This window comes from Pituophis catenifer, unplaced genomic scaffold (assembly GCF_029215685.1).
Source record: "Pituophis catenifer annectens isolate HBS135680 unplaced genomic scaffold, rPitCat1.0.hap2 SCAF_1, whole genome shotgun sequence".
In the NCBI taxonomy this organism is placed as follows: domain Eukaryota; kingdom Metazoa; phylum Chordata; class Lepidosauria; order Squamata; family Colubridae; genus Pituophis; species Pituophis catenifer.
In genome coordinates, this window is record NW_027256881.1 from 81,409,004 (window position 1) to 81,654,626 (window position 245,623).

General features: G+C 38.6%; 1 protein-coding gene across 2 annotated transcripts; it reads right to left on the minus strand.

Moving 5' to 3' along the window:
* Positions 1–12,263: 12,263 nt before the first annotated feature.
* Positions 12,264–156,369, minus strand: ESR1 (estrogen receptor 1). Of its 2 annotated transcripts, XM_070932647.1 has the most exons (9): positions 155,720–156,369; positions 111,498–111,688; positions 83,005–83,121; positions 69,578–69,910; positions 34,761–34,899; positions 25,734–25,867; positions 19,622–19,805; positions 17,994–18,221; positions 12,264–13,311 (listed from the first exon to the last, which is right to left on the minus strand). In XM_070932647.1, exons 1-9 carry the CDS (start codon positions 156,298–156,300, stop codon positions 13,092–13,094), a joined length of 2,127 nt encoding a protein of 708 aa, XP_070788748.1. In that variant the 5' UTR covers positions 156,301–156,369; the 3' UTR covers positions 12,264–13,091. The 2 variants fall into 2 exon arrangements, with proteins under 2 accessions (XP_070788748.1, XP_070788747.1); XM_070932646.1 differs by having other exon boundaries at positions 13,202–18,221.
* Positions 156,370–245,623: the final 89,254 nt, after the last annotated feature.

Below are 245,623 nucleotides of genomic sequence, written 5' to 3' on the forward strand. Positions count from 1 at the left end.
GGCGGTGCACAGCCAAACAATAAAAACACATACAATACAAAATTTAAAAAATAGAATAAAATCAAATTAAATAATTTTGGCCCCGACAAATTTAAAACCCCAAACTTTTAAACCAATTTAAAATTGAATATATAAAATACTAAAAGATATTTAAAATTTTAAAAATCTTTTATAAAAGAGGGGGAAAATTAGGCCAGGCCGGCCTGGTGAAATAGTAAGGTCTTTAAGGCGCGGCGGAAGGTGCGCAGATCTGGGATCCTCCGTATCTCTGGGGGGAGTTCGTTCCAGATAGTAGGTGCCCCCACAGAGAAGGCTCTCCCCCTGGGGGCCGCCAGTCGGCATTGTTTGGCTGACGGCACCCGGAGGAGCCCCTCTCTATGGGAGCGTACCGGCCGGTGGGAGGCTATTGGTGGTAGTAGGCGGTCCCGCAAGTACCCGGGTCCTAAGCCATGGATAGATATGATGTTTATATCATGTTTATAGATATGATGGGGAAAAGAGGTGTTTTGTTGTTAAAATACAAATGTCATTTCTGGTATGTGTTAAACTTATGAAGGAGTTTTTGAGAAGAAACAAAGAGGAAATTATAATAAATTAACATGGGATGCTATTGAAAGGCATTCAAGATTAAGATTTTTAATATGTTGCTCTTTCTGGTAGCTCTTAATGAGTTTTTCTTGATGAAGTCTGAATCATAAGGCTTTAAAGATTTCTTTGTCGATAAGATATGGGAAGAAGAAACTTGTTTTATTTTTAGTCAAGTTATTGTGTTTTAAAAAAGGAAAGAATTATGAAACTGATTTATTTGATTAAGGTTAAAATTTATGTGCTTTTACTTCTGGTAACTCTTAATGGACTTTTGCTTATCCAGATTGAATAATGAAGTTTTATAATTTGTCTATAAATAAGAGATGAAATACAGGAAGAAGAGAACTTTGGTTGAAATGTTAGAGATCGTGAGAAATTGTACTTGTCAAGGTGAAGGGGAAGTCATTTCTTTGCATACACTTTCCTCCTTTCTCTTGTATTTCTTTTTTTAAAAAATTTCTGTTCCCATTTCTCTGCACTTTTGAATTTCTGTTTTACTTTTTTATATTTTTCTTAGTTTTTCTTGTTAGTTTTTAATCTTTGATTTTAAAACTTAATTAATTTTTTTTAAAGCTTTACTGTAAGCCTTAAAATAGGCACAAGATATCTTAACAAGCAAAGAAACTTCCTTTACATCCAGAAGAGAGGAAATAAAAAATCCAACTCTGACTACAGCCTCTTCTTCATCTTCTGTACATCAGCCCATGTCTGGGTTGAAAGAAGTGATCCTGTCCAGTAAGTTGTACAAAGATATAAAAACCCTGGATTTTGTTGTGGTCCGCCAGCAGCCTGCGGAGCTGGCAGTGGAGTTGGACAGCGATGAGGCTGAGGAAGAACATGGGCCAGTCATGGAGGCTGGGGAAGGCCCAGATGAGGGCTCTGCGTCAGAGGCAGAGATGGGGCCAGGGCCATCGGGGAGTGGGGTGCGAACTCCAGAGCCTCCAGAAACTGATAGGAGTGAGGCAGAGGAACAGGAGGAGCCTGTTCTTAATGCACGCATGAGAAGAGCTGCCAGAAGGCAAGAGCAGCTCAAGCAAAGTGGACAACTCGGGAGTAGGGCCAAGAGATGATTGGCCCCTCCCATAAGGCTTAAAACAGACCAGCAACGGTGTTTGGGCTTTGCCAGAAAACAACGTTGGTAGCTTTGTCTTCTTCATCTACATCTTGTATTTATTTTTGTATCTGGGACTTCTGAACATTTGCCAAGAAAGGCCTTTGGCAGTTTGCCTAATTGGACAAGGTTTGCGATAGGACTGAGGAATTTGTGTTGGGAGGAATTTGCTTTAATTTAGTTGAACGACGCTGGGAATGAAGTAATTCTCAGCTGTTTGAATAAAGATTGTTTTTTCACTGTCTGATTTTCCTACTATTTACTTGGGCCTGCGTCACAACAGATTTGTGATACACCAATAGAGGCATCTGACTCAGTCAAGAAGCATGTCATCATCAATTGGCTCTTTAGATAATGAAAAGTTACATCCCCACATGCAGGGCTGGGATTCAGCCGGTTCAGACAAACTGGATGCTAATTTTATATCTGGTTTGCCAAACCGGTAGTTGCAAGGACCCCCCCCCCCCCCCGTGGTACAGGAGGCCGAGTAGGCCAGTCCCACCATGGCCACACCTACCCAGCAATCGGGCAGAGAACCGGTTGCTAAAATTTTTGAATCCTACTCCTGTCCACATGGATGATCTAAATATAAATGCCAGCCATCTGTTCCACCTAGTTAATCTTAAAATGCAGATTCATACACTCTGATACACTTCCTTCAAGGAACTCTGAACTAGAATCAAATTGGTTTTGCATCTTAAAACTTAATTTTATTATATTAAAATTTGGTTGTATCGGCACCTTTTATTAAGTGGGTTAGATGGTGTTTTTTTTACACACACAAACACATGCATACATACATATATATATATATATATATATATATATATATATATATATATATATATATATATATATACACATGCAGTCATTGCCTTTCATGATGGACAAATCAGATTACTGCAGAAAATTGTGACAGACATAAACGTATCTGAATCTCTTGATTATTTCTACAATGGATATTAGGCTATATTCTCCTGGTTCTCCGTTTGAAAAACTGTGATGCTCGAGTAAAACATTGTAATTCCATTTCTCACACTTCAGGTACACACAGGGTGATTATGGGTGTTATAGCTGGAACTCCAACTTTAAAATTGGAGAATTTAATTTTTGCAAAAGTTATTTCTGTTTTAATTTTCTTTTAAAAATTGGCACTGCAAAAAATTAATACATTCTACCTTTTGTTTTTGTTAACATACTTTGAAAAGATAAATAGCTATTAAAACGTTTTTATTTCATCAAGCTGGCCTGGCCTAAATTATCTCCTCTTTTAAATTTAAATTTTAAACATAAATTTTAATCTGTTTAATTATGGGGTATTTTAAAATTCAGCCTAAATTATTTAATTCGTTTTAATTTATTTTAAATTTTGTATTCTTGTGTTTTATCTTCTGGCTGTTCACCGCCCTGAGTCCTTCGGGAGAAGGGCGGTATAGAAATTTAATAAAATAAATTAATTAATTAAATAATAGCTATTCACTGGACTAGGAGACAGAAATTGGAGAGAAAAAAGCAAGTTGAAAAAACTGCAGTAACTTCCTTTATATTTATAGAGATGAACAAACAGTAAATTACTGTCATTAAATTCTGTAATAAAAATTGAGTTGATAATCGTTGTCTGTCCTCTAGTAAAGCCTGGAATTCTTCAAGAAGTTAGAAATTTTTTAATACCAGAATGGCACAAAATTATAAATATTAAGATGGATAGACATGTTGTAGAAATATATTTTCCAGTGATCTGTGAGAAAAGCCATATAGAATTCAGCCAATCAAGAGCAGTGAGCAGCATTTCTTCCTTTAAAACAGTCTGATCTTTATGAAAAGACAGTTGTTTGTGGATACGGCACAATTGTCTACTCTGGGGAACTTTTCTGTAGATACATGAGCTGGATTACTCCAGTATCATGATTCCAGATGATAGGAAATCAAATCTGAAAGCTTTTTGACCTATACTTAACAGTAACATTTATAGAGGATGAGCAATGGGGAACAAGTGTCAGACAAAATCATCAGTAAAAGGGGAAAAATGCAGTTAGGAGGGCTATAAGAAGTTAAGTAAGGCAAAATCTGATCAATATTTTGTTTGGGGAACCATTTGGAATTTTCAGGACTATTTACTATTAGAAAAGCTCTCTAAGCCATAGCTTAAAGCAGAGGTCTCCGACCTTGGCAACTTTAAGCCTGGAGGAGTTCAGTTCCCAGAATTCCCCAGCTAGCTTTGTTTTGCTGGCTGGGGAATTCTGGGAGTTGAAGTCCACCAGGCTTAAAGTTGCCAAGGTCGGAGACCCCTGGCTTAAAGAGTTGCCAAGAAAACTGTCTGATCATGTCTCTGTAATTATTGGGCATCCAATTCAAGGGATGGAAATCTTTATGTAAAATTAGGAGAGTTTCACCATGAATAGCACTGTGTTTGTGCACAAAACAAAGGAAATGAATGAGACAAGCTTACAATCCACCATTCCTCCCCTTTCCTCTTGTCACACCAAACAGTTTCTAATTATCACTTTCACATATCAGTGTGGGGGTGTTTACTATTCTTTCTTCCTGCCTAAGAGAGCACCACATTTAAGTGTATCAACCATTTTCACTCTAGAAATGATGGCTTCATGAGCAGAGTCTCTACTTGGGAATAAGACGTTTTGAACTCAGAGATAATATGGAAAATATATGAATCAATCATCAAGTAAGGAAACAGAAACAAAGAACTGAGAATAAAGGGCAAAATATGAGTGTTTCTGAATAAGATGCCATTTCAGTGCAATACAATCTACATATAGGGATTCAAAACTCATTACTTCTAATGGGCGGTGAGAGGACAATATAGTCTTGTGTGCATAGAGTTACCCTATAGTTGCTTGCAACAAATTGGAAAATGTTTTCTGATTAACACAGAAATGCAAAAATGTCTTTCTCTTCCCCCATCCTTCCACTGGATCTCTCCACTGGATCAAATGGATCTTCTGCTTCAGATTCAAGAAGTCTGACTCAAACACATGCTTGCCATATGGCTCAAGGAGATTAAAGTACAGGATTAATAAATTCTTCAGGACTAGAAACAAATGAAATGCTCAATCGCTTCAGCATGTCCAAGTCTTTTTGAATTTATAGTTATTAAACAACGTGCCTCAACCCACATATCAAAGTATTTTAGTTGGGGGAAAAATTATAAGGATCCAACATCCGTGGATAAATCACAAATATAGTTCTTTTGATCTTGAGTCATATATTGTAATACACTAAAGGATAGTTTCTGTTATCCTTCAACACACGTGGTTGATGGTAAACAAGATCCTCTTCATTAATAATTCAATTACATGATTTTAAATGTAAATTCCTCTATTCTAACCATTGCTTAATTATTTTATAACGAAGGGAAATGTTTCAGATTAGACAACATGTCAAGGGAATATGCATTTAAGAAAAATGGATTTTGTGAAAAGCTTATTTGGTAAGGCTGTTCAAGACTGCAGAGTCTTGGCATGGCTGCTTTTAAAGACCACCTCATGCTATCTGAATTTCCACAGATGCCCAGAAGCAACGCCCTGAATGAGTCATGCCTCCCCAAGAACTAACATTAAATCTGTTGAAAGGAAAAAAGCAAAGCAAGGCAAAACCTTGAGTGATCTTTCTTTTATTTGTTTACTTCGAAAGCAAATAATTATAGAACCACTTGACTTTTTTTTGGGCTTTGCCAAATAAATAATTGTACTCATAAAAAAGTGATAAATTTAATTCATCTGATCACCAGTGAGCTGTTGATACTATGTCTTGTAAAAGCTTCAGTGAATCAGTAAAAAAAAAGAAAGACAAAGGAGATACAGATCATCATAAACGTCAACCACAACTCACATCAGATCCAGCCAACAACAGGCTGAAAAAAAGCTACTCTAAGGAACAGGATACATAGTGCTCAATAGAGCAGTCCATGGGATTGTTGTGTCTTTGATGTAGTTTTTTTGTCTCTTGGCAACTGCCTGGACTAATTTCTGCACTTTTCTTGGTAAGAGCTCAGAAGCGGTTTGCCCTGGCTTCTTTCTTAGGGCTGAAAATGACTGGCCCAAACTCATCCAGCTGGTTTTATGCCTAAAGGGGAATTAGAAGTCACAGCCTTCCAGTTTCTAGCCTAGTATCTTTAATCACTACACCAAACTGGCTCCCTAGTCCAATGGAGGGGAAAAAATTTAAAAAGTGACCACTACCATGCATATATAAAATATATACAATACTTGTATACATATCTCTGTACAAGTGAATTATACATTATAATGCATATAAAAAGGGGGTTGGCTTTAATCATGTGGTGATGGCTGCCGTCTTGACTTTTATGACATCTCTGTGCTGCTCAGCGCTTGTATTGCTCTTTGTTAGGCAAGCAGTCACCTCACTAGCTAAGGATCCTGCAGACACCAACCTTAAGAAATTGGATTCTTCCTCGTGGCCTTCCTTTTTTCAGTGTCGAAACTTTACATTAAAAATATTTCTTGAACCTGTAAAACTGGAAGACCTGGAGAATCATTCCTGAGGTCATATAGTCAATGATGACCACCGGCAGCCTGGTCATCCTTACTCGTGTATATTTGGAAACTCATCAGAAATGTGAATCAAAATCCTTTTCTTCTCCCCAAGTTGAACATGTTTTTAAAGCAATCCTACCACCTGAGTTTGTCTGCAGCCCCTTCCTAATTCTTCAGGTTTGAAGAACTGAAATATAGCAAGTTTCTTCTGTGCTGATCCTTCAAAGATTTCTCCCACTATATATGGTTATATATGCAGCTGTTTTTTTCTAATGACCAACATGATTAGGTTTGCTTTTTAACACACATAAAATGGAACTAATAATAATATATGTTGCTGTGGGTTCAGAAGTCAGCTTTGGTCTACTACCACTTATTTCTGGTAGTATCACTATCTCGGTCGTAAAGGAAGCAAAGCATGCAACAGAAGGCTAGCTTAAGAAGGAGGCTTCTGTTATCTGCTAAGAAGTTTTTTTCATCCTTAGCCATGGTCAGATGCAAGAATATGGTCAGATTGGACAAACAGAATATGGACAGACTACAACATCTGTCCCAAGGCATTAAGTAGAATCCTGCATGACAATTATTTTAATCTAGGTATTTATTTGTTGATTGGTTGGGTTATTTATTCCATATTATACCGTTTCATGCCCTCCAGCTTTTAAATGTCTCTGTTTTTACTGATTCGATTTGATTTCTATAACCACCCATCTTTACTCTGGGTGGTGTACATCATAAAAAGTTAAAACAAAACAATACAAAATAAATATATAGGGTTGCTGAGTAAAACTATTGCCATAGATATTAATATAGCCAAGAAATGGGGCCTTTAATTCACTCTGTTTTACACTGCATTTGTCCCAACTACAAAAACAAATGAGTGTGGAACATTTTTTCCCAAGCTTCCAATTTATGGGGAAATCCCACCCAGACCCAAAACTGGTCTCCCTACTCCAGTGGCAGCCTCTTTTTTCCTGGCTTAGAAGTGCAGTCCCTACAATCCAGAAAATGAAAAGGCAAAGAGAAAGGGTTAACATGCTACAAACAGAACAAGCCACCGCAAGAAAGAAAGAAAGAAAGAAAGAAGAGAGAGAGAGAGAGAGAGAGAGAGAGAGAGAGAGAGAGAGAGAGAAAGAAAGAAAGAAAGAAAGAAAGAAAGAAAGAAAGAAAGAAAGAAAGAAAGAAAGAAAGAAAGAAAGAAAGAAGAAAGAAAAAGAAAGAAAGAAAGGCTCCCAAGTTATAAACTGGTCGTTCCAAAGCTGATGTGGAGTTTGGAAGCATCAGAGATGATGGCTCAACAGTAGTATTAATATGTTGTTTGAAGAAAGGACTCTTGATCTTAATCACAGTTAAGTGATTTGTATACAGTGCTAAAAAATAAATGGCAACCTGATGAAAGCCATCTATTTAGACTGCCAAATATAAAGTTGCTTCAAAGAGATAAACGACAATGTTGGTAGAAGCCAAACTTTGCTATGCATTGCAAGCAGCAGATAAAAATCAGAATTTTATGAAATGGCTCTTCATCAGAGTAGAAAGAAACATCTTAAAGGAAAACTCAAAGTGCTCTGTGTTGTTTTAATGTATTTTATTTGAAGAACCAAGATGTTAACACCACTATGTTTGTTCTATTAACATCAATATTCAAAACTGATAGATTCCAGATGGGATGAGCTGGCGCTTTGGGGAGAGGGAACAGGTGGCCTTCTGGAGATTGCCAAATGACAAGTCTCAGCAGCAGCTCCAGCCAATAGGGATGATGGTGAGGGATGCTGGGAGCTGTTAATTTCATGAATGTTGGAGGGCCAGGGTTATCAATGTGTAGTACCATGAGAGATGAAATTTAATGAAATAGGGAAATGATTATCCTAATATGGGACATATCCACATGCAATAACTTGTAAGGTATAAAATATCAACAATTAGTAATGAATAACTGTTAGAAAGCCTTTCTTAGTCACTGGCAGCCTAGGTTATGGAGACAAAAAGCATTTCCTATATATTGGTTTGTTCCAAAAAGAAAAGGCAGTATGTCTTAAAGTCTCCATTGCTTGGGGGATTGAATAAGATTCCAGAGTCTTTCTACCCATGAAAGATCAGGTACAGCTTCAAAATCTGATTAGCCAATCAGAGTGACAGAAAATTAGTCTAAACCACATGGATCACGATGTCACATCATTTCTAAGAAGAGAATATAACTATGGGCAGCAGATTCTTGGGTGTGGGTGCAACTAGTTTTCCCGGGACCAGTGGGATCCACTCTTCACTGTCAGGCCAGTCCAACAAGTATTTTGCAAAGGTGAAGAGATTATATATGGATTCAACCCCCATGTACCTCTGGAATTAAAGTATGGCCAGTGTCTTTTCCGATTTTTCTCCAAATAATCTTTTTTCTTTCTGTGTATGAATTTAGACATGTGTACCAGAGGTGGGTTTCAGCAGGTTCTGATGAGTTCTGGAGAACCGGTAGCAGAAATTTTGAGTAGTTCGGAGAACTGGTAAATACCACCTCTGACTGGCCCCACCCCCATCTATTCTCTTCCTCCTGAGTCCCAGATGATTGGAAGGAAATGGAGATTTTACAGTATCCTTCCCCTGCCATGCCCACCAAGCCACGCCCACCAAGCCATGCCCACACCCACCAAGCCATGCTACGCCCACCATGCCGACAGAACCGGTAGTAAAAAAAATTGAAACCCACCACTGATGTGTACACATTCTCCCTACTACAACTACAAACTGAGAATATGCAGTAAATGTTAATGTGGTGTCCTTATAGCTAATAAACATGGACTTTTATTCTGGAAAAATATTTATGCACAACCCCGTGGATATGGTCACATGTTCTGTCAAATTGTAGCCTGGAAGATTATTCAGCAGACTGCAGTTTTCTCACATGATTGATGTTTTGGGGAAACTACGAGGTGGAAGGAGTATTATATATGTTTGCAGTCTTGAGTTATTTATAAAACAAATATTAAAGATGGGATAGAAAAAAATTCTGAAGAGTCACTAATAGATAAAACCAGATTTTCAATTCAGTTACCCTATCTGAAATAGTGTGGTGAATCTTAAAATCACAATCTTCTGATTTAAAAAAAAAAATATACAGCTCTGTGATAATCTGATCAGTCATGATCACTAACTCTGACTCAAAAGTTTAAAAAAATCTCATGCAAATTATGTTTTATAATGTTTAAGAACCTTAGGCTTGTTTGAAAGTGGTTCATTTTCATTCAGTAACATAGCAATGCTGAATCCCACATCTTAGTTATACTACTAATTCAGTGGTGGGTTCCTCCCGGTTCGGTCCGGTTCGGCCAAGCCGGTAGCGGTGACGATATGACGTCACCGAACTGGTTCTCCCCCCCGCCCGCCCACCCACCCACGTTATTCTTACCTTTTATTTGGTCCCACCCCCAATCTATTGCTGCCTCCTGAGTCCCAGCTGATGACTAGAGGGAAAAAAACTGTTTAAACTCTTGCCGCGGGGCTTCAAAGGGCCATCCTACAGCTGATCAGTGTTAAAAGCAAACAAGTGAGTCGGGTCGTAAGTGCCAGGACTGGTCGTAAGTGCCAGGACCTTCCAGAAATGACTCTGACCAGATAGCCACGCCCACCTAGTCACATGACCTCCAAGCCACACCCACAAAATAAGCCATGCCCACAGAACCGGTAGTAAAAAAAATTAGAACCCACCCCTGTACTAATTCCAGTAGATTCCATTCCCTCAGAAATGACTTGAACAACACTTCAATGGCCATTGCTGAGCAGGACACAGGTGTGCAGGTGATTTGCCACAAACCATTACCTTAATTGCTTCACCTGCTGAGCATGGATGAAGTTGAAGCATCCATGAAGACGACGATGAGGAGGAGGTAGGGGTGGTGGTGATGGCACTGATGGTATGCACTGAACGTAATTGTTATTCATGGCTGGATTTATTTCATCAAGACAACCCAAATTGCACCTTGCTTCAGAATTCTTTGAATTTTTGTCTGCTCTGCCCAAGAAAGTGAGAAATGATGCACAAGAACCTTGGCTTTGAATAACAGGCCCTTCACGCCTGGCTTTGCTAACTGCACCACAGTTTGTTTTCCATATTGGAAAGCAGCTCAGAATGTAGGGCCCTTACCCAAGGGAGGGACCAATTGAACTGTAATGCCTTTTTCAGCTGGATTTATGATCAATTGTGTGACTTGACATAATCTTCCGTTTGCTGAGGGTTTTGTGACTGCAATCTGCCTTGACAAGCTAATCTGAGTAATATACATGCAGCCTGCTAATTTCTAACATTCCCAACATCGTGTGCCTGTCACCTGAACAATCCTCTGTAGTCATGCCAGCAGGGTACCATACTGAAGGGGAGCTGATCAAAGTCTGAAGGGCCACAGAAAAAGTATACTTTGGGTGTTAATAATAATAATAAAAAAATTAGTTTCAGAACGTTAAAAACTTTGTGAGTCTTGTCAACCACTTAACTGTGAAATTAAGTGCTAAATTGCTGGTGTCTAGAAAAGAATGGCACATTAACCAAAAATTGTCTAAAGCAAACTTTCAATGCATGAGGCATCGGCACAAACAAGTAATGCTTTCACATGAATGTTTCAGTAAGACTGAACAAAAGTAAACAATGTTACTTGTTTTATTACCCAAGTCACCTTTAGGAGTCTGGCCTAATGGTAATGAGATAGTACTGGTCATTATTCACATATCTGGTCAGTGTTTGCCAAGTGTAAGTTAAGTCCATTTTCCCCCAAACATGGTCATGTTATTTTATGTAAACTAGGATGATTGAACTGTAGACTACCTGCAAGCCAACATACAGTTCCCTGCATACCAATAATCAGGAGGTACATGCAATGCATTCATATTCTCCCAAGCCATGGTTAATTTATTTAATGTATCAAATTTATTTGTTAATAGCTTCAGTATAAATTATAGTTAATTTTAAGGCAATTGATCTCATCTCCTTGCCCTGATTTCTCTCCTAAAATGCCCCGCTCCCCCTTTATTAACTGATCTGGAATTTACTAATGACTATGTTGGTATAGCATCTGAAAACAAAATATTGTTGCGTGTATGGCTAGGATACCATAAGACAAGCAATAAATGCATCACTAATAGTAATATTTAGCCTAAAATGGGATGTGTTTTCTTCTTCCTGTTTTTCTTCTGTCCCAGATGTAGTATTAATGGAGTGGGGGGGGGGAACATCCTAAAAAACAATTTTCTACCATGAAGGATGCTTCTGATCCCTTTGAAATAGTCCAAGTAAAGCTATGAAAAGATTATGTGCTCTTGCCTAATTATCTGATTTGGAAAGCATCGTTCAACTATACCAGAACCATCCGGGATCAATATTATAGACACCCTAAACTTAACCCCTTCAGGAATAATGTTAATCTCCTCAATATTACCAAAACGTTTTAAGCCTGCACTCACAAAGGCTAAAATTAGGATATGCCTCACTTTAACATGACGTCAATTAATCCAAAGTAGATCTCAGCTTCTGACCAAGGAGAAGAAACTCACTTTGTACATATCTGAACACTACAGACCTCCAATCCTGAAATGTGCTTCTAAATCTTAAGAGTGCTGTGATTTTGCTTACAAATTTGTTTTTGCAATTACTGCTGGAGTAAGGGACAGATGAAGAATGAACAGCGTGGTCTTGATGTAACGAGGGGGTGATTAGTTTTTTTGACTGAAACCAGCCGACGATTGTATATTTAACAAATCTGCTTTAAGAGGATAAATTTCATGATTTTGCCCCTTTTATCTACACTTTAAAGCCACTGGAATTTTTCTTCATTCTGTTTTAATTATTATTAAGTTATTTATTTATTTATTTATTTATTTATTTATTTATTTATTTATTTATTTAATTCCTATCCTTTTCTTCACATCATTAAGCATTTTATAACATTACTTTAGATTCAAAGAGAAACAAATACAAACTACAGCTAAATGAGACAAAGGTAAGTGTTAATTAATTAAGTGATTTAACCCCCTCCGAGATAAACTTAAGAAATCCGTTGACATATTCCAATGGTATAATTCACTTTTTTATTTCAACATCAAAGCTGAGAAAATCTTGACAGATCAAGTATCCTGCTGATTTTTTTAAAAAGCTGTTTGTAACATTCTTTCAAATGTGCAAAAAAAAAAGAAACAAAAAAAAGGATTAAACCTTCTTTTTTTTTCATTTAACAAAGCAATTCTAACAAAACAAATACACCAATTATGCTATTATGTGCTTTAGCAAAAGAGCAGAATAATTCAACAAATACATTATGGCACACAAGCCTCATAATAAAGGGAAAACTTTACAATGAAAAGGTAATGTAGTGCACAAAGCTTCATTAAAAAAAAGTACAATAATGTGGCATAAAGTAGCCTGTTTGGGTTTATTTTCTAACTAGCATCTTTTGACTATTAATGTTTATCATAATCCAGCGGCCACTTCAAGATTGAGGAGCAAACGGCTTTGTTTTAAAAGGTGCATTGCAGAATAACATTCCTACTAAAGACAGATTGGCAGCATGGCAGCATATAAATTCAGGCACATTTGAATGCAAAACAAATAGGTTCATTACAAAAATCTTTCCAGGACAGTGCAAAATTGTAAAGTCCCTTAAAAGGCAACAATTGTTTACAAAACATCATTCAAGACCGAAATACATCCAGAATTGAATTAAAATGAGAGAATGCACCAATGACAGGAAAAAGGTTTTTGAACATTAAAAGTATTTTTGGTACCTCCAAGGTTTACTGTATATGACAATTATACTTCAACAATGTTAGGCTGATAGCTTAAAAGCATTGCAAGAAGTTCAGATCTTGACTAGTGCTCACTTCAGATCTGAAGGATCACATTACAAAGCCACAGTGCATTTGAAAAGAGCTTTCAGAAGAGCGAGCTTGCAAGGCAGAACAATTGATTCATTTGACTGATTCTGCAAAAAATATAGCTTGAGATCCAAAAGTCCGCTGGCCGAACAGTTGGCTTCTAGCTTAGGTGTTAGCATTAAGAACATGTGTATGAAATGAAGGCTCAGGTTCACACCAAAACATATGGCAAACACTAGCACCAATATCCAGCAAGAGTTGGGCACAGAACCATTGTGTGAATGAAGACATTGCAATGCTTACTGAGGTGCCTTTTAAACCAGATGGATGCATTGTTTGATGTAAATAGGAATGCACATTTCAATTCAGGGTGATTAATAAGGCTGTGATATATACGATAAAGACTTAGCTGATTTTCAGTGGCGCTGAATCAATCACCCAATCAATCAGGGCAGGAAGGGCATGGCAATTTGGTGGTGTCCACCTTCTGAAATCATAGCAACGTGATTGATTTTAGAAACTGGGTCTCGCAATGAACCCTCACAATGATTGCCATTTTTTTCCACAGAGAAGCAGAGGCTTTGTTGTATAGGGTTATCAGAAAGCTGAATGAGGACAAATAAGGGAAAGGACATGGCATCTGTGACAAAAATTACAGGGGGGGGGGGGAAAGCCCCGAAAGCTTAAGCCTGCATATACAAGTATATCAAAATATTTTTTCAACATCAGAAAGACTAATTTTCCAATTCCAGAATGTGCTAGAGGCATGTAACTGATTAAGGTCTTGTCAGTTTCAGATAGCAGCCGAGCCAGCAGGAGGGTATTAATCAAGGTCACAGTGTGGAGCTTGTTAACTTGTTGTTAGCACTCATTAGGGGAGTGCTGCACTCCAGAGAAAAGCTACTCAGGAAGTGATAGTTTGTAGATACTCAAAAAGCCAACGATATTTGCTTTTTAAGGCTGTGCCTGCCAGGCAGAGAACCTGAAGACATGCCCTCCTTTTGCCAGACAACTGGTAATCTTATATTTGTACTCTTGTTCCAGAGCTGCTTTGGAACTTAATCTGTGTCCATCTGACTATCAAAACATCACAAAAGGTGAATGTTTCTTAGCCGGAGCCTAAGAGGACAATCGTGGGAGGGACTGCCTTAATTGCACAAAACAGAGGGCAATCTTGTCTCAAGGGCTTAAAGAGCAGAGAGAATCCTGTGCTTTCTACAGCCATGGGATTGCAGCTGTTAATTTGTGTTCTCTCCCTATTTGCCTCTCACTGAGATTCCTTCATGGTGAAGAATTCTCAATAGTCTCCAAAATTACAGATTTATATGTGGCTGAAAAAGCAGAATGGCTGTTGCCATTTCACTGAAGGGCATAATTCATAACAACTAAGCCTCTTCACCCAGGAATCAGTGATCAATCTTTTTATAGATTGGGTTGTGAGTAATGGGAACTTGACCAGAGGGGCTAAGTACATCCTGCACTGCCTCAAGAGGAGGGCTGGAGGCAGTGGAGATGGTTGGCAGGAAATCAGCCTGAACTAGAATCCACAATGACACTCAAATTTAAAGAAAGATTTTGCACACAGAAAAATCGCCCTTATAAAAGCCCGAATAAAAATTTACAGCTCCCTCTTTTCTTCTTTGAGCCTCTAAATCAGAGGTGTCCAACTTCGGCAACTTTAAGACTTGTGGACTTCAACTCCCAGAATTCCCCAGACAGCAAGGTGGGTTACAAACTCATATTTGCCTACTATTAGGAACCCATTTGAGGAAATGTCCTTTGGATGTGGAGAAAAAACAGAATTAGCTTCCATGAAAGTCCTTTGTTGAAGAACAAGGGTTTTTTTTTTGTGTTTACTCCTAGACCTGTCTCGTCCCTCAGGAATATAACATTTGATTGACATGCAGTAATGATTTTTAACAATCGCTAAGCCTTAGGCACACCTGATTGCATATGAGAGAAGATAACTGAAAAGGATTTTATTTCCTGTGGTTTTGTTGTATTTTAACCTGTCGTCTGGTTATATAGAAGAGCTACATTCAGTTGTCTGATAGGTGAGCTTTAAATGCACAGTGTGTATTAAATGCACAGAAACACACACACTGTATTCAGTAAGGTGCTTTCAACAAACAATAGCAATAAGGGTAATACAACGCTTCCAGCAAACTAACAATAATGACAACTAGATATTTTTCTTAAGTTTCACACATTTAACAAAAAGCGATTTCAATTCCCAAGCCGGACCTGTCCCAGGTATGCTGGCATTAAAACTAAACACATCTCACCTTCCCGTGCTAAGGGCCTAGTTCCATTCCTTGCCATTTCCGGCTTCCTTATTTGCATCCCTTTTGCCTGTTAATTTGTCAAGGCAAAATCATGGTTTTTGTTAGAAAAATGGATGTAGTGTACATTACTTAAATAGACTGAGACCAATTTTAATCTTTTGCACTGTATGAGGATAGACAGAAACTGAGTTACAGTTACGTATATCTACTCAGAAATCTACCCAATTGGCATACAAAGGACCTACTGAGATCCTGTACTTGAAATGTTCACCATTCACTCGGATGGGGAGGAAAGCTTCCAAGCCTTCTTTTTAGGTCTTAGATGGAATTTCCAATCCAGCAGAAGTGAAGGTGGGTGGGGGAACCGACCAAAGCAACACATACAATTAAATCTTTCTACCCTTAAAGAACCAGTAGAAAAATAGCAAAAGTGTTTTCCCTTATAAAAATAGAAATATTGAATTATATTACTGTAGCCTGATCCTATGCTTGTCTATTCAGAAGTATGTCCAACTGCTTCTGTGGGGCTAAACTCCCAGTTAAAAATATCTAGATTTGCAGTAAACAGCTGGGTATAAATGACTACGGTAAAATTTGCATTCTTTGATTATGGCCCTACAAGAACCCTTTTTGTTGTTAATATATCATGCAATATATTACAATATAATATGAACAATGTAATATATTGTATATACAGCATATATACATTTTGGGCATTTTGTCTTATTTCAAAGGATACAAGTGTAACCATTTTTGGCAAGGCACTTCATATCAAATGTCAAAGCAGGACCATTGATTTTTGTACTTTTTATGTTTTGAAAATAGGTACTTGATGCTATTAATAAAAAGCAAGGCCATTAGCAACGAAGCTCAGGCTAGAAGTATTGGCAAGAGCACTATACAAACAAGAGGAGATCCACAACATTTAGGCATATATTTGGGAAGGGAATACATTTTAACAAAAGTGGTTGCTGTCGATCATTTGTAGATTTTGACCTGACCTGCCCTGGATGTGTGCGCTTCACTTCGGAAGGGGTCAATATGTGCAGAACCCAAAGGACAGGTTGTGATCTCAGCTGCAGTGCAAAACTTTCTTGTCCTTTCTTCATTGTTCTCTCGCCACCAGTTGTGACTCAACATAAAGCTCTGTTGTTTTGTGTATAGAGATTCTCAGTCATCCAAATCATGGTTGTCCCAAAGGTGCTTTTTTTCAAGACACAACTGGACTTTCTGGTTTTTCTTTGAAGACATTTCGCTTCTCATCCAAGAAGCTTCTTCAGTTCTTGTCTGGATGGTGGGGAATGGAAGGAGAAGCAAAACGCCTTCAAAGAAAAACCCGGAAAGTCCAGTTGCCTCTTGAAAAAGCACCTTTGGGACTCTGTTGCTTTGGCTGATATCGGGGAGCATCACATGCAAATCCAGGACCTTGCTCAAGGAGACAGATGACTTTCCTACTATGGAGCGCTGATTGGATTGAATAGACCTGGAATTTTCTGAAAGTTATTTTCAGATACTGCCTAGATATGTGCAGGTGCAGCTCTCCCACAGTTACCTCCAGTGGAAAGCGAGCGAGTAGAATGGACAGACCATTCCATTCCTGGCAGTTGGCAGCATGGACATAATTTTTCACATGATCAGGTGGGTTTTCACAGTTCTTATGTGACCTGTCAGTTAAAGTATGAAGTAGATGGTGTACTATGTATAAACTGATCAATTATATTTTCAGCCAGAGTCCTTAGGTGATTCACAATTAATTGATACAATTTCATATTTTAATTGGGCTATGGTCTATTAGCTTTTGTAATGGTCAGCACAGAAATTCACCCTCAGACGGATATGGGGAGACATCTGTTATGTTTGGACCCTCATTGTGAATTTAGCAGGCCAATGAATTGAATTATGCCAGTTTTTAAAAATGATATGAATTTTCAGTCCACCTGCTTATCTTTATTATGGTAAACTGTAGGGCTGAGCCATCCCCCTTGGGGATACCCCAAGAATTTAGCATCTCACAGTTATCTTAACAAGTTAACTGAGGGGCTTTTCTTGCTGAAATAAACTGGAGCATCCTACGAAGTTTGAGAGGATAGATGAATCTATTTGAATATTGTATATGTGTCACTGAAAGGAATGAATCCCAACAGGGAAATATTAAATCCATATTTTCCCTTCTCTTTTCTCTTATTTTTTTTTTTTTAAATGGGAGTCTAACCGAATCTTAGTCCTTAACCACCATTGCTTTGTATACTGTCTCTGGGTGGTATACTTTTCTTGTATCCACCAAACAGCCAATAAACGTTACATGTAAACATCATCTACTCAACTCAGCTGGGATTTTTGCCCAATTGATTTAAAAATGAAAGATCATCCAATTTCTCTATATGATACCAGCAAACAGAGTACAGGAATCCTCAGGCTTGTGTTTTACTAACACAAACACACTTTTTTTATATATAAAACCACCTATTAGGTCCAAAATTATGAATGTTCTGCCATTAATGAAGTTGACCATCATTGTTTTGGGAATCACTGGTGATCGTTGAATATTGGAGTGCTTAGATATGGTAGCAGTTCATCTAAGCCCGGCGTTTTTTGATGGGATGCTCAGAATCCTGTAGGCTGTTGGTAATCTAAATTCAGACTGCTTCTGGCATAGGTTCATCTTCCTGTTTGTTCACATAGCAAGGAGGTAAGGAATGCATTGAAGCAGGTGCCACGGCCAGCTGGTTTGAAATCTCCTCTTCATTGTGGGGCGTGTTCTTAGCTGCAGGAGCATGCAGACGGTGAGCATCCAGCATCTCCAGCAATAAATCGTAAAGTGGGACCACATTCTTGCACTTCATGTTATAGAGGTGCTCCATTCCTTTATTGCTAAAGGTTCACATAAAAATAAAATTAAATACCATTATCCCAAGAGATTCCAAGCAGGGGTGAAATGCTCCCGGTTCAGACAGCGATGGAGGCGGGTGGTTTGGAGAACCGGTAGCAAAAATCCCTGCCCCCCCCGGCCCAGCTGAGCCGCACGATCATCAAAGGCTTTTTTTCTTTTAAATGGCTCTAATGATCCAAGCTGAGTTGCCTGATCGGCAGAAGCTTTTTAAAAAACCCTCTGACGATCAGGCAACTCAGTTGGGATCATCAGAACCTTTTGAAAACATTTTTTTACAACCTCTTCATCAAAGAGGTTGTAGAAAAAATGGTTTTAAAAGTAAAAAAAAAAATTGGCCATGCCCACCCAGTCACATTACCTCCCCCCCACCAAGTCACGCCCACAGAACCAGTAGTAACAAATTTTAGATTTCACCACTGATTCCAAATTTGACTCTACTCTTGTTTGGGGATTTGTTTTGAATGATGCAAAGCATGTTCAAATATATTGATGACTAGCCTGTCTAAGTGGGGCAGTAAAATGTAGATTGTGGATTATACTGGAAAAGCAGCAATCTGACTATGGATAATTTAGTCATTTAATTAATTAAATTTAGGGTCCATCCAATTCCAGATTATTCTGGGTGGTTTACAGTTTAAAGAAAGAAAAAGAATCATGCACATCCAGGGGGAAAAAATTCAAAATAAAATACCCAACAGGGGCTCAACATACACCCTACCCAAAACTTGGGAGAACAGGAATTCAAAGACTTCTGCAATTCATTGGGGAGAGAACTGTACAAATTTCAATGGAGGGAGATAGTACTCCAGAGAGAAGGCATCAAGCCAAAAGAGTCATCTGAAAACCTCAGATTAGTACCCCATTTTAAGAACAATGGTACTATAGCACTTTTTAAAACAAACACAGAATTTTCTAATCCCATTTGACCTTTACAGTGCATTTGAAAATACTTGGGCACTGTATAATGGAATGATCCAAAATGAATGAATAAATTGAAAACATACAACAAACAAAAGAATGCAATGATAGAAGTGTAACATGAAGTAAATTTGGCTGTCATAATAAAACTAGCACATTTACCATTGCACTATCCAAAGTAACTGAGGTCAAGCCCAAATAAATCTTGAGAACATCATCTAACACACCTCCCTTTGCCATTTGCAGCACAAATGAATGCTAAAGTTTAAATGATTTCCAGCATTCTAGCGTCTCTCAAGGGATTTTAAACATTGGCAAAGTTTACCTTGTACTGTCAATTTCCCCATGACTCTTATCATTCCATTAAGTTTAACCATGATAGCACATTTCAGGAAGAGGTCTCTTTTACACAGAAGACAGCAGCAAGCAGCCATGTGCTAAAGCCTGCTGGGTAACCACTCACCTCATGTGCCTGATGTGGGAAAGGATGAGGAGGAGCTGAGCCAAGCGCCTATGTTGCTGCTGTTGGGAAAGACCGGATTTGGCCATTAAATGCATCAAAGTGTCAGTAATCTTATCCAGAACACGATGGATATGTTCTTTTTCCTCCAGGGATTTCAAGCTGCTAGAAAGAAATGTGTAGATCCCTGTGGGAGGAGAGGAAAATTAGAGGAGAGGAGAGGAGGGGAGGGGAGGGGAGGGGAGGGGAGAGGAGAGGAGAGGAGAGGAGAGGAGAGGATGCCTAGCATTATCAGTATATTATAGCAGATTTATTGATGAATCTAATGAACATATCATATAAAATGATAAAACAATATGGTGATATAAAAATATTCATTTAAATAATCAGGTAAGATCATCCCTTAGTAAACTGATCACAATCAGTTGAGAGTTATCTATCTAGATCACTCAATTGAATGACTTTAGCTACAAATGTGGCAGTCTTTCTTACTACCCACGTATTTGAATCTTGGGGGAAGTACGATAAGCTTTTTGATGGGGTCCCAATGGGCTGTCCTGTCAATTGGCAACTTTAAATGCTGTTCTAGGGCTAAAACATATAGTTGGTAGTCGGGGGGAAAAAATGTGTGACCAGGTAAGCTGATTATTACCGGAGTGCAATTTATCTGTTAGAAAGTTTTTTGGTTTTTTTAAAACATAGAATACGTATTAGCATAGCTGACCAGCACACTGTGCTCACCTTCAGGAGGTTGGACGAGGAAGGTACTATAGACAGAGCTTAATTTTGTATACATGTATCTGAGAGTAAGGCCCAAAAAAGTCAACGAGTCATCCTTCTCTATAGAAAGAAATTAACAAATGTTCAAGGCAATCTTCCTCAATCTGGTGCCTGCCAAATGAGATGGGACAACACCTTCTGGAGTTCTGGAAGTCTGAATCCAAACGTATCTGGAGGGCACCAGCTTAGAGAAAATTTTCTCAAACTCTTAGTGAGCTAAATAAATGAAAACAAAACTGTTAGATAGGGGGTGCAAATAGAAGAGGCAGGACGCCGTAGTCCGTTCAGTACTTTATTTCCAGCTGCTATCAGGAGCAAGAGGGAGGCAGGCTGTCGGAGCTCTCTTTTTTAAAGAGCCCCGACAGTCTTGCCGGCCACTGACAGTGGTTTATTTTTCCCGCCGCTAAATTAGCCAATCAGCGGCAGGCATGCAAATCGGTGCTCCATATGTCCGTATGTAACAAAAACACAACAAACTTGAAAAACTGATTTAACACAAATATTATACAAAAATAATATAATTTGAATTGAGGTTCTGATCCTGACATATACATATGCAACAGAAGAAAATAACTGTATGACTATTAGCGAGCCTAGAAGTTTAGCACTGATTTTGTGGTAAGATGTATTTATTTGTTTGCTTGATTTCTATAGCTGCCCACCTCAGTAAATGACTCTGGGAGGCTTACAATTGAAAGATGGCCCAATCTTGCCATATGACTTTGACGAGCTCCATAGGAAATAACATCCTTATGTGACTTACTGGTATGTCAGTGTGACATATTGAATCACAAATGATCAGCCTATGGCTCGACAAAGTGAATAAATCATGATTAAGTTAATCATAAGTTTCTGCATCTTGATGGCCATTATGGCACCAAAGCATTCTCTCAGAGACGGCCATTTTTGAAACAACAAGCCTTTTATTCAGACCAAAAAGGGGGTGGGGGGGGGGAAAGGAACAGAAAAAAAAGAGAGAACCTAACATAAACGTTGATCACTCTCACAATAAGAAAGTCACATTGTCACAGGCTACATGCCCCTTTATCAGATCATCAGTATTTTGGCTGTATAGCTCAGGCTTTGCAGCTGGGTTCTTGGACTACAAGCTGAAACACATTAACTCCAGAGAATTCCTATAAAAGTCAGTCCGTCTCTTTCACAATATAGGAGGGAGCAGACTAGAAGCCAAGTTCTTAGTGCCATCAGTCTAAGTGCTGAGTATATGCATGGTTTTTTTGTTTTTTTTATTATTTCTTTAAAGCAAACAATTTGAAATATATATATAAACTTGGGTCTTTGGTTTAATTTTCTGACTTTATTTCCTGGTTTCAAAAGCTCCATTCTAAAGACAGTTACTTAGGTGGACACATGATAATCAAGTGCAAAGAACATCCTACCGGAGAGCTAAATCTAGTGCAAAATACAATAGTTATAAGGCTTCTCAATAAAATCAAAGTATTTATTTTGGGATGAGACTCTTGCTTATGGCTGTAATTAATTAAAACTTGGACCACACGTTTTCTGAATAGTTTTTATCCCAGAGCTATAATTGCACTCAACAATGAACTAAAGGGCCACCATCAGTGAGCTCTTGGACAGCATTACTTGGTCTGTTGTGTGGATGTTTGGGTGGTTTGGGGTGGGGAGTTTGTGGTGGCTGGGTGGGGGTGTTTGGGGATTGTTAGGTGTGTTGGACCTGGTCTTTGGGTGTTAAGTGAATTTCATTGTATGGGTATACTATATATACATGTACAATGACAATAAAGTTGTTGTTGTTGCTGTTGCTGTTGTTGTTGTTGCTGTTGTTGTTGTTGTTGTTGTTGTTGTTGTTATTATTATTATTATTATTATTATTATTATTATTATTATTATTATTATTAAGCATGGCACTCAGAAGAGTCCAACGTTATGTTGCAGAGTCGCTTTAAAAAGAGATGGGCAGCAAATACATTTAATAAATATGATGCTTTATTTTTATGCAAAAGATAACTCTATGTAATTAAATGGGCAGTACTTATGCATAGTAAACAACATCATGTTTGTTACTGAAATGACATCTTGATTATGCCCTTATATCAAGAAGCAAGCTGTTGTCTTAATACCTGGAGAAATTCCACTTGTAGTGTCTTGAATTGCAGAGGATGTGTGTAAATACCTGCCATAAACAGTTAGGGATCCACCACATTTAACCCATTTTAACATGTACCCCATGTTTGTCAGATCTCTTCCATCTCTCTTCTCCCAATTTTTAGTTGGACAGGACTTTGACTTTAGTTGGGCAAGTCAAAATCAGTGGTGAAATTCAGCCGGTTTTATCTGGCTCAGGCGAACCGGTAGTGCCAGCAGCGAGAGGCTCCACCCACCCGCCCAGGCTGTGCACATGCGTGGATGAGGCACGTTTGCTCACATTTGCGAACTGGTAGTGAAGTGAATTTCACCCCTGGTCAAAATACATAGGTGGTGAATTGTATTGACCTTCACAAGACATTAATTGTATAGATCCAGGGGTAAAATGCTACCGGTTTGCTCCGGTTCGGGTGAACCAGTAGTAATAAAAGCTACCAGTTCGGGCAGACTGGTAGTAAAAAAAAGCTACCGGTTTGTCAGAACCAATATTTCCGACAATCAGCTGTGTTGTGTAATTTAGATTCGCTATAAAGCACGGTTTCCTGCTTTCTAGCGAATCTAAATTGTGCGGCACAGCTATTGCCCCCCTCACTGTTCTACTTACCTTCAAACAGTGCACATTTGGTGTGCACTGCACATGCACAGCATGAATTTGGCATGCACTGTGGATATGTGTGCGCCAAATGTGCGTTTGGTGTTCAGCATGCATGCGCGGGCAGCAAACCGGTGGCAACCCACAGAGGATTTCACCACTGTATAGATCTGTAGAGTTTTTTTCACTTGGGACTGTGGGGGATTGCGTTATGGACATTTAAGATACAGCAATTTATGATTCTAACTAAATTATATTTGCTGCATACCAAGCTATGTTGCCGGCGGCCCCTAGCGACCGGGCCGGTAACTCCGATGGTTCTGATTGGTTGAGACGTTGACAGCTCGGGTATAAAAGGAGCTGTCAAGCGCGGGAGTTGTTGTTGCTATGCCTGCCAGCAGTTAGTTCAATAAAGTTACCAGTTACCTTTCCATGTCGCCTCAGCTCTGTCAGTCCGGGCCAATATTTATTAATATTAGCAGGTTGTACTGTATTTTTAAAAATTGTAAATTGCTTTTAAATGTAATTTAATTTTAATTGGAAATAACGTGCGTTCACTTTGGCATTGTTCCTCAGGAGAAAGTAAATATATTATGCATTATACATGATAATTGTATGTTGGATTTAATCCTGCTTTTTCTTTATGAGTTTACATTAATATGATATGCAGCCTGGCATATCATATTAATGTAATTTAATTGCAGTGGTACTATGTTGCTTTTGATTGCCTTAGTCAGAGATAGCCATTCAAAGTTCATTTTCTGCCTCTCGCTCTTGATTTTCTTAATCACAATAACTGCTGTGAATGCTGTCTTGTGTTCTAACAAATCTTTCTCTTCAAGCAGTTTCTAAAATAAAGTATGCTTCTCAGTGCTGTATCTTGTTCTTATTTAACATTAGCATTGCTATCCTATTTTGTATATATTAATGGTGGTTTTGTTTTGTTTTGCTTTTTGTGAAAACAGAAGCACTTTCTGCATAATCTGTTCAGAATGCTGATGCCACAATAATTTGTGTTGTTGGTTGCTTTGACTACAGCAGCTTCAATCCACAGAGAGTAGGCTAATGAGAATAAAATGACACTCAAAAAAAATGAATAACATGCTATCCTGTAAGCACCTAACATCAAAGTGTTAGTTGTAAACAATAAGGGCCAGTTACTATCCTAATAAGATGGACTTGGAGGTAAGAATGCACTATGGGAGTCCCTGTGGATTTTACTCCGCTAGTCGTTGCTGACTATAGGGGATGGTGCTCATTTCCATTTCAAGGCCATTGAGCCAGCGCTGTCCGAAGATATTACTACAGTCATGTGGCCAGTATGATATCATAGAATGCTGTTATCTTCCCACCGAAGTGGTACCTATTTATCTATTCGCATTTGCATGCTTTCAAACTGCTAGGTTGGCAGGAGCTGGGGCTGGGACAGGATTTCACCCTGTTGCGTGGCGCTCGGGTCTCGAACCTGGGCTCCCAGCTTTCCAGCTGACAAGCCCACCATCTTAACTGCTAGCCACCGTGCCACCCCAAGAATGTACTATACAGAGCATATTTTTTGAGTATTGTTACTCTAAAACAAGATGGTTTTGCAAAACTTTGTCTTAGCTCCAAAGACAAGTCGCTGTACTAACAACAATCAAAGAACTACACAGAAGAAAAATCTTCTCTTCCTGCAGTTGTCTCTATGGGATTTCCTATTTTGTTCAGAACAGCCCAAATGTACATGTACATGGAGTGCTTTTCATGGAGCATGGGTGGCAGTGAGGAAGAAGAGAGAATGCAAAACTTTCCATTCTTGAATACCTGAACTATAGTAGCCACTGTCCATGCTACTATGTCAAAGGCAAGCCACAACTAAGGCCAACAGCTTAGAAATTCCTTTGCTCTCTTTCACACCTCAGATAATCTGCTCAAACATATACAGGTAGTCCTTGACTTAACGACTATTCTTTTGGTGACTGTTTGAAGTTACAATAGCAGTGAAAAAAGTGACTGATGACCATTTTGCACATTTATGACCATTGCAGCATCCCATCCCATGGTCACATGATCAAAATTTGGATGTTTGGCAACTGGCTCATATTTATGATGGTTGCAGTGTCCCAGGGTCCCAGAAGGTTTTGTGACCTTCTGACAAACAAAGTCAATGGGGAAGCCAGATTAACCTAACAGCCTTGTTACTAATTTAACAACTACAGTGATTCACTTAAGAACTGTGGCAAGAAAGGTCGTAAAATGGGACAAAATTAACTTAACAACTATTTCACTTAGCAACAGAAATTTTGTGCTCAGTTGTGGTTGTAAATTAAGGACTACCTATATATCATATCAATGATAAAAGGACAGAGAAATAGAACAGAAACTTGACAGGTCCACAGCAGAATGCCAGGGATCAAAGGACCTTCACAGAACCATCTTCTGGAATCAATCTTCCAAATAAGAATGCCCTATAATATGGTGCCACTTAATAATGCTAGGAAGGATACAATGGTTGGTGATATCTAAAGCCACTGAAATATCCAGGAAAAAAATAATTACATTCTTCTATCCTTCTCCTGGAATAAGTCATCCATTAGGCTAAGTTGTAACTTTAAAGATACATGTCTTACTTACCAGAATTGAGTAGGATGATAGATTTAAGGCATACAAATTCTTCCCCCTGGACATTCATCATTCGAAAGCGAGAAGAAGTGGCCAGCAGCATGTCAAATATTTCTACCATGCCTTCAACGCACTTTCCTTGATTCCTGCAAGAACAAATAAGTATCTAAGTGCATGAGTGTTCAATGAAGAGAGCTGAAATGGTCATGTGCCATTTGTCCCAGGCAGAAGTCTCCAAACTTGACAACTTTAAGACTTATGGACTCCCAGAATTCCTCAGCCAGCCCCCCCCATTTCATTCATAACTATTCCCATGCTAATATTTGAATTTGAATACAGATGTTGGGTAAGGAAAATACTAGATTACAGAAAACAATGGAATGGGGTATACAAGCAAGCAATTCATAAATGCAACCAGTGGTGAGTTTCTACCGGTTCGCCCCAGTTCAGGCGAACTGGTAGTGGTGGAGCCAGGAGATTCCGCCCACCCGCCCGGATGTCATCACGGATGCTCTGTGCATGCACAGAAGGTTCGACGCATGCGCAGAAGCACCGCACGCAAGCACTCACAGTTCCGAACCAGTAGCGAAGGTAAGTGGAACCCACTACCTAATGCAACCATCCATTTTAAAATTCCCTTGATACTGTAATCCAACTACATGTATCTGAGAAAATTCCAATTTTATTTCAAAATTCCAAATATTGAATAACATCTATACAAATAATACCAATTTAATGTTTGACTTATTACCTACTTTTCCTATTTTAAACATAAATAGCTCACTGCTGTAGAAACTATCAGATACTTTTTCCTCCACTATCCTGTCTACAAGTCAAGGCTGGAAATTTACAGTCATTGCAAAGGCTTTCAACATTAATCCTGACTATGTAGCTGTGATAAAGCTGCATGATTTTTAATTATCAAAAATGCATTTTAAAAAAATATTCTTATAGATTGCTATAGGTAGAAGATTGCTTAGAAAGAGTTTCAGCCACATGTCCTATATTACTTAGCTTTCCTCTTTTGCATAGCTTTCAAATCTTGGCTCAAAAATTTCTAAGGAGGCCTGTTTGGTGATGTCTCAACACAATACCTACTGTGAGATGGTAAATCACATCATACAGTCAGAGGCAGACATTTCATCCAAGTGACTGAATGCATTTTCTTATACAAAAGTAAATGGACATATTTTAAGTGTGTGGTTTAATTTCTTTCCAAAAAAAGGGGATGATTAACAGTGATTATTTATGACTGCTGCTTAGACTTCTGAGCAAATATTCAAGTAAGTAGTCAGCCAATATCTTAATGTTCCTGAAAAAAGTACATTTTTTAAAGACTGAAAACAATCCTTAAAGTAAATCAATCCCTTTGGAAGGTGTTTCTGCTGCTTCAGGGAGTGGCAACGTTTCTATTGAGTCTTCCAACTAGGCCTTATTCTGGTAAATGGTAAAGAAATTCTGCAAAATATGATTCAAAGGACAGAGATTGTGCTGTGTCTGTGTCATCCAGTAACCAGGGAATTGGGTTAGGTTTTTCACTCCCTGGTCTCTCAAAAGCAGTGTGAGTCTGTTCCCTGAATAGATTCACTTTTGCCAACTTGGGTGCCTGAGAACAAAGAACAACGTATTTCCTTCAATTGGTTGACAGGAGAATGTGGGGTGGTGGGGAACCCTGCAAGCATTTAATCAGTGCTCTGCCTTGCCTATCCCTTGAAAGTCTGGTTAAAATGATGCACGTCAGCAATTTTGCAACAAGATGATTTTTATTATACTGCCACTCCCAGCTGTTTGTTGCTGTTAGGATTGGAGATTGGGTTAATTTAGGATTGGTGGCTTTCACTGCTTTCAGATTCTTGCAACTCTTCCTAAATGCAGGCAAGCCTAGATGTATCAATTTCATGTGTGAAATTGACAATGATTCATTATATTTCCTCTATTTTTCAGAAGGGGATCAGCCAGTTGCAAAAGGAGGGTTACTGTTCCGGGTGGGGGTGGGGGTTTCCCTTGTGACTCTGGTCCCAAAATGAAGAGAGTAATTGGTGCCTTCATTTTAGGAGCTAAGTGGCAAGACCTCTCACCAACTGGGAAGCCAGACTGCCAGCAAATTCAAGGTTTCATTCTGCAAATTCTGCAAAAGAAAAGATTGACTTCACTGGGCTTTCAAATATATTGAAAGACAAGCATGTAGCTTTTTGGCCTATGTGGAAGCTACTTGGAATTGGGTTCAGTGAGATGCTGTCCACCCATCATGATAACGAGGTTCTCCTCTTGGGGGTATTTGCATTGTCTCAAAACTTGTGCTATGAGTGGCAAATACAATTTAAATAAAGATGTTTAAGCAATGCTAATTGTTTTCAAAAGCAATAAAAAAAGCTGGAGAAAAAACAGTAGACCTCTTTCTGCAAAAAAGGTTTTAGCAAGTGCAATTCCAACTTCCAAATCCAATAGTGACAGGAGCAATTTCCACGTTCCTGCCACTATTGGGATAGCAAATGTTATCTCAGAGACTAAACAGGGAGAGGAAGCAAGAGATTTTGTAGAAAGTGATCTACAATCATGGCAGTTGTTTTCTTGCCACAAGAACTGGTACAATCTACTTTTATTTCTTTGGCAGTTCATATGGACAGCTCATCCCAAATTAAATGGTTCAAATAAAATCTCTCTTCCCACGCTGTTTTCATTTTCCTAATAAGCTGTTGGTAAATGGGAGAGCACATTCATTCTCTTCTTTACACTAAGAAATTAAATTAGCAATACGGTGTCCTTTTAGGATTCTGGAGGTATTTTAGAGGTGGAATTAGGGACAAGGGTGATATTTTGAAGCAGGAGGCGTCTGGAAGGCCAGCATCTCCCATTCCCACTTTAAAGCATCCAAACCTCCTCAGAACAGGCTGAATATGCACCCCTCAAAGCGACCATCTTATCAACAAACTTCAGTAACATGGTTTTAGAGTGGAAGGAGGATACAAATGCATGCTGAAGTTGCATGCAGTCCTATAAGTGACTCACGTGGTCTGTGGGTATGTATGTAATGCATAGGTGGATATAATTAGTCTCTTTCTATACAGTCAGCATAAAGGGGTAGATTTACAGCACCAAGAAAACTGATGTGAAATAATATGAGCTGTGTTGTATTTGGTGTCCTCAAATACTATCTAAATAGATCAATTTATCTAAGCCTCTAATCCAACTACCCATGGCTGGGTAGATAAATATAGTAACAAAGCAGTGATAAAAATCACTTCTCTATATTTCTTATTCTCTAGGTTTTTGCCTAAATCCAGCGGAATTGTTGGAAGCTACAGGTGCATTCTCCTTCCATTCTTCTCTAGAAAGTCCTAATTCTTTGGATTTGACTGTGAAATTAGCTTTTATGAATATATATAGATTTAAAAATGATTCAGTCTTCATAAAACTCTAGCTGCTTTAGGGGGAAAAATAAGTACGGTATAGTGATTAGTCTATGTAATCAACAGTTTATTAGCATATGATAATGCCACAGATAGGATGCGGTGGCTTAGTGGCTAAGACGCTGAGGTTGTTGATAGAAAGTTTGGCAGTTCAGTAGTTCAAATCCCTAGTGCCGCATAACGGGGAAAACACCTGTTACTTGTCCCAGTTTCTGCCGACCTAGCAGTTTGAAAGCACGTTAAAAAAATGCACTTTGGTGGGAAGGTAACTGAGTTCCATGTGCCTTTGGCATTTAGTCATGCTGGCCACATGACCATGGATATGTCTTCGGAAAGCACTGGCTCTTCGGCTTTGAAACGGAGATAAGCACTGCCCCCTAGAGTTGGGAACAACTAGCACATATGTGCGAGGGAAACCTTAATGCCATAATTTGGCATTATGTTAGAAAAACATGAGTTAGAGTTTGTAAGAGTAACATCTTACAAAGTTAAAAAGCTCAAAAATAATAGAGATGAATATGTTATCCATAGTCTAGGTAAGAGAATTCCTGGGAATTCCTGGGTTTGCAGATGACACCCAGCTGGGAGAAGCGGCTAATACCTTAGAAGAAGAAAAAGGAAGATTCAAAAGCACCTAGATTGTCTCAATCATTGGCATTTAAAAATATACCTATAAAATTCTGCCTTCTAGATATGAAAAACCCTAAGTATAGGTTGGGGGGGGGAAACAGGCTTTGCAAATAGTGCATGTGAAAGTGATCTGGGTGTTTTGGTTAGCAAGTTCAATATGAGCCAGCAGTATGATGCAACTGCTAAAAAGATCAATGCTATTTTGAATAACATTAACAAGAGCACAAAATCGGGGCCTCAGGGAAGGAATTGTTCCACCCTACTCTTTCCTAGACAGATCCCACTTGCTGCATCCAATTCAGAGGAGGGCTATGAATATAATAAAGGCCTTGTTATCTAGCCCTATCAGGAATGGTAAAAAGATTTTTTTTAATACAATATATGTTTAACTGACAGAAGAGCTAAATGATGGAGCAGTTGAAGGGGTTGTCACATAGAAGAGGGAACTATTGCCCTAGATCAGGACTCTCCAACCTTGGCAACAGAAGGTTGGACATAGAAGAGGGAACTATTGCCCTAGATCAGGACTCTCCAACCTTGGCAACTTTAAGCTGGCTGGGGAATTCTGGGAGTTAAAGTCCGCCAGGCTTAAAGTTGCCAAGGTTGGAGAGTCCTGATCTAGATACAGTGGCTTAAACTACAACAAAGTTGGTTCAGGTCCAATATGGGGGGGGGAAGAAACATCCAGATTGTATGAGTTGTTACCTGGCAGATCGGACTCCCAGTTGAGGTGGTAAGCTCTCCTTCCCTGGAGGATTTCAAACAGAAGCTGGATGATCATCTGTCAGAAATGCTCTGTGGTAGATCTTGCAATGACCAGGAAGTAGGACTAATTGACTTCTAAGAACAAACCCAACTCCATGAGTCTCAATAAAAGTGTGTAGGATAAGGATTACATAGCACTGTAGTGCTTTGCTATGATTGCAGGATCATTTACACAGAAACAAATCAATGCACCTGATTAGATGGGAAATGATAGGTGGGAGATTATTACTAATGAACAGCACAGCATTATGGAGCCTTCAGTTTTGTTCATGTCTTAACATGGTGTTGCTGTAAATATTTTCTTGGAGTAATCTTGAACAGACATGCTAGCTGGTACATTCCAGATGTGCTGAGATTACAGTTTCCAAATTTCCCAACCATCCTGGCCAATATTCTGATTGGCTGGGAATTCTAGGAACACTAATCCCCACACATCCAGAAGGCACCAGGGTGGGAAAGGATAATATATGTTAATGGGATGAATCACTGCAATCTCCCTGTTGTAAATCAGGGTAGCAAGTTTTCAGTTAAATATATAGCAACTTTTGGCACAAATTAAGGATATCATGCAAAGTAGGGAATAGGTTCAACTACATTAAAGCATGAAAGAAAACAAAAATTGCTGAGAGAGAAGTGGCAGGTTGGATTGATAATTTATTTTATCTGAAAATTTAAAAAAACTGTAGAATTGAGGCATTAGTCAACACAGTCCAGTTTTTCTTTCCATAGAGACGGTAAATTGCTATGCCATCTTTAGAGGCTAAGCCTGGTTATTGCTGACAAAAATATTTCCTTTAGAAATGAGACAGACATGTGGCATTTGATGTCAAGGGATGGGTGGTCCATCACAACATATCCACAACATTAAAAAAAACCTGCCTTTTGGCAAGTGTTTCTCATGTTGTTCTCATCAATATCACTCTATTTTGCTTTTACTGAGTGATGTTTTATAAATAGTCCTGAACAAAATTGCCTCAAAATCTGAAATAGCAACTTGGAACATAGTCAAGGTAGGAAGTGGACTTCTTATACATTGATTCCTGAAGAATTGGTATCACTGGTCAGAGTTTCGGCAAATGGAAAATTAATATCCTTGGGTTTTTTAAAATCAATATTTTTCTTCATGTTAAACAGCCAATAGAATATAATTTTGACCATAATATCATGTTTACTCAAAAATAAGCATCCCTGTAACCAATATTGCTTACTTCTTGTTTAGTGTCCTTAACAACTGCAGTTTGAATATGAACCTAGTCTTAATAATAAAAAAAAAGCTTTATACCTTGTTTTCAGTGCCAACACACACAGGGTAAAAAGTCTCAATGGAAAGTTAGGCAGGGTTTAATTTTTCCTGAAAGAATAAATATTTCGGTTCTCTCTCCTGCCTTACTGTCTTTTATATAACTACTATTTCACTAGTAGACAATATTATTTCAGGAATATATTTCAGTCCAATTATCAGGTAGTGATCCAAAAGCAGAAGGATGAAATATTGTTGGCTAAGTAACAATGCAATCATAACTCTATTTGCACAAAAGTAAGTTGCACTGATTTCAATTAGATTTGCTGCTCCAGAAATCTGCTTCAGACATTGACCTAGATATTCCAGATGAAAAGTTCTTTCTATTCATTCTGTCCTCCACAAACTTAGGTTCTGTTAAAATTAAATCTATAGTGCCAATCCTGGTTACAGACTAGATAAATTTATTATGGCATAAGTTCTCACAAGCCACAGCCTACATTTGAAGTTATCAGATAATATTTCATAGTAATCATCAAAGACACTTGAGTATTCCTGGAGTGTCATGTGAATGACTATCTTATCAAGGGGTAATTCTGAGGAAGAACTGATTGTAGAGGCTCTTTCACCCAAAATTACATTCCTTTGAATCCACGCAATATGGTTGTTGTCTTGCCCTTCATGGGAAGTGGCCCCTTACCCATATACATCATGGCAGCTGTAATGAGCAGAAGAAATTGCCTTTAGGTACAGAAGGAAGAGTCACAATCAAGATAATGATCAGATAAAAGAAATTTGAGACCAAAGCAAAGATGTAATTTGAGAAAAAGTCTCTGACATGATTGTTCTTAGTTTTCCTAAAGATAAAGGCAGGGATAGGGGGAAGCACATTCAAAAGAGTTATTTTGAGATATGATGGGCGGTGTGTAAATTTTATAAATACATGCATACATGAAATAAAGGCTCAGCAGGTCTCACAGAAGAAACAAATCTCAGAGCACTAAACAGTTTATGCTGTAACTTTTCTAACACAAATATCCTTGCAAATGATTGTTCTTAGGTGGAGAATTCTTTTCACCAAGCCTGCTGAGATAGAGCAGGTGGTGTTTTCAATATGTCAAATATTGCCAAGTGAAGTTCAAGAACAAATCTCCTATTTTCATAACAAGGAAGCTGACAGACAAATGGATGGCCTTTTACACTTTCCTTTTAGACATCCGCATAAAACCATTTATATTTTTATGTAAATCCATCATGTTATGTTTTACATAACATGCTGGATAGAGAAAATTAAGACTATTAGGTGGTAATTTTTAGAAATAATTTCTGAGTTGGAACTTTAAAAAAAAAAGTCCATAGGATAGAATAATGGCTCCTGACTCATAATTTAGATCATTTGGAGTAATGGGGAAAAAAAGTATTGTCAAAAGAGAAAAAACATGGGAGACATTTTTTTTCTTGCTTGTAAGCCTTTGAAAGACAGAGAAATGGCTTTAAAATGTATAACAAATACTGTATTGTTGCTGCACTTCCAAGTCAAAAATCCTATCTTTGCTCAGAATTGTATACCTCATACCAAAAAGAAATTTTCTCTGGGGTTTGAACCTTCTTCTTAGCTGCTTTTGATCTCTACAGTGGAGTCTTCTTGTAAATAATATTTTAAACAATATTAGTCTTTAAAACTTGGGAACCACATTTTCTTGATTATTTTAACTGGAATTTTTATAGTTTTGAATCACAAGATGTTTATTAGTATTATGTTTTATGAATCATATTGAATTTCTTAGCTATCAAATTGCTTTATACCATATAAACTCAAAATTTATATCTTTTAATATTGGTTGTAAACTGCCTTGAAAGATTTAACCACTGAGGTGCTGAGAGTGGTTGAAACAATGGATTGGCTAATTTCTCTCCCCTCTTCCCCCCCCCCCCCACACCAGCATTAGTATTCCTACAGTTCAAGAGACCCAACATCAAAGTTATTTTGGTCTATTTCCCACTTCCCTAATTTCATATGCCTAGGTACACTGAGTTTAAGACCACTACTGCAATGAAACTTGAAATTTCAACTTTATTATGGCCAACGGCCATTATAAAACATTATAGAATGTCAAAGGTTTTTCAAAAGTCACATGACTTTTGGAGAAACATACAACCAGTCAGAGTATAGTTGACAACTGCCTTTGCTGGCACTAATAATCAAAATAATAACAAGTCAAAGCTATGAGAATACATAAAAGGCAAACTAATCCTAATTATTTAAATATGATGGCTGCCCCTTCCAACATGCTATTTATTTATTTATTTATTTATTTATTTATTTAGTCATATTTCTATTAGTCATATTCCACTCTCCGAGGACTCTGGGCGGCTTACACCAAAGATAGTATACTAAATAGCATATTGCCCCCAACAATCTGGGTCCTCATTTTACCCATCTCGGAAGGATGGAAGGCTGAGTCAACCTTGAGCCGGTGAGATTTGATCCGCTGATCTGCTGAACTAGCAGTCAGCTGAAGTAGCTGCAGTACTGCACTCTAACCACTGCGCCACCTCAGCTCATAATAACTGCTATGGGCAGTTTACAGCTCCCTCAGAAAGACACTACATAAAAATAAAGATACAATGCATAGACTCAAAATAAAACTAGACCCATTATACAATTATCCTATATAGAATATGCTAGGTGATGCATAAAATAAGAAAGTATCAGTTTATAAAAAAGTGAATCTAAAAATCCAGCCACAAAACAAAAGCATAAACATAAGAAGTTATTCATTGTTCCAAAAAAAAAAAAAATATTACAAAGGAGTTTAAGAAGCTTGCATATTTTAGCAGGTGTTTTTATTACAGAAACCCTTCTTTCCTTTTGGCTATAGGATCTCACTAGTAACAAAATGGATAGAACGTCATAAGAGTTGCAATTATATTGCATAGCATGGCTTTTACAACAACAACAGCAATAATAATATTACCAAATTGCAGACCAACCTGTCCAACAATAAGTTGGGGGCAAACAGCAGCTTTCCTGGATGCTCCACAGATCTCCACACTAGGCCAATCATCAATATCTCTAACCAGGCACATTCTAGTAGATGAACTTGATCATGGAGTGTTAAGTCCACAAAGCCTAAAAAAAGTGGAAAGGCAGGATTTATTCAGTAATGAGAACAATTTATGAGAATTATGAGGTCTGTGCCAAACTGCAAAGCTTTGATTGACTCATTCAATTGCAAAAGGTTCATGGATCAAAATGAAAATCACTTTGATGCAGTGAATTGGATCAGAGGGGCGCAAATAATTGGTAAATATATATGAAGACAAGGCTGGTAATTTGACAAGTTGTTGCTTTTCTGTGCTTTAAAAAAAGTAGAGAAACAAATCATACATCTTATCCAGTGGTGGGTTTCTACCACTTCACCCCGGTTCGGGCAAACCAGTAGTGGCAGTAGTGGCGGTGGCAGAAGGCTCCGCCCACCTGCCCGGACATCATCATGGACGCTCTGCTCATGTGCAGTTCTGAACTGGTAGCGAAGATAAGTGGAACCCACTACTGATGTTATCATAGAATCATAGAGTTGGAAAGGACCTCAGAGGACTTTCAGACCAACCCTCTGTTCAAGGCAGGAGAACTTATACCATACCGGTCAAATGATTGTCCATCTATTTTTGAAAACCTCCAGTGATGAAGAATCCACAACTCTGAGAGGCAAGCTACTCCACTGATTAATTGTTCTCATGGTCAAAAAATGTCTCCTTACTTACTTATTTCTCTTTAACAAACTTCCATCCATTACTATTTGTCCTGCCCTTTGTGCTTTGGAGAATAAGTCGATCCCTTCTTCTCTGTGATAGCCCTTCAAGTACTGGAAGACAGTTATCATGTTTTCCTTAATTTTTCTCGTTGACAGGTTAGACATACCTAGCTCTCTCAACCGTTCATCATACGATTTCACTTACAGACCCTTTATCATCTTTGTTGCTCTTCTCTGCATGCTTTCCATGATTATGATGTAAACATTAGAAGGCAAGTTCCTGTTTTTATAATGGAATCCTAAATGAAATGTGTAGTGGAATAATAGTACTTCTACATTTCAAAACTATTATGTTTTACAATGACTTACCATTCTAATGTCTTAAACCATGTATTTGAAATCAAGCATATATTATATGCAAACACCCAAGTGCCCTACATGAAATTATGTTTGTATGCACGTGCACACATTTATGTACACTACAGGCTTTATAAATTTATGACTTTTATTATTAGACAATCAGAACTTATTTTTGAGCTAGGAAAAATATGATTTAAAAAAAATATTTCTCTCTGTTTACTTCCTAACACTGTTGTACCATCCAGACCACCATCCAGAAGCCAGACCACGGCGGCATCACCAGCTGCTGCATCCCCTCTGATCGCCACACAAAGCAAACTGACACACTCGATGAACACATGGCAAGACCTCAAATTCGGAGCCAAACCAAAGCCCGGGATGTGGCATCACAGCCATCTGCTCAGGACCTTACATCAAAAAACTCATGATATCACAACACTAGAACTCAGGATGTTAATACACAGCCCATTACTCAGGTCGTTAAAACACAAAAGACTAATGGGCACACATCAAAGACCTCACCCACACAGGATGTTACGAAACAGCTGACTAATCTGCAAACATCAACTCATCAAGATGTAACAACCAGGCAACCAACCCGCTCACAACAACAAAACCAGCACCCCACACCTCCCCACCAGTATTTATAGAGAGTTGGCAGCTCCGATCACGCTTTCCTCGCACAAGCACGAAGCCGAAGACACCAGCCTGAAGATGACGAGTGGGACCTCGTCGAAACGTCACCAAGATACTCTCAATCTTACACGGGAAAAGACCCGAATACACCAAAACTTGCATACCTCTATCCGTGAAAATCTACAAAAACAAATACACACACACACACACACACACACACACACACACACACACACCAAATTTAAATTAATATATAAAGAAATCTTGAGTTATTTTTGATTTTGGGGTTAGTCCATTTTAAGATTGCATTATTAGTACTAAGATAGTAATCTCTTTAACAAAATAGTTACTATGTCCTGTTCATACTCTTAAAGAGGAAAGTTAGAGATTATATGATGGACATATTTCCCCATTGCCTAACATCTTTTGATTTTCCTGCTGCATTAAAATCTCAGATTTATCACTGAATGCAGTATAAAATTAGCTCCTTAACATAAATCTAAAAATGACACATCTTTATCTATCTTTATCCTTCTCTTTTTTAAGGTACTTTTTAAGACACTTTTTTTCAGATTTATTCTCTGTCTCATTAAATTCTCAATTGTTTTGGCCTCAGCCAACATTTTATCCATATGGAATATTTTGCTTTCCATGAGTAGCACCCCTCCATGTCCACAAGAACTGAATGGTCTCCAAGTATTGGATTTACCACAAGTGAAGTGGTGTAGGGCTTCCTGCCTAAGCAGGGGGTTGGACTAGAAGACCTCCAAGGTCCCTTCCAACTCTGTTATTCTATTCTAGTCTAATTAAGGATATATCTCACATTCATGGTAGAACCTATCCACAGGTGCTTGAATTAAAAATAATCAAAACAGGGTGGAATATTAAAATACAGATACATGTATTCTATGTCCTGAGCAGAAATTGGATTATTTTGAGCACTGCTATATTTCCCCACAAAAGCTAATTCTCCACGAAGGTAGAACTGCTGTACATATAGTCCTTGTTTAGCAACCGCCTTGTTTAATAAGTTTAATTTGCAGTTAGGACTCTGATGAAATGTTTTTATGACCTTCACAGGTCTTTAAAACAAAAGAAAGCTGAAGTAAGATCATAAGCATAGTCACAGTTTTCACCTAGTGACCGCTTTGCTTAATGACCAAGTTGCTGGTCCCAATTGTGATCACTAAACAAGGACTACCTATGCAAGAACTGAACAAACAAGTTTGTGCAAAAAGAAAAATAATCTATCTAATGTGAGACACTAAACAGCCCATCCTTATATTATTTGATAATAAAAAGAAAACTTTAAGGGTAAGCCAGAATGTAGCCAAGTCAACAGTATCTCTTATATCTAAGTTTATTATAGATTTCTGCTGTAGTTTATACTTGAACATTATGCTAATTAGAAGTTTAATAGGACACCTGTAATTGATTGCTCAGAGCAGTTAGTTGCACTATTGATTGCTAAAACTCTACATTCTACAATTGATTGCTTAGAACTAGGAACAGGATGCTCTGATTAGATCTGAGAACTATATGTCTTCATTCTGGAGCTGGAAACAAAGCATTCTGCTTTGAGGATAGGAACTGTTCCTTCTTCTATTGGAGTTTAAACTGATGAAATACTGTTTCAACTAATCTGTCCATTCTGGTATATGTAGATAAAAATACAGGTATTCCTTTTTCTTTTTCCCGTTCTTTGAAATACTGTTTTCTAGTATATCCAGAGAGTACTAACATTATTGACAATATGAGAAATAACAGCCATTGAAGGAGACCAATTATTCAAAAACCCTACCGATTACCAGTTAATGATTAAACAGAAGAGTTACCAGTTAAAATATTTGAGGCATCAGACGTGCCTGTTCATATTTCAATCTTTTGAAACGTATTTAAATGAAATTACAATGTACTCACAATGAACTGAATTTGAGGCTTTATTCTAATACTCCTATCACCTCAGGTATGGGATTGGCTATATTTTTGCACATCTATTCGGGCATCCTTAGCTTTCAAAAGATATCAGCCAGTGCTGATCTAAGCCAGTTTAAGTCATAAATGAACAAAACTCCATTCAGCTTCCTCCAAAACAAAATGAAAGATCTCACTATATCTCAACCCAATAATAATAGATGATCCATGTACTTGTCCAAAATTGCTGCACGAGTGGTGGGATAGCAGAAAACCACACAAAGTAGATTTTTGGAATGGTTGTAAATAAAGTAATAGCTAAGTATACATGAACAAAAGTCTTATGAATGATAGGGAGGGGGATAATGACCAAGAAAGGGCTATAAATAATACACAAATACCATTTAAAGAAATGCCCAGTTTCTGAAAATAGCAGATGAACTGTATGAATTTCAAAAACATTATTGAAATTCCATACAGAGATTAAATGAATCCTCACATATGAATCCTCCGACTCAAACCCTCCAAGACCAAGTGGCTGTGGCTTCCAGCGTCCCGATATAGCCAGCTGACACCATCGCTGGCTATTGGGGGCGAATCACTCACCCCCACGGAGAGGGCTCGTAACTTGGGCGTCTTCCTGGACGCACGGCTGTCTTTAGAAGATCATTTGACGGCCGTGGCCAGGGGGGCTTTTTATCAGGTTCGCCTGATACGCCAGTTGCGCCCCTTTCTAGATCGGGACTCTCTACGCACAGTCACTCAGGCACTAGTCACTTCCCGCCTGGACTACTGCAACGCTCTCTACATGGGGCTCCCCCTGGGGTGCACCCGCAGGCTCCAGCTGGTCCAGAACGCGGCCGCGCGGGGGATTATGGGGGCAACGAGGCGCTCCCATGTGACACCTCTCCTGCGCGAGCTGCACTGGCTCCCGGTGGTCTTCCGGGTGCGCTTCAAGGTGTTGGTGACTACCTTTAAAGCGCTCCATGGCTTAGGGCCGGGGTCCTTACGAGACCGCCTTCTGCCACCAATAGCCTCCCACCGGCCAGTACGCTCGCACAGAGTGGGCCTCCTCAGGGTGCCGTCTGCCAGACAATGTCGGCTGGCGACCCCCAGGGGGAGAGCCTTCTCTGTGACGGCGCCCACCCTCTGGAACAACCTTCCCCCAGAGTTACGTACAATAACAGACCTCCAGATTTTTCGTCGGGCCCTGAAAACCTATTTATTTCAACTAGCTGGGCTGGCTTGAGTTAAATTTTAAATTGATTTTAAATTGGGTTGTTTTAATTTACGGCCAAAATATTTAATTATTTTAATACTGTTTTTAAATTTTGTATGCTCTGTTTTTTACTTTGGCTGTGCACCGCCCTGAGTCCTATTTGGAGAAGGGCGGTATAGAAATTTAATTAATAAATAATAATAAATAAATAAATATTGTACAGCAACTATTCAACAACAAACCTTTCAATCAATGAGCTGTAATAAAACAAATAGCATCTATTCACTGAATGTTGAATTCAGATTAACATCAGTGAAATCATTGTGCAGTGGTTTTGTAAAATAATGAGTGTATTCAGTAGTATAAAATTGAATATCAATTATCAAATTAGTAGCATTTGTGAAAGATATTTTAAAAGATTTGGTAGGTTTAATTATCCTACATGAACAATATTTGAAAACAATCCCATATATTTCTGTGTGGTATAGATGATTCTTGTGCTCAATCTTAAAAAGGCAGAGATATGTACATAGTTTATATATCTATTTTATAATCTACAAGGTACAGATGGTCATAATTTATATACTATTTGGTTAAAGAAAAGTAGAATAAAAGAGAAATAGCCATATTTAAAAATGAAAACATTAGGAAGGTTACAATGAAAAAGAAAAAACAGTTTGGAAAAGGTTAGATTTATATGGGAAATCATTATGTATAATCAATACACATGAAGTTGTTATAAAGGTGTTTTAATTAAAGGAAAAGGAAAAGGAAAGAAATGACGGTAATGTTTATTTATTTAAGAAATTATATATTCATTTCAGTGAATCCAGGCATCTTACAAACATAAAAACCTAATATAAAACAATAAAAAGTAATTATCCCAATTGCCCTGGCAACAACAGTTAATCAAACAAACCATCCCACTCTGGGTTCCCTAGGCCCATTAGCAAAACCAGGATCTTATGAAAAACTGTCAAAGTGGGGGCAATAAATGAACAGTACAAGTGAGATGACTTTTCCAGTTTGACTACTGACCTGCAAATGAGGAATAAATATGAATCTGTACTTTTAATCTCTCAAATGTTAGAACAGATAATACCTTTTCTAAATTGTGGGACTCTCCTATGTATAAGAAAGGTTTTTTTTTAATAATTTGCTATTGCTTTCCCCAAAGAAAGGTTTCCCTCCCTCCTTGGGTACAGATAAGTGAGGCAATATCAAACTCCATTACAGGTAGTCCTCTATTTATGATCACAATTTCTGTTACTAAGCGAGACACTTGTTAAGTCACATTTGCGGTATTTGCGGTATTTGCGGTATTTGCGGTATTTGCGGGACTGCCTTCTGCCGCCGATAGTCTCCCACCGACCAGTACGCTCCCACAGAGAGGGACTCCTCCGGGTGCCGTCAGCCAGGCAATGTCGGCTGGCGACCCCCAGGGGGAGGGCCTTCTCTGTGGCAGCTCCTGCCCTCTGGAACGATTTGTCCCCGGAGATACGAAGGATATCAGATCTCCGGGTTTTTTGCCGTGCCCTAAAAACTTTTCTTTTCCATCAAGCAGGGCTGGTGTGAAACCCCCCCCTTTTTTTTAGTCTTTTTAGCTTTTTAAATTGTCAAATGGGTTTTAGTTTTCAATGTTTTAAATTTTTGGGCCACAGTTATTTAATTCTTTTAATAATTTTAAATTTTGTATTGATATGTGTTTTAGTTCTGGCTGTGCACCGCCCTGAGTCCACTTGGAGAAGGGCGGGATATAAATTGAATAAATAAATAAATAAATTTTAAGACCTTTCTTGCCACAGTTCTTAAGTCAATCACTGCAGTTGTTAAGTTAGCGACACGGTTGTTGAGTAAATCTGGCTTCCCATCGGCTTTACTTGTCAGAAGTTCGCAAAAGGTGATGACATGTCTCAGAGACACTGCAACCATCATAAACATAAGTCAGTTGCCAAGTGTCTGAAGTTTGATTATGTGATCATGGGGATGGGATATAAGTCACTTTTTTCAGTGTCGTTGTAACTTTGGACAGCCACTGAGTGAACCATTGTAAGTCAGGACTACCTGTATTGTCAGCCCGCCTGGGTAAACCAGGATTAGATGATTAGATGAGTATTTTATTGATTTTACTTTATTGTAAGGCTACATTAACAGAATCCTGCAAATCTGCAGGTATAAACCTCCGGCCACTATTTTAATCACCTGATCAATTAGATTAAGGGTGTCAAACTCAAGGCCATGGGACGGATCCAGCCCATGGGGGTGCTTAGATCTGGCCTGCAGGGTTGCCCTGGAAACAGTGAAGGACCTGTCCGCGGTGCCTCTGCCAGAGAAAATGGAGCATGGGAGGGCCACGTGCAGCTCTCCCAAGCTCCATTTTTGCTGGCAGAGGGTTGTGGGAGGTCATTGCACCTGAAAATGGAGCTCACAAGGGCTGCGCGCAGCCCTCCTGAGATCCATTTTCCCTGGCAGAGGGTTGCAGGAGGCCGTCCCACTGAAAACAGAGATCAGGAGCCCGTTTTCACTGGCAGAGCACTCGGGCCACCACAGGTGCCCCCAATACAAGTGGCGTCAAGCTGGCCACACCCACCGTAGCCAGCCCCCACCCACCCTTTGAGGTCAAACACAACTCTGATGCGGCCCTCAATGAAATAGAATTTGACATCCCTGAATTAGATTGTAAGCTGACCAGAGTTGTACAACAATGAGATGGCCAGTGAATAAATTTAATAAATAAACAAACAAACATATCTATAAAATGATCTCTAAGTTTCTTCCTCTGACTGTTAAGTCCCTGAGACTCCCATTTTGTCATCTATTTCCTAGGCAGCAATTCTTCTACTCGTCTCTCAAGGTCATTGTTACATAATATTGCACCATAAAGAAAGTATATTTTCAAAGGTAGCTTTTCTCTCTAACCCAAAAACTCCTTCCATCACTAACACCATGATGTGGTGCCACTTTGGCTTCAAGAGCTTGGAGCTGCTGGGGAAATTTGGAAGCATGGAATCAACTTAAAGAAGAAAAATGTTCTTGGTTCTCACGTTTTGGTGCTTGCACCAAGTTTTTCACCCCCTCTTAAATTGTATGAGGAGAATGAAACCAAAACAAAACAAGTTGTTTTCTGTCTATTGATGCTCACCAGTGGGGAAATCCAAATTTTTTTTACTACTAGTTCTGTGGGCGTGACTTAGTGGGCATGGTGTGGCTTGGTGGGCGTGGCAGGTGAAGGGTACTGCAAAATCTCCATTCCCACTCCACTCCAGGGGAAGGATATTGCAAAATTCCCATTCCTATCCCACTCTGGGGCCAGCCAGAGGTGGTATTTGCTGGTTCTCCAAACTACTCAAAATTTCCTCTACTGGTTCTCCAGAACCTGTTAGAATCTGCTGGATTTCACCCCTGATGCTCACCCAGATCCATTCAACTTCAACTCTCTTCCCAGCCAGCATACCCAAAATAAATTGAAGACCAACATATCTGGAAAGCATCAGTTTGAAGAAATCTGCCTTTCACCATAAAGTAACATGTTTCTTATCACTAGGAATTAGGGTACATTTTGTTTCCCACCAGTACACTCGACTAGATTAAGTAAAATTAAAAAGATCTTTTGAAATGATCTAAATTGCAAAGTCAAATGTCAGGATAAACTAGCAAAAAATAAAATAAATGGACTATCAGCATCTTCTCCTGTTCTAAATGCAGCAGTTCAAATTTTGAAATCATTGCAAAAGATATTTTCTAATTTCAAAGGGAAAAGAAAATTGCGCTATTTAGAAATCAGATTGATCAATAGTGTGTCTGTGAATCTGTATCGGAATTCATTTGTGTTATTCAGTGTATTTCAGTGTATTCCTCATGGCTTCATAAGGACAGAAGGAGCACAGAAGAAGGACAGAAGGAGAACAGAATTCCTTAAATTGAACGTAGACTCTGAGAAACTGCCACATCATTCCTGTCGCAAGGACCATGCCTATTCAATCTATTTTTGTATGCAAGCAAGGTTGCATCAATAGCTGATACTTTGGCAACATCAACCCATTTCAGTCATCCACTTACTGTACAACAGTACTTCTTTCATTTTAAACTCAAATTCAAACTTTTGGATGGGCTATCTTTCCAATCTATGTTCCAGACCACCAAGAACACAACTCTGCAGGAGAAAACACCACATTGTATAACTGCTGCCTTTTCCCAAATGTGTATTCAGATTTTTCTCAGGTAATTCCACCAAATGTACAGAAAAGGCTGCATCATCCATCAAAGGGCAGGTACCCTCTTGCAGACTTCATTCAGGGACTACATTCTCTATAAGATTTAGCTTTCAGTTAATGCACATAGAATTATTTGCATTGTTGGTTTGCCCATGCAACTATCTTTGGCCATAAGAGAAAAAAAAATTATGATCATTCATAAGAGGACATTCAAATGTCCAAGCAATGCTTCAATTGTTGAATCTTATGTATCCTTTCCTACTGCCAGAAGCTGAGACCCTCAGTTGGTTGTTTTGGCTGTGGAAATCACTTTGCCAGAAATGACGAACGAAGCTCTGCCTGTATGTACAAGACACAGAAAGATTTATTGGCTAAATCTTTCCTCGTCTGAATAACATCATTTTAGTTTTGCATGGCCTAACCCAGCTGTGGGTTGTTTAAGAGATAAAAATATCGTTGACAGTTTTACTGTGTGTATATTGTTTTCTGAGTAGCACAAGCAGAAAAAAAAAGAGAGATATAGCTTGATGCTATCAGCAAATGCAAAGCTTTTCATTGCCATATTTTATTCTTTCTTAATAGAAAGGGGGGGGGGGGGAGATCAAAATTTATGAGTTGCCTTTTGTAGCACAGAAGAAAAACAAACATTACTATGGGTTGCATGGCACCTTCCTAATTATTTAGTTTAAGCCTCAAATAGGAATCCAAGCAGGGAAAAAAGAAATCGCATTTAGTCAAAAACTGAGGCAACGTGTTTCCCCTATAGCACATAAAAATATGGATTATATCCAGAGTCCAGTGATTGAAGCCGTCCAGGAATACCCTGAGGATATGGGTGAAATATGGCAAGATGGCAGAAACAGCATGCAGTCAAAGTTCCTTCTGTTTTTTTATGTGCAACACACAAATTACCCAAATAAAAAATAAATAAGCAGTCCTTCAATAGGGTCAAGGACACTATCGGCTTTTTACACTCTACCTGAGGAAAACCTCTGAAGCCATCTTGTCTCATTCAGATTTGTCAATTTACATGTTGTGTTAGATTTCCTCAATCAGAGTTTAGAAAAATATTTGAAATAATCTTACTCCTCAGCAAATGTTCTCTCGCTGCTCTTTTCCCTCTTTTCAAAAGTGCATTTTTTACTTGTTCTTCCTTTCTTCAAAAAGATTTCTCTGACGTTTCCACAGAGCTGCTGTTTTATATCTTTATTTTATTTTTATTATATTGTAAGCCACCCAGACTTCCTATATCAGTGAAATAGGTGTGTGTCTATGTGTGTCCGTGTGTATGTATGTATGTATGTATGTATGTATGTATGTATGTATGTATAAATAAATAAATAAATAAATAAATAAATAAATAAATAAATAAATAAATATCTATCAGGTCCAGTTACAAGTTTGAAAGGAAAAGGAATTGGAGAAAGAGAGCTAGTGCAGTGTGAAGGAGCTAAAATAAAGCACATGGATTTTTTTATAAGTTTGTTTTAGTTATTCATATATTCGTCTGAGTTATAAATGTGCCATATTCTGGGATTAGTTCTCTTTCCCAACTCTTTATGGTATTCTGGATACATCTTTCTTCTCTTGTACATCCATGTTCCAATAAGGCGTTTACACAGTTGACCGTTTTATGTGCTAAAAAGTCCTATTTGCAGAAAATTGTGGAAGATGATTTCTACTAAAATTAGAGATACCCTATTTTAGCTACAAAACTCCTGCTGATTATTGAGACGGCAACAAAGAACTACAGAAAACTCTGTCTTCTAAGTGCCATCTAGCGATCATCCAGAATGTCTGAGTTCTGGTAGATGTAAAGCACGACAACTTTATTTTGTACATAAATAGTTTTCTTTTTAAAGTATTGGTACATGTGTGTGTAAAAGTGCCATCCGTGAGTGTTGCAGGAAAAATAGTCTGTTGCAAATTGCTAGCTCCAGAACTCATCACCTTTTTTTTAACATTAAGACAAAAATGATATCCTTAAAAAAAAAATGGCAGGGAGTTTGTTTTGGGCCCTTTCCTTTTTCATCACAAAACAAATCTGTGCATGTAGAATGAAATCCTTTTAAGCCTAATTATTTTGTAGCTTGCATTAGGGTCATGGTCCAAGATACCACATCTGGTGTTAATTATTTTAAAAGATCATTTTACATTTGCTATTATGGACTATCCTATATAAAAGTCAGAAGAAAACCTTTTAAAGGAAAATGGAGATAGTATTTACAATTGTAATTATAGAAATGGCCATAAAAATTGTCAACTTTGCATTAAGTCCTCTATTTTAAAGGCCATGACAACTATTTTATCTAAATTGGTCAAAATTATGACTTCAGAGGAAATTTACAATAATCCATCTGTACAGTGTTCAGAGAGGGAGAGAGGGAGAGAGCTTCTTTATATAATCACATAATATAATTAAATGATTGCTCATTTCATCAGGGTACTTAAATATAAAGGAAGAAAGGCAGAAGCATCTTTTACAGAGACATAAGCCAAATTGAAGCCAATGTATGCTTGTTTTCAGTAACTGTTACAGTTGTATGACATTCTTTAGTTTTAGTTTTTGTAATAACAATTGTTCCTCTTGAAAGAAGATAGATAGACAGACAAAAGCCAGACAATATTGTCATAGCAGAAAAAAAATCTCCTTAATTACAACCATTTATGTTAATACATATGTATGAGACAGAATTTGGTGTACTGGTTAAGGCACTAGGCTAAAAACTGGGAGATTATGAGTTCTGGTCTGAAGACAGTGGCATAACTACAAACCAGTCACTCTGACTCAAACCTAGGAAGAAGTTAATGTCAAACCATTTCCAAACAGCTCGCCAAGAAAATTGCAGAGACTTGTACAGGCAGTTGCCAGGAATCAAGAATAGCTTGAAGGCATGAAAAAACAAAAAAACCCACAAATATATACCTATTATGAACTATAGCAAGAGAGCTTTCTTTTATGTTTGTTCAAAGTGACTTCCCCTTTTATTTTATTGGCAAAATAAATCTGGCATTGTCAACCAAATCTAAAAGAGCAAAATCCAAGCCACGTTACTAACATAATATAGGTTGAGAATGTGACCGGCATATTCTTCCCTTTGATTTAGATCCTACCACAGGGGTGCAACCAGTTTAACCTTTTTTTCACAATTTCACACACAGCTATTTGCATAATTTATTTCTAGCTCTAGAACTTATTGAACTGTGAAAGTAGTGTTACCCTGATTTTGACTTCAAAAATCTGAACTATTATTACTGGATGATAAGATAAAAATGACATTTCTCTGGATTTTTTTAAATTGCCATCTGTAGTTGCCTCTATTTTTTCAGCCCTCGTAGCCCAAAGTTATGCAACCTGATAGAAATGCAAGATCAATATAAGAAGAGTTGTGCTGGATCAAGCCAAAGGCTTAAAATTTAAAATCATGGCCTCCCAGTTACTGACTAGATAGTTCCCTCTTTTAAATTGTAATAATATATGATAATACCATATACAGGTAGTTCTTGACTTACAACAGTTCATTTAGTGACCAAAGTTACAACGGCACTGAAAAAAGTGACTTATGACGATTTGTAACAGTAACAGAGTTGGAAGGGGCCTTGGAGATCATTTAGTCCAACCCCCTGCTCACGCAGGAGACCTGGGATTCGAACCGCTGCACTGCTGACCTTTCTGATCGACAAGCTCAGTGTCTTCACAGTTAAGACCTTTGCAGCATCCCCATGATCATGTGATCAAAATTCAGATGCTTGGCAGCTGGTTCATATTTATGATGGTTGCGGTGTCCCGCGGACATGTGATCCCCTTTTGCGACCGTCTGACAAGCAAAATCAACAGGGAAACCAGATTCACTGAATAACCGTGTTCTTAATTTAACAACTGCAGAAATTCACTTAATAACTTTGGCAAGAATAGTCGTAAAATGGAGCAAAACTCAATAAATTTCTCATTTAGCAACATCAAATCTTGGCTCATTTGTGGTCATAAATCGAGGACTACCTGTAGTGTTCAGGTGGATTAAATAGCAGTCAACTCATGTAGGCCATAGTTCCCATCTCCGGTTTACATAAATGTCCATGTAAATGGAAATGCATGAATGGATATTTTCCACACCATTTCATTATCTTCAAAGTTGGGCATTTCTGAAAAGTTCCTATCCAGTATGAGTTAACTCAATATTTGGGAAGCAATCTAGACTAGTAGCCTTCACATATCCCTGTTTCCCCCAAAATAAGACATCCCGTGATAATAAGCCCAATCAGGCTTTTGAGTGCATGCACTAAAATAAGCCTCCTCCCGAAAATAAGCCCTCCCCGAAAATTTTTAAACAGAGCTGGAAATCAGGTAAGACGGCAAGAGGAGCCCCATCTTGCTCCACACACCCCAAAATAATAAGACCTCCCTGAAAATACGGCCAAGCGCTTATTTCAGGGTTCAAAAAAATATAAGACAGGGTCTTATTTTCAGGGAAATAAGTACTTCCATGCTTTGTATTTCCATGCTTTGTAAGTGTTTTGTAGGATAAGAGTTTCACAGTTTTGTATTTTGATCCCAGAACAATATGCCTAAGCATCTCCATTCAAATCCTAGCATTATTTCCAGATTCCTTTTGTTAATGAGATGGAATCCTGGGCTACAATCCGTCAGCTCCGTTGCCACCTTCCTTGCCTTTCCATTTGCCTACAAATAGGCTCAAGGGCTGTTTCTTTCAAGAAGACCAAATCTTTCAAGAAGACCAAATTTTAATCACCTCATTAAGCAGTATGATTAGTAGAAGGCAAGGTTGCTTACACTTCCCTGCCAGATAAATGTTTCAGACAAGACACTGTATTTATTTTTGTAGTTGGTAATAAAACAATATTTGAATAAAAACCTTCATCTTATTACCATTATCTTATCACCCTCTGTACCAGCCATAAAAGACAACAGCTACTGAACCTCTCCTTCTGGCAGACAGCAACTGCTACTAAGGGCTTCATGGGAACTTTATAATAGACACATTAGTGTCCAGGGGGATACTATTTTGGAATTTCAAACTGGACCCACAGCACAAAAAATGCATTTATTCAATATCTCCATGTCCTATTAAGGATCAGTACATTTGTAATAAATTTTATAGCAGAAATTTCAAGCCCTATATACAGATCAATGTAGAGGAATACAGTGGTTATTGTGATATACATTAATCCCACTTTTGATGGGTCAGATCTCGTGGGGGAGGATGCCAGCACCTGAGCCAGGTTTCAGCTTCCGTAGAAGGAAGTCACTGGAGACTGATACATGTTCCTGGGCTGTAAGGTTTATTTACCCATAAATACAGGCTAAGTATAATACTGTATGTGACACACATTCAAAAGATGCATCCACAGGTTTTCTTTACCTCAAAAAGAGTGTTCGGGGGTTGGTTTGTTTTTGGACCTCATCACCTCCTTTCCAGGGTACGTTATAAATTGCTTAAGATTCTATTCTATTCTATTCTATTCTATTCTATTCTATTCTATTCTATTCTATTCTATTCTATTCTATTCTATTCTATTCTATTCCATTCCATTCCATTCCATTCCATTCCATTCCACTCCACTCCACTCCACTCCACTCCATTCTACCGTACTCTACACTACACTACACCTATCTGTATTTCAACCATGAGAATAGCATAGAAATTTCTTTTAAATAATTCCCTACACACTATTTCTTTGCCATCAACCTGAATGAAAATAATTCAGCACACATTTTTATTGCAGAAATAAAACGTTTCCCCCATCTGATTTCTTGAAGGACTTGGACTTTTAGAGGGTTTTAGGGAAAACATTTCCCCAAAGATTTTCTCCATCTTTCCTGGCCTCCTTAACAGTGACTGTTCAGTGGCAAGCCAGGATAATAGCCACCTCTCTTTGGCTGATGGGACACCTCTCATTCAGGTAACTCCTCATCAGAACACTGTTTTGATCTTAACACAGATTCAGTTAGCACATTCCTTAAGGTGTGGAGAGATCTCTTTTCACAGATTGAGAAGTAGCCAAATTAAACTTGACTGACCAGTTTCACTACTTTCAAGCAATTTCTTTTCAGCAGCACATACTGTAATACTTGTTTCAATCATTCCACATTACCCTATTTTAAAATAAAGAGCTAACTTGCAGGTTTATTTTCCTCAGTTTCATTGCAAATACACAGCGGTTCTCCTTCCTATCTTTCCATAAACATGATTAAGGCTTCAACCTTATTAACTATGAAAAAAACGTGTCATCCTCACTAAGACTACTAAATAACACATGCAGGATACTAGCAAAGATTTCTGTAGCATTACCTAAACTCGCTGCAAGTTTCTTCCAAGGCTGAAAAACTGTGCTGCCTTTACTATATGTGTTAGATCACATTTATCTTGCAGACATACAGTTTTTTAAAAAAATAATTTTTAAAAAAAAACTGTGATTCTCTCTCAGCGAGGAACTTAAGTTCCGAAACCAACTTGATTACTCCAGCAATACCAAACTCTTCCACAAAGAAGCTTTTCCATCACCCATAATTCCTGGAATGTCCCTTTTACTAGGTTGAGCGATTGTCACACTGACATTCCAGGAAATGATACAGAAGGAGAAGCCTAAAACAAATCACATAAAACAGATGAAGTAGTAAACCAAATGTACCAAAGAATATGGCATTATGACACAGACTGACTTGACGAAATGCTACACAATATTGAAGGACAGTGTTGTGACCTGGCAAGTAATGTCCCCAGAAAGTAAGCACATCCTTTGTAGACAGCTACTACAAAGTAGCAGTAGCCATGACCAGTGGGGGAACTGAAAGAGTTGTACTTGCAGATATAATGGGAGGAATCAAAATCTTAGAAATGCTACAACAACTGGAAGGGAAGCAGCTAGATATATAGCAGAATTTTGTCACAGAATTCATAGTGAGAAACACTTGAGGGTTCTGTTCACACATTAGATTTGTGGCCAAACACTTTTTCTCAAGGAGAAAAAAATCAGCATGTAGTAATATATTTTCATTCTAGAACAGGGATGTCAAACTCACGTCATCATGGTGGCGTCACATGATGTATCAAGACTTTTCCCCCCATTGTTAAACTGGGCATGGGCGTGGCTAACGCATGACATATCTGGCCCACGGGCTGGGAATTTGTTCTAGAAAGTATCTGAGAAATCTCCTCATTCTTGACTTTTAAAATATACTGCATGTAAATAAAATAAAATAAAGTGTTACTATCTTGGGAAATTGAAATTTTAGTTCCTAATTTCATCAAGAAGCATTCATTTCAAAAATAAATATTAGGGAAATAAAAATAACATTTAGTAGATTTTTTTTAAAAGTAATTAATGCATTTCTGTAACAATCAGTGATCAGTGGCATAGATGCAGAAATGTGATCCTTCAGTTTTAAAAAATGCAGGTCTATAATATACTTGAATGCAGCAGAGCTTGATTTAGTAAACTGAACATACTGTGCTGTACCAAAGAAACAAATGATATCTTCAGAGTTCATGGCCTGGTTATTTGTTTAAGTCATTGAAAACTAGAATTAGTCTTTGGCAGAGGCATCTACAGCTCTTTGATATCTCCTTACAAGTTAAACTTAACCCTCGTTTCAGAATAGCTAATAAATCCTTTGAGCAGAAAAGCCTCTAGTAAATTAGGTGTCTATTGAAATAGTTTTTAAAACATGAAGAATGAACAACGGAATTTGATGTAGCACAGATTCCTGTCTGATTCAACATTTGGCCTTTTTGGGGCCTATGCCACAGCTAGCTCTATACTTGTGGACATTCTTAAAAGAATTAACTGAGATTTTAAAGTCTTGTGTTTATAAGCAGTCAAAGGAAACAATGAGCTGGAGTGTTGATTTTTTGCAAACTAGGGGCAGGCAATTTTAAAACTCTAATTAGCCTTCCTTTTTGTTAAAATGCAACAATGATTGCATAAAAATTGTCTATTATTGTCTTGTTGTTGGACATATACTACATGAATTGGAGTATTATGCTGCTATTGTAATACTTTAATTCCTAGAATTATTAATTATAGTTATGTATATCCTAATTGTTTGGAATATATGAGGATGTCTGGCAGGTAGACAGGATACTGAGAAGATACATCTACAACTGATTTGCAACAGCAGATGATTGACATGTAATATTCATCAACATTTGAACTGATTCTTTTCTTGCTGGAAAAGCAAGAAAGTGTAATTTTGAGAAAGCTGGTCAAATTTTGTTGAGTTGTTTGGTATATGATACAAGCTTTCAGGCTTCTTTCTCTTTTTCCTAATTTTTTTAGGGTTTTTTTATCATATACTGAGTTTACATTGTTATTTTAAAATTCAGATAATATTCATTGTGAGTATTTGTAATAATTAAATATACATTTGCCATTTGTATTTTAATTGGTGCAATGGTACCATTATTAATCTGTTGGCATTATTAATAAAGCAAAAAAAGTAAACCATATAGTTTACATATTTAAAAGAAACCTATCAGTTTGTGGATTTATAGGTGTAAACACAGATGTAGCCGTACTTCCATAATTCCTACATTATTAATTAACTTATTTTTATCTGTGCAGAACACTGATAATTTCAGTGGACTGGACCAATCAAATATTTATGAGGGAAAATCTCAACTTATTCTTTTAAAAAATATATTTTAACACAAATAATCTATTTTGTACAAGAGAAGATACAAAAAACTACTTAGATCTGTTTTCCTCAGCTTTCAGGCTCAAAAGTTATAGAAAGGAAAAGGCAAAGTAAATTTTAGGAATTTAACAAATGCAAATGCAGGAAGAAAATGCTTCCAATGCTCTATGGGAATTTCACAAATGGATGATTTGTGTTAAGGTTATATTATTATTAACTATTGAAGTTGCATTGAGGGTGTCTAATTTGTACTTTATTTCCTTCTTGAAGAATCAGAACCAGGTAATAAGCAGCAGTTCCTAAAAATCACTTGGTTATAACAAACTTGAATTTCTTGTATGAGATCAACAGTAACAAAAAAAATCAGAAAGTCTTAACATTGCTCTTCTACAATGTCTCTGAGTTCTGTTTCTTAGTCACATGTAACATTTTTAATGCAATTGTTGAATTTCAGGTGTTCAACTTTTTCAAGAAACTTTGGGCAAAGGATATAATCCTGATTTAATGAATCAGTAATTCTTCACAATTTATACAGCTGTGCAGGGTTTCAGATTTGAAGGCAAAAAAGTAGCTTGGAGTCCACAAAAATTTAGTCTCCTCTGTCATCTATGCTTCAACTAATGAAGCCTTTGACTCTAAACCATTGCCCAACTCCAAGAATTATTACCAGCATCATCATCCATTTATTTAGATGTTTATCTTATGTTGGGGACCCCAGGCTTAGCAAATTCCTTCTGAGTACATGAACTGGCAAATGGCCCCAGGATGATGGTAATATTCTATTTCTCAAATATGACAGCATGACTTGTGACAATCAAGTCAAGACAATCATTCAAGTGGTTCTACAACTTTGTTCTCTTTACGCTCTTTCAGTATTTGGAAAATAGGAGATTTGCTACAGGACGCAATCTCGTTGGGTTTGCAAAAATAATCTTCCAATTCAAAATCGGCAAAGTCCCCTAGGAGTCTTTTTCTTCTTGGTACTGCCAATAATACAGAAGTTTTGAGGAGTAAAAGCTCCAGTGGAGGTGTGGCATCTTGGAGGTTAATGGATTAGACAGACTCTACCTCCTCCCCAGCCGTACTTTGCTCCCTTCCTCTCCAACTTGGTTAATTGAATTTTAACTGAAAGTATGATTTTTATTTATTGTTTTAATGTTTTATATTATAGTTTAATTGTATGACTGTAACCACTTAGAGTCAGGTCGGTGCCTGACTCTAGCATAGAAATTTAATAATAATAAATTTTAATAATAAATAAATAATTTCTAGGTAATACAGGAGCTGTCAGACTAAAAACTGCTCTGTTTCGTCGTGCAGTTTCCCCTTGAGACTTATTTCACTGAAAATCTGTAAGGAAACAAGGATGAATTCATCCTCTGATTTGGATTCAAATCAGAAGACTCTGCATGGAGCATAATTTAAAAACAAATAAAAATATGTAAATTTAATCCCACATGAATATGTTATCAGGTCTCTATTATTCTAAGCATTGGATCTTTTGAAAGAATCATGCTTGAAAGATTTCAAAGAGAGACTGGGGGAATAAATCTGTTTGTCTCCTAATTTCTGTGATAGGGTTTCATTCACTTAGGGATCAGCTTCATGTAGGAGTACAGATTTTAAGTAAAAACAACTTTGGAAAACAACATGATGTTTTTATGTTCATTCACGGCCAAATCTAGAAAAGAGAAAAACAAACAAGTGGCTTAATCTATTGCTTGAATGTGGGGGCATATGGATGATTTCTGAGAAACAGTGTGATAGACTGTTCTGTCACTGAGTATGACAGGTCACTGGATAAAAAATAATGATGTGAAGAATGGCCTTCATTTTAGATAATGTAACAGCTAAATAAGATGGAGTTAGAAGATCGTCCTACAGGAGCATACAAAAATGAATGTATGGAGATGTTTTCACAAATTTTATATAGGGTGTGTATTTTTTTTAACATAGATACTTAAATCAAGTCCAGAACTAACTATATTACAAAAAAGTTAAGATGTTAGCTTTTAAATCAATTGCTGCCTACCCACAGGGGCCAAATTTGCATTACCACTCTAGAATATTTTTTCTAGCGTAGCAGTTAGAAATATGGTCATGCTCTGTCATGCAAAGAAATAATGAGCAAAGAAAAGAATGTTCTGGCAAAGGAAGAAAATAAACCAGAGAAGACTCATGAGAACAATAGATCTTCAGGTTATTACTAAGGAAAACTCCTAAGCATCTCTGAAATATAACCCAGAAGGAAGCAGCATGGAGTTTCAAAACTTGATTCCAAGAGCAAATTCCACTCAGGATTAACTAGTCCCATTTCATCTGTTATACTGGATCTCACGGTGGCCAACAGGATGTATTTGGGACGCTTACATGATTTGACTGTATCAAAATAAACCCTTTGCACTGAAGCTTTCTAACAATCAGCTCACATTGCCAGGAGTTTGATTCCTTCAATCCTGACTGGCTCAAGGTTGACTCAGCCTTCCATCCTTCTGATCAGTAAAATGAAGACCCAGATTGTTGGGGGCAATATGCTGACTCTGTAAACAGCTTAGAGAGGGCTGTAAAGCACTGTGAAGGGGTATATACTGTAAGTCTAAGTGCTATTGCTATATAAAGCTATAGTCGGTAGTGAAGAGGGGGTAAACAGCCAATAGTATTTTAGCAGCCACTGATAGCCTGGCTGTACATAAAACTTCTAGGTCCTTTTAAAATTATGCAAATTGATTGCTGTTCCCTCAGTTGCTGACAGACAATTTCATGTGACAAAGTACATTAAACCTTAATTTAGCAGACGTCAGTTTAATGGACTCTAGATAGCTCAGAGACATTTCTCACTTGGACTTCACCCTGATTTGATGGACTGATATCTGTTAAATCAAGGTTAAATGAAATTGGCATTATTTATGTCAATTAGGTAATTACACAAATGATGTAAATTGACACAAATAATACATATTCAACAGACACTCTCTGCCCCCAGAACAGTCTATTAAATTTAGGTTTTACTGCATTTTGTCTAGCCTGGGACTCTGTGCATTTAGAGGAGAGGAGAGGGAGAGGGAGAGGGAGAGGGAGAGGGAGAGGGAGAGGGAGAGGGAGAGGGAGGGGAGGGGAGAGGAGAGGAGAGGGGAGGGGAGGGGAGGGGAGGGGAGAGGAGAGGAGAGGAGAGGAGAGGAAAGGAGAGAAGAGAAGAGAAGAGAAGAGAAGAGAAGAGAAGAGAAGAGAAGAGAAGAGAAGAGAAGAGAAGAGAAGAGAAGAGATTTACATTCCTAAGTGTAGATTGGAGGTATGGAGCATTAGCCTAATTTCAAAATTACATCAAAAGAAAAATTAACTCCAATCTCTGGAGTGATCTGTGTGGTCTACAGAGTCTGATGTACTGAGACAAAGGCAAACAAGCTGTTAAAAAGGATCTCAGAAATAGGAAAAAATGGGCTCTCTCATCCTTAATGGCTCTGGTTCTTCCTGCCACTTGTTTCAGTCCTGCCCAATGTTGGTATGTAGTCAAATCCTTCAGAGATGACTCCCATGAAAATGGAGTTCTCAGCCAAGCGAAGTTTCCCACCCATATTCTAGACAATGGGAGAACTAAACCAAATACATTTGCCGAGTTTGCAAAGCAATTTATAAAATTTACTTTTCAGCAGCAAATTGTTAACTCATTTTTCATAATGCCACTGGAAGACATTGACATTGCTTGCATTTTCATCCTTTATTTCAGCCAGAAATAAATTTTCTGTATTTCTACAAATGTAAACATTTCTCAGCTGCCTAGGCTCTGACTGTGCCTAAATGTTCCTTTCACTATGATCTTGTTAAAACCGTCAGCAATTTGGCTTTCACTTAAAATTCATTATAAATGGACTTTGCTCCCAAGAGCACTTTTTTCTGGCTCACCTCTCCCCTCTCCCTTCCTCACACACTTTGAACAACTGCAAATCCTACCACTCTGATTTCGGGAGCCAAACATAATTCAGCTTTTTTATCAGTGCTCAGCAACAGACTTTAAACTGTAATAATCTGTTAAAGTTAATAGTAGCTGGGTTTGAAAGTCAATAACAAAGTCTACATTCAATAACTGGATTAGGATTATTCAAATTAAGATACAATTACAGTTAGGAGCATAGAACATGAGAAGCATGAACAGACAAAGGCTTAACAGTGGAAGATAAAATGAAATGACTATGAATCAACCTCTTTGGCATCAGCAAATTGAGATGGAATGGGATGGGACATCTTTAGTAAGAACTTCACATGATTTATTATTCAAGACATAAAAAACAAAGAAGAAATAGTTTTATACTTACGAAGAGTATAGCAAGAATATTACTTGACTACATGCATTCAATGACAAATAATATCTAGTAGACTTTATGGACAATCCTTTTATATGATGATCATTCAAGTTTATACTCCAACCACTGAAGCAAAGGATGAAAAGGATGCTCCTCTATGACCAAGTTCAATTTGAAATCTACAGAACATGTGCTGCTTCTGATTGGAGACTGGAATACCAAAGTTGGAAACAGGAAAATGTAGTTGGATTGTAAAACTTAGAAAACTGAAATGAAGCAAGAGGCCGATTTATCAATCTCTGCCACTCCAATGATTCATAGCTAACCTTGTCTTCAAACAAGTAAAATGATTCCTGAGTACATGGAGATCATCAGATGAAGTATATAGAAATAAAATTGACTCCATTTGTTAGATCATGGGGGCAAGAATGGACAGGACACGCAATAGAAGCAACACTTTTATTAGCTCCGTAAATCGCAATGGGGAATCCTAGCTGTGGCAGCTCCTTTTATAGCTAGGAGCTGTCCGCGGCTTCAGCCACTGATGTTACTATGAATTTCCTGATTGGTCCGTTCAAATCTGCCATTCAATACTCAACACCATTACTGCTAAAAAGAGGTGGAGGATGTTAATTATAGCATCAAAGACATGGCCAAATGCTATCTGTGGAACAGGTCATGAACTTCTCATGTGTGGATGGCAAGTGAAGCTAAAAAGAAGAAGAAAGCCAATCAATTTTCACAATATGATCTTGAATCACCATTTGCAAGAAATTGCTTTGAAGACCTTAACTTCATTGAGGAATAATGGAATGAATTTAAACAAGTCATTAAAGACTGTCAAAAATTAAAAAAAGAGAAGAAAGTAAACTGGATGTCAGAACAAACCAAGAAAAGAAAAGAATCAAAGCCAAGGAAGACAAAAATCTCAGAAAGGAATTTAACAAAAGTTTCAGAGAGCTGTCAAAAGAGACAAGACAGCATATTACAATACTTGTAAAGACACTAAAGATGGAAACAGACATTTAAAAACAAGCAAAGTCTTTGAAAAAAATATCTGAACTCAGAAGGTTGTTCCAATCTCTAATTGGTATACTAAAGGATGCCAATGGACATTGAAAGGAAATTAAGGGAAGGTGGAAAGAATATGCTGAAATACTATATAGTAGAGGTGTCAATGCCCAAGATATCCAACAAATTATTCCTTACTTTTAAGAGTCTTCAGTATTGGAAGATGAAGTTAGAACAGCACTATAATCATTATCAAGTTGGAAAACTATAGGAACTGATGGAATACCCACTGCAAGCAACAGAAGAAGTATCAGTCAAGTTTATAACCAAGCTATGTCAGCAAATCTGGAGGATACAATGGCCAACTGATTAGAAGATCTGCAATTCAATACCAAAAAAGGAGGTTTAAGAGAGCGTGCAAACAGTTGTACAATATGCTTAATTCCACATGCTAGCAAAATAATGCTTAGGATCATCCAATGCAGATTGGAGCCTTACATGGAAAAAGAGATCCCAGATGTTTAGGCTGGTTTTAGGAAAGGAGGTAATGCAAAATGGATAATTGAGAAAGCCAAAGAATACCAAAAAGAAGTCAACATTTGCTTCATTTGCTATATAAAAGTCTCTGATTCTGTGGAAAGTGTTCAGAAAAATAGAAATTTTAGAATATCTCATTGTCCTCATGAGAAACTTATGTACAGGTCAGGAAGTCACAGTCTGGACAGAATTTGGTGAAACAGAATGACTCCAGATGGTAAAGGAATGTGGCATGGCTTAATATTCTCCACTTATTTATTCAACCTATATGTGGAATATGTATTAGGGAAAACTGAATTGGAAGAAAATGAGTATGGTTTTAAAACTGGAAAAAGAAACATGGTACTACCTTTTTAGGATGAACCATCAACAGTAAAGAAATAAGCAATCAAGAAATACATTGCATTTTAGTACCCAGAAAAGCAGTCATGAAGGTCTTGGAAAAGATATTCAAATGCCATGATTTATATCTACAAAGATCTGAATCATACAAGCATGGTATTCTCTGTGACACACTATGGAAGTGGAAGTTGGACTCTAAAGTACCGTTGTACTTTAAAGTACTGTTCCAGGATAGGAACAGTATTGACACCTTTGAACTTTGATGTTGGAGAAGACTCCTGAGAATACTATGAACAATCAAGAAAACAAACTGATGAATCATTGAACAAATAAATCCAAAATTTTCACTCAAGGCACAAATGACCAGGCTCGACTTATTTTATTCTACTGTGGACACATTATGCAAAGACCCAGCTCTCAGGAAAAGTCCTTAATGCTGGGAAAAGTGGAAGGAAAGAGAAGAACAAGTTCATAGCAGTGATGAGTGGAGAAGACCTATCTATGTGGTCACTAGGAATCAAATATGACTCGATGGCATTCAACTAACACAAATTTCTCAGCCTCTAATAAACAGAGAATTTTATATCCTACCCAAGGGAATCAGTAAATTTCTTCTTCTTCTTTTTTTTTTTTTAAAAAAAAGGCAGAATTAATGAATTTTCTATCAAACTAAATAACAGTTATTGAAAGAAATGCAGAACTTTTTGGCACAGTACTAATTAGAAATGCTTTGGAAATGATTACTTTACTACTGAGTTATGTGTGCTAATACATTCATTTCAGAGCAGTGAGGGAAAGCAAGAGATAAGGAAACCTTGGCTACGGAGAAAAAGAAAGACCATGGAAAAAAGCAGAAGAAAAGAAATATAGAAAAAAATAAATAAAGGATATACTTATACTGAAAAGAAGTGAGTTCATTACATTACTTTGTTTCCTACTAAATGAGAATAAAATCCTCTTAGCAAAAAGAAGCAGCTACAGGATTAGAGTTTTTCGTGAAAATGACAAAAGCAGCATCACACCTTTGTCATAGAGACTCTGTCCCTTTTATCCATGCATGCAAGAACACATGAACAAAAGGAGTTGAAATCATTGCACAATAGTGATGCCATGTTCATCATTTTGTCATCCTTGACCCTTGACTACCCACCAATGGTTGGTGAAAGAGACTTCTTTCTATCTCCATTCTGTTTTAACTTCTTTAAAGATCTTGAATTAATTAGGGAGTTACAGGTTCTGGTAGCCTCCAGCCTGAAAGGCAATCAATACATCACCCAGACTGAAATTAGAGCTTTGAGCTATAGTTGTATTCAGTCTTCTTTATTAGAGTTGTGCACTCTTAAAAAAAAAAAAAAATCAGAAGTAATTTGGCCCATAGCACTTCACTGCTACTCATTAAAGCACTCCAACTTCCTTTCAGGCTTCTAGAACAGTGGTTCTCAACCTTACTAATGCCACAACCCTTTAATACAGTTCCTCATGTTGTGGTGACCTCCAACCAGGGGTGGGCTCTAAATATTTTTACTACCTGTTCTGTGGGCATGGCTTATTTTGTGGGCGTGGCTTGGAGGTCATGTGACCGGGTGGGCGTGGCTAGTTGGTCATGTGACTGGGTGGCCATGGCTATGTGTATAGGGACTACTCAGAGGGCTGAAAAAAGTCATTTCTGACAGGTCCTCGCACTTTTGACTGGTCCTCACACTTATGACCATCCTCACATTTATGCCTGTGCAGCATTCTTAACAACCATGTCACTCATTTCACAACTGCTTCTCTTCAACATGGTGATAAGATACGGCAAAAAACGTAAAATGTGAGGACAGTCGTAAATTCGAGGACTGGTCAAAAGTGCGAGGACCAGTCAAAAATAACTTTTTCAGCCCTCTGAGTAGTCCCTGTGCACAAAAGGACTACCCAGAGGGCTGAAAAAAGTGATTTCTGACAGGTCCTCGCACTTTTGACCCGTCTTCGCAGTTATGACTGGTCATCATTTATGCCCATTGTACCATTCTTAACAACCGTGTCACTCATTTCACAACTGCTTCTCTTCACCATGGTGACAAGATAGGGCGAAAACGTAAATTGTGAGGACAGTCGTAAGTTCGAGGACTGGTCAAAAGTGCAAGGACCAGTCAAAATAACTTTTTCAACCCTCTGAGTAGTCCATATGCATAAAAGGATACAGCAATAGAGAGGGATGAAGGAAGGGAAGGGAAATTAGAGTAGGAGTGAGGGTAAGAGAGGGAGGAAGAGAGGAGGGGAAGGAGAAAGGAAGAGGAAGTAGGGAGAAGAAGGGGGGGAAGAGAAAGTAAGAAGGAAAGAAAAGACAGGTGGTAGGTTTGAGGAGAAAGATTGCTGTACAATAAAAAAGATGAAAGGGAAGAAAGCCAACCCCAAACAAATATAAAGATATTAAGATAAAGAATGAATTGTTAAACTTTAAAAAATAAAAGAGAACAAATATGAATAAATAGCAATAATTAGAAACACACATACAAACATACAATGTATTTTCTTTGAAAAGAGCATTTGGCCAGTTCACAAATTTAAACAGTTGTAGGAGGTTAGCACCCACCCCTTTCCTAGAAGAATGAAATATTTTCGGAAATATTAAAAAGGCAGAATATTATATTTCCCTGGATGAGAAATGGAGAAGCATATTTTACAGACAAAGCAGCTCCCACCTTCCTGCCCCCTACCCTTTGTTAATGGGTCAGAGGCAGAAAGTCAATCCTTTGTCAAAGGACATTTGCAACACAATAGCAACAGAAACTAACACAATGGGCCCCATCAAGCCATGTGATCCTGTCCACCATTAAACCATCTTTCCAAGCAGTCTCCATGTTTCCAGTGTCTTTTTCCCCACTTGGAGCAGAACCCAGAAGGATATTTCTTCCAACACAGTATTTAGTCATTTCAATTAAATTTACAATTTCTATATTTCCTTTTTACCATATTTATTCCTCATCTATTTTTTTAAAAAACCAATATTACCCTTCATCGTCATCTCTAATCTTAATCAAATTCAATTTTTCCCTTCTATTCTATATTATACCCCTTCTATTTTTATATCCATCTTCACATTGGTTAATTATGTAATTATGTAATACAGTTGTTTAATACAAATTCAACATTTTAATATAAATCAATTAGTTTATTTTATTTTTTTATTTTATTTTATTTTAAATTTATATACCGCCCTTCTCTCTGAGGACTCAGGGCGGTGTACAGCCAGAATTAAAAAACATGGAATACAAATATTAAAAACAATTAAAATATATATAAATTTGGCCCAAAATTAAAAATACAAACCAATTAAAACATTTAATATTTCTTCTTAAGCCAGCCCGGCTTGCTGGAAAAAGTGGGTTTTAAGGGCATGGCGGAAGGCGCTAAGGTCTTGGATTCTCCTTATCTCTGGGGGCAACTGATTCCAGAGGGTAGGTGGCCCCACAGAGAAGGGCCTCCCCCTGGGGGTCACCAGCCTGCATTGATTGGCTGATGGCACCCTGAGGAGGCCCTCTCTGTGGGAGCGCATGGGACGATGGGAGGTCATTGGTAGCAGCAGGCGGTCTCGAAGATAGCTAGGCCCGATGCCATGGAGCGCTTTAAAGGTGATAACCAGCACCTTGAAGCGCACCTGGAAGACCACTGGGAGCCAGTGCAGCTCGCGCAAGAGCGGTGTTACATGGGAGCGCCATGCTGCTCCCATCACTACCCACGCTGCTGCATTCTGGACCAGTTGGAGCCTCCGGGTGCTCTTCAAGGGGAGCCCCATGTAGAGAGCGTTGCAGTAGTCAAGGAGAGAGGTGACGAGGGCATGAGTGACTGTGCACAGGGAATCCCGATCAAGAAAGGGCCGCAACTGGCGAATCAGGCGAACCTGACAAAAGGTCCCCCTGGTTACAGCTGTCAGATGTTCCTCCAAGGACAGCTGCCTATCCAGGAGGACTCCCAGATTGTGAGCCCCTTCTGTGGGGGCCAAGGACTCGCCCCCAATAGTCAGTGATGGAGTCAACTGACTATATCGGGATGCCGGGAGCCACAGCCACTCAGTCTTGGAAGGGTTGAGCTTGAGCCTGTTCCTCCCCATCCAGATCCACACAGTCTCCAGGCACTGGGACATCACTTCAAGGGCATCATTGGGGTGGCCTGGGGTGGAGATATACAGCTGGGTGTCATCAGCGTACTGGTGGTATCTCACCCCAAAGCCACGGATGATCTCGCCCAGCGGCTTTACATAAATGTTGAACAGAAGGGGTGAGAGGACCGATCCCTGCGGCACTCCACAGATAAGAGGCCTCGAGGTCGACCTCTGCCCCCCTGCCAACACAAACTGCGACCGGTTGGAGAGAAAGGAGGAGAACCACCGCAACACGGTGCCTCCCACCCCCAACTCTTCCAGCCGGTGCAGCATGATACCATGGTCGATGGTATCAAAAGGACCAGAACAGAGGAGCAACCCCTGTCCCGAGCCCTCCAGAGATCATCAACCAACGCGACCAATGCCGTTTCCGTGCTGTGCCCAGACCTGAAACCTGACTGGAACGGATCAAGATAAGATGTTTCCTCCAGGAATTGTGGGAACTGTCACGCGACCACACTCTCAACAACCTTCGCCATAAAACGATATAACTATCTTTTTTGTATATTAATCAATATGAACATGCATATTCCAATTATTTCCATGCAATCCAATTTCTTACAAATCCATTAATTATATTTACCAATAATAATAAACCAAATAATTTCCTACATATATTCCTCCAAACCACAACTTAACCATTTCTGCTTTCAACACAATATACAATTAATAGTATCTCAATTATTACTCCCTAGTTAAATAGAGCTTTTTTTCTTTTGTGTTTTAAAATCTTGAACTCTCCTCTTTTGCCCTAAATTTCCCATTGTTTGCACCTACCTTTTTTGGTGAGCAAAAAGAAAAAGAAATGCCTCTCCCTGCCTCATTTTGTCAGGTTGCAGCAAAGACCCTTTCAGTTTCGTTTTAGCTAGGGGAAAAAAAATTGCTCCAGCACTTTGCAGCTTGGAAAACAAGAGCTTGCAAAGGAGCCTGCACAAAACAGCTGAGAGCAAATCAGCTGAGAGTCCAGAGGCCGAGCTAATCAACTTATGCTAATTAACCTATGCTGACACTGAAAGATCTTCTCATTTGTTTTCTTTTAACACTGATCTGCTGTAGGGCGGCCCTTTGAAGCCCCGCGGCAAGAATTTAAACAGTTTTTTTCCCTCTAGCCATCAGCTGGGACTTAGGAGGCAGCAATAGATTGGGGGTGGGCGGGGTAAGCGAACGGCGAACGGTGATCCAGCAGAGGCAGAGGGTGAGGGTGAGTGAAGGCATGGGGGGGGCGAGAGAGGGCTTTGGCGACCCCTGTGAAATGGCCGTTCGACCCTCAAAGGGGTCGCGACCCCCAGGTTGAGAACCGCTGTTCTAGAATAAAGGTGTGTCTGATTTAACAAATCAATTCATTAATATTAATGAGACTCTTAAAGCAGTTATGTGGAAGGCTGAAAAAACTCACACTTTTCTAGAAATAGCACAGATGTGCAGTGCAATGCACAAGGATCATAGCAATTAAAAATATTTTCAAACCATGCACACTTCTTTTTTTTTTTAATTTCCTTTAACATCCTTTAGGAAGTTTATGATCAAATCTGCTGTAAACCATTCCGTTGCCATTATCTAACTGTAGGCACAGCTGCCTGAGTACATAAGGGGGCAATTGGTGAAGAGATGCAAAATTTCAGAGAGAATTTCCACCCAATTAACCAAGAGATGAATTAGTTACACTAATTAGATGGATCCAGAACTATCACCATCTTCCTGGTATTGTATAGAAAGAAAAAAACATACATTTTTATTCTTGGGGTCGTTTTGTTTTAGCAGAGTTAAGCAGAGCTAAAGTTCAAATATCAGTTGTTCTCCTCAAATATTGGGAATATTTCTAAATTGCCAGATTCACATCAAACAGTGTGCATATGTACATATGCACAAATATATCACCAAAGATTACTTGTGAGATAAATAGCTTGTGTTACATAGGGGTTGGACAGATAGGTTAGTAGTCATTTAAAAACCTGGGAAATCTCACTGTGACAGAAAGGAGGAAGAAAATGCTGTCTACCATCCTGTCACATGATTCTCTCTCTCTCTCTCTCTCTCTCTCTCTCTCTCTCTCTCTCTCTCTCTCTCTCTCTCTCTCTCACACACACACACACACACACACACACACACAACATTTGTGTACGTACCTTCAAATCATTATTGGCTCCTAACAACTGCCTGGACAAATCCCTGCACTTTTTAGGTAATATTTTGGAAGTAGTTTGCCATTGTGTCCTTCCTAGAGCTGAGAATGATTGGCCCAAAGTCACCCTGCTGGTTTTGTGACTAAGGTGAGACTAAAAATCAATTGTCTGGTTTCTAGCCTGGTGCTTTAACTATTACATAAAACTGGCTTTTATATAAACTCCACTTCTGTGGTAACCTTCAGAAGAACTGAGGAAAAAACACTTCAGGTTTTTCCCTCTCAGAAAGAGTCTCTCACAATGGTGGAATTCAATTTTTTTTTACTACCAGTTTTTACTATCCACTGTGGCTTGGTGGGCATGGCAGGGGAAAGATACTGCAAAATCTCCATTCCCATCCCACTCAAGGGGAAGGATACTGCAAAATCCCCATTCTCTCCCCGCCCCTCGGGGAAGGGTACTGCAAAATCTCCATTTCCCCCCCCCCATTCTGGGGCCAGCCAAAGGTAGTATTTGCAGGTTCTCTGAACTACTCAAAATTTCTGCTACCGGTTCTCCAAAACCTGGCAGAACCTGCTGAATTTCACCCCTGGTCTCTTGGCAGAAGAGGAGAACAGGAATAGACTTGGAGCAGGACTAGAAGAGAAATGGCTAGCAAACCAAGATTAAGAAATAGTGGGTTCCTGAACAGATGCAGGTTTCAGGCTGATTTAAGAATTCCCAAAGAGGAGTCTGCATAGAAATCATTATGCCAGGAGGATAACTACATGGTGTGGGATCTATCTCCTGGTACTGAGATTCAGAGGCAGAAGAGGCTCTGGAGATATGAAAAGAAGATCTAGGTTAGGCTGCCATTGAGAGGTTGCCAGCTAAGCTTTACCTGAAAGCTTTGATTCACTCTTTGGGAAATTTAATTATAGCTATATAGTTTTAGGATAGGATGCTGTCACATTAGCAGAAGCAATTTGGTTAGGCAGGGCACTTATCTTGGAACAGAAAATTGCATGGAAAACGTAATTAGGTCATAAAGCAATTTACCACATTTCTTTAAAAGCAGAAGCCAGAAAGGGGAGGGAAGCTGAAGTTCTGGTTGTATAATCCTTGTCTAGTTAATTTACTAAAAAAAAAAAATCAATCAGAGAAACTAATATTTTGTACTCATGAAATACTACAAATAAAAAACAAATTGATCTGGTTCATAAGAAGTTTCTTGTGTGCCGTGTCTTGCCTGTTCAATCCTAAAAGTTCACAACATTCACAGCAATGTTGAGTATCCAAGCTGAATTCCATCCAGCATCCAAGGCAAAAATATTTGTGTTGCTTTAGATCTTTTCCTGCCAGGATAATTAAATTATGGCAAGACATATCTCTGGTACTAATTAAGAAGTATACAATAGCAATTCTAATCTCAATATTGTGTAAATTATTTTTAAAAAATGATTCCCATAATGACATTCTAGCACTGCATTTTAGGAATTGCAACTGGATAATTTTTAAATTTTGTTATAAATGCATCCAAAGAAGTAGTAACTCTCACTAATATTCAAATGACCAAATTCATGGTAAATATCATAGTATCTACTACAGATCCCTGAGAACAAATATTTTTAAATGCAGAAGGATAAAACTGGTTAGTGTAGCCCGGAGTCTCTGGGTGTTGGATGGCATATATAGTTACTAAATTATTATTATTAATATTAAATCCAAGAGGTAATTTTCAATTATGCAATTTTTAAATCAGGATCATTGGTGTCAGATAAAAACACGTCTATTATTGGTTCATCATAGTGTTCTTAATTTAATAAAACTGATGGTTAACTAAGACAAATTTAAAAAGAAACAATGTCTTTAGAAAACCAGCAGCTTTGGCAGCTTTTTTAAAAAGCCAGGTATTTATCTTTTCGCTTTAGAAAACCACAAAAAATAACTACAATGCTGTGAATAATCTTGAAACTTCAAAGCCTACATGCCCAATGTAATGTTTTAAGGTCATTAAACTACAGAGCTACTATAGTGCAAGTCAATAATTACCCAAGCTCTTTAAGACCAATGCCAAACATTTTGCTTATGATTAACAATAACAAACCCCTCCTCGCAAACGGAATCCTTTTTTTCAACTTCAGTAGCTACTTGTTAGTACCCTGAGCTACAACTGAACATTACTGTCTCCCTTCAGTAGCTACTTGTTAGTACCCTGAGCTACAACTGAACATTACTGTCTCCCAAAGAAGAGGACGATAGTGTTCTCTGTATCTTCAGCAACAAATTTGGCTTACACATTATAGTTTATATTGGATTCAAGAAAAAGAAACTATAGGAAATGAATCTATGTATGTTGCCATCTCATAGAGAAAGTTCCAGAACTGAATGGATCTTTCTTTCTCCCATAATCCGTGTGCTACCTCCTGTGTTGCTGCAAATGTTTCTAAACATCTAACTGGCCAGAGCTGGTGGGAACTGTAGTCCAAATTATGTAACAAAGTCAGTTTGCCTACCTCTCAGCTCAGTAGATTGCTACACAAATTCATTTCCCACTTGCTACTCATGGAAACCTCAGTTGAACCAAGAACCTTTTCTAACTGAAAGGAAACCGTTAAATATGACCCTATATAAAGTTGCAAGGGACAATTTAGGCCAATGCTGCTTTCTTAATACATAATATAGTTGTGATGCTATTATCTGCAATGACAGATACGTAAGTCAAAGTAGTCAGCTCTTAGGTGACAGTCCACTATCCCAAAATAAGAAGAACCAGATAATAGCAGTGAGCTGCATTTGGAACAAGAGAAAAAATAACAGGAATAATCTGCATAAAATGACTTTTTTTTTAAAAAAAAAAAAAACCCTGCTTCTGGGTGGTAAGAAAAGGGATTTGACATTGCTGAAAGTGAGGAAAGATGGCAACAATCCTAAAAACAGTCCCTAGGATATGCAGCAAAATTAGACTTCTGCCATGCATTCTTCCCTGACCTATCTTGTCAGGCCCAGCCTAAGAACAACATAGAACAATCCAGCCAAAATTTAGTTCTTTATTTGCTCTCACCCTATAGACACAAGGTCAGTTTTTTCCCTAATGCCATCACTCTGCTAAACAACTAATTCCCAGAACACTGTCAAATTATTTACTAAGACTGTATTACTATTATTCTTCTCATCCTTCCTATTACCTATCTCCTCCCACTTATGACTATAACCTTGTTGCTTGTATCTCTACGATTTATATTGTTTTGTTTCCTAGTATGATTTGATTGCTTATTTAGTAACGTATGACTATCACTAAGTGTTGTATCTTATGATTCTTGATGAATTTTTTTTTCTTTTATGTACACTGAGAACATATGTACCAAAAACAAATTCCTTGTGTGTCCAATCACACTTGGCCAATAAAGTATTCTGTTCTGTTCTAGTTCTATCCTATCCTATCCTATCCTATCCTATCCTATCCTATCCTATCCTATCCTATCCTATCCTATCCTATCCTAACCTAACCTAACCTAACCTAACCTAACCTAACCTAACCTAACCTAACCCAACAGATGTACCCTGAGAAATTCTGGGAAATGGCTATGCTAAATCTTTTCCTCAGACTTTAATCCAGCTCTGGGCTGTGTTATCTCTTGTCTCATCACCCTCCTTGAAAAATGTTCCTTCTTTCCTGGGAAAGTGCCACTTCTTGGTAGTCCATCATGCCACCTCCTCCTTGAGAGACACAATTCATCACAATACAGTCTACAGTGTATAGTTACGTTAAAATTTGGCTGCCCAACTTCTCTCTGCTTCCAATAGATCTTTTAGCAGTTTTAATTGTTGCCATTTAGTTACTGGGCTAACTTCAAAGGGCTTGTTTTGATTTTTGAATCCAAAGTCCAAAGAGTTGGGGGGGGGATTTTCCAAGAATTTCATTGGTTTTGGCTGGATCTATTGGGAGTTTATAGACATGCCAGGAAATAAAGCAGGTTCAAAACAAGAAGAAACTATGCCAAATATACAGTGAAGTCCATATGTATGGTAAAGTGAGATAGGCCATAGCTAGTGGCTGAAAGCAGTATTATGCAACAACAACTGAAACTACAATCTTCCTATATCACCTTGCCAAGTATACTTGAGGCCTGTTGAGGGCAGCAGTTCCTTAGTTTTCTAATTATTATTGCACAACAATTATACCTATCTTTATCATGTGATTTGCAATATGGATTCTGCTTTACAGACCATAACCCATTTTAATTACTATTGTTGATGCAAAGATGTGAAACAAACATCTTTATAACATCTTGAGGGGGAAGGCAGAAAGAACATAGTAAAACTTAGTCCCACATTTATCAAACTTTGGTTGCAATAGAAAAAAAAAATGATCCAGATATCTCCTTGAAGTTATGGACAAGTCAATTGCATCCAAAAGACTTTTGATGTGGGAGTTAAATTAGAATTAATTTCATCTTAATGCTGTGATATCCACAATGATTTCTGTAATTTACATCATGATGGAAATTATATATATTATAAAACAATATAGTAAACATGTGTCTATATGTGGTAGCATGTTTTGAAATGTGGAACAATATGAATAGTTGTTTAAATATCTTTTGCTAGTATTCTTACCTGGAACTCTTTTGGCCCAGTTGATCATATGAACCAGTTCTCGATCAGCAAGGTTGGTCAACAACGTCATCATTGAAGCTTCATTGAAGGGTCTGTTAGGGTCATATTCTGAATAGACAATAGGAGGTTCTGCCTCTAGCAAAGCAGAAACCATCTGATCTGCAGAGAGGGAGAGGGCTGGACTGTTTTTTTTACTATGTTTGATCATTAGTGGACTTGGCCAAAGATTTGGGCTCCTTGCCTCTACTACTGTGCCTATGTTTCGGCTATCATGTTCTTCTCTTTGACGTTTGTGCTTCACTATTCGGCCACCTCTGCGATCTTTTCGAATTCCTGGAAGAAGATATAAATACAAATAATATATATTATCCACTGACTTCTCTAACGTGGCAGTATTGAAACATAAATCTGGAAACTATGTAATGTTTATTTAAGCCATCTTCAGACATGAGATACCCTGCAGTTAGCAATAGTCCATTCATAGCATCAAATTTTACAAAATTATCAGTATCTTGATTATAGAATGCAACAAACAGCATGCAGAAATAAAATATAGAGTACTAACCTATATTTGAGCAAAAAGCATTTTATAGGAGAATTGTGACACAACATTAATTGCAACATTGTAAAGCATTATGAGGAGCCTAATGCATTGCAGGAATAAAATGCCTTGGGCCAGTTCTGAAATAAATTATTTCATACCAGTTATTTATTTGTTCAATTCCTCCTAAATTTACAAACAATTTCTGGAATATCTGATCAAGTCATATTCTTCTGTACAAAACATTAAAACAGTCATAGACAGTTAGGAATCAATATTCAAATATACTGTTATGCATTGGAGATAACTGCTAGTTGAAGGTTTTAGCCTGGTTATCTTTTGGACCAGGAGGTACTCCGCTATCTGTTTTGCCAATCCTCCAGGCCCATCCTTGCCAGTGCTTCCTTTGCTGATTGGACCATCTGCTCAGCCTGGCCGTTGCTAGCAGGATGGAATGGTGCAATCAGGGCATGACAAATGCTATGACCCACCAGGAACAGCTCAAACTCAATCAAATCAAGGCCAAGAGCCTTGATAGTACAGGGGTTTAGTGCACCCTGTTATTAACACAGCTGCCTGCAATTTCTGCTGGTTCGAATCTCTCCAAGGCTCAAGGTTGACTCAGCCTTCCATCCTTTCTAAGGTAGGTGAAATGAGGACCCAGTTTGTGGGGGCAATAAGCTGACTTTGTATAAAATATACAAAAGAATGAAGGCTATTGCTTAACGCATTGTGAGCCGCCCTGAGTCTCCGGAGAAGGGCGGCATATAAATCAAAATTAAAAAAAAAAAAAAAACTGACTTGATGTGAGCTGTGGCCCGTTATCTGAAATGAGGATGTCTGGCAGCTTGTGGATCGCAAACAGCCTTTTAAGGGTCTTGATCACAGCGTCCGAGGTGGTTGATGTCAGGAATATCACCTCAAGACATTTTGAGTAGGCATTCACTACCACCATAAAAGTCTGATATACTTTCTGATTATTTTCAATTTTATAACATTTGGTTTTGAAGTAAGTCTTCTCTCAAACAAGCAAAGCATACATCTGACAAGGAATAATTAGGAATTGGAGAATAACCTTTTGGCCTAAGTCCTAAATGGAAAAGAACATGGCAGACCCAGACTCTGAAAGAAAAGATTACATTATTATCTGAGAACTTTCTCACAAGTGAAAATTTTGTCCTGATTTATTTCTTAAATGCTCAAACTAACAAAGCTTGTTTTATGATTCCTGGAGATCAGGCATCGAAGTTTTATTCAGACTTGGTATTGTTTAGGTTCCAAGCTTTGGCATTCTTTAAAACTTTCACAAAGAAATTGTTTTCTCCATGTTAACAAATGTGCATGAAACTTGTGAAACTTTTAGAAAACATATCCCCAAGATCAACAATGATTCAATTGTGACAGTCACAGGTAGAAAAGCTTATATTTACTTAAGTTAGAGAAAGCAATTCTAAGCTGTTTGCACATCATCTGGTTGAATCATGAAAGATATAAAGTTCTGAATATCAGCACATATAGAACAGAAGACTGATCAGAATGTTTATACCAGTATTATTTTTCATCTGGTGAAGAGTGAGGCTGAAGATAAGTTTTTAAACTTGTGGGAAATTGAAGGTAAAGTGGAACACAGAGTTTTGTGATTATTTTGATCAGAAGATTAGAAAAATATTGTGACAGATTCATCTTGAGGGAAAATAGCAATTATAAGAAGAGTTTTGGCTTTTCTAGAAATAACCTAGAAAATATGGATGCTGAGTTAAGAAGCTGTATGACAAGAAGGAAATGAGCAAGGCTGAAACTCTCCCACTTTTCTGTTTTATTCAAATATGAAGATAAAGACTTTCTTCAATTGAGCTTGATTCCTAGTGATTACATAAATGGGTCCAGGGGTGAAATCCAGCAGGTTCTGACAGGTTCTGGATAACCGGTAGTGGAAATTTTGAGCAGTTTGGAAAACCAGAAAATACCACCTCTGGCTGGCCCCAGAGTGGGGTGGGAATGGAGATTTTGCAATATCCTTCCCCCAGGAATGGGGAGGGAATGGGGATTTTGCAGTATCCTTCCCCTGCCTCGCCCACCAAGCCACACCACACCCACCAAGCCATGCCCACAGAACCGTTAGTAAAAAAATTTGGATTTCACCACTGGATGGGTCCATGTAGTTTTCTTCAGCAATGATACAGAAATAGACTGCAATTGCATTCTGTGGGAAGTTATTTACTTCCCAGTTCTGGAATTTCTTTCTTAGGAATTTGGGAATAAATAAATGGAATTTATTTACTTCCCCGTTCTTATAAGTCTATCAGCAAAGGTGGTCCACCAGTAGATCCTGGTCCTGCTTAGATTTCTAATGTCAACTCAGGTTGGCTATGTGTTGTGATTTGCTACTAAGAAGAAATTCTAAAAAACTAGGGGTGTTGGGAATTGTCATGTTATTTTGATCAATGGATCATTCATTCATTCATTCATTCATTCATTCATTCATTCATTCATTCATTCATGTACGCAGGGGGGCACCCCAGGGCTCTGTTTTAGGCCCAGTACTCTTCAACATATTTATCAATGATTTGGACGAGGGGATAGATGGGGAACTCATCAAATTTGCAGATGACAGCAAGCTAGCAGGAATAGCCAACATTCCAGAAGATAGACTTTTTTTTTTAATTTGATTTATATGCCGCCCTTCTCCGGAGACTCAGGGCAGCTTACAATGTGCTCAGCAATAGCCTTCATCCTTTTGTATATTTATACAAAGTCAGCTTATTGCCCCCACAACTGGGTCCTCAATTCACCTACTTCAATTTACCTACCTTAGAAAGGATGGAAGGCTGAGTCAACCTTGAGCCTTGGCGAGATTCGAACCTGCAGTTATTGCAGGCAGCTGGTCTTAATAACCAGCTTAATAACAGGGTGCCTTAGACCACTGTACTACCAAGGCTCTTGGTTAAGATACAGAAGGATCTTGACAGACTTGAACATTGCCAATAACTATTGCCAATGAAACACATATCACTGTCTCTGTTTTTCACTCTAGAAAACAAATAAAAAGTTGCATATACTTATAAATTTGGTAGAAATTTTCCCTGAAAGCTCTTTATCTTGTAATTGTGGGCATAATTTATGTACTCTGTTCCACTTACATCAGCAGTGGAAATGTACTGACTTATAGAAATTTGTATATGCATCACTTGCTCATAAGAGATTTATATGATTTTATTTCTAACTCGTTCTCCATTTATCCCATAGAAGGATAGGAAACAAGGAGAGAGCATTATTAATTCTCTGGTACTGAAAAAGGAGTATGAATGCTTTTTCTCTTGAAGGACAAAAAAAAAAAAAGCAAAAAAAATGTTCCTATTTTTTTCAGCTCATCAAATTTTGTCATGATTCCTGATGTAATAAAAAGAGATAGAACCTCAGCAGCAGACAAGAACAGATTCAAGGGGCAACTGCTATGCTAGCATCTGAATGAGTCACTTCTATTCCATTCTTTTTCGAAAGCTTTCAAACTACATTATTTTAAAAGGGAAGGAAGGAAGGAAGCTTTCAATTTTATTTTTAAAATTGTAATTACCACATGTTTTACTCTAATTCTGCTACTCTAAAAGAAAAACTATGCAAAACGGTTGACTTTCTTTATTTAATTTTTGCTACTTCTAGATAAATCAGTATAATTGTTGCACCTAATTGTTGGACCTAATCAGTATAATTGTTGGACCTAATGTTTGCAATATGTCTGTTTTCACATTCTTGGTACAGTATTGGAATATGTTATAAAAGGGAAATTCAATATAAATAGTACCTCCTCCAGATTTCCTATTCCCATTGTTCTACTACTATCACTAATCAGCCAAATATTTCCAACAATCTCCAGATCCTTGTACACAGAGAATTGGTATAGTATAATACACTAAACACTAATTTCCCTGCTTCCTCCAAACAGAAAAGACCAATCCCTTCAGAAAATAATTAGGAAACTCCCCAACTGCACATCAGACTAGATAAAACTATGTATTTCTAACCCTTTAAATTATATACACTGTGATAATCCCCTAGACCAATGATTGCTAACCTTTTTTTATTGTGTGCTAAAAAAGGGGGGAGCACGCAGGCCCACACCCATAATTCAATGTACCCCTCCCCCTGCGCATGCGCGCATGACCACCCCACGCTCCCCGCTTTTGGCACGCAATGGCACAGTGGGACTGGAAGGCCTGTTTTTCACTCTCCCCAGGCTCCAGAGGCTTTCTTGGAGCCTGAGGAGGGTGAAAACAGCCTTCCCGACTTCCCCAGAGACCCACCAGAGGCCAGAAATGGCCCATTTCCTGACTTCCGGTGGGCCCAGAAGGCCTGAAAATTAGCTGGCTGGCGCACACATGCGTGCTGGAGCTGAGCTAGGGCAATGCTCACATGCCCACAGATATCGCTCTGTGTGCCACCTGTGGCATGCGTGCCATAGCCATCACGGCCCTAGACTGATCCATGCAATATTTGTTTACAACTACCTCTGAAGAACAAGCAAAATTTTTGAAAGATGTGTTAAAATACATCAAATAGGCAGCAAATATAAGATGACACCTATAATATACTTCTTATAAGAGTCAAAAGTTGCTCTAGTTGAAAATGGACAAATTTAGGAGGTGTGGGAATCTTTCAGAACATAAAATACTAAGGATCAAAAGAAGCAAATGTTTTCCTTTGTTACATCAGTATATACCATATAAATGAGACAACATATGTCCGAAAAAGAACCTATTATCAAATGCAAATCTCATTTTAAAAATGTAGTTAACTATTAATTAGATCTACAACTAGCATCACCTGTCAACATTTTAGACAACATTTTAAAGTTTACAAATCACTTTCCCTATTTTCAAGCATCCCAGGAGGTTTTCCATCCTAGTTGCTTTTGTATTGATCCAAATTTTGCTGTTTTCTGCTCTGAGTGTATTTGTGCTCTAGACAATATGTTCTTTATGAAACATTGTAGGATATTTGGTTTTTTTCAGAAAAGTATTTCCTCAAGCTACTATTCCTGTTGTACTATTTAAAATATCACTTAATGCAGCATCTATTTATTTCTATTTCATAAAATATCAAAACAACTCTTGTTATTGAAGAGAACTTTATAAAGATAGTATATTGTGAATAGTAGTTTCTTTTTTTAACTCAATGCTTCTAAGGTTATTTACGCTCTCTGATTTCTTCCATTTACTTTGCACCTTAAATAAGTTCCCTGCTCTTGAATCATGTTATCTAAATTAAGAAATTTTTCTTTTATCTATTATCTATATATGAAAATATGATTGGTCTACTGTGGTCCTTCTTCAGATGCCTCTATATAAATTTGTTACATAGAGTTAATATTCTTAATTCACTGTCTTCCACAAATGTCTACTTGGATACAGATCAGTGGTGGATTTCTACCAGTTTGCCCTGGTAGAAAGCGTGTGGATTGCTCCTGGTTCTGTCCGGTTCTATAGAACCGGTAGTAAAAGTGTTGGGAGGCTCCGCCCACCCACCTGGACGTCATAATTGATGAACTGCACATGCGCGCATGAGCGAAGCGAGTGTGTGTGTGCACTCCTATTGTGAACCAGTAGTAAAGATAAGTAGAACCCACCCCTGGCATGCACAAAGCGAACCGGTTGGTACACCGGTTGAAACCCACCATTGCTACAGATAGTTGTTGGATTATGCAACTGTTCAAAGTTCCAATGACACTGAACAAGAAAGACTTACAACCAACCCTCAGAATTCCAGGCATTCATGTGTCATATGATTGAAATCCAGGCGTTCAGTACTTGGACCACAATTACAATGACACGGTAAGATGAGATCACATGATCACTATTTCCAGTGTTTCCTGCCAGATTCCCAGAAGCAAAATCAAAGGGGAAGCCAGTAGGAAGGCAAAAGTCACTCCCACTGCTTTTTCACATGCTGTGTGCTCCATAACACGTGCCTGCAACACCAAATAAGAATTGCAGATGATATTAGAATGGAATGATCTTTAGAGTCCTTGCCTGGGTTTCCTAATCAAGGATTCGCAACAACTTGAGTTGACAGAGAAATATATTGGCATGAAAATGTTAAGATAAATGTTAAATCACAGTTGCATTCAAAATGAAGAGGGATGCTACATACAGTCTAATACCAGCAGGCCACAAGAATTCAGGCCATTTCACAGAATAATTTAAAAACAATTCTAATTGTTTAATATTATGACATGCATCTATCATAGGAAGCATTAACATGCAAATTCAGGCATATTTACAGTCAGCTGTTATTTACTTGCAATAGCATTTTTCTTGTAACCCAGTACAAGCGAGCATCTGTTATTGTACCTACTTGCAGAACAGTGTGGAAATTGCCAGGAGACTGGCATTTCACACTTCCCTTCAATGTTCTGCAGCAGTGCTCAGAAGATTTTCTGAGAAAATTCATAAAAGATAGTTGCATAGTTGACTGCAGAGATTAATATCCAAATCCTATCCAAAACAACCACAAGAAAGGCTGTGATTAGAATTATGATTAAGTATGCTGCAGAATTTGCTTTCATTGCCTGTCCCTTATGTAGAGATTGATGATGATGAATTCCTCCAGCAATAAGGGGATGACTTATTTTTGTACACACACCACTATAAAAAATAAGTGTAGGTAGTACATGGAAAATATATTTTGTTTTGCACATAGACAAAACAACCCCATTCAAAATATTTTATTGGAATTTTTCATTTGGAGTATTTTTGCTGGGACAAAATTTGGCATTCACTGAGCTCTGTGGTCCATATAGAGCAAAAGCAGGGAGTTTTCAAATGTTCTAGCTACTGGAAACACCGGGAACTCAGACGAACCCCTTTGCTTATTTATGTTTACTTCACAGCTACAAAAGAAGCTGAATTGTACTCCCTGCTGATTGTTCCTTTGCCACCCAACCTGTCAACCCCAGCATACAGCAGAAGGTTAGGGTTAGGCAAAAGAGTTCTTCCACAAACAACATTAACACTGTACTGGTAATAGCAACAGTTTAGATATTTTATCATTTGTCAGCTCAATAAACAAACAGAATAAACTCTACTTTGGAAATACAATATCAACAAGACATAACAGTATGCTGGTTGCCCACTGCATATACACTAAAGCTCAACAAACCAACAACAGTGATATTATAATCATTTCATTTACAACTTGAAATCTGAAAAGCATAATGATGTTAACAACCTTTATGTAATACACATATTGCAAACAACCATATTCTTTGCAACTGCCTGATTCTCCTCTGGAAGATTTCTGTTCAGGTCAGAACACTGCACACCACATGCACAATAACCCATGAACTCTAAATTCCATTTTGCAAGGATTTAAAATAAAACTAAAGGGCATTACAGCTATTTACTGGGGAGGCAGGGAACTGGGTGATCTTCAGCAATGCTAATGCTTTCGATTAGCCACCCAGGACAAACTCTGAATGCAAACACAACACCCTGTCTGGCCCAGGCAGATCAATAGTTGGGATCGAAGAACAACTTCCATCTCTGGGCATTTATTTATTTATCCTGCAGGTTCTGTGTCATTCGGCTCCAATAATACAAAAAAATAGAATAAGGAATTATAAAAAGAAAATAGTAACCAAACCCAAAGGTAATACATTTGCTAATCATTAGCATACTGAGAAAAAAGTCATAACAGCAATGGCACCTGCCTGTGCTTAATTATTTTCCTCTCATTCCCTACTCCCTGATCACTTCGTTCAGTCTCAGCCAATAGTTGTAAGAAGGGAACTGGTTCCTGTTGGTTATTCTTAGATATGTTTTTTGGAGAGGAGAGTAGCCAGTCACAACACTTGGAACAGAATTAGTTCTTTGAGGTAGACCAGATCAGGAAACCAGGTCCACAAGAAGGCTAGGACTACACTGTATTGACATAGGCTTCGGAAACTCTTCCCTCCCTAGAAGTCTATGGAGATTCTCGGTCATCCAGGTCACGGTTATCCCAAAGCACCAAAGGTGCTTTTTCAGGAGGCAGCTAGACTTTCTCATGGATGAGAAGCAAAATGTCTTCAAAGAAAAAAAAGAAAGAAAGAAAAAGAAGGAACTCCAGTTGTCTTCAGAAAAAAGCATCTTTGGGTCTTCCCTCCCTGTTATAATCCAGGGAGTCAAGGAGGAATCATTATGAGTCTCTTCTTAATGCCTTTTCTATTTCCTAGGCTTGATGCATGTTTTAGCACAGGTTGCGACCAGGAGTGGGTTCTACTTACCTTTACTACTGGTTCGCAACGGGGCCGCACGCATGTGCAAGTGAAGCAAGTGCGCGCACCATCTTCTGCGAATGCGCAGAAGCATTTTGATGACATTGGGGTTGGTGGGCGGAGCCTCCCGCCGGTGTTACTACCAGTTCTATAGAACCGGTGTGAACCGGGGGCAACCCACCACTGGTTGTGACTCTCTCTGAATAGTTTCTCCAAGGTCATCTCTGTGGCTCCTTATAAATATCCAGAACATTAAAACAGATGATTTGTTCCAAGGACAGGACAATGCCTTGGGTTCAGAACAAAACCTAGGAACACAATGTTTTATCATGATCTCAAAAGATGATCAAGTTGCCATTTTGCACCCCCTTTATTCAACATCTGTGGGAGAAGTTTGCTAGACCATGTATGTGAAGAGTGGCCAAACCTTGTCCTCACCAAGATGAAAAAATTGTAAATCACTCAATAAATACTTATTCCAAAGCCAGTCTTTGGTTAGAAACCAAGAAAAGCAGTTTCTATTTCTGAAAAATATCAGGATATAAGTGTGATCTGGTCCAGACAAGGGATACAGTAAGTAAAAGAGCTGAAGGGATGCCTCTTCTTGTATGCTCCCACCTGTTCACAACAAGCCTTTCCAGAGGGCCTACACTGGGTACCCTCACGTGCTAAATGCAGCAAATAGCTACCAAGAAGGGGGCCTTGTCAGGGATAGGCCACTGTCTTGGGAAAGCCATCCCAATTGAGGTACACTTGGGACTATCCTGGTTGTCTATTTTGTGCCAAGTAAAAATATGTTTATTCCTCCTCGACTTTTTAATAATTTGGTAATGCTGTGGATTTTGTTTTTGTTTTTACTGCTTTTTTTCTTTTATTATTGTTTTACTGTATATTTTGTTGTTTATTTGGATATTGTACACAACATCCTCTAATCAACTGTTTTATTTTCCGTTTGAACTATTTGGATGCTATTACAAACCTGTCCTGAAGTTTTCTAAAGGAAGTGGTATACAAATACTTAGAATGAATGAAGTTCCCATTCAGACCCATTGGCACCCACCACAATTCTGACTTCCAAACCACCAAGCACAACCCTGCAATCTGTGATTTCTCTGCCATTCATCCCCTCTGTTAGGAAATGATAATTTACTAACTTGTTGGGTTGGCAATATATAAACCTCAATATAGCTTTAAGACTGTATTGCTGTATTGCATCATACTGTGTCCTGATTGGTTAGCTCTGTAGCCAATGTCCTTAAGAGGAAGCTTGAAACATGGTTAGTTTCTCTCTGCTACACTCTGCTGATCTTTGCTGACCGTTATTGATCATTACTGCTATTTACTGTGTTTGCTACTGTTTGCAACTGTTTATTTTGTATGACTACAACAACTGGTAAGAAGACTTTGTTATTGGAATATCCCTGGACTATTGTTTACTATCTACTGCTTTATCTGTGTATGACCTGGACTATTTATTGGACTGTGCCTTATTGCGATTTCCTAAAAGTAAACACAACTCAATGTATCTGTGTGTTGGCTGTGATTATTTGCAACTGCTCCCAGTCGCTTTCATGTGCACATCCTTGCTACTCTAGAGTTGCTCTGCGAATTCCTCAACACCCTCCGTTCCTCCACTTGGAAGTGATGGTCTTAGAGATCAAGATAAGAAATTTAAGATGCAGATCCATGCGATGATGCAGAGACTGGATCCGATATAGCTCTGAATCTTTGATCAAGACAGGAATCTCAAATTCCATATTTTTATCCTCTGACATCTCCTTATCTGAAGAGGATGATGAAACCCAGGGCATGCACGTAACCAGGGCATGTATGTAGCCAGGAAGCCTTCTTACATGGGTCCACAGAGATAGGCAAAATTTTCTCTGCTTGAGACAAGATTCCCTTTACTTCAGAAGAGACTAAGATACCTTCAGAGATATCTGTTTCAATTTTACATTTGGCCTTTATTTAAGAGAGGCAAAGATCTCTACTTAGACTATACCTCCCTATTCACACTTAATCTCCTAGCCAAATCACAGGGGCCTTGGTCAGAGAAAAGTGAGAAAAGCAAGTTTATAAACACAGAAGCAAAAAATGCAAATGTGCTTAATCAGCCAGTAGCTTATTTAAAGTAAACAGCTCCTGCAAAATCACTTCTGCATTTAGTACATCCTTTACACCATAGAAAAGTGAAGAGCTGACATAATCGTAGATTTTTCACTGTGATGAACATTTACATAACAAGCACATTGTGTATGTGGAGGATGAACAGTCCTTTGAAGGAAATTTTATTTTGACAATGATGTTTCAACTAATTGGTTCTGCAAATACACAAGTACTGATAAGTGTAATGATGCCCTTCACCTCTACCAGTTTGCATTTGAACAGGTTTATTTTGTAGATATTATAGTCAGTCAGTTCAGAGCAATACAAATAGTTTTCTGCACTTCTCCCTTTTACTATTTTAAGTATACTGTAATACTGAAGCATATAATAATTGAATGGCAAATTAGAATTCTTGGAATCAGTTCAGATGATGCATTAAAATGAATGTATCTGTGTTTCTGGGAAAAAAATAAAAATAAAACATCTGTTTCCCTTGTTTTATTTGTCATTCAATATAATCTCATCATGACAGGAAACAGGGAAAGGATAGATATAAACTTTTGAAGAACTGTTTTCCAAATGGGAATAAATGTCCATCTTTAAAGACAACCATTGTGAATTAATAGCTAATGGTTTTAATTTAAAACATTTTCACTGAGTCAAATGTGAATCTCGATGTTTCTCTAAAATAATTAATCTCTGCAAGCTTCTTCAGTATGGACTAATAGTAATTTTTTTAAAAAAAATGTAATTAATTAACTAATAAACAAACGAGCTTCTAAAAGACTGCTTTCAGTAACAATGCTTAAATTTAGTTGTGTTTGGGTAAGATTAAGATTATGATCTTCAAAATGAAAATAAATTATGAATTTAGTTCTCTCATAGGCTGACATGTCACATAGCCTTTAAAACGAATACTGGGAAATGTACTAGAGAAGATAATGAGATCTAAGGTATGTTTTCTCTTTCTAACCATAGTTTATAAGAAGGACCAGTTAAATGATTATTTGTAAACACCAACCTATGGGTTAATAATAGCCATTTTACATCTAGTTAATAATCAGTCATGTTTATTTTTCCATTACAGAAATTGTATTTCCAGTTAAGGGAAATCACTACTTACCATGTGTACAACATTTCATCATCAAAACCTAAAAGGACTGTGAATTAGTCTTAAGTCATATTGATTTTCACAGCATTTATTGAAAAAGCATTTAATCAAAAGCACTTGTCCATTTAAAGGAAGATGATAATCATCAGCCCCATTCACAATTTGTATCTAGGTGTTACAGAATAGCAGAAATCCTAACATAAATTAAGTCAGATCTAGAATTGATTTTGAAAAGGAGGGAAGCTTTACCATATATACTCATGTAGAAGCCCATCTATGAATAAGCCGAACCTCAAATGTTAACAAAAATACCATTAAAAATATACCACCCACAGATAAGACCCTGTATTTTTCATAGTAGTTTGGTTAAAAATTCAAGGGTGAGCTTATTTGCATATGGGCTTGTACATGAAGATATATTGGTATTTTTTAAATGCATTACCATATATGCTCACAGATATAGGCAGTCCTCAACTTACAATCACAATGGAGCCCAAATTTTCTGTTGCTAAGTGAGACATTTGTTAAGTGAGTTTTACCCCATTTTAAGACTTCTTGTTACAGTTGTTAAATGAATCAATGCAGTTGTGAAGTTAGTACCATGGTTGTTAAATGAATCTGTCTTCTCTGTTGACTTTGCTTGACAGAAGGTCACAAAAGGGCATCACATGACCCTGGGTCACTGCAATCGCCATAAATATGAGACAGTTGCCCAGCATCTGAATTTTGATTACTTGAATACGGAGATGCTGCAATGGTCATAAGTATGAAAAACGGACAGTGTCATTTTTATAGACGTTGGATTAACAGTTCATATGTCTGTTTGATTATGTATTAGAGTTTTGGAAAAGGAAAAATTACAATAAAAAATATATAAAATTAAATAAGTGTGAAAAACGGTCATAAGTCACTTTTTTTCAGTGCCATTCTAACTTCAAAAGGCCACTAAATGAACTGTTGTAAATCGAGGATTACTTGTATGTTGAACTCCATTTGGGAGGAAGTATTTTGCCATCTAAAATTCTTGACTTATCCACAATTGCAGTGATTCACTTAACAAATGTGGCAAGAAAGGTCATAAAATGGGGCAAAACTCACTTAACAAATTTCTCACTTAACAACATAAATTTTGGGCTCAATTTTGATCGTAAATTGAGGACTACCTCAATTTAGGTACCTCAAAACCTGTATGGAGTTTTCTTTCCTTCCTTTAAAAGTGAGATTACATAAAAACTTCAAAAATAGGAATTATGCATTGAAGATAAGCGTTAGTTGAACTATAACCGTATTCCAATTTACCTGAAAGTAAATATTACAAGGTGCAATGTGATTAATTATTGACAAGGGAGCCACATATGGGATTACAGGGGATGAAAAATATTTGTAATACAGGTTAAGACTAATAATGCAATACATACCACCTTTCATCATTCCAACTTCATAGCATTTTCGGAGCCTACAAGCCTGGCAGCTTTTCCTTCTGTTCTTGTCAATGGTACACTGGTTGGTAGCAGGGCACATGTAGTCATTATGACCTATAAAATAAGTAGGGGGGGGAAACTATCATTCTTGAATGCATCTACAGCACCTTCTGGTTTAGAGTTTGCTGAATAGTTTCCCCTGAAATTCACTACTAAGTTTGTAATGTGTTGATTCAGTACTGAATAAACCTTGAATGTGCAATGTTTAAATACCTACAATGTAAACTGGTATAAGTATGATTCAGGGGTGGGTTGCACTTAACTTTACTACAGGTTCGCAATGGGGCCGCACACAGAAGCTTCCTGATGACGTTGGGGTCGGTGGGCGGAGCCTCCTGCTGGTTTTACTAAAGGTTCTTGCGAACCGGTCCGAACCAGGGTAACCCACCACTGGTATGATTGCAGTAGCTTGTTTTTCAGTGCTATAAATGGTTACCACATTTGTTACCCTTTGGAAGAGTCTAACAATGTTAGACTTATTTTTTCTGATTATAAGACTATAGCTTATCCAGGTCCACTTATCCTTACTGCAATTCTTATGACAATGAATGGTGAATCCCCAAAACATGTACTAGCATTCACCTGTACATTTTATAATAGGACAGATTTGATTCCAATAAAAAACAACAAACCAATTCTAGTCATAATACCTTCTTCAACTGGCTACATAGATTAAAGTGCATCACAAAATGTTTATTTGTAGCAGTAATTTTTTTTAACTCAGCTGAGCTGTTAAAGATGGCTGGAACTTGACAGAGCTTGAGTCTCATTAGATCAAGCACGGAAGTTTTTCTTACATATTAAGAAACAGAAATTAAAAAATACAGCTACTGTATCAGATTATACCAGGAACATCTGCTGATTTGTACCAAACAATGTGAACTTTCCAGTGGTGGGATTCAAAACTTTTTATTACCGGTTCTGTGGGCATGGCTTGGTGGGTGTGGTGTGGCTTGGTGGGCGTGGCAGGGGAAGGATACTGTAAAATCTCCATCCCACCCCACTCCAGGGGAAGGATATTGTAAAATCTCCATTCCCTCCCCACTCCAGGGGAAGGTTACTGCAAAATCCCCATTTCCTCCTGATCAGCTGGGACTGGGGAGGCAGAGAATAGATGGGGGTGGGGCCAGTCAGAGGTGGTATTTACCAGTTATCCAAATTACTCAAAATTTCTGCTACTGATTCTCCAGAACTGGTCAGAACCAGCTGAAATCCACCTCTGGAACTTTCCTAGAAAGCTCCATGTAAATGTGTTAACTTGTGCCACTCCCTACTATGCGTGAAAAAGAAACATTCATTGATAACATGTATAAAGCAGCAACAAAATCTCAGAAATTAACATTTTCTTAATATTTCATTCTTGATTTTGACCTATAGTTGGTCATATACAGCAAAGTCCCACTTTCAGAGGCACTTCTGGAAAAGTGTACGGGGAAAAAATCAATATGATGGTTGAGACCATAAAACTGAAGTTTTACTGACATTGATGTAAAAAAGGGAGTGCAGGTTTAATCATAAAGTCATAACAGCCTTATTGACTTTCTTTTGGATGGCCCTGCCCACAGTGAAAAATCATTAGAAAAGAGTACTAATACATAATTAATTTTTAAAAAATCACTGCACACAATGGTTGGTGGTATTCTCTTATAAATCATAAACCATGGGAAATCACCAATACAAATTCAAAACCAAAAATTATATTCCAGACCTTTTTCATAGGTATTGTGTTTTCCACCAGAAGTAACAGAGAGAGATCATACCAGTGATTGTAAATAAATTTTCATATCATATTCATGGAAAGATTTTTTATCCAATAGTTGCCTCTCATTAATTACTGGATGTACCTCTCTGAGCCTTTCCAAAATTTGGCACCGGATTGTAATTTCTAATTATCAAATGAATGCAGAATAGGGACATTTATGGCTTAAATCTGCTATTTCATCAGAAACAATAGAGAGAATGTCTTGAAATTCCACTGCATTCTTCAATCCAAAATCAGTGAAGGAAGGCCTACCTATGCCCCAGTGGTGGGTTGCCCCCGGTTCGCACCGGTTCTATATAACTGGTAGTAAAACTGGCGGGAGGCTCCGCCCACCAACCCCGATATCAACAAAACGCTTCTGCTCATGCGTAGAAGAGCACCTGCGCGCGGCCCTGCTGCAAACCGGTAGTAAAGGTAAGTAGAAGCCACCCCTGCTATGCCCTCAAGAGCTGCTGAGGGAAAGGTAGCTTATGAATCTAATGCCTTGATAATTAAGCATGATTGAACATTTCAATAGAATCATATCAGGATAAAATGTAGAAGCCCACCTGAATCAATATGCAAATCTACAAGAAAAGTTTTTTTATGCAAGGGGAAAAAAAGACTTGATATAAATACGGTCCACTGTAAATTCTTCCTATTATGATATGGTCAATCTTTTCCTGACAGGAAATTTACTATTAAAAAAACAATTACTCCTATAGACTGCCATCAATTTCACTTCACAAATCTTCCAAAACAAGATAAAAGAGATCTGCAATCCTTTTCAGTCCTGCTGACCTAAAAAACCTGGGAAGAGGCAATAAACACCATCAGCCAAACAACAATCTTTCCAGTTTCCCCATGGGACCATAAAAGAATGTAGAGCAACATTATTTAATCAATGTGCTGTCCCCTCAGCTCTAAAAGTAATAAAAATGTCCTAATCCTTTCTACATATTTTAAAAAGCAAATAAATTATTAGTGCTTCCCCATCCATTTTTTTAAGTACGTATTGCATCCAACCAATTATCTGGCTATTTATAAATTAAATTTAAGACCTATCCCCACACAGCTGTCATTTTTTCATTTTTTTTTTTATTTAAAAGCAACAGGGGGCTTTGCAAATAAAAGGATAGCTTTGTTGGTATTTCCCAACATGTTTTTAATAATATTTGCTTATTGCAGCTGCATTTTTCCCCCAAACTGTTTGCAGAAACTTGCAATTCTGTGAAGGTGCACACTTGCCCGGGCTAAGCAAGAGAATATGAAATCAATAAGAGTTCTACCTGTTTCCTCCGGCTTAATCCCAGAGGAGAAAAACAAACTGCAAAATGCAGGCTACTGGTTTGAAACCTTGAAAAGGCGCATTTTTGAAGTTGAGACAGTGGAAGAGAAAGTAATTATTGCTCTCAGTTCTGGAGGCAGGGCAAGGCAAGAATTCATGTATTTATTTACTGCTATATTTTTACATCACCATATTCTCCAAGGACTCATGGGAGCACAGTATTAAAGAGTTCCTATCGATTGGGAAACCAGACTATCCACAAGTGCAGCATTTCACATGTTGCAGAAGAAACCCCAAAGTTTTACTGTGAATGTCTAATACGATGAACATTACCAGTTGTGCTGTCAAGAAGTCTAGAGCTGTTTTTGAACTGGTGCAAAAATGTGCACCTACTTTCAGTAAAGTACTGAAGATCCACTACTGTAGATATGTTCCCAAATATGCGAGTTTTTTTTTTTATTAATATTGATTATTATTCACCATCTTGTTGTTTGGAAAAAAAAGACCCATTTGGAATTCTTCACCATGCCTCCATTACCACTGTCGCCATATCAACACCGAGTTCACTATTTTTATAAAATAAGTTATTGATTTGTATCCATTAAGATTTTTATAGCGTCTATCTTTTTTTCCCCATTTCAGACAGTTAATAAAAAGGCAACATTTCTTTTCCAGATGACAGTGATATATATATTTTCCTCAGCCCACAAAATGTTGCTGGCCATTGGAGATTCCAATCTCTGGATTTCTGGCTCACAGTTATGATATCTTGTCTCACTCTTCCCATCTGATAGATCACAATTGCTTTCAGTATGTGGCATATGATCAAACTAACAGCTGGCGTTTTGGCATAAGAAAACATAATTAATCATTCATTTTCATTTTTTCTACGATCACCCTTGAGATAATCCACATTTTTAAAAACACATATGGCTGAATAAAAGTTACATAATTAAGCAGACATGTGGATTGCTTTTCTTATGTGCTGCAAACGATCATTGATATCTCAATTTTTGAAATGAATTTTGCATAGTGGCAAAAATTGTCACAATAATATGACTGCCTGTAATTTACAAAATAAATTTGAAGGAATTTACTGTTTGCAGATTAAGCTTTCATTAGCCAATACAACAGGAGGGAGTTTTTTGTGGTAGAAATGACACAAAAAATATTCTATGTTTATTTAAGTTATTTAAACATTACAGTTCTGTACCCTGTTTCCCCAAAAATAAGACATCCCTTGATAATAAGCCCAATCAGGCTTTTGAGTGCATGCACTAAAATAAGCCTCCCCCTGAAAATAAGCCCTCCCGAAAAATATTTAAATGCAGAGCTGCAAATCAGGTAAGATGGCAAGAGGACCTCCATCTTGTTCTAAGCGCCCCAAAATAATAAGACCTCCCCAAAAATAAAGCCAAGTGCTTATTTCAGGGTTCAAAAAAAATATAAGACAGGATCTTATTTTGGGGGGAACACGGTAGTAGTTGTCACAGAGGCCATTTACTTCAATCGCAGATTGAGAAAATTTAAAAAAAAAAGATTTATTGTGCCTTCAAGTCAGTTTTTAACTCTTGGCAACTGCCTGGACCATTACACCAAACTGGGTATCTGAAAACAAAATCAGCATGATGAAAACTGGCATTTTAACTGGCATTGAATTGGAACTACCATTTTAGCTGAGCTTTCTTTTTCTTCTTCAGAATCTGTGGCACCCTTTTTTCTTGTACAATTACAGTTACTAGTGTAGAAGAAGCAGGTAGAATAGCTAAAACCCAAATGGTAGTAGTTTGCAAGAGCGGGATGTATTCACACAAACTGTCTACACTGAAACTATCCCAGACCTTTGGACACCTTATTCTCACTACTGTCTCTTGCTGCTAAGCACATGTTGATCAGATTCCTTTTATTCAGCAAAATCATTTCTCAGCAGGAATAGGAAGCTTACACATTGATCATTCAATGTGTAAGCTTCCTATTAATTCAACTTTCATTCATGTTATCTTTCTTTCAAGATGTCAGACAAGGATGATAAGCGACAGTAGTACACATGCATTTCTTTTTCACATACTGATGTACTGTTGTACATTAGATACACTGGATTACATTTATTATAAATGCATTATTTGAAAAGGAAGAATTGTATCATAGAATTGCTTTAGTAACAACCAACAGTTGTTTGTTGAGGCAAACTTTATCTTATCAAAGAAAAGTATTTGTTTCCTTTTTGCACAAACAGGACCAATTATTGAAGTAATGAACAATAAGAATCAATCTAAGCATTAGCAATGTTGTTATTTTGCTTAACTGAACTAAAGCCTAAACAAAGCAAAAATTGAGACAAATAATAAACATAAAACTTCCTATTCCGAAGAAATGAATTAATAAAGCATGTTGATTTCCCTCATTCTGCCTTCAAATTGATACTTTTAGTTGAATCCCTTTTATCAAGCTGTTTCCCCTCCCCACTGTTTTCTTACACCGTGCCATAATTATTTGTACAGCTTCTACTACTGTAATTATAATTTGCATAGCTTCTGATTGTTTATAACCGATTTAACTAAAATTCACTATAACCTTTTAAGTGAAGCAATTTTATGCATATAAAATAAACATTAAAATTGACATCTTGCCAAAGAAATGTATAATTTAAAAAGAATAGATGTCAGTACTTATGCGTATCTTAGAACCAATATGTAATTTACATTATCCTAAATTAGATAATAACCTGCACCTTCCATGTAGCTGATACATTCTGAGTGTGTACAAACTAGAAACAATATAATTATTTTATCATTAAGGAAACAATACTAATGCCACAAAACTGGAGTCAAGGTGATTCAGGTGGTTAAACTTATGAGAACAATTACAATTATACTGTAATTCAATAAGGGGGCAGAGAGAGTAGTATGTACAAAATTTATCCCAGATAAAGCTATAGAATGAAACTAGTGTGGTGCGGTTAATAAAGTGCTAAATAATGGGGAGACATAGGTTCTGATCTATCCTTTGACACAGGAATTTGGGATGGTCACTTTTCTAAAACTAAGACTGAGACTAGCATGATATATTATAATTCATAGTCTTCAAATGAAGAGGACTTTATCCTGGAGTGTAATGACAAATAGCTTTGACTGAAGACACAAAATGATCTACTGAATTTCCATGGCTGAGGATGGGTCTGCCCAGTCCTATTCCAATATATAATTACTACAGTACACCAAGAAGAGTGAACCATTAAGGAAAGTGGAGTGGCTACTCCACTTATTGCATTTTATTTCAGATTCCAAAGTAACTTCAGTACTATGAATCTTGATGTCATATATAGTCCTGGAACAAAAAACATCCCACATTCTCCTCTGCTTTTGAGAACTGTTATATTATTGTAGATTTTCCCCCAAGACTGGGTATTTTTCTTAGAAAAATTGAACAGATGTTTGGTACCATGGAGGGGCAGGAATATCAGATAGCAATGCCACTAAATCTCCCTAATCTGAGTTCTGTTCTAAAGACCTATAGAATTTAGCTGCAGCAGTGGATAACAAAATGACACAACTGCTATTATGCAAATTCCATATTCCAAACCTGACATACAAATGTACAGTGTTGCTTCAGACAAATTTAAGAATTATTTTTTTTGGGGGGGGCTGGGAAAGTGGCATGGGAAGAGTCTAATTCAGCCCCTCCCAACTGTGTATATATACACCTTAATGCTTTTCTTGATATTCCTTACAACTCGGGAGGTGCGATAGAGCATCTGTAGAGAAATGTTTGCTTAGCAAAAGAAATGAACAGTGCATTTTTTTTTCACTCTGTTTGTGCATTCATAGCCAAAGTCAGCTCAAAGATACATGATATTTAATAAGGTGAGCATTAAAGAGAAGAGTAAACAAACAAACAATAAAAACTGAACAGAACACTTTTCTGGCTAGTGAATTAAGGACTTATTAATACAAAATATCTCCAAATGGAAAGATATTTACACTTAAGTGAACCAGGACCACACACAATCATGACAAAGCTCTAAGAAACACAATCAAGCCTCTTGATGAATTCCAGTTGCCCACTATAATTGCCTTTTGAAATATCTTCCATTAAGTCCTATTTATATTTATTGGCCTAATGTTTTGTATCCCATTTATATAATGACTCTCAGCAAAATATTGCAGTGTTTCAAATTATGTATGTAGCAGACATTGAAGAGATCAAAGAAGCAATATATTAAACTTTGCATGAAACATTATATGAACTGAATAGAGGCTTTTTATTCTTTACTTTAAATACATTTTATTTCCAACCACAAGTTTTTTTTATACAGATTGCTTACTAAATGTTGGTCTGTTGATTTCTACTTTGAGTACATTTGGATGAAGAGGTTTAATTCCTTTTTCAACTTGCCCAATATTGAAAAAGGAGAGCTGGGAGATTGTGAAGAAAGTCCTAGAGCTATCCAATGCCTCACCACCACCACTGTCCTAAGGGCTTTGAGAGCTCATCTGAGTAGGCTGCTCTCCTCCTAAGTACCAGGAAAAGCCTGACAACCTGAGGGAGAGGAAAACCTCAATCATGGCTGTTGGGTTGTCCAAGTAGTTGGACTTGCAACATTTCTCAAATTTGTGCACCCGTTTCACCACACACACAAATTCCTGATGCCACATTGATGTCAGCACTTGGTCCTGTTCTACCTCAACAAGCTAGCACAATTGAACTTCCTCTCCTTCCAAGTAAGGCAAGTCCAGGTTACCTTTGGGGAATGATAAGGTTTTCTTTCACTTTGCAAACTGTGAATTAAGATCTTCCTGTTCCTTCACAGAGAGGACAATGAGAAACTCCCCATGGGTATGGATGTTTCTCTAGGTTCTAGTTCTATCATGACTGTGCTGGGATATAAGCATGACAGCCAGATCAAGAAGGAGGGCTGAGCTAAAACAAAATCTCCTCATTTCTCCTGCCCTCCTTGCCGAAGTCATGTTTCCATGGCACCTCAGCATCATTTCATCACAGCTGTTGAACTGCAGACCTGCGGCAATAATACTGACAAGAGACAGGAGAATGGGGTTGGCTAGAGATACCAATTTCACTTTCTCTCATTGTCAGCCGTTTGTTCCTAGGAGGACCGAATATTGTAAGGTTGGCAACAGCAGCAAGCAGTGGGCAAATATTTCTGGAGATTCGGGGACATGAAACCAGTTTCAAACATGCCCTGGGGTTCATTTAACAGCTTCATTTGATTGATTCTCCTTCCCCTTTCTTTCTTGTTCAAATTTTTAAAGGCCATTTAAAAATTTATTATCTCTTGTATTAATTACAAACATTGGTGTTTACTCAATCATGGCACTATCTGTTTATTATTTTATGTTAATCAAAGCTTAATTGTAAAGCTGCTGGCATGGAGAAGATCATTCAAGAGAAAGATGAAAAGTGAAAGAGTGTAATACTACATGAACTAGAAATTTTTTTTATATGTGCCTCTCAGACTAAACTTTAGAAACATTAAATTTACATTAAATATATAAAAGTAAAATAAATCAGTTTACAAATCTGTTATTGTAAATTAAATATAAGCTGTTGTCAAACAGGAAAATACTTGTTAATTAAAAATTCTTAGAACCTCTAATATGGGGGGGGGACCCATAAAGCTTTTATCTGTTATTTATTTAACAGAAAACTTGAATTTATTGAAGTGAAAGGGATTGTTTTAATGATAGCCTTTAATGAGAGAGTATCTCATATGATTACATAAATAAGCAATAATTTGCTAACTAGTCATGTGAGATGTTGATTACATGTGGATTATAAACAATTCATTTTATGAAGCTGCAATATTATTATACCAAGCATCAATTAAAAGTCACTATGGGTAATTTCTGAAATGAAAATAAGAATGTGGGTAAGAATATAGATATAAGGAAACATAAAAAAACCAAAGCTAATAATATTATTAAGATGTATGTAAAGGATTGTTTAGAAAAGTCAACAGCAGCAGATTTTGGCGCTACAGAAATTTTGGCAAAGCAAATAGTTATTTCATCTGAATCTGGCCTGTTTTGTTTTTAAACACTGACAGAATTACTGACCGCGAAATCTTTCTGTTCAAGTAGCTATGCTAAGTGGGCTTTCTGTATATACAATACAAAATCTTTAGCAAAATTCATACATTGCAACATCCAGAAAGGTTCCTGATGGAGCTTGGGCCGTTTCCTGAGACTCTGACACATGACTCGACTGAAGAGCTGGTGGCCGCCTGGGAGAGTGCAGCCGCCGGAGCTTTGGATCGTGTCGTGCCTTTGCGGCCTCTGACCCGATGCCGATCTCAATTGGCTCCTTGGTTCTCTGAGGAGCTGAGAGAGATGAAGCGTCGGAAAAGAGGCCTAGAGAGCATTTGGAGGACTAGTCATTCTGATTCCGACCGGACACAGGTGAGGTCTTATATCAAGACCTACCTAGTGGCGATAAAAGCGGCAAATCTAACCATTTTTCCGCTCTTATCGCATCTGCAGAGAACCGCCCAGCCGCCCTGTTTAGGGTGACCCACTCCCTTCTTCGGGGGGGAGTGCGGGAGGATCCCTTGCAGGGTCGAGCTGAGGATTTTGTGCAATTCCTGCACGATAAAGTCGCTCGGATTCGGGAAGGCTTGGACTCCGAATGGGTGAGTCCGGGGGAGGAGAGGAGGGTAGGTCTTGAGAATATTATCTGGGAGGAGTTTGATCCTGTGGCTCCCGAGATGTGGACAGGGTTCTGGGTAGGATTAGTGTCGCCACATGTTTATTGGACTCGTGTCCCTCCTGGTTGGTACTGGCCTCCCGGGAAGTTACACGAGGCTGGCTCCAGGGGATTATAACTGCTTCTCTGAGTGAGGGTGCCTTTCCCACCACCTTGAAAGAGGCGGTGGTGAGGTCCCTCCTCAAGAAGCCTTCCCTGGACCCAGCTGAATTAGTTAACTATCGTCCGGTCTCCAACCTTTGTTTTGTGGCGAAGGTTGTTGAGAGTGTGGTGGCACGACAACTGCCCAGGCACCTGGATGAAGCTATCTATCTAGACCCATACCAGTCGGGCTTCAGGCAGGGGCACAGCACAGAAACGGCATTGGTCGCGTTGGTGGATGATCTCTGGAGGGCCCGGGACAGGGGTTGCTCCTCTGTCCTAGTCCTATTAGATCTCTCAGCGGCTTTTGATACCATCGACCATGGTATCATGCTGCAGCGGTTGAAGGGGTTAGGAGTAGGGGGCACCGTTTTGCGGTGGTTCTCTTCCTTCCTCTCCGGCCGCTCGCAGTTCGTGTTGGCAGGGGGGCAGAGGTCGACCTCGAGGCATCTCGCATGGGTCGGTCCTCTCGCCTCTTCTGTTCAACATTTATGTGAAGCCGCTGGGTGAGATCATCCGTGGTTTTGGGGTGAAGTGTCACCTGTACGCTGATGATACTCAGCTGTACATCTCCACCCCAGACCACCCCAACGATGCCCTTGATGTGATGTCTCGCTGCCTGGAGGCCGTGCGGGTCTGGATGGGGAGGAACAGGCTCAGACTCAACCCTTCCAAGACCGAGTGGCTGTGGCTACCGGCGTCCCGATATAGTCAGCAGGTGCCATCGCTGACTATTGGGGGTGAATCTTTGCCCCCCACAGAGAGGGCTCACAATCTGGGTGTCCTCCTGGACGCACGGCTGTCTTTAGAAGAGCATATGACGGCCGTGGCCAGGGGGGCCTTTTATCAGGTTCGCCTGATCCGCCAGTTGCAGCCCTTTCTGGACCGGGACGCCTTGCGCACGGTCACTCATGCCCTTGTCACCTCCCGGCTGGACTATTGTAATGCTCTCTACATGGGGCTCCCCTTGAAGAGCACTCAGAGGCTCCAGCTGGTCCAGAATGCAGCCGCACGGGTGGTTATGGGCGCACCTCGTTGTGCCTGCGTGACACCCCTCCTGCGCGAGCTGCACTGGCTCCCAGTGGTCTTCCGGGTGCGATTCGAGGTGTTGGTTACCACCTTTAAAGCGCTCCATGGCACAGGACCCGGGTACCTTCGAGACCGTCTTCTGCCACCAATAGCCTCCCACCGACCAGTCCGTTCCCACAGAGAGGGTCTCCTCAGGGTGCCATCAGCCAAGTTATGTCGGCTGGCGACACCCAGGGGGAGGGCCTTCTCTGTGGGAGCCCCAACCCTGTGGAATGAACTGCCCCCGGAAATACGTAAGATCTCCGACCTCTGGGTGTTCCGCTGCGCACTGAAGACCCTGTTGTTCCGCCAGGCAGGGCTGTCAATATAATAATTTTAAATTGGGGTATTTTAATTTTTGGGGTTTTAAATCGGCCAAATCTATTTAATTATTTTAATTTTTAATTATTGTTGTGTCTTGTGTTTTTAAATTGGCTGTACACCGCCCTGAGTCCTTCGGGAGAAGGGCGGTATAGAAATAAAATTATTATTATTATTATTATTATTATTATTATTATTATTATTATTATTATTATTATTATTATTATTAATAATAATAATAATAATAGTTCAAATACGCTGTTTATTTCTCTACAAAGGAGAGTTTTATAAATGACTTATTTCTTGCAAACGAAAGATCAAAAATCATTCTTGGATCCCTTGAAATCAATACAGTAATATAGGTTTCAGTGACTCAGTTGTTAATAACTTATATAAATATTCTTTGGTCTATTTATGGACAAAAAAATTGTAGGATGGTCCACTTCACTGAATTTTTCACTGGCAAACAGAACCTCTGTAATAGTTCCACAAGGTGGAATTGTTATTACTAGTGACATAATATATATATTTTCCCCTAAGATATTTGTCTTAGTTTCTGCAAATAGCAATGACAATTATGTGGACTTGTGGTATCTCATCTTCAAAATGTCTTTGACCCAGAATGACCTATTATTCTAAGCACTGTAAGGGAAAAATGCCAGCCACCATCCAAAATACAAGGTAGAAAGTTCTGTAGAAATTTCTGTAAACTGGGGGAATAAGAATAAGTCCAAGAAATATTATCAAAAATATATATTCTGATCAGTTTTGGCTCAACTCTCATTCCAGTAGGACCTAAGCATTCTTCAAATGTATAAAAAAACAATATGGTAATGTAACTGGTTGAATTGTCTGCACAGTTTGGACCCTGTCTGGAAACCAATTTAATTGCGATTAGATCCAAATACAGAAATGCTCAGTTTTAAGAATAGAATTGGACCTCATTCAGTCATTTGATAGAACACAAATTTAACAAATCAAAACTCATAAGAGTAAATTACTTCCTAAAGCAATCTGTTCCATTGTTGAACAACTTGTACCATTAGGAAATTCTTCCCATTGTTTGGTTGAAAGCTGTTTCTTTGTAATGAAAATATATTCTCTCTTCTCTTCTGAATCAACACTGAGCAAGTCTACTCTATCTTTTACATAACATCTCCTCAGATACTTGAAGATATTTCTCTTGTCTCCTTATAGACTTCTATTCTCCATAAACGTAGTCAACACTTCCAATAATTCCCATAAGTATTTGCTTCCTGAACACTTATCATGTTGGTTGTTTTCCTCTGGATACACTCCAGCTTTGCAATGTCTTTCCTACTATCCAGTGCCCTGAACTGGATGTGACATTTTAGATCTGATCTGTCCATCAGAAAATAGAAAGGAAAGTGACTTTTCTTCATCTTTATTTAAGGACTGCATTTGGGTTGGGAATGGAAAAGGGAGACGTTATGGATACCTTACTGTTGGTTTATGTCTTATTTGTGATCCACCAAGACACCCAGATCCTATTTGCACATTCTGCTGCCCATCATGAGTACACACACCTATGCTGTCTCATGTCTTTGATTTTTCCTATGCAAAGAACATTAGACAGTAATTTGCAATTGTCAAGATCCTTTTGCATCTAGAAGCTATCCTAAATTGTTAACTACCTCTGTAATTGTGTATTTTCTGCAGATTTGATAATTATCTTTTGAACCTCTTATTTTACAAGAGAATGTATATGGTATAGTACAAGCCCTGCAGTTTTCCATTTGACATGTCCATTATTGATATATACTTGTTAAATACACTTTTTAAACCAGATCTCTATCTCTTTCAGTCTGGAGAGAGAGAGAGAGAGAAGTTCCCTGAGGATGGCTGAAAGCTTGGAAGTATAGCCTCTGGTACTGGTGACCAACTCAGAGTGGATCCTGCAGATCTCTATCCATCTAACATTAGCATAATTTAGCCCACATTTTGTTCTAGTAGGATTTCAGGATTTTAGATGCATTTCTGAACTTCATATCCACCACTCTTCTATGGTCAACAAAACTGGTTTTTCTACCAAAAGAAGGTTAATTTTGATATGACTCGTTTTTTATAACTGCTGTTCACTCCTGATAAGCAAGGCATTCTTTCTAATCTAAATGCTTATGAACTGTTTAATAATCTGATCCAGAGTTTTGCTGACAGTAGTTACTCATGTCCTCTTTTTCTCTTTTTGAAAGCACAGTATTTGTCCTTTTCAAGTTTTCTGCTACCAATCTACCTTCTTTTCTAAATAATGAGCTCACTGTTTGATAATTACACCTACCTTCTATTTCCTGTATGTATTGCTTTTAACTTCGCCTCAATCCAAGGTTGCTTGTACAAGTACCCTTATGTGTGACTGTCACATATAACTAAGTGGGATTTTTTTGATTAAAAATCGAATGCCTGGGATTATGAATAATGTACAAAAACAGATGTGGACTGGAAACAGATGTGGCACCATCTTAGCTGTGACATCTGTGTTTGCAGGATGATATTGGATCTTCTTTTCCCAATACTTCAGTGTATTGGATTCCTGTTGCTCTCATTCTATCAGTACTGGACCTGGGTCCCTGCCCCTGAACTGGAACATCTGAATAAAAATCTACTATTGCCTCAAAAGAAAAAGGAAAAAAAGGGGGAGGGGAAATACATGAGATACCTTTGAAATCTATTGACAAAATGGCAGGAAATTATGAACACTCTGCTTCTTTTTCAGCCAACTGTTTTGATCTATGGTTCATTTGGAATATAAAACAATCATTTTTTAAAAATACATGTTGTTATGTCACATTTACAAAATAGAAAGCTTTTTGCTTTCATAAAATGAATAATCAGTATGTGTTGAGAATATTCTTCATTTTCTGGGCAAAAGCTCAACTGTGATTCCAGCCACAAATGTAGTTTTATTTCTTCCAGGAAGCTCAGACTTAAAGAAGAGAAAATCTGTCTAGATCATAGATCAACTAGTCATGCTCCAACATAAGTGGTAGTTATAAACTACAGAAATGGTTTAAGTACTGTTTGTGATGGTTCCTTTTTCCCTAAGTAATTTTTATGCAAAGGAGATTTAACCAAGCAATAAGCCTAAATGATTTTGCTTTCTGGCTGCTTCATGGAAACAGCAGCTAAAGCTGAAAACAAACAGCTTTTCTAAAAATACAATGAGATGAAAAGAGCAGGAAGGAATAACAAGTGGAATGATGTCTCTAGTTAACTTTGTGGGGCAATAATCAATAGAAACTCAAATTATGCAGAGTGGCCTTGGGAACACAGATGCTACTAGATTTTCATGCATCAACACAACACAGAAAGGTGTTCATGCAAGAAAACAGTTAAACATGCAGGTACTTTTGACTTTCAGGAGTCATTACAATTAAGGGGGGAAAGTTGAGCTAGGCATATGACAGAGAAAAAATGCAGCCTAGACTAAACCCTACACATATTTCAAGGATTATTTCCTTTCCTGACATTATTATAAAACTCTATTCATCACTGTTCCAGCAAGCAAATGCAAACCAAATGAAATTTTACTTCATTTGAGTCATTTCCACTCTTTTTCTCACTGATGCTCTTCTCTAGGATAGCTTTCAATGTCACCCATTCAACTAATATTTTGTGAAATTAACAATAAATACTATTCTTTTTGAAGGTGCAACTAAACCTTATAGTTACCGATCAGGGGTGGGTTCTAAATTTTTTTACTACCGGTTCTGTGGGCATGGCTTATTTTGTGGGTGTGGCTTGGAGGTCATGTGACTAGGTGGGCGTGGTTAGCTGGTCAGAGTCATTTCTGGAAGGTCCTCGCACTTACGACCAGTCCTCGCACTTACGACCCAACTCATTTGTTTGCTTTTAACACTGATCAGCTGTAGGACGGCCCTTTGAAGCCCCGCAGCAAGAGTTTAAAGTTTTTTTCCCTCTAGTCATCAGGTGGGACTCAGGAGGCAGCAATAGATTGGGGGTGGGACCAAATAAAAGGTAAGAATAACGTGGGGGGTGGGGGGTGGGAGGGCGGGGGGGAAGAACCGGTTCGGTGACATCAAATGGTCACCGCTACTGACTCGGCCGAACCGGACCGAACCGGGAGGAACCCACCACTGTTACTGATTCCCTAACAAGAAGGTGAGTAGCTTACATCACAAAAAGTACTTACACATGTTTGGCTCATTTGCATTTTAGATATAATTAGATATAGGTTAAATTTATTGAATAGTTACAAAATTGAAATTTAGACAAATACTAGACATCATGGTTATACAGAGTTTTAATAAACACAACTGGTACTCTTCTAAAGGATCACAGCTCCTAGACAAACCTACAGCTCCTACAAAATTAAATTGGAATCCATGCAGAAATGATTTCCTAGAAAATTCCAACTAAATCATAAGGAATCATTCAGATATGAATGAGCTTCAGAAAAAGCTTGTGGGGCTGATATTCTAATTGGGCAACAAATCATAGAATCATACTTCATATATTTCCCAGCTATGTTCATAGGAAACAAAGCTATATAGTCTATATTCCATTGCTCTTTGGAGTAGGAGAAAATATAACTTTTTTTATTCCTGTTCATAGCCCAATCATGAATGTCCTAATAAATTTTGCCATGCTTTTGATGTGTAGAAGAGCAAACAGCTTGCTCCCTTCAAATTCCTCTCCAAGCTTTCCATTCTATGAAAGGGGTGGGGGGAGGATCAGTGAAAGGAGAAATTGCCTACAGAAATTGCTTGCCACCTCCCCCCAAAGCAGAGAGATTGGAGAAGAAACGTTTGCAGAGGCCACCTGCAGCTCCCAAGCTGCTAACAGGATCACATTGCTTTCCATGTGTTCAAGGGTAGACATAGTAAGTAGACACTTAATTATTCCAAAGGGAGAGAAGGAGTAAATAGAAGAAAACAAAAGCAAAGGGCGAAACTGAAGAGTCTTGTCTCTTTACAGCTGGAAAAATGCAGTCGAGGTCATGTGATTTCCCACTTAGCAACTGCTTTGGTTAGTGGCAGAGTTGCTATTCAACATTAGAGTCATTAAGTAAAGATTACCTGTTTGTATGTTTATTCTTGGTTGTAAGCCACCCAGAGTTTGGTTTAAGATTGGTGGCTCTAAAAATATTTTAAATAGATAAATAAATGGAAAATGGCTAAAAAAAACCGCTTCATTATTTATCAATTCGAGGATAAGAGTGATCAAGAGAGAGTCTTTCTGTTTTTATTCCTTTCATTCCTTAACTGAAAGTTGTAAGAAAAGACAAAATACTAGTTCAAAAAGCTTGTATATTAAAAATGCCATGTGAGTTAACAAGTAATTTAAAATCTATTGACTTGCAATAATGCTGCTAAGAAGGACCTTCTTGATTAACAATTTTTATTATTATTATTATTAGCATCTAATGAAGTGAGTTGCAGTTCAGACAAGTAGTGTACTTCTCATTTCACTGCACTTGTGTTAAAAGTGTTGGCTTCAGTATATGGTACATGAAAATAGACTCTGTGTCTACAAAAGAGTTTTAAAGAATGCAAATGCCATCCTCCTCTCTAAGCAATGCCATCATTCCTGTTTCTGCAAAGCAAGGAATTTACACAGCCTTCATCTTCATACCAAGTTTTGTTTACTTTTCTTTTAAAAAAAAAACAATGAAAGCACACAATTGGCAAAAAAGAAGATATTTTTCCCTCATGTGGATCATTGCTACTACTGTTTTTAAAAAATAGCTTTCTAGTGTTTAGTATTCTTGCTGGACTGTTGTGATATCCAAGCCGAAAACAACTCAATTTGGAAAAGATTTTACAAAATTTAACGATTTTTTTCACAGCAGGAAAAAACCCTCTTTTCACACCTAAGATGTCCATAACATTTGCACAACTCAGATAAACAATGATGCTCATCATCCAACAAAAAATTTAAAAATAAAATAAAAATAATTTTAAAAAAACAATACATACATTAAAAAAAGAAAACAAAAAAATCCTCAAAGGACCACTAGGTCTTTTTCTGCCATCATTTTTCTAAGTTTCTATGTCCTAGTTGGGGTGAGAATTGCATTCAACCAACAACTTTCTCCATGGTTGTTCCACTTGGTGTTTATAAGAAGAGAATTATCAAGCATAATCTAGGATGCTTCAGATGATGCTCTATCCCTTTCTATTTAACATCTACATGAGGTCACTGGGCCAGGTCATCTATCAGTTCAGTTTCAGGTATCATCACATGATACTCAAGTATAAATCTCATCCCTGAGCTGACCAACAGATGCTGTTGAAGTCATGTTCCAGGATCTGGAGACTGTAAGAGTTTGGATAGGAGTAACAACTTCAATTCAACCCTAGCAAGACTAAGTCCAACTATGACCAACAGCACCTTTTCACAGGTTCATATGTCAGCTGCATCCTTGGGAGTTCCTTCTTATTGTCATTTGTGCCTTGGTCACATCACAAATAGACTTTTGCAATGCACTGTAGTTGGAACTGCCTTGAAAACCAATTAGAAACTACAGCTGCTACAGATCACAGTGGCATGGGTGGTGGTAGGTGGGTCACAAATGTTCATAGATTACTAGGGCCCCCAAGTACTGCACTTATTATCAGTTTGCTTCCAAGTACAATTCCAAGTGCTGGCTGTCACCTTTAAAGCTTACAAAAGCTTAGTTAACTAAGGGTTGTCTCCCATAGGTTCAGCACCACTGGTGGGTTTCAAAATTTTTACTACCGGTTCTGTGGGTGTGGCTTGGTGGGCATGGCATGGTTTGGTGGGCATGGCATGGTGGGGGTGGCAAGGGAAGGATACTGTAAAATCTCCATTCCTTCCCCACTCCAGGGGAAGGATACTGTAAAATCTCCATTCCCTCCCCAATCCAGGGGAAGGTTACTGCAAAATCCTCATTTCCTCCTGATCAACTGGGACTTGGGAGGCGGAGAATAGATGGGGGTGGGGCCAGTCAAAATTTTTACTACCAGTTCTCCGAACGACTCAAAATTTCCGCTATCGGTTCTCCAGAACTGGTCAGAAACTGCTGAAACCCACCTCTGTTCAGCACCCACTGTAAGATCTGGCAGATGTGGCTTACTTCTGATCCTGTCAAGTGAGCAATTTCATCTAGCAGGACGCAGGAAACAATCTCCATGTTGTTGGCCTTTAAAAGAACATGAAATTATGGTTTCTCCCCCCAGTTCTTGAGCTAGGGTGTAGAGCATTTCTATAGAACTCTAGAGCCCAGATGGGTAGCAGCAGCTAGCCAATCTTGCCTGATCTTGGAAATTAAGCAGAACCAGACCATTTGGTACTTCCATGGGAGACCATTAGGAAATACTAGATTGGGAAGCTAAAAAACAAATGAAGGCAGTGGGAAACAAGAAAACTAAGTTCACAACATCACCAGAAGTTCAGCTTGATACATTCTCTCTACATCTCTACATTTTCCCAAAATGTACTTGATGGCAAACACTATTCACAAAAGAACTGCTCAGATTGTCAATGTCTGGCTTTACATAAGCTATGGCCTGATTTTCTGTGCTATAAAAGAACACTTAGAGGGGTCTCCTCATTGAAAAGATTAGTGCATATTGTCTATTCAGATACTTGATGGTATCTATTTTAAGGTTTCCTATATATGCATTAAGTGGAAACTTAACATGAATGACTATTATTACTTGTAATAATAGTTTGCACTTACATACCACCAAGGCATATTCAAAATACTTCAAATACATTAACCGGTGGCTGTAATCTTAACAACTATGCCATAAATCAGAACTCTAAATATTATATCCATAATAGGAGATTTGAGGAGATGAAGATGAGAGAAAAGTGGCTTGCTTAAAGTTCCCATTGATCTGGCAACTATCTGATTTTCTGATTTATGCCGCAATGGCAGACATTGTTTTCTATTCTTGCCTCATGATAATCTGAAGCATGGATGTGCATATCTAACTATTCCAGTGAGAGCAGTATACATTTATGACACTTCATTGCTTATTTCTAGCCCTTTGGTTTAATTTGCATCTTTCTGAACTGGACCGAGGAGCCTATTGGTAACCCCAGTGGTTTCAGAACTGAGGTTATCTTTCAATGGCAAGATTAACCTCTCTGCATTGAATCCAAAGATACTGGGACCAGGACCACCAACCAATCAATTCTATCCTACATGTGGAAACCACTTCAGAATAAGGATTGGAAGTTTCTACAAGATACATCTGTGTCCACAATCATTACAAAATTCAGAACATTCACACATGCGAGCTAAAAATAAACTAACACTGGCAAGATTTCACACTGTCATTGGCTCCTTCTCCATTGACAAGGCAAGATACAGTAGCATGACTTAGCGGATGCGGTCTGGTGGCATTTGGAATGGATCATCTCTCCCTCCAGGCTTTGGCAGTATGTTGTATAACTGAAAGGTTTGCTTTTATCACTGCTTTTTCTCTCCATGCTTTTTCTTGGAGGACTAGATAATCAAAACAAGTTAACTGACTAGATTTACATATTGCTACAACATGTCCAATGGAGTGATCTTTGTGCATGACAGAATATATTTGAGGTTAAATTGACCGAGTGAATTGACCTCTCCTTTTTGGTAACCCTCCCAGTTAAGTACATTATGGAACGAAGGCCACTGAATATAAAGGATAGCTGGTTCTAAGAACTTTGAAAAAGAGGGAAGGATACAAATTGGAGGCAGACATTTTACATCTCCAGACTTGCCTTACCTATTTTGTGGCTAAGTATTCAAGGTTAGCAGCTCTACCTAGCAGAAGAAAGGGTTTGGGATTCCCTTCCAACTATGTTCTTGTCCCACCTGTATGCACCATAAAAAGGAGTTTTCATCTTAAGGAACCCATGCAGTAAATAGTTGAAATATCCAAAGAAACAATGCTAATCATTGCTTAGACAAAAAATATTACACTTCTTGGTTTGTAACATGCCAGCTGTGTGGGGTCAAATGTTAATTGTCAATGGCCATTGCAGATGATGAGGTCAATACAACAGATTCTGCCCTTATCATCCTTGTGCAATTGACTTTCATCTGTATTCATGCTGGTGGAAAAATAGAAGATGCACCCAGGGAGGCATATTTTCCACATCAATGCGCATTTCTCTCTCTCCCTGTCTCCCTCTCCCTCTCCTTCCCCCCCACTCTCTCTCTCTCTCACACACTTAAACCCTATTTGTTGAGTAGCACTTGAACTCAATTGCTAACATAGTGCTATTGTTTTAGCAATATAGCATTATTCAAATTATATCAATATAGTCACTAAAAAAAGAATGCCATATATTTTCAATGACCCAATGTTTCACTGCGATAATCTAGGTTCTTCCTAACTAAGAATAAAGGAGAAATTATTTGATTCATATGTTAATAGAAATGAATCTAATTATTTCAACTTCTCTAGATCACAGTGTAAACTAGTATATAATTATCTTTTCATGTTATTGCTTCTCTGAATTTTACAGTCTCCACGCAGCAACCATGGCAAAGTATACATCAAGAAATTTTGCTGATTAAAAAAGAAAAAGTGCACAAACAACATCAGGACATCCAAGCAATGCTGTCAAGATTCTAATGGAGGCTATGGCAACCCCAGAAATGCAATACATAAATTGACATTTGTTTATGTGTCCTTCATATAGCAGAAATAGCATCGAAAATTATTTATTGAAGTGGACATTTTTATTTGTTATTTATATGACTGCCTACTCACCAAGCAATTCCAGGCAGCCAGCTAGATAAAAAGCAACCATAAAAATAACTCTACCTGGATACTCCAGGGATGAAATCCAGCAGGTTCTGGAGAACCAGTAGCAATAGCAAATGCCACCTCTGGCTGGTCCCAGAGTGGGGTGGGAATGGAGATTTTGCAATATCCTTCCCCAGGAGTGGGATGGGAATAGAGATTTTGCAGTATCCTTCCCCTGCCATGCCCTCCAAGCCACAGTCACAGAACCCGTAGTAAAAAAATTTGAATTTCACCACTGGGATACTCATACAGCATCGTCTCCTGCAGCAACATCAGAGGCATCCAAATCTTAGGAACAATGCTCCTCCACAGGGCAGGAGCAATGATAGAAAAGGCAAACTTCATTAGTTCCATAAAATGTCCCTGTTTACTAGATGAGATTCTGATCATGCCAGCCCTGTTGGATCTTGTTGGGTAAGGATAGGTTAAAAGGTTCATCAAATATAGCAATAGCACTTGGACTTTTATAATGCTTCACAGTGCTTTACAGCCCTCTCTAAGTGATTTACAGAGTCAGCATATTGCCCCCAACAATCTGGGTCCTCATTTTACCCATCTCAGAAGGATGGAAAGCTGAGTCAACCTTGAGTCTGTGAAAGTCGAACTGCCAAATTGCAGTCAGCTGGCAGTCAGCAGAAGTAGCCTGCAGTACTGCATTCTAACCACCACGGCTCTTCAAATATCCTAGCTGTGAGCCATGAAGGGGTTTATAGATGACAACCAGGTCTTTGAATTACAGGTAGTCCTCAACTTATAACCATTCATTTAATGACTGTTCAAAGTTACGATGCTGCTGAAAAAATGGCTTATGACCAATATTTGTGCTTACAACCATCACGGCATTCCTGAAGTCATGTGATCAAAAATTGGAAGCTGACATGACGACGTGAGTTTGACATCCCTGGCCTAAAGTCACCCTAAGGTGGAATTAGAACTCATTGTTTCTAGGTTTTCCAGGCTTACAATGATTTGGAGATCATACATCTGTAGAACTACAAAATAATGTCTTTATTTTATTCAGGATTGATTGTTGATTGAGTAATTGAGTGACATTGAGTAAAGGGACATTGCCCGTTATCAGTCCTCGTGTCATTCTATCATAGCAGTGCTATGATAGTTAGAATGACTATTTGCTTCATGAACCTTTTTTGCTGTTGTTGTTGTTGTTGTTGTTGTTGTTGTTGTTGTTAGTTGTGAAGTCATGTCTGACCCATTGCAAACCCATGAACAACATTCCTCCAGGCCTTCCTGTCCTCTACCATCCTCTGGAGTCCATTTAAACTCACATCTACTGCTTCAGTGACTCCATCCAGCCACCTCATTCTCTGTCGTCCCCTTCTTCTTTTGCCCTCAATCTTTCCCAGCATTAGACTCTTCTCCAGTGAGTCCTTATTGTGCTGATATTAATTCATGTACGTCAATTCTTCAGCCACAAAAAGACATCTCAAATGCTGAGTTCTGAAGTTGGCTGAAAAATTGCCAGAGTATTGTCTCCATGAGAACTTGAGACATTTTACGTAAAGACTGGGGGGGGGAGCAGCCTAATGCGATAGAAAACCAAAGTACATTGGGCAGTTATTCCATCTTTCCATCCTTAATGACTTTCTCAAGCCAGAAAGGCAGAAGTAATAAAAGAAAACAGACCGAACAACTAGATATGAAAGACTTCCTTCTCCACACCATTTCTTCCGTGATGAAAGAAGGCAATAATACAGTCAGAATCTCATCCAAAAATTGTTGTGGATGACTTCATGTCTTCAGCTTCATAGTCTTCTCTTCAGAAAGAGCAGAAGCATTCCAAAATAAATTAGAAAACTTTCAAGGTATTCTTGTTAAGTAACTTTTAAGTTTTGAATATCCATGTCTTGTGAAAGTTACAATAGTATTGCCTTGATTGATTTCACAAATTGTAAGAAAATAGGGAAAAAAAATATGAAGATTCATCTATTGGAAGTACCTCAAACAACTAATGATTTTCAAGTACTTCAGGAGCTGAATAATGGCAGCCATCTCTTTCAGAAAGAGAATATGATTGAATATAATATCAAAAAATTTCTTCCATGAGGGTAGAATTGAAAATTGAAACCATGGAGCATACTTCTGTGAGGTTGAGGTAATAGAATAATCTGCTCACTTTTCAACTGCTGAAAACTTTCTTTAAACTAAATTTGTGTACGTGGTGACAATTAGTTCTCATGAAATGGTGCTTCTCTGCTGTATTCAAAATATTAAGAAGACTATTCATTGTTACTCATTTATTACATGGAAGAAGTGCAGATACACATTCTAGCTAACTAAAGTTCACATACTTTCTGTTTCTATTAAGGAATATAATAGATGTACATTTAAAAACCATTCAGAAGAACTGCTTCATTTTTTTCATATGTCACAATCCCTCTGCTCTGTACACCTAACTTTTGTCAGGCTTTTAGAAGAGTCTGCAAAAAAGATGCTGCTGTTTTAAAAGTTGGATTCATTACAACATTGTTGTGCTGTAATGCAAACAGCTCAGCTCATGTGGATGCCTGAAAAAAAGACATCAGTGCTTTAACGAGTGGCAGAAAAGTGCTGTACTCATGTGAGCGTCAAAACTTTCCTTCTAAATCATTTTCAGAATGTGCACAATCCTTTAAACGTTTTTATTTTTCTCATGTTCCAGATTTTCAACATGTGCTTCTCAACCCTATGAACTTGACCATTATTGCTGAGTTTATTACTGAGGTAGGATAAGATATTGCAGGGTCCACTGAATTCACAAATATTTAGTCCAGGAACCTCAACATTTGTGAGGGAAGGGGTAAAATATGTATAAAATAAATGTCGCACATAAACAGGATTGCAATTTTCACTTGTCATACATTCTCCTATCTCGAGATCACTCTCTACATGTTGATACAGAAAATCAATAAAGAGCAACATGTACTGACATGAAACTATATTAAGAATACACATGGCACCCCTTAGTGGCAATTGAGAAAAGCTTTTGGATGAAACAGAAAATCTTAAAGCAGCAGTGAAATTATTGTGGTGGGGGGACGATGGGGGATTACAGCATAAGGGATGTACTTTTTTTAAAAAAAGAACATGTCTGTAACCAGATTACAGTTCACTACATGAGAAACATCACTTTAAGAAGACAATGAACAGTAATAGATTCAACTGCAGGAAATTACTCCTGAGAAAGGCAAAAGGACTGAGTACTGAGCAACGGAACATTAAGTAGGAACCTAAAGTAATTAATCACAGAAAGGCAGGACTGAGTGTGGTTTGGCAAAAATTTCATCCCCAAATCAAGAAACGACAGTTGGGCTAGTAAGAGGAGCCAAGAGGAAGAGAAATGCATGTTTTTATTCTTTTATGTATTTACTTTTTCTTCCATATATGTCAGTGGTGGGTTTCAAATTTTTTTACTACCGGTTCTGTGGGTGTGGCTTGGTGGGTGTGGCATGGCTTGGTGGGTGTGGCTTGGTGGGCTTGGCAGGGGAAGGATGCTGTAAAATCTCCATTCCCACCCCACTCCAGGGGAAGAATACAGCAAAATCCCCATTTCCTCCCGATCAGCTGGGATTCGGGAAGCAGAGAATAGATGGGGCGGGGCCAGTCAGAGGTAGTATTTACCGGTTATCCGAACTACTCAAAATTTCTGCTACCGGTTCTCCAGAACTGGTCAGAACCTGCTGAAACCGATCTCTGATATATGTTCTTTGTTTCTGCCTTAAAGACTTTAAGGCTTTCAGTTTCCATTCATACTGAAAGTCTGCCCAGGATGTTTAGACAAGGCCAAGAAAGAGGAAATAAATGGCAACCCACTATCAAGCTGGTAATACATATAGTCCTTGATTTACCAACACATCAGAGCCCAACATTTTGGTTGCTAATCGAGACAGTTAAGTGAATTTTGCCCCATTTTATGACCTTTCATGCCATAGTTGTTAAGAATCACTGCAGCTGTTAAATTAGCATCATGGTTGTTAAGTGAATCTGGATTACGCCTTGACTTTGCTTGTCAGAAGGTTGCAAAAGGTGATCACATGACCCCATAACTCATAAAAAGGAGACAATTTCCAAGTATCTGACTTTGGATCATGTGACCATGAGGATGCTACAATGGTCATAAGTGTCAACCCTGAAGTGAGCCTGGCTGAAGCCATTTTAGAGGCTTAATAAATAGAATAGAATAGAATAGAATAGAATAGAATAGAATAGAATAGAATAGAATAGAATAGAATAGAATAGAATAGAATAGAATAGAATAGAATAGAACAGAACAGAACAGAACAGAACAGAACAGAACAGAATAGAATAGAATAGAATAGAATAGAATAACAGAGTTGGAAAGGACCTTAATCCAACCCCCTGTTTAGGCAGAAAACCCTATACCACTTCAGACAAATGGTAATCTAATCTCTTCTTAAAAACCTCCAGTGTTGGAGCATTTACAACTTCTGGAGGCAAGTTGTTCCACTGATAAACTGTTCTAACTGACAGGAAATTTCTTCTTAGTTCTAAGTTCTTCTCTCTTGATTAGTTTCTACCCATTGCTTCTTTTCATACCCTCAGGTGCTTTGGAGAATAGCTTGACTCCCTCTTCTTTGTGGAAACCCCTGAGATATCAGAACACTGCTATCATGTCACCCCTAGTCCTTCTTTTCATAAGACTAGACATATCTAGTTCCAGCAACCATTCTTTGTATGTTTTATCCTCAAGTCTCCTAATCATCTTTGTTGCTCTTCTCTGCACTCTTTCTAGAGTCTCCACATCTTTTTTACATCATGGCAACCAAAATTGGATGCAGTATTCCAAGTGTCACCTTACCAAGGAATTATAAAGTTGTATTAACACTTCACGTGATCTTGATTCTATCCCTCTGTTTATGCAGCCTAGAATTGTGTTGGCTTTTTGGGCAGCTGCTGCACACTGCTGGCTCATATTTAAGTGATTGCCCACTACGACTCCAAGATCCGTCTCACAGTTACTACTATTGAGCAAAGTACCACATATATTGTACTTGTCAAAACGGTCATAAGTCACTTTTTCCAGTGCCGTTGTAACTTTGGTCACTAAATGAACTGTTGTAAATTGAGGACTACATGTATTTCAGCATAAGAATCTAGTACTTTTAAACATCTTCCTCTCTACCATTATAACTAAGATTCAACTAAGGTTGACTCAGCCTTCCATCCTTCCGAGGTGGGTAAAATGAGGACCCAGATTGTTGGGGGCAGTATGCTGACTCTGTCAACTACTTAGAGAGGGCTGTAAAAGCACTATGAAGCAGTATATAAGTCTAAGTGCTATTGCTATTGCTAGTTTGGGGACTTCCTGGAAGCCTTTCCCAATTTTGAATTGGAGTTGGGATTTGTTGGTGTCTCACATTTTAGGGGACTCAATCAATCAGCATAGAGCTGGAAGGGACCTTGGAGGTCTTCTAGTCTAACCCCCTGCTCAAGCAGGAGAACCTATACCATAGATACATTGACAATCATCTCGTGGAAAGCTTCTTTAAAGAGTCCTGTATTTATTTTATCTATTATTGTTATATGAACTGAAATTGCAGCATTACACAAAGATAGGGCAGGCAAGTATTGAAGAAACAAGCAAAATGAGTATTTGGAATTAGATCAGTGGTGGGTTACTCCCGGTTCGCACCAGTTCACAAGAACTGGTAGTAAAAACTTGTAGTAGTTTGGAGAACCGGTAATAACATTGGCTGGTCACACCCCCGAACCGGTCCCTGGTCCGGTCACCGCTCGCTTACCCTGCCCACCTCATCAGAGGCTTTTTTTTTTTTACTTTTAAAAGCATTTTTTCTACAACCTCTTTGGCCGAAAAAATGCTTTTAAAAGTAAAAAAAAAAAGGCTCTGATGATCATGAGGCTCAGCTGGGATCGTCAGAGGCTTCTGAAAGCATTTTTTCTGCTTTTTCGGCCGAAGAGATTTTAGAAAAAAATGCCTTTAAAAGCCTCTGGTGATCCCCGCTGAGTTACCTGATCATGAGAGGCTCCTGAAAGCATTTTTTTCTGCAACTTCTTCGGCCAAAGAGGTTGTAGGGGAAAAAATGCCTTTAAAAGCCTCTGGCGATCCCAGCTGAGTTGCCTGATCATCAGAGGCTCCTGAAAGCATTTTTTTCTGCAACCTCTTAAGGTTGTAGAAAAAATGCTTTTAAAAATAAAAAAAAAAAAGTTGGCCACGCCCACCCAGTCACATTACACCCCCCACCAAGCCACGCCCATAAAATAAGCCATATCCATAGAACCGATAGTAAAAAAATTTAGAACCCATCCCTGGATTAGATGGGTTATTTACAAAATACTTCAATACCGATAATAGTCCAGAATAGTCTTTTTTTTAATTTCCAACTCATGCTTACACACTTCAGTGGAGGATTGCTACCGGTTCTACCTGGATTGGCGAATTGGTAGTGGCGATGGCGGGAGGGTCCGCCCACCCACACAGACGCTTCTGCGCATGCACGAGCTAACCGGTAGTGATGGGTTTTGCAACTCACTACTGACACACTTCAATCTATTCACACTGTATATGTTAAACAGGGACTAAATATGCATTTTTAATATGGTATTTTCTATTTATTTTGTTTATTTCTTTATTCTAAAACTTTAATTTTATGAGCCATATTGTTGTGGTCCACCAGTGGCCTGCAGAGCTGGCAGCAGAGTCAGACAGTGAGGAGGTTGGGGAGGAACATGGGCCAGTCCTGGAGTCTGGGGAAGGCTCGGACAAGGGCTCTGCATCAGAGGCAGAGATGGGACCAGGGCCATCTGGGAGTTGCTGACTCTGGAGCCTCCAGAGTCTGACATCAGCGAGGCAGAGAAACAGGAGGAGCCTGTTCCCAGTGCGTGCATGTGCAGAGCTGCCAGAAGGCAAGAACAGTTAAGACAAAAGGGGCGACTTGGGAGTAAGGCTTGGAGATGATTGGCCCCTCCCATAAAAAATAAAGGTGGAGCAAAGGGACATGAGCCTTTGCAGGAAGCAACTTTGTTCATTCTGGTCGGTTTAAACTCTGAAGTTCCGTTTTGATTTTGTGCTCCGTTTGGCTTACAAAGCTAATTGGCAATTAGGTCTTTGGCAGCGTTTCAAGGGAGATAAAGGAGGGTGCTTATCAGCCTTATCCCAAAATTCTGTGGCAGATTTCTATCGGACTATTCACAAACTGCTTGGGACTCATTACAGGCTGTGAATGAACATAATTCACAGCCGTTGAAATAAAAAGAGGGGTTTTGGGACTAAGCATGTGATTGTTACTGTCTCAGGAAGCCTTGGTCAGAACACATATACCAATCCAGATTCAATCTATTCAGTAATAAACAACACTCTCATTACTTGGTTAGAATGGGCATTGAGCAAGATAATTTCATGCCAGGTGTGTCGATGTTATATTACCTTGTATGCTCCTTTTAAAAAAGGCTTTGCAGCCCTCGCAGGACCAAACCCCATAATGATAGCCAGAGGCATAATCGTTGCAAACAGCACAATAGCGGGTCTCCTTGGTAGACTCCATAGACAGGTTTCCCCTTTCATTGGTGCTAGTCATTCGCTCTCTGCCATTGTGACGTCTGGTCTCCGAGCCAGGCCTGCAAAATGAACAATAGTCGAGTTCAACAATGAAGAATAGCTCAGGGTGAAAATACTGGGATCTTAGTAACCTACTTTGGTAATGAAATGTTTATAAGAAGAAAACTAAACTCAGCAAACACCAAGATCCCAACATTAGTAAACATTAGTTGGCACTACAAGTCAACACATGAAAGTCTCATTGCGGTTGGGAGTAAGAATTCACCAAGCGAATGAAGTATGATCATTCATTACAAGGAACTGTCAACTCTGGGAGGGGTGAATTGATGCCAACCACAAACATTAGATCTAAAGGAACTGTGTACTGAGAACATAATGCAGACAAGATTATTGGAACCATTTCCCCCTTCATCCATAAGTAGCAAAAATTTGCACTTTTATCATCGCCATTACTCTTACTTCCTAATGGTGCATTTGGCTATGTGCTCCTCCAGCTTTTTCACACTGACTAATATAACCAATAGCTTGAAGAGAGTCCCATTTCCCGAATGACTAAACAGGAAGCATAGGAAGTCATTTCTTGAATGTTCTGGCCAAAATCAATACATTTAGACGACACCATCATGATTAAGCTTTAGGTACCATGACAAGAGGGGGGTGTTGGCTATACCATCCAAAGGAGTCCTAGACTTATGACCATTCATTTAGCAATTCTTCTACATGACGATGGTGCTGAAAAAGGTGACTTATGGCCAGTCTTACCAGACCATATAACTGTCACTGTGTCACTGGCATCATCACATGATCATGGTTTGGGTGCTTGCAGCCAGCATGCATTTATGGTGGTTGCCGCATTCCAGGGAAATGTGATTGCCACTAACAAAATTGTTGTGGGAAATCAATTCACTTAATGCCCCGGTGAGTTGCTTATCAATCATGGCAAAAATGGTCATAAAATCATTCATGGTTACATGATGACTCACTTAACAATTTTATTGCTTAATGACTGAAGTTCTGATCTCAATTGTGGACAGATGTTGAGGACTATCTGAATAAGAATAACTCTCTTAGATTCTGCAAAATCTGCCTAGTCTACTATCTGACCTTACATAGGATTCCAATAGAAGTTTCCATTTCTTGATCAAACATTTCATGACCCCAAATGCTCAATTTGCAGGGAAGACACACCAATGGTATGTTGCTTGGATCCAGTTCAAATGAAGATGGGATTAATATTTTTAAAATAGCAGATAGATATTTTGTACTAAAAACTTTCTCCTTCATTCCTACCATCTTTTACTCACGGTCAAAATATGAAAGTAATGTGCTAATTTCTTATGGTTATATATCATTCTTGGATATCTAATAACTCAGCTTGGCCAAAATGAGAAATGTTAGTCATTTCCATTAGAATAAAAAGGAATTTAGTAATCTCAACTAATTTAAAGAGAGATGCATTGTTAAAGAAATTAAGTACATAATTCTACACATTCCTGGACACAAGTTTCATTGAAATAATTTTGGAGAAACATGTTTATAGCTGAATTTCTACTCAGAGAACTCAAATGTATGGTGTAAAAGGTACAAACTGCCCTTCCTTTTTGTCCCTTTGTATCAACTTACTGTAAGAACATGAGACTGACATAAGCACACTGCACATCTTTTCACACAAAAAAGGAGGTTGGAGATATAATGGCATTATATGGAACCATATAACATAAGGGAAAAGAACCTAGGAAAGGATCTAGTCCACCTCCTTGACCACTGCAACAGCCAAATATTACAGCATCCCCAAGAGATGGGCCTTCGTGAAATGTTTGTCTTTGAAGGAGGTATTGCAACATGGCAATATTACCCTTGACAACAGTAGTTTTTCTGACTATTGGCACTATTTTATCAAATGATGTCTTAACACTACCAATTAATGGAGGAGCCTAACATACAGCTGAGATCTAAGCAGTAGATCTGTCTCAGGTCCTTTTAAACCCCGCAACTTCATAAATCAGAAAGACAGCACATGTTGAACAATTATAGCAACTTGATTGGTATATACAATAACAAACATTTATGTATAATAACAAACATACATTATTCTAATAAAACCATGGCATGAAAATAACGACAAGATTGTTCCAAATGACTTCAAAACTTAACTTTTTGTTGTTTTTGTGAAGGCAAATGGGAAAAAACAGCAGCACATGAATAACTGAAGTGTATGGAGACAGCTCGTTCTCAGCCAAAATACTCAGACGTTTCCCTGTTCACTCCTACTCTCAACTCTTTTGAAGAAATATTAGCCTTACATGCCTAGTTATCTCCACATTTCTATCTTCCAATGTTCCTGGAATGTTTCCCACTTTTCGGATACTCATATTCCTTTGATGACTGGTAATATAGTGCTTAAAATGGGCTTTCCCTAGTACAAATTAAAAAAAAAACTTGAGAAAAAGAAAGTTGAAAGACCAAAAAAAATCATGAAACATTTGGAAGAAAAGCTGTACAAAAAACTCAAAAGGTCCTGAATGCTCCTGTTTATTTATTTATTTTTATTTATTTTATTTGATTTATATGCCACCCTATCTCCATAGGACACAGGGCGGCTCACAACAATAAAATATCTGAAGAAAAGTGTGTTAAAATACATGTCAACCCCCCCAGTCCAGGCTGAACAGCCATGTCTTTAAGTCGTGACGGAAGTGCGGAAGTCAGGAGCCAACCGGAGCCCCAGAGGAAATTGGTTCCAGAGGGTGGGAGCACTCACAGAGAAAGCTCTGCCTCTAGGGGTCGCCAGTCGACATTGTCTAGCCGACGGCACCCTGAGTAGGCCCTACCTGTGAGAACGCACCGGGCAATGGGGAGCTGTTGCTGGTTGCAGATAGTCCGACAAATATCCTGGACCTAAGCCATGTAGGGCTTTATAGGTCATCACCAGCATCTTGAATCTCACCCGGAGGGCAACTGGCAACCAATGCAAGTCGCGCAGGAGAGGTGTAACATGGGCGTATCGGGAACCACCCATCACGACCTGCACGGCTGCATTGATACACCTACATAGCAGTTTATGCTATGATACACCTCTTCAGCTAAGAAATTAGAAGAGTAACCCAAGAGCAATTCAAGCATAAAACAGGGGTACATGAAAACAGAAAGGAATCTGGTTAGCATGTGAAAGGAGTTGAATGACCCTGTGCCTTGTTTTAATCACTGCCCTTGGTGCTGTCAGAGCTTGGTTGTTTTCTTGCAGACTTTCAGCACTAGCACTGATGATGTTACCTAGTTTGGGTAATGAAATGTCTGCAAGAAAACAACCAAGCTCTGACAGCACCAAGGACCCCTCATGTCAACCCTGAACTACAAATATTCTCTTTTATTTAATCACTGCATTAGTATTTTACTGTAAAGAAGAGTGAAAACGTTTGTGGTTCACGAAGAGATTATTCTGTTTTAAAATGTAAGAATAATACCGATTGTCGTTGCTCAAAATATTATCTCTTCTTACATGAATAGATAATTATTCAAGGCATGAATGGTTTTTAATAATAATATATATATTATGTTTAAAATCTTTTTGAATTTGTGACTGATACCTGTATTTTGGAGTAAGTATCTTTGAAAGTCTTTGTTAGTAAGAAATTAATATCTTTTCTCTCATATATGATTTGAATTGGCTTCAAATTTCATCTCAAATCAGTCAACCCAAATATATTAACCCATTGAAAGCTAACATAATTATAAGATAAGGACATAGGTTAATTAGCAAGAGTTAAGCCCCCATTTAATTCTCATTATAATTTGCAGAGTGACATGATATTACTTCTGGTAGACTGCAACCTTATGACACAATGAAATTTCTTAGGATTATATTGTAATCATTCATTTCATACTGTCAAGTGCTGTTCTATAAAATCTGGAAAGATTTTGATGATTTAATAGGGCTCATTGTTACAGCTTGTGAGAGAAGAAACGTCTTGTTCGACAGGGACCAATCCTGTTGAAAGAAACTAATCAGGGAGTCACAAAAATTATAGTTTCCAAAAGAAACCTGCATTTTCTTAAGTTTCAAATCACTCTATTAAAACTGAATTGTGTCATGCGCGTGAGAAGGAGGAAATCCTTTCATAAAATACATCTATAATTTGATCAGACACATTCTGAGTATTGCAGACTGAAGATTTCTTCCTGATTAGTAAATATATTTTGGGGGGGACAAGGGACGGAGGAGAAAACTCTCAGAATTCTGGGAAATTTTGGGGTTTTCTTCTCAAAAGCAGGAGAAAAAGTTATTGCTTCTTTGGGTAAATGCTAGGCTAGACTGCATAGTTTGGGTGCCCGAACCGTTCTCTAAAAAATTACTCAGGAAAATATCACACTCAGGATATGGGGCATAACAGTGAGCTATAAAATTGTTCAGTCGGGTGCCTTAAGCCTGTTGGATAATTTCTCTGAATAGCATTTTCATCCTTCATGCATTAGAAAATGTATTGTCCTTCCATAAGAAATAATGTTGCCTTGCATAGCAGCCTGGTAGAAATGGGATACAAAAGATTGTGGAGAGATGGTTTGTCAAGAGTTTCTCTTGAAATCCATAGTTGGATATGTTTTAAGATGCACAGCCCTCTGATACAAAGTGAATAAAAAGACTTACTTGAAGGGTATGCATTCACCATATATTATGTCCAGGAGTGAAATTCACTTACTTTCCCTACCAGTTCACAAATGTGCCCGCACTGCGCGCACGTGCCATCATCCGCCCATGCGCAAAGCCTTCTGCACTTACATGGAGGTTGAAAATCGTCTCAAAAAAGCGACATCATGACGTCCGCGCAGGTGGGTGGAGCCTTGCGTATCCGCTGTTACTGGTTCACCCAAGCCGGATAGAACTGGCTGAATTTCATCCCTGATTATGTCCCAAAGTTGGTTTTGAGACTAGCTGATTTAAAGATAGCAAGAAAATAACTACATTCTGTAGAATTGATTACATTATAAATTTTTCTGTGAATGGTACTGTTTCTGACTTTAAATATATGTTGGTGGCATGCAATTAAACGGCTCCATGGCTTTAAGGGACTTACGCCCCACTGCAACTGTTCCTATGGCTAAGGGACGGATTAACTTCCATCATATACCTGTCATTTATTTTGTGATTCTTGTATATTATTAGAGGTCTCTATCCTTGGTAACAAGCAATTCTTCCTTCTTATCCAGCATTGAGACCGAGTGGGCACAGGCAAGTCTTGACTCCATTCCCTAGTGAGTTTAGACTAGGAGCAGTGATCATTCCTTCCCAGAGGAAGGAAAGCAAGTGAGCAGGAAGATGATAGCAGCTTGTTGTCATTTACCTACCAACTTGGGTTGGTGAGTAACCAAAAAATAGTTCTGTTAAAAAAAAAAAAAAGCAGCCAGGTTGTCTATGATTCCTCTGGGGCAAGAGTGATAAAATCATCATAGATGGAGTTATGGAAAAGTGTTCCCCAAACTTGATACTCTCAATCAGAGAATCACAGCCTTCTCCTCGTTTGTGTGGGTATCTTCTTCTCCTTCTTCCTCTTCCTCATAAGGTAAAGGTAAAAGTTCCCGTCGCACATATGTGCTAGCTGTTCCCGACTCTAGAGGATGGTGCTTATCTCTGTTTCAAAGCCGAAGAGCCAGTGCTGTCTGAAGACGTCTCCGTGGTTATGTGGCCAGCATAAATGCCAAAGGCACATGGAACGCTGTTACCTTCCCACCAAAGGTGGTCCCTACTTTTCTACTTGCATTTTTTATGTGCTTTCAAACTGCTAGGCTGGCAGAAGCTGGGTTGGCAGAAGCTGGGACAAGTAACGGGAGCTCACCCCATTACGCGGCACTAGGGATTCAAACTGCTGAACTGCTGACCTTTTGATTGACAAGCTCAGCGTCCTAGCCACTGAGCCACCGCATCCCACTCCTCATAAGAATGTATATTTCAAAATTAAAGTTTCTCCAAAAAATTAACTTTCTCAAGAATGAAATGATATGTTTTAAGAATAATCTGTTATTATTATTTATATACTGTTTCCAATGTGCTTGGAAATTTACTAAGCATGTATTCTTGCCCTAATCAGCCTACAGTTTAAAATCCAACCCAAGGACAGTGGAAATAGGAAAGTAACAAGTGGTTTTTCTTGGTAATGCTTACTTAGGCTTACATGAATAGTCTGTGACCAAACAAGATTGAAACTAAAATTTCATTTATAAAATCGCAAGTATTGTCCACTCTTTAATGGAATGGGGATATTTATACTGATATCTGAACAGCAGGACCAACTATACAGAGAAAATTGATTGCATCCTGCCACATAATCTATTGGTTGTTTAGAGAATCTCTGACTCAGTTATTCCTTGAAATCTTCTATTATGTCTTGCTAAGAAAAGATTAAATTCAGTAAGAACTAGCCTAGAGGCTTTGGAAGATTGAAATTGCCAGGAAATGCAATTTTCAGACATTGAGACAAACATCCTTGATTTTGTCTACATTTACTTATTAACTCCATCCCACCCCCCAATATCTTCCACCCTGGGTTTTCCTTCTTTATTCTTTTAAGATTCCTTCTTCCTTATTAGCAAGAGAGTAGCAGACCAATAGTTACAGTATAAAGTACAATTTAAACTTTAAAAATCCCAGACATGAAAACAAAAACAGGTGAAGTAGTTCTGGGGAGGTCAGTCATAAATTAGAACACTTGCTAAGCAACTGACCATTAAGCAAGGACCACTTGTATTTGGTTTGCCTTAAGGGTTCAGAGCTGTATGGAATCTGGTTTCCTTTGACCCTTAGGAGGATTGCAAAAGGTCCAGATGGGGGAATCCTCATAGGGGAAACTAGGATCGTGACCACCTAGCCACACTCACCCAGTCACATGACTGCCAAGCCACTCCCACCCAGTCACATAACCCCCAAGCCACTCCTACCCAGTCACATGACCACTAAGGCACTCCCACCCAGTCACATGACCGCCAAGCCATGACCACCCAGTCACATGACCACCAAGCTATACCCACCAAATAGGCCATGCCCATAGAACCGGTAGTAAAAAAATTTGAAACCCACCACTGGGTTAAGTGGTCTGTGCCACGGTCCATGACCACAAAGGGAGGTCCATGGTGAAGAAAAGGTTGAGAACCACTGCCCTACAATGTTTGGATATCTTCAGCTTTTAGTTACAAAAAAAATGGCCATCATTTGCTTTAATAACTACCAAGAGAACTCTAAACAATTTTATTAGCAATAAACAATAACCTGAATATAATTCAATAGCTGGTTTAGACCATGAAAAATGCATGTAATTTGTTCTTGGTTTGCTTGATTTAAACATTATTTAAACATTAACAGAGCTTTTTCCACTGGAGGCATTATTTCTTCTCATTTCAAGACAAAAACTAGTTACAGAATGTACTCTACCTATCAAACATGGGAGTGACAACTGATAATTCTAGTAAAATCAAGTTAACCACCAGTCTTAGGCACATACTTTATTTTAGGAAGTCTCCATGTTTTCCATTCCACTGCCAAGCAATAAAACCAAACATTCTGTCTAGACTAAATTTGTGCAAATAAATGCCAAGGAGATCTATGCATGAATAAGAACACCAACCCTAAACACAACTTGGAGTGGTGGTTCAGTTGCATTCAGTAAACCCTTTCCACTGAAACTTCACTACTCTGTCACCTGAAGAGTTTACTAGCCTAACAAACTTTGTTGACAAGTAGCTATAGCTACTAAATGAAGCATTACATAGCAGTCAAGGTGTTACGTTCCGGCTGAAGAATGGAGGATGATTTCTAACAGCTCTTTATTCAATACTGCCTGTGAGGCAACTGTTGCTCCCTGGCTGACACAGCTCCTTTTATAGGGAAGCTGATCAGCCCACAACCAATCAGGAGAGAGTATTTTCCTGCTCCAATAGAGGACCAGACTGAGAACTTCAACTGACAACTATATACAATACATAACACAAGGTACATGAGACCCTGTATAAACAGAAAAGCGAGCATTTTTTGAGAATGTATTTAGGTTATTTAATCTTAAAAATGGAAATAGTTGGAGACTATGGGGAGGAGGGTGGTGAGTAACAAGTGCCTGTTACCATAATAAGCTCCATTACCTTAAAATAGGGGTAAAAATTATCTCTCGGGTTTCCAGCAGCATCCAGTTAAGTTTCAGGGTAACTGACAGAGAGAAAGCCTTGAAACATTACAGATTCATAGTATGTTGGACTTGAAGGAAATCTTTTGGACAGATGGAACAAGCCACAATGTCAGAATTATTTATTTATTTATTTATTTATTTATTTATTTATTTATTTATTGGTTCGATTTATATGCCACCTTTCTCCGGAGACTCAGGGCGGCTTACAATGCATTAAGCAATAGCCTTCATACTTTTGTATATACCTGTTTAGTAGGGCTTTCGGGGGGCCCTAAACAGGTGTATATTTTTTTATATACAAAGTCAGCTTATTGCCCCCACAATCCGGGTCCTCATTTTACCTACCTCGAAAGGATGGAAGGCTGAATCAACCTTGAGCCTGGTGAGATTTGAACTTGCAGTAATTGCAGGCAGCTGGTGTTACTTAACAGCACTTTAGTCTGCTGCACCACCAAGGCTCTTGGTGACATGTGCATTACTTGTATATTTGCAGTTTTGTATTTACCTCATGATGTCTGATGCAAGTGCAGACACTGCATGCTGGTGTTAGGATTCAATGCTTCGCCTACCCCAGCTGTAATCATTCATAGTTATAGTCATTGAGTTTCACATTCACATTTAGTTTAGTTTAGGAATCCTCTGCCAATAGTTCTCCTTTCAGACCTCCTTTGAAAAGCTCCAGTGAGGGAGAAGCCATCACTTACTGTACTTCCTCATTTATTTATATGATTTATAAAACCACCCATGTCACCTATATAAGCCATGGGTGGCTTACAAGATTTAAGCATACAAACCCACCAATCATATCCCCTAGCACTCAAAGATAAATACAGTACCTTTCGGAGTATAAGACACACTTCCCCCCCGCTAAAAGAGGGTGGAAATGTTGGTGCATCTTATAGACCGAATACAGCCATTTTTGGCCTTCTGAAGCCCCACCCCGTGTGTCCTGTTTTTGTTGTGAAAAATGGGCCCATTTTTTGCAAAAACAGGGCAAACAGAGGCTTTGGGAGGCCTGCAGAGTGCTCCTGGGGGCTAGGGAGGGCAAAAACGCCTGAATTTTTGTGAAAAACAGGCCCTTTTTTGCATAAACGGCACGTGCAGAGGCTTTGGGAGGCCTGCAGAATGCTCCTGGGGGCCGGGGAAGGCAAAACTTTTTTTTTCTTGATTACCTCTTCAAAATCTTGGTGCATCTTATACACCGGTGCGTCTTATAGTCCAAAAAATAGGGTAGTTGATCCCCACTTAAAGTTCATCTACCCCACACCCAAATGCCTGGGATGCCTTTATGAAAGGCTAAAGGGTTGGGGCCTTATGAGTCTCTGGTGGGGAGATGCTGTTCCACAAGAAAGACCCATTCTTTACATCTCTTCACAAGTGGAAGTTCCCCCTAATATTCAGCATGAATTATCTTTTAATTTCAACCTGTTCATTCTCCTAACACAAAGCAAGTTTGCATGTTTTCCACATAACAAGCTTTTAGATATTAGTAGCATATCTTACTTGGTCTTCCCATTGGCCAGATAAATATACTGAGCAACTTTAACCATTTCTTAGTAAACTTCATTTCCGGTTCTGTTTCATCCTGGTATTCTCCCCTAAACCCAAACTTCTCCATACGCTTCTTGAAAGTTAGTCTCCAGAATCAGATAGTAATTCTCCAAATGCGATCTAGTCAATTCACTGTATGAGATTACTATATAATATTTGTATTAATGAAGTTTGAATTGGCCTTTTTAACAGCTTTAATGTCACTCCTTGCTCATGTCCACTTAGTACTTCACTAAAGACCATTAATCCTTCTAACATGTACCTTTGACAAGATTGTTTTCCCCATCATATACCTAGGCATTTAATTTTTTTCTACTTAGTACTGGATCTTATTATTGGACCTTGCTGAAGATCACCCTGTTGGATTTGGCCCTATGATCAAGCTAGCTGAGGTAATTTTGAATCATGATTTTTGTCCTCTAAAGTAGGGGTTCTCAATTTTGCTCATGGGCCCTTTTGGGCCACATTTACCACCTCATATGACCTTCCTCTCATAGTTGCTGTTAACTGGAAAAAGGTACTTTATCTGCACTGTTTATTAATGTCAGCTATTTCATATAAAGACAAAGTATTTGTGAGAATTAGGAGAAATTACCTAGCATTTACATTTAAGCAACCCCCTAAGAAACCTGCCATGGCCCCTTAAAACTATAGCAGAGCCCAGATAAGAACCACTGCTTTAAAGCAGGAGTCCCCAACCCCTGGTCCATGGACTGGCACTGGTCCACAGAATGCCAGCAAGTGGGCCATGGAAAAAAGTGAAACCTCATCCATGAGATGCAGACAACATGCAAAACCACACCCTCTCTGGTCCATAGAAAAAACTCTCTCCATACAACCGGTCCTTGTGCCCAAAATGTTGGGGGCCGCTGCTTTAAAGTATTAACCAGGTCTATTAGATTGATGTCATCTATAAACCTAGTTCTGTAAGTATCCTTTCCATTGCCATCTCTTGGGTCATTTACAAACATATTGAGCAGCCCAAGACTGAGGATAAAGATTTGAGAAATTGGCATTGTTGTTCACGTCGATACAAAATTATATGTGAATATCAATAAACATGGTTATTCAACTAGTGGCAAATCCACTAAACTACATTACTTGCTAGATCCATTTATCATTTTGCCACAAGGATATCATGAGAAGTCTTGTCAAACATACTTTACTGAAATCAAGATACATTTTATCCACAGCATTTCCTTGGTATACCAAACTAATCTCAATATCTTTCCCTCTCACCCCTCCCTTCTCTCATAAAAAATGACAAGATAAGGTTGATACAACATGCTTTTGAGAAACCATACTGGCTCTTGGTATGAAGGCTTGGTATGAGTTTATTTCGAATTTGCAAATAAAACAGGAAGATGGCTGGCCTATAGATTGAAAAAAGACAGAGATAAAAGAATGATATACCAACTTAGAGATTCAAATGGGGAAATCCATTATAGCAGGAAAGAGAAAAAAGAAATCATCCAGACATTCTATGCCAATTTATACAAACAAGAAGAAGTAGAAGTAGAAAAGATAAAACAATATATACAAAGATCGGATATGCCTCACATCACAGACGAACAAAGAGAAATGTTAAATAGACCGATAACTATGTTGGAATTGGATACAGCACTGAAAAAACTAAAAAAATAACAAAACTCCGGGACCTGATGGGCTACCGGGGGAATTATATAAGACAGTGCAAGAAACAATAGGAGAGATCATGTTGGAGGTATATAACGAGGCCTTAGAGAAGGCAAAAATCCCACGGACATGTACGGAAGCAATAATTACCATCATACCTAGTAAATATCTTTACTAAACATAGATTACAAAGTGTTCGCCATAATTATAGCGGAAAGACTTTAAAAAGTACTGAACAACTACATTCATTTGGACCAAATTGGATTCCTACCGGGCCACCAAATTAAGAACAATATGAGAGTGATAATAAATGCACTTGAATATTATGAAGCCCACCTAGAGAAACAATCTGCGCTGGTTTTCCTTGATGCCCAAAAAGCATTCGACAATTTAAATTGGAAATTCCTAAAAGAACAGTTAAAGAGTATGCAATTTGGACCAAATCTGGAAAATATTATAGGAGAAATCTACACAAAACAAACAGCGAAGGTAATTTTGAATGATTTGAATATGACAGACCAAGTTTACATAACAAAAGGGGTCAGACAAGGCTGTCCACTTTCCCCTTTACTGTATATCCTATCTTTGGAGATCTTGTTAAAAAAAATTAGCAAGGACCAAGAAATTAAAGGACTAAAAATGAGACGAGAAGAATACAAGACCCAGGCTTTTGCCGACGATCTTGTACTTATAACAGAAGAACCGCTAGAAGTAGTACCAAAACTCCTTAAGAAAATAGAAGATTATGGAGAGGTGGCTGGTTTAAAGATAAATAGAAATAAATCAAAATTACTAGTTAAAAATCTGATAAAAACTCAGGAGATAGAATTGGAGAATAGTATACAAATTCAAGTGACTAATAAAATTAAATATTTAAGTATTTGGCTGTCACCAAGAACCTCCTCTATAAAAGAAAATAATTATGACAAACTAATAACACAGATAAAAAAAGACCTGGACAATTGGAAAAACTTACAAATCTCATTTATGGGAAGAATCTCCACTATCAAAATGAATACACTACCAAAACTGTTGTACCTGTTCCAGATTGCAACAATTAAATTAGAAAAAAACTTTTTTGTGAGCTTAAACAAGATCATTTCTAAATTTATATGGCAGGGGAAACGTCCACAAATAAAATTAAAATTACTCCAGGACTCCAAGGAAAGAGGAGGAACAGCACTCCCGGATTGGGAACTTTATTACCAAGCGGCAGGACTAGTATGGGTTAAAGATTGGATGGAGTTGAATAACAGCAGAATATTATCTATTGAAGGCCATGACTTACAAATGGACTGGCATTCCTTTTTATGGGTTGAAAAGTATAAGTCACATACTTATTTTAAAAGATATACACTTAGAAATGCTTTATTACTAACTTGGTTAAAAATTAAAAAACAACAATATACAAAAATCCCGATTTGGTTTTCACCTTCAGAAGCCCTAAAACACCCAAACCTTACAGAACCCAAAAATATAATTAGATATAAAGACCTAATTGACCATCAAGGAAAACTGAAATCCAAACAACAACTGGAAACAGAGTTAAATAGAGAAATCGATTGGTGGACCTTCTCACAGATACAATCAAAACATAAGGAATACATAAAAACGTATGAAATATGTAAAGAAAAACAGGAACTAGATAAAATTATATTAGATTCTGGAGAGAAATTTATTAGTAAAATTTTCAAATTTATGTTGAGATATAAGATGGAGGAGGAAATAGTTAAAAATACGATGATTAAATGGATGCAAAACTTTAAATAACAGAATTGGAGAGATGGGAAGAATTCTGGCAAATGAACACAAAAACAACATTGGCGGTGGCATACAAGGAGAACCAGCTAAAGATGTTTTACAGGTGGCATATGTCACCTACAAGATTGGCCAAAATAAACCCGAAAAATAGCTCGGTGTGTTGGGAATGCAAGAATCCACAAGGCACCTTTTACCACCTATGGTGGACATGCCCGGCGGCTAAGAAATTTTGGTCCATTATTAAGAAATGGCTAGAACAAATCACCAAACTACAAATAGATAAGAAACCCGAAACCTTTCTGTTAGGAATTTTTACAAAAACCTACCCCAAAGAAATAAAATACTTGTTAATACATATTTTAACGGCAGCAAGCATAATATATGCCAAAAATTGGAAATCAGAAAAAAACCCAACGGAAAAAGAAATAATAGATAAAATTACACAATGTGCTGAAATGGACAGGTTGACAAAAGAGCTAAAGGAAAACGAAGACACTGAATTTTATAAAGTCTGGAATAAATGGTATCAATGGCGTATGGCTACTATGGAAGAAATATAACTAGAAGACAGATAGAAGTACAAGTGTGCTTATAAATACTTCCTTATGGGCGAATAAACCTACAGAGAGAAACTCAGAAAGTGAAGATATAAGCTAAACATATAATACACAGATTATTAAAGCAGAAGTCTTAGAGAGCAGAAGAGAGGAGAGGGAAAAAAGGCAATAAGAAACTATTAAGTTAAGATGTAAGGGAATAAGTATAACTGTATTACTTGAAAGACCATTACGAAACAAATGCTTCAAATGATTGATTACTTATAATTGTTTATTGTATAATGTATTTTTATGTTTTTGTTATATGTGCTTTATGTGCTTTATATCTGTTTTAATAAAGTTTATAAATTAAAAAGAAAGAAAGAAAACAACCAAGATAGAGAGCACCAAGGACCCCTCATTTCAACTCTAAATTACAAATATTCTCTTTTATTGGCTCTGGATAATAATAGCACTGTGAGCATTAAAAGTGCTTGCAAATATGTCTGTAGAAGACTGTTCAATTATCTTGTCCCGTATGGATGATAAACAAAATGTTTTATTTAGTTCTAAATTTCCTGAGTGCACCTTCTTCTCCTTTTGAAATACCAGGAGTCTTCAAAGATTATTATAAATGGTTCTGAGAGTTTCAATACAGTAGGATGCAGGTTGGTCCTGAAAACTGATATTTATTTAAAGAAACAAAAAGGGCAGTGTCACTATACCTTCTTCAGTTCTGAAATGTATACTTCTCCTTTCTTCTGTCATGCTGGAAATCATGTTTTGATAGCTGATGGATACAAATAAGTTATTCCACCTCTTTTCTATTGCCTATCATTACTTCTCCACATTTCTTAAATGGCAGACCAACAGTCTCCTTGACTCTACTGCCCTTCTTATTATATTTGCATTCCTCACCAACCACATCTCATTCAGAGCTTTAGCCTTCCTGACTCCGTCTGTCAAATCATGCCAGGCATGTCAATAAATCTCAGCTCCCAGACCCTCAACCCTATATTCAGGAACATACTTCCAGCAGGAGCTCACATACATGCCATGACCAGTTTAATCATCTTTTCCCTTTTCTTTCTTCACCAAAGTCAGTTTGGTAGACCAAGTAAATTCACAGAAATAAAACCTTTATATACTGCATATCTGTTCTAGGGTTTAAATTCTAGGTCTTTTCCAGTCAATGGAAATTTGACCATCATGCTACCGTTCTTGTTTATATTATTCCTTAACCAATGATTTGGTACTGGAAAAATGTTTTTCAAATGCCAGTAAGTCAGATGGAGATGATTAAGACAGCAAGGAAATGCATTAAATGATTGTACCCATGCAACATCCTCCCCTTTAAAATAATGCTATGCCCAGCCTGAAAATTACTGGTATTTGGTGACATTGAGGGCAACACTGAGTAGGCTAATCTCTTGTGACTTCCTCTACTCAGTTAAGAGGTGGTAGAAGTTTAGCTTTGGCAATAATAGGGTAGGGTAGGGTAGGGTAGAGTAGGGTAGGCTAGGGTAGGGTAGGGTAGGGTAGGGTAGGCTAGGCTAGGCTAGGCTAGGCTAGGCTAGGCTAGGCTAGGCTAGGCTAGGATAGGATAGGATAGGATAGGATAGGGTAGGATAGGATAGGATAGGATAAGAGCTGGAAGGGACCTTGGAGGTCTTCTAGTCCAGCCCCCTGCTCAAGCCGGAGAGGCCAAAGGAAAGTACAAATTGCCTTTATTTCTCTTTATGTTTGATTCAGGAGTTGCACTCACAGTCTGACAGAACATTATCAAGTTGAAGTGGAACCCTGGCAAAGAAGAGATTGTCAATGGAAAGTTCCTGAATGTGGACACATGGCAAAGTGTGGACTTTCCCAAGGGTTGTGTAAATTCTCAGCCTATTCTTGCCAATTTGGGCTTCTACTTCCTCAGAAAGTACAAGTAGGTCTTTTAGGAAAGCTCCTAGATTCATGATGTTATTAGAAACTATTACCAACTGCTGAAGTCCACCTTACCTGTATTGGATACCTCATTTTTGCTTTACTGTAAATGTGATTTATGTTAGGCTCCTTTTTGAGTATGGTCCAGAAGCTGCAGTCTGTGCGAATACAGCTGCCAATTGGAGACACTGGGCTCTTGGTTATACACACAGTACACCAATGATGAAACAACCCACTGGTTGGCAAGGTTCAAGGTTTTGCTCTTGGAACTTTCTGCCTTACAGTGTAAAAGGTTTACCTTACCTTACCTTACCAGTGTAAAACCTTACACTGCCATAACTGAGGTTATTTGGCAGGTCACTTCTGGGTATATGGTTTCGAGTGGTCATTAAGATGATCAGAGGATGCGGTTTTTGGGTTTTTTTTGTGTGTGATACAATTTTCAGACTCTTGTTTGGTCCTTACTTGTCCCCTGATATATCTAAATGCCCCCTACGGTGTGTATAAGAGATCTATCCAGGTTTTCCTAGGTAAGTGATATGTGAAAGTAAATTGCAAATGCTTCCTCCTTTTTATAACATTTTACTTTGCAAGAAACTATTTTGACTGCCGTAATTTAATGTTAGGTTTTTAACATAATGATGTGCAACCAATCAAATATTAGATAATGATGTACATGATGTATAGAAATGATATACAACTAATTAAAAATGAGATAATATTCACTTTTCCTAACACAAAATAAAATTGGTATTCTTTAGTATATAAAGCTGTACGATCTATACATGTTTATGTAAAAAGAAGACTCACTATATTCAATAGTTTTAATCTCAAACCAAGTAAAGATTGTAGCCTAAAGAAATCTATCTAGACTAGATTTTATAAGGAAAATGGATCCTTGACAAGGAAAAGGGACATAAAACTACTGACCCCTGACATACAAAAGCAGCTTACCTCTGCCCTTTACAAAATACCAAAACTTGCACAACATTTTTCAAACTATACTGAGGTTCACTAATCACTGAAACCTTACATGAAGAGCCAGGGCCAGAGAGAGTGCATTTATAAACTTGAATTAATAATTGACTGTGGGATTGGTCTGTCATCCAAAACAAATTAAAAATGCATTATCGAATGTGGATTCTCTGCCAATCTAAAAAAGGCCAATAGATAAATTGAATACTAACAAACGTTTCATATGGCAAAAAGATATATTTATGAAGAGTAATCATAAGTGTAGGGAGAAAAACAGGAAAGAAGATAAAAGCAAAAAAAATGGTAACTAACAAATAAGTTGCATAAAATAATATGGTATGATATTACAACCGAGTTTTAAAAAATAAGATGGTGGGGAAGGGATGAATTCAACCTATTAAAAATTCCAATTTACAACATTATCATTATTATAACAATTCTACAGCTATTGTAATTTCATAAATCATTTGTAAATAATCTTTTATATTTGTAGAATTCTACATTTCATAAAAATTATAGGTACTTGGGAATCCCATATTATATATAATATATACTATATATAATATATACCAAGAATGAGGACATACTCTTTAAATTGTTAATATGGTGAAGAGAACCAGAGATCTCATATCAGAGATATCAGCAAAAAAATAGGGTGGTGATATTTATTTATTTATTAGTTGTTAGGCTTATATTACATCTCTTCTCAAGGAGCTCAAGATAGATTGCATGGTCTGTCATTTTATCTCCACAATAACCCTAACTCTGTGAGGTGGGCTGACTAAGAGGGAGAATGACTGTCCCAAAGTCATCCCATGAACTCTTGTGGCTAAGGGTGGACTTGATCCTGGGACTCACCAGTCCTAACCCAACATCTAAAGCAGGGGTCTCCACACCTGACAACTTTAAGACTTGTGGACTTGAACTGCCAGAATTCCAGCCAGCTGAGGAATTCTGGGAGTTCAAGTCCACAAGTCTTAAAGTTGCCAAGTCTGGAGACCTCTGATCTAAAGCACTGCCTCACCATATCAAGGGGAGAGGGGTTTAAGAGGTAGAACAAATGCTTTTGCAATACCAGTATTGTCCTGAAAGATCCATTTTATATACCGTATCTGGAAAACTGAACATTTCAAGAGCTTAAATGATTCATTGTGAGAATGTAAAAATAACTAAGTAAATAAGTTTCTTTTCCACATTTGCTCTGCTCTATTCCTATGTAAGACATTGAACTGAACTATAAGCATCTTGGACTTATCTTCTCATAGTAGCCACTGATAGGACCAGAAGAGTTCACTCCTACTGTACCAATTTAGAAGGAAGCTTCACTGAATACAGTGGAACATCTCCAGAGTTAAGTGTGCACAAAACTAAAACTAAAATAAAAGATGGCATTCTGTGAATGCTTCCAGTAAAATGCAATTAACAGTTATCCAAATCTTGTTAATGTCTCAGTACATCTGTCATTCCTTTATTATATATAGTCCTTGACTTACAACAATTCATTTAGTGAGTGTTCAAAGTTACAACGGCATTGAAAAAAATGACATATGATCATTTTTCACATTTATGACCATTGCAGCATCTCCATGGTCATGCAAACAACATTCAGATTTATGACCATCATCCCCATGGTCACATGATCAAAATTCAGATGCTTGGGAATTGATTCATATTTATGACAGCTGCAGTATCCTGGGTACATGTGATCACCTTTTGTAATCTTCTGGCAAGCAAAGCCAATGGGAAGCCAGATTCGCTTAACAACTGGGTCACTAATTTAACAACTGCAGTGATTCACTTAACAACTGTGACAAGGTAGGTCATAAAATGGGGCAAAATTCACTTAACAAATGTCTCACTTAGAAACAAAAATTTGGAGCTCAACTATGGTCGTAAGTCGAGGACTATCTGTACTAGTCTTACATGATTTTGATCAGTAAAAGTATCCTTTAAAAGTAGCCTAATGTTTTAAAGCATGTTAGATAGCACAAAGATGTGGCAGAGATGAACATGAAAAGTTCTATCCATAGGACTTGGTTGGAACTCCATTTCATAGTTAGGTTAAAATGAAATCTGGATGCAACTAAGGCAAAGGATTCTTTATTCCAGGTTGCAAATGTTTACATTTATCTGTAATAGATAGAGAGGAATGACTAAATAAACATGAACAAAATTGTCATTTTAACTGTTAATGTTGTAATTGTTCCAAAGACAGAGACACAGAACCCAGAAGGTTCCTAAAATACAAAATAATAATAATAATAATAATAATAATAATAATAATAATAATAATAATAATAATAATAATAATAATTTTTTAAAAATCAGAATTTGCAATCCAGCCCTTAGATTGGTTTCTGAATCTTTCTCTTGGACCATGTTGAGCACATAGCACATTTCAATATTTATGACAGATTGCTCTGGTATCAGATCATATACCAAAAAAACAATTCATGTCTGCTACTATTTACAGGTTGTATTAAAAAAAAAAAAACATATCCAAAATCTCTTAAACAAGAGGAAAAGTTTCAAAGCCAAGTATTCGGAAGATCAAAGGGTCCATTTTTTGCGCAATTTGCTTCCATGTATTACAGTACACATCTACTGATAGGTAATACACTCCCTACATTCCTTTTGAAATGAGAAGAAAGCTTTTAGCTTTCATACTTTCTTTTAATTATTAGCACTGCTTTCCAAGCTTTAGTTTGGTGTTTGTTTTTTAAATAAAGAAGGTATTTCCTGCCCCTCCAAAAACAGCGGGAAACAGTTTCTTTAGTGCTTCCTTCCACCCCTCCCTTAAGATTTGCTTATTACTAGTCTGATCCCAGATAAACCTTTTAGATATTTTTTTTTCTTATTGTAACATAATAAGGCTGCCATTATTATCTGCATATAATAGATACTTTGGTCCCTTCTGAAATCAACTGTTGTTTTCCAGCTGTTCTACTTAACTCTGTTTTGCTGAAAATATATTTCATATTTATTTTAAAAAACAATTGATTAAGAAGGGGGGGGTTGAAAATGATGTACCATTTCTAAATAGATTTGCTAAGGTAGAAGATATTTATTTTATTTATTTATTTCTTCAACTTGTATGCCGCCTTTCTCCGAAGACTCAAGGCGGCTTACAATGCATTTAAAAACCATATATAAAACATTAAAAGCTAAACCACTAAAAACAATTAAAACCCATTCACACCATTCATGGCCGGATCTCGCCAAATCGCAAGAGCGAGATCAATGGCCCCAGGCCTGCCGGAAGAGCCAGGTCTTCATGGCTTTTCGGATGGCCAATAGGGTGGGGATGGTCCGGACCTCAGGAGGTAACTGGTTCCAGAGAGCTGGGGCAGCCATAGAAAAGGCCCTCCCCCGCGGGCCCGCCAGCCAGCATTGTTTAGCTGACGGGACCCTGAGGAGACCAACTCTGTGGGATCTTACCGATCGCTGGGAGCTATGCGGTAGAAGGCGATACCCTGGCCCTGGCCATCCATTCTTTATCCTTTCTGAAAATTAGATGCATATATTCAACAGAGAATTTCTGATCTTTTACAGCACCATCATACTATTGCTTTATTAATTCATGGTCATGTCTTATAAAAGTTGAATATGTGTGGGGGTGTGGGGGTGGGTTTAAATATATATATGTAGCAACTTATGCTGATTATCCACTTCCGAGGTCAGTAAAATGAGGACCCAGATTGTTGGAGGCAATATGCTGACTCTGTAAACCACTTAGAGAGGGCTGTAAAGTACTGTGAAGTGGTATATAAGTCTAAGTGCTATTGCTATTGCTATGAGTTCTGTAAACAAATATTTACTGTAAAGGTTCCAAATCTATAGATTTATACCATTACAGACCTATATCCAGTGGTGGGATTCAGCCAGTTCACACCACTTCGGGAGAACCGGTTGTTAACTTTCTGAGCAGTTTGGCAAACTGGTTGTTGGAAGAAATCATTAGGGCAGAGAACTGGTTGTTAAATTACTTGAATCCCACCACTGCTTATATCCATTATATATGCAAGGTCTTTTGAAATCTTGCCTAACTTTTTCTCACTACTGAAGACCTTCCTTCCTGAAAACTGCATTTGGAGAAGAAAGAAAATTAACATCATTTTGTGTAATATTGAATTCAAGTGTCAATTGCTGACAGAATGGAGCCATGGGGGGTGGGGAAGCAGGGGGGAGGGTTTCTATATGATAAGCTGCAAAGTTGACAGGAGTATAGAAACATTTGTAAAGAGGAGAATACCTTCCTACAGGCAAAGATATTAAGTTTTCATCTTTTGGAATATTTGGAAAGAAAAATGGAAGGGGGTGGGCAGACTGAATGACATACAGGAGGAAGACCTAGTCAAAGTAGCCAGAAATATCTTAGAAAATTAAAATACATTGTAAGTAATTCTACATGTTTGTTAATAACAGTCCCTAACATGGCAAGTGTGGTTTAAAAAATAAAATGAAGCTATGCTATTATTCTAAATCCTGCCTATTTAATCTCTATTATGACTAAAACTAGAGCTATTTGCATTTTAACTTGAACTGATGTGGAAGGGTCTAAGCATGACCTTAATCTTGTTGTATTTCAGATCAAAGTATCAAAATATGCGATGTTTAAAATGCATTTTCCGTATCTTAGATAGACGTTCTACTTTCTAGCAAAGGTGCAATGAGGACATTCACCAATTTTGTGAAGTTACTTCATAAGTCATACTTCTTTTTGGCTTTGAATCCGTATAATTGGACAAGATGGCTTGGTGGTCACATTGTTTCTGCAATTTATGAAAATATAAGCACAGCTGATGGAAGGCACACAATTGACTAACTATCATCATTCATCATCATTTTAGCCATTATCTATCCACTGCAGGATGAAGGCCTCTTCTGCATGTTTCCAACCAATATGGTTTTCAGTTTTCCTTTGCCAGCTGGGCCCACAATACTTGCTGAGTATTGTGGGCCCAACTGGCTCTCATCTTGTTTTAGATCTCTTTTGTGGATGCCTTTTATCAAGTGGTATGCATTCTAATTGACTAACATAAACAGAGGAAAAGAACAAAAATCTCACCAAAGCAGTTGACATTTACCTTTAGATCCAACAAGGATCTGCCTGTGAATTTATTAACACACATTAAGAACAATCGTAGAATGAAATTTTTAAAAGTGGATAATGCAGATAAACAATATTGACAGAAATTTGGAAAACGATCTTGTTTAATGGGTGGGACTGGAGTTTAGAAGTGGAGAATTTGAATGAAGAATGAGGAGAGAAATTAATCAGCCTCATTCCAGCTGCTTTTCTGTTCTCGTCTGAAAATTTCATGGTTGCTTTTCACTTTGGGCGGAGAGGGAATCTACTGGGGAAAGGAGATATACAGTTTTATGTCACGTCTGGTTTAGCTCTGAAAATAAAACAGTTGCTAAAAAGTTTCTGTGGTTATTTGAATTCCACAGAAATGTTGGACAAAGTCCTCCTGGCTCTCAGAAGCAGGGGGAAAAAAAGTGAAGTGAAGTATTTCCTGTACCATTGATATATTACTGCCCTACTTTATTTGCACCAGCACAATTTGAACTGATGTCCCAATACATACCTTCATTTTGCTGTCTGTCAAAATAACATTATATAACTCCATGCTATATGATCAGAGGATACAGGAGATTATACTGTTATTCTGTATCCTGGGTAACAGCCCTGTATTGTATATTTAACACCAATATAATTTTTGTATTGTTATTTTTTGAGTTTGGTGGATGTATTGCATCCAAGGTTGGCAACAAGGTCCTCTAAGCTTCAGGAAATGTCCTGTACCCCAAGAGGCACTCTTCCGGCAACCAACTGAAATAGTCACACAAGATTGCAAAATCATGCCAGCTTTCTGAGATATCATATGAGATTAGCAAAATTCTCATAAATACAGAAATCTCACAAGATGTTGGCATTCCATGAGCCCTCACAAGAATTTTAGGGTTTTATTATTATTTTTTAACTTCAGATCATAATCTGAATTTGCATAATGGGGCTTGGGCTACCAATATTGCCATTCGGTGAGAGAATGGATCAGTTGACAAATATATTGTTGAGGTCAGTCATGAAACAGATTCTGTAATCAGGATCCTGCTGAGGTATTTTTTTATTTTTTTATTTTTTTATTTTTTGATTTGTATACCGCCCTACTCCCGAAGGACTCAGGGCGGTGAACAGCCAAGCAATAAAATACATAAATACACAAAATTTAAAACCAGATAAAATCAAATTAAATCATTTTGGCCCAGACAGATTAAAACACCCCAATAATTTAAAAACAGATTAAAATTTACATATTAAAAGAGGGAGGAGATTAGGCCAAGCCCGCTTGATGGAATAAAAAAGTCTTCACAGTGCGGCGGAAGGTGCGCAGATCTGGAATCCTCCGTATCTCTGGGGGGAGCTCATTCCAGACGGTAGGTGCCCCCACAGAGAAGGCTCTCCCCCTAGGGGTCGCCAGCCGACACTGTTTGGCTGACGGCACCCGGAGGAGTCCCTCTCTATGAGAGCGTACTGGCCGGTGGGAGGCTATTGGTGGTAGTAGGCGGTCCCGTAGATAACCAGGTCCTAAGCCATGGAGCGCTTTGAAGGTGGTAACCAAAACCTTGAAGCGCACCCGGAAGACCACCGGGAGCCAGTGCAGCTCGCGCAGGAGAGGTGTCACATGGGAGTGCCATGACGCTCCCATTACCACCCGCGCGGCCGCACTCTGCACCAGTTGGAGCCTCCGGGTGCTCCTCAAGGGGAGCCCCATGTAGAGAGCATTACAATAGTCCAGGCGGGAGGTGACGAGGGCATGAGTGACCGTGTGTAACGAGTCCCGATCCAGAAAGGGACGCAACTGGCGAATCAGGCGAACCTGATAAAAAATCCTCCCGGTCACGGCCGTCAGGTGCTCTTCTAAAGACAGCCGTGAATCCAGGAGGACGCCCAAGTTGCGAGCCCTCTCCGTGGGGGCCAGTGATTCACCCCCAATAGTCAGTGATGGCGTCAACTGACTATATCGGGACGTCGGAAACCACAGCCACTCAGTCTTGGATGGGTTGAGCCTGAGCCTGTTCCTCCCCATCCAGATCCGTACGGCCTCCAGGCACCGGGACATCACTTCAAGGGCATCGTTGGGGTGATCCGGGGTGGAGATGTACAGCTGGGTGTCGTCAGCGTACTGATGGTACTCCACCCCGAAACCACGGATGATCTTGCCCAGCGGCTTCACATAAATGTTGAACAGGAGAGGCGAAAGGACCGACCCCTGCGGCACCCCACATATGAGGGGCCTCGGGGTCGACCTCTGTCCCCCTGTCAACACAGACTGCGACCGGTCAGAGAGAAAGGAGGAGAACCACCGCAACACAGTGCCTCCCACCCCTAACTCTTCTAACCGGTGCAGCATGATACCATGGTCGATGGTATCAAAAGCCGCTGAGAGATCTAACAGGACCAGGACAGAGGAGCACCCCCTGTCCCGAGCCCTCCAGAGATCATCAACCAACGTGACCAATGCCGTTTCCGTGCTGTACCCGGGCCTGAAGCCCGACTGGAATGGATCCAGATACATCGTTTCATCCAGGTGCTGGGGGAGCTGTTGCGCGACCACACTCTCAACAACCTTCGCCACAAAACGAAGGTTGGAGACCGGACGATAATTTACCAACATTGCCGGGTCCAGGGAAGGCTTCTTGAGGAGAGGCCTCACCACCGCCTCTTTCAAGGCGGCAGGAAAGACACCCTCACCCAACGAAGCATTTATAATCCCCTGGAACCAGCCTCGTGTCACCTCCCGAGAAGCCAGCACTAACCAGGAGGGACACGGGTCCAATAAACAAGTGGTCGCGTTCAGTCTACCCAGAATCCTGTCCACGTCCTCAGGGGTCACAGGATCAAACTCATCCCAGATAACATTCTCAAGACCTGCCCCAGTCCCTCCCCCTGAGACTACCCAGTCAGAGTCCAGATCTTCCCGAATCTGAGTGATTTTGTCATACAGATATTGAACAAAATCCTTGGCTCTAACCTCCAAGGGGTCCTCCCACGCTTCCTGGTGGAGCAGGGAGCGGGTTACCCTAAACAGGGTGGCCGGGCGATTATCTGATGACGCAATAAGAGCAGCAAAATAACTACATTTCGTTGCTTTTATTGCCACTAGGTAATTCCTAATATGAGATCTTACCAGTGTCCGGTCAGATTCAGAGCGACTGGCCCTCCAACTACTCTCTAGGCGTCTTTTCCGGCGCTTCAACTCCCTCAGCTCCTCAGTAAACCAAGGAGCTAAATGAGATCGGCGCCGGGTCAGAGGCCGCAAAGGCACGACCCGGTCCAGAGCTCCAGTGGCCGCCCTATCCCAGGCGGCCACTAGGTCTCCAGTTGAGGCATGTGCCAGAGCCTCAGGGAATGGCCCAAGCTCCATCTGGAACCTATCAGGTTCCATCAGGCGCCTGGGGCGGAACCATCTTACCGGCTCCGCCTCCCTGCGGCAGGGTGTAGCGGTTCGAAGGTCGAGACGAAGGAGAGAGTGATCAGATCATGACAAGGGCTCGGTGACTATATCCCCTATCTCGAGATCACTCAACCACTGTCCAGAGACAAAAACCAAATCCCCCCGTGTGGGTAGGGCCATGAATTAACTGGGTCAGGTCCATAGCTGTCATGGAAGCCATGAACTCCCGAGCCACCTCAGACGCCTTGCCCACGGACGGTAGGTTGAAATCCCCCATGACCATAAGCCTGGGGATATCAACCGCCACCGCGGCGATGACGTTGAGTAGCTCGGGCAGGGCTGCTGCCACGTGGCAGGGAGCCAGGTACGTGATCAGCAAACCCATCTGAACCCCGTGGCCCCATTTCACAAGGAGGGATTCACAGCCGGTCGTCTGAGGGACAGTGGCCTCCCTCGGTTTCAGACCTTCCTTAATGATAACCGCTACCCCCCCGCCCCTCCCCTGTGACCTCGGCTGATGGAAAGCAAGGAAACCTGGAGGGCACATTTCAATGAGGGGAACCCCCCCCTCCGGGCCCAACCAGGTCTCCGTAACACCTGCCAGGTCTGCATCCCCCTCCTGAATAAGATCACAAATGAGGGGGGCTTTATTTACTACGGACTTGGCATTGCACAGCATCAGCCGAAGGCCCGGGCCCTGAGGGTCTATGCAACCTGGGAAACGGGTGGAGCTTTGGGGGCCGGAGCACGCCATTGCTCGTAAACAGCAAGTGCGCGCTCCCCTAACATGATATGGCCCCCTGCTCCCGCCATATCTACCTCTCCCACCCACAGTATTGATATTCAAAACACTATCCGGATGAGCTCTAACCCCCCCTCGATCCCGGGCCCACCCCCCCCCACCGTGCTTTGCGGCCAGACCCGACCCCGACCCTCCCCCTTGTGGGTTTTCCCCCAAACCCACAACCTGAGTTCTAATTTGACCCTCCCCCTCCCTGAGACCTCTTAAAAATTTAACTAAAAAATTTGATAAAAAAGCCCTCAACCCTCTAGTTTTCACATGCCACCTCTCTGGGTCCCAAAGCCCGTCATTGAGGTGGGCCCTCGATAACGATGAGGGCCACATCTGCGAGAGGGGGGAATCTCGCAGCGCAAGAAGATCCGCAGTCGTGTACATCTCCAAGATACAGTGATGGAGGCACGGAGCTCAAACAGGGGACTTCACAAAAGATGTAACACAGCATTTGTTCATTAATGTACTATTGGTATCTCTACTGTCCTCCCACGACAGTAGGAGGGTCCTGATTATCTCATCCAATGGGAACGGCCTCTGGCCTGCCCTCTCACGGCAGGGCCCCCAAGGGGCCGTAGATCGAAAAAAACTTCTCCGACAGACGAGACTCATGATGTAATAAAGGACCCCTCAACAGTTGCATTAATTGGCTGACCCATGGTCAGAGGAAGAGTTTATCAGTCTATCAGTCAGTCAGTGAGTCACTTCAGGGGCAAAGATGGGAAATCCTTGGCATAGTCTTATACTCAAGATCACATCCGAGTAAGTCCCGATGAAAAAGGGGGGGGGAAGAAAGGAGGGGGAAGAAGGGAAAAGGGGAAGAAAGGGGGGGAGAGAGAGGACTCACTCAGGGCAAATAATGAGCCCATTTAGGCAGACACAGTACCCAGGAGGGGGAGGAAAAAGGGCTGGTATCCATACGAGGGAAAACCCTCTGTCACCCACCAGCCCTATTTTCCTCAGTTCTTCCAGACCCCAGCCTCCATTAAATGTCACAGGAGGCCTCCAGGTCCTCTGCAGCCACCAGGATATTCCGACGGGGGGTCTCTCTTCTCCAATCCCAAGACCCGTTTATACTCCTCTCAGTTTCTGAGTGGGTTAGGTGGAAATTCAACGGGCTGCCACCACTCGCTGCCCCAAAGCCATTCTTCCTCCTTCATCTTCTCTGCCAATGCCTCTGGGCTTATCCAGGGGCGAGGGAAGGCTTAAAAAACCCTCGCCCAAGCTCCACTGACTGAGCCCGCCGCCGCGATGATAAGCCACCATATCTCCGCTCTCTGCGCTGCTCTGCTCTCTTTTCTCACCCTTCTCCACTCCAGCAGCGCTTCCATTCTCAGTTCTCCTCTCTCGGTTCTCGCCCGATAAGCCACCATGCCTCAGCTTTCGGCTCCACTCTCTGCTCCCCTCCAGCAGGGCCTCTGCTCTCGGCTCTCAGCTCTCGGCTCTCTCAGCAGCGTTGGCAGCATCGGAGCGGCACAATTTCCACTTTCCCTTGCCGCTTCCGACTCCAGGAACGTCCAGGGGCGAGGAAGGTCTCAAAACCCTCGCCCCGGACCCATCTGACTAAACCAGGGGTTGCTGATGGTCGAGCTCCCCTGTAGTACCCCCTAAGGCCCCGAAAAGTCCTCCATCTCACCGCAGCGCTTCACCACGCGACCGCCATCTTGCGCATGCTCATCAAGATATTTTTCATTTCATTTTATACATTTCTCCTAGCTACAAACTAAGGATTGAAAACGTTGACATTGATGCAAAGGGAAATAAAACAAGTGTTTCCTTTGAGCATTCCTAAAATCTTGGCAAAAAAATCCAAGAAAACTGGATTGTGAGGAACCTCAATTTAGAGGACACAAGGAATGGTCTTGAAAGTCAGGAGGAAGAGCTGTGGTCAGATAAAAAGGGCCTGAGCCCAGGCCAAGAAAGTAAAACATCTCAGATAAGCCACTCCTGAGTTTACATGGAAATAAAGGGAGCAAGGGGGAAAACACATTCAGACTCACAACATTTTGTTTCTATAGCTTTTACATCCTGACCTATATGGCATTGGTTTCTTAATCTAGTCTACAGTGTAGGGTTGACATTCAAAAACTAAACATCCATGCCAATTGAAATAGCCATAAGGAAATGCACATCACCTCTATTACGAAAAAATAATAAACAATCTGGCAATGCAGGCATTAGGAAAGATGTGCTAGTGTAATTATAAAATTCCAAGAAGAAGAAGAAAGTCATATTCACTAAACATAAGTAGATATCAAACAAAAAAATGAATTAAACATAAAATAATCCCAGGCTAAAACATCTTTTCCTAAGGGAATTTATTTTATTTATTAATATGGCTGCCATCTTGCAAATGTAATTCTGGGCAGCTAACAACATGTAAAAACAATTTTAAAAACAGTATTAACAAAGAGTAAAACCTCCCTTATCTCTTTATTGCTCCTGGCCCAATTGCATCAGAATAAAGCTCAGTTGGGTATGAGAAACAGCTGACCTAAAATTATACCATAGGAAACTAGGCATAAATGGAACAAGAGATTTTGGTTTTCATTCCAGACACAATGAATATTAATGTTTGTTTGTTTAACCATTCATATTACTCAACATTTCTCAGGGATGCATGATTGCTTATCAGTAAAAAGCAGGGCTGTGCACTCCTTCAGATTTAACACTGAAACTGTTCTTCAGACTGTGCAGGGGCATGAATGCAGCCTTCACTGTGGTGTATTAAAATAGCCACATCTAGCTGCTTTTAAGCTGACTGCTTCACACTAGGATAAAACTAGCCAATATATATATATATATATATATATATATATATATATATATATATATATATATATATATATATATATATATATATATATATCAGAAACTATTTTCATAGAATCTGTTGCTATCTTACATAAAGACATCTATGGAGATATCTGTACTTGAGGACAAAAAACCCTTCATTTCAAGAATTCGAGGTGCTGATTGCCACCTTTAAAATCCTATATGACTTGGGACCAGGCTATTTGAAGGACCGCCTCTCCCCTATTGCACCTATTGACCCATCAGGATGGGAATGCAGGGATGTTATTGGTCCCATCAATTAGGGATGTACATCCGGTAAGCTCATGAAAAAGGGACTTCTTAGTGACGGCCCCTTCTTTATGAACTATCATTCCCCCAAGGCACAGTTGATCCCCACCCTGTTTCTCTGCCAAAAAGTCCTTTAAAAATGTAGATTTGTCAGTAGGCCTGGGGACCACAAATGGAGACAGAGCCAATTAAGTGTCTGATTTGATTGTATTGTTGTTGTCGTGGGTGGGGGGGGCTTTTTTATAATAAACTATTATCGTTTAAACAGCCAAAAATCAAACCATATAATAAACTATTATATGGTTGATTTTCTAAATCCTGTTAAGTCACTCAGAGTCACCTATGTGTGAGTTGGGTGGCTACATAAATTTGTTTAATAAGTAAATATTAAATAATTCTTTCCTACTTCATCTCTTTTCCCGACAGAATAGAAATTTCTTCCCAAATTTTACTTCAGTAAGGAATAGAGTGTTTCCAATGATCTAAAACCACTTAATTCCGAGAGAAACAGAGTTTCCTATGTCTTAGGGATAGCTTTCCTATTCTGCAGAAAAAACCAAAACATTTAAGAATGATTCCTGAACACTATTATGTTTTTCCAGAAATATCTAGAAAATCTCCGAGTCCAATGCTGCTGGAATCTGTGTGTATATATATATAGATATATATAGATATATATAGATCTAGAAAATCTCCGAGTCCAATGCTGCTATATATATATTTACAATATTTTTTGCACTATAAGATGCTCTGGACCATAAGATGCACCTAGTTTTTGGGGAGGAAAACAAGAAAAAAAATCTGCCTCTGCCTCCCAGCATCCATTGGTATTCATCTGGCTAGTGTCCTTGCAGCAAACCGCAAACAGCCTGGTCAGTTTCAGCACATTACCCTGATTTAGTATGAGTAGCTGATTGGTGGTTGGATCAGCCTCCCAGAATACTGCCAATCAGCTGTTCTAGGCTACAGGGATTGCCGCCACCCATTGCTGCCACAGCCTATCGCTGCCTCCACGCATCCTGTTTTCAGCCATGTGCCCCGTTTTCGGCCTGCGTGGCTCCTGTTTTTGGCCTCCGCCAATCCCGTTTTTGGCCTTGTGCGTCCCGTTTTGGGTTCTGTTCCAGGCAGCGGGGATTGCCGCCACCTCTGCCACCAATCACCACTGATCACCACCACCTATCACTGCTACCACCGCCTATCACTGTTGATCACAGCCACCTATCGGCCCCACCCCCGATCGGCGGCGTTGCCTAGGGCTGGTGGCAAATGACAGCAATCGGCAGTAATAGGCTGTGGCGGCAGTGATCCCCACTGCCTGGAACAGGCCAAAAATGGGACACACAGAGGCTGAAAACGGGGCATGCGGACACCAAAAATGGGGCACATGGAGGCCAAAAAGAGGGTGCACAGAGGCTGAGAACAGGGTGCACAAAGCCAAAAATGGCCAAAAGGTGGGGGGTGGGCTTCAGCAACATTCGCTCTATAAGACCCACAGACATTTCCATCCACTCTTTTTTTGGGGGGGGCAAAGTGCATTTTATAGTGCAAAGATACGGTACATATTTATTTTGAAGATTCTGCCTCGCTCCCAAAAACCAACTAAAGTTTTAGTCAATGGTTTTTTTCCCCTCAGCCTGATTCTTACAATATGTTTTCAGATGATATATGTTCTCTAGTCATAAAATGGTATAATCCAGGAGCTGCAAACTCAGAACAGCATGTTTCTGACCTTTCTTACATTGTCATAAATTCACATTATAGCAATCTTAGAGGAGTGTTTTTCTCTTGCATTGTGTGACAAACCACTCATACAAGCAATTTTACACACAGCTGAATATGTTTTTAATGGTCAGGAAGGATGAATGAAAATTAATTGAGGTCTGTATAAACCAATAAAATAATAAACATTTGGCCTTTGATCATTATTCTCCTCTGTAATCATCGTTTTTCAAAGTCCCTTCTATTCCATGGTTATTTTCACTTTCCAAACCTCAAAAGCTATTGCAAAGCAGGCCAATGGTTGTGTTCTCTGTCACCAATCAAAAAATTCTGGTGGCAGCACAAGAGGCAATATCATCACCCAATTAGCTGGCCAAGAAGAGGGTATAAAAATGGCATCCAATCATTGTACTTTCCACTTCATGCTGTGGTTGGCATTTGGTGCTTTGCAAATAAAACCCTGAGCATTTGGAGGGATGGAAGCCTGCAACACTGACAAGTGTTGAGAATGGGTTTCACCAACTACATTCCACCAATGAGACAATAAGAACTTCTGCAGCAGTCCAGGACTTTTGCTGGAAACTGAGCCAGAATAAGTCAGGTCAGCTGCTGAATAGAGACGGATACTGAAGCAGTGCAAAGGCTGCTTGTAGAGATGCCTTATGTTAATTGCACATTAGTAGCAATCAAGAAGACAGAAATAATAATAATAATAAATAATAATAATTTTATTTCTATACCGCCCTTCTCCCGAAGGACTCAGGGCGGTGTACAGCCAATTTAAAAACACAAGACACAACAATAATTAAAAATTAAAATAATTAAATAGATTTGGCCAATTTAAAACCCGAAAAATTAAAATACCCCAATTTAAAATTATTATATTGACAGTCCTGCCTGGCGGAACAACAGGGTCTTCAGTGCGCAGCGGAACAGTTCATATGTGTATATAGGTATTTTACAAATACTTAACAACCCTCGGTCCAATCAATATGATACAACTTGGAGTATTTTTTTTCCTTTGACTTCAGCATAAAGATATTCTTGCTCTACAGACTTTTTCAAATTCTAAACTATTTTTTTCCCATGGCTGCATCATGGATCAAGGCAGGGGTCTCAAACTGGATTTCTTAAGAGGGCCAGATCAGCATTGTAGTCCATGGGCTGGTGGGGGGGGGCAGATGCCTCCTACAGCACCCTGCTGGCCAAAATGGGGCACGGGGTCCATGTGCGCCTCGTTTTCACCTTCCATGGCCTCCTGCAGTTTTTGGGCCAGTTTTCAGAGTGCTGCAGGAGGCCATGGAGGGTGAAAACAAGGTGCAGGAGGGCCGCACGCAGCCTGTTTTAGCCACCAGAGGCACCGCGGGCCGGTCATTTGATATTTCCAGAGCAGCCCTCGGGCCAGATTTAAGCACCCCGTGGGCCAGATCTGGCCCGCAGGTCTTGAGTTTGACACCTCTGGATTAAGGTCACAATACACAGAAGTATTTAAACAAGCATGATTAATTCTCATATTTAATTTTTTTAAAAAAAAAAAACAAGGTCCAGCATTTTTGTAAGAAAATCCATGTTTCTGAACTCTGAATGTTTTGGGGCTATAGTGAGATCTACTTTTTCTTTTTGCTATGTTTCATAAAAACCCTTTTAACATGGATAATCTGTGTAGCGTAATCCACTTAATTAGCCTAATTAGCCTTTAATCATTAATTTAATGATCTTTAATCACATTATTTCAAAGTACTGTTTGATTTTATAGGACATTCAGTATCTAGGTCAATTTTAATAAAAACCATATTTAATTTAAAAATGTTCTCTTGAGTTTCCCCACTCAAATAGTTTCCCGTTCAACTGATTTATTTCCTGCTGAATCAGAAAAAGGAATGTTTTCTTCAATACGAAATAAATGCTGCTGGTAAATGTTAAGTTTATGGACATTATGAAACATCTGATCATATATAGTGAACTGATAGAAGCAAGCAAATGTATCTGCATCTAAAGCAAACAGGCAAGCTATTGCCCAGCCAGGAAAAGAATTTTTCCTAACTTAATTTTCTCAATATCCATTGAACTACAGTTCCATCAATTCAAAATCTAGAAGGACCCTTGACTAGATATCAAGTTGGAGGAGAATTCATTAATCTAAATTCTAGAGAGAGGGAAAAAAAAACCAGCGGGATCCCCACAGGCTTTACCAAATATTGCTGATAACTAGTAATACCCTTTTAAAGATGAAGAGAAGTAATATCTCTTCAGGCAATTGAAGTTTCTCAAAGGATAGTTAATTCCAAATTCTAAAAGCAAGGATACTGTTCTGACGTCTTTATATTGAGGTATATTGAAATAGGATATATCTCATCATTATGGAGTTAGGCAACCTTGTACAATAGATGAATGGATGGGTGTATGGCATGGCCTATTAAAACTCTAGGCAATAAAAGAAAATAAGAACAGATCTGCAACATATACTGTATATGAGATGTAATGGATAACTCTGGGTAAGTGAATGTCTAATTAAGCCTACTGATTTCCTCATTACCTACATTAAAAAGGGCAGCAATTTGGTAGACATTCAGTATGTGTAATAAAAATGATTACAGGTAATCCTCGATTTACAACCACAATTGAGCCCAACATTTCTGTTACTAAGTGAGACATTTGTTAAGTGAATTTTGTCCCAGTTTATGACCTTTCTTGCCACAGTGGTTAAGTGAATCTCTGTAGTTCTTAAGTTAGTAACATGGTTGTTAAGTGACTCTGGCTTCCCCATTGACTTTGCTTGTCAGAAGGTCACCCTGGGACACTGCAATCATCATAAATATGAGTCAGTTGCCAAGCATCCAAGCATCTGAATTTTGATTAAGTGACTATGGGGATAATACAATGGTCATAAGTGTGAAAAGTGGTGATTAGTCACTTTTTTCAGTGCCATTTAACTTCAAATGGTCACTAAATGAACTGTTGTAAATTGAACACTACCTGTATTAGTACCAATCCCTCATTTTCAGGTTTGCTATTTCATTGTTTCCTATAATCCATCAGTATTCATTTTTTGCCTTTATTAAAATCAAAGCAATATGTAAACATAGAAATTCATGTTTACATTGGGAGTCAATTTTGTCACAGGGGGAAAAGGGTCTCTTGAATACTTTTCAGAATTTTCTCTACAATATTTATAATATAAATGAGTAGTTGATTGAGCCCTAGTGGCACAGTGATTAAAATGCAGTATTGCAGGCTAACTCTGTCCACAGCCACGAGTTCGATCTTGATGGGCTCAAGGTTGACTCAGCCTTCCATCCTTCCAAGGTTGGTAAAATGAGGACCCAGATTGTTGCGGGCAATATGTTGACATTGTACAGTTCTAAAGCACTATCAAGCAGGAAACAAGTCTAAGTGCTATTGTTATTGCTTTTTTTAATTCCTTTGACTCCTTCAATGATTAGTCATGATTCTTTCCACCTTCCCTGCATGAGCGTGCACTATGATTTTTTGGACTGCTATGTACTATACTTTTTTCTTACTGTACTCTTGCCAAATGCCTACATAAAAATGTATGTAGACCAGAACAAGGTTCCAGAATACCAATGTCATATCCATGATCAAACTACCTTGCAGGCATGGAGTCTTGCTTAGGATCCTTGAGCAGTTTTCATCCATTGTTTCTTGTTTTGTCTTCAGGTGCTTTGAAAAATAAGTCCCCCTCCTCTCTGAGACAGCCCCTTAAATATTGGAACACTGCTATCATGTCACCCCTGACCACTGGTGGGTTTCAAAATTTTTTACTACCGGTTCTGTGGGTGTGGCTTGATGGGCATGAAATGGCTTGGTGGGTGTGGCTTGGCGGGTGTGGCAGGGGAAGGATACTGTAAAATTTCCATTCCCTCCCCAATCCAGGAGAAGGTTACTGCAAAATCCCCATTTCCTCCCAATCAGCTGGGACTCGGGAGGCAGAGAATAGATGGGGGCAGGGCCAGTCAGAGGGCCAGTCAGAGGTGGTATTTACCACTTTTCTGAACTACTCAAAATTTCCACTACCGGTTCTCCAGAACAGGTCAGAACCTGCTGAAACCCACCTCTGCCCCTGACCATGATAGCAAATAGTTGTTTTGAATTCAGAACAGTTCAAATGTTTTTCAATTACCTGTTTAATTCCAGGCTTTAGAATAAGCAAGCTATATTTCCTGGATAGATCAAGGGACTTGTTTTACTAAAGATTTTGTCATGAACAGTAAGCAATCTTTGAAGTATTTTGCAGATGTGATCTCAGTCCTTACTGCTGTACAATATTGGTCCATGTTATGACCTCCATATTATAGTTTGATACTGAAAGATATCAAGCAATACCCAACCAGCCACATTCCATACACAATCAATATGTCAAAACCAAAGAGAAAGAACATCCCTGATACATTAAGTTCCATAGAAAAGGGAAGGCTAACAAGGTACAGTAGTTTTCTTTCTAACTGCATCAAATATTGTGTCACAATATTTTTTTCAAGGGGTTCCCTTTTAACAGTAGAGTTAGGCTCAATAGTCAAACTTAATCTTCTTCTATATAGTTATGACATCTAGTCTCAACATGATATAAAGAATAACATATGCATTTGATAACATCAAATTCAACAAAATAAATATTCATAAATAACTTGGACTTAAAGTTGGCAATTAATGTTTCAACATTTCAGAATGATTAGGAAATGATGCCTGGAGATTTTTGCAATCTTTTTTGAACCAGGGGGAAGGGAGAGTAACCTGGGCTTATCTCCAAACCAGATAAGTCTTTAGTATCATTTAAATGAGAGTCAAGTATAATATGTAGCACCTCATCAAATGTGGAAAACTGGCGTAAGAGGTACAATCCTACATTAGGATCTAGTGATGTCCTCAGAGTCATTTGCAGTGAGGAAAAAAAAAATAAGTCTGGTGGTGTCCATGATGGTATGTGTATATGTGCGTGTGCGAGTGAGTGTGTCTGTGTGCTTAATAAAAGTGAAGATGCTGACTATAATCATGGGATCTAAGCCCTGCCCGCTTTCCGTGGATCAAACTGGATACACCAGAATGAGGACAACACAGAAGAGAACTTACTGAATGGGTGAGTCATAAGATAATCAACACATTATCACACATAAAGCATTTTTTTAGTCAAACTACAAAGTATAGAAAGTATACCACAAGGTGTTCCTTCCATCCATATGCCATTTGCTTAAAAAAAAACAAAAAACTCAAGAGCAGAAATATGTTTTAATGCCATATTTTTTCATCCCTCAAAATTATGTTGCCTGGCAAGAAATATGACTTGCTTTGAATGAAGCTGTTAAGTCAGATTTATTTCATAACCACCATTCTCGTGTTCAGTTCTGTGCCATGTATGATTGCCAACACTGCAATGGAAAATACTTCTAATTCCAATCATGTGGCTTTTTATATCTTTTTATACCATCTGTCATCCAAATACACAAGAGATAGCTGGAAACTTAAAGTCATTTCTAAAATAAAACAAATGTGGATTGTAGTGCTTTGTTTTGACTTCCCCACATCAAAAGATTTTTTCCATGTAATATTTTATGCTACTACTAGTTAAAAAAGAAATTTCCTTCTGACAATTTTATTTCTGAATTCTTTGCAGAGTCCCTTCTTCTAGTTGACATGGAGAAGATGCCAAAATTCTAGATTTTTTTTTTTAGTGCAACTTTTGAAACACAGCTCTTTACAGTTACTATTTAATATCTGGACCTCCCTAAACTAATAATAATCATGCAATAATTTGCTTAGCAGGTGAGGTATGAACCAGGCTGGATTTGATACTTAACAATTACCTCAAGGTAGAATTTTTCAGTATTACTTTTTTTTAGGAAGTAGGATTGTGATGCCTGAACTTTTTTCTTCACAACATAATTATTCTGCTCTTTTATGAGAACTGGGGCTGAGTTAAAATAATTTATTCCTAGAGATTTCAGAGTTGAGTGTATTCCACAACTAATAAATCTGATGGCCCAAATATGTCATCTAATCACAAAGTAGAATGGGACTATTTGAGGTAGTTATTGGGGAAAGCACTCTTTTTTAACATCACCTCAACGGAACATCTTCTCTAAAGGAAATTTAAAAAAAAAACATTAGTCAAATTTAAGCATTAAAAATATTTGCTCCATATGTGCATGCAATGTACACACATCAGGGTCCTAATTAATGCTGTTTTGAAAACTTTCATGGAATGATTTCTTACTCCATTTCATTTTTTTAAATATATATATTTCTAGTTAATACATTGTTTTATAGAATTTTAAGATGTGTAGGGTATCCTGATTGAAGTAAAGGGGAAAAGTTTACCCTGTTTCTCCCAAAATAAGACAACCTCTGATAATAAGCCCAATCGGGCTTTTGAGCGCATGGCAATAAGGCCAAGTGCTTATTTCAGGGTTCAAAAAAAATATAAGACAGGGTCTTATTTTCGGGAAAACATGGGTAGAAATTACATTGTTTTCATATCATTACTTCTATAACCATTTTTTCATATACATTCCTCTATACTTCAAAAGATTTTATCACCATTTTCATTACATAGCTACCTTGAAGGTTAAATCTATTTATTTCTATGTTGGGGGAAGCTCTTCACTTCAATGGGATAAATCCTTAATATCTGAATGAACAGTTTGTCAATATAAGAAATATATACAGACTTTTAATTTCTGCTAACAGTTAATTATGATACCTCTCTGGAAACAGATACATGGGAAGAATGGAGAAGAATACTTCTACTGAGCTATGATAATTCCCCATGCATAAGTGTTAGTATATCCATGCCTACAGTATCATCTATGCAAATAAGATTATTCATATAATATATTAAAAAGTCTTACCCTACTGCAAAACTGTGAGTTTGGGAAAAAGAGAGTTAAAGGGAAGGAAGAGAAAAAAAGAAGAGGGGGGGGGAGGTTCTATGCTGTTCAGAGAAGAAAGTAAAAATAAAATGTGTGCCTTTTACATTGTGACAAGTTATTTGATGCTCCACAAATTGTGCAATCTAAACTGTAGCGGACTCTGCAAACAAAATCGTGTGTTTGACATCTTGGCTGAGCAATGCTGTTCCAAGCTCCAAGTGGTGGAACTGGGAACAGGTCAACTACAGTAATATTCATTTTGCTAATGGGCACACTATTAAATATTAATTATCAATGTTGTGAAGCATATTGGTAAGCCAAATTTTCTCCCAAAGGCACCTGCATGGATATTTCAACAAATACTAATGGGTGAAAATTAGCCCAAACTCCAGCCCAGTTGAGCTCTTTTTAGTCTTATCAGTGGGATAAATCCAGTAAGTAAAACACTGGATTTAAAAATGCTTCATTCTGTTTCAGTTATGTCCAGTAATAAGTTTTAAAAATAGGTATTTGGCCGTTTCAAATTGCATTAAATGTTGCAGAAGACAACATTTCTAAATAAACAAAAGTGATCATATCTTTTAAATACAGCAGATTCTTGCATTGTTTTCACAAATGATAATGTAATATAATGAACATGCGCTAAATCTAATCCCATTAATTAGAGCCCCATTAGGTAGAATACAAATGTACTCATCAATTCTCTGATGGCCAAATTATTCATGCAAATCGTTTTTCTCTTGCCACCCTCACCCCCACATTACTAACATTATTAATTCCAGTGTTATTTTTATAGCTAATTATTTGATTAAACTAGGATGCCTCTTATTATGACTGAGAATCCAAGACATATGGAAGGTATTTAGGAAAGTTGGGTCTACTGACCCAACAATGGGATAGGATATAAAGACTTCCTGATCTGATGGAAGGATACAAACAATGGTAGGCATAATGATACAAGTTAATAAGGATTTTAATAACGAATGGTCAAAATAGTAATAGCCCTAGCAATAATACTTAGACTCATATACTGATTCATAGTGCTTTATAGCCCTCTCTAAGTGGTTTATCAAGTCAGCATATTGCCCCCAACAATCTGGGTCCTCATTTTACTGATCTCAGAAGGATGGAAGGCTGAGTCAATCTTCAGCTGGTCAGAATCGAACTCCTAGCTGTGGGCAGAGCTAGCTTGCAATACTGCATTCTAACCACTGTGCTACCAAAACTCTTTATAATAAATGTTGCTGTCTAAGGCACAAATACTTCTTTGGACTGTTCTTTCATCCATACATTTGAGAGCAGAAGGTACTCCAATTTCTTACAGGAAGCTTAACAAATAGCACAAAAGTTAAGTTTTAACTCCAACAGCCATAGTGGCTGAAGCCAATGATATAGCCAACCACATCTCCTATCTTAGTTATGGCTAAGATGTCTCTAGAAAGCATTCCACAAAAAAGCAGCTATTCAACGAGACCAAATAAAGATTTTTCTAGTTCATCTTCACCTTGGTGAATATTCCCAACTTGAAAGGGCAATGAAAGAACAATAAAGAGGCAGATGCAAAGAATTGAGAAACCATCTAGAGATAAATCACCAGGCCAAAATATGAGTAGGAATAATGCAACTGATCAACAGATTAGTACATGGGAGGACAAAACTCTAAAAACAAGCAGTGGAAGCAGATGTAACATGGTGATTCCAGAAGAACAATCCTGTTGGATTCCACAATCCATGCAGTACATGTTCAAATAAGATCAAATAAGAGACTAGGGCAATATTTCTCAACCTTAGGAACTGGTTGGGTTAGGAACAGGATGTCTGCTGGGGAATTCTGAGAGTTGAAGTCCACACATCTTAGAGTTGTCAAGGTTGAAAAAAACTGGATTAGGGATTGGCTGTCTAATTTAGATTTAGATAATTTAACCTTGATTGTTTTTTAACAATTGGGAGACATTTGCTATTCTACTGCAAATCACTTAGAGTTCTACCAATAAATCCTGCTCGATTATATGCCCATGACTAGTCTGATAATCTGGACAATGAGACATTGCAACACTTCCTCTCAACTAAGAGGCCACTGAACTGCATGTACCTTCAGATCAGTGGTGGGTTTCAAAAATTTTTACTATTGGTTCTGTGGGTGTGGCTTGGTGAGCGTGGCAGGGGAAGGATACTGTAAAATCTCCATTCTCACCCCACTCCAGGTGAAGGATACTGTAAAATCTCCATTCCCTCCCCAATCCAGGAGAAAGTTATTGCAATATCCCCATTTCCTCCCGATCAGCTGGGACTTGGGAGGCAGAGAATAGATGGGGGCGGGACCAGTCAGACTTTTTACTACCGGTTCTCTGAACTACTCAAAATTTCCTCTACCGGTTCTCCAGAACTGGTCAGAACCTGCTGAAGCCCACCTCTGCTTCAGATCCAACAACTAGGTGGTCAGTGGAAAGTTACAGAAAAGTGATTGTGAGATAAGGATTCTAGCACATCTGTTTCCATCTCCTATGTTTTATTTATGAAATATCCAAAGGTGGAAATCAACACTCAAGCTTTATTAAAACAGCCAGCTGTAATTTCTAATATCATCAAAGCTAATGGGAAGGTGAGCGGGGAGATTCGAACTAGATTAAAAAGTGAACCCAATCATTATCTGCACCAAATGAAAACAGTTGGATACATATCATGTTTTTTTTTCCCATTTTGCAGCCAAGAAAAGAAAAGCCTTGTAGAAGACAGAACATTCTTCTTTGGCTGCCACCATGAGCTAATTCCATAGAGCTGTGTGCGGCGAAAATGAAGGAATGAAGGTAATGAAGTTTAAAAACAGCATTCCTCTATTATCTTTATGATCTCTGCATACTGGAAAATGTGAATTCATAGCAGACTAGGAAAATAAAAAAGTGTCAGTAGAAATAGTAGTTTATCAATGTTACCAGTGTACATATTTCAGGCAGATGTGATATTAAAAAAACCATAGTCTACAACTATAACCTTTTATAGAAGCATCTTCATAAGAGACTCCCGGTAAAAAGTATCTGTAGTAACTAATCGTAATATCTAGTATACTACTTAATTTGCATTAGACTAAAATTCATAGGCAAAGCACAACCTCTGAACCTGGGAATAATTCATTTCTAGCCCTATAATTCAAGGAAGATTGTGAATATACAATCATTTTGGCAAGGCTGTAATCAATACATTTCAGGGAAATTTACTGTATTTCTGAATGAATCATTTCCAGGATGTGTTATATTACCATTATATTATCATTACCAAAATTAAAATAAAATGAAAGAAATCTGCAAAAAAGGAAGCCATCATAGAAGGAAAATACACAAAAGAAATTTCCTGACCACAAACATAATAAATAACACTTTATCAAGACAGAACTATTTTCTTCAAGGCTAATGAAAATTTAGCTTTAAAAAAACCAGCACCAAATATATAAGAGACAGATAGATAAACTAGTAGTTATGTCCTCGCTCTTTTTGGGAATAAATCTGATGGCCATTTGGATTTATTTCTAAATAAACCTGTGCAGAATTGCACTGTGTAATTATTAAAATAATATCACTGGCCAATTCAAGACACAGGTGCTACAAGCACTGCATAGCTATTAAAAGCATCTAGATTAACAAATCAGAGCAGTAATTTAACTTAATATCAGAGTCTTTAAATTTACCAATAATATTTAATAAAAAAATGAACGGATACAAGATTGCAAAATCTTTTGGACCTGAAGAATGTCATAGCAACAAAACACACTATGCTCCCTATTGCTCCTTAGGCAAATCTAAAGAGAAAGCTAAGACCTTTTGAAATTCACTTATATCCTCGTATTTGTTAAAATTTATTTCTAATTCATTTCCTGAATTAAAAAATTACACCACAAGGAAATATTATGTCCCACTACAAATCATAAGATCACATCCTAGAATATCAAGTATTTTCCCTTCCTTTTCCCAGTAAAAATATATTGAGGAAAGAGAACTCAGATCCTTGGGTCCAAGTGGTTGTTTGGGCAAAATTAGAATAGCAAACATCTGGGTAACATCAGAGGTAGGTTTTCCTCCTAAATTCCCTGGCTTGTTGAAAGCAAAGATATATACCCATGTCAATAAGTTGGCGGTCAAAGTCCTTAAAATGGCCTATACAGTTTTCTCCTTCAATGAAGAGAAGCAGCCAGCAATTCAGGTGATTGTCCTTAACATCTGCTATAAATATACTGCTTCCTATACATGGAAGGAGAATGGTATCCTTAGGCTCAAACAAAGAAGTATATAGTCTTAGCCTTGTCTTTGAATTCCTTTAAACTGGCCAAAGCAATCAATGATAGGGAGCCGTTCTGTATGCTATCTGTCTGGGGAAACACCCATCATCTTCTGTTACTACTTTAAACAAAGTTTCTCAGCAAAATCCCCACTTTCAAGGATTTGGGCTAATGGAATTACAGGCATTGGGCATTCCTCAAGTGCAGTATTAATCAAGTGCTGCTTTTTTTAGAGCTGCCAAGAAGACCAATGCCGAGAGGGAACATGGAGTGCTTTTTTCCCACCCTACACAGTCACCAACATGGATATCAAGATATGGCCATTCCTCAAAAGCCACGTGTGGTCTCACTACACGTGGCAAATTTTCCATTCAGGTGAGAAACACTTTTAGGTCCTTTCTTCCTGATTTCAGTCTTTCATCTGGTAGTTAAAGTAAGTTTTTCTTGTTATCCCTACAAAATGAGTGCATCTGTTGGATCTGTTACTGACTTCTTTTCGAGTAATGAAACATTTTCAAGAAAACAACCAAGCTCAGAGAACACCAAGGATTTCACAGTTTCTATTCCTTTTCTTTTTCGGTAACTGTCATTTCACCTTTTTGGTTTCATTTCTGACCAATATCTAGAAAGAGTGTAATTTTTAATATTAGCTAAATGTTTAAAATTAGCGATGGCAGTATTTAACCCAGAGTTCAAGGATTTTTTAAAAAATATTCTGCAGTATAAATAGGGCACAAAATCAACCACATACCAATTATGGTTTGTGAAGTAGCAATCACAAATTTTCTAAAATGTCTAGGAATGGAAAGTGAAAAGCAGAATAACCGAACAGTTAACATTTAACACAGGTTCACTTCCACCTATGCAAATTAAGCCCATATTTTATTGCAGAACATTAAACAAAATAACAAATGGAGAACAGATCCGATTGGGATATTTTTTTCAGTAACACAGACATATTTTTATGCATTTATGTTAAATTCTGCTGCCTATTCTATGTGCGAGTATGTGTAGGTATGCACACACACAAACACACACGTTTGTCCCACTGTCTTTTGTCCAAATTCTCATTCAAGAACCAACGGAGGCTTTCTTTGCTTCTTCTTTTTTAATGGATAGTAACTAGGAAGACAAATAGCTACGAGATGAACTTAAAATCTCTACTCTACATGTGGCGGTCTTGACCCAGATTAGAAACCACACATACTTGCTTTTGAATAATTAGAAAGTAAAAGAGCAACTGCGCACTGCAAATATAGCATGATAGGTAGCTTGATCCTAAATCCATTATGCATAGTGCATATATCTGTATTTTTTTTTCATTTTAATTCTGCATTAGCTAATTATAAACCTGACAGAGTGAAACAATGCCTGCTATGTTTTGTTTTTATTATCTTGACACCATTGCAGCAGCCACCTACTTCAAAGATCTCCAGAGCCTCTTTACAGCTGCTAGAATAGTGATCTGGTACTCCCCCTTGTTTTCCTAAAAGTGTGTGGGTGACTGTTTAAAATTAAGTCTTAACTCTTCGATGAGAATACGAAGAGTAGAGAATACTCTGTAGAGAAAATACATTTGGAAAACACTGTTTTAAATCACAGACTTTCTCTCTGTGTGCAGAAAGAAAGAAAGCCTTCCATTCCAAAGCCTTAAATATACTTTCCAAAGGCCGTTTTATGCTCTCATTATGTCAGTTGTGACTGTTTGTGAAGGTGAATCAGCAGGTATCCTGAACGTTTTATATAAAAGTCAGTCAGTGCAATATAAAGGCAGACAAGGAACAAAATATTTCCAACAATGGAGTGCAAATTCAGCTACATAAATTCAGAGCAGGAACAGCCTGGACTGAGAGGAGCCAAAAACTGAAGTTTGCATCGTTCATTTTAATTTCCCGGCATCTCCACTTTGGGGAGTTTTTGTTTTGCTTCAGTTTATTGTTTTTCTAACTCAGTATTGGGGCTTCTGTTCTGGTTTTTCCCCAGGCTGCAGATTTTCTGTTGGAAATCTGATTTGTGTTTCATAAGCACTCCATTTCTAGCATACACAGCAACAATAGTTGCTTAATAGTCATAACAGAGATTTTTAATTTTCAAGACGCTAACACAATGTCTAATTATTCAGCAGTGACTCAACCATCCTGAAGGCATACCCATCCTAACATTGAATTTCCCCCTTCCTTGCCTTAACTTTTTATATACTGTATTTTTTTTAAAAGAAAGAAAGAAAGAAAGAAAGAAAGAAAGAAAGAAAGAAAGAAAGAAAGAAAGAAAGAAAGAAAGAAAGAAAGAAAGAAAGAAAGAAAGAAATTACAGGATTTACCTGTAGAATGCTGTTGGGGCAGCTTCTCTCATGGCGAAACTGTTTGCTTCGTTCTCAAGGTAATAAGGTACCTGTTGGCTGTGGTGATGAATAAAAGGTGAAAGTTGTGGAGCCGACTGTAAAAAGACAACAGGGCTTGGGGGAACATTGTTCAGGGAATGAAATCCTCCCAGGCTGCTGGTGCCAAACGATTCACTCGTAGGGGCATAACTGAGGCTGGTTGAACTGTACACTGGAGCGGCAGTGGAAAAATCGTAGGCAGCACCGTCTGGGTAGTTAAACCCCCCAGTCTTGCTGCTATCTACATACATTTCGCTGATCGGTCGTTCCAGAGGAATCTTCAGCTGTGGTCTGCTGAGAGGCTCTAATTCATTGCCTTGTATTTGGTGCAATAAGGCAACACCGGAGCTTTTTGTGTGAAGGGTCATGGTCATTGTCAGTGGCAGTGAACGTGTCGCATTATCTAGGTTCCGTGCTTGAAGAGGAATCAGCAGCCGGCTGTCCACCTGGAAAGGGAGCAGAAATCGAATGGAAGCATTTGGCAAAAGTGTGCTCTTCAGCCACGTTATGCAACCATGCATGTATCCAGCTAATCCCAGCCCAGAAGAAGACACAAGCAAGGTGAGTGTAAGCACCGGGAGCTCTTTGGCTCTCTCTTTCTGCCTCGGAGTCTAACTTTTCATCTGAGCTAATATGCTTTACAAAGGTGCTGGCATTGAGCCAGGTATTTGCCTTTCCTGACATTGGTTTAAACATCACTCCAAACACAATTGCTTCTGGATCTCTACCAAATAATTGTTCCACTATTCTAGTCATTTAATTTTTCACTATATGTAGTCCCAGCAGTCAAAAACAGGCACAGGAGAAAAGTCTAGAGCAGTGCCGATTCAAAGCTCTGTCCATTTTACACTGTATTTAGTAATAAACTGGCTCCAATTTATCTCCGCTTATCTACACTCCTTGTTTTGTTCATCTTCATGTTTGCTAGAAATATGTAATGTGTACAGTGCAATGACCCTGAATAGGACTACAGTGTAACAGAGATACAGTATGGCAAAATGTGTTTGTGTGGCTGCACTTGCTCCTGGGTGCAGCCAGCCACAAACCATCAAATTCCAGCAAACAGAAATGAAAGGGTGGACTATATCTATGTAGGAGAAAAGGCACACAAACATACTTGCTTGCTGCAGTTATCCTGATTTCTGTTATTTAGCTACAGCCCAGTAGCTTTTTTAAAAAAGAAAAAAGAAAGAAAAGGAAAAAAGAAAGATAAGTTAAACTTGCTGTTGTCTCATACTTATTATCAGCATAAGTCTTTGATGTGAATTTAAAATGAAGCAAAATATATAGAAATGAAAACTAAAAATGCACCGGTCACATAATTGCACATTAGCTATAAGAAGAGAAATCCAGCAAAAATAATACTCATTTGGAGTTTTTGAGTTTCCCATTACATATTTAGTTTGGAGATTAAAAAATATCATTTTGGAAATATCAACGTAAATAGATTTTGGCACACTCAAATAAAAAGTAATTAAAAGAGAATTAGAATATTTATTTTACTATATCATACACTTAACTCTATAAAATAATTTATTTGTCCAGCCTATTTTTGCCAATGGATAACTATGTACTTCTACATCATTCATAAATGTCTATAGTAATATAATAGCTGATACAATTTACTTTTTCCCTAATACTAAAATATTCAAATTTTAGTTAGCCAATTTGAATTAATCAGATTAGGTAATTTCAAAGAAGATTTTTTTATTATGTACTCTAAGATCTCTTGCTTAGTTAGACATATATTATACATGCACAGGACTGTAGTGATAATCAGTTCTGAACTGATAATCAGTTCTGATAAGAAATAGTTTTAAAACAATGTTATGAATCATGACAAAAATGTCTCTGTTAAGTATGCAACATATATTTGACAATTCTGCAGGACACAGATTAACAGTATCTGAAATCCAATGAAGTCCTAGATTTTCTCGAAATACAGCAAAGCAGTCCCAACATGGCATTGGTCATAACTATAATTTTTCAAACAACTGCTAAAACATTTCTAATTATCATGACTGAAAATTATTTCAAGTATTATTCTAAAAATCTGAAGTCTTGATCTATTTGTGTAGTTTTTTATTGCTCTCATCTAGTTTAAATTTTGAAAAAGAAAGAAAGAAAAAGAAAGAAAGAAAGAGAAGTCACATACCTCACTATAGAGAGGCAGATCCTAGAGAAATTCTACCAATCTGAATACAGTGCAAGCATGCACTTCGAGAACAAGTGAACCGATCAATGGGTAGGTCTGTGTTCATGTATTGACAGTTTTCATGAGACAGCAATGAAACTCTCTGCTCACGCATCTTCTGAAATTCGAAACGGAATAGCATTGCTACATAAAAGCTCTAAGTTAAAGGCTAGCTAATGCATGCAGAAAGTTTATTTGTTCAGCCAATCATGTAATGTAGCAGTGTTATACTCTCCTACAGAAGACTAGTTAAACAAACAGATGTTTCAGCTGGCAATTATTTCAAAGCTGGAATCAATCCTGTAGCAGAAAACAGGTTACAGATTACCACAAATGCAATTACATAATCTCTTAACGATTTAAAAAGACCTGTATGATGAATGGGTGGTGTTTTTTTTTTTTTAAATGCAGTTTTATCATGGTACAAGAAAAAAGACTCGCTTTGAAGTCAAGAGCAAACAGGGGGCATTAAGGTGTCCACAGAATAGAAGGTCCAGATGACTGGAAAGCGATTATAAAATAGTTGCAGCTGTGAAATAGTGGGAAACTCAGGCTCCATGACTAGCATCTAATCATGTACCATCCCTAACATAACAACATAACAACTATACCAATTTTACTGAAATTGTCGTTCTGTGCAGCATAGTTAAAATGCACATAGGCTGAAATACATTCATTGAGAGCACAGGGAAAATGGAAGGTGCTACTGAAAGCAAGGGAGCAAGGTAGGAAATGGAAGGATAAGCCAATAGAAGAAAGGACAGAGAAACAGAGAAGAAATCAGTGCCTTTGCTTCAAGAGGGCAGCCCCAATGTCTTTAGGTCTACCTTCTTGCTCGTGAGGCTATGTATCTCCCTTGTGGAGAGAATAAAAGCCTTCTCTGGCCATACGGTTGTCCATTCCAGTGAGGACTCAAGAAAATTCAGAACCTTAATCACCGGCGTTTCCATGGATGGGAAGACTGGGTATTGCAGTCCTCAATCACTATACAGGTAGTCCTCAACTTATAACCATTCGTTTAGTGACAGTTTGAAACGGTAACTGCACTGAAAAAAAACTGACTTACAACTGTTTTTCACACTTACGACCATTTCAGCATCGCCATGACCACATGATCATAATTCAGATACTTGGCAACTGGTATGTATTTATGATGGTTGCAGTGTCCTGGGGGTCATGTGATCATCTTTTATGACCTTCTGATGAGCAAAATCAGTGGGTTTAACAACCATGTTACTAACTTAATGTAACTGTAATGTTTCATTGAACAATTGTAGCAAGAAAGGCCATAAAATGGGGCAAAACTCATTTAACAACTATCTTTCCTTAGCAACTGAAATTTTGGGCTCAATTGTGGCCATAAATCAAGGACAACCTGTATACAGAGGAGAAGGGGGGGAACAGAAAAGGACTAGTACTCTTTTTAAACAGGTCCAAAAATCAGAAACTTAATTATGTGGGACTGAGCGCTTCAGAACTCCATAGGACTTACGACAGAGGGAATCCATAGGTGCCCTTGAGTTTACAATCTCCTGTGTGTAAGTAAGTAAATGAGTGACGGAATAGTAGCTAGTATGTGAAACAATGGTTTGTGCAGACAGGCACATGAGGTACCTTGTTTCATTGCCAGTTGGTTTTAATCAGTTGCTATTATTTCAGTTAATATGCATTATAATTGTTTTGGGGGGGGTCCTGCCTTTTTTTTTTTTTTGAGTTTTGAGCATATTTGAGTGTACATATTTGTAAAAATGTAAATGTGTCACATATGCACTTTTATTTTGGGTATGATCCGGATTGATTGTGGTGTGAGTTGTCTACTGAGCTGAAAAGTTAAGGAAACAGAGTAGAGGAAGTCCTCATTTACTGACAGCAATAGGGCCTAGAAACTCTTTTGCTATACGGCATGGTCATCAAAACCGATGTCATGTGACCGCATCAACTTCTGATGACAGTTCCAGCTGTGGCCTTGAAGCAAATCAGCCACAGTCATTAAGTGCAAGACAGTGGTGGGTTTCAAAATTTTTTACTACCGGTTCTGTGGGTGTTGCTTGGTGGGCATGGCATGGCTTGGTGGGCGTGGCTTGGTGGGCATGGCAAAGGAAGGATACTGTAAAATCTCCATTCCCACCCCACTCCAGGGGAAGGATACTGTAAAATCTCCATTTCCTCCCGATCAGCTGGGACCCGGGAGGGAGAGAATAGATGGGGGCGGGGCCAGTCAGAGGTTCTATTTACCGGTTCTCCGAACTACTCAAAATTTCCACTACAGGTTTTCCAGAACTGGTCAGAACCTGCTGAAACCCATCTCTGGTGCAAGGTCATGTGACTGTGACTTGTAACCTCCTGTTGGCTTCCCCATTGACTTTGCTTCTTGGAATCCAGCTGTAAAAGTCTCAGATGGTAATCATATGAATGCGGCATGCTACAAATGTCATAAATGCACACTAGTTGCCCAGCACCCAAATCATGATCACATGACCATGGGGATACTGATGTCCACAACTTTGAGGACCTGTCATACGTCTAGTTCTACAGTGACGACTACATGTAACTAATAGGATATCTGAGTGGGTTTGCATTCGTTTTTTCCACTGTCATTCTTTGAGGGAGAGCCATTTTGAAATTCAGGATCATCTTCCTTTTGGTGGTATGTTCTTTCCTCACAGAAATGGTAAGGCTTGACATCTGTCATTTGCTCAAAGGCTGCTGAGGTTTTTGCAAAATCATTTGTATGATTGGAGCCGAGTCATTTGTTTCAAAAGTTAACGCCACCCAATACCCACAAGTATTTATAAAATCAAATGGATTTAAATATGGCCATAATTTTTAGATCTGTCCATGTATTCATTCAGACATCCACCGCCAACAAGCTTTTATAAGTAGGTATTTATGCTTATTGCCTACAAAGCAGTGCAAAAACTCAGCAAGAGCAAACTGCTGAATAAATATATACATAATGGGGGGATAATAACCCACCAGGTATTTAAAGTAAAACAAATGGCTAATGAGCTCTGTTCAAGTATAAGTAGCTACACTTCTTGAGACAAAGCAGAAAAACAAGTGATTTATGACAGAAGATCAAAACTGTCTAAATATATACCTCTCTTGATACATGCAATAATATACGGAGCCAAAGAAAGTTTCTGTATTCACTTATTCCTTTGCTACCAATGGTGTATTTATTAATAGCATTTGAGATATAAAATATGAAGTAGTGGGACAGCTGAGAAAAATAACCTGGTTGAGGCAGAATGTCTGCCAAAAAGGTTTACTGAGCAACTTGTTCTTCTTTACAAGTCTTTTCAAGCATATCCTTCCTTGTTAAAAATATGTTCTTTCCAAAAGCATTCTCTTGAGTAATGTGGTTACGTTTTATGAGCTTCAGGAGATGGGTTTGATTACGTTGCTTATATTTCCATGGTGGCTGTGACTGTAAGAGTATTCAGTCCTCAAGTGGTGTTTTTCAAAAGATTACCCACAAGAACCTCATGAAAAATGGAGGTTTAGGAATCAGTCCAGCAGTGTGGGTCTTCAGGAACAGATGTGTTGTTATAGATATCCTGGAAACAATAGGTAAAAGGAAACAGGTATTTCTGAATGATGATGGCCTAGGATGGTGAGAATGACTGGAAGCAGTATTGGATCAATTCTTCTAGTTCCTTTTGTTTTTTCTGTTGATGTGCTCAACTAAACTAGGACTTCAGATCTAGACTGCAAAAAATCCCTAGAAAGTCTTTTAGAAAAAAGTTCAAATGAAGACATATCTCCTATATGTTTAAGGAAAATGTTCACAATTTAAAGAATTTAACTTATTTTAGCTTTAGAATTTGAAGTTCATCACTCTTTAAATTAGACAGCTAAAGAAAGAGTTATCATTACCAGAGGATAATTATGATAGTCTTCTTTCTACCAAATGAGTAGTCTTGTGAAACCCTAAAGACTCATAACACAATTGCACAAATTGTCATCATAGTCCACTTAATCAGATGCATGGAAAAGGCAAGAGTCAATCTGTAGGTTTTTTTACATGTCACAAAACTCCTAATTGCTTTTACAAGAAAGGAACACTGTTAAGTAATGTACCCAGTCATAGACCTTTCTGTGCACTTTCTCATTATCTCTCTCGCATAATGTAGCATTTTTTAAAAAAATCAACAAATAACTGCACACTAAATAACATAAATGATTTTTTCACCTTAACAAACCTGAAAACAACTGGTGTGATTACTTAGCTAAACTTTATAATTTCAGAGGTGAGAGAACTATTTTAGGACAAGACTACAGATGTTTTAAAAGAATTTGCTTTAAACTCTTTGGGAGCAGGGGAATCACAAGGATGTTGCTAAGCAAATATTAATATATAGAATGAGAATGAAGCAGAGCCTATTCCCAGCATTTCGATTGGCCCTGAAAAACAAATTATTGAGATTCTACTCTTTCATGTGTATGTGTTTATTATATACTACAATGTTCTAGGTAAGGTTGGGATATGAACTTAGTAAATGTGAAAATAACTGCATGTACCTTTATTATACGTTATATCTTCCAGCTGGGAGAAGAGAAGGAAGAGGAAGGGAACTATCCTGATTTTAACTTACATTTATGCTGGGAAGAAAACATGTTTAAGTATCCTCCAGAGCAAAAAGCTTGAAATTTTACATTTTGATATGAATAGAGGATGTTTTACACTGAATCATGCTATTGATTTTTCTTCCCTTTTAAACAAGAATACATTGATTCCAATAATTAAGTAAAGATTGCCATGTTTATCATGCTCCATTAATATCTAAATATCTAATATATATTTTTTTTGAAAGACTAGAAAGGTGTAGGATTATAACTCTCCAGTGAAAGGAATAGGCTTTTTCATTTCGTTTTATTTCCATCAAAGGAAAATGGAATCAAAATTGCTTCTCTTTCAGTAAAATGACAAAGACTCACACAAATGTCTGTCTCTAACAGAGCAATGCCAAGATGATGAAATGTGTTTTGTAACATGATGGTGCAAGCTCTGCCCTTTCATACTTGTGTTGCGATGTTGCCTACAAATAAGCGAGGAGTTGAGTTTGCATTGCAACAACACAATAAATTTTCTCATTTGCCTCCTATTCTATCCTGCCTGTGGACATCTATAGGGAGTTAGGCTTCAGTTCTTGACCACCATGCTATGAAAGAGGATAATGCTTGCAGCATTAGAATATGTATTGTGGTCAAGTTATTTCTACACTCATCCACTGAAATATCATATGAAATTGCAAGATGAACTATCATAATTTTTCAGTAGAAAACTGTCACTCATTCAGAGACACATACAGATAGAGAGACCCTCTAGCTTGCTAGCCATGATGAGTTATCAAACTGCGCCAGGCAGTTTGTCTCCAGTCCCATTCATCATTGGAAGGGAAACCACAAATAAGCAGCTTGAAGTATGCAACAAAACTCTATCATAGTAGTTAGATATAAAATTTGATTAGTCCCAGACTCTGTCTGAATTCCATCTTGCAGATGCTGTCTTTAGAAGAACAGTAATATACAACATCATTATGAATGAATTCAGTATGAATGAGACAATATAAAGCAAAAAAAAAAACTTAAGCTAAGAGGTAGGGAGCAAAACTGAAACCAACAACACTGGTTTGCTGAAGGTACTAACAGTTGAATTTTCTTTTTCACTCATAGTCAAACTAAAAAGTATAGAAAACTCATTAAGAGTGTGTGTTGTTTTCTAGCATTTGCTCCACTTGATAGCAGTGTCCTCTTGTTTTGCACTGTGCCCTCTGCCGTTCACAGAGTGAAGCAATCAATGCATGTTGTGGCAAAGGGTTTTGCTTCTCGGCCAGCTGTCACAGAGCCTGACAAAACTTAAGGCTTAAAGGGAATGACTGGCTGGCACTCGTGCAAATGATGGGAGACATTAACATTTGGAAGGTTCATAGCTAGAGAGGGAATAATTCAATATCCCCTTACACATCCTGTGTGACCCTGATAAGCTTCAGACAGGGTCACCAAGCTGGCTTCTGGGCCTAAAGGACAGCTAGAACCTGGGTCTTCGCCCTTAAGCTCCTTAATCACTGCTCCCTACTGGCTTTCAGAAGATCCATATATGTATCCTGATGAGCATGAGAAGTCTTTTGGTGGCAACATCAAGTAACTGAACTTTCTTTCCAACTGAATTACATCTGATTCGTCTTCTCAACAAGATTGCCTTTTCTTAGAAGTACTAATGGCTCCATGGGGCTCAGGGTCAAAAGGGCAGTCTCTACTAAGTATGTAGTCAGGCCATGCAATGCTTCACAGTCTATTAAATACAGTTTTGTTTTTTTTTTAATTTTGATTTATATGCCGCCCTTCTCCGGAGACTCAGGTTGATTCTCATTATAGAGAATGCTCTTTAAGAAGTCCTCTTTATAGCACTTTCTGTTTTATAAAGTTGTGGATACTGAACCATTGATCCCAAGGGAAATACAGCTCATTTCTTTACTGCATGAGAACTGTAACAAGAAGGCATAGTGTCATCTTGTCCAACCTCAGTTGGAAACGCGAACGTCAAGGCAAGTCAATTTTTTCAGCGCATTTCCACAAATGTCCACTGGAGTGCTGCAAGTGTTAATTTTGGGGTTACAAATGCATTTTAGCAAGTAGGCAGATTTGCAAATACAGAATCTGCAAATAATTATAATAATTCAATACACACACACACACACACACACACACACACACACACACAAACCATGCTTTAAGGCGTTTAGGAATGCAAACATTCAGTTATTTATGGCATTTACGAGATTTATGAGATTTGAGATTGATAAAATGCCCAATTTGCTACAACACCTGGCAGTTTACAAAGTAAAATAAAACACAATATAAGCAGAAAATAGATCATCAAAGCACAGTCTAGAGAAAATTAACAGTCAGTTAAAGGACCAACCCACCCCCCCAGCTGCCAGAGTCTACTTACTCCTTCTAACTCAGTCTGGGGACAGAGCCAGGTTTTAAAGACTTGGTTTACATTGTTACAGCGGGAGCCAACACAGCACCTGTCTGCAACTTTTAAAATAGCTATGTCTTTTCTTGGGATAACGCCTATTCCAGTGTTGGCGAACCTTTTCGGCACTGAGTGCCAATGTGGGAGTGCATGCATATGGGAGCTCTGGAAACCGGAAGAGCAGCTCCCCGGGGCACACGTGTGGGAGTGCCAGATACCAAAAGAGTTCCCCGGTGTGGAGCTAAGCTTCCGGTTTCCGGTGTGCACATGCGCACCAGTCACCTGGTCTTCCAGTTTCTGGCACTCCTAAATGTGCGAAGACCAGCTGGCCGGCGCTGGGACCCGGAAGAGCAACAGGTGATGGCTGGGATGCCCGGAGAGATGGCTCTGCGTGCCACTTCCGGCACATGTGCCATAGGTTCGCCATCACGGGCCTATTCTATCTGTTTTAGGATTTGTAAATGCAAAAGTCAGTTTTGCAGTCTAAACCAAATGGGGATTGTGGCATGTAATATTTTCCTCCCCATATGTAAGTCCCCTGAAATTTACATATAAACATATACACGAGGTAGTACTAGTAAATCTCTAAGTGCCAGATGGGAGGCACTAAATTTGGAAGGTTCATAGGTAGAGAGGGAATAATTAAATCTCTCCTTACACATCCTGTGTGGCCCTGATCCACTTCAGCCATTCTCTTTTTTATTATTATTATTATTAAATAAAAAACAGATGCAGAAATACAGTGAGGCTTATGTGACCTTCCAACAGCTTTCTCATAATAATAGTATATTTTCCTGGTGAGCCTAATAAATTCCTTTCTGTGATGTTGTGTTGTGAAGGCTTGGACTTGAAAATCAGCTTATAAACATTTCGAAAATATAAATCAGGCATGAATTCTTTTAGCTATTATTGGACAAACCATTCTCTCTCTCACACACACACACACACATACACACACAGCTGCAATATGGAGTAATTATTTCCAGGGATTCAAGATTATTGTAAAGATTACTAACATGAAGCTTACCAACTACTTCAAAAGGTACAAAAGAACAGCATCACTAACACAAAATTTGATGTCTTCAAAAGCAGAAGGTTCCCTCTCTTCCAAGAATGTAGTCATTGTTACTGCAACTCCTAACATGGCACATCAGTACGTGAGCATCACAAACACGATCTGTTTGACTAGCTAACTTTAGTTTTTTTTTTTCTCTGATCCCAGGTGGAAGTAACATTATCTACCTTTTCCAAACACGGGTCTTGCTATGTGCTTGATTTTGGATACTTTAATGAAACTACAATGGCAGATGTCCATTGTATATTTCAGCTTTGTGAGCATACCCCCCAATTCCATATGAGGAATTTACCCTCTGAGACAATACTTTGACAAGCTCACTTGATTGGCCAGGGGCACAAATGTATAACCAAACATGTTAAGGACCCTGCTTCTTGTCTTGATAGGTAGTCCTCAAATTACAACAGTTCGTTTAGTGACCGTTCAAAGTTACACCGGCTCTGAAAAAAGTGACGTATGCCCATTTTTTCACACTTACGACCGTTACAGCATCCCTATGGTCACATGATGAAAATTCAGATGCTTGGCAACTTGTTCATTTTTAAAAAAAATATAAATAGAAAGAGAGACATATTCAATATCCATATAAACAGTGTGTTGTCTGGTTACAATTCTTTTGAGTAATACTCATCATAGTAATAATAATAATAATAATTTCTAGTAGTAATCTCGTAATGACAGTGTTTTCCCCTCATCATATTAATGCATATCAATTATTAATACTAATCAAAATTCATAAGTTACAATAATGAACCCTAATAGTGAAATTAATCTTTCTCTTGTAATTTTAGAAGTTCTAACTTCTGTTTCTCTTATTTAACCATCGATAGAACAGATCCCATATGTCAAAATATTCAGTGTCTTCCTTTTCTTTAATTTCAAGTGTCAGTTTATTCATTTCTGCACATTCTAAGATTTTTGTTATTATCTTTTCTTCTGTAGGGATCTCCTCGCCCTTCCAGTGTTGTGCAAACACGATTCTGGTCACTGTTATCACATGTACTATTAAATATACATTCTTTTTATTGTATTTTTCATTTGGATATAATGCCCAACAGAAATATTTTTGGTTTTAAATCTATATTTATTTATTTATTTTATTTTATTTTTTAAATGTTTATACCGCCCCCTCTCCTGAAGGACTCGGGGCGGTGAACAGCCAAAATTAAAAAACATACAATATAAACATTAAAATACTATAAAAACGAAATTAAATTTATCTTTGGCTTCCCCAATTTAAAACCCCTTACCCATAAATTTCCCCAATTAAAAGATTTTTAACCCAGCCCGGCTTGCTGAAATAAAAAAGTCTTCAGAGCCCGGCGGAAGGTACAGTATATGTTCCTTTATCATTTTTTCTATCCAAGTATGTATTTTAGTCCAATATTTTTTTGCTTTCAGGCATGTCCACCACATGTGGTAGTACAATCCCAGGATTTGGTTGGACTTCCAACACTTGGCAGACTTATTCTTAAACATTCTAGCTAATCTTGCTGGAGGGAAGTGCCATCTTTAAAACATTTTGTACAGTTAGAGGTAAAGATTCCCTTCGCACATACGTACTAGTCGTTCCCGACTCTATGGGGTGGTGCTCATCTCTGTTTCAAAGCTGAAGAGCCAGCACTGTCCGAAGACGTCTCCGTGGTCATATGGCCGGCATGACTAAACGCCAAAGGCACATTGAACACTGTTACCTTCCCACCAAAGGTAGTCTCTATTTTTCTACTTGTATTTTTTTAAGTGCTTTCTAACTCCTAGGTTGGCAGAAGCTGAGACAAGTTACGGGAGCTCACCCCATTACGCGGCACTAGGGATTCGAACCGCTGAACTGCCAACCTTTCAATCGACAACCTCAGCATCTTAGCCACTGAGCCACCGCATCCCTTTTGTATTTTGTATTGGTTTTCTTTTTATGCAGTGGACATTGTCAATTTATAGTTTCTATCCCACAACTTTTACCATTTGTCCAATTCTATAGAATACCCAAAGTTTTTAGCCAATGCTATCATGGTTTCTTTTACTTGCTCCTCCTCCATTCTAATAGTCAATAGATAATTATAGAATTATTTGTTCATATTTATGAGGGTTGTAGTGTCCTGGTGTCACGCGATCAGCTTTTGCAACCTTCTGACAAGCAAGCAAAGTCAAAAGGGAATCCAGATTCACTTAATAACCGGATTATTACCTTAACAAATGTAATGGTTCACTTAACAACCGTGGCAAGAAAAGTTGTAAAATGCGGCAAACTCACTTAACTCTCTTAGCAACATAAATATTGAGCTCAGTTGTGGTTGTAAGTCGAGGACTACTTGTACTTAATTATTATTATGATAATTTTCTTGGCTTTTGTATATACTTATTTTGTACTGTTTTTAATACGTTTAAATGTTTTAGAATTGCTTGCTGCCAGTCACTTGGTTGAAATAGGTGGCTATAGAAAATAAATAAATACATCAGCATACTGATGATATTGCATCCAGTGCTGATGGATTTCCTCCCCCAGCAATTCCCTGTAGTTGTTTAAAAAAAAGCAGGAAGAGGGCCGAATTGGACTCTAGGGCTAGACCACTCCGTCCCAGCAACATTGACAGTAATTGGCCCTAGAGGAAAGAGAAACATCAGAATACACTCCTACTCGCAAGTTGGTACCAGGGGTGGGTTCTAAAAACTTTTACTACCGGTTCTGTAGGCTGGCTTATTTTGTGGGCGTGGCTTGATGGTCGTGTGACAATTCTTTAGGATTTAGCAGAGGTACTGGTCTACCAGGCTTTTAACTGCTTGCAGAGCTGTACCGATCTACCCATTTATTTTTGCAGGTACCGGTCTACTCATGTATTTTTGCAGGCACTGGTCTACCCATTTATTTTTGCAGGCACTGGTCTACTCATGTATTTTTGCAGGCACTGGTCTACCCATTTATTTTTGCAGGCACTGGTCTACTCATGTATTTTTGCAGGCACTGGTCTACCCATTTATTTTTTCAGGCACTGGTCTACTACTACAGTGGCAGATGTCCTTATAGCCCATCAGCTGGGACTCAGGAGGCAGCAATAGATTGGGGGTGGGGGCAAATAAAAGGTAAGAATAATGCGGGGGGGAGGGGCGGGGGGGAACAGAACCGGTCCGGTGACATCATATCGTCACCACTACCGGCTCGGCGGAACCGGGAGGAACCGGGAGGAACCCACCACTGGTTGGTACCATATTACATCTTCTTATAACATCTGCTTGTTAGAATATGTAAAAACATTTTTCAAGTCGCCTCAGATGGAGACCTGAGAATTGATTTACTTTCAGTGTATCACTGATGTCACTTAATCTCTTATGAACATTGATCGTTGAAATGATTTTTTTCGAAGTTTAAACCAAACTTGAGAACATTCCAATTGGATCAATACGGGAGTCCTTGACATATGACCACAATTGAGCCCAGAATTTCTGTTGTTGAGTGAGACATTTGTTTAGTGCATTTTGCCCCATTTTACAACTTTTCTTGCCACAATTGGTAAGTGAATCACCACAGTTGATAAGTTAGTAACCTGGCTGCTAAATGAATCGGGCTTCCTCATTGACTTTGCTTGTCAGAAGATCGCAAAAGGGAATCATGTGACTCGGGGTCCCAGCAAAGGTCATAAATATGAACCAGTTGCCAAGCATCTGAATTTTGATCACATGATCATGGGAATGCTGCAAAGGTCGTAACTATGAAAAACGGTCATAAGTCACATTTTTCAGTGCTGTTGTAACTAAACGAACTATTGTAAGTTGAGGACTACCTGTATATTGCTGAATTAGAAGTGACAGTAACTTCAGCCAGCATAGTTAATGGTATGTGATACTGGGAGGATCAGGAAGAAGATAGGTTTCCCTATCTTGCTTAATAGCAATAGCAATAGCATTTAGAGGTATATAGTGCTCCGTAGTATTTTACAGCATAAGGATAAGGCATAATGATACAAGTTAATAAGGATTTTAATAACAAATGGTCAAAATAGTAATAGCACTAGCAATAGTACATAAACTTATATACCGCTTCACAGTGCTTTACAGCCCGCTTTGAGTGGATTACCCAAACAATCTGGGTCCTCGTTTTACTGACCTCGGAAGGATGGAAGGTTGAATCAACCTTAAGCCTAGGATAGAACTTCAGGCTGTGGGCAGAGTTAGGCTGCAATACTGCAATCTAACCACTGTGCCACCATGGCTTAATTGTTCAAAGCTACTACAGAGCTGACCAATCCATTGCTAGCCTTTCTAAATATGCATTAAATCTGATCTGGAATTCAACATCTCATGGCTGATTATAATCTACAATCCTCTCTGCTATGAAACCAAGCTGGGAAGGAGGGCTTAGATAGGAAATCAGCATTTCTGGTGTCATAAGAGTTTGATGATTGGGCTCACAAAGGCTTTCCTTATGATGCAGAGTAGAGGTGGGTTTCAGCAGGTTCTGACCAGCTCTGGAGAACCAGTAGCAGAACTTTTGAGTAGTTCAGAGAACCGGTAGTAAAAATTCTGACTGGCCCCGCCCCCAACTATTCTCTGCCTCCCAAGTACCAGCTGATTGGGAGGAAATGGGGATTTTGCAACAACCTTCCCCTGGATTGGGGAAGGAATAGAGTTTTTGCAGTATCCTTCCCCTGACATGCCCACCAGCCACGCCCACCAAGCCACACCCACAGAACTGGTAGTAAAATATTTTGAAACCCACCACTGATGCAGAGATGTGTGTAAAAACTGAAAGCAACCAGATTTGCAGGTAGTATGAAATCAACAATATCACCTCCCAGAGTAAGCATCAAATTTTCATTCTATTTAATAGTACTGTATGGTTATTCTTTCCTGAAAAGCTTTCCCAAACTATTACTACCATTCTTGTTTCATTCAGATCTTCCTGCATCTAAATGCTGAAATCTTTGTTTAAAGTTGATCTTCTAAGCAAAAGTGAATGGATTTGCTCTTACAGATTGGGAAATCCTTTTTTTTCCCTCAACCCACTTCTCCAAATCTGCTTGAGTCCCTCAGCGCAAGTTCAGAGCAGAGTTTGACTCTGGGAGGAGGAGTAAAGAGACAGAATGATAATTTAGGGAAGAAGGAAGGTTCACTTTATACTGTTAACTGTCCCCCATTTTGGAGAATACTTTCCTCAGCTCACATTGGAACAAATGTTTACCTTCTGTTGCCTTTTCTGCTTCTGCAAAGTTCTATTAATATATAACTGTTCAACCGAGTTTCAACACCGCTAAGGATTTATTACATCAAATAACAAGCTACTCCTTGTATACCATTCCGCTACTAAGCATCACATATGACTGAAATATGGAATCAGTATTTGCCAAACAGTAAGTACTCCAATCAAATTGGGGAAAAAAACAAAAAGGCTATCCCATTTTTGCACTGACAAAGGAGCTAGTAAAAATGAACCTTGCTACTAGCTAATTGGCTTTTTAATGTGTTGTGTAAACACAATAATGTATTTTCATCTCTCAAGTGGAACAAATAGGACCTCAGTGTTTCAGTAACCATTTCTTTTCTTTTTTGGCAGAAATCTCAATTCACCGATCAGAAAAGATCAAAGAGCAGAGTGCAGTGCCAAAGGAGAGAACATCAGGGTTATTTATTACTTTAGGGTTGTTGTTTGTTTCTTTTTCTTTGGTTTGCATTGTTTTTGACCCATAAAAGATGGTATCGCTCCAGGTTTGATTTGGCTTTTCTGATAGGACAGCAAAAAGTGCAAAGTTCCCTTGCCCTCAACATCTCCTAGCCTTTCCTTCTAGCCCACACACAGTCACACACTGCTTTAAAGTATCTAAAGTGCCACTTCCTGCCATAATTTCCTAATTACTAATTCTACATAACTATTTTTCTTTTTTCTTTTGGCCTCCTCGCCCTGTCTACCTGATCCTTATGTCCTCACTATGAACTTCCCTTCTCTGCATTTCTTGTGTTTTTTTCCCCTGCCTTTTCTTCCAATCTATTTTGCCCTCTTACTACTTCTCACCTTATTCCCTGCAAACAACCTACATTGCTTCTCCCAACTTGTCATTAACTTCTCAAATTTCTGTAGCTCTTTCTATCTGACCCCAAAGGACAGAAATGCAGCTTTCTTCCTCATCACAGATCTTCAAGGTCACACTCCCTCTAGGGCAAGGGTCTTCAAACATAACAGCTTTAAGACTTGTGGACTTCAACTCTCAGAATTCCTGAGCTAACCTGACTGGGGGAGGAATTCTGGGAGTTGAAGTCCATAAGTCTTAAAGCTGTCAAGTTTGAAGACCCCTGCTCTAGTTTTTTGGTTTTGTTTTTTTAATAAATTGTCTAAAAGACTTTTCTCTCTCTCAAAATGCCTTCTGTTGACAAAGAAAAAAGCTAGTTTGTTTTTTAATGTTATTGCACTAATCCTTTATTTTATAAAATAAGAGCAAAAGACAGAAACATTAAAAAAATCCAATAATAATTTACCCCTCTCCAAATCCCAATAAATTAGAAATATAAAATGTGGCCCCAGCTACTTTAGATTCTGTTTGCATGCATTTTAGAGGGCAGGCCTCAAATGCTAGGCAAAGCTCCAGTATGGCTGTCCCATGCCTTTTTCAAGAGGCAACTGAACTTTCTGGGTTTTCTTTGAAGACATTTCGCTTCTCATCCAACCAGGACCTGGATGACTGGGAATCTCCATAGACCTCCAGTATGGCTGTCAAATCAACAGAAGCTATGCTATCTTCTGCCTCAAAGTCCCTAGAGTAAAATAAACAATATTTGCTTTTTCACAACCTGGTATCTCTAGCTCTGCTGGACTTCAGTTCTTGTAATTCTGGCAGTCACAGTGATTATCAATGCAAACTAGGAATTATGAAAGTTAAAGGCCACCACAGTTGAAGAACATCTAATTGGAGAACCTGCATGTCCACTAGTCTTTGGGAGAAAGCTCTTTCTTATGCTGAATATGGCACCTTTTTTTAGTGACTAATAAATCATAATGAAATGCGATTAATTTCTGTCAGGCAATTTCTGAAGCGATATCAATGCAAGAGTTTCTACCTATCCAATTTGATCCAGCTGTTTGGATGGTACAGATCCAATCAGCCAAAGAGTGTTGACTAGTGAGAACTAGAAAATAGGCTTTCTCTGCTGAGGGCCCTGCTTGGTGGAATATTTTTCCCTCAGAAATTAGAATGGTCCCAACCCAGTTGGCCTTTAAAAAGACTTTTAAAATTTAGCTATGTACCCGAGCCTGGGATTCTAAGGGCTCTGTTTCTTGTCTTTACTGTTAACTATCTTGGCTGCTATAAGTATTTCTTTTCTGGATTGTTTTATTTTGTTTTATTGTTTTTTTATTGTTTTAAGAATTATACAATAGCCAGAGTCATTTGGCTGAAATGGGTTGCTATAGAAAGTGAATGAATGAATGAGTCTGTGAATCAATGGACGATTGAACGAACAAATACATTATTAAATAAATGCTTTAAAGACTTACTGTAACTAACCATAATTTCCCCTCTTACCATCAAATGTAATGATTCACTGTATATTAGTTTGTTCGAAGACACAATATTCCACAACTTTACTTACCCTGTTTTCCCGAAAATAAGACTCTGATAATAAGCCCAATCGGGCTTTTGACCGCATGTGCTAAAATAAGCCTCCCCCAAAAAATAAACTCTCCCCAAAAATATTTAAACACAGAGCTGGAAATCAGGTAAGACAGCAAGAGGACCCCCATCTTGCTCCACATACCCCAAAATAATAAGACCTCCCCAAAAATAAGGCCAAGCACTTATTTCAGGGTTCAAAAAAAAAAATAAGACAGAGTCTTATTTTCGGGAAAACATGGTAGATATTGCACAATATGCTTTAGGAATAAGGCTAAACATTGCTTTCTTTTCAGTTTTGAAAAGGTCATCTGGAGTTTGCGGGGCCCCAAATATGCCATGAGGCTGAAATTTCTTAAGCAGCTACTGGTATGTCTTTTCCCAAAGGATCCTGGAGAAAGATGCAGTTATGTTAAGAAGTCAAACTTGTAAAAGATTTGGACTCATTCACTCTGAAGCATTTTTTGGAATAAAATACAAAGCATTGCACAGCCATTCTTATAAATGTGCTACAAGTTCAGCTGGAAGCAGAAATGTTGTAATACGTCAAAGCAGTTGGAAGTGAGAATAGACAGTGATATTGCACACATCCAGTTATAAATAATTACTATTGTATAAATCCCATTCTTTACAATATTTATACATGTCTCTTCATTCCAATAAAACTTGAACAGAATATAGTTTAGGACAGCAGCACTTTATGTTTTTTTAATGGTGTAATAAACAAGTGGTTCAGCTCTTTCATTACTCAGTCACAGAAAATAGCTGTCTATTTAGGTGCATAAGAAATCATTAAAACAACAATATAAGAGGATATCAAAGTTCTTTATCCTGAGACAAACCTTTCAGAATTGAAAAAAACTAAAGTTTGGCAACTGCTTATATTTTCTCCCGAGTCCCCTTAATTGTCTAGGACGGTGCTGGTGAATATTCAATAATCTCAATGGGAATTTCCTGGTGATTTTCACATGAACAAAATCAGAGTTGGATAGGCCACTAACTTATTTATAATAATTTTTCTGGTCGGTTTTCATCTAGACTCTCAGCAATGTTCCTGGCCACTTGAAACACTATGAAGAGGAATTAATCAGATTGACCCATAATCAGTTTGATATTTAAAATATATTTAAATGGGATGATATTTCTCTTCATCCCTTGTGAAGATGTGAGGTTAGCTAATTGGACAAGAGCTTGGGACCGGAGGCTCCCAGGAATGCTTTACATCTGCAAGAATATGATATGATATCAGTCCTGCAAGGATTACTCTGGATAGCCATTTGTTTCTGGGCATATGAGAAATGAAGATTTTAAAGTTCTGAAGAGTTTTAATCCAAGACTCATCATGGATTACTCCCTCTCATATCAGACTAGTTAGTCATTTCCTACAAATTGCTGGAAAGATCCTTCCATAGGCTCTACCTGTGTAACAGACCTGTTTGAGACTACAGAAAGAGCTTTTCCAGTAGCATATTGGATGAAGTCTGGAAGTCTCAATATTGGGAGGCCAAGAAGGCATTCTCTCTGCTGGAATTTTACCAATTAGTTCCTCTGTGGGAAATTATTTTCTCCTACAAACAAAGTAAAAGGAAGATGATATTATCTTTGATCTTTATCTGTTTATAATTTGAATTATATATTATTGTTGTTATTAGTTAGTACATGTACATAGGTTTTTAGCTCTGTTTTCCAAAACATTTAAGATGAATTAATCTTAAATGTAGTCAAATGCATTGGGTAATGTATTGGCATTGGAACAGTAGCATATCTTTATATCATAGTATAATAGCATTTATATAATACTATAATAGTATTATATATTGCTATGGTTTTATTGCCTTATTTGATTTATTTGTACACATATATCCTTTTCTACTTTAGTGAACATTCGTGGTAGCTAACAAACTACGGGGGGAAAAAATGCAAAGATGTTAAAAACATAAATTAATAATAAACCTATATGCTACACAACCCTCACAACAATTAAAGAAATTACAATAAAACATAAAAAGTAAAGAAAAATAAGATAGCAAGCATGATGAAGTGAGGCTTCTCGCTCTCCCTCACCGAAGGCCGGAGTGAATAACCAGACCTCCCTAGCTCTTTTAAACAAAAACAGAATTGGAGACATTCAGATCTCAAAGTCTGAAACTCATTCCAGAAGACAGGAGCTGCTACAATGTGCCCTAAAATGTGCCTTTCTGTGATCTGGAGAGATGACATTGTTTTATCAAAGGAACATGCCAACCCTGCAGGATCAAGTTATCCTGAGAGTCCCTCAAGTAATCAGGCCCCTAAGCCATGTAGATCTTTACAAATAACAATCAGTACCTTCAACCGCACCTGGAAGCACACTGGCAACCAGTGCAACTCACAAAGCAGAGGTGTTACACTGACATCTGGAATCAAGTCCATTGCTGCTTTTGCTGTTGCATACTGGACCAGCTGAAGCTAATTAAAGTAGAAAAATAATCTCACCCTTAAAAATCTGATGGAAAAGATGTCTCATCTCTAAGCATGGAAAAGGGTGGGCAAAATGTGTTCCTTAGCCTGGAGACTATTATCTTCTCCCACCAGACTGAGAGGCAGGCCTCTGACACATCAACAGAGCTTCAACCAATTAGAGATATTAGAGTTTCATTGTAATGTCAATTATATGGACCAGTGAGAAGGCATTGATGAACAAACTCCGTTACAAAACAAAAGCATTGAATTTTTATTTCTAAACACATATGTAAGAAATACCAACGGGCTGCTGTTGGATAGCTTATATCCAGAAATGTGTGTGTCATGAAATAATTTAATAATGTTACACATCATGTAACAGGAGAACAAGGAAAATAGATGGCCATATATCTTTGGCTGTTTCTTTACAACATGTCAAACAATTCTCACGGAACATATCCAGTTCCATGAATAAGAGCTGTGTGGATATCCTCTAGTCAAAAACAATAAAAGCACTTTGTTTCTGGCAACCATCCATTCCACTTCCATTACAGATGCTTGGTCTTGAATGATAAATGGTTATCCTGAGAAACAATTAGAATGATTTACAGTAGGTGGATATGACAAAGTCTTCAGTTGGTTGGGCTTCTCTTCAATGTGGCAAGATGAAGTTAGAGTAGTATGTTCCAATTTGGTAGGAAGAGAATTTCAAGTGGTTTAGCACAGTTGAAAGACTTAACACTGCAGGCCTATACAGGCCTGGTCCTCAGATGTAAAATGGGTTGGCTTCATCAGGGTTTATTTCAGAACAAGGTTAATTCCATCACCAGACAGAATGAGGTTGTTCCCAATTTTGGACCCCACAAAAAGGTAGCAAATTATGTAATTATTTTAAGACTCCGGAAATGGAAGAGGTGCTTACAGGTAGTCCTCAACTTACAAAGTTCATTTTTGTTCAAAGTTACAACAGCACTGAAAAAAAGTGACTTATGACTTGGTGGCTTTTCAAACTTATGACCATTGCAGCATCTCCATGGTCACATGATCAAAATTCAGATGCTTGGCAAGTTATATTTATGACGCTTGCAGTGTCCTGGGGTCATGTGATCAGCTTTTGAGGCCTTATGACAAGCAAAGTCAATGGGGAATCCAAATTAATTTACAACCATGTTACTAATTTAACAACTGTGGCAAGAAAAGTTGTAAAATTAGCAACATAAATTTTGAGCTCAATTGTGGTTATAACTTGAGGACTATCTGTACATAATTTTCTGTCCCATATGCCAAATTGATGTGACTGGCTTCAAGTATGGGTCTGATATGAAAAGAGGAACAATTACAGCCTTCCTTCAAGTATCAATACTATGAAATAAAACATCATTCCAAAATAGCTGCACCTGGGACTGATCATACGGTTGACAGCCAACAAAACAATGACTCGTGAGACAAATTGGGTGGGGATAGAATTAGTAGGTAACTAATGTTTGCCTATTAAGATTGCTGATATGCTGGATCATTGTAATTTTTGACTTCCTGGGCTTTTGCGGTAGTACCCATCATTCTTGTGCCTTAAGAGGAAGTAGCAGATTGAATTTCTGTGGTGTTTTTCTTTCTACACACTACAGCTGGTTGACTCTGTTATCACATGTGATATGTAAACCTTCCTCTGGAGGTCCCTGACAAGTATTACAAGCTTTTGTAACCTGTGTGCACTTGTGTAATGGAACTTTAAAGCCAAAGCTTTAGAGTGAGAGTCTGAGGGTTAGGTTACAAGTATTCTTGTGGCTTTTATTTAACCAGGTGTTGCATATTTTTTCAGTACGAATCCAAGGTATATATACATGTATGTATACATAAAATATGGAACATATACATATATGTGGATATGTAAATGGTTTAGATTCATGCCTTGTTGCTATAATACTTTATAGTGGATTATACATAATAATGAAAAAAAACCTTGGCGATGTACTGCTTATTAAAAAGCAGCATTTTACTAAATAGAACAGTTGCTCTCTGAAGGCAAATCCAATCATTTGTTAAATCTCTGGATTAGCATATATATATATATATATATATATATATATATATATATATATATGTATATGTATATGTATATGTATATGTATATGTATATGTATATGTATATGTATATGTATATGTATATATGTATATATTAGCTGGATACCCGTGCTTCGCTACGAAACTATGTGATTGGGCTTGATAAATTGACACTTAAAGCTTGAAAATTAATGAATAGTTTAAAAAGGCACTGTATTATTTCTAGAGATGGTAAACTAAGTTTCTGTTACAGATTAAGACATTATTGTAAATCTAACAACAATAAAATAAATGGGCTAAAACCCTTTAATCCCACCAGCAACCATGGCTAAAATTACTCCCTGGAGTGTACACATACACACACACACACACACACACACACACACATACACACACACACAAACACACATACCCCTTTGGATCTGAGATTAGCAGTTGTATTACATATATATATATTTGTTTTCTAAGGTTTTCGCGGGTGTTACACACACACACACACACACACACACACACCTGTCACCATTACTACAGGTTCACAAGAACCGGACCGAAGCAGGAGCAACCCACCACTGGTATATAGGTATGTACATTTGTATGTTTGTGTGTATATATATATATATATATACACACACATACATACACACACACACCTTTGGATCTGAAATGTCTGACTCGAATGCCAAGTAGAATGCTTCCCTGGGTAGAAAGCGGAGAAGATGAACACTGCAGTTTCTCTGCAGCCCACTCCACTACTTCTTCCACTATCCCGTAATGTCTTCCATCCAGTGGAGATGGTCTTTGATTTACAACCATAGTGAACCTTGAATTTACATTCTAAATCATGACAGTTGTAAGCCAAGGTACCAACGTGACCAATCTGATTTTACAAACTTGTTTTGCAATCCAGAAATGAGCACAAAAGGCTGGAAACTGGCAAAAAACATAAATCACAGTTACATGACTGCAGAATGCTACAACCAATCATAAAAATGAGCTGGTTGCCAAGCATCTGAAAATGCAGTCATGTACCCATGGGGTATGCCACCATCACAATTCCAGAATGAGGATTATAAGTATTTTAGGGGAGAGTCCATCATAACTTCAAATGGTTGCTATCTGATTAGTCATTAAGCAAGGACTATTTCTAGAGTTTTAATTTATTGGGATCTATACAGTATGTACCTTTTTTCTATTTCTGCTGAAGGGATTTTCTTCAAAAGCAACAGTTGTCAATCCTTGTTTTTGTCATACATTTGACAATCTTTTGGCCAGAATATAGCAAAGCCAAGGTTCTGTCTCTTCCGTATACACATATAAAATATACATAACTTAAATTACTAAATACACTTTTCAAATCAAATGCCCTTTTTTTATAACCAATGTCCCATCTCTGCCATAGCTTGAACTGTGGTGGGGGAGAGGGGGCAGCTAGGATACTTGACAACATACTTTAGATCACAGGAGTTATGGCCGCAGATCCTCTTTTTGCTGAAGACAATTCATCTGTCCTGGTCAGTATGGTGTGATCCTTATGAAATGGTAGCATATTTAATCTGCCTCAGCCCAGGCTCATTATGTGCTTTCTTGTCATCACCAAAAGAAAGACAAAGGAAAAGTGCCAAGTTGGGCAGGTGCCTTCTCTTGTCTTCGTCTCTTACAACTCCTGCTCCAGATTCTTGCTTACCCAAACTTTTGATCTAAAGAGTCAAATGCTGACCAACAAGTTGCCTGAAAGTGAATTATACAGAGGAGTATACCAAACACAAGTTTTAAGAGGGACTGATATGGGAAGCACAACACATATCTGATGGAAACCTTGATCTTCTTTCAACTATCTTGCAGTGGACATGAGTGAAGACTGAAGGGTTCAGATCCAACTCTTCTTACTTCTGACTTCTAGAGTATCAGTCGAGTCTCTGAATGTTTCCTTACGAACACACCAGACCAGGATTGTAATCCAGCAGGTTCTGACAGGTTCTGGAGAACCGGTAGCGGACATTTTGAGTAGTTCGGAGAACCGGGAAATACCACCTCTGGCTGGCCCTAGAGTGGGGTGGGAATGGAACTTTTGCAATATCCTTCCCCCAGGAGTGGGGAGGGAATGAGGATTTTGCAGTATCCTTCCCCTGGAGTGCAGTGGGAATGGAGTTTTTGCAGTATCCTTCCCCTGCCATGCCCACCAAGCCACACCACGCCCACCAAGCCACGCCCACAGAACCGGTAGTAAAAAAAATTGGATTTCATCACTGCACCAGACAAATAGTTTCTATGGCCTGCTCAATAGGGGAAAGATAAAATGTCCTTTGTCCATGTATGTTGACACCAGCACAATGCTTTCCTCCTCCCCGGTAATGTTGAGTTTCTCTGATTGGCAGCTGACCATCTGAACCATAGAAGCATAACAATAAAATATTCAGAGCAATGTTGAGTGAATTTGATTATTTATGCAACTCAAATAATAATTATCTGCATGAATATAACCTTCAGAAAAATCAATCACTTCTTACTTCTAGGGAAGTGTAAGCTGGGTCATGGTCTAGGGTTCATAAAAGTGTAATAAAAATAGAAGAATTTTTTAAAAATACTTCTAATTGATGTTTAAATATGCATAATTTGCTATAATAATTTCTCCCCTCTGTGATTTAGTGGGAGGGAGTTGTATTTGAGATTAGCAGGAATTGTGCTTTTCACCTAATTGTAGCATCCCTATGCATAAGAGTTAAATCCATACCTCTCTATGCACTTCTTTAGCTAAAAGATTTTAAAACTTAACTCCAACATTTCAAAATACTACAATCCACTGTTATGAGGGGGGTGGGGGACTTCTATCCTTCATCTCTATCTTTGTTTTCACTATTCACTTTCAAAATAGTGGGAATGTTGTCCTGGATATATCTACAGTAGATGTGGATGGCCATTTGTTATAAGAAAATTATCACATGTTGTATTCTGGAATGCTAGTGTAATAGCATGGATTTTGAGGAAAGGAAAGAGATTCAGCAAGCAATATTTGTACAGAAAAAAGTCTCATTTTTTGCTTCCTCCTCTTTCCTCAGGAAACAATATTTTTTGTCTATGTCTACAGTTGGAATTTTGACTGCATATTGTGGATTTTTTTGGAAAATACTGCCTTAGAATTGGCTTGCCTTTTCATGAAATAGTTCACAGGAAGGTAAATGTTGTTTTTACAAAAATTTTATAATCTTTTTGCTTTGTAATTTTTATAAATAATTTCCTACCCCTTTCCCCATCCTTAAATGCCCAGTTTCCTTTTCCAAGAGAGGAGAATGGATGAAGCTACAATAAATGTGCAAGAATCCACACAAACACTAAATGACAGCAAAGAGTTCATTTTTTCTGCATCGTTTCTGCCATTTAGCAATTGTCTACAATAGTGATTCTCAATCTTGACACTTTTAAGTAGTGCGGACTTCAACTCCCAGAATTCCCCAGCCAGCATGACACCTAGTGGATATCAAGAAGACTCCAGGAAAAAATTCTCTTGTATCTATGTTTGATAATAAATGCTTTATTTTACTGTATATAAACTCCAATTAATATAAACTCCAATAAATTGCACTGGAACTTATATGAGAAATGTCATGTTAAAACAAAAAGGACTTCTGATAGTAAGAATCTCCTTTTCATGAAATGCCCGTTCTTACCAATTGATTAGATTTTCAAGTAATAATCCTAAGTGCCTTACAAATGACACTATTCTGTGGCATGATTACAAGTATCTGCCTGTCTGCCTACTGGTCACCTCATACAGCCCTATTGGCTTCTGTATGCATACGTTCTACGTTCTGCCTGTAAAGCAGTATTTTATTTTAACCCACTGAAGTGCAATATCTGAATTTTAATTAAAATACAAATCACCTTACAAAAAGGTATTTTTAAATGCCAAGGTTCTAGCTTAGATTTTTGCTAAGTAAAGCATCACCAAAGGTTTTGCCTTGGGCTTGATTTGTTTCTTTTCTTTTCCTTTCTTTCTTTCTTTCTTTCTTTCTTTCTTTCTTTCTTTCTTTCTTTCTTTCTTTCTTTCTTCCTTCCTTCCTTCCTTCCTTCCTTTCTTAGTTAGTTTGTCAACAAGGTTGTATCCGCCCAGCTTGCAGTTGGTGTTCTGATTTTTGTTGCCAATGTGTAGGACAGAGCATTTGTTACTTGAGATTTGGAGTTGCCAATTGTGTGACCATTCTGACACATAAGTCGAGGTCGCTTTGTTTCTAGTGCATGGGTGGATCTGGGCCCAGAACAGCAGAGCCTTCTTGTCAATGACACCCTCTATTTTTAAATCAGCTTAACTGTTAGCATTTGATAATTACTTTTTGACAAGGGGATATTGCTCCGGTTCAGAATTCTGAGAAAATAAAAGTAAAATCCTAGGAGTCATCTAGTTCTTGGAATCTCGTAAAGCATCCTTCCTTCTTTGCAAGGCTAACATGGAAAAGAGTGGTTGGGATTTATTCCAATATTGCTGCTACAAAGCAATTGCATTTGGGAGAGTATTCTAGAAACCACAATGATGGTACTAAAAAGAATAATGAGCTACTATCACAAAACTCTGAAGCTGGGTTGTTTTTTTTAAGGTGTTTAAAAACATTTTAATTTCACTAAGTTTTTCCTCAAATGAAAACCTTGTATTATTTTTTCATTCAAGAAACAAGTTGTTTGACTTCACATACAAGTTCTTTATCAAACATCTTCCTCCTCCTAATTCAATAAGTATTTTAATAAACAAATAACATGCAAATTATAATATTAACAAGAGGCAAGCATCTTCATATAGAATACCCTTGCCAACAAAGATACTATTCACTTAATTCAGCAACATTTCAGAATATTTAAACAAAGGCTTCTATTTATCAATGAAATTTCAGCTATGTTAATTGTTGTTTCAACAGGTACCATAAACCTATGCATATTGATTTACTGATTAAATTCTTTGTCTGCTTCTCAATGGAGCTTCTTATAACGTTAGAGAAGGTTTCTGAGAATAAATACAATAGTCCACATCTTCTATGGCAGGGGTGTCAAACTCATGGTCCGCGGGCACTGGCCACACCCATGCCCGGTTTAGCAAAGGGGGGGAGTTGCAATACATCACATGACAACGCCATGACAATGCAAGTTTGACACCCCTGTTCTATGAGGTCAGTAGGAATTGTGGATGACAAAGGGAGCAAGTGACAAAACACTGGTTGAAATGCAAACTCAATCTCTTGTTGAGGGGTTGTGTTCCATTTTGTGATTTTTCAGTTATTTTCAGATACAAAAGGGTGGACCTTGCATAAAGGAATTTCACCATTTTGGCTTCATTGTGGTTAGATATGAATATCTATGTAGGGAATAGCATAACATCTAAAAAAGAAATTGCTAAATGATAGCAAGAGCTAAGTTTTATAGCTTAGTTACTTATATGGTAGTTAGCCCATTAACTGTGCTAGTGTTATCACCCAAAAACACCATCTAAATAGGAATAAAGGCATCAGCTGAACATCCAGCACTGGAGCATTCAAGGGTAGCTCGAATGCTTTCTGTACACTTAACCTTTTAGAAAGCTCTTAATTGAATGATCTCTCTAGCCATAGATTCCACACATTTCATATAATTATTACACTCACTTAAAACCCCACATGCTCTCCCTCAAGCTATAGAACATTTCCACCTTCTTTCATCTAATAAGACATAATAGCAGTTTACATAACAGCAGCTTTTTTCCACAAAGCAATTTTCCAACTCGTCTAAACTAGTCTGACAACATTTCACTTATCCATTACTATACGTGTTAAGTGTACCTACATGAAGAAGATTTATGATGAATCTGGTGGGCTATATTTGGTTTGGCCTAACTGTGTTAATGGCCAGTGAGTCATGAAAAGGACAGAAAGGGGTTATTGAAGAAAGGAAAGCTTTCAGCATGGAAAAAAATGGAGCAAGATTCTTAACAATAGCCAGATAAACTGAGCCAAGCATCAATGGAAAGAGAAAGAACATTAAGTAAGTTACTAGAATACAGTACAGTAAGTTCCAAGAATCCATGGTACTTCCAGGGATGGTGTTTTCAAGCTCTGAGCCAAATCCACAAATCCCATTAGGAATCTTTGAGTAAGGGATGAGGAATGGGATGCCAAATCTCTTTTGAGTAAAGTTACTTTTTTCCTCTGTCAGAGAAGGGATAAGATTCCCAGGGAACATATTGGGGAGTGGGGAGATAGGAATGAAGTCCTATTTTGTCTGTAGAACAATGAGTTAAAAACAATTAATTGTCAAGCTTGCTGCTACTTGCTTGCTGACAAGAGCTTTGCACAATTGACTGTCAAGGTTTTTCCTGAGCTTGCAGAGTCAAATAGAAATCAATAGAAAGGTAGTATCATTACCAAGGATAATAATTGGGAGTCTGTGGCACATCTGGAGTAATCATTTTAAAAGCCATCAGAATCTTCAATGTTCTTCCCTTAATAACATATATGTTCCATTCCCAAAAGGTCATTCAACAGAAAATTGAATACTATTCTGAGAACAATGCATGTCTCTCAAGAAAAAAAAAACACACCAGACAATCTGAGAGGCATGCATCTGCAGTACAGATTGTTAGCTGTTCATTTGTAAGATTTTAAAAGGTAATAAGTTTTTGACAACAGTGACTTCTGTAAATCCCTCCTCCCCCTCCTCCTCCTCATTTTGCCTTCTTTTGCAAGAAGTATAATAAACAGATATACTATATTTCTCTTAAATGTTATCTGCACTGCCCATTATTCTGGGCATTCTCAAACTCAAAAGAGCTTTTCCTAAATCCCTACCAAAGGATTCCCAACTTCTTAGGATCTTTGTACAGATACTTAGCATTTTTCTTTTTTTTTTTCTTTCTTTCTTTCTTTTTTTTTTGGTTAAAAAAATACTTTAATCTTCTAAAATACAATTTTCTATAATTTTTAAAATCCACTTACAATACAGCTGAAGGATAGAGTTACAATTTTAGACCAGCAATTTCAGTTAAAACTATTATGGCAGAGAACTTGGAAAAAATCTTCATAAAACCTTTAAATTTATTTTTTTAATCTCTAAAGATTTCTAATTATTATATACGTAGTATATTGCTATTTTTAATGGTAAAATTATGAAAATATTAAATGTATCTGATGAACCTGCATATTGAATTTAGATTTACTCTCTGTTAAAGAAATTCAGTAAAATCAATAAGTTAACACACAACAAATGTATTCATTTTATGATAAGTTTTATCCAGTAATTCCTCAAGGACAATAGTCCTGAGAACACAGAACAGATCCAATTATCTCCTTCCTATTAGTTATTTCTGAGATTTTAAAAGAACAACCTCAGAAACTACAAAAGAAGACATGGTATGGCTGGACATTGTGCAGGATAAAGAGGAACATTAAAACTTCTGAAGGATTTAATCGACATTGGTCCCACATTATGTCCCAAACATAATGGCAAAAAAATAGTTTATTTTATAAGTTACTGGTCAAGAAACTGAATTTCTCAGAATATACAGAATTGGATTTTAGAATGCCTTTTGTAAATTAGATCCAAGTCATCTAAAGTTATTTATGACTATGTTCTAGATCACCAGAACTGATATTCTGATGAATATCAGTTGTTGTTAGGTGGCCATTGTATATTAGGAATATCTCCATTTTTATCTCCACTTAGCATTTTTCAAAGGTGTCACAGCTATTGTATAAGATTTGCTTGTATTTCTGATCTCTTACAAATAGACAATGATACAAACCCTATGCACGCATGTGAATCACAATGCAAGTATGAAACAGCAGAACTTGCAGTGTGACATCACAAGATAGGTTTCCCCCACGTTAGCATCATCATGAATTTGGAACAGATGCCTATGGAATGTGGGATACAGCAAGAAACAGGCAGAGACAAAGCAGCTGACAGGATTGAAACAAAAAAGAGGAAGTGCAGTCAGAGGTACAGAAACAGATGATCATATATCCAAAGGATAGATGGATAGATGGAAGGTCAAATGCAAAGATGATTGAAAGGAAAACATATACACAACTGTAGTGGGTGAATCGGAACTATGGAGTGCCATAAACTCCAAGAGTAACAGAGAATCTTGGTGATTCATGCTCTTCCACCCAACATCAGCCTATTTCCAATATATGTTTCTCACTACCCAGAATTGTGAGACTGACAGCACAGAAACTGTATTCACAAATAACCATTTATAGACCATTTAAAAATTGCAGCCAATTGCATAAAGAATGTTACTGTTACCTAATTGGTGGAAAAATCAATCCCTGACCCAAAAAATCAAGAGTTTTCTACCACAAGTATTTTATGGAAGAGGAAAGTGATGTTGCTCTCCAGGGCTGGTTTTCTCCAGGAGCAAATTAAGAGCTATCACTTTAAGGGCCATGCAGGAATCTGATAGTGTGATTCAGAATGTTCATGGGCATGCACATGACACCTGTTGGAATTCCTTAAAAGAATCCCAGATACAAGGATACCTGATTTAAAGTCCTCTGATCCCTGTATCCAGTGGTGGGATTCAGCCAGTTCGCACCACTTCGGGAGAACCGGTTGTTAACTTTCTGAGCAGTTTGGCAAACTGGTTGTTGGAAGAAATCATTAGGGCAGAGAACCGGTTGTTAAATCACTTGAATCCCACTACTACCTGTATCCCTAAAAGATTGCATCAAAGGCTTGGTGAGTTGCTTAAGAATAGCCTAGTGGGCATGTAGGTACTTACCCCGCTTTTAGAAAGACTGCTCTATTCAATGCAAGCAGTATGGGCATGGTATGGATACTGTCAATCTGATGAAAACAATGGCTTCTTAAGGATTCCTGTTCAGTGGATTTCTCTACATATTTATTCACTTGCACGCAGCTTCTTAACCATCAGGCTGTACAGGTCTTTCGTGGGTTATTATATATACACTGCAGGTCAATGCCCAACCCTTGTAATGCTGTCTATAAAACAGGGTTATAGACAACAATAGAAAGCATCCTGTATCTCTTTCAGAGATCTGCAATGCTGAGAAAAAAGGATTTGTCAAGTCAGGCCTATAATGCTAGTTAATTAGTTAGCCATTATATATATTCCAAACCTCACATCCTAGTTACAACAAAGAAGGATAAGCATACTTGTAACTTTACCCAAATAGAATTGCAGTGACTTCCATGACAAAACTTTCTGACTCCCTGTTTCAAATATTTAGCAAGAAGATCAGATCTAAGAAGTCACCATTTCATGACCATTCTAGAAAGAAAATGTACTCAATATAACCAGTTAATTATATTAACTAGTTTTTCCTACCAGCTCTTCCTATTCGGTGCTTCAAGTGCAACTGGGTTTATCATGCCCAATACCTGGCCCTTACATAGTTGGGCTGACCAAGAAAGCATACTTTGTCCTGTGTCATATACCAACAATTATGGAAAGTGTGCATGCTATATCAGCAATCGATTTACTAGACACTTTAAAAAATAAGCAAAACCATACAGTCGTTCTTTACAGTAACTGCCTTTACCACTTGATGGCTTATGCCATATAAGCCATACAATGCTTCAAGAAATGTGGAGTTCAGTCATTTTTGCTTGTTGAGACAGAGAGGAAGAAGAGAGCAAAAATAACATGATATCAAAACAAGAAGAATTTATGAACATAATTGAAAGAAGAAAAATAATATAGGAAAGAAGAAGGATTATTCCGTATAGACAGCAATCTTGATCTTTGCTAGAGGACAATGAAAACAAAAGTATTTAAGGCCATTGATTTTAACAGAAAAAGATGTATTTGTAATTAGAAGAATAGGATAGTCACAGATATTGTTCTATATAGCTTAAAAAATATATTTTTCACTTGAAATATATCACATAATTTGCTGGCTATGTTGCTGTTGTAAAATCCATTTCCCATACCCAGAAGATAAAACAGATCTAATGTATTTTGGAAATACTAAAGTTTGAAGTATTTTAAATAAATATGAAGGTTTATGTCCTACTTTATGGTATATAAAGTAGTATTAGTCTTTTTTCAAATTTCCATGTGAAGAAAACATTCATGAGAATTAAAATTATAGTTTTTCCCCTTCATAGGCCAAACCTGTACACTGGTAATCTTGCCAATAAAGACAGACAAAATAAATCAAACTGAGATTTTTTTTTTTTTTTTTACAATCATAAATCATTGTATGAACCAATGGAGCAGGGAAAAAGAAATACAATTTCTGCCTGAAATAAAAATTTCAAAATTTCTCTTTCACTCACTGCTTGCTTCTTCTTATACCTTTCTTTCCTTTTCTGGAGTGGAAGAAGAGCATATTCTTTAAGTAGTACATTATTATCAGCCTACAACCTTATTTGGAATATTCTGTCTTCTTCAAACTCTATTTGGAAAAAAATTCTGATTGTGTTCAGTTCAAAGAATAATAGCAAGCTTCTGCTAGAAGGGCATAACATTCCTTTAAGCAATGTGGATGAAGATAAGTAAATAAAGTAATTGCATCGCTACATTATTAGGAAACAAAAAAGCCACCAAGTCATTTTGAAGACTGTACAGGCATGCTTCAGAAGATACTGTGGGTTCAGTTCCAGACCATCACAATAAAGCAAATATTGTAATAAAGCAGGACACACAAATGTTTTGGTTTCCCAGTGCATATAAAAGTTATGTTTACTCTATATTATGGTCTACTAAATGTGCAATATTGCATTATGTATAAAAAAGAACAATGTACATACCTTAATTAAAAAATACTTTATTGCTAAAAAAGTTAAATCATCATCTGAACCTTCAGCAAGTTGTAATCTTTTTGCTGGTGGAGGGTCTTGTAAAAAAGCAATGCCTGCAAAGTGCAATAAAGCAAAGCAACAATAAAACAAGGTATGCCTCTACTTCTGAAAGTCCTTCAAGTTTTATCATCTTCAGAATCCAATTGTTAAATTTACTTCTTAAATTATTACTTTGGGCTCCATCTTTTCCTTCCCCATGGAGGGAAAAGCCCCATGGAAGACTTTTTCAGTAAGTAAATTACCACGTTCAAGCATACTAAAATATTTCAGGTCAGATCTTGTGTTTTCGGCATCAAGCAAATGAGCCAGGTTGACTCATCCCAATCAATGCTACTGCTCGCCACAATACTTTTGCCCCAGCAACTTGCTCTACAGGCCATCTGTGGTGTGGGGAGAAGGGTGTTCAAAAAAAAAGCAACGATGATAGCCATGACTGTGTAACCACCAGTTACACCTCCTTTTTTGTGGATTGCACACAAAAGTCCCTGCCAATAGCACATCAAACCATTGCATAATTACCAACCTTCAAACCTACTATGAAGCCCTATTGCTTACTTAGAAAATGTAATACATGAGGGGGAACACAAAGATAGGGGGAGCAAAAACAAAATCCAGGAAATGTGGTACTGAAACTTGAGTTCAGATTTGACAATGGTAGGAATATCTGGGGGAAAGGGGCCAAATTTTAATGGTGGAGGCTAATTGGAAATGTCATGCCCAAAGACCCATCATATGCCTTAAAGACCTTTATTTTTATGTTCTTATATAAATCAAGTTGGTTGAGAAATTGTTAAGGATGCCATTGGCTTCTTTTCCAATCCAACTAAAGTACAGGAAAACAGAGTTTTGCCCTTTTTTTTTATTATGCTGTGTCATTTTCACAGAGTCTTGTTTTAAATTTTATGGAATGTCAATGAGTACTTTTAAACAAGAAATAATTATCTCCAGATAACTGAAGTAATGGAAATTAAGAGAAGAGAAGAGAAGAGAAGAGAAGAGAAGAGAAGAGAAGAGAAGAGAAGAGAAGACAAGACAAGACAAGACAAGACAAGACAAGACAAGACAAGACAAGACAAGACAAGACAAGACAAGACAAGACAAGACAAGACAAGACAAGACAAGACAAGACAAGACAAGACAAGACAAGACAAGACAAGTAAAAAGCATTACTTTATTTCTTTTTTGCTTTCAGGTCACTAAGTAGATAAACAGGCAGACAGATAAGACAGACAAATGAGCAAATCTAGAAAATGCCCCTGTAACTTAGTAAATTTTCTGAATTATAGCTGTTTTAGGACATCAATTAGCTTTTTCATTACATTTTTATTGACTATAGTTTTATACAATCTGACACCTTATAGATTCATTCAGTCATATGGTGTGCAATCTAGGTCTTCTTAGACTCAAAGCTCCTGCTCAATGAGGAGGTTTGTATAGCTGAATCTGATCCGCTAATCTAGATGAGGAAACTTCCTCAAATAGTCATTCATATTCTGATCACCTCACAGCTTGAATACTGTAATGCTTTCTACATGAGGCTTGATATGCTTATGTAATATCTCTGCTTCATGAGCTACACTGGTGGCCAGTTTGCTTCCAGATGCAATTCAAGTTGCTGATCATTACCTATAAGCCCTATAAGACTCAGGACCTGATTACTTACATGAACACCTCTCTCCCATTATATCTACCCAACTATTTTGTTCTAACAAGGTTAGTATACTCCAGGTTTGTCCAATTAAACAATACCATCTATTTGGAACCAAAAAGTCTGCCTTCTCAGTCCCAGTACCTGCCTTAATTAATAATACTGTAATCACAGCTCCCAAATTCCCAACTAACATAATGAGCAATATTGGTTGGGAGTTTTAAAAAATGCAACCTTGTGAACCCAATAATAGGGGAAACTATTTTTAAAAGCGTTTTGAAAACAAGAAGATGCTTTCCCCTAATACAAGTGCATACTCATATGCAAAATAACTAAGTTGGTAAATTAGAATTTTCTTTATTCATAGAATTTAATTGCCTAGACCAGGGGTGTCAAACTTGCGGCCCACATGCGCTGGCCATACCCACGCCCAGTTTAGCGAAGGGAGGAAAAGTCACGATACGTCACATGATGCCAACATGACGACGTGAATTTGACACCCCTGGCCTAGACAATGCTCTATCAGATATTAAACATTAGGAGAGATTGTAATACAAGTTTTTGAACTATAACTTAAGACAAACAGGTTTCAAAATATTGATTAAATTCTTACATTCTCAAGTATTCTTTAAATATTTTTGCAGGGTTTGCAACATAAATAGGCCCCGTATTCATCTTGCTATGGTTACCCATATTTACACATCCACAGATACATCGTCAATGCATTATTTCTATTTTAATGAGTACTTCATATATTCCTTCCTTGCTAAGAATGCTGAGACTAAAGATATATTCCTTCAATATTATATGTATGAAATGTATTCAAAGAAGATTGTTCACTGAAATTCTATTCATGCCTTTATTATTTGCATCTGACTAATCCTATACAGTATGGTCAGCAAAGCAAATATCAGAAATGAATCTCCTAACATTTCATATCTGGATAGCAGAGAAATCACAACGGAGATTTCCTCTTTTTGTATTCTTTTTTTTTTAAACAAAAGTTTTTTTATTTTTTATATTCAAACAACCAAACATTACACAATCAATTATCATGCATCATTTTATCCCCACCCAAACCCCCCTCCCCAATCCCCCCCGACTTCCCAGAGCAAAAACAGGATATAGCATTTAACAAACATAAGCTAAAATATGCTAGCTATTACAGAATTCAAAACTCTCTCACACTTGTTAACTCCCCTTTTAAAAATTATACTTCAACCTTCCTTTTATAAATTCTCTTATCACATTTCACATTTGTAAAAAAAAACAAAAACAACCATAATCTTATTTTAAACATTTTAAAATCTTTTAATACTTTAGCAGAACATTCTCCAAAATATAAGTTTCAAAACTTTCAAAAAGTTATCCATTAAATTTTAAGTTATCCACCTTTAGACTTCAATACTTTAAAGCTACCATAAAATTCAGAAGTTATCCAACTTTAATTAAGTCTTTTAACATCATGAGACAATCTCCAAAATATGACCAGTCTTTCTTTCTTTCTATATTTTTACCTTTAAACTTCAATATTTTAAAATTACCATAAAATTCAAAAAGTTATCCAACTTTAATTAAATCTTTTAACATCATGAGACAATCTCCAAAATATGACCAGTCTTTCTTTCTTTCTATATTTTTTCCAGTCCTTCTTCAATAATACTTTCTTCTTCAGCATTACTCCTCCCCCTGCTTTTATTTTCAAAATTTTTTGGGTTTGAGATTGTAGTTGGTATGTTTTAGGAATTCATTCTCTTCTTGGGGTTGTTTCCTTTAATTTGAAGCCCCCATTTCGACTCTTCCTGCATTTGTAATCCATCAGTTCGTTCCTTATATATTGATTCTGTCTGTAGAGCCAAAACTTGTCAAAATGTTTATCAACCTGTAGTAAAGAGTCTTCTTACTGTTTCTCAGTTAATTGAATGGAAGCCTCCTCCAGAACCTGTGATTTTGGTATAATAACCTCCATTTTAGCCCCAACAATGTCTCTTTTGTCCTCCAAAGGCACATTGTCCTGATTAATTTCTTCCTCTTTTCCAGCCAGCAAGTCATTATTATTCCCCAATTTAAAATCTTGAATAGCTCTTTTAATTATCTGTCTTATCTCAGCAGTAAAAGATTTTAAAAAATCTTTTAAGTCCTTCGCAGTCACTCCTTGTAAGTTTGCTGACTCATATAATCCATCTTTAATTTAAGCCATTTTTCAATTGTCTCTTTATATTTGTATTAATTCAGCTATCAGGTCATTAACTCAAATTATTTCCAGGCAAATTAGGGATGTAAATTAGTTAAAATCAATACCACTGTCTTTTCTAATCCACTTCCACTTTAAATCTTTTTCTTAAGTAACCCAATAGCTTTAACAATGTTACTGTTGTTAACAAGGACTTTCACTTATAAGTGAAGGCACCATCTTTCCCTTTTTAAATGGAGTTAACAACAATACTTGCATTTTTAGTCTCCTGGATTAACTCTGCCAGCATCCAAAATCCAAAATCCAAATTCTTTATAATCTTTCTAGTTGCTTTGCTGGTGTGGTCGCGACGCTTCGGTCTGCTTATTTTTAAGCAGACTCGTCCCGGCTCCGGAGCTTTGAAGGGCTTTCAGGGAGCTCTTACCCTGCAAACCCCAGGCTAAAAAAAAAAAAAGCCTGGGGGTCTAGGGGAGCTCTACCCAGACCCTTCTGCTCTTCTCTCCCCCTTTTCCCTGGGGGAGAGTTTTAAAGCCGCTAGACAGCTGATTTTCGCTGTTCTAGCGGCTATACAGAGTCATGGGGCTGGAGCTCCTAAAAGGAGCTCCGTCAGCATTTTGCGGAGCCACCGGAAGTCCTCTTTTTTTATTCTAAAGTGCTAAACATTTCACAGTGACAACAGCAAAACAAACTGTCACAATTGAATGAATGAAATGAAATGAATGAAACTGAAAGCTGTAGTGTGCATCCTTGGCTACACTTCCATATCTTTCTGGATTTCTCTAATATAAATATACTTGCCTCTATGTTCAGGCTGCTAAAATCTTCCACACAGAGTTTTTTAATGTTTTTCCAAATATAATAAACTAATTGACAATGCAGTCTGTTCGATCTTAGTCCAGCTGTTCTAAATTTGACCTATTCCAGAGGTGTTAAGATTTCATTTCCAGAACTCACAACCTTCCGAATTGCGCAATTCCCAATTGGGAAAATTTGGAACAGCTGAAACGTGAAATTTTCTTTGTCAAAAAAATTACAAACAAAACAATATAGACTTCACAATCTGGTTTCTAGTTATCCCCAACTTTTCCTCAGTTGAAGTTTATTATCTAGAAAATAAAGTTTGTTCTTGCTATTTTTTAGACAATTAGAAATTCATCCTTATTTATGGCAAATCATAAGAAATCTACAAGATTTCCTATACTTTATTTTATAACATTTGAAATCTAAAATTTTTTGCATTTGACGAGCATAACATAGGTTACTTCGTTGTAACAATAGACAATAAAATTTTCTATTATATTGTTCAAGTAACGTGTCACATAGGCAGTTTTTTTTATTTAAAAGAGAATTTCCACTCTATTACAGCTATTATTAAAAATATCTATTTTTACCATCTAGTATAATATCTGATTAAACAATCCCCTGGCAGTTCCTTTTCACAGCAATTGTAACTTTTAAAAAAAGCATTCATTATATGATTTTTATTGTTACTAGTAGACAGAATTGTAATGAACTTATAATAATAATAATAATAATAATAATAATAATAATAATAATAATAATAATAATAATAATAATAATAATAATTTTATTTCTATACCGCCCTTCTCCCGAAGGACTCAGGGCGGTGTACAGCCAATTTAAAAACACAAGACACAACAATAATTAAAAATTAAAATAATTAAATAGATTTGGCCGATTTAAAACCCCAAAAATTAAAATACCCCAATTTAAAATTATTATATTGACAGCCCTGCCTGGCGGAACAACAGGGTCTTCAGTGCGCAGCGGAACACCCGGAGGTCGGAGATCTTACGTATTTCCGGGGGCAGTTCATTCCATAGGGTTGGGGCTCCCACAGAGAAGGCCCTCCCCCTGGGTGTCGCCAGCCGACATAACTTGGCTGATGGCACCCTGAGGAGACCCTCTCTGTGGGAACGGACTGGTCGGTGGGAGGCTATTGGTGGCAGAAGACGGTCTCGAAGGTACCCGGGTCCTGTGCCATGGAGCGCTTTAAAGGTGGTAACCAACACCTTGAATCGCACCCGGAAGACCACTGGGAGCCAGTGCAGCTCGCGCAGGAGGGGTGTCACGCGGGCATAATGAGGTGCGCCCATAACCACCCGCGCGGCCGCATTCTGGACCAGCTGGAGCCTCCGAGTGCTCTTCAAGGGGAGCCCCATGTAGAGAGCATTACAATAGTCCAGCCAGGAGGTGACAAGGGCATGAGTGACCATGCGCAAGGCGTCCCGGTCCAGAAAGGGCTGCAACTGGCGGATCAGGCGAACCTGATAAAAGGTCCCCCTGGCCACGGCCGTCATATGCTCTTCTAAAGACAGCCGTGCGTCCAGGAGGACACCCAGATTGCGAGCCCTCTCTGTGGGGGGCAAAGATTCACCCCCAATAGTCAGCGATGGCACCTGCTGACTATATCGGGACGCCGGTAGCCACAGCCACTCTTATAATGATTCATTACATGAATAATCTGCAAATATGTTCCTGAAAACTATTTCCAAACCATTGGGCTCAAAGAAACTTATTTCTACACACAATTAAATTGGTAAGGAAATAATAAGATTACACCATACACTGTAGACGGTCTAATTATTTTCTGAAATGAATTCTGTGCTTCTAGAACATTAAAAGTGTCTTCTTCATCGTGAATGTTGATTTGACAATGTTACAGGACTATGAATGACTTTTTAATAAAATGCATTGACTCATCTTTGCAAAGTTCAGATATAGGGCTACATAGAAGATCAATTGAAACCAACTGGAAGCTATAGTTGGTCCAAACTATGACAATATGGGAAGTGTTGGGATCATCATATGATACTTATGTGACTCACTGCATTGCAAGCTACACAGGTAGCCAGCTGCTCCTGGATACAATTCAAGATGCTGGTTAGCACATTCACACCAGTGGTGGGATTTAAAAAAATTTACTACCAGTTCTGTGGGCGTGGCAAGGGAAAGTTACTGCAAAATCCCCATTTCCTCCCGAACAGCTGGAACTTGGGAGGCAGAGAATAGATGAGGGTGAGGCCAATCAGAGGTGGTATTTACTAGTCTTCCGAACTACTCAAAATTTCCGCTATCAGTTCTCCAGAACTGGTCAGAACCTGCTGAATACCACCTCTGATTCACACCACACTATGGCATAAGCCCTGGCTATTTGAGGCACCTGCCTATCACTATTTTTTTCTGCCCATCCAGTATGACGAATCAAGGTAGGTGCACTCTGTGACCTATCAATTGATCAGGGTCACCTTGTGGCCCCCAAGAAGTACCTTCTATGTGGTTACACATGCCCTTGGCAACAATTTCTCCAGGGATTCACGCCACTCCCATCTTTGTGATGTTTAAGAAACTGTTACAACTTTGCTTGTCCTCTCAGGACTTAGGATATTAAGGGATCCCACTTTTTATCACATCTGGTGAATGGCTTTATGTGCTGTTTCCCATGGTTCTTTTTTACTTATCTCTCTATATGCTGCATTTCTTATTTTATTTGTAAGCTGCCCAGAATTATCAATTATTGGGTGGCCTCTACATGTGAATTTAAAAAAATAGAATAAAATAAACGAACTACTTTTATCTTACTCGTACAGGCTTACCAAGGAGGAAAACCAGTGGTGGGTTGCTCCCGGTTCGCCCCGGTTTGGGTAGTGGTAAACCAGTAGAAGCTCCACCCAACCGCCCAAATGTCATCAAAAATGTTCTGCGCATGCGCAGAAGCGCCATGCACTCACAAAGCGAGTGAGCGTGCCTATGCGCTACTGATAGCGAGCGGGTAGCGCTGGGATTTGAAACCCACTACTGAGGAAAACTGTCATGAAATAAAATAGTGCTACATAATTTAAGAAAGAGAACGGGTACAGTTAAAATTCAGCAGATGGACTGCACAATTTCCTTCCCAAAAACCAGCATGCTATAGAAATGAATAACACTGTATTTCAGAAGTCTGCTGATGTTAAGACCTGGGGTTTTTCTGCATTATTGTACTATAACAAATATGCTCAGTAGAAATATAAATTAATTCTGTGAGTTTTGTTAAACATACATTATTTTTAGAAATGAACATTAAAAAATCTTTTTTACATTGCTCTAAATTACAGTTTTATAGCCAAGAATATATGGAGTGCAAAACTCAGCAGCGAATCTACATTCATCTAATGGTACATTCATGAGTTGTTTTTCTTTTCTACAATGAATATTCCTTATTCTTATCTTCAAAAAGGAATATTCCACTAAGGAAAAGTTGCAATTGTTGATGTTTGTAGCTCCAATACAACCAACTATGTGCAAAGATTATGGCTGAAAAAAGATCAGGAGGTTGCCTCAAACAACCACAGAGACCCACAACAGAAATTTCTGGCAACACAATATAATTTCTGTCTGTTGCCTCATAAACTAAAAGCAGTAAACAGCAATAGAGCAAAGTTGTAACTGAAACATAAAGATATCTTGACTTATTAAAAAATAGCACTGAGGGCATGTAATGTAATGTATTCCAATTTAAGATTCAAAGACTACAGACTGCCATCACCATCACCTATTTATAAATTGGGAAAGACTCATCTATTAGTGATTAATTAGAAATCTTGCTTTCCTCCACTCTGACCTTACAAAGGAATGTTCTTGCATCAAATTAATGAGATAGGACTTGTTTGAAAGTTACAATGCCAATCTCTTTCGTTTATAGTTTATAAATACAAGAATTAGTTCTGAAAAATAGGCACAAATAAGTACAGCAAAAATAGGAAAATTATCCAGATATTTATTTTAAACCTATAACATTAGCTTAGCACAGGCTTGGTCAAATCCTAAACTTCCTCCTTGATCTTCCTCCAGCATAAAATAAGAGAATTGGATTGAAAGGAACTGGTTATTGTATATGAAACAAACTCTAGTTAATTTTAACCAGAGATACATAATTGGAGTTTGGGATGGCAAAAATATGTAATATTTGCGAGCCGGTAAGGAAGGTAAGTTAATCCTACCGCTGGATAGAGGGTATTGCACGCTGATATTTTATTAGTTATTAGCTGCTACATTTGATGCTACATTTGTTTTTACTTTATTTATTTATTTATTTATTGGTTCAATTTATATGCCGCCCTTCTCCGGAGACTCAGGGCAGCTTACAATGCGTTAAGCAATAGCCTTCATACTTTTGTATATACCTGCTTAGTAGAGCTTTCGGCCCCCCCAAGCGGTGTTCTTTTTTATACAAAGTCAGTTTATTGCCCCCACAATCTGGATCCTCATTTTACCTATCTCGGAAGGATGGAAGGCTGAGTCAACCTTGAGCCTGGTGAGATTTGAACTTGCAGTAATTGCAGGCAGCTGGCAACTAAGTGCTACTTTAACAGCACTTTAATCCGCTGTGCCACCAAGGCTCCTTACTTGCTTTTTACTTGCATGTAATTATGGTTTGTGACCATAATAAAATGGTGTGTGTGCATGTGCGTGCGAAATAAATAAATAAATAAATAAATAAATAAATAAATAAATAAATAAATAAATAAATAAATAAATGTCTCCACAGTCATTACTATTATGGACATCTGCAGTGTGGATTAAAAACAGTCAAGATAGCAATGGCGTACTCATATACTGCTTCATAGTGCTTTTACAGCCCTCTCTAGGCGGTTTACAGAGTCAGCATATTGCCTCCAACAATCTAGGTCAGTGGGTCTCAACCTTCCTAATGCCGCGACCCTTTAATACAGTTCCTCATGTTGTGGTGACCCCCAACCATAAAATTATTCCTAAAGCCATTGAAAATATGTGTTTTCTGATGGTCTTAGGCGACCCCTGTGAAAGGGTTGTTCGACCCCCAAAGAGGTCCCGACCCACAGGTTGAGAACCACTGATCTAGGTCCTCATTTTACCCACCTCAGAAGGATGGAAGGCTGAGTCAGCCTTGAGCCTGGTGAGATTCCAAGTGCTGGAAGCCGAAGTAGCAGTCAGCAGAAGTAGCCTGCAGTACTGCATTCTAACCAATGCACCACCACGGCCGCAGATGCCATGGATGGTGGCATTATGATCACCACAGACTCCACCTTGACTGTTTTGACACCTTGCATACACACCCCTGGGGATCCTCACAGCAACCACAATGTTTAGCTTACTATTCAGCAAAGTGCATCTTGCAACATGAAATATTTCTATAGCCTGTATGTTCAGTTCATACCATAAAGTAGACACCTCGTGTTGCATTATGTACACTAAGTAATAAACGAGAGATAAAAGAATTTAATCATATCTGATCCTCACTGAAAGTTCAATTGAAATATTTTTTTTTTAAAAAAAAACAAGGCTTCTCCACTTTTCTCAGCTATTCAATCCAGACACTTCCTGCAATTATACCGTTGCTTTATTTTGTAGATACTTCTTCCCAAAACTAACTTCCCTTGACATCAGCTGGCAATTGATAGAGGTGGCGGGATTTTTTTGCTTTGTTTTGGAAATGAAATGTAGCCATTTTCTCAGATGACAGGAAAATTGTTTCTTTTTAGTCCTTTACAATAAAGCTTTGAATTGCATGTTGTTAGCGCGAACTGAATTTCTGTACAGAATTTCTTCTTAAGAAAAGAAAAAGGAGCAGGCATAGGATTTTTGCCACTCTCACAAGGTAGAAGAGTGAGCAGCAATAATTTGTTGTTCAGAAAAAAGGGGAATGTTCTTTGCTTCGAGTACCTGAAATAGTGGCTGAGCAAATAGCAATGAACATCTTGTCAAGGCAGAATAGCTTTTTGCTATTTTTTAAAAAAAATATCAGTTGCCCAAAGAAAATTCTGTTATAGCACGAAGTTTGTTATTCATCATTTTTCTAATATCATTTTATGCACAGACTTTACCATTTTGCTTCCTTCCATCTATGACATGCAGTCAGTGAAGTTAATTTTTTTTAAGGGATACTGAAACTGCAAGGAAGTTGTTGTTGTTATTGTTGCTGTTGTTGCTAGTTTGCTGCCTGGATCTCAAATGATTCTGGTGGCTTTCCATCAAAATCCTCCCAGGACTAACACTGTCTAGCTTTTCAATATTTGTCAGTTATTGAAATGCTGTCCCCATCTTTGTGAGAAAGACAATAACAAGAACAACCAAATCAATAGCAATAAACAAATGAATAGATGTGCAAGACACTCAATATTTCCTGCCTGAAATAATCGTTTTTCTTTGCTTGATGGTAAAATGGCCACAAAGGTCTACATTCCACATCCAGGCTCACTACCCTGTGTCAGCACTTCAAGCTACATTTACTCTAGTGCTAACATAAGAAGGAGAAGTGGAGGTGTCTGGAAAGGGACGTTTGACTTTTCACCTACTTATTTTCCCTGGAGATAATATCCCCTAGGAGATGGGAGGGGAGGGGGGAAATTTCTTTGAGCTGGAACAGTAGATTAGGGGTAGAGTGACTTGGAAGATGGCCAATGACTGCAGGGGAGTGGGGAATGGAAAGGGAGGGTTTGGGGTCTGGAAGTCAGTGTTGGCTACGATGGAGTCGGAGTTAAAATGTCGTGCTTAATAATTTTTTTTATTAAAACTTTAATAAAGTTTTTCACCAAACTCCCCATTTGTTTGAAATGCAATTTATTTGAGAAGACCTCGAAATCTGACACCCTGTTTGAAACCTTGTTCATCCATCCAACTTGGAAACTCACACATATTGCACAGAACATTTACAAAAATGATGGCTGAGACACTCAATTCCGCTCAGATGCTAAAGCACCTTAAATAACAACTGAAAGCAGAGGTAGTAAAGGCCACTTCCAAAATGCTTAGAATCATTCTGGTTACCAAATAGAATTTCTTAAAAGGTTTATTCATTGTCCCAAAGAAGCTTCTTCAGCTCTTGAAAAAGCACCTTTGGAACAACCATGGCCTGGATGACTGAAAATCTCCATAGATGTTTATTCATTGTATTTCACTTTGTCTATATTACAGATATTTAAATGGTTAGATTAGCCATCCCCAGTTTGGTGCCCTCCGACAGCCATGCCCTCTGGATAACCTTAACATATTTGAAAGACACTAGGTTAGGGAACACCTTGACTTACAAGATAATCTTTTCTTTGCCCGGGGCAGAGTTGGACTGTAAAACATTCAAGCTATTAAGAGTATTTTCTGTTCTAATCTATATCACTCCGATACTCTATTTTTGTACTTCTGGCCCTCATGCCATTATGTTGGGAAATGCTAATGCAAAATAATTATGTTCAACTAGTAGTTGCATGCTAATTAATATCTTTTCTCCTGTGCTTCTGAATCAGAGCTACAGCTCCAGTCAATCCTAATTATCTTTAAAGTCAAATTGCTGATCCACTGTCTATAAGATACATGGTCTTTTTTGCCGGTAAGGAAGTCTGTTTCTTTTCTGAATCATCTCATTGCAAAACAAACAAGCCACAAGAAAACCTTAAATAACCATCCCTCTCAGAAAGAGAGGGTGAGTAGTTTAAAGAATAAGATACAAGGCATGGAGTAATAGAAGCGAGATGGTTGGCAAGAAGGGGAAGGTATGGAGAGGTATAATAAATGAATTTAGTGTAAGCTAGTTTTGATTGTCCTTCCATATCTTTTTCTTATCTCAGGCCTTTCATTTTAATGGCTTACTATTTCTTAATCCTTTTCCAGGCTCTTACTCATGTACCTTGTCCCAAATAGGAACAGTGTATTGGGTACAGGATGGATAAAAATCAATGATTTTTTTTTAAAAAAATCAAAAAAATCGGATTTTTTTTTATTTAAATCGGATTTTTTTATTTAAATCAAATTTTTTTGATTTTTATTGAATTTATTTTAATAAAAACTTTTGGGGTAAAATCTATCGTAAGATAGTTTTCTATTTAAGATACATAAATAATTTAGTTTATTCAGCATGAAATGGAGCTTAGTTAAGTAGCACGAGGCTGTATATTCTGCAACACTGGGAATATCGGTGAGTCAACGGCGGGTCAAAGGAGTAGCAGAAATGACAGTTGCTCTTTAAAAATTATGATTTAAATCGAGTTGATTTAAATCAAGTCTTTTTACTATTGATTTAAATCATGATTTAAATCAAATCCATCCTGATTGGGTATGTATGTATGTATGTATGTATGTATGTATGTATGTATGTATATACTGATGTTTTTAATTCCTAAATATGTTATGAAGTGAAACAAGAATAGAAATCCAGCAGAAGTGACGGATGGATCATAATGCTTAATGCTGCAGAAATGCATTTTCACCCCTGCAATCATTAGGGTGACAAAGCTGCAGCCAGATTTCTCTCATTTTAAACAAATTCTAAAGAACCAGCTTAATTAATTAATATTTGATGTAACATGCTTACCTGAAACCTTGATGGCATAGTGGTTAGAGGGCTGGATTGGTCCTGGGGAGGACTCGGGTTCCAGTCCACCCTTAGCCACAGAAACTTATTGGTTAATTTTGGGACAATTATCCAGACTTTCAAAATTTAAACCTTTCCCCAAAAAATGTGATTGTTGTAGAGGAAAGTGAGAGAAGAATGTGTTATGCATCCTGCCCTAAGTATTTGAAAGACACTATATAAACAGGGGTGGGCTGCTGGGGATTCCCAGGGGTTCAGGAGAACCTCTAACTAAGATTCTGTGCAGTTTGGAGAACCCCCAAATCCCACTCCTAACTGGCCCGGCCCACCCTGCCCCGCCCCTCCCAGGAGTCCCCACATGGCCCATTTTGGATGCAGGTAAGTACAGGGCGTGTGCAGAGGCTCGGGGAGGGCAAAAAACAGGGCAACCAGAAGTTAAGAAAATGGGCCCATTTCCGGCCTCCAGGGGGCCTCCGGAGCCTGGGGAGGCCATTTTCACCCTCCCAGAGGCTTGAGGAAAGCCTCCGGAGCCCCGGGAGGGCAAAAACGCCCACCATGGCCACGCTTACCCAGCAACTGGACAGAAAACCCCTTGCTAAAATTTTTGAAGCTCACCCCTGTATATAAGCCAGGGGTGTCAAACTTGTGTTGTCACGGCGTTCCCACATGACATATCGTGACTTTTCCCCCCTTCTCTACACCGGGCATGGGCGTGGCCAGTGCATGGCGCATCCAATTCATGCACTGTGGGTTTGACAGCCCTAATAAAAGGTTATAATGGCACAGTGGTTAGAATGCAGTATTGCAGGCTGACAATACTGCCCACTTCCAGGAGTTCGATCCTGACCGGCTCAAGATTGACTCATCCTTCCATCCTTCCGAGGTTAGTAAAATGAGGACCCAGTTTGTTGGGGGCAATATGCTGACTCTGTAAACTGCTTAAAAAGTGTTGTACAGCACTATGAAGCAATATACTGTATGGCTGTATGTTAATAAATGTATGTACTGTATGTTAATAAATACGTAAATAAGATTAACCATACAAAATGTTGCAAAATTCTTCTGACCATTTTAACATTGTCCAAAAACTGGTTTCCACTTTAAGGGTTCCATGGCTTTCATCTGGAAGAGGCAGATGCTTTGATGTTTTGCCACACTAGACTTTTTATTAGAACTTCAATGCATTGATTGGGAGGGGAGATAAAATTGACTTGTTTATCATATAATGCTATCCATCAACCTGTAAAGTGAATTGTCTCCTGCACTGGTCAGACTTCAGGAAACGCATGCAAACAGCCATCAGCAAGATTTGGTTTTCAGTGCAAAGATCCATCTTTCCAAGGGATCACAGGAAGTAACTAAAAGTACTAAAAAGTAACTAAAAAGTTCTTTGCCCTAACATACTTGGTGGTGAATTGTTTCTAAATGGGAAGTAGCTCAGTTATTGCAATTCTGTGCTACTCTCATTCCTTTTATGTTAAGCAATCTTAAAGAATTTCTTTCAGTCTGAGGAAGCTTCCAAATAGCTTGATAAGGTAGTTGAAACCCCAGAAATACATTATGCCAAAAGGAGGAAGGGAGGAAGGGAGGGAGGGAGAGAGGGAAGAGGGAAGGGAGGGAGGGAGGGAGGGAGGGAGGAAGGAAGGAAGGAAGGAAAGAAGGAAGGAAGGAAGGAAGGAAGGAAGGAAGGAAGGAAGGAAGGAAGGAAGGAAAGAGAAAGGGGAGGATTAAGAAAGGAAACATTAGGTATAACTTCAACTATAAATAGTAGTCTGCGTTTGCACATTTGACTTTTTTTAATTGGATTACATCTTTAGGTTGTTCATTTTGGGTGATACGATGGTTGATTTCTCCAGTTTGATACAAATAAGGTTTACTATTCTTTAACAATTATGGAAACTGTCGTGTCTTTTATTATTTTCTAGCTGAATTCAAATTAAAGCAAGATTTTCCACTGCTGTGCTTAGAGAGAGACAGAGAGGCTCATAAATACATACCCATACAAACATAAAGATATATGTCTTTGTAGCAGAACTGTAGCAGAGCAGTAATTCTATGCCTTGGGAAGTAATGGCCTCATACAATGAATAATGCTCGTTAAAAACTGAATCTTAAAATTTCTCCAACTGGATACAACCAACACATTTTGCAGGGGTTATTCGAGGTTCCTTGTCCTGCAGTCCTTGAGCAGTCAACGTCTTATATATCATGTCCAAGATTTTTAATTTAAAAGCCTAGAATTTATCTTTTCTCTTCAATCTCTGATTACTTAGCAAAATAACTGGGGGTCAATGGCCGAAGTAATTATAATGCTACAGTTTGTATTTGGAGATTGAAAGCACTGACTTGTCCATTTGTTTTGTCTAGTTTTTGGACACTTCAGTCCGGGAGTGTATGAACCTCCTGCCACAATCCATTTTGGTTTTGGCTCTCCAGAGTTTCTGTACTAATATTCTTGTTTCTCACATTATGGAGAAGAAAATCTCCAGCCGGATATGTCCTATTTGGCTGTGGTTCTGTGGAATTAATAGTTTCAGACTCACTGTTAGAACCTTATTTTAGTAGTTCCTGATTCCATACCCTTGGAATAGGACAAATGTTCACTATTCGATTATTTTGATAGGAACTCTTGAGCATGCAGCTATTTAATAAGCAATAAAAACATTTTCTAAAAGCATACACAAGCATAGCAGAGGTGGTATTCAGCCGGTTCTGACCAGTTTGGGTAAACTGATAGCTCTGACGATCAGCTGGCCCCGCCCACCCACCCCCGCTCTATCCTGTTCTTTATTTCCTGCTTTCTAGCTCATCTCAATTGCGCGGCACATCTGATTTTCCCCCCCTCACTGTTCTACTTACCGTTGCTGAGGTGGAAGGTAAGCAGCTGAACTTCTAAATGCTCTATTTTCAGTGCAAAGCATGCGCTCACCAAACCAGTAGTAAAAAATTTTGAATTCCACCATTGAAGCATAGTTATAAACTCCAGAAAGAATTATATTACAAGTGTTGTGTATTTTTGACAATAGTAGTGAAAAGAATAAGGGTAATGTACAGGTTTCTTTTTAAAAACTGCTTGCTTATATTGCTAATACGAAAATGGTTTCACAAGGAATGCATTGCCAACCAAAAAGAGGAAATGAATTCCAACAAGTAACAACTCCAATATGAGAAGTCAGAATATTGCACTTAGCCTTCTGTATAGATGAGACTCCATATAGAAGTTATCAAGTTATAGAAGTTATCAAGAGCCTTGGTAGTACAGTGGTCTAAGGCACCCTGTTATTAAGTTGGTTATTAAGACCAGCTGCCTGCAATTACTGCAGCTTCGAATCTCGCCAAGGCTCAAGGTTGACTCAGCCTTCCATCCTTTCTAAGGTAGGTAAATTGAGGACCCAATTGTGGGGGCAATAAGCTGACTTTGTATAAATATACAAAAGGATGAAGGCTATTGCTGAGCACATTGTAAGCCGCCCTGAGTCTCCGGAGAAGGGCGGCATATAAATCAAATTAAAAAAAAATCATTGTCATGAGGACCATAAAGACTGAAATACAAAATGCCTGCTTGCCTCCCTTTCCATTTAAGAAAGATAATGCTGCATCCAAGTCAGAAGTAGCTAATTCCAACAGAATGGTTACTTGGGAAAATAAGATCATGGCTTGGCATACCCCAAAGACAAACGTACTGTAGAGAACTTCCTGAGATTTATGGTGTTTCCAGAACAGTCAAATTAATGTAATAAATACTTGCTTGAGAAACATGCACTAAGCCTTCAAATGAGCCAAAGCTATTTGTTTCAACCACTCCCACCACAATTTTTCTCATTAAATAAAGAACTGCATCCAACCCTTTGAACTTTGCAAAAAGTAAAATCCAAATGGCCTACTTTGTATTAAGTCCTGGTTTTGCTTGTCTCTAAATGAAACAGGACAAAATGAGAAACATTCCATTTCTCTTCTCAGGAACCTTTCTGAGTTCAATTTTCACCCCATAGTTGTAACTCACAGAACTGAAAAAGGAGGGGCTCTCTGCCAATTTACAAGAGTTGATAAGGCACAGGGTGAGTCAGGGGTGGGTTCTACTTACCTTTACTACCGGTTCACAACGGGGCCGGGTGTGCGCGTGGGTTTCGCTCACGCGTGCATACACAAAAGCATTTTCATGACGTCAGGATCAGTGGGCGGGGCCTCCCGCCGGTTTTACTATCGGTTCTATAGAACCGGTGCGAACCAGTGGCAACCCACCACTGGGGTGAGTATTCAGACAATTGTTAGAAAGCACATGAATTGTTTTCACCATCTTTTTAGGACTTTGTTAAAAGAACAAAAATTGCAGATGGGGAGGGGTGAGCTTTCAAAATATTCTTTTTCAGGTGAACCTGCCTAATACTGGAAGATAAATCAAATAAAATGTGGGTAAATGCTTATTTATTTAGCCATCTCCTTTCCTGTTTTTTCATGTCCTCTTAGTCACAGAAAATCAGATTTTAAATAAAAAGAAACTAGCTATAGAAACCAAATTAATTGATTATGCAGGACCAGCCTCAGTAAATGTCCAATTTAATGTGTAAAAAATATACATGTACCATTCAAAATAATGAACCAAGTTAAAGTCACCCATGTTATACAGCCAGATGGGATTTGACTAACAATAAGTTAATGAGATCTTCACACAGGTCATGTGTAAAAAACCAAGGTAATAAATTAGTACACAAGTTAGAATATTCTGGGATGGGAAAGTGATCAGTCAGCATTCTAAAAGACATACAGAGGACAAAGTGAGTCATTAAGCGCAAAAAAATGTAAAGCCTGAGCACGTAAGCAAAAAAATAAGTTAAAGCAATACAAAATGGATACATTTTGCTATGCATGTTTACATGTAGTCATGGTTTAGCAACTGTAATTGCATCAACTCCATCATTAAGCAGTCACTAAATGAAACTGCAATTGTGTTTATGACATTACTTCAGCTTTCCATTGCTTTATAGACCTCATAGGCCACAAATGCAAGGATTGATCATAAAATTACTTGTTCATCATCATCATCATAACTGCAAGCAGTCATCGAACAAGGCAGTTAAATGAGGACTACCTGTATAAGTGCTGTAACAATTCTAGAGCTGGTATTGGCTCCTGCTGTGTAGATTCACAATAATTGCTGGATAAACTTTTCTTGATCTCCTCGACTCTTTGGGTACAGAATCATTATTCTACAACACTAAGATGATGAGGACAGTCATAGTCTAGTTTCAAAACAGACAAGCAAGGGTATATACATTTATAATCAATTAGTAGCTCAGGGTCTCAGACATGGATAATATTATGAACTTCTTCGCTGAGTTCTTGGAATTAATTCAGAATTTGGTATTCTAATTCTTACTTCCAGCAACTGATTCCTATTATGTACTCATTATTATTGGAGTCAGTCTAACTCTGTGGAAATGCCAAGTCATTATCTAAACTTCTGAGACTGAATTTACAATCAGCTTTATTTCACAAACCCAGGGTCCATATTATTCCCAACTGGCCTGAAAAGGTTCTAAATGTAGATTCAAAATCCATCTGTCTGACTACTGGACTGCTGGATCAAAGATAATCACTCACTGTACGTAATAAATGTTTACATCAAAGACTAAATCAGTGGAAAGGGATAGGAGGCTTATTGTGAACAGTATTCACAGTTGTCCCACAATCATTGAAAAAGAATCTTAATGCCCAGAAAAAATCACATAGATAATAACATCCAGAAAAACAACAGAGGATTTTAAGAGATGTCCAAAAAACTTGGAGGGCAGTAGTTCATCCCATTGGGGTTGGCCCGCTCCACCCGCGACAGCAATTAAGGCATGCTGAAGGTCCCATTGGCCAGAGTATTCCGGTTGGCAGATCTAGGAGAAGGGCCTTCTCTGCCGTTGTGCCTGCCCTTTAGAATATCATACCCTCTGAAGTGAGCTCCGCTCCAATCTTCCTGACCTTCACCAAGAGCCTAAAGACCCAGCTCTGCCAGTTGGCTTGGGGCTCCAAAGGAGGGGCTTCATGTTGGGGTGGTTGATAGATTAATATCAAATCCCACCTATCTGCCTGCTCACCCTACTCCCTCCCTCCCTCCCCATCTTTTAGCTATTGTATTTTGTATTTTTATATTTTTGTACTATTTTATTTATATACAGTATATAGTATGTGTATGTGTGTATACACACACACACACACACACACACACACACACACAAACATACCATGTTTCCCCAAAAATAAGACCCAAATTTTTCAGAATGCTCGTAATATAAGCCCTACCTGAAAAATAAGACCCAGTTAAGATCGTCAGCCAGACAGATGCATTTAGTACCACATTTCCTTGAAAATAAGACCTAATAGGCCTTAATGTGTCTTTTGGAGCAAAAATTAATATAAGACCTGGTCTTATTTTTAGGAAATGTGGTATATATATGAGAGAGTATGTGTGTGTATGTATACATATATACATACATACACAGACATATACATATACACCAGAGGTGGTTTCTAAAAAATTTTACTACCGGTTCTGTGGGCATGGCTTATTTTGTGGATGTGGTTTGATGGTCATGTGACAAACAATTCTTTAGGATTTAGCAGAGGTACTGGTCTCTCAGGCTTTTAACTGCTTGCAGAGCCGTATCAGTCTACCTATTTGTTTTTGGAGCGTTCTGGTCTACCCATTTGTTTTTGGAGTGCACTGGTCTACCCATTTGTTTTTGGAGCGCACTGGTCTACCACCACACTGCCTTTTACCACTGATCAGCTGTAGGGTGGCTCTTTGAAGTGCCGCGGCAAGAGTTTAAACAGTTTTTTGCCGCTCTACCACCACCAAGTGCATCGGAAACCGCTTTCAGGCCGCTTGGCCTCAATTGCCAATCTACCACCTCTGAGTGGTTTACAAGGAGCGGATCGCTTCTAGTCGATCAGTTGGGAGGCTTCTTGGCTTCTCAATTTAAAGCTATGGTGTCTTGGTTTTTTTTCCTCTTCTTTGTCAAGTGAGCCCTGATTTTTTCCTTCTAGCCGACCAGCTGGGACTCGGGAGGCAGCAAATAGATTGGGGGGGGGGGGGCAGTCAGAGGTGGTATTTACCGGTTCTCTGAACTACTCAAAATTTCCACTACCGGTTCGCAAGAACCGGGGAGAACCAGTAGCAACCCACCACTGATATACACATACATACATACATACATACATACATACATACATACATATATACACAAGGGGCAATGCTGTTCCAAAGGGAAAAGACCACAATAAAGAAGGCACACTTCTTCAGTCCCATAAGATGACAACATTTAATTGAAGGGACCCAAAACATACCTATTCTGCCTGATTGTACTGGGCAGGCAAAAACATTTTTTTTTAATATATCAGACAGGGCATTCCCACAGATAATCAGACCCTGTGCCATGAAGGGCTTTATAAGTGACAAGCCAGACTTTGTATTGCATCCAAAAACCAAGAGGTAATAAATGTATCTTGAAAAGCAATGGGCATAATGAAAAGCATCAATACTGCTGCATTTTAAACCAGCTGTGTAACTTCCCCATGGACTTCATGGTTAGCATGGTAAAGCACATTTCACTAGTCCAATCCGAGTCCATGATTAGAGCATGAATGATTATGTGAAGGAAGGGGCACAACTGACACACATGGTGTACTTGTGCAAAGGTCTTCCTGTGCAAAAGTGCATGTTGGTCCTGAATCAATGACAGTGATAGATGAAGCAAGAACCAAATGTCAGAAATAATTATTTTTCATTTTGGATAAACTGAGATTGCCTTATGAAAACAGCAGTTATAATCTACCAGATTTTCAATGTTATTAAGGAACTTTTTATTTTAATATCTCTATTTGCATGGAATAAAAACATCTTATCTCTATTTGTATGGAATAAAAACATTTTTATTATTATTCCCTCAAGGCTCATCTCCTGATCCAGTATGTATCTCTTTTAAAATCCTGGCAAGTTCTTGAATCAAGCTGTGGTAAGCAGCAGCTAACTTCTCCAGCTTTAAAAATTGCTAGATATAGTTGGACATTAATAGGGAATTAGTTGAATTTTGATTGGAATCCACATAAAAGACTGATGTTAGGAAGTAACCTTAATCTAGATATGGGAAGAGGGATGATTTATTAAAGGTTTTTGGCCAAACAAAGGATTGAATCAGTTGATTAGCAATGAGTATTTTAAGAACATAAATCAATTATTGATACAACAATATAATCCAAATGTTTCAGAAAAATCCAGTTACTTGGATGTTTAATAGATGCTGCATTTGAAGTAAAATCAATAATTCCATTTTATATAAAATTAATAAATATAATGAAAATTAACATTGATCATAGTATATGTGACCCCTGGAATATGTAATAAGAATATCCAATCTTGGAAAATCAGCGATTCAAGCTCTAAATGACAAGCGTACTTTTTGTCACTTAGGGATGAAATTAATTTTTGTTTGATGTTTACTGAATACTTTAAAAAGGATTATCTCAATTCCTGCACTGACATTACTGGAACTTTGAGGGCTCTTTAACAATCTGGTCCTATTCTCTTTTGGCTCCCTTTCGGTCTCAATTTATTATGTATCTTAATACAATGTTGGACGAAAACACTATTGTTGAAGATATAAATGTGATGTTGAACTATTGATTGAATTTCATGTTCTATCAAGTCTGGAAATCAGCTAAGAGAATCGTACTATGAAGGCAGAAAGAAAACAAGGCTGCAGGTGTCAAAAAAAGTAGATTCTTTGTTAATTTAAAAACTATATCTACAGTGTAGAAATGAAAAATGGAACATATTACTGTAGTTCTTAGATTTAGCAATAGGTTAACAATACTAAATTAGGTGCATATTCACAGTACAAGTAGTTTTTTTTAAAAAAAAAAAAAGTTCATACATATTACTTACTTTTGCCCAGTGGTGAAATCTAAAATTAATTACTACCGGTTCTGTGGGCATGGCTTGGTGGGGGGGGGGGGTAATGTGACTGGGTGGGCATGGCCATTTTTTTTTTTACTTTTAAAACCATTTTTTCTACAACCTGTTCGGCGAAGAGGTTGTTAAAAAATGCTTTCAAAAGGCTCTGACAATCCCAGCTGAGTTGCCTGATCGGCAGAGGCTTTTTTTCTTTTAAATGCCTCTGACGATCAGGCAACTCAGCTTGGATCGTCATCCTAGTTGTTCCGCTAAAGGAAGCAAACACCTGTATTGTGCAGCTGATATAGGAAGATGCTGGAGGCAAATGATTGCTTTATTGACAAGGGCAAAGGCATCCTTTCATACTGCGTAGAGGATGGCAGTGGTAAATCATTCCTGTATTTTACCAAGAAAACCACACAGATGGATAAGATAAAATAATTGACAGTATGGGGCAAATTGAAATGGACTGGAGTTCAGTCAGAAGATCACATTCTTTACTACTCCAGAGAGAAAAACAAGGAAGGAAGAGTGTTGGTTTCATCATCCGGAAAAATATATGAAGAATCGCATTGGCTACAAGGCCATCAATGATTGAATAGTATCAGTTAGATTTGCAGACAATTCATCAATTATATATACAGACAATTGGCCAGGGGCTGATTATAGAAAATATCAAATATTCATGTGCAATGTACAAGTTAGGCTAAAGTGGAAGAAGAAAGCCAATCAGTTTCCATGATACTATGTTGATCATATATACCTACCAATTTCACGAATAACATCAGGAACAGAATGGGACTAAGTTTAGTTATAGGGATCAAACTAATGACAACAGATATAACAACCAGCCTTAGAATGTACAATAGCGTTGTATGTTGGATTTGCTTACCATTAAGAGTTGAGATATGGGAGGATGAGATTTATATTTACTAACTAATGTTATATTTTTAGGACTAAGATTGGACTTTTTGCTGACACCTGGATTACTTATTGGACTTGTCAATAGGTAGCTCTTGAGTTACAACCATAATAGAGCCTTCCCATTGCATTTGTAAATTGTGACAGTTGTTAATTGGGTCACCCATGTGACCGATCTGATTTTACAACTTTTTTTGCAGTGGTCATTAAGTAATCACCATGGTCATTAAGTAAATTCTGCAGTCATTAAGCAAACCAAATAAATAAACAAATGCCAGGTTTGGGCAAAAGCATCATAAAATATAATCATGTGACCACAGGATCCTGCAAACAGCCATAAATGCTGGCCAGTTGCCAAGCGCCCGAAGTGCAGTCATGGAACTTCAAACCCAAGCCGTAAGTATCCCTAGGGAGGTCTGCCACAGTGATGAAATCTAAAATTTGTTACTATCGGTTCTGGGGGCGTGGCTAGGTGGAGGGGGTAATGTGACTGGGTGGGCGTGGCCAATGTTTTTTTTTTTACTTTTAAAACCATTTTTTCTGCAACCTCTTCAGCGAAGAGGTTGTAAAAAAATGCTTTTAAAAGGCCCTGACGATCCCAGCTGAGTTGCCTAATCGGCAGAGACTTTTTTTCTTTTAAATACCTCTGATGATCAGGCAACTCAGCTTGGATCATCAGAGGGGTTTTTTTTTCTTTTAAATGCCTCTGACGATCCAAGCTGAGTTGCCTGACCATTAGAGGCATTTTTTTTTACTTTTAAACGCATTTTTTCAGCGGAAGAGGTTGTAGAAAAAAGGCTTTCAAAAGGAAAAAAAAAGCCTTTGATGATTGTATGGCTCAGCTGTGCATGGGGGGGATTTTTGCTACCGGTTCTCCGAACCACCCCCCTCCATCGCTACCGGATTGGGCAATCCGGTCTGAACCAGAAGCATTTCACCCCTGGTTGTCATAACTTCAAACAGTCATTAAGTAATGTATTATTATTTATTATTATGACTAAAACTTTTAATAAAAATTAAAAATTATTTTAAAAAATATTGACAATGAAGATAATAAAGCTGTGGACAGCTACTGCCTTTTTGGATCAATTATCACAAGAAAGGAACCAACCCTCAAGAAATAAGTTGCACTTGGCAGAGAAAGCCATGAAGAAGATAGTCAGATGCTGGGATATGCTATGCTTAAAAAGTTCAGGATGGTGCAGGCTGTAGCTTTTGCTGTGACATTCTTTGGAAGTAAAAGGGGACTTAGAAAAAAGCAGGATAAAAAGTCTATTGATGCTTTTGAATTAGGTGTTAGAGAAGACTCTTGAGAATATCATGGATAGCCAAGAAAATGAACAGATGGCTCATCAAACAAATCAATATAAAGTTCTCACTCCAGTATAAATGATCAGGCTCAAATGATCCTAATTATTTGGTCTCATAATACTGGAAGAAATAGAAGGAAAAAAAGAGAATGACCAGCAGCAAAATGGATAGATTCCATTACCCAGTGTTGGTGCGCCAAGTGAAGACCTGAAGGAACTGATTGGGGACAGATAGTCCTGGAGAAAACTCAAAGTTGTCACTAAGAGTTTTTAATATGATATTTTATACTGCCACTATCAAGATAAAGAAAAGCAAGTTAGAAATATTTTGGAGGAAAAAAAAGTAATTTATTATTTATTTGTCTTCCAGTTTCCTGTGGGAGATCATTGTTGCCATGCATTTAAACATTAACCTTACAATCCTGTAAAGTAGGATGGGTATCTAAAGTGCATGCTGGGTTACACCAACACATGGCTGTTTTGTCAACTGCACCATGGATTAACAAAAAAGATTCAAATCAAGGTTTAACCCATTTTACAATTGTATTTGCTACAACAGAATTCTACGTTGACAAAGTCTGACTCAAAATAAACTCATCCTTTGCATCAAGGGGGAAAAAGGGGGGGGGGGAAATATCACTTTTATGGTTTTAGGCAAATCATTTTACATACATGGCATGGTGGCATAATAATTTTGCCCATCAGTTACAAAGCAAAATAAGTAATTACGCAGGATACCAAAGATTCTGACTACTATGAAACTACCATTTGGCTTTGACAATATTACTGGTTTTGCATATACTTGGGAACATTAAAACTAGAAACGGTCTTTTAAGACCTCCTGCAGGCTGACATCTGCACCAGGTACAGAATACTGCATTTCCTTGTTTCCTCTGCCTCTTTGTATTTTAAGGGCCGGGGCCAGTCCAAGACATTGGCATCCCTGAAGTATATCAGCAGGTAGTTCTTCCTGTGATCGACATTAAGGTATAATATCTATGTTATTAATGAAAGTAACAGAGAATCCCAAAACAAGCTGTCCCACCCAAGCTTTAGAGATACTTCCACCAAGTAAACTTTGCTGCCTTTTTTATGTTGCCCCAAACCAGTGGTGAAATCCAAAATTACTACCGGTTCTGTGGGTGTGGCTTGGTGGGCGTGGTGTGGCTTGGTGGGCGTGGCTTGGTGGTGTGGCAGGGGAAGGATACCTCAAAATCTCCATTCCCACCAGTCTGGAGCCACTCTGGGACCAGGCAGAGGTGCTTTTGCCGGTTCTCCGAACTGTTCAAAATTTCTGCTACTGGTTCTCCAAACTGCTCAAAATTTCCACTACCGGTTCTCCAGAACCTGTCATAACCTGTTAGATTTCACCCCTGCCCCCAAACCTTCTATTTAGGGCAGCCACCGCCGCCCCACTTCTTAAAAGAACTGCATGTGGCAATTCTAGAAAAGCCATTTTTATTGACATGCACGGCCAAGTGACTGCTGGGTCTTTCCCACTATCTGCTGAACGATAGAAAATACAAACATTTGCTGTAGACACAGCTATAGAAGCCTCAAATATTCAGAGAGTATTATCTTAATCTAGTGATTCAATCAATGCCTAACATTACAGAGCATATGGAGTAAATAGTATCCTCTACCCGGAACAATTAAAATTTCAAACAATTTCTGTTTTTATAAACTTAGCCACTTCTTATTTTATTTTTTTGCCAAAGGCAGTATCTCTGTAAGCTTATAAACTTTTTTATTGCTTTGCAGAGATGTAACAGTCCAGTAAAATAAATCACATTATCTGTTTCAAATTTGCGATTCAGAAATACTGAGTTGCACTTGAAAGCTAATAGCATCAATATGACTTACTGAAGGAAAAAAAAATAGCTAAATGCAATGAAATCTATTTGGACTGATATGTCATTTCAAAAGACCAGTGCTTAACAAAAAGAGATGTGATTGCTTTTCATACAAAAAAAACATATGAATAGTAGAAGATCATCAAATGAATTTGAGAACATATTAGAGCAAATAGGGAAGAACTCCCACACAACACACACACACACACACACACACACACACACACACACACACACACACACCAGAGTAAGATATCGTTGTCTGCTTTAGGCAAATTTTTTATTCCTGATATAACAAGTATTATATAAACACAAAAACTGCATCATTTTCAGATCTGATATTGTTTACATTTCTCTTAAATTAAATGTGCTAATAATTTAAGGGCAGAATTTTGAAGCCACCGAGGAATAACATGTTGTCAACTTTAGCAAACAATCCTGATTCCAACTTTATGTGTAATTGGCTAAGACTGGATCATGGGATGTTTATGGTAACCATTTCCTCTCTCGCTCTTAAGGTAGAGAAGAGGTGGGAGTGCCTGTCACACAAATGCTTGGCAAGTGACATTTATCAAGCTCTTAGACCAGATAACTGGAGGAAGATTGCTAAAACTGGCATTTCTCTGTAAATCACAGCTTCTGAATCTCATTCTTTTTAAAAAAAAAAAAAAAAAAACCACCAATCAGCCACATTGCAAATGCACGAGAAACACCATAAGGAAAAGTGACATTACAATAAAACTGTTTAAAAGAAACCGGGTAATTCTTCCTCTGAGCAGCACAAGCTGTGTTTAGCCTAATAAAAGCCAGGCAAGTCATAAAAACGTAAATCTGAGGAGCCGTGAACCTGAACAGCAGAACGTGAAAAGGGCTGAACTATTCTGACTTACTTTCATCTCAGAAAGACGTTTCCATTCCTCTTGCTGTGTTGCAATTGGCTGACCGGGTCACATGACCTTGACAACTAAAATAGAAAAGCTTCACAAGAGGGAGACTGAAGCAGCAGAATGCCGAGGAGTGAAAATGTGGAAGAGCTTCAAAAATCTGTATGACCCACAAACCAGATGGACCTGAACATGAAGAGTTTCCAAAAGACTCCCTATCACATTCCAATACACTCCCTCAGCAATATCTTTCTAAAATTCCTGCTGGAGCTCAACTTTCAGACTTATATTTGCCCCATCTGAATTTTGTATTCTTCTTGCAAAAGACGTTTTGGAAGCGCTACCTCTTTATTGTCTCTCTGATGTTCATTGCAATTGTTACAGCTTAATTACACAGCACTCCAGGAGAAGCTACTCAAATTACAATCACTCAGACTATTGCAATTATTGCACAAACTCATGATTATTTGGTCTCCTTTTCTGCTTGTGAGAATGAGCAAATGACAAAAACTTCATATTTAATTAAATATTCTCTTTGGTAAAACTGCCCATTTATTGAGGTAATCTTTGGGAGGCTCCTCTGAATGTTCCAAGCAATTTTGAGGTAGATTGGTTGCAACCATGGAAGGATGTGGTTAAATTCTGAAACCTCCTTCCAAGAGATGCCCCATCACTCTTTAACTTCTTTACAAAAAGTTATTAAGAAGTCTATGATAGTTAAGTTTTACTTCCTATTTTAATTAGTTACTGTTTCTAATATTTGTTAATCGCTAGATGATTATTCTCGCTGTTGTTTTGCATATTTTCCTGCAAATTAAGGATTTGTGAGAAGGTTAACTATTTGGTAAATACCTGGAGAATAAATTGGATAAAAGTAATTCAAACAGAATTAATTTAAAACTTATTCATGTTGAGATTTATTTTAAATTTGTACTGCACAAATTTTAAAAATGTACGAATGCATCCAAAATTGTTAAAGAATCACAACATACAGACAGACACCAGGGGTGGTATTCACTTACCTTCGCTACTGGTTCGCAAATTGAGCACGCATACCTCCTCCATGCATGTGCAGAGCCTCCTGCAGCCGGCGCTACCGGATCGCATGATCCGGATAGAACCGGCTGAAATTCACCACTGACACACACCAAAAAAATTCATAACAAAAAGCTGATTTAGGAATTATAAATGGAACTCCAAAAACACTGACTGATTTTTCAAAAGGCTTTTTTGTGTGCATTCTAAAACAGACAAACAAAGCCACTTAATTTCAATGTGACAAGCTGTAGAGACTTTGGAAAAAGTGCAAAGAAGAGCAACTAAGATGATTAAAGGCCTGAAGACTAAAACATATGAATAGTGGTGGGTTTCTACCGTTTCGCCCCAGTTCGGGAGAGCCGGTAGCAGCGATGGTGAGCTAAGAGTGAACTGGTTCACTCCGACTGTCAGCTGGGCCCTCCCACCCGTCCCTGCGTTATACCTACCTATATTCAATCATTTTTAGCCCAGCTGATAGGCACTACAGAACGGATTGCCGCACCTCAGCTGTTCTGAAATCCAATGCGCTTGTGCAAAATGCGAAGCGAACCAGTTGTAACACCGGTTGAAATCCACCACTGCATATGAATGGTTGCAAGGTTTGGCTAGTCTAGAGAAAAGAAAGGCTAGGGGGAACATGATAGCAATATTCCAGTATTTGAGAGACTGCCCCAAAGAGGAGGGGGTCAATTTATTTTCCAAAGCACCAGATGGCAGGTCAAGAAACAATGGAAGCTAATCAAAGAGAGAGCCAATTTGGAATTAAGGAGAAACTTCCTAACAGTGAGGACAATTAACCAGTGGAACAGCTTGTCTTCAGAAGTTGTGGTTGTTTCATCACTGGAGGTTTTTAAGAAGAGACTGGACAGTCACTTGACTGAAATGGTATAGGATCTCCTGCTTGAGCAGGGGGCTGGACTAGAAAACCTCCAAGGTCCTTTGCAGCTCTATTCTGATTAATTGTATTAGCAAATTCTTATTGCAGATCAGCAGTGGTGGGTTTCTACTGGTTCGTCCAGGTTCGGGCAAACTGGTAGTGACAGTGGCGGGAGGCTCTGCCCACCCACTCGAACGTCATCACGGACACTTTGCGCATGCGTAGAAGGTTCTGCACATGCGCAGAAGCACTGCGTGCGAGCAAAGCACACACAAGCATTCCCGGTTCCGAACCGGTAGCAAAGGTAAGTGGAACCCACTACTGCAGATCAGGTATGGGTAGTCCTTGACTTATGACTGGTAACTTAGCAATCATTTAATGTTACGACAGACTGGGTGTACTTATGATTCAGTTCTGAAGTTCTGATGCCTCCCTCCTGAAGTCATGTTGGGCACTTGGCAATGCAATGGTCCACAGTCACATGACTGTGTTTTATATCATTTTTATCTAAATATGGCATTTATTGGTTCACTTAACAACTGCAAAAGATCACCACAAAAAAGATCATAAAAGCAGGTAGGTCATGTGGCTTTATGACCCTCACAACTTATAATCATGATGACTGGATTCCATTCTGGTTGTAAATCGAGTACTATCTGTATAGCTTTCAGGAAAATATAATACTTTTTTTAGCAAATCCCTATACCTAAACAATCCATAGTGCTTGATAAAGTACCAGTCACCTTGAACAACATTAATAACCCTGCTGATACCAGCCTAAAACACAACCATAACAGAACAAGACTAAACCATATTGATCTTCAACAGCAGTTTGATTACAACCAACCAACATTAAATGTAGTCTAAATTGTATACAAACTCTTTTTTTTTTTTGCATATTAACCTCAATTTTAAAAAATACAAAATAGATTTCATATTGTTTAATGCAAGCTTCCATTGATTTACCATTCAAGCTTGTTATTCAAAAGGATAAAAACCAAAATCAAGTTTACCAATTTCTCAGCTGAAGTTAATAGAATGCTGTCTCCTACTTCTGAAAAAAGCGGATAGTTTCATTTAGGAAACTATTTAAAAAACGTTAAGAAAATGCTAAAATTTACCTTCGATCTTAGAACAAACAACTCTCTATTTCTTATACGTCTGCTTTTTTGCTTCTCTCAAGATGCTTAGCTCCCCTTATTTTAAATACAGTATGCAACTATTTCACCCTTGCTAGGAAGAGAGATAAAATTTTTATTTTCTAATTTTTTTTCTACATTTCAGTAAAGTCCCATGAAAATATAATATTCCTACTGATCATTTAACATTTTTCCCAAGAAAGGAAAAAGCAAAGAAGGTAAAGGTAAAGGTTCCCCTCACACATATGTGCTAGTCATTCCCAACTCTAGGGGGCGGTGCTCATCTCTGTTCCAAAAGCTGAAGAGCCAGCGCTGTCCCAAGACGTTATGGTTAAGTGGCCAGCATGACTAAATGCCAAAGGCACATGGAACTCAGTTACCTTTCCACCAAAGTGCATTTTTTTTACGTGCTTTCAAACTGCTAGGTTGGCAGAAGCTGGGACAAGTAACAGGAGCTCACCCCGTTACACGGCGCTAGGGATTCGAACCGCTGAACTGCCGATCTTTTAATCGACAAGCTCACTGAGCCACCACGTCCTGTAAAGAACAGTAGCTTCAGATTAGTATCTATCAAACCAATTCTGTGTGGGTACAGATGTAAACAGACCTATAATCCAAAGCATAGCATCCACTAGGCATTTATCTAGATTCAATTTCCTTAGTAGCTAGCTAAATATTTATCTACTATATAAATATCCCAAGCACCGTCTAGCCAAATGCAAGCTAAAATGTTCACGGGTTAAGTTTTGGGATATTAACTTCATCTGCTTATGATACTCTACCTTTTGTACAGTTGATGGTGCTACCCCAAAGTCACCAGCTTCTATGGTAGAAAGTGGACTTGAAAGACATCTTCTCTTCACCCGCTTAAAAAAATGTTTGTTCCTTATTTGAAAATTAAGCTTTCCCTTGAAGTTTCATTGAATTCAGTGAAGGGATTTAGCTTAGAATTTAAAATGTTGTCACCGAAATAAATTGAACTCATTCTGTTGTTCTTTTAGGATGAATTATACCTATGAATAATTTTATATTTTTTTTATTTATTTATTTTTATATGCTGCCCTTCTCCGGAGACTCAGGGTGGCTTACAATGCGTTAAGCAATAGCCTTCATACTTTTGTATATTTTTTATACAAAGTCAGCTTATTGCCCCCACAAACCGGGTCCTCATTTTACCCACCTTAGAAAGGATGGAAGGCTGAGTCGACCTTGAGCCGGTGAGAATTGAACTCGCAGTAATTGCAGGCTCCTGAGAGTTATTATAGATAACTGAGTAGTTACAGTAGGCAGTTACAATAGAGAACTCTGATCCCCTATCCATGGCTTTTGAGATTGCTATCAGATCTTATTTTGAATGTGTCATCTCTGTCCTTGGCCCATTGCACGCTGTCATGTGTCTCTCTCTTATGGCTGTTTACTCAAAAATTAATTCTTTCTCTGACTTCATCCACAGATTTCTGAGACTAGCAAGGATTCCAAAAGCTTATAAAGCATGCTGGCTTGGAAATTCTGGGAATTGGAGTCCACACAACTTGAAGTTGCTACAGTTTAGAAACATTGTTCTAGAGCTGTGATGGCGAACCTATGGCATGCGTGCCAGAGGTGGCACGCAGCACCCTCACTGTGGGCACGCAAGCCGTCACCCCAGTTCAGCTCTGCCATGCATGCACACCTGCCTCCTGCTGGCCAACTGGTCTTTGGGTCTCTGACACACACGTATGGGGATGGGGCCCGTGCGGGGGGGCACGTGTGCATGCATGGGGGTGGGGTGCATGCAGGGGCATACGCATGTGCATGGGGTCATGCACACGCATGGATGGGGGTGAGGTGCATGCGCAGGGGGTGGGGCGCATGCATGCCTTGCAGTTTGGGGATTCGGGCATGCGTACTTTGGGCACTCGGTCCGGAAAAGGTTAGCCATCACTGTTCTAGAGGCAGATGTGGGCTGCTACCAGTTCGCACCGGTTCTCCCAAACTGGATGTTCATTTTCTGAGAAGTTCAGAGAACTGGTTGTTGGAAGAAATCTTTTCCCACTTTACAGGGCTAATCTTGCAAGGGAGGTAGGGAGGAAACATTCTGGTATGCCTGTATTTCTAGCCTAATCCTTATCTTAATTGCACTGCTGCTTTAAGTATTTTCAGAAACTGCTTCTGGGTTAAGCTTGTTACATTGTAAGCCTTACGCCCAGACTTTCTGTCTGTAGGCTGAGCTTTTCCGGAGTCCCATTCCCCACACACCCCGGAGTTTTTTGTGGTACTTTTATTCCTGGGGCTTGACTTTTTTAAAAGATTATTAAAGGGTTGTTTTAAGCTTTTTGGAGTATACTTCCAACATGACTGGAACAGCTATTTACAGAAGGGTTGGTACAGCCATAGAAGAAGTGGCTGAGAGGCAGGATGCAAGCTTGGCATTCTGTCTGCTTTTTTTACTGCCTTTCTGGGGGCAGTGACATTTCCTTAAATCTGGATGATTACCTAAGGATATCTTGTGAGATGAGTGAGACCAGCTGCTATCTTTAAGTAGTGCAAATGGATCTAATTATTGCTTCTCCTGGGTCGGAAACTGTGCTTTGTCAATTCACTGAGCACAGGAGTCTCTTGTCTATGGGGATTCTTCAGTCATCCAGGTCATGGTTGTCCCAAAGGTGCTTTTTTCAAGAGGTAACTGGACTTTCTTGGTTTCCAGAAAGTCCAGTTGCCTCTTGAAAAAGCACCTTTGGGACAGGAGCCTCTTGCATTGCTTCGGAGCGGGCAAGGCACATGATTGCTCACTGACAATAAGTGGATCCTCCTTCCAATTTGTTTTAGTTTTCTCTCATCATAATATGGCATAGTAACATGGCACCAATTGTAGAAAGTTAACACCTACCCCTCTCCTAGAAGAATGAAATGTTTTGAGAAATATTAAAAATGAAGAATATATTTCCCTGAATGAGAAATGGAGAAACATGTTTTCTTAGAGGGAGAAAGCAGCCCCCACATTCCTTAATAGCCCACAGAAGATGTCAGCACTTAAGAGTTAAAGAGATAGATAGCTACGTTCATAGACAAAAATTCCCTGCAGCACTCAAGATGTTAATTTGTTAATTTGTCTCTTTAGCTTGGCATTTTGTAGCCCAAATATGCTCACCCACTTTCTGGAGAGCTTAAATGACCTCTCTGCTAAAAGGTTTCACTTTATGAACAAGAGTAACTTGGCTGTTGATAGTTATCCTCGTATTTTAACTATTTTAGTTCCTCAATGTTCTCTGGCAACCTGCCTGATTTGTAACTCCAGGTTGCAGGTATTGCTGAGGAAAAGAAAGGTATTCAGAAAGAATGGTTTAGGTTGCCCTGTTTGAAGTTAAAAAGGTGTTAAAAGGGCCTGTTTATTGATTTATTTAATAGGCTGCTCATCTCACTGTCAGCGACTCTGAAAATTGTAAATGTAACTTTACAGTCCTTAGAGTCCTTGCCCTTACAACTATTGTATTGTCCCTATGGTCAGATGCTCTGGTTTTGCTAATTGTTTTCTTCCAAAAATGCCACTGGAAAAATTCCAGAAATGATGGATATAATTTCAAATATCTAAATTTGAAATATTTGTGGAGGCATTAAATATGAATCAAAATCACTAGCAATGTTTGAATGTGCAAATAGAAGGAAACTACTGCTCACATTTAATATTTAACTTGTCCACGCTTGATGTTATCCAACTGTGAGTTCCCTGATACTTGTAAGCTTACTCCTGACAGTTTAGCCATTTGGATTTCAATTTCATTACTGTTTATGCTTTTACCCTGTTTTATTGCTACTGCAGCACATTTCTCTAGGCCAAATTCTACTGCTATATCTGTACTAAAAATTCTTAGTGTTTGTCAAGTTTCTTCTACTGTTCTACTATTGTTTTGGGGCCTTCCATTTTCATATTTTTTTTTTTAATCTCTTCCAGTTCTGCATCCTGAATAATTTATTTCTGGTAATGAATCTCTTTTGATCTGCTAAATGTTGTTCAGTGATAATGTCCCGATAAAGTCTTTTCCACAGTTGAAACATTTAAGGACGCCCACTTTGTATGTTGTGACTTATATTAAGCGGCTGTAATGTTACAATTTTCGAACACAGTATACTTTTGTGTTGTCTATGATTGTTCTTCTAATCATCTTACAGATAAAAGCCCTGGTTGCCCAGCCATACCTCTTGAGTCCTGTTGCCCACTTGCTGACAGATGTCCAGCAACTCTAATATTTGATGCGACGGATCTGGTATAAGATTCTTTTTCTGTTTTCCATCAACCATATTAAATGAGTTGATGGATACATAGTCTGGCTTATTTGCTAAGACCTGTCTAATGTAGCGATCCTTCTGGTAGAATAGACTACCACCAGCATAGCTCTCAATCTCACCAAAACCTCACAAGCCCCCCATCAAGCAAGGCTGTAGCATTGTTATTAAGATTATGATTGGTTGCACAGACAGCCAGATGTTTAGACCGGATTTGACATTTTTAGCCACCTATCAAGTCCTTCCCAAGGACCTGGGATAGAAGATGTTGTTATACAATGGTATTAAAAGTATCATGGCAGGATGTAAGCTGTTCCAAGTAAAGGTGCCTTTTGCAATTGACTGATGGTGATTTTGTCAATGCTGATGGTGTTCAAGTGTTGCTCCAGTTTTTTGGGAATTGCTATTGAATATTGCTATATTATTATTGGTACTATCTTTAGTGTTGTTGTTGTTATACTTTTATTCATTAAACATGAAACTCAGTCAACTGAACATTTAAAAATGTATCACAAATATTATTGACTGGCACTGATGGTTGATACGGGTTGCTTCCAGCATCCTAGGTATCGACCAAGTATTATCTCTTTTATTCATTAAACATGTATTATTATTACTATTATTACTATTATTATTATTATTATTATTATTATTATTATTATTATTATTATTATTATTATTATTATTATTGATTTAATCTTCAATTTGATTCACAGTTTGGGACTGGTAAAAGCATAACAGTTCAAGTCCTAACCAAGAACCTAAATGCTACTAAGGTAACATCTGAGTATACAGGCAGTTCCGAGTAAGCTGGCTTTTTGCAAAGTCAGACTATTCAGGTCTGATAAGTTCACAATTTCCATCAGCTGGGACTTGGGAGGCAGATAATAGATGGGGATGGGGCCAGTCAGAAATTTTACTACCGGTTCTCCGAACTACTCAAAATTTCCGCTACCAGTTCTCCAGAACTGGTCAGAACCTGCTGAAACCCACCTCTGGTAGTACCAGTAGTAATACAGTAGGTATTTGCCATAGTCATTGTATTTCTATTTGTAGGTCTTTGTACTTTGTTATCTTCTCCAGTTCTTTCTCTTCTATTCTGCTGTCTTCAGGCACTGCTACATCCACCATCCAGACTTTTTTGTCTTTCTTATTGATAATTGTTAAGTCCAGGGTGCTATGTGGCAGGTGCCTGCTGTCTGAATCCTGCCACTCTTGTCTAATTGTTTCCTAGGCAGCATCTCTCCTTCTCTTTATTCAAGGCTAATAAGGCATTCCATTACAACAACTCAGTGAGTTATAATAGGGCAGGAAGCTGTGCAACATCTGTACACTGCTATGATTCTCCTGCCGTTTGATTTGCAGAGACTCCATTTCATGTGTTAGTTAAACATAACCTAATAAAACCAAACACCTGAAAAATTATTACTTCTCCATTCTCAGTGTTAGCATTCACCCACTGATTTAAATATGCTGCTGGGAATACATTCATACATATTTTTTACTCCCATCTGTTCTGCTGAAACGAGAACCTACATCTTCTATTAAAATATATGTGCATATGCTTGAAACCTTTTTTCTAAGTCACTTCCATGTGTGAACCATATTGGAAGTTATTGTCTAATGCTGTGATTATAATGGATATTTTTTTTATCCCACCTAACTCATTTACTCTTCATTCCATCTAACTTAAGCAGCTAAAAGGATCTATTCCCATCTACATTTTGCCATGCATGCAGAGCAGGAGTGAAATTTGACCGGATCAGACCGGATTGGGCAATCCAGTAGGGATGATTTGAATTGGTTCGCCGAACCAGTAAAAATCACTCCTAGTTGGCCACGCCCATGCCCACCCGCCCATCCGCTCGCTGCTCACCCGTTCCAGCTGCTTGCTCGCCCCTTCCAGCCGCTACAGAAAATGTCACCTTTTTGGAGGAACATTGGAATAGACTGCAGAAAGATATGAGGTTTTTTTTTTAAACCCAAGCTTAATTAGGGCAGGAAGCAATACGAACAGCAGCAATAGGTTACTTTGGGGGTGGATTAAAGAACATCTCGCTCTCTAGCCACAATTTATCTCTATTGCATAGGAAAATTTCGCTCTGCAAATGTGCTGAATCGTTTCACTAGAATTTACTCTTAACTGCTGGTCTATATAGAACTTAAAAAGGAAACTGCAAAACTAGGAGGTGAGACAATTATAGGGGCAGGACAAACAGCGGTCCCTGTCCTGAATTTTGTAGCTACCAAAGCTTCCAGGTTTGAAATCCCCTAATGACTGCTTTCCTGCAACACAATATTTAATTTAATCTGCCATATTGCAGATGGCAGTGGATATTTAACTTTGGACTTAGAAGCTAAACACAACTGGGTTTTTGTGGTGGTAATGTGAAAGACCATTATATTTTGAGGAGTTTAATGACATATTTCAATTTCTCCTTCATATTAAAAAGAAAAAGTCTAATGGTTTGGAACTTATTCTAAAGCCAACCTGATTGTTTTTTCGCTCTTGCTGGCAAAATAAAGGAAAAGGCAGGATGGAATCTTCACATAGCTGCACATCTGAGACAATCTCAGAGACGTCTTGCAATCTCATGACTATGGAAGCAGGGCCATGAAATCACGGTGCCAGGTTTTGATAAAACAACAACAACAACAACAACCTTAAGTTGTTATTTGGAAGCTTTTGCACAAAACCTAGCATTACTATGGAAATTGGCCACCCTTGGGATATCTCTGCTGCCATTATTAAGGAGCTCCTGACAACGTATAAGAGATTTGGGTATCATTTTTCTTAGTAAATATGCTTATTATATTATATATATAATATATAATATATTATATATATTATATATATAATATATATTATATTATTTGCTTGAGTTAATAATAAATCTTGAAATCTCTATATTAGCTGCTGTGCTTATTGTGTCTGGATCCCAAAGAACAAATTGCCTGGGCATCCAATAAGTGCCCTGACACTTGGCAAAACAACTTACTTAAATACTTAGATGGTAAACTATCAAGCTGACTGAAACTAGACTGGTAATTTTTTTTTAAAAAAAAAAGCATTTTGGGAAAAAGCAAGAGCAAACTACTTTAGAACTATTGCCAAAATGCCCAGGAATTTACCAGGAGTCAAGAGTTTTCAGTTCCAAAACAAAAGCTAAAATAAGCTTCTACTTAGCTCACCACATCTATTCTGAGTTTCAAAAAATTTCCCCAAACACCGTCCGAAATGATGTGAACATTCTGAAGTGCCCTTTCTACTGCCCCCACGGGCCAGAAAGTAATAATAGAAAGTAGACCCTGCCCAGATCAAAATCCTTTGCCTGCTTCTGTTCTATAATTTCAGAGTGGACTTTCAAAGTGCTGTTTTCTCTGAACAGCATTTTTAGAGAAAGCCTCAAGACAAGTTAAAATAAGAAAACCCACAGAACACAGAAGGTTGTTTGAAAGCTCTCTCTCTCGCTCTCTTGAATGAACTGGCCATTCTGAGTTCAATTTTCCAAATCAAGGATTATAAGAAATGAAACTAAGGATCCACCAAATGGTTGGACTCAGCAAAGCAGAAAATAGGTATTTGTTCGACTATCAAAGTTCCCCCCCAGGTTTGAGGGAATGAAATGTTTCTATCTACCATACTTTTCAGAGTATAAGACACACTTTTTTCTCCCCTAAAAGAGAGTGGAAACGTTGGTGCGTCTTATACATCGAATACAGCCATTTTTGGCCTCCCGAAACCCCGCCACACGCATCCTGTTTTTGCACAAAAACGGCACACGCAGACGGTTTGGGAGGCCTTCAGAGTGCTCCTGGAAGCCAGAGAGGGCAAAAACAGGACACATGAGGGGTTTGGGAGGCCAAAAATGGGCCCGTTTTTTGTGAAAACGGGACACTCAGAGGGTTTGGTAGGCCTGAAGAGTGCTCTTGGGGGCCTTGGTAGTACAGTGGTCTAAGGCACCCTGTTATTAAGCTGGTTATTAAGACCAGCTGCCTGCAATTACTGCAGGGTTCGAATCTCGCCAAGGCTCAAGGTTGACTCAGCCTTCCATCCTTTCTAAGGTAGTAAATTGAGGACCCAGTTGTGGGGGCAATAAGCTGACTTTGTATAAATATACAAAAGGATGAAGGCTATTGCTGAGCATATTGTAAGCCGCCCTGAGTCTTCGGAGAAGAGCGACATATAAATCAAATTAAAAAAAAAAACAAAAAAACAAAACCAGAAGCGTGGAAGCCAAAAACTTTTTTTTTCTTGTTTTTCTCCTTTTGTACATTTTTTTTGTAGTTTTTGTACATTTTCAGCACTATCCAATAGCCTGTGATGTATACAACTGCTTACTCATAGTAAACAAAAGAAAAACTGCTGAAAAATGCTCTTCCACATAATACCAGAAACATTTATGCAAAACACACTTTCTAATTAAGTATCATATTGCTTTCAAGCTATACTGCTAACTATAAAGCTCTTGTCTTCGGCCAGAGGATTTCCTGTGCTCCGAGCAGACAGTGTTTTGTTTCGTTTTATTGCTTAACCTTTGAAATTGTCATGCACTTTGTTCTAAGCTCAAACTAGTCATAGACAAACTTATGAACTCCTCAGCAATAAAATATATGAGGGAAATACTTCAAATGATATCCATAAGTATTTAGAAGTAGCAGGCAGAAACAGGCCAATTTATAAGAATCTGGAGTGATATCTGTGTTTGCAGGCCTTAAAGCTTTCTTTAGCCAACACCTCTCTCCTGATAGAAGGAGCAATTGTTATTATTCTTGAATGCACTGTGTAAAATTAGCAACACATAGGACCAAATTAAATGTGATGGAGCATGTATCTCTCCTATTCAACATAAAGCTGGAGACAGCTAGCTAGCTAGCTAGAGAAGGAAGATAAAGGGACTTTCTATTACAGGTGCAAAAAAACAGCTTTTTGTGCACTATGATTTGTAGAAATGAGTTGGAAAAAAATGTTAAAGCAAACAACACTCCACATATGAGGGAAGGGGAAGGAAAGGTCCATCATAAAGGCTGAAAACTTTGTATAATTCTGATACAGCCATACAAATGGAGGTAGAATAATGAAATAAATGAATTTTCTTTATAAACTCTATTGCCTATTCTACATCTGACTTCTATTACCTAAGCAAAACATTTTACATTAGCTTTTTTAGAGTTCATTCTGATATTTTCATTCTATTTTATGACAAAATTTATTAATTATATTTCAGTTTTCTAGCACATTATCTGGCCCACCCAATTTTGTGTCATCTGCTAATTTGTTAATCCTTCATTTCCCTTTTCATTCAAGTAATTAATAAACACATTGAAGAGTACAGGAATTTGGAAAAACTTTGTGGTGACCCATTGTCCCCATCCTCCAGTTTGATGAGGAACAGATGATAACATCATGAATATGATTTTTGAACCAGTTGTAGATCCACTTATCATGCCATCTAACCTATGCTTAACTAACTTATCAATCAAAATACCATGGGCTACTGAAATTAAATATATTATGAGGGATGATTAATTCCTGTAGGAAGTTAGCACTCACCCCTCTCCTAGAAGAATAAAATATTTTAGGAAATATTAAAAAAGGCAGAATATTATATTTTCCCAGATGAGAAATGGAGAAACATGTTTTAAAGACAAAGCAGCTTCCTGCCTCCCCCCACCTTTGTCAATGGACCATCATCTGCAACACAAAGGACCCATCCAGCAACAGAAACTCCCCACATGGCACTTGGGAAGATTACATCAGCCAGCAAGGCTAGCTAAGACCCTTGCCCCCTGGGAATCTCACAACCAATCAGGATACATTTCTTATACGGGAACAAGAAACTCTGAGGTGGGGCACAACAGAGGGCATAAAACCAAGGCACTCCCAGCAACTCTGGCTTCTTTTTTCTACTCAGGAACTCAATCCATGTCATTCTGCTCAGGAACTCAAGCCATGTGATTCCTGTCCACCATTAAACCATCTTTCCAAGCAGTCTCCATGTTTCCAGTGTCTTTTTCCCCACTTGGAACTGAACCTAGATGGACATTTCTTCCAACATGCCTTTGGTGTAATAATGATGCTCTTAAAAGTTCTGACATGTTCTTTAGTATCTATTCTGTCGCATGCCAGACATTAATAATGAGAAAAGCTATACTAAGCTAAACCTGCAGTGAGTATTCATCTGTGTCTTTAAACAATGTGATGTAATTCAATTTTTGACTGCCCTCCAATTGAAATTTGCTATCAAATGCAGATTGTTTATAATAACAACTATATTGATCTAAATACTAAAAGTCTCTGGGCCAACACCCCCTCCCCCTGTGAACCAGGATGAGCTGATTTGTCTTATCAAGAACAGAAAGGGTGACTGACCTTTGATAGCAAGTAATAAGTTTCACTTGAGAAAGGTTAATGAACTTATTAAAGACAATTGGTGGATCACCCAAAGGGAAAGTGCTGTCAGACTTGATATTTCACATATTCACATAATATGTGGGTCATATTATGTTCTTCAGTACCAGAAGGTTTGTCTAAGATGAGTTTTTCATATACTGATGGCAAAAATGAAAATTTCTAGAGTTGAAATTTACCAGCAATTATCACAACCCAAGCATGATGGTGAGAAATTTTTCACAGCATTGTGAAACAAAACAGCAAAACAGGTTCATTTCTTTTCAGAAATGAAAAGTAAGTTCATGTTATATCATCATGAAGTTTCTCCTGCAAGAAAAAGAAGCCAAAACGTGGACTTTGGCAGGAAAGCTGTAGTCTTTGTGTCATATGGACAGCAATGTCGGCAATGTACAATCCTGAATAGGATTCATACCCCACATGGCATCTGCTGGGATGAATGGAGTATACTATCCTCCCTCGGTATGACTGTGGGGTACCACATCAAACTGTAGATCACATCATGATCAGCTGTAAGTTGAGGGTATCTACCAGTCCAGTATCTGATTTTTTTTAATATAAATGATGCTGTGCTTCAATAGACATTGGTATTTGAACATAGAACTTTTTAACATTTACATTTTATTGTGTTTTATTGATCTAGATGAAATGCTAGTCCATGTATGATATGCCAAGCAAGCAAGCAAGCAAGCAAGCAAGCAAGCAATAGGTACTCATTGTACTACATTTCAATACCCAAAACACTGAAACAAACAGAATCACAAGACAGAGACAGCTGTGAAGTTGGCTTTCATCATCTTACCACCCCCATTATACAATCCATACTTGGCACCACATATCTTCCATCGTTTTTCCACTACAGTTAGGGCAATTAGTAAACTTAAATAAATAAATAAATTTTAAGGAATATCTTCATAGCGTCCATGTCACTCAAATAAAGAGCTGGAAATGATTGTCTGGACCTGGCTAAAGAGACAAAATGTGAAATTCTTTCATAAAAGCTTCAAGAAGATTGCCCATCATTGTAAAAGTGTGTGGCAAATTGTAGTAATTACAGGGGGAAGTATATAGGAATTATTTTCCTGTTTCATTTATTAAAATATTGCTATTTAAAATAAAGATATCAAAGAGTTATTTTTCATTCATCCTTCATATATCTATAACATTCTCCTAATCAGTTAAGGAATTTAATCAAATCCTGAGAATGTTCACAGTACTTCATTACACTAAGATCAAGTTCATTCATAACAACTTCCTTCCTTCCTTCCTTCCTTCCTTCCTTCCTTCCTTCTTTCCTTCCTTCCTTCTTTCCTTCCTTCCTTCCTTCCTTCCTTCCTTCCTTCTTTCCTTCCTTCCTTCCTTCCTTCCTTCCTTCCTTCCTTCCTTCCTATAATCTGATATCAGCTGTAAAAGTCTCCTTCATGAATTATGTTTTATTAAAATATAAAGTTATCTAGATTAAAATCTATTTTAAATCATTTTTGAGCATTATTTTGAAATTCAAATATTAAGAAAACATGAAAAATAATAAGGCATTGGAAAATAAAATTTTATGTTTCATGGTTATTTCTTTGCTTGCTTTCTAACTCGATGCACATAGGAATATTAACTTAGACTTCGTGCACCTAGTGAAACAAGATTGACAAAAAACTTGCTGTCAGGGTTCCAACCAATGCCCTAATTAAATCATGAACCTCAAGCCAAGCTTCAAAAGAAATCCAGTTATTTATTAGGAGCTTCATGTCTGCACATTCCAAGTGAAGCCAACTCTGACCCCACTTAATTTACGTTCCGGGTCTGACCCTGTTTCCCTCATTCCCCCAAGGTGTGTCATCCGTCACATTCTCCAAGGAAGCAATTTCCCAGGTTGTAGAGATCACTCCCCTCTGGCCATTGTGAGTAACCGCAAAGACAGCCTTGACAGAGATATGGCTGGAATGTACTTTTTGACTGACGTGCTGTCTCCCTGCGGCTGCAAAGTTTCTTTTCCCATCCCCCCTGCCTATGGCAACTCAAGAGCAGGCCAGGGATGCTTTGCGAGTTGACACTTGCATTTGCCTCTGCGTAGATACAGTACATACCCCCCAAAAATATTGACAAATGAAGAAATTCAAAAATGATAAATATTAAAGTAGTAAGTGTTATAGGATAAAACTAAAGAAGCTGTACATATTTTGTTTAATTAGATGATTAACAGCCAACAGGGAATCCACAAAATTATAGGCAAGCTAAATCTCTTTTATTCCTATGTTGTTCTGCTTTTGAATGCATTGCCAGCATGGGAGATTTGATCCAGATCTGTATCTTGTAAGGGTTATCAGGAACATATTTTTCATCCTTTGCCTCCTGTCTGCAATGTAAGTTCACACTGAAACAAATATCATTATCTATAGCTGGATTAATAATATACAAACAAGAGCTTTCAGTTTGCATGACTTTTAAAAAGCAGTAGGCAGAACTTGATCCTGAGAAAGCAATTCTCTAGTTACCTTGAAATGAACTGCATAATTTCATAACTGTTTGACCATTTGATACTTTCTCTCATGTGGCATTGATTTTTCTCTTTGAAGACTGAACCCTTCAGGCTTCATTTTATGCTACCAGCTAAAACTGAGTTAGGATATCATCCTGGATCAGTTCAACTGAGCAAATCAGATGAAAACTAATTGAAGTAAAAAGAAATCCATTCTGTTTGAATACAAACAGTTAAGCTTACAGGGTTATAGATCATACCGTAAATGATCAGATCTATCCCGGATATACTGTATATTATTAAAGAGATTTTCGCTTTCTTTTGCAGAATTGTATAGTGCAATCTGAGACTGACTGTGATGAAAGGTTGCATTGTGTATTCATCTGGCAAGGTAGGAAGGTATATTAAACATTACTCAATTGATGAATTATCAAATCTGAACAGTGTAATCTAAATGTGACAGGCTCTTTTATCTCCCCAAAATAAATTAACTGGTCCCAAGTCAGCTGTTATCCATGAGATTCATACATCACCATCCATAACCTGCACTTGTTCCGAGAAAATGGAATATGTTTGAATTTATGAGATGAAAGGAGAGAAAGATATTACGTTACTATCAGGTTAAGTGTTCTATGTAGCTGTATAGTTCTTACAAATTTATCTTTACAGATGCTAGCGTAGAGTGTTAACCTGGACCCAGCAAATAATAGATTGCTCCCATTATTGTCCATCTTGTGGGCAACAGTTGGAAAAGAATTCTTCTAAAACTCTAGATGACTTCATGAAACAAATCAGTAGTCCTTGATTTACAATCCCAATTGAGCCCAAAATTTATGTTGCTAAGCAAGACAGTTGTTAAATGAGTTGTGCCCCATTTTATGACCATTTTTGCCAGGGTTAAGAGAATCACTTAAGGGAATTGTGTAGTCATTAAAAGCAAATCTGGCTACCCCCATTGACTTTGCTTGTCAGAGGTTCCCTAAGAAGGTTTGAAATTACAAATTACAAGGTTGGCAAATTACAATCCCAGGACCCAGGAATGCTGCAACTATCTTAAATACATGCCAGTTGCCAAGCACCCAAAGTTTGATCACGTGACTGAAATGGTCATAAATGTGAAAACTGGTCATAAGTCCATTTTTTCAGTATTGTTGTAACTTCATTAAATGAAAGGTTATAAATTGAAGGCTACCTGTAGTATATTGCAATAGACTGTACGTTCTATTTGGGTTTTTTTAAAAAAAAAAAATATCCCTAATGCTGTGCCATTAAATGTGGACTAAAATTCTCTCTCAGGGATATTTAGTTAGAATCTTTTATGAGCAAGTCATCCATGAGAGCAGATTTTCATTACATGAGTCCAGCTGAAATCAGTATTTTTGAACTTAGTAATTGCATTTCAAGAATCTCTTGAACTCCTCTTACCTCTGGGTTGATTCAGCTAAAGAACATAGCTATTTCGATTTTCAATTTTCCAAGCTTAAATCACAGATGTTTCATTTTGGACATACAATCTCACTCTCCTGGATATTTGGATTGAATACACCAACTCAAAGAAAGAAAAAAAAAGCCAAAAATGATTTGCTCATAGTTGGCTTGAAAAGCATTAAGATTTACCCTTATAAAAAAAAATAGATTAATTTTTCTTCCACAGGATTCTGTACGTAGGGAGGCAGAGACCCATATATATAAAAAAAAATATTTGTCCAGCAATAGGTTTATATCTGTGGTTTATAACAAAGCTTATAAGAAACGCTTATTCTTTTTCAATATTTTCATTATTTTGCTGCAAATATTTCTTCACTAAATACTAATAACTAAAAAATTAATGCAAATGACCTGCTATGGAAACTTCATTTGGTTTTGAGTTGTATCAAGATATTCTCAGTTTTATGTTTCTTTCCTTGCTGAAATACAATGTATTAGACTTAGCATGTAGAGCCAGGTAAAAAAATTGTAATCCCAAATTATCCACATCTCATGAAATATTTTGAAGGAAAATAGCTAAGGGTGTAATTTGATTGCAGAAACAACGTCCTACAGCAATTGTCTTTCTTTTAGGGCTGATGGGCAAATTTGAAATCTTACAAACATGTTGTCCATACTCACATGAAATAACTTATTGGAGGCTTGACAAAAAGGCTACCTTGAAGAGTATAGCTAGTTAAAAAGCACTGATTAAAAGAATGCTACTGTACCTGTTGATATTTCTAAGTTCTCAGATACTCCTTATTAACCCATTTTTGTCCATTTTCTGCACAGGTAGGCATATCTTTAAACAGCACTGAGCAGGATCTGAGCATCATATTTATTTCTAACAAAATTACAGGATTTGCCTGGAACCTGATGAGCATCAAGATAAATTACTGCAGACATGTCAGCATCTTAAGTACTAGGCTAGTGATTTCAGTTGTAGAAGCTATACAGTCTCAAAGTAGAAGCAGAGAAATAATGTCAAATCCCCATTGGGAGACAAGTTCTTTCTGCATTTTTAAAATCTTAACCTCAGAAAGGAGTATACTTAGGACTAGCATATGTGAATAAATAGAATTCAAGGATTGATGAATCATAAGTCAACTCCCAGATGTCATGATTTAGATCAACAAAGTCTGGCAATTTTCCCTCCTGTTGTTTGTAAAAGGAGGGAAAGATTGTGTGCTGTGTTGTTGTTGTTGTTTTCAAAATTAACTCTAAAGAAAGCTACTACAATCATCTCTCCATCCCCGTTTCCATCCTGGCAGATGCAACTAGCAAATCAGCTGGTGATGAAGTGTACCTTCTACACAGTAGTAGGTTCCACTTACCTTCGCTACCAGTTCAGAACTGTGAGCACGTGCATGTACGCGACGCTTCTGTGCATGCACAGAGCATCCATGATGACGTCCGGGTGGGCGGGCGGAGCCTCCCGCCGCCGCCACTACCGGTTTGCCTGAACTGGGGCGAACTGGAAGAAACCCACCATTGCTTCTACATCAGAGTTAGAACTGCTTTGCTTACAAATCAACCAACCTACCAAACAATCAAGAATATATTCTGGTGGTGTCTAGGGAAATCTATAGACTGAGAAGAAGTCTGACCTTGATGGCATCATCCAAAAAGCAGCAAAAAGGACCCGGTCAAGAAACTCCTTTCTTGGGAGTCTAACAGGGGATTTTTTGGATCAAACTCGTTTTCCTGACTTATCACATTATCTTAGACTGATCTGAACTCTAAGGGGAAATAATTTGCCTCCCATTGGGAGAAGTGAAAGGAAGAATACCAACAGAAAGATAGAGATTCAATATTGTGGCACTTCAAGCCTGACAGGTCATTATAGAAGTAATAGTTTGACTACATAGTATTCTTTGTCTCCAAGCCATCCTCTTGCATTCTTGCATTAAGAATGATGATCAATGGGAATATAAGCCAGGCAGAACTCCCAGGAACTGGTAGACCAACATCAAAAATCTGTCACTAATTACCTTAAAACGTTCATGGAGTATAGATAGATGGTCACAATTATTTCAACAAATATGCTGGTCATTTTCTTCAATGAATCCAGTGTACTCGTTGTCTGTTCTGAGCCTGCCAATTTGGTTTTCCCTTACATTTAAACAACAGCAGATGTTGGAAGACAAATATAAAACTTATTTACTTACCTATCTTTTATCTGACTATTCCTATTCCTTTGGGAGCTTAAGGTGACATACATGAAAGTCTCTAAATTTCTTCTTTACAACAACAGTCTTGTGAAGCGAGTTGTGCTGAAATATAAAAATTGACTCAAAGTCAATCAGCTCCATGGTGAAGTGAACAACTGAACTTGAACTTTCCCCAGTTCCAGTTCAAAATTTTAATCATTGCTCTCCTTGCATCTATTGACAAGATTCTACAATTGACTGATCTGGAATAGCAACACAATGATCATGGTATATCTATTCAGCTCTGCATAGCTATTCTATTGCATTTAGAAAACTGACGGATTATATTCTGAACATTCCTGAAACATATGAGATGATGGTGATAATGCATTTATCATAAAACTCAGAGTAACAATTGTTTAATCAGGCCACATATTCCAACAGTTCTAAAGTATCTGGAAAAAAAAGATTCTTGATACCAAAGTTCTTGCATACTAAAGTTTTCTTTTCTACGTTGAGGATTAGCTCTATAGAGCCACGAGGAGATTTGGCTCAGATTCCAGAATCTTCAGAATTACATTTTCAAAAAGCTGAAACAGGTCAATGTGCAAAGAGGTCATGTACACTGATTGTGTCAATATAGCGTTAGTCATACATAATGTGTGCCAGCAGACAGTCCATGTTTATTACTTCTCTGTTAGAGTTTCTCAGTGAGGCTTTTCCAAATCTGGCTCCCTCCAGATGCATTTGGATTATAATTCCCATAATCCTAATTGCCCTATTGAATGGTACTGACTTTATATATAAACATTGGGTGTATTTATTTGCTTAGAATGAACGTTTTAAAAAGAACCTGTCAGATTAGGTATGGAAGACGATAGATTTGGCAAAGATTCCTTCCTCTATGGACGTACAAATAATTACATCCAACCTGCAAAAGGATTCTTTTTCTCGTGAGCAGTCAGTCCTTGGTGCTCCCTGAGCTTCATTGTTTTTGCTTTCATTACCCAAACTAGGTAACATCATCATGAGGTTACCTAATTCGGGTAATGAAATGTCTACAAGAAAACAACGAAGTTCAGGGAGCACAAGGACCTTTCATTTCAACCCTGAGCTACAAATGTTCTCCTTATTGATTCTTTTTCTCAGCTGAGTAAGAACAAGTTAAAATTAACGCTTACGTGTGGTTTCTAAGGCTCCATAAGTTCACTCAGTATGTAGTCTCTGATTTCTTGCCTATTAACTAGGTGTCAATTTCCAGGGCTAATAATAATGTGCATCTACTGGAAGCATTTCAATAAATCCATGTGTAAATTGAAGGAAAATCAAGGAAAATGGAGGCAATACTGCCTTTCTGATTCATTTTCCATGCAGGAGACACCGGTTTGCAATAGAGCATCTCTTCTATTCACAGAGGCCCTCCGAGCAAATTGAAGCCCTGGCCTTCCCAAGCTTTGGAATCGCATAGCCAATGGAGAATGCCTTACGTTGCAGAAAGCTTCCCTGTATATCTGGAAGCTTTGTTAAACCCTGAAGGAGTTTATTTATTGTCTCTTACTCCTCCCTCAAAAAAAACCCAATTATTCTCTCATGTGACTTGACTCCTAGAGACTTCATTCACATGGTCATGTAGTAGTCTTTGGCAATAATAGGAAGGGGCTTGCCTTTGCCTTTTCTGGATTTTATTTTATTTTATTTTACTATCAACCTGCCTTCCATTGAGGACCTGTATACTGCACGAGTCAAAAAGAGGGTGTGAACATATTTACAGACCCCTCGCATCCTGGACATAAACTGCTTCAACTCCTACGCTCAAAATGACGCTATAGAGCACTGCACACCAGAACAACTAGACACAAGAACAGTTTTTTCCTGAATGCCATCACTCTGCTAAACAAATAATTCCCTCAGCACTGTCAAACTGGTTATTAAGTCTGCATTACTATTAATCTTCTCATCGTTCCTATCACCCATCTCCTCCCACTTATGACTGTATGACTGTAACCTTGTTGCTGGTATCCTTACGATTTATATTGACTATTTCCTAACATGATTCGATTGCTTATTTGTTCCCTATGACTATCATTAAGTGTTGTACCTTATGATTCTTGATGAATGTATCTTTTCTTTTATGTACACTGAGAGCGTACACACCAAGACAAATTTCTTGTGTGTCCAATCACACTTGGCCAATAAAGAATTATTTTACACCTTCCAACTTATTTGCCCCGATGGTCTGCTATCCATGTACAAAGCAGATCCAACTCTGCTTCGCTTCTTCTGAGATCAGTTCAAGTCCCTAAGCTGAACGTGGGACATCTGTTCCCCTAAAAAATAGTGACTTTGCTCAAAATATAACTGATAATACAACTTAAGCCTCTGTACTGGGCACTTGTCATGGCACTTTTAATACTAGCAGTTATCTATCCTGAGATAACATCTAAAATCTCAAGAACGCGAGGGGGGAGCCTCCATCTCTGAATTTTAAACCTTGGCAACTTCGGGCCGCCATGGGGCTTTGGGGTAATTCCCAAACTTTAGCTCCCATGGCGAGGCCTCCTTCATAACCATCTCGGGGGGCTAGGACTGGGCATATAGGATGGTTGGAAGACCTGGAAGACTTGAGGGGGGGTTAATGAGGGTGGAGGGGCTGTTGGAGTTACTGCGCAGCCCTGGTTAACCCTCTCTCCCCCCCTCCCCCCCGTCCTAGTTGGGCCATTATCAAGCCCTATGATTAACATGCTTGCCCTGCCGGTTTCTGCTCGATGGAGGTGGCTCCCACTTATTTTCCTCTATCTGCTTGCCTGTATTATCCATCTATACGCTACCTGTATGAATATTGTGGACAGCTTACTTTCTTCTGGAGACTTTGGACCTGGCTCTGTTTGTTATCTAGCACGCTGGCTGTATGAAAAATGGCAGCTTACAGGAGGACGAATGGAGCCGGTTTCTATCATTGTTTCACTACCGATGGGATGTACCATCTTCCCCATGGCTAGTTGGCTAACCATCGTGAGAGGCTGGTTGGACGATTACCCTCGAATTGGTTGGAACATTGGACTCCCCCACTGCCGTGAGAGGACAGTGGAGACTCTTCCGCTTATGGTCAACCTGCCTTTTTCAGGACAATTTGGACTATCATGGAGCCCTGGGCCATACCTTATCACTACCTCAGAGCTTAGATGTACCGAAGGGCACAGCTTCTTGCATTGCGAGACTCCCCCCTCTCGCAAGCCTGGCCCTCCACGTTATCGAGGGCCTACCTCAATGACGGGTCTTGGAACCCAGAGAGGTGGCATGCGGTGAAGAGGGGGTTGAGGGGTTTTTTATGTAAATTTTTGGAAAAAATTTTAAGGGGTCCCGGGGGGGGAGGTAAAATTGGAACTAGGGTAGTGGGTTCGGGGGATAACCCACCAAGGGGAAGGTCAGGCCTGGCCACTATACGCGGCGGGGGGGGTGGGAGTTCCGGAGGAAATGGGGGGGTCGAGCTTGTCCAGACTGTGTTTTTACCATCGGTACTGTGAGGGGGAGGGGTAGATATGGCGGGAGCAGGGGGCCATATCATGTTAAGGGAGCGCGCACCCGCTGTCTCCATGCGGTAGCGTGCTCCGGCCCCCAAGGCTCCACTCGTTCTCCAGGTTGCACAGACCCTCAGGGCCCGGGCCTTCGGCTGATGTTGTGCAATGCCAGGTCCGCAGTAAATAAAGCCCCCCTCATTTGTGATCTGGTTCAGGAGGGGGGAGCGGACCTGGCAGGTATTACGGAGACCTGGTTGGGCCTGGAGGGAGGGGTTCCTCTGGTAGAAATGTGCCCACCAGGCTTCCACGCATTCCATCAACCGAGGTCTCAGGGGAGGGGCGGGGAGTAGCGGTTATTATTAGAGAAGGTTTTAGGCCGAGGGAGGCCACTGTTCCTCAGACGGCCGGTTGTGAGACCCTCCTTGTGAAGTGGGGTCATGGGGTTCAGATGGATTTGCTGATCACGTACCTGGCTCCCTGCCATGTGGCAGCAGCCCTGCCCGAGCTACTCAACGTTATCCCCGTGGTGGCGGTTGATACCCCCAGACTTATGGTCATGGGGGATTTCAACCTGCCGTCCGTGGGTGAGACGTCTGAGGTGGCTCGGGAGTTCATGGCTTCCATGACGGCTATGGATCTGACCCATCTAATTCATGGCCCTACGCACATGGGGGGAAACACACTGGACTTGATTTTTGTCTCTGGACAGTGGCTGAGTGATCTCAAGATAGGGGACATAGTCATCGAGCCCTTGTCATGGTCGGATCACTCTCTCCTTCGCCTTGATCTTCGAACCGCTGCTCCCCGCCGCAGGGAGGCGGAACCGATAAGATGGTACCGCCCCAGGTGCCTGATGGAACCTGATAGGTTCCAGACGGAGCTTGGGCCAATGCCTGAGGTCCTGGCTCACGCCTCGACTGGAGACTTAGTGGCCGCCTGGGATAGGGCGGCCGCTGGAGCTCTGGATCGAGTCGTGCCTTTGCGGCCTCTGACCCGGCGCCGATCTCACCTGGCTCCTTGGTTTACTGAGGAGCTGAGGGAGATGAAGCGCCGGAAAAGACGCCTAGAGAGTAGTTGGAGGGCCAGTCGCACTGAATCTGACCGGACACTGGTAAGATCTCATATTAAGAATTACCTAGTGGCGATAAAAGCAGCGAAATGTACTCATCTTGCTGCTCTTATTGCGTCATCAGATAACCACCCGGCCGCCCTGTTTAGGGTGACCCGCTCCCTGCTCCACCAGGAAGTGAGGGAGGACCCCTTGGAGGGAAGAGCCAAGGACTTTGTTCAGTATCTGTATGACAAAATCACTCAGATTCGGGAAGATCTGGACTCCGACTGGGTAGATCCAGTGGGGATGACGGAGGCAGGTCCTGAGAATGTTATCTGGGATGAGTTTGACTCTGTGACCCCTGAGGACGTGGACAGGATTCTGGGTAGACTGAATGCGACCACATGTTTGTTGGACCCGTGCCCCTCCTGGTTAGTGCTGGCTTCCCGGGAGGTGACGCGAGGCTGGCTCCAGGGGATTATAAATGCTTCATTGAGTGAGGGTGTCTTTCCCGCCACCTTGAAAGAGGCGGTGGTGAGACCTCTCCTCAAGAAGCCTTCCCTGGACCCGGCAATATTGGCTAATTATCGTCCAGTCTCCAACCTTCGCTTTGTGGCGAAGGTTGTTGAGAGTGTGGTGGCACGACAGTTTCCCCGGTACCTGGATGAAACGACGTATCTAGATCCGTTCCAGTCGGGCTTCAGGCCTGGGTACAGCACGGAAACGGCATTGGTCGCGTTGGTGGATGATCTCTGGAGGGCTCGGGACAGAGGTTGTTCCTCTATCCTGGTCCTATTAGATCTCTCAGCGGCTTTTGATACCATCGACCATGGTATCATGCTGCACCGGTAGGAAGGGTTGGGGGTGGGAGGCACCGTATTACGGTGGTTCCCCTCCTTTCTCTCTGACTGGTCGCAGTCTGTGTTGACAGGGGGGCAGAGGTCGACCCCGAGGCCCCTTATATGTGGGGTGCCACAAGGATCGGTCCTCTCGCCCCTTTTGTTCAACATTTATGTGAAGCCGTTGGGCGAGATTATCCGTGGTTTCGGGGTGGAGTACAATCAGTACGCTGACGACACCCAGCTGTACATCTCCACCCCAGACCACCCCAACGATGCCCTTGAAGTAATGTCCCGGTGCCTGGAGGCCGTATGGATCTGGATGGGGAGAAACAGGCTCAGACTCAACCCATCCAAGACTGAGTGGCTGTGGTTTCCGATGTCCCGATATAGTCAGCTGGTGCCATCGCTGACTATTGGGGGCGAAGCATTGGCCCCCACGGAGAGGGCTCGCAACTTGGGTGTCCTCCTGGATTCATTGCTGTCTTTAGAAGAGCACTTGACGGCCGTGACCGGGAGGATTTTTCATCAGGTTCGCCTGATCCGCCAGTTGCGTCCCTTTCTGGATTGGGACTCGTTACGCACGGTCACTCATGCCCTCGTCACCTCCCGTCTGGACTATTGTAACGCTCTCTACATGGGGCTCCCCTTGAGGAGCACTCGGAGGCTCCAACTGGCGCAGAGTGCGGCCGCGCGGGTGGTGATGGGAGCGACGTGTATGTAACGCCTCTCCTGCGCGAGCTGCACTGGCTCCCGGTGGTCTTCCGAGCGCGCTTCAAGGTTTTGGTCATCACCTTTAGAGCGCTCCATGGCTTAGGGCCTGGTTATTTACGGGACCACCTGCTACCACCAATAGCCTCCCACCGACCAGTACGCTCCCATAGAGAGGGGCTCCTCCGGGTGCCGTTGGCCAAACAATGTCGACTGGCGGCCCCCAGGGGGAGAGCCTTCTCTGTGGGGGCACCTACTATCTGGAACGAGCTCCCCCCCGAGATACGGAGGATTCTGGATCTGCGTACCTTCTGTCGCACGCTTAAGACGTTCCTATTCCAGCAAGCCGGCCTGACCTAAACTTTTCCTCTTTTAAATGGGAATTTTAAATTTGGTTTTAAATTATTGGGGTTTTAAAACGGTTCAGCCAAATTTATTTAATTTGTTTTATCTCTATTTTAAATTTTGTATTTATATGTTTTATTTTATGGCTGTTCACCGCCCTGAGTCCTTCGGGAGTAGGGCGGTATACAAATTTAATAAAATGAAAATGAAAATGAAAATGAAAAATCTCTGATATCCTGAAATGTATTTCTGAAAAAGTGTGAACAGAAGAAAGGTAAGATTTTTTCACATAAAGTGTTCTCAAAAATATGCCCAGTTCACATTTCTGCCAGCCCATTGAGGTGGCCCAGACAAACAGAACTAATGATGTATATAACACTTAATTTAAGACGACAGTAACAGAATCTTGCGTGTATGAAAGTACATCTTCCTTCCCTTGCTTTTACTTTCCCCAAAACCCTTCTGAAACATTTCTACCCCCACTACTCCTTCTAACTCAGATTTTGTTTATCAGAGCGTTGTCTAGGCCAGAGGTCTTCAAACTTGGCAGCTTTAAGACTTGTGGACTTCAACTCCCAGAATTCTCTAGCCAGCATAGCAGAGCTGGGTGGAGAATTCTGGGAGTTGAAGTCCACAAATCTTAATGTTGAGCCCAAGCCTCCACTTGACAATAATGGGATGGGGAGGAGGAGAAAGAGAACATGCACACGTACCTGATACCTCAGGACTGCATTCAGCAAACCGAGCAAACAAGGACGCAGGATGCTGAACACAGAAAACTCACAAATGGTGGTGGTGGCACCGGGAATAGGCAGCCTGGGCGTCGGGCTAGGGAACGGTGAGGGGGGGCGTTAACGAGATACCCGGAAAAGAGGCGTGCATGACTGCGTGTCACAGCTGAATGCTATCCGGCCGGTAATAAGGGAAGGGTAGAGCAAATGTATAAAGGGCACTACGTAGCAGCTGTTCGTAGCACCAACTTTAAACTGCTATAGTGCTCAGCGTTGTTCCGGAGTTCCTGCTAAGCATTAAACCAACTTCACTGAGGACTCTACATGTGTCCCGTTGTGTTTTCTTGCTATCTGCGAATCGCCCGGGAGAAGGAGCTGAGACTTAAAGCTGCTAAGACCTCTGGTCTAGGCTACAGCTTTTCCTCCTGTCCCCCAAGGTCATTTTTTAAAAATGCTGCCTTTTTTCATGTACAACTCAAGGGGGCAAACATACCAATATTTCTTCCTTCTCCTATTTTCCCCACAGCAACAACCCTGTGAGGTAAGTTGGGCTGAGAGAGAGAATGACTGACCCATGATCACCCAGCCAACTTTCATGCCTAATGTGGGTCTAGAACTCACAGTCTCCTGGTTTCTAGGACATTGTAACCACTACACCAAAGTGGCTTTCTATATACCATTACAGCTTTTTTTCAGTAGGCTCTTCGGGAAGGCACAACCTCATACAGTATATGCATACATTTCAGTTGTGCCTTTCTATATATCAGCATGGCAACACAAAGAAATAAATCGTGAGCGTCATAGTTTACCACTTTGCTTTCTGCCTGGGGAAACTGCTTTATTCCTGTATGAAACTTGCAGAACCAGTGATACTACATCCCACCACATGCAGAATATACAAACAAAACACAAACACTGAGGTAAAGCTTGCAACAGTATTTTAATCATTGCTAGAAGGTGATAGTTCTCAGGTTTAGGCCTTGGGAAAAAAAAAACTTCTTATGAGAAGTATAATCATTTTTACTGTTGATTGTTAAGTATTTTGATTATTTAATTAACTGGTTATTAAGTCATTTTCAATTCCTAGCAACCACATTAAAGCTTTCAACAGAGAACTGGATCTTTCTGCAATGTGTCCTAAATAGGAAACCTTCTCCTGGTAACCTGTGTCTCAAGAAAGAACTGGGGATTGAGTTGTTCAATGATCCAACAATTTGTTTTCTTGGCTGTCTACAGTATTCTCAGGAGTCTTCTCCCACACCAAAGTTCATAACTGCTTCTTAAAGTTCAATTTTAACTTTCACGGAGTGTCACAGAGAATACCATGACTTGCATGTTTCTGAACTTTGTAGGTATAGACGCATCACAGTATTTGAATACCAATTCCAAAGTCTTTGTGGCTGCATTCTACTGAGTTCTAGTAAATTTTAGTCCCATTTTTTCACTGAGCTCTTTTAGTTTTAGTACTAGGGCTTGCAGATACTTTACATTTTCAGCTATCAGGGGAGTCATCAGCATATCACAGATTATTGATGTTTATTCCTCTAGTTTTTATAGGAGATGACCAGGCTGAGCCTAAGGGAGGGGTCATAAATGTCATCAGTCATGAGTCCCTTCTTGCCCACAAGACAGCTAAATCCAGCCCACCTTGAATTCCTGTGACTCTTATCTACCGCCAATTTGCTTGGGCAGTTAGTAGTTCAGATTCTTGTAGAGAGCTTAAGCTTGCAATAAATCTTTATACCCATTTGAACTGCCTGAAAACCATGCTTATCTTCTTCCAATCTAACTTCCCTTAACAGCACACAGGTTGAATAAATAAGGGGAAAATATGCAGCCTTGTTGCACTCCTTTGCCAATCTGGAACCAGTCTATTTCACCATATTCTGGCCTGACTGTGACTTTCTGACATGCATGCAAGCTTCTCGTGAGCATAATTAAATGTTTGAGGATTCCCATCGGTCTGAGCACTTTCCACAGCTTGACATGATCAACACAATCAAAGACTTTTCTATAAGTGATGGAGCACATATAATTTCAAAACACTGAAGGATATAGCCAACTAGCTTGAATGACAGTGGTAGATACTATTCTAATGCCATTAAGCTGTGTATTCAAAGTGCATGCTCAAAATCTTCTTTTGAGATGACAGCCTGAATTCTCAGAGAGCTTACCTATGTAAAATAGACCCATTTAATATATCTGAGAAATATTTTTTTCCAGCTAGTTCTTAGGATGCCATCACACAAAGGTAGCAGTTTGAAAAACCTTTGTAAACCGCATTGTGTCCAATTAAAATTCACCCACCCCAGCATTTGCACTCTGGGAGAAACTGCTGTGATTCTTCTTTTATTTATTAATCAAATTTGTAATGCTGCCTAATTCTAGGAAATATGTGGGATGGAGGCTTTTTCAATGGCAATACTTCGTTATGGAAAGGTTTCACCTTAGAAATCAGGTTGATCCCTGGAGTTTCTGCCTTTTGGAAACTTTTGAAATCTGAATTATTGCAGAGGGTCTATAGCAGGTATTACTATCCAGGATTGTTAGATACTATTTTATGTTCATGGTTTCATAATCTGATATGCTATTTAATCCT

Coding starts and splice junctions, on each gene's coding strand:
- ESR1 (XM_070932647.1), bottom strand. CDS start 156,300: ATGCATGGTTGCATAACGTGGCTGAAGAGCACACTTTTGCCAAATGCT. Junction 111,689..155,719: donor GCCCCAACAGCATTCTACAG/GTAAATCCTGTA, acceptor TTCATTTTGCAG/GCCTGGCTCGGAGACCAGAC. Junction 83,122..111,497: donor TTTTAAAAGGAGCATACAAG/GTAATATAACAT, acceptor CTTATTTTATAG/GTCATAATGACTACATGTGC.